Source organism: Oryctolagus cuniculus, chromosome 5 (assembly GCF_964237555.1).
Source record: "Oryctolagus cuniculus chromosome 5, mOryCun1.1, whole genome shotgun sequence".
In the NCBI taxonomy this organism is placed as follows: Eukaryota; Metazoa; Chordata; class Mammalia; order Lagomorpha; family Leporidae; genus Oryctolagus; species Oryctolagus cuniculus.
This window is the reverse complement of record NC_091436.1, coordinates 92871399-93159756: the sequence shown is the minus strand read 5'-3', so window position 1 is coordinate 93159756 and position 288358 is coordinate 92871399. Positions and strand designations below refer to the sequence as shown.

The following is a 288358-nucleotide window of genomic DNA, read 5'->3' as shown; positions in this document are numbered from 1 at the left end:
GGATAAAGCTACCCCCTGAGATGCCAGCATCCCATATGGGCGCTGGTTCACAACCCAGCTGCTCCATTTTTGATTCAGCTCCCTACTAATGGAAAAAGCAGTGGAAGATGGCCCAGTGTTTAGGCCCCTCCCATGTGGGAGACCTAGATGAAGCTCCTGGCTCCTGGCTTCAGATCTGGCCTTTGCAGCCATCTGGGGAGTGAACCAACAGGTGGAAGACTTCTCTCTCTGTCTCTCCCTTGCTCTCTCTTAACTTTGATTTTCAAATAAATAAGAATATCTTAAAAAAAGTTTGTGCCTCTCTGTCTCCAGTAAAAGTGGAAAATGATAGAGACCGAAAGGCCAATATAATCTGAGAAAAGCAGCAGAAAGTAAAATTCTTTGTGGACTTGGAGAACACTCTTACCTATTTAATTTATGAGATATGTCTTTGTTAAAAGAATGAGACTTAAGACATCATTTTAAACAAACCATAGAAAGACAATGCTTGATGGAAATTTCAGTGAACGAAGACAGAAACAGAAATTTCAGTGGAATTCTCTTTTGAAAGCAAATAAAGACTGTTACCATGAAGAGTAGTTATCTGTTATTTTTTTTTATGCAAGGGAACTCATAAATAGCTTTATTTAATTTTGAAGGTTTATTTATTTATTTGAAAGGCAGAGTTGCAGAGAGGCAGAGACAGAGAGAGATCTTCCATCTGCTGGTCCACTCCCCAAATGACCACACTGGCTGGCTGGCTGGCTGAAGCCAGTAGATTGGCACTCCATCTCAGTCTCTCACATAGGTAGCATGGGCCCAAGCACTCAGGTCACCTTCCTCTGCCTTCCCAGGTGCATTACTAGGGAGCTGGATCAGAAGTGGAGCAGCCAGGATCCGAACCAGCACTCATACGGGACAATGTCACAGACGTAAGCCTAACCTGCTGTGTCACAAAACAGGCACCTTATAAATAATTTTAAGAGATATATTTTAACTATCTGGTTTTAAGGAATAGTTCTTTGGCAAGAATAACCTACCATTTTTAAATTAGAATCAGTTTTCAAAATTGGACACTGTGGGAACTCCTTGGTTGCAGAGTTGGAGACCCAGCTCCAAACAAAGCTGTCTAACTTGGAATGTCCTTTTGAAAATAACCGAATTTTGTTCCATATCTCTCACAATTAAGACTGAAAGAATGAATAAAGTGTTATCCAATAAAATCGTATAGGAGTATAATAAGAAACTGAAAGCAAAACGTGACAATGCTGTAAAATTAGATTTATTCAATGTCTTGTGAATACTTTAACTATAAAACCAAGCCATGTTTGGGGATATCTGTCCTACATTATGAAAAAGAATAAAACTAAATACTGTACTTGTTTAAGTGATTCAGGACTGAATTCTGTACTGCATCTCAAAGAGAAATTCAGGGTCTCAGACATGTTGTTCAAAAAAATAAAAAAAAAGTTAATTTTCTAGTTCCTAATCATGAGAAAATTTCCAGTTAAGTCTTCTTATTTTAAATGTTATACATAATCCAAAACATCATACCTGCTTATGTTATGCAATGCAAATCTAATTCAGTAAAAATAAGGAATGTTTGCCTCTGGTTCTGGAAGTTGAACACCTACCTACAAAGGAAGGCCCTCAAAGGCGCTGCCCATCTCCTCTTGATGCAGCGCAGATCGGCAGGGTGGGAGCCTGTGGGAACTCTGAGCAGACAGAGCCGCTTCATCTGCGGAAGACAGCAGTACAGAAAGGGCTAGCAGAAAGTAGTGCTCAGCAGGGGGAGACGGGGTTGGCTGGATTTTTATGTTAGTGTGCACGATGGAAACCCAGCAGGAAAATCTTTGAGGTGGTGGGGTGGGTAACCGGAGAAAAATCTCCACTTCTGCTGGCTGGGAGCTTGCCGTGAGTAACTCATGATTGTGGGGATCAGCACAGGCCCCTTGCAGACCAGTCTGCCGCACTTAATTCCAGGGCAGCACCTCTCCCCGGCCAGCGGACGTAGCACTGTGCATCTACAGGGGGCAGAACCTACTGCTGGCAGACACGGAGATGCTTATGTTTTGTATGGCTAATTATACATCAGTATTTACGACGGAGAAGTCCCTGCTTGTGACCCATGCAGCAATTGGCCTGTCCTCTGAAATATGAATTTTTATTGCTTCTTTTTTCTTAGCATGAAGAGTTGGAACTGGCATTTATTACTCATAAAGTTACTCATCCCACTTTAAATCTAGCTCTCCTGCTCAGCTCCCTAGCCTCCTGTGGCAGTGGACTTCACAGGTTGGCTAAATGTGTCACAAACTAATGGTTTCTTCAACTTGCTCTAAATTTATCAGCCACTAATTCCACCAGATGACATTTTATTCTCAGTGACATTATGGAACATTCGGTTCTTTGGCTAAGAATACAAAAAAAAAAAAAAAAAAAAAAAAAAAAAGCCCTCTGTCAGGTTCTCAGAGCTAAATAATCACCACTTGCCATTTTCCCTTTGAACAACTTAGCCTGATTTGATTGACTTAGAGAAAATTTTAAAAGTCTTCTTTCTAATTTGCCATCATTGTATTCAGATTTTACTCTTTTCTCCTGGTCTTTTGGGAATCATTTCAAATGTGGCTCTATTATTAGTTGTATTCATTAGGTGGCCTATTTGGTAGGAGTAGGATTAACTTGTGGGAACAGTGCTCCTAAGAAGTAGCATGTGTCTCGTGATGGCAACGACTCAGTCAATTACCTGTGGCCATCACTTCATCCAGGGAGTAGGTGACAGGACACAGAGAACAATTTTAGAGCGATTGACTCGGTTCTGTGCCTGCCACAACCTTCCTCTCCCATCCCTCCTTCCCTCCCCCAATTCCTCCACTCACTCTGCTTATGAAATTCCTCTGTTGGGGCTCAGTTCCTTTGAACCCTATTCCAGCTAAAATTCCCTCTGAGAGAGGTGTTACTTAGCCATTTTCTCCTGGGCACAAATTATGATGGTGTATGATACTGCTTTTTCTTTAAATCAGTCATCTTCAAATCTTGTCTGGCAGAATCCTAGAGCTCCAAGGTGGTATCACAGGGACTGCATCAGGATAAGAAAAGCTCGGATGGACTGGGTCTCAATCAGCTACTCTGCTCTTATCTGCCAGAGATATCTTACTGTGTTAAGACTACGTGTGATGAGAAAGTTTTACATTGCTATTATTATTACTGCATCTCCCAAACCAATCAGGTTAGGCCCTGTAGCATGATGCCAAGAGTGAGCCTCCAGTGTTTTTCCATCATTCACCCTGGGTTAACTCTGTCCCAATCCACAGTCTTCCATGGAGTCCTTGCGCTTGATTAGGCACTCATCTCAACAGGCCTTCGCTTCCCTCCCAGGAGACAATATGGAGCCACTCCTCTGCCTCCTATACAATTCTCACCTCACTCCACTAGAAAGAAAGAAGAAATGAGATGAAGAAGAAAAAAAGAGTTATGCAAATGCTTGTACTACTTCTTTCCTTCCTAACATACAGTATTTGTAGGACATCGTTAGCCTTATATACTTTGGAATAGATTTCTCAACAAGGCAAAAGTCTCTGTTACTCCATGAAAATCAAATATTTTAAGAGACTTGGGGAGTCAGAGCTACATAAAAACATGTTGATCGAGGTGGACATTTCACACAGCAGTTAAGACATTGTTTGAAACATCCACATCCCTCATTGGAGTGCCTGGTACATCTCCCAGCTCTGCTTCAAACTCCAGCTTCCTGCTAGTGCACACTCTGGGAGGCAGCAGGTGATGGCTCAAGTACCTGGGCTCCTATCACCCACATGGAAGACTCAATTGAAAGTTCTTAGTCTTAGGTTTTGGCTCTCAGCTGGGGTTGGTGCAGACACTTGTAGAGTAAACCAGTGTATAGGAGATATCTCTTCTCTCTGTCTCTCTGACAGATAAATATAAGAAAACAAAAATGTAAATTTATATGATGCAGATTGAAAAAGAAAGACTAAAGGAACCAGGTCTTGGAATGAATGAGAATCAAGAAAAGTATGTAAATACAGGAAACCTCTAGTGGGTGAGCCTTCCTCCAGAAAGCTGTGGGCATCATGATGTGGCTTTCATCATTTCCTATTTTTGTTTCATTCTCCTCAAAATTCAAACACCAGAGCTTTTCTAATTTGCCAGGGAAGGGGGACATGTTTGATGCTCTGCCACTGTAACTTGTAGCAGAAGAGGGATAATTCCCAGAGGAAAATCCAAGAACAAAAGGGAAAAGAGTCTCAGCAAGGAAAAGGAATGGATGTCCACCATGTGAGTCACATTTTCAGAAAAACATTCAGGAAAACAAGCAATCAATAAATGAATAGAGAACAGAAGCTGATATTTAAGAAGGATGCAAAACAAAGCAATATAGATGAAGAAAATATTCAAACTCTAGAGAAATTAAATTTATGATAAAAGTAGGCAAAAAAAGTGAATAACTTTTTTAACCATTAAAATAATAGCACTCCTCTTAAATTAAATGCAAAATTGCCATATGATCCAGCAGGAAAATCTTTTTTTTTAAGATTTTATTTATTTATTTGATAGGTAGAGTTACAGAAAGTGAGAGGGAGAAACAGAGAGAAAGGTCCTCCCTCCGTTGGTTCAAATGGCCGCCACAGTCAGAGCTGTGCCAATCCAAAGCCAGGAGCTTCCTCCCAGTCTCCCTCATGGGTGCAGGGCCCAAGGAACCAGGCAATCCTCTACTGCTTTCTCAGGCCACAGCAGGGAGGCGGATTGGAAGAGGAGCAGCTGGGTCTAGAACCAGCACCCATATAGGACTCCGGCACTGCAGGCAGAGGATTAACCCACTGCGCCACGGCGCAGGCCCCCAGCAGGAAAATCTTTGAAGTGGTAGGGTAGGTAGCCAGAGAAAAAAATCTCCACTTCTAATTCAACTACACTCAAAAGATTTGAAAGGAGGAACTCAAACAGATACTTGCACCATCAACGTTCATGACAGCATTATTCACAATTACTTAAAAGTGGGAAAGCCAAAATATATGGTAACATATGAATGGATAAAGAAAATGTGGTGTATTCATACAGTAGAGCTTTAGAAAGGAATGAAATCCTGACACATGCTACAACATGGACGGATATTGAAAACATTTTGCTAAGTGAAGTAAGCCAGTCGAGGAAAGACAAGTACTATATGACTCCATTTATATGAGTTGTCTGGAATAGTTCTCAAAGAGACAGAAAGTAGAATAAAGGTTACCAAGGGCTGACGGATAGAGGAAATTGGAAGTTCATGTTTAATGGGTACAAAATGTGTGTTTGGGATGCTGAAAAGAGTTGTAAAAATGGATGATGGTTATGGTTGTACAATATTATGAACAGATTTGCAGCCATGAATTGTGCATTTAAAATGGTTTAAAAGGAGGTGGGCAGTTAAGATAATGATTGGGACCCTTGCATTCCATATGAGTGTCTGGGTTCAAGCTCTGGCTCCACTTTGAATTCCAGTTTCCTGCTCGTGCACACCTTGGGAAGCAGCAGGTGATGGCTCAAGTACTTGGGTCCTTACCACCTTGTTGGAGACCCAAACTGAGTTCTCAGCCTCTGTCTTTGGCCTAACTCAGATCCTGCTGTTGTGGGACTTTGGGGAATGAACCAGCAGATAGGTATTCGATCTCTCTCTGTCTTGGTCTCCCTTTCTGAGTCTGCCTTTTCAATAAACAAAAACAAATCACAGGGCCTGTGCTGTGGTATAGTGGGCAAAGCTGCTGGCTGCAATGCCGACATCCCATATGGGCCCCGGTTTGAGTCCCGGCTGCTCCACTTCAAATCCAGCTCACTGCTATTGCCTGGGAAAGCAGTAGAAGATGACCCAAGTCCTTGGTCCCCTGCACCCATGTGGGAGACCTAGAAGAAGCTCCTGGCTCTTGGCTTTGGATTGGCACAGCTCTGACCATTGTGGCCAATTGGGGAGTGAACCAACGGATGGAAGACTTCTCTCTCTCTCTGCCTCTCCTTTTCTCTCCGTGTAACTCTGACTTTTAAATAAATAAATAAATCTTTTTAAAAAATCACAAATTTTTAATGGTTAAAAGGTCAATTTTGTGTTATTTGCATAAACATCACAATTTTTGAAAAGATAAATAACATCAACTGCCTAGGGTTAGTTCATGTTTAATGTATTTTTACTGAGAATGGCAATGTAAGTTGATACAATATGTTCTTGAAAGCACTATATTAATTTTTATACAATTCCCGAAATATTCTTGTCTTTTGACTTTGCTATCCTATTTTGAAGAAAATAATATTAAGTAGAAAAAAGCTATTTGGATGGCGATGATTATAGCCATATCAAAAAATAATAAATAGAAAATAAATAAACCTAAATATGCAAAATGAAGAGAAATATGTCATGCTAACTCAATAAAACATTATGCAACTATTAAAAATTATAATGATTATGACAGTGTTTTTGATATATTAGCAAGTAAAAATGGCATTTTCATGCATCAATGAAAACTTTAATGATAAATTAGAGAATTTTGATTAATAGTTCCCTTTTAATTTTGTCTTTATTTTTATTATTTTTCCTAAATAATAGACTGATAAAATTTAGCCTCAAACAAAATTAAATAAACACTTGAAATGTATTATGTTACAAAAATAGAAAAGAAACAATTCTTAAAAACATAGTAGAAATTATAAGGCATATTTTAAAAGCAATCTTCTTGTCTTATCATTTCTATTATAGAACTACAAGTACTAAATGATACATATATATCAACTGTAGTAATAATAGAAATCAACTTACAATAACCTCTGTTATAAAACTACACATATTCTGTTATGATTGGAAGGAGTCTGGAGAGCTGTAGAATGTGGTTATAATATAGGCTTTTACAGAGCAATGAAAGGGAAAAATGTGAGATGAAGTGGAAAAAATGTTTAACAGACGCTATTGGCAAAAAGAAGACAAGATAATAAAACAGAATATCATAGGAAAATTCTCAGATGCAAAAGTCTTCAAACACACTTCCCACAAGAAGGATTAGAAAGAAATATCAACCAGCTAAAATGTCTCAGCATAATTACATATAGAATCAGAATAATTACAGCCCCGTGTGCATAGTGCTGTTTTGATCGAGGATGGGATGCATAAATGACATTGGTCTCTTAAGACCGTATCACCTAACAATGTCCTAATCGTTTGAGTTTGTATCAGTACACTCTATGGTGCTTGCACAGTGGCAAAATCTCCTAATATGCATTACTCAGAGCAAATTCCCATGGCCAAGCAGCACATGACAGCAGGTGTAATATCTAACGGCCTTACTTCTCATTTATAAGGGACTTAAAGCAGTGGAGAAAATATGTGAAAAGATCATTTCTACTGACGAAATAATTTGAAATCAGGAAAAGAAATCTGAGTACAAAGGTAGTGACAACTTATTAGCCAGGAATTTCTCTGTTATACCAATATTTCCCCTGTAATTGGTGTCATTCCCAGTAAATTTCTAGATGCTGCAGCATCAGGAGGGATCTTAGATATCACGTGAGAACATTTTCTTTCCTAGTTAAGGTCATCAAAGTCTAGAAGAAAGATGCACACATAGAACATAGCAAGGGAGGAGAGAGCCTGCCCCAGGACACCCTGGCTCCAGGCTGTCGCTCACTGTTCCTGGATTGCCTCTCTGTTTCCCTGTCTGTGGAGGCACCAAGGAACTAGGCTGCAGCACTGCCCCGGTCTAACTCCCCTTGTCTAATGCCTTTGCTTTCTCTCAAATCCTTTTGCTCCAGTCATGTTCAAGGACAGGAATAACTCCCTCCATTTGCCAGGAAAAGCTCTCTGTTCCATGGACATTCCAAGCCAAAATCAGTTCATGCTTATTATACATAGCAGTATGGTAGCTTAAGACCAGTCTTCCTCCCAGGAGTGTTTCATGTAGTTCAGAAGCAAAATATAACTGCATAAAATACACAAGAAAAGATAACACTATTCAGAGCTAAATCAGAGGTCAACATATCACTCTAGAGAGAGGAAAAAGTTAGTACAGACAAAATCTGGCTGAAAGACTTCAGGAAGGCAGGAAAGGGAAAAACAGAGCAGTGTTTAGCAAAGTAGGGTCTGAGGATCATCTGCAGTTGAATAATGGGACAGACGAGTTTAAAAACGGAAAACCAGGAGTCAGCATTTTTACCAAGATCCAGGTGATTTTACTCTATTGATAGGTTGGAGAGCCACCCCCAGGTAGGTGGGAGTTGGTGCTAGAAAAAGATGTGAACCACAGCAGGAAGGAGCCTAATGGCTCCTGGAACTACCCACAGAGGCAGACCTTTGAAATCACACAGTACAGGAACTGATATAAAAAGATGCCTCAGCAGAAAGCCTTGAAGCAGAATAAAATTTTACTGTCTAAGTAAGAAGAAAATAAAGATGACATTTAACCTTGTGCCACTACAAGTATGGAAACAAGGGTGCATGGGACATAGGCTAGGTTCTGTGAAATAATGAATCAAGATGGCATATTTAATGGGTTTTCTTACACTTGTGTAGGTATCTTTTTAAACTTCTTAAGCATGACTTTTTTTTTAAAGATTTATTTTATTTAATGTAAAAAACAGTTACAGAGAGAGGTAGAGACAGAAAGAGAGGTCTTCCATCCGCTGGTTCACTCCACAAATGGCCACAACAGTTGGAGCTACGCCAATCTGAAGCCAGGAGCCAGGAGCTTCCTCCAGGTCTCCCACACAGGTGCAGGGGCCCAAGACTTGAGCCATCTTCTACTGCTATCCCAGGCCATAGCAGATAGCTGGATCGGAAGAGGAGCAGCCGGGACTAGAACCAGCATCAATATGAGATGCCAGAGCTTCAGGCCAGGGTTTTAACCCGCTGCGCCACAGCGCTGGCCCCAGGCATAACTCTTAATTCAAACGGTGCAATATTCGAGAAAAAATACAAGTGATTTAGTAACTAGACTTCTGATTTTCCACTGTTTTTATCTTACATGGGAAGTTTAAACGATGATTTTCTTTTGCATCTTACAGCTCAGTTTGCCAAATTATATTATTACATTTAGATATTGGGTAGAAATGATTTCATTGTACTATTTCAACTGAAAAGGATAAATATGCAAGTTTGAATCAGTCTTGCTGACAGAAGACATATGGGCTCTCTCTGGGGTCAGCGCCGGAGCCCTTGCTCTGCCTCCACTGTGCTTTCCCACGCTTTCTCGTTACTCCCAGATTCTAGGGCTGTGCTCATGCCCTGCCTCCCCTTCTGCTACGCTCACTCTCAGGACTGTTTATGTAATTAGGATACAATCTCTGTGGCTTTCAGACTTTTCCTTGACCTAGAGCTAAGGAATCATACACCCTTTTTATTTCATAGTTTTACTACCAAATTCTGTATGAAACAGAGGGAGGAAAAACAGTCGACATTGGGTGCTGACAGCTTGAAGACACTGCCACGAGATCCCCGGATAATCACTCCTGTCCTGCCCTGCGCTGTAAACGGGCAGGTCTTGTTCTCCTGACTTCGTGGACTCACTCTTTGTCATCCTGATGACGTCCTGTAGAGTTTGTTTTTCTGCAGCTTTAAAGCTTTTGGACCTCAGGCTCCCACTGCCCTCCTTCTCAGGGACACGTCTCATCCCCAGGGGAGCCTCTTTCCAGGCAGGTGTCTGGAGGCTTCAAGGGTAGGATCACGGGTGTGAACTCAGAGGGCGTCCGTGTCCCTGATTATAATCACCAGGCAGCCTCCCACCCACCTTCAGTCTCCGTGCCCTCCAGGCTGACGTGCGAAAGTGTGAATTAGGTCAAATCTACACACTAATCACCTACACTTTTTAGACCATGGACATGTCTAACGACCTCGGAGCTCACGGGAGACACTTTCATTCTGACGGTGAAGGCAGACATTTGTGTTCATTTCGGTTCCCTTGGAGTGGGGCCTTTGTGTCGTCCTAGTCTTTTCCTCTGTCCCCCTGCTTCTGAGCCTCATCTTGTTCCTGAAACCTTGACCCTGCAACAAATGCACAGGCTTCCTCCCTTAATCACACAAATTGCTCCTAAAACTCTATTCCAGGACCGCAAGGAAGGCAAACTGCCAGTCTGCCAGCAATCCTCCTCACCTAGAATTCCTACAACTCCCTCTTCAATTACCACTTCGCTGCGCGCATTTTACACTATATGTGTACACAGTGAATGTGGTCTTATTTCATACAGCATGGGTTTGGGTGTGTGGCAGGAATGTTAATGTTTCTGTTGTCATCCACTAATTGAGAGCCCGTGTCTCTTTCCCTGGAGCGCCTGCCCAGTGCAGCACAAAAGGCGAGCAGGCAGCCGCCGCTGCTGCCCGTGCACAGGCGTTTGTGCTGCTGTATCTATCTTGCTTTCTCAGTACGGCTGCACGTGATTATTAAGCGCTGTGTGTGGGGTTGGTATTTACTCCACACGTGCCTTTCAATTCCAAAGGGAACTGCGCTTTCACTACATACCACGGAACAAAAACAGCCCAATGGCGCCCCGGCACAGAGCTAGAGAAGAAAGAAGTACGGAGGCATTTTCCCCATTGCTGGGCACGTCCTCGCCCGGAACTAGACAAACGTCAGATACGCAGAAAAGGACGATCGCCGCGGGAAGAGCAGTGTGGAGCACCGAAAATTAAAATTTAGGGATACATTTCCCAATTCGGAGTAAAAAGCTAATTTAGAAATGTGCCGTTAATGTAGATTTGAAATATAATCAATGAGAACTTGTACGTGTGTGTTTGAGGAAATAATACGATTTGGAATTTTAGGAAACCTTTTTAGAGCTGAAGAATTTTGAATTTGCACCACATATTTGCACTGCTAGTTGCTATCTTAATTAAGAATATTCTGGAAACTAAATTTCCATTCCAGTCAATTGGACTTTTTTTTCTACCAGTCCAATTTTCTTTTTCATAATTTTAAATGTTCAAATAATTCAATTTTAACCTTTACATTTAGTGAGAATTTAATAAAGTAGTATATTAAAATTGCATGATTTAACTGTAATGTATCATAATACACATAGTACAAAATGTACTATCTTAACCATTTTTAAATGTACAGTTCAGAAATGTTAAGTACATTCACATGGTATGTGTAGCTAATCTTTAGAACTTTCTCATCTTGAAGACTGAAACTCTATTGCTGTTGAAATGCCCCATTCTCCCTCCCCGCTGTCAGCCGCTGTAATCTACCATTCCAGGTTCTGTTTCTGAGTTTGCTTATATAAGTAATTCACCTGCCTCGGTGTGTGAATAGCTGTTCAAAGGGGTGTCTCTCTGGGGAGGTGAGCACTCGGGCATCTTGCTTACCAGCCACCTCATTCCGCCCTCCCTATAATTCAGTTTTCATAAACTGTACACACTGTATCGCATGATAAATCAGATCTTAGAGCTATATTATAACCAAAATCATGCAATCTCATTGAGTAAAGCTGTGATATAAACTTTTGTAAAATACTGGTTGGACGGTTGATACAGCAGGTAAAATGCTATTTTGGATTCCTGCAGCCCATATCCTATGCCTGCTTCAAGTCCTGGCTCTATGTCCTATTCCAGCTTCCTGCTAATGCAGACCCTGGAAGGCAGCCCGTAATGGCTCCAAGTTCTTGGGTCCCTGCCACCCATGTGGGAGACCTGGACTGAGTTTTCTGCTCCTGGCTTCAGCTTAGCCCAGCCTGGCTGTACTGGGCAATTGGGGAGTAAGCTGGTGGATAGGAGATCTTTGTCTGTCTCTGTCTCTATTCTGTGATTTTCAATTAAAAGGAAAACATAAATAAAAATTCCAAAAGTTTTTCCAAAAATTTTGTAAAATAAGAACTCACCAAAGTTTTAAAGAAATGTCAAGAAGTTCTCATGACAAATCCAAAGAGAGGGGGGAAAGAAAAACACACCAGTTTTCTTTTAGTAGGTGGCAAGGTAAAACAACGTGGGGTAAGCTATGTCCCTTGGTGCTAATACACTTCCCATGAAATACTTGTTCCCAAAATATGCTCCTAAAAAAAGTTTTTATGATTGAAAAACTCCCAGGAAAGCTGCATAATATCTCTCTTAAGGAAATTCCAATTGCATATTAGCATACTAAAAGTTCAAGAATTTCTGAATTGTTTTCTTCCCCCAGTATTTGACCTAGGTATTTCCCAAATGAAAACTTGAACTCCCGTGGAGGAGGAAGCATAGGCTGTCAATCAGGATGTGACTTCAGCTGTTTCTCAGCCCAGGAAAGATGGTTTCAAGTCTCAGAGCCTTGATTTGACACTTAAACCTTCCTTCTTCATTCCACATTTTCCTATTTACTTTTAGATGGAGATTGCTATAGGCTACATAAATGCTGTCACCAAGACACTCCTTACTGTAAATGTCAAATTGATTAAACTTTCATTTGAAAGACTGGTAAAGCAAATCTGACAATACACATTTCACTTAGCTTGGTGTTTGAAACTACCGCATAAATCCCAGGGGGCAGATCAATGGTCCTCCAGGCTAAAATAAAAGCTGTTTAGTTTTATATTTCCACTGTATGTGAGCCATAAGTCCATCTCACACAATAGGAGGAACAAACCACTTGGCTGCAAACTGCTTTGAACGTATTTGAGCAACAGCAGCAAAGACAGGTAAATGAGAACATTTCTATGCGCACACAACATTAATATTGTATTGAAAAGCTGAGTCTGTGTGGACTGTATTTAGAGATACAAACAATAGTTCCAGAAAAGACGACATACAGTACAAGATGAATCATTGTTACTACACAAAAGCCTCTGAGATTATGCACTGAATCTAAGTGGTAAAGGCTGGGGTAATAACTAGGAAATGACTGATTTTCCACTGGAGACATTTTGTTAATTATTTCAAGGCTCTATAGGCAATTTTAACACCTCGTAAGGCTGTCATTATGATCCATTTACAATAACGGCAATTTCTCTCTGAATATTTGACAATGCATAAATTAACTCCTTCCTTATATGTTTTCTACAATTATAACCAAATATTCGTACGCATGTCTTACCTCGTGTACTAAATTTAAGCTCCTTTAGGACAATGGTGACAATTTGGTTTGTCCTTCAGAACTTGGCCCTATATGTAGTGCAATTTAAATACATTTGGGGAATAAAATTATATAACTACCCTTATTCAGTGGTCAACATTTTCTAAAGAAAGAACTGTTTGCTCTCTATTATTGAAAATGTCCCAAAGGCTAAATTCTTTTGTCTTTTTTTAAAAACAGATGTCAGGAGATTTTCCTCTTAAAAAAAATTTACTGATTTATTTTTTATGAATTGAAAGCAGAGCAACAGAGAGAGAGAAAGTGGGGAGAGAGATCTTCCATCTGCTGGATCATGCCCAAATGCCCACAACTGCCAAGGCTGAGTCAGCCTGAAGCCAGGAGCCAGGAACTCCATCAGGGTCTCCCACACGGCTGGCAGGGATTCAAGTACTTGGGCACTTGAGCCTTCATCTGCTGCCTCCTGGTGCCCATTAGCAGGAAGCTGGGTGGGGAGTCCAGCAGGTAGGACTCCAACCAGACACTTTGGTAAGGGATGTGGATGTCCCAAGCAGTGGCTTAACCTGCTGTGCCACAACATCTGCGCCCTAAATTCTTTTTTCATTTCAAAAGGTGATATCCACTAAGCAAGGCCTCAATACATATTTGGTTCTCTTGATTCGATCTGGATCCTTGAAGAAAATAAAGTGTTAAAACATGGGGCCCTTACCACTGGAAGTGAAAGAATAAAAGACATGAGAGGTGAGATGAGAAATTTTGTAAAATGCATTTATTGATTAAATAACGGGTTTAGAATGTTTCTTGCATTTCTAACCAGCAGGGTCATAAAGTCGAAGTGATGTTCTTCCTTACTGCTCAGGTGTTTTGCTCCCCTTTCATGCCTGACCGTCCTGTTCCAGTAATTCTGAGTGTTCAGGAATTGTTACTATGGACATATGTGTATATATATGCATATATATACAAAAACTGATAATCATACATACAGGAGATAGTCAAATAATTCCAAGAAAACATTTACTATGAAAAACTATCCATGCTTTTCAAACATTTTTGAGCTGCCATAAACTTATCTTTTTATTCCATTCTTCCATGAACCTTTTGGAATACCATCGTATATGAACAATAAATATAAATAAAAATATCTAACACTTCCTGCTTATTTTTCCTCCTATCTATATTCCAGTGAAGAGTATAATAATTATGGAGCTTCTCGGATGGTCACTGATGTCGTAAAAAAAGACTACTGCTGTTCCTTTAACAATTAGTTAACAATTAGTTAAAGGAACAACAGTAGTCACTGTGCACTTGCTCCCCAGGTAGGACCTCTGTCCCTATTGAATTAAAATATGAGAATCAACTGCAAATTATCTCCCCAAACTGTATTCTATATGTTGTGTGTGGGCGTGGGTACAAATTATTGAAGTCTATGATTAGCATGAAGTTGGTCCTCTGTATATAAAGTCATACTAAAAATGATCCATAATGAAGAAGGAGATGGGAGAGGGAATGGGAAGTGGGATGGGAGCAGGGATGGGTATGGGAGAAAGAACCACTATATTCCTAAAGTTGTATCTATGTAAAAATGTATTCATTAAATAAAAATTAAAAATAATAATAATATGAGCTTAAAATTTCCTGATATATTTCTCAAGCCTGGCTGATGTAGACAGTTTACCTAACTGTATTGATGTTAATATTATGTAACTAAATTTATGTTGGGTAATTTTATTTTGCTGTGGTTCTGACGGTGACCATAAAATTCAACTGTTAATGTTCAGCAATTATTTTGTGCATTAAATGAATATAAATTATCTTTGTTTCTACATATATTAACAAGTAAAAAGAAAAAATACTGAAAATTCTTCCCATGAATAGAATGTACATAGACCCTAGAAGTGTGGGATCTTATGCTGAACATATGCAAGCCATATATATCGCCCTTTGCACAGTTTAAAAGCAAAACAAATATCAGACAACACTAAAATAAACAAAATAGTATAATTTGAAACTTAGATTTTTCAGGATCATTGTGACAACCACTGAGATTCCAGAAACTCCTAATATTATAACATATTTTAATTCTTATTTTGGAAGTGAAATTTTTTTGGTCTGGATCTGAACTGAGATTTTTGAGGGTGGACAGTAATGTAGCCCATTTATGAAAATTAACCCTATGTTACTACGCAGAACTTTATTCAAAGGAAATTAAAGTTAAAATAATGTTGAATAAATACTAAGGCAAAAATGATTTTTCTTAATACAAAACAGATTAGAAATATGAATAAAACTCATTGAAATATTAAAATTGGGAAAATGTTTAAAAGCAATGTTTATCACAACTTATACTTATTTAAATAGTTTGGTATTTAAATCTATCTTTACCTTAGGCTCCTAAATCTTATCTACCAATTCAAGGAAAGGTCAGTTCATTGGAAGTATTGATTTTTCAAGATTAGAAACACAACTTCCTCATGATGAACAAATGCTTACTGTATTGCCATGGTCAAATGAATATGATTAAGTTTTGCCATGCCAAGAACCAGAAGCTTATTAGATATAGTCATGAGATAATCCAAAAACAAAACAAAGCAAAACACCACCCTAGACTGGGTGTCTGGTCTGCTATACCTCTCCTTTCTTTTGACATAGAAACATGCTTAAAATTCTTCCAAAATATACAACAAAAATTGTTTGACTCCTATAATTCGGTTCCAGCTATTGCCATATTCCTCTCCTTTTTTTTCTTTTTCTTTCTTTCTTTTTTTTTTTTGTTGCTGTTGTTTTTCTGTTTTAGTTTTTAGAAGTGCCATACAAAATACTACAGACTTGGTGGCCTAAACAACAGAAATTCTGGAACCTAGAAGTTCAAGGTCAAGGTGTCAGCAGAATTGTTTTCTTCTGGTGCTTCCCTCCTTGGGCAGCCTTAGCACTGTGTCTTCATATGAATGCTTCTGTGTGTCTGTGTCCTAATCTCCCCTTCTTATAAGAATTTCAACAATACTGGAGTCAGGCCTACCTCACCACTCTCATTTAAACTTCATTACCTCTTTAAAGACCCTATCTGCAGAGGGCCGGTGCTGTGGCATAGGTGGTAAAGCTGCCACCTGCAGTGCCGGCATCCCATATGGGCACCGGTTTGAGTCCCAGCTGCTCCACTTCCGATCCAGCTCTGCTGTGGCCTGGGAAAGCAGTAGAAGATGGCCCAAGTCCTTGGGCCCCTGCACCCATGTGGGAGACCTGGAAAAAGCACCTGGGTCCAGGCTTTGGATCGGCGCAGCTCTGGCCATTGCAGCCAGCTGGGGAGTAAACCAGCAGATAGAAGGCCTCTCTCTCTCTGTCTCTCCTTCTCTGTGAAATTTTGCCTTTCAAACAAATAAATAAATATTTTTTAAAAAAGACCCTATCTGTAAATATAGTCACATTCTGAGGTACTGGGCATTAGGGTTTCAATTTATTAATTTGAGGGGAACACAATTCAGTTCATAACGCTCTCAGTTAAATGTTTTTCATGATCCTTCCCAAAGGCCTAAGTGTGAGCTGGGACAGAGGTGTCAGGGCTGCTATAGCTCACTACTGTGCAACGTACTAATGTCCAACGGCCTCACCAGTGCCCCATTGCCTACCGTCATCCAACAGTGAGTTGTTACTGGGTAAGGAAGTCACAAATCTCCTATCCTGACTGCAAGCTTACTACTGTAAGCTCCACATGCTACATTTTCCCACTGAAGATATAGAATTTGAGGGTTTGCCAAGTCACATGGCCCAGGAGCAGGGGGGTGTGCTGGGTTTACTTGATCTGGGCCCCGCTAAGCAGACTTCCATGTCACTTGGCAATTGGGTTAAGATAGTCTTCCCAAGTTAGTCTCTCTCTCTCTCTCTCTCTCTCTCTCTCTCTCCCTCTCAAGTAAAAAGCTTTTAAAATGAAGAAAATAACTCTGAAAGGAGTTCTAGTAATAAATTCAGCAAATTTCCATGTTTCTGAACAGTTTTTCTAACTGCAGTACTGGAGAATTCAAAACTTGCTTGTACAATTTTGCTAGCTAGTGAAATGCGTGAACTTTTGTTGTCATCTGCAAAATATAAGAAACATTAGCTACAGAGCGGGTGTTGTGGTACAGCAGATAAAGTCATTTCTTCCAATGCCAGCACCCCCTTTTGGAGTGCTGGCTCCAGTCTCGGCTGCTCCGCTTCTAATCCAAATTTCTGCTAATGCACCTGGGAAGGCAGTAAATGATGGCCAAAGGCCTGGGGCTCCTCCTGCCTACACAGGAGACTAGGATGAAGTTCAGGCTCCTGATTTCACCTTGACCCAATCCTGGCTGTTGCGGCTATTTGGGGAGTGAAACTGTGAATGGAAGTTCTCTCCCTCTCTTTCTCTTTTCCTCTCTCTCTCTCTCTCTCTCTCTGTCACTCAACTTTTAAAATGAAGTAAGGGGGCCCGCTGCATGGAGCAGTAGGTTAATCCTCCTCCTGTGGTGCCGGCATCCCATATGGGCACTGGTTCTAGTCCTGGCTGCTCCTCTTCCCATCCAGCTCTCTGCTATAGCCTGGGAAAGCAGTGGAGGATGGCCCAAGTGCTTGGGCTCCTGCACCCACGTGAGAAACCAGGAGGAAGCTTTTGGCTCCTGGCTTCAGATCAGCACAGCTCCAGCCATTGTGGCCATCTGGGGAGTGAACCAGTGGATGGAAGACCTCTCTCTCTGTCTCTACCTCTCTCTGTAACTCTTTCTTTTTTTCTTTTAATGGAATTGAAGCACATGTGTTTGATGCAAGGACTTTTTGAATTTGTATTGCTTTTTTATAATGTGGTTTTTCTTTATATATATATATATATATATTTTATTTATTTGACAGAGTTAAACAGTGAGAGAGAAAAGGTTTTATTCCTCCAGCAAGTGTGGTCTTCAAGGGAAGTTCGTCAGAGGCGCAGTGCCCAGACTCAGTATTTGCATCAGTCATTGAGGCACCCACCGACTAGCACATACTAACATTCTAGACTCCAGAAAAGTAGGTGTTCAGCATAAACAACATTGTTTGCACCAACAGCATGTACACAATAAACCCCCCCTTATCAGTGTGGCAGTGATAGGAACATGCCCCAGATCCAAGTTCCCAAACTCCAGGCAAGGAGCAAGCTTGCAAGCAGGCCTTTCTGAGGAGAGCAGTGTCTGGCCTGTTGCGTGAGCTTTTCTGCACAGGCACAAAGCAGAGGGCCTGGGCGGCTGTGGAGGCTGCCTGGCTGGCTGACTCACTCCTGTTTCTCTTCTCAGAACTGAGCACACTCCACACATCACACGGAGAGGACCCCAGGTACATGTCACTGTGTGTGCCACTTTGTCATCATATTTCTGCCTTCGGTACCTTTTCCATTGAGTAACCCAATGAATGCTGCTTTCCTTCCTTCCCTGCCCTCTTTGCACTACAGACACAGTTCTAGAATTTACTGAATAACATGACGTGGGCACTCACAGAGTTACATGTAGCAACAGCCAACCAGGAAGCAACCTGTGATGAGATCGCAGAGCTACATGGCCATGCTGGGCCAAGTCTGCTAATTCCACTCTTCCCAACCTGGTCTAACCATAACCTGATTTCTGGAATTAGTGTGGTGAGGCAGACTTGGAGTCCTAAAGGAGTAGCATGCATCCAGCTGATTGGGCCCAAGTTCTGTCTGAAAAATCTGTCTCCTTATGTTTCAATTAATTAACTAATCTGACAGCAGCGAGAGAGGGAAAGGCAGGTAGACAGAGCTCCCATCCGCTGGTTCATGCCCCAAACCCCCACAATTACCAGGGCTGGAACAGTACGCAGTAGGGAGCCAGGGACTCAATCCTGTTCTCCCACGTGCATGGCAAGGATCCGACGACTTGAGCCATCAGCAGCTGCCTCCCAAGGTCTGCATTAACAGGAAGTTGGAGTCAGGACCTGGAGCCAGGTACTCCTCCAATCAGGAAGTCTATCAATGGTTGTGCCAATACTCACCTCTCTCTCATTATTTTATGGTTATGCTCAACCAGTTTTTCACTTTAAAATATGTAGAATGTGCAACTTGTCTTTTCAGGCAATAATTTTTCAGGAAATTTGGATACAAATGCAACTATCCCTAACGTCTGTGTTAAAATTAGTTTTGTTTTTACTTTTTTAATTTTATGTCCTTGTTAGAAGGAGAACTCTATTGTTGAGCTGTCAAAGGCTTTTGACTGAAGAGGAATCAGTAAAGAACTCCTCCTACCCCTTGCTCCTCTGGGTCCTCCATGCTTCTCCTGGGGTGACCGCATTGTCTCCCACTAGAGCCTCGTGCACTGCTTTGCCAAGTGCTACCACTGGAATCTGACAGCGATGGTGGTCCCCAGAGCTCAACAGTGTACAGAGCTTACAATTACTCTGGTCCTCTTCAGTCAAAACAGTATTTCATCAATTTCACTTCTTTCCTTTCTGAAATAAGTAGTGAGGGAAGCAGCAAGAACGGGGTGGCTCATTTGGTGCCAGAGGCCTCAAAACTTTCGGTGTTCAGTAGCTCAGCTCACTCTGAAGTGTCTAATTCTCCATTTATCTTTCTAGCCTCGGCACTGTTTGTTAGAATAGCAAAGGCTCCCCTTGTCTTGCTTTCTTGCATTATCAGGATGAAATGCCTGTCTTTGATTATGCCATGGCTTTCTTGAGCCAGCATCCTTGATAGGCGGCAAATGTGAGTGGCAGGCCATAGCCTGTGGATGGGCCACCATTTACCCTCCTTTCTTTCTTTCCTATGGTGCTCACCTCCTTTCCTGCCCCACTGTTCTTTTAATAAAGGGGCTGAAGCATTCCCCATGGAATCCAGATGCTATCAACACATGTCATGTTCCCCTGATTTGTTCTCACTGTGATGCTTTTACTGCCAACAAAATCAACTCCAATGTGATCTGAGTAATGTAATATGTTTACTCCTTCATACTTCACTATTTGAAGAGTTTCTTAATTGATCTACCATTCCCCAAACCAGCCCTGAAAATACTATTACCTAAATAGAAATTGTTCCAGCTCTCCACTGCCCTCTGAATAGGACTAGGCACCTCTGCCTTCATCTGAGACTCACAGCTGTCTGCAGGTGAGCACCGATAGCCATTCCCCTTACTTCTTCATATTTTACTTATTTACTGATTTAACCTTTATACCATACCTGATTCATTCATTTATTGGCAGCTTAATTTCTTCAGTTACATTTTTGAATTGTCTATTTTGTTTCAAATAGCAGGCCTAGTACATATTTTAAAAAGAAAAGAAGGAAAAAAGACATCTTTCTTGTCCCTGAAAGATTTACATTCAAGTTGAAGATATAATTAAAGTAAGGTATATGTTTACAATTTTGATCGATTGATTGATTGATTGATTTACAAGACAGAGATACAGAAAGCTCTCATCCCCTAGTTCACTCCTCCAAATGCCTTTAATAGCTGGAGTTGGGTCAGACCAAACCCATAAACCTAGAACTCAGTCCAGGTCTTCTACATGGGTGCCAGGGCCCAAGGACTCGAGCCATCTCCAGCTACCTCCCAGGATGCTCACTAACAGAAGCTGGAATTGGGTCTATAGCTGAGTGGCAAACCCAGATATTCCAATATGGGATGTGGACATCCCAAGTAATGTCTTAACCACTGCACCAAATGCCCGCAGCTAAAGTGTTAGTAAGTTTAATACATTTAGTGTAATGATGAAGTTTATACACAATACCATGTATGATCAGCAGATAATTTAATTCTTGTGGTCTACAAATATTTATTAAGCAGTGACAATAATGCAAGCAATAGGCACACAAACGTGTAAGAGGTCTAAACGAAAAAGGAGAATCAGGTCAGTTTCTGGGAGATGCTGTTGTTCAGCAGTTCCCTGGGTCACTCAGCATATCCCGAGCACTCGAGCCCTCTGCTGGCTGCTGTCAAGCCGCCCCTGGCAGAACGCGCAGCTTGCTTTCATTTTCTGCGTTGCCTCATTTGAAATTTTCCTATTTCAAAATGCCCTTGAGCCTTTAAGGCCTAGCCCACTTTTCGTCACCAGCAATTTCCCAGGATTCCTCTATCACCATTCTAGAGTCCTAGGGCACATCACGTTTGTGTCATGGCACAACTTTTATGTCATTTTAAGCAGATCTCCGACATATTAAAAAAATAACTGAGACTGCACAGAGGTAGGTACAGTGAAGACGGGATGGCCATCTTTACCACAGCTCTTTTCCCATTCCTGCCGCTGGAAGAAGTCCTATCAGCAATTTGGTGGGTGCTCACCCAGAGCCTGCTCTTGGTGTTTACACACCTGCACACATAAGTGCGTGCAAAGGCCCATAGTACAGAAGTTCACGTTTTTGTGAATGAAATCATATTCTACATTGTTTTGGAATTGCCTATGAAGATTATACTTGGGCAGATGTTCATGTCAGCACATAAAAATGTAATTTTTTCTTTTCAATGTAATATTTAGATAGACATTTGTTTTCTGACACTTCATTGTTAACAACAAACTGCTGGGGCAGACATTTAGCACAGCAGTTAAGATGCCTCTTCGGGATGTCCTGAGAGGCAGCAGGTGATGGCACAGCTACTCAGGTCCTTGCCACCCTGTGGAGACGAGGATGGAGCTCCTGACTCCTGGCTTTGGCCCAGCCCAACCCTGACTTTTGTGCATTTGATGATTGAACTAGTGGATAGAGGATCTCTCTCTCTCTCTCTCTCTCTCTCTCTCTCTTTCTCTCTTTCTCTCTCTCTGCCTTTCAAATAAAATGAAAGTAGATAAATAATTTTTAAAACAGCCTGCCAAATATATCTTTGTGTATGTGTGTGACCATTTCAATGGGTAAACTTATCATCATGGAATTCCTGTATCAAAGAGTGTACATATGAAATGTTGGTTCCTACCAAATTGTCATCCAAACAGACTACTGAAGCATAGATTCCCACAGAGGCCTGAGACCCTCAGCTAGGCGTACATTGCACATGCTTGATCTTTCTTAGTTGCAGGAACATAATCTCTATGGAATAGGATTGTGTCTTTTACATTTTACCACGCTTGGTAACTTCTGGTATAGGGCAAGGCTTAGCACATAAAGCAGGTTTGATAAAAATTTGTGTAAACAAAATGAAACACCAGGTTTCTCCTGGTGACAAAGGAGGGGCTACTTGGTTTTTGTGGAAGATCTCTGATCCAGTCTCTGTAGAGTGACATTCTATTTCTATCCCCTGACTAAGTACATGGATTGTATTAGTGACCTAGTCATTCTTATGTTGAAGACCTTAAGATTTTATGAGCAGCTAGTAGGGAGTTGCGAGAGAAGGCTAGAATTGGGGCTGGGGAATAAATATGCGAAGGCCTGGAGCTCCAGGATCTCCTGCTGGCCTGTAGGAATGTGGCCAGAGATCCTTAGTGTGGGAAGAAGAGCAGGAGGTCACGGTAACCTGCCACTGAGCCTGGAAGCAAGAACGGGAAATAGCATCCAACAACTAATAGCTTTAAAGTACAATGTTTGTGTGCTTTTAGTTGGAAGGTCTGGGTTAAGACCCCAATTCTATGACCTTTAGCACTCTACTTACCAATTCTGCAGGTCCCTTTGCACTTTTGTAATGTGGAAAGTACAATCCTATGGAGCCATCATGAGAATTAAGAATGATCAAGTGAAAGGAGCTAGTGCAATAGTGCAATGCACAATACTAAGTAAAAGCCCTCGAGTACTGATTAGGGCACAGAAAAGGACTGCCTCAGTTGATTCTGCACAGGATTCACCTAGGAACATCATTTTTAAAAAAGATTTATTTATGTGAAAGTCAGAGTTACAAAGAGTGAGGAAGAGACAGAGAGAGAGAGAGTTGGTTCACTTCCTAGATGGCTGCAATGACCATGGCTGGGCCAGGCCAAAGCCAGGAGCCAGGAGCTTCTTCTGGGTCTCCCACATGGATGTAGGGACCCAAGCACTTGGGCCATCCTCTGTTGCTTTTTCCTGGCCAATAGTAGGGGGCTGGAACAGAAGTGGAGCAGGGAGGAATCAAAGTGGTGCCCAGATGGGAAGCCGGAGTCGTAAGCAGATGATTTACTCGTTACACCACTATGCCACAACACCAGCCCCAGGAACATCATTTTTTAAAAATGCTATGTTTAAATAATTGATTTGTCCATTTTATGCATTAGTTTCAAAGCCACGTCTTCAAAACAATAATTCTAGGTGTTCAGGTAACTAATTTTTTCTCATCTGATTTCAAAGTTATTACTCTTCTTTTTCAACAGTTAAGGACAAACTTTATTTTATTTTTGTTGTTGTTGTTTGAAGGTTTTTATTTAATGAATACAAAGTTTCATGTACAGCTTTTAGGGATATAGTGTTTCTTCCCCCTACTCCTGTCCCCCACCCACACTCCTGTCCCATCTCCCACTCCCTCTCCTGTTCCATTTTCCATTTAAGATTCATTTGTTGTTGTTGTTGTTGTTGTTTGACAGGCAGAATTAGATAGTGAGAGAGAGAGAGAGAGAGACAGAGAGAAAGGTCTTCCTTCCATTGGTTCACCCTCCAAATGGCCGCTATGGCCTGCGCGCTGTGCCGATCCGAAGCCAGGAGCCAGGTGCTTCCCCTTGGTCTCCCATGCAAGTGCAGGGCTCAAGCACTTGGGCCATCCTCCACTGTTTTCCCAGGCCACAGCAGAAAGCTGGACTGGAAGAGAAGCAACTGGGACAGAATCCGGCGCCCCGACCAGGACTAGAACCCTGGGGTGCCAGCGCCGCAGGCGGAGGATTAGCCTAGTGAGCCACGGCGCTGGCCTTAAGATTCATTTTTAATTGACTTTATATACAGAAGACCAACTCTTTACTAAGGAGAGATTTCACCTATTTGCACCCACACAGACACACTAAGTATAAAGTACAGTTTGAAGACAAGTTTTACCATTAATTCTCATAGCACAACTCATTAAGGATAGAGGTCCAGCATGGGGAGCAAGTGCACAGTGATTCCTGTTGTTGATTTAACAACTGACACTCTTACTTATGACATCAGTGATCACCCAAGGCTCTTGACATGAGCTGCCTAGGCTATGGAAGCTTTTGAGTTCACAAACTCCTTCGGTTTTTAGACGGGGCCATATGCAAAGTGGAAGTTCTCTCCCTTCAGAGAAAAGTGCATCCTTCTTTAATAGCCCCCTTCTTTCCACTGGAGTCTCACTCACAGAGATCCTTCATGAAGAACTGTTTTTTACTCTATGTCTTGGCTTTCCATGCCTGAAATGCTCTCATGGTGTTTTCAGTCAGGCCTTAACAGCTGATTCTGAGGTCAGAGTGCTAATTAGGGTGTTTGAAGGACGAACTTTAATTGAGGACCCAGATTTCCATGTGGATGCATTTTTTGTCAATTAGGGATGTCATAACAAAATTTCATGAACTGGATGATTTATAAACAATAGAAATTTATTTCCCATCCTTCTGGAGGATAGCAAATGTGAGATCAAGGTGTTGGCAGGTTGATCAGGTGAGGATCATAGTTGGTGTCTTCTAGTTGGTGTCTTCATAGTGGGTGTCTTCTAGCTGCGTCCTCACATTTTGGAAGGGGAAGAGGTCTTTCTGGGGGCTTCTTTTATAGGGAACTAATCCCTTTGTAAGGCTCCACCCTCATCATGACCTGGTCACCTCCCAATCACCCCACCTCCTTTTGCCATCACACTGAAGACTAGGGTTTAACATAGGAATTTGGAAGGGACACAGACATTCAGACCATAGCCAATATCAGGCCCACAGCAATGCAGACGGGCAGATTAACTTGGATGATTCAGATGTTTTAGATGGTGGGGATCACAGGAAATCCCATGACCGTGAACTTTTCCTGAGTCTTTAAAAAGAGGGCAGGAGGGTGTGTGGGCAGCTTTGGATTCCATACTGAACCATTCCCAAGAATCTAGTCTGGCAGGGTGGAGATGGCCAAACCACAGAGAATTTGAATGCCATCCAAACATTAAAAATCCCTCATGCTATCTTCTTTTGCTCTGTTTCACCTTTGCTCGTGTTATTTCTTCCTTCTCATTTCCACTTGGTAAAGTCCCCTTCATCATTTAAGGCCTAGACTCAAGCCCTTCTGTGTGCTTCATAGGTTTCTTCCTGTGTGGCATTTTTCATGTTATAAGTTCTTATTGATTTGTCTCTATCTCCTCATTGACTGTAAGTATGTCAAAGTATTGTTTTCATATTTCAATCTCTTCCTCATTCCCTCAGCTTTACACAATGCCTTATACAAAACAGTTTTGCAGTAATATTTTAAAAAATGATTAATGAAAGGCTGGCACTGTGATATAGTATGCTAAACTTCCACCTGCAGTGCCGACATCCAATACGGGCACCAGTTCTAGTTCCAGCTGCTTCTCTTCCGATCCAGCTCTCTGCTATGGCCTGGGAAAGCAGTAGAAGATGGCTGAAGTGCCTGGGCCCCTACATCTGCATGGGAAACCTGGAAGAAACTCCTGGTTCCTGGCTTTGATCAGCCCAGTTCTAGCCATTGCAGTCATTTGGGAAGTGAACCAGCAGATGGAAGACCTTTCTCTCTGTCTCTTCCTCTCTCTGTCTCTAACTCTACCTCTCAAATAAATAAACAAAATCTTTTTTAAAAAATGAATACATGAACAGGAGAAATGTGGGCTCAGTAACAGTGGTTGGATTTGTGTCTACAATGAAATGCTTCTCTTAAAGCTTGTTGAAGATGCCACAGTTCTTCTACAGAGAGAATAAACATGTGTCAAAGGTTTTATTCAACTCACTAATGGTGGAACCAGCAAAATGGTAAAGCTGATTTTAACAAGATTTAAGAAATTGGGGTGTATGTAGTCCTTTTAAGAAAAGAAAGAATAAGATTGCTGTTAGGATATCAAACTGGCTAATGTTCCCAGTAGCTTTACCCTTTGGAAATTTTCTTTTCTACAGCAAAAAATCATTTGCATCTCCACGAGGGGCAAGTATGTAAATAAAGGGAACTCCTCAAAATCAAAGCCCTTAATTAATAGTAAAGAGCAAAGTTAACAGTGGTATAATTTCCTAGGAAATTAAATAATTCGTGGGTGGGATTGATAAACAATGAGTAAGGATGACATTAAAATAATAGGCAAGCATCCACTTGGCTTTATTTACAGATTGTGGGTAGCTTTTCTATCCCAATCTTCAGCTCTTTTTATTCTTTGCTCTCTTTCTGGAACAATTTTCTCGCTACACATGGCTTGGCAATCATTCTCAAGCTGAGAACTTTGGTCTAGTCCTTTCTTCTCAGCTCCAGACTTGCATATTAAATGCTCTGCTTACTGCTATGTGACCCTGGGAAGACTATTTAATCTCTTGGTGCCTCCATTTCCTTCTCTATAAAATGAGATTAATAATCATACCAACTATTTAGGGTCATTATATAGAATAAATTATCTCATATGAACAAAGTACCTTGAACAACACCTGACACATAACACAATATAAAGTCCTGATATTACTGTTAATTCTCAACATCTCTATTTGAATGTCTCATCAACACCCAGATGCTCCTTACATGAAATAAACTTACCCCATTCTCTTCCCAAACCTGCTCTGCCTCAAACACTCCCTGTCACCACTGTTCATGTAACTATAACACCAAAAAGTGAAAAGCCATCATGTATACCTCCTTCCCTCACCCCTCATAACTACACTACCCAGAAGTTTTCTCTCTTTTACTCCTAAGTGCCTCTTGAATCCATCAATGTCTCTGCATCACCACAGCCAGAAGCCTAATCCAAACTGCTTTTATTTTCTTGCTGTTACCACAACACTCTCCTTTATGGTCTCCCCATGAACACTCTTGCCTCTCTCTAAATCAACCTCCGTATCGAGTGATCATTTAGGAATGAAAAGCTTAGCATGTTTGTCCCCAGCTTAGAGCCTTAGAAAGCTTTCCATGGCTCTCTCAATGAGGACTCAACTACTCAGCTGGCCCTTTTCTCAGGCCATTCCCCTCCAGTGTCTGCATCAGCAATACTCATTTACATCTCAACCGAGTGAGGTTCTGCAGTTAGGCCTTTGCTTCTGCTGTGCCTTTGCCTACAGCATCCTCCCCCTCCTCAGCCTGTTGACTCCCAGCTAAAGCAGCACCTGTTCTGGGTACTCTCTTGAGTCCTCAAAGCAGGCCAGGTTCTCCTCTGGGCACCCTTCATTTTTTCTCCAAAGTATCTCCACCCCCAATAAATATGCACTTATGTGTGTGACCATGTAGCCAGTTTCCATTTTCTCTCACTAAACTGGAAGCTCCATGAGGGTAGGGAACATGACAGTTTTTCTTACCCCTGTAGTCCTAGTGTCTTGCAGGAAGTGAAGCATTTAGGATATGTTCAATATATTTTTGATGATTGAATGAAAGAACCCAGAAGACAAACTCCAGTGGACCCCTTTATGATACTCTGCTCTGTACAATGTATTTGCTAGTGATTTAAATGAAACCACAAAGAGAGAGGGAAAAAATGAAACCATCATTGGGGGAAGTACAACAGAGCCAGGATTCAGAAATATCTTAAAAAGATTCAAAATGGACAAAATTTAGTCAAAAAACATAGAAGGCCATGCATTTCTTTTTTTTTTTTTTTTCAAATTTCCTGTAGAAATGCAGTAGTAGGAATGTTAGTGAAATGGTGCTATCTCCTCTAAAGGCACCATCTCAAGCCCCGGATACCGTCTTGGCTTCTCCAGGACCCAGCCTGGCTTACTAGGAGTCAGGTGACCAAATGACCGAAACAGAAATGACAACCCCACCCCACCTCAAATGGAATTCACTGCTCCCACTTTCCTAACCCCTGCAAGAGTATAACAGAACCTGCCTCCCCACACATGTGCTCTCTCTCTTGACCCCCCCCCCCCCGCCATCCCTTTGCGCCCTCTCATGTCCTGTCCCTCCAGCCTGTCAGGTTCTCCCCACCTGACAATAAATCTTTCCTTTAACTCCAGTGTTTGGTGTGTTTTGTGGTGGCCTTTCAAGGAAGACTACCTGCTAACTATCTGCTGCCAGAGTGGGAAGGGTGCAAGCCTGGGAGAGTTAGCAATGGACACCTGGGCTGCACTGAAAACCTGGGGGTCTTGAAAGTATGTGAGAACATGGATGTTCTCTCTTGCACCTGATGAAATTGCCACATACAAACAATGTTAGACTAGAGACATGCAGAGGGGAATGTACATAACACAGCAGCAACAACAAAGGATATTTAACCTGAGAAGGACATGAGGCAACAATTGCTTTTGTTAGGTCTACAGTTTGATTGTCAATGTTTACCAGATACTTACCACAGTGCGTTACAGGCATTACCTTGTTTGAGTCTAACAATACCTCTATACTGTAGATATTATTACCCCCCATTTTATAGACATCCTGCTGACACACACAGCTGTAAGTGGGGGATCCAGGATTCAACCTAGACTCTAGAGGCTACCTCAGAGACCAGAGCCTTGGGAAGCAGCCCCTTATTAAAGGCCTACCACCTGGACAAGGGAATACATGTTTACTGGATCAGAACCAGGATATGTGAATGACAAAAAGAAGCAGGGAATTCATGAAATTCTTTCCCAAGGACAATGAAAGTTCTTGATTAAGTAGATATGCCACAACTGAAGGTCTATCACCACCACTAAAAAATGCTGTGGAGGAGGCCATCATTGTGATACAGCAGGTTAAGTTGCCAGTATCCCATATCAGAGTGCCAGTCTGAGCCCCACCTACCCTGCTTCTCATCCAGCTTCCTGGTAATGTGCCTGGGAAGGCAGTGAAAGATGGCCAAAGTGCTTGGATCCCTGCTACCCATGTGGAGATGACCAAGATAGAGTTCTTGGTTTCAGCCTAGCCCAGATCTGGCAGCTGTGGCCATTTGGGGGAATGAACCAAAAGATGAGATATCTTTTCTTCCTGCCTCCCTCCATAGCTCCCTCTCTCGCCATCACTCTATCTTTCAAATAAATAAATAAATGTTAAAAGAAAGTTGTGAAAGGCATCCTGCATTGAGAAGGGGAGTTTGTACTAGATGACCACAAATTTCCCCTCCAATGAGTTTAATGAATTGGTGGTGGTAGGAATCATATACGACTAAACCTGGAGTGACAGAATGAATAATTGTTTCAGAAAATAGTCACTTGACAGACTCTACTTTTTAGGATAGAGGATTATTTCTTAGCCTCATTGACTTTGGGCTTGATTATGTGACTTGATTTGGCCAAGGAAATGTTACTGGCCATGGCTTAAGTGGAGTCTCTAAATGGACTTACACAATGTGACTTGGGTTTGAGCCTCTGTAACCTACCGTGAGATGCTCCTAGTATCCACAGCCTCTTGAGTCTAGGACGCAGAATCAACATATGCGGAATAGTCCTGGGCCAAAGACAAGCCAATTGCCCCAGCTTAGATCAGTAAAACGCTAAATTGATTCACAGTTCCATACATGTGAGAATGAATGCTTGCCATTGCCAGTCACTGAGCTGTGGGCTTTATGATACAGGATTATTATGGCAAAAACTGACTAAGGAATACTTAGTTCTCTATTGCCACTACTTATATTCATGATATTCTACAAGAAACAATTCTCTCTGCCAGTCTCCTGGCTTGAGAGTCCACCTTGTGTGGATATGTAGAAGCAGAGGAAGGAGGTGAGTGACTACCAATGGATATGCTAGCCCTTCAATGAACTACTGAGTTTTTAAGTAACTATTGTATTCCCCCCTCTATAGGCCTTTGACACAATTCTCAGAAGACTTCTGTATTCCCACATTGAGCCCATGTCTTTGTGGTCTCTCCATAGATTATCTCAACACTCTTGTTCTGTCCTTATTAATGTAATAAAGCTTGGGCAAACCTGAGTCTAGAGACAGTTTTCTTTCCTTTTAGGGTCTCTGGCCCTTTGCATTTCAAGTTAGGGTTTCTGTTACATTGCAAAGGGGCAGAAAAGTATGACATACTTAGTTACTCATTATAAGGGTCACTGCCAATATTCCAGTAATACAATATGGGTTAAAAAGAGAAAACACACAACAAATTTATTTAATCAAAGTTTTGCATGACACAGGAGCATTCAGAAATGAAGACCTAGAGACCCAGGGAAACCTGTCCATTTTTCTACTTAGGTTCAATGCAAGATGGACAGCTGTGCAGAAATGTGCACGGACAAAAAGCTGTGATCTAATGGGTTGAACCAAGCAAGGCCTATGTGTTCAGCTTCTCTTTGGCCTCTTTGTGTGTGGCATTCCTTCCTCTAGATAGGGGACAGGGCCCCTCTGGAATGAAGGTCTTCAAAGTAGAAGGGTTAAGTTTTATGGCTCACTTTGGGAGAGAGGGGTTTTAGTTTCTATGACCAGCCACTGGGAAAAGGAATTTTAGTTTCAATGATTCACTTCAAGGGAGAATAGAGAGAAGGAGACAAGGAGATAGACAAAGGTCATAAAGATCTTAATTTGGAGGCCCTTCCAGTCTCCTTAGGTCAAAGAATTCAGTCACATTGTGGGGTATCATTCAGAGCTCCAGTGGTTGTTTACTTTGATGATCTCCTTCAGGAGGGTTACAACGGGCAGGCAAAACCCACTCATCTTCTGTACAAGCAGAGGCCTGACCCTGTACTGGGCTCTACTGAGAGGCAGAGCTGGGAATGTAGCTATAGGGAGGTGTGGGCCGTGAGAAGGGTAGAATGGCAGAAACCAGGGTCAAAACAGGGGGGATAATCCAGAGAGGTCCTCGAAGGTAATCAGCGGTGCTTCCTTTAAGATCCCTGTTGTCTCCTCATGGGTAGATGGCCCTTTCAGATGCTTTTCCTTCAAACCTTAAATTCTAAAATTGCTTGTGTTGACTTTCTTTGGTAACCCTTTCGCTTCTGGTTTCCATATGGTGTACGAAAGCAGAAGAGGCAAAAAAGGGGGATGTCAATGATAATACAAGAAGGATTTCATTTACATTTTGAAAGAGGAAACCAGCAGCTCTCAGAGCTACAGGAATCCAGTCAATTTTTAGCCCTGCCCATCTTTAGCCTCAGTCCTCCACCCCCAAAGCCCCACAGTACTAAGGTTGTTCAACCAAAGGGACAATGGTGGACTTACAGGACTAAAGAAGGGTGTAAGTTATTAGGAAAAGAGGGAACAAGCCATCTAAGTCATACAAAAGAAACGAAAGAAAGCTAAGAGGAGAAATAACATGTGTGAGACACCATGCCAGGTAGCTTACGTAGACACCTCACTCACTTCCCACAGATGTACATTATTAGCTTCTTGGATACAAAAAATAAAGAAATTGAGTCAAAAAGGATTCAATCAAGTAACTTAAATCAAGTAACTTAATCAATATATCATAGCTCATTAGCTGGAAAATTGGGAGGAATACCTAGGTAGAACAGGGATTAGAAGCTAGATCTCTCTCTCTCGAAAGTAAGACAGAGGGTGATCATTAATCAGGCTCAATCATACACACAGATACTCAGATGTTAGATATGAGTGGCCAAAACCAGACTTTCACCTACAAACCAGGTTTGTTGTGACTTATCCCAGTGCTTAAATTTCCCCTATTTCTATCTTCTTTTCACTGGGTTAAATCCATGCCCATCAAACCTGGTTGTGCATAAATCTGAAGTTATATGGCAGGGAGCTTGGGATACTGGATCACAGGAGGATTGCGTACATTGTTTGGTAATGGTGGTTTCATTCCAAACTTTGACAGGAGTTATATCAAAACAAATGCAAAGTTGAACTGAGATGAAAAGGCATTTCACATTTGCTTTGTGTAATTCCTTCTATGATGAAGACCATTTTGTAGAAAAGCTTGAGAAGTGCAGGATCATGATGGACTGTTCCTAAAAAGTCTCTTGTAAAATGAATACATTGACTGTTAGAGTGAACAAGCATTTTTTTAACATGTTCTATTTTTAAGATTTATTTATTTATTTGAAAAGCAGAGTCACAGAGAGGCAGAGGCACACACACACACAGAAAGAGAGAGGTCTTCCATCTGGTTCACTCCCCAAATGACCCCAACAACCAGAGCTGGATTGATCCAAAGCCAGGAGCCAGGAACTTCTTCTGGGTCTCCCACGCATTTGCAGGGGCCCAAGGACTTGGGCCATCTTCTACTGCTTTCCCAGGCCATAGCAGAGAGCTGGATTGAAATAGGAGTAACCAGGACTCAAACCAGTGCCCATATGGGATGCTGGCACTGCAGGTGGCAGCTTTATCCACTACACCACAGTGCCAGTCTCATGAACAAATGTTTCCACCCATTGCCAAATACTGGTGAATATGTTGGGTTTAGATGTCATTGGCACAGAGGCAGTACTTCAAGTACAAGACCTTAAAGCATAAGTTTTATAAAATTCTGGGGGCATAGAAATCGTTCTTATTGAGCCACACTGGGAAAGTGCTTCAGTGGGATACCAGAATAATGTGTGAGAGGAAGGGCTACAAAAAGTGGCCATCTTGGGGGACAGCATTACAGGACAGTGAGTTAAGCCATGCTTGTGACACCAACATCCCAAAATTCAGTGCTGGTTGGAGTCCCTGCTGCTCCTCTTCCAATCCAACTCCCACTAATTTGCCTGAGAAAACAGTAGATGGCCCAAGTACTTGGGCCCCTGCTACCCATGTGAGAGACCTGGAAGGAGTTCCAGGTTCATGACCTGGCTCAGCAGTGGCTATAATGGCTATTTGAAAAGTGAACCAGCAGATGGAAGATCTGTCTCTCCTCTCTCTCAGTCTCTCTCTCACTCTGCTCTTCAAATAAATAAAATCTTAGAAACTAAAAAGAAGCCATCTCGCCCTCCATCAACAATTTAATTTCCAACCCAACCCCCCTCCTTGTTGGATTACATTCTCATGTTCCCTTCTCAGAGAGAATACTCATAGCGAGTGTTAAATCAAGAGCAAACCACGCGACACTCTCTCTCCTCTCCAGTCATAGCTGAATTAACCATAGGCAGACATCAGAATCAAGGCATTATATTTGGAGTTAATTTCTGTATGAAAAAAAAAAACAACACAGAAATTCTTTTATTCGGGCGAACAGAAGTCAGAGTTACAGATCTGACTGGAGATAAAGCTGAAGATAATGACGGTCATGTGCATGCCAAAGAGGCAGAAGCCATTCTTGGAAAAAACAAAAACAGATGTGCAGAGAGGAGTGATCAAGAGAACAGGCAGTCCTGAGAGAGAAAAATCGTGACTTCAGTTCCTGAGTTCTGGCCCCTCATGTAGTCTGGCTGTTCTGTGAACAACCTCTGCACGTTTCCAATAAATTCTCCTCTTTGCCTTCACTGGCAAAGACAGTGAAATTCACTGTCAAAGTTCATTGACAAAGTTCAAAAACAACTTTACTTGGGTACAGCGCAGCTACTTAGTTCATCATCCTAACTGGGACTGCTGTCAGTAATTATATTAATACAACAAGAAAACAAAGATGTATGACGATGCTTCCTATGTGGGAAACAGGGAAATTAGATATTCACTGCTTGTATCTCCCACACACTGTTAGCTTCATTCTAAGCTAGAGTAATAGTTTTGAACTGTGCTTTCTTGGGACCAAGTACTGACCTAGAAGTAAAAAAAAAAAAAAAAATTGGCAAAAGTTCTTCCCTATGGATGACTGGCGAAAGAGCCAGATTAGGGACCCAGATCCACCTAACTGCAGATTCTGCCCTGCGTTCACCAGGCTCTCTTCCTCCAGAACAGTTTTGTTCGGGGCTCCAGCTGATCCTTCCCCAGATTGCCAGCATCAGCATTCTGGGGCTGTTTGAGAGCAGTGATCAGTGAGAAGAGAAACACATGCAATCACGCTAATCTCTCAGAAAACCCCCGCCCACCCTATTGACACAAGCACAATGACTATCCTCATGCTTGTTTGAAATGCCTTTCAGCCGAAAAAGCACAATGCAAGAAAATCTCCACAAGCAAAGAAGGAAATTGAAGCAATTTTGAGACAATTTAGGAGAAGCCCCATTTTCACCTGAGTTTTTTGAGCAGCACAGGACACAAAAGATTAGGGGTCGGAATTTTTCAGATAATTGCTTGTTTTCCTGGTCTGGCAGGTTTAACTCTCGGGCATTCTTTTCCACACCTGTATTGCCTCACCGCACAGTGAATGCCCACCAATTTCTAGGGAAGAGCTGTGTGGCAAAAGAAAAAAATGATGAAGGGTTGGAATCTGGTCATCCGATAAAGGCTCAGGTGAAAAATTCTCTCCATTAAAATTTTAATCTGATCCTGGTCTTCTTTCTACCGAAATGCCAAATGCCAAATACAACAGGAAGATAATTAGTTCCAAGTGCTAGATCCTTTTTCTTATCAAGTACTTCTAGCTCCTGGGACTAATCCAGTCATAGTCGAGCAATTACCTGATGATTAGGGCTTCTGGGATTTGCCAGCCATTGTGGGAATTGTGCCAGGCTCTTTCTGAGTCAGACAAGGGCATCACTTACTGCCAACTGCACCCACCTGTTTATCCTTGGCAAGGGGTAGTCTGCCGAGATAGTAATTACATCTTAATTTAAGGCGACATGACCTAGAGAGGCTAGAAGCTCACTGACCACAATGTCCTTGCTTGAAGAAGAGGCCCAGCACCAGCCTGAGAGTCAAGGCTTTTGATCCTGCAGTACCATCCCAGCTGTTTCTCCCGAAACTACTTTGAGAACCACTGGTGGTTTGCTCAGATTTTGTGTTTCCAGTGTGTATGTGTGGGCTTAGGCTCAGGACAAGCACACTCAGATTCTGACAGGTCAGAGAACATCTCGGAACCATTCTTGGGTTTATATCTCCTTTACTCACAATGGTGGTGAGAAATGTTAAAGGAAGTCACTTGTCCCTGATGGGGCCACATGAGATTCTGCCTTTGTGTCCATGGCAGCATCAGACACACACACACACACACTCACACTCACACACACAGACATCTACACACATCTGCAAGCAGCTGCATACATGTATCCCCATTCATCCACAGGTAGCTGCATACATGTCCACATCAATACAGAGGCAACTGTGCCTGGCCCTGTCCCCCAGTATTTACATGGGTTCACAGACAAAAGTGGCCCAGAGCCAAACCATTACACAACAGACTCGTGGGCAGTTAGCCAAGCAGGTGGACCTGTCAGTTACCATGACAGCAGTTACCATAGAGAGACAGAGATACGGAAGCACAGAGATAAGAGAGCCTGGGCAAAAGGCGTGGAAACTTGATAAACACCATCTTCCCAACTTCATCTCAACATTGTATAATCCCCAACCTTTGTGAGAAGGTGAAAGGGTTAGGTTGAGGACCATTTGGTATTCTGTGTTCTAAGATCCAAAGTATAAAACGTGACTCATCTCCTGTGCCTGAGACCATGTGAAAAGCACGCGGCATTATCCTAGTTAGCTGGAAGCCACAATACGCATTTGAGGCAACTTTATTGAGCTTTGTCAAATGGAAAGGTGATTCTTTTTACTTCAATGATAAAATAATTGATAAGAGAATCTCTTCAAAGAAAAGAGGGAGTGGCCAGCGCCGCAGCTCACTTGACTAGTCCTCTGCCTGTGGCGCTGGCATCCCATATGGGCGCCGGTTCTAGTCCCAGCTGCTCCTCTTCCAGTCCAGCTCTCTGCTGTGGCCCAAGTGCTTGGGCCCTGCACCTGCATGGGAGACCAGGAGGAAGCACCTGGCTCCTGGCTTCGGATTGCCGCAGCGATGGCCGTAGCGGCCATTTGGGGGGTGAACCAACGGAAGGAAGACCTTTCTCTATCTCTCTCTCTGTCTAACTCTGTCTGTCAAAAAAAAAAAAAAAAAAAAAAAAGAAAGAAAGAAAAAAGAGAAGAGGGAGCATTAAGTATTATTGGATTTGAGAAACTTTAAAGATTAGTTATTGTTGGTGTCACACCTACTCAATATTTCCTGACTTTTTTCATGCCCACAAAATTCTATCAAAGCAGTTAGGAGGCCTTACAGTTTCCCTTTTGAATGATTCAAATCCTTGAGAATTACTGAAGTTCTCATGTTATTTTCCTTCATCCTCTCCTACCCAACTTCCAATCGAGAGAACAATTTAAACAAAATGACTAAGTGCATATATCCAATGCATGTATGCATACAAAATATTTCAGTGGTCTGCACTTAGAACACTATCTACAGATCAATAGATGAACAATCCTGTTTAGTGCTATTTAATTAGATATTTTCATTCATTCCAGTAACATAAAAATAGTAATTAAAATAGAATGGCACTAAACAGTTGTTGAACATAGAGGTTCATGAATGTGTAGCACAACACACAACCAGGGAAATGAATCCTATCATTTGCTGCATGAATACTCCTTGCTAGCCTTACCAACATTTTTTTTCTTTTCTCCTCTACCAGCCTACCTTTCTTAGTTATTTGTAACAGAAGCAAAGCAGCAGGGACTTGAACCGGCACTCCTATGCGATGCTGGCATTCACTGTGTCGCAAAGCTGGCCCCAGAAATGCTTGTCTTTTGTTCTACCTTCACACCTAGTATTAACTTTGGCTTATAAATGGGGTAAAAATCATATCAAAAGAGATGATTGTCCTTTAAACAATATTTTATTTACTGGTTATAATGATGTAGTTTTGTAACTGAGCCAGTTTCCCTGAGGGCATGCATTTTGTTTTGAATTTATCAGCAGTGACTTCCTAACATTTTAAGGTCATTGTACTTTCTGGAACTTAAAAGTTCTTTTAAATTCACCATTTACATACGATGCCTCAAATTTTAATTTTTTTGTCATAGAACTGAACTAATTGCTTCATTGGGAGAACAGGGAGAAAATTATTAGAGTGAAAATATGATTGCAAATATTTTACAGTTATGCTAAGAATTAAAGAAAGGTTCCAGTTGAGGTTGAGCAGTTTTAATAGCAGCCCTTTAAGTTTGAATACAGCACTGGGGCTGCGAATTTGCTACACCTATTTGTACTCTGGTCTTTCTTCAGCTATTAACAGTTGGCCAATAACTCAGTTTTGTCCTGAGACCTTTAGGCAAGCAGACTTGGTTATCTACAATGCCTTTTTAAAAATCATGCCTGAAAAATAAACCTTACAAATCTTTTGAAAAACAAAGGTTTTCAAACACATTGGCTGACATTTCTGACCTCTTTGTTGCCTGGTATTAAACATAGACTTCTACTAAAATCAAAGAATACAACCTAGCTCTCCAAACCCTGCCCCCTTCTGCAGCTGTGGTTTGGCCAAGGCCCTGGGGCTTCTGTAGTCCAGGAGGCTGCATTTCTGGAGCAGTACTTTTCTCCCCAGCAGCAGCTGAGTAGCACCACATTGAGCAAGGCACAGAAGCCTGAACCCAGCCTTCTTCCTTTCACTCACAGGCATTGTCTAGTGCGGTAATTGCACCCCAGGCAACCGGACATCAAAGCTTCCGTCTTCCATTGAATACTGCCCATCAAACTTCGCCTCAGTCTTCCAGGCTGGCTGGCTTTCTGTTGCTTGCACATGCTTTGCCTTCTGAGCTGGGAAGTTCCTCGGAAAACAGAGAGGGCCAGCAGCTGCAGGCTCCAGGTTCTACGGCTTCTAGAACAAATGTTAGATTTCACAAACATATTTTCCATCCCAGTGGTTTCTCTTATAATATTTTTTGAATGCACACATTGTTCTATGTCAGAGAAAGAATTTTCAAGCAGGATGGGGTGATATTGTTTCCAAGAAAGCAGATAACACCAAACTAGTCTTCAATAAGGAAATTGAACTTAGTTGTACATTAAAAAAAAAAAAAAAAAACAGAACCTCCAGCTGCCGCAGTAATTTTGGCCAGAAGCCTGGATGCAGGAAGCAGAGTATATGGATCAAGTTCAGGGGTGGGGTGAGGGGCTTCCTCTGGAAGCCGGGACTAGCAAGGCTTGTCCAGCCAAGGAGATATGCCAAGGATGGCTCTGGGAAAAGAGAGCTCAAGTTCTGGACTTTTAATTTAGAGCCTCTCAAAGAGGCTCTGACGGTTGATGCCAATAGCCGGCTTCCTAGACCCAGGTGGAAGAGAGTGACGCTCAGCCAAAGGCCTTGCGAGCTGGGAGATGCGTCCTAACGTTACAGACTGAGAGAGTGCAATTCAGGGAGCAGGGATACTTCTATCAAGTCCATCTTATAATGGGGGGGGGTGGGGGGCAAACAGGCAACACATTGGCAGTTTTAAAGCACTCTTATTCTCTTTAGTTCCCAATTTTGACAGCGTCTGCCCATGTTTCACTGGCCATTTTGTTCCCTACATGTGATGCAGTCTGGTGTGCAGACATGACAGCACACTGTAAGAACCAGACATAATCTGGGCCTTCACAGTGCTGGGTAGCACACCACCTGCAGGGAGTAAAACACACCACTTCCCCAAGACAGGAAAAGCACCTTGGTCCTGAAGCTATTCAAAGAGCAATTCAGAATAGCTCATTCAAATAGCTGTTCTACCTCAACTACTATGTCTCAGCAGGGAAATATTTACTTAAAAGGCAAAAACAAAATGATTTCAAACCTGATATTTGAAAATAGGCTCTTTCAGGACAATATTTATCTGGATCAAAAAACAAACAAAAAAATCCATGGTGGAATCATTAACTCATGAAGAAGGCTCAATCCAGTTAAAACAAGCCAGCCTTTTTTGTAAGGATACCCAAACAACAGATTTAAAAGTTGTGGAAGGGTTGGGGCATTACCAGTGCTAGCAAGCACAGACAAGCAAACACTTTCGGGTGAAAATTACTTTGCAGTTTAGTTTTGGGTTCAAAAATTAAACAAATGTTAGGGAACCCTCTCTTCCATCAGTTTCTGCTGGAGAGAGCAGGGTGATACGAGACGATCTATGAAGGTTAAAACTTACACACTGAACTTCATTTCCAGGGTGAAGGGTGACTTTATAAAAGCCACCCAGCCTCTCCCTTCCCCGGCATTAAAAGCTGACTGTCTTGACCCTGTGGTTCTGTTTCATGATGACTGCAGTAGGCAGAATAAGGGCTTCCTCCAAATGCCACATCCCAATCCCCAGAAACCTTGAATGTGTTACCTTACCTGGCAAGAGAGACTTAGCAGCCATGATGAAATTTAGGATTCTTGAGTTGAGGAGGATTATCCTAGATTATCCAGGTGAACCCAATGCAAATACTGGAGCTCTAATAAGGGGTAGAGGGAGGCGGGAGTATCAGAGAAAGAAATGTGACAACAGAAGACGAGATCGTGATGAGTTTACTAACAAGGAAGATGTACAAGAGCCACAAGCCAAGTGGTGAGGGCAGCCTCTGGAAGCTGGAGAAAGTGAGGAAACGGATTTTCCTTGAGAGCTTTGGGAAGAATGCAACCCTGCCAATAACTCGATTTTAGCCCGACAAGACCTGTTTTCAGTCTTCCGACTGCTAGGGCCGGAAGATAACAAGTTTGTGTGTTTTGAGCCATTAAGTGTGTGGTGATTTGTTACAGAAGCTATCAGAAACTAATTCCACTCCTCTCGATGAACAAAGGAAGATAATGCTACAGTTCTCAGCAGCTCTGACAGCTGATGTCTGGAGATTCCAGTCTAAAGGGGTTAAAGAACGCAGTGCTAACCACTGAGGCTTCTTCAGTCAGACCCTGGGATGGAGTAATTTCCTCCCAATCTGCAGTGACCTTAACGGCATGCTTTGCGTCTGAACCTGTGCTCTATGGGGTTGGACAGGAGTTTGCATTAATAATTTCCTCATACTCCAGCAGCAATGGCATCATGCAAAGCGCATGCCATGCTGGAGGCAATTTCTTTCTTTTTTTTATTTTTTCATTTATTTGACAGAGTTACAGACAGTGAGAGAGAGACACAGAGAGAAAGGTCTTCCTTCCGTTGGTTCACCCCCGAAATGGCCACTACGGTTGGCGCTGTGCTAATCCGAAGCAAGGAGCCAGGTGCTTCCTCCTGGTCTCCCATGCGGGTGCAGGGCCCAAGCACCTGAGCCATCCTCCACTGCCCTCCTGGGCCACAGCAGAGAGCTGGACTGGAAGAGGAGCAGCTGGGACTAGAACTGGCACCCATATGGGATGCCAGCGCCGCAGGTGGAGGATTAACCAAGTGATCCACGGCACTGGCCCCTGGAGGTAATTTCTTCTGTGTCAAATGGGACCTGAGGAATTTCTTGATGCCAAAATATGGGTTTTGAGTCAGCATTGGTGATATTGGCCATGACAAGCATTCTGAACTTGGTGGCGCAATCTTCCATACAAATCATCACTGAGTCCTTGGTGAGCTTCTCTTGTCTGGGAAATCTGGTGAAACAGCTCTCGGGTCCCCTGTGATCAAGCCATCATTATGGCAGTATAAAAACAGACCAGGTTCTTGCCTCTCCCTTACAGGATGTGGCCCAATCTAAAGACTACGGCTCTTTCATATTCTTTCAGGATAATGATGGGGAAAGCTACAATTGGCCAATATTGGGCTCTTCTTGAAGGAGTCACCAGAAGCCAGACTCTTGTGTTCTGGGTGTGTGATACTGTCGAGCAGGTGCTGAAGAGAATGTTCCTGAAAAGCTCTCTGGCTGAGTCCTACATGTGGCCCAGAGTCTGTCTGAGACACCTTTCCCCAAACAACTCTGTGAGTTAAATGCCACCTCCATCTTTACTTCACTGAAGAGGAAATCAAGGCCTGGAAAGATCACATAATTTGCCCAGAATTACTTGGTAAGTAAGAGGCAGAGCTGGGATTCAGACCCAAGGCTGCAGAGTCTCAAATGTGTCTTCGCGACTGCCCTGGGTAGAGCTGAATTCTAATCCACAGCAGAGTCTGTATTATTCACAAATGCTTCCTGACTGAGTAAATGAAGGAATAAATGAATGAAGCCTATTTGTGATACCGGCTTTTGATTAAAATATTAATCAGGGGCAGGTGTCTGGTTCAGATGCTGACTAGGATGTCCATGTCCCAGTTCAGAGCGCCTGGATTCGATTCTCAGATCCGGCTCCTGATTCCAGCTTCCTGCTATGCAGGTTCTGGGAGGCAGCAGGTGATGACTCAAGTAGTCAAGTCCCTGTCCCCCACATGGGAGATTGATTGAATTCCTTGGTCCTGGCAAAAGGCTGGCAAAGGCCCAGCCATTGAGGGCATGTGGGGGGCAAACCAGCAGATAGCAATGTGTTCTCTCTCTCTCCCCCTCTTTCTCTCAAATCAAAAATAAAATATTGATAGGTGTGTGCTCAATGTTACTTTTTCATTTATGAAGTACACACTGCTTTACGCACATTCTTTTGTGAAAACTTCTCTAAAACTTAACTTTGTATTTTAATTCTTAAACTACTTGGGAAAAAATAGTAGATTTTTCCTCCTCAAACCCATAAAAAACAGAGCATTGTTTGAGTGCTTATATATCCTAGGAATCTTAGGTATGTAATTTCCAAAGTCATGGTTTTCCTTTAAAGAGCTTCATATTTCTTACATTAAAAATTCATTTTTAGATAGCCTAGTGCTAAGTCAACTTGAAATTATAAAAATAAATATATATTTTATTTTACTTCAGGGCAAGCGTTATGGCACAGCTGGTTAGGCCTCTGTTTGGGACACCAGCATCCCAGAGTGAAGCACTGGTTCAAGCCACAACTATCTCTTCTGATCCAGCTGCTTGCTATGAGCCTGGAAAGGCAATGGAAAATGGCCTAAGTACTGAGTCCCTGCCACTGGTGTAAGAGACCCAGGTGGAGTTCCTGACTCCTGGCTTTGGCCCGGCCCAGCCTTGGCTGTTACAGCATTTGGGGAGTGAAGCAGCAGATGGAGAATATCTCCCTCTCTCTCTCTTTTCCTGTCTCTCCCTCTGTCTGTCATTCTGCCTTTTTTTCTGCCTTTCAAAGAAATAAATGTTGTTTTAAAAATATTGCACTTCCATAATGTGGCATAAATATTCATTTCATCCTCAGAATCTTTAAAGTCTCAACACTATCACCTACCTGATGATATAATAGCTAAAGGGAAGGAATCTGTTCTCATTCTATGTAAATCTGAAATTCTCTTTAAAATTAACAGAAGGAGGTCAGAAAGGAGAATCTTTCCAATTTAGAGCAATTCGTTACGTGAAATGAAAGCAAAAGTAATTTTTTCTGTAAAAATATAAGAAATCCAAGAGATGCAAAAGCTAGTTTTTCTACACTGCTCGTGCATTAAAATAAGAATAGAAAATGGAGGAAAAGTACAACAGTGATTGCAAATTACTTTTTATATTGTGGTTGAAGGCACTTTCCTGTTCAATAATTTTAATAAAGAAATCCTCTTAGCCACTCCCTGAACAGGTCAAACATAATTCAAGCATTATACACAGTGTCTTCTTGGGTTTATAACTTAATTATGTCCAGTATCCTGCCAATACTTAGATCAGTCTACCATAGTTAAAAATTAGGCTCCAAAGTGACTAGAAAGTCATTTTTCAGTTTTAGAAACAAAATTCTGGTCACAGTCACCCAATCATTATTTTAATTTTTAAATTCAGCAAGTCATTAGTAGAATTAGAGACCACTCAGAGTGATAAAGTTCAAATGAACTTTGTGGTATTTTCTCAAAATTCTCAACTAATTGCCTGTGGACCAGAGTGCCCAGCATGTAGGCTATAGGTCTCTGGGACAACAGGCTGTTCATACGAGAGAGTTCCAGCTACCTGGACAAGTGCTCACTGAACAGCTCAAATGTTACACACATCAGCGCACTACCATTCTCCAAGTATGTGTAGGTGCCTATGTGATCCATAAAATTCTACTCATTTAAACTTCTTAGTTTAATTCACTGTAAATGTTTTTTCATAGTGTATTTCGTCAGTCCATGGACACTGCTTTTGAGGTGCAGGGGTGATATGATGTAAACTTTTTTGACATTAAAAAGGTTGGAGTGGGCATTTGGTGTAGAAGTAAAGATGCTGTTTGGATTGCCCGCGTCCCAGACCTGATTGCTTGCATTCAAGCCCCAGCCCTGCTTCTGATTCCTGCTGCTATGTTCCCTGCGAAGCAGCAAGTGACAGCTCAGGTAGCTGGGGCCCTGACAGGCTGGGATTGTGGTCCAGGCTCCGGGCTTTGGCCTGACGCAGCCCTGACTGTTGGCAAGCATTTGGTAAGTGAACCAGCAGATAGAAGATCTCTCTCTGTCTTAGTCTGTCTCTTGACCTCCACCTCTCTGCTTTCCAAGTAAGTAAATAATTAAAATATTAAGAAGAGCTCCTCATGATTGAAAGCTTGAGCAGATATAGAACTTGGGAAAATAGCCGCACCACTGGTCATGCTTCTGAAACAGTGTTATACAGTGAGAGTGGTAATGCCTATACAACACTCAGAAGATGTTCAAGAGCTCTGAAAAGTTTATGGAAAATGTGTATTCTGAAAAAAACTGCATGGACTTCACATGTTTTTGGCATCCCAGAATAAAATTATCTTTTAATTTCATTTTTCCACAAACTTTGTTTGAAGTCCCTTCAGATATGCCTCTTCTTGCCCTTAGTGATAGTCCTGAGGAAATAACACCCCATTATTTCAAGCCCAAAATATACTACTGGAGAAAATTCAAAATATATCTCAAAATTTTTTAGGTCTGGGCATTTGGCTCAGTGGCTGAGCCGCTGCTGGGGATGCGCACATCTCACGTTAGAGTGCCTGCGGCTGAGTCCCATCTCTGCTTCTGGTCCAGCTTCCTGCTCATGGGCGCTCCTGGAGGGAGCAGCCGATGGCTCAAGTACTTGGGTTGAGTTCTGGGCTTCTGGCTTCCTCCTGGCCCATCTCTGGCTATTACAGGCATTTGGGCAGTTAACCAGTAGACAGAAGATCTCTCTTTGTGTGTCTATCTGTCTCTATGCTTTTGAAATAAAATGAAAATAAACAAAAAAAAAGTGTTAAATGTTTTAATGTTGTCTAGCAGAAAGCTGGTTCTCCCTCATAGAAAGAACATGCACAGGCCCACGTACCCATTGCAAAGGTCTTCCTTCTTCTTCTAGACCGTTGTGATTGGATCCTCCTGTTCAGAGCAAGCAAGGCCCTTTCTGGGATTTCACAGAATGTCCAGGAGCACTGGCAGGGAACAAGAAGGCTTTTGAAACAGGTTCAGGACCTGTGCTGTGGCTTAGCAGGTGAGGCCACCACCTGCAGTGCCGTCATCTCATATGGGCGCCGGTTCGAGTCTCGGCTGCTCCACTTCTAATCCAGCTCTCTGCTATGGCCTGAGAAAGCAGTAGAAGATGGCCCAAGTCCTTAGGCCCCTGCTCCTGCATGGGAGACCCAGAGGAATTTCCTGGCTCCTGACTTCAGATCAGCTCAGCCCTGGCAGTCACAGCCATTTGGGGAGTAAACCAGCAGATGGAAGATCTCTCTCTCCCTCTCTCTCTTTCTTTCTGCCTCCTCTCTGTAACTCTGCCTTTCAAATAAACAAATAAATCTTCAAAAAAAAAAAAAAGAAAAGAAAAAGAAAAGAAACAGGTTCAAATACAAGTGACTGTACAGTGTTACTGATAAACAAGCAAATGGTCAACCAACAGTATTGGCTATAACCCAGCCTAGTGCAGGCTGAGGCAAGAGATGTGAGACATCTCCCTGTGATACAACCGATCTCTCTCCTTGGGATTACTACTATCATTCATTCGAATGTATCAAGAATCAGCAACTTTTCGCAATGCATTGCCCTACTCTTTTGTTTAAATCTTGTAACAACACTTAGAAGATGGCAGAGGAAGAGACAGATTTAGAAAAGGTGGCCTTGAGGTCACCAGGCAGTGAGCCTCAGGTATGGAACTTGGATTTAACCTCAAAGCCTGTGCTTTAGCTGATATGGTGACAAGGTCAATCCTTAGCAGAGATCTGAGGTGGGCAAAGGAAACCCCAAAACATGCCTCTTGGATTTTAAAATTATTTTTTTAACTAAAGGCAATTAAGAAGCAGCAAGCAGAGGAAGATTTTTCTCCATCCTTACCTTCTCTACAAAAAGACTGGATATAAAATCCAGTTTACTGGAGACAACTCTTAGCAACTCAGAGATGGCACTGGAAGAATCTGCAATCATGCTCCATTGTTTGTTCCCATATATTTACCTTCTACATACTTGCCTTCTTGCCTTTGGAAATTCCAAACCGCTTTCCCTTGTCCTGCCTTGACTATGCAGCATGAGCCAGAGTTCCAAGCCACCGGTTCTCCCATGTGATATGCCCTGCACACATTGCTAAATAGGTTGGTTGGTTTGGTTGGTTGTTTTTAAAGGTTTATTTATTTATTTGAAAGTCAGAGTTACACAGAGAGAGGGAAAGACAGAGAGAGTCAGAGAGAGAGCGAGAGCGAGAGAGAGAGAGAGAGATCTTCTATCTGCTGGTTCACTCCACAGATGGCTGCAATAGCCAGATCTGGGCCAGGCCAAAGCCAGAAGCCAGGAGTTTCATCTGGGTCTCCCATGTGGATTTTAGGGGCCCAAACATTTGAGCCACCTTTCGCTGCTTTTCTCAGGCCATTAACACAGAGCTGGATTGGAAGTGGAGCAGTGAGGAAACAAACCGGTGCCCATATGGGATGCCGGTGTCCTGGGTTTACCGCATACACCACAATGGCAGCCCCAATGTATCTGTTTTTCTCTCATTATCTGTGTTTTGTTAGGGGGCCCTGTCCCAAGTACTGGCTTATGAGGACTGAGGAGAAACTGTATTTCCTCCCCGACAGGGCCAAGTTAATTTTCTTCTCTCTTCTGGTTTCCTGACATTCCTTGCTAAATCCTTAAGGATACCACAGACACTATTTCTGTATATTGAGAATCATGATCATTGGTGGCTCATAACAAAGACTTCGGAGTAATACACAGTTGAATTCAAGTCTTGGTTCTGCTACTTGCCAGCAATATTATCTTGCATAATTTAATTGGCCTATCAAAAATTTGGTTCACAAGGTTCTTAAGATGAAATACATAATTCCTGCATTCATTCAATGAATTTTCCTCAAAAATCCACCATCTGTGAGCAATTCACGCAAAGGGGCTAACAATGCAGAGTTCTGTCCTAGGGGTTGGCTCTGTGGCATAGCGAGTAAAAGCCTGGATTTCAAAATTCTGTTGTACCAAATCTATTCATTCCCCTTTCCCTAACTTTCTGAAGTTGCCTCATATCTCTGTATAGCCATGCACCACCTAACAATATCCCAGTCAATGACAGACTGCATACATAACAATGGTCCCATAAGATTGTGTCATGTAGTGATGTTCACACAAGCGAAATCACCTAACGATACATTTCTCAGAAAATATCCCTGTCATTAAGACATGTATGAGGGCGTGCACGTGTATACACACACACACAATTCAAAAGAACAAAATATATGCACGTATACACTTTCTCCTTCCTTGATCTAGTATCTTTGCATAGTACAGTACGGCATATTACTGTCGGAGAGAACACCACCGTGGTGTGTGAAACTTGTCAGGTGCACCTGAAATAGTAGTTGAATCAGAACCTGAATTCCTCTCCTCTTAATGAATGACTTTCACTCACACAGTTCCTTTCTGCTCCTTGCAGCTTTCTCTGGGAATGGTGGGGCTGTTTCAAAGATAATCAGAGGAGCTCTCAAAATTCTCCGTGTCAGAAAAAAATCAGAGAAGGCTGCTTTAACATGTTCCTACTCATGCTTTGGCAGCTCCCCAAACCCACTCTGAATCTGTTCTTATTTCCCCGCAAACGAAGCTTTTCTCAAGCTGGATTTTCATCTATCGTCGGTGGCATCTCCTCCCTCTCCTGCACATATATATTTCCCATTTGAATGAAAACAAAGACACACCCAACATTCCGCTCTGTGGGAGGGAAAGCACTCAAACATGCTGAGTGGAAAACATGCACTTCCCGTTTGTGTTGAATTAAGATCCTGACAGCTTCAGAACAGTATGCATTGTAACATAACCAGTGCACGCCTGGGAATGCCCCTGTGGACACACTGCCAATTTCCAATTCTTTTATTTGGTCTGGTGTCTTTGAAGAGAAGTTAAATCTGATATGTACAGGGAAATAGTATACATTTAATACAGGAAAGAATTTTATTGATGACAATTAATAGATGATGTTAATTTTGCTAGAAAAATGTGGGACCTAAATTGCCCACAGAGAATTAAAGCTGTGCTCTTTCCAGAGGCATGTATTGAGCATTATTTTCAAGTTCTTTTTTATATATGGGTTGTCAGTCTGAAGATTTTCAGGAAAGCTTGGGGACTTAATGAAATAAACTGATTTTTTTTTCCTATTTCATGGGAGGTGAGAATTCATTTGCTGAATAATGAGCATAGCATATCCAGTTAATTACTTTTCCAGACTCTTCTGTCTCATACCTGAATCAGGCTTTGTCAAAAGTGTAATTAAAACATTCATAGTATGTGGCAAGGGAAAAGCAGGATTGAGATATGTTTGACTCCTGAAATCCTAAGGAAGGAGACTAGGACTTTAGAACTGTTGTCTCAGAAACTGTGCTAGGACCTCACACCCTGGACTTAGTCATGCAGGACCTTCAGAACGACATAGGTATGCGAGCTGGAGAGCCCAGGGCTAAGCGGAAACAGGAAATGAGCAAGAGGACATCCTAAACGTAGTCCCCTCTCTCATAAAGCTTGATTTTTTTAAAAAGCAAAGGTGTTATGTGCTTTATTTTAAAACACTTCAGCAGAGAAGAATATGCATGTCAATATGTGTTTTAGTTCATTTTAAACCAGGACTTAGGGCAGGCAGTTATTCTAATTGGAAATACATACACCAATAGTGGCTATTGGTAGCATTCAATCAAAATGCCAAATTCCAGAGGCAATCAGCTACAGGTACTTTAGCTACACTTTCTCTTTAACCCCAGAGATTTTGGTAATTAGTGGAATGAACATCAGAAGGGGGTTTCCACTTGTGAAACTCCAGACATTACAGATGTGTGGGTGGGTTGGTTAGAAATGCATTAGAGCCCTTCTCATTTTTTTATGAGCAAGGTCTAAGAATTTGGTGAAGCTCCCTAAGCTTGACTTCTATGAAGACACGTGTCAAGGATAACAAAGAGAATGAGGTCCCAGGAGAGGAAGGCAGCTGAAAGAGATGAAGTCTACAATGGAACAATGGAAATGTAAGAACAAGTCTTGGACAAGGGGAAGATGCCTGATGGTTGGACTGGAAGTCTGTAGTTTGCCTTAAGCCATTTTTAGGTCTTCAGCAAACAGTGTGGATGACATGGAGCCAGGTTTTGCTAATTAGTAGCCCCAGGGCTATGTGGTTGATCCCACGGGAATCTCACCCTCTCTCCCCATCCTAGGGAAGCTCCTGGTTTTCTGGGCATTCAGATCCTTTTCTTTCTTCAAACTAGTACAGCCTTTAGCCCAAGAAGACCTAAAAAGACTCTTAAGGCTGTCAATGAACTTCATGCTCCTGGTGAATGATTAGCATTTATCTAGAGTATGGCTTAGAGATTATCTGCTTATAATTGTTGTTAATTAATGTGTATAACCATGTATCATGTATATTTTGCTTGGCATATAAATGCTTTCAGAAAAGTGTCTGGTAAATGTGAACCTTTACATCAGCAGATCTTTTCTTTTTTAAAGGGTAATACAACAAATTTAAGGAGTGAAAGGATGGCAATTAATAAACAAACAGGTCAGCTGCTGAGCTGTCAGTAAGGTCAAATGAGCTAAGATATGTTGTGATAAAATTAACAGTATGGGGGCTGGCGCTGTGACGTAGGGGGTAAAACTGCCACCTGCAGTGCCAGCATTCCAAATGCGCGCAGGTTCAAGTTCCCGCTGCTTCACTTCCGATCCAGCTCTCTGCGATGGCTTGGGAAAGCCGGGGAAGATGGCCCAAGTCCTTGGGCCCCTGCACCTGCGTGGGAGACCCGGAAGAAGCTCCTGGCTCCTGGCTTCGGAGCAGCACAACTCCGGCCTTTGTGGCCAACTGGAGAGTGAACCAGCAGATGGAAGACCTCTCTCTCCCTTTCTGCCTCTCCTTCTCTCTGCACTTTCAAATAAATAAATAATCTTTTAAAAAAAAATTAACAGCATGCAACAGCATTTAACTGTAAAGTTGATGCTAAAACTTTGCTTAATTTTGTCCTTACTATATTATCCATAAACTGACTTTTTCTTAATGTGCGCTAATCAAAAGTTGTTGAATGAACCATGCCCTGGAAGATGAATAAATGCTTTAAATTGAATCTCATCTCTACAATACCTTAAATATATTCGAAAGACCATTGTTTGTGGCATGAAGCATTGAGTTGAAGAAAATTACTACTTCAAGTCTAGACAGTAAAATGCAGTTATCACGCCACAATGTAAACTGCAGAAAAATATGTCTTTTTTTTTTAATCTAAGAAAATAAATCTACATTTTTGAGGAAGAAAGGACAGTCGGAAAGGGAACATTTTATATTTAGCCCAGTGGTTAAGATGTCACTGGGATACCTGTATAAAATATCAGAGTGCTAGGTTCAAGTTCTTACTATCCTGCTTCCAATCCAGCTTACTGATTGATGGAGCAGGCATAAACCTCAGACATTCTAGCTTATTGTCCAAAAGATAGATAAACAATGGAATTTATTCCTTGCCCTTGAATCCCAGTTGGGTCTCACACCCTATTGCCTTTATACCCCGCGCCCACATTCTTTCCAGATTCCCAAGGCCCAACAAGGCCACCTGAAAGACCAGTTCCAGGAATTCACCTCGGCCTGCTGCCTCTCATTCCCACCCCCATCCCTAGCCCTCCTAAAAAGCAGAAGGCCTGGTCTCTGGGATCGGGGCCTTCTGCTACATGTTCCATCATGTGCAGTTGGTCACCCACCTCTGCGAATTTATTTTTTCTGACTAAATTAGGTCTGTCTGTAAATTCATACACTGCCTCTCCTCTATTCTGCGACTCTTCCTAACACTGATAATGTGCACCAAGAGAGGCAGCAGATGATGGCTTGGTACTTGAGTCCCTGTCAGGCACATGAGATACCAGGATCGAATTCCTAGCTCCTCGCTTCAGACTGGTCCAACGCTCCCTCACTCTCTCTCTCTCTCTCTCTCATCTCCATTGCTCTGATTTTCAAATGAAAAAAAAAATCTTAAGCATGCAAAAGGAATATTAAATAAATTGCAGTTGGAAAAGGGAATATGCTACATAACTAGCACTTTTACAATCTGAATAGTTCTTACAGAATGAGTGAATCCAAATATAAGCATAATTTTTCAGTTCAGAACTAAATATTAAGTCAAAGGATCTGTTTTGAAAACTGCATTGAGCCAGGTCACAGGAGTGAAGGGGTCATAGCATTTGCCCTGGTTGCATATACATCAGCTAAGTTGATCCTTTCTTTAGTCTTCTCTGTCTAATGTTTTAGGGGCCTCTGGCTTTGAAACACATTGATTTTGGAGCCAGCAACGGCACAGAGCAGTGGTACTCAAAGTGTGAGCCATGTGCCCTTATTAGCCTACTGTCTCTGGTTTGCGATGATATAAAGACAGATATTAAAGTCAGTGTTTTTATACACTTTTATGGCAATTTGGTCTACTTACTTTGTTAAATCAAGTAATTAAAACACAGCTCACATTTATTTAATTGTAATTCATTCTTATTATATTTCACAGAAATAGTCCATTGAAGACTGGAAAAAAATAAATGATTCGTTTCCACAGATAGTTTGAGAAACATTGGCGTAGACAAAAATGGAGTCACAATTATTTGAAAAATCAAATTTTAAAATCCAAGTTCCCCAAACTCAATCTTTTTTTTATTACTATTTTTTTTAACTTTTATTTAATGAATATAAATTTCCAAAGTATGGCTTATGGATTACAATGGCTTCCCCCCCATATCGTCTCTCCCACCCTCATCCCTCCCCTTTCCCACTCCCTCTCCCCTTCCATTCACATGAGGATTCATTTTCGATTCTCTTTATATACAGAAGATCAGTTTAGCATATATTAAGTAAAGATTTCAACAGTTTGCTCCCACACAAACATAAAGTGAAAAATAATAGATGATTTTTTAAATGATGATGAAATCAGATCAGACCTATTGTCATGTTTAATCCCAGTGAAAGTCAAGTTGGGAATTGATAATTTCTTTTTTTTTTTTTTTTTTTTTTACAGAAGATCAGTTTAGTATGCATTAAGTAAAGATTTCAACAGTTTGCACCCCCATAGAAACACAAAGTAAAATATATTGTTTGAGTACTCGTTATAGCATTAAGTCTCAATGTACAGCACATTAAGGACAGAGATCCTACATGAGGAGTAAGTGCACAGTGACTCCTGTTGTTGACTTTACAAATTGACACTCTTGTTTATGGCATCAGTAATCTCCCTATGCACCAGTCATGAGTTTCCAAGGCTATGGAAGCCCCTTGAGTTCTCCGACTCTTATCTTGTTTAGACAAGGTCATATTCAAAGTGGAGGTTCTCTCCTCCCTTCAGAGAAAGGTACCTCCTTCTTTGAAGACCTGTTCTTTCCACTGGGATCTCACTCACAGAGATCTTTCATTTAGGTTTGTTTTTTTTTTTTTTTTTTTTTTTTTTGCCAGAGTGTCTTGGCTTTCCATGCCTGAAATACTCTCATGGGCTTTTCAGCCAGATCCGAATGCCTTTAGGGCTGATTCTGAGGCCAGAGTGCTGTTTAGGACATCCACCATTCTATGAGTCTGCTGAGTATCTCGCTTCCCATGTTGGATCACTCTCCCCTTTATTTATTCTATCAGTTAGTGTTAGCAGGTACTAGACTTGTTTATGTGCTTCCTTTGACTCTTAGTCCTTTCATTATGATCAATTGTGAACTGAAATTGATCACTTGGACTGGTGAGATGGCATTGGTACATGCCACCTTGATGGGATTAAATTGGAGTCCCCTGGTATGTTTCTAACTCTACCATTTGGGGCAAGTCAGCTTGAGCATGTCCCAAATTGTACATCTCTTCCCTCTCTTATCCCCACTCTTATGTTTAACAGGGATCACGTTTCAGTTAAATTTCAACACTTAAGAATAACTGTGTATTAATTACAGAATTAAACCAGTCATATTAAGTAGAACAGACAAAAAAAAAAAAAAGGTAAAGAAAGGGTGTGGTGGCATCGGAGATTCTTTGAGTTCCTTTATCACTCAACATGTAAGTTTGAGCCTTCAATGACAGGGAAGGGTCTTAAAAAAAAAAAAAAAAAGTTCTGTGAGCTGTTAACCTGCGAACCCTAAATTCCAGAGTCAGAAATCTCCGGGTGACTTGCTTCTACTCAGCTGCCTTTCAGCCCTCTGTCCTGCTTCCCATCCTATAAAATCATGCTAGCATGTGATTTCAGGAATCACACATGGATTTCATTCTTTCAAAAACAACATCCAGCTTTCCATCCTTTACAGTCATTGGAGAGTATAATGCACAAATAGCTAGATGGCAGAAATTTCAAAACTCCCTTGTCATTAGCTTTGTTAAAAACTTACACACCTTTAAAAACTTAGTCTTCCTCGCAGACACATACAAAGTTAGAGCTAGCTGGCATCTCCAAGGCTCCAATGGAAAGCAGCCTGAGGAGCCCAGGATGAGATTATTTTTTGAGTCTTTGGTTTTTTGTTTTTAAGATTTATTTATTTATTTGAAAGAGCCACAGAGAGAGCAGGATAGACAGAGAGAGAGGGATCTTCCATCTACTGGTTCACTCTCCAGGTAGCTGCAATGGCCAGAGCTGAGCCAGGCTGAAGCCAAGAGTCAGGAGCTTCATCCAGGTCTCCAACATGGTTGGCAGGGGCCCAAACACTTGGGCCATCTTTCACTGCTTTTCCTGAGTCTGTTTTGTATTTTCCTGATGTTCTGAGTGCATTGGCTGTGGACTGGTGACTAGGAATTGACTATGCATGCAGACCTGTGTCTGAAGTGATCGCAACAAGACAAAGGGTATGGTTTCAGTCAAGTCAAGCTCTGACAGAGGAGGGAGGTACCAATCCTCCACAGAACCCATCAACTAGAGCATAGAATAATAAGTGATGGTGGGATAGTTATCAAACAATTTGGAAAAAAGTTTTATATATATATACATATATATATATATACACATATCAGTTGTTGAAAAACTAATTAAGCCATAAATGAGTGGCACTGATTTTTCTAAGCAAATGCTTACTGAAGAAATTTTAAGAGAAAAGAATGATACATCTGACTTTAATGTAATAGTCACCAAACACTCTACTCTCAGTTATAATCAAAACAATTATGGATTTAAAAAGCGTAAGTGGCATGGATGACATAAAAGGAAATAAGGGACAGATGTTTTTAAGATATATTTGAGGATATGGAAGCTATAATGGCAAGACTAGATACAGTTTACTGCATTAAACTATTTTTTTTTTCATTTGAAAGGCGCAGAGATAGATAGAGAGGGAGAGAGACTGAGATAGTTCATCTGCTGTTCACACCCAAATGACCACAGCAGCTGGGACTGGGTCAGGGTGAAGTCAGGGGCCTGGGATTCTATCCAGGTCTCCCACAAGGGTGGCAGGGCCATCATCCACTGCTTTCCCAGGCATATTAGCAGGAAGCTGGTTTGAAAGTGGGGCAGCTGGGCCTGGAACTGGTGGGTATTCTGGTATTTGTTGCCAGTGTCTCAGGTGGTGGGTTAACCTGCTGTGCCACAACGCTGGTCCAGACATTTTCAAATCCGTAAGGAAAACAACGTTATAAATACAGCCAAAAGACAAACAATATACAGGAAAAAATGTTTTAACTTGTATGACATATTAAAAATGATAACAACAAAAATACATCACACTATGTACCAGGTACTGTCCAAACACTTTACGTTTAATCCCCACAAGAGTTAATAGCACCTGATAGGGTAAGGCCTCATTTTGTAAGTAAGGAAGCGGTGACAAAGCTGAGACACAGAGAGCTCAGCAAGAACAAGGACAAGGTAGAATTCAGACCCAGGATAAAGATCCTGGCTCTTGGCTTTGGCCTGGTCCAATCATGGCCGTTATGGCTGTTTGGGGAGTGAACTAGCAGGTGGTGGAGCTCTCTCTCTCGCTCTCTCTTTCTCTCTCTGTTACTCTTCCTTTGAAATAAATAAATCTTAAAAAAGCAAAAAAAAAAAAATGAAGACTGACTCATTAAAGCAACTCAATCACAAGCCATCAACAACCAAACATGAGAAAAAGAAACAAAGGCATACAGGTAGAGAAGCAGCTAGAAGGAAGAAATGAATCAAGGAGAGGAAAGAGGGAGGGAGTAGGGAAGGACGGGGAAGAGAAAGGTAAGCTGTATGGGGAGAGGGAGGAAAGACAATGCAAGAAGGAATGGAGACAGAGAGATCGGGAAAGAGTCCTTGGGTTTCTGCCACCCCGGAAGGGGACCCAGGTTGAGTCTCAGCACCTGGTTTCAGCCTGGGCCAGCTGGAATGGAGCAAGTCTTTAGGGTGTGAACCAATGAATGGAAGATCTCTTCATTTCTCTCTCTCTCTCTCTCTCTCTCTCTCTTCCTTTCAAATACATGTAAATAAATAAAATTTTTAATATAGTAAAAAGCAAGCATAATATAATCTTTTGTGGAACATAGTGTATAGAGATTTATATGAAAAGATGGTCAACAAAAGATAGGTGGTGATAAATGTTTTTATGTTTCCCACCTATCTTTTCTCTACTGTTTGAATAATAAACCTTTGGAAAAAAAAAATAGCTGAGTGGGGCCGGTGCTGTGGCGCAGCAGGTTAAAGCCCTGGCCTGAAGCACTGGCATCCCTTATGGGTGCCAGTTCTAGTTCCAGCTGCTCCACTTCTGATCCAGCTCTCTGATCTGGCCTGGGAAAGCAGTAGAGGATGGCTCAAATCCTCAGGCCCCTGCACCCACGTGGGAGACCTGGAGGAAGGTCCTGGCTCCTGGCTTCGAATCGGCACAGTTCCGGTCATTGCAGCCAGTTGGAGAGTGAACCAGCGGATGAAAGACCTCTCTTTCTCTTTTTCTCTCTGCCTCTGTCTCTCCTCTCTCTGTGTAACTCTAACTTTCAAATAAACAAATTAAAAAAAAATGTTGGCAAGGATGTGGAGAAAAGGGACCCCTTGCACACTGTTAGTGGGAATATTTATTAGTACAGTCATTGTGGAAAATAGTTTAGAAGTTCCTCAAAAAATTTGAAGTAGAACTGCATAAGCCGGCACCCCGGCTCACTAGGCTAATCCTCCGCCTTGCGGCTCCGGCACACCGGGTTCTAGTCCCGGTCGGGGCACCCGATTCTGTCCCGGTTGCCCCTCTTCCATGCCAGCCCTCTGCTGTGGCCCGGGAGTGCAGTGGAGGATGGCCCAAGTCCTTGGGCCCTGCACCCCATGGGAGACCAGGAGAAGCACCTGGCTCCTGCCATTGGATCAGCGCGGTACGCCGGCCGCAGCGCGCCAGCCGCGGCGGCTATTGGAGGGTGAATCAACGGTAAAGGAAGACCTTTCTCTCTTTCTCTCTGTCTCTCTCTCTCACTGTCCACTCTGCCTGTCAAAAAAAAAAAAAAAAAAAAAAGAAAAAAGAACTGCATAAGTGCCATGTGATGTGAAAATTCCACTACTGGACTATTGGGTATATATTGAAGGGAAATGAAATCGGTTATTCAAAGAGACATTTGTACTCCTGTATGTATTGCAGCACTATTCATAAAAGCCAAGAAATGGAACAATCTAAGTGCCCAACCACTGATGACTAGATAAAGAAAATATAGTACAAATACAAAGTGGAATATTACTCAGCCATTGTCATTTGCTACAACAGGAGTGGAACTGGATGTCATTATGTTAAGTGAAATAAGCCAAACGCAGAAAGACGGTAATGCATGATCTCAATCCTTTTATGGAGTCTAAAAGATTGGTAATCTTACAGAACTGAAAAGTGTAGTGGTGGTTACCAGAGGCTGGAGAGGGAGAGATGGGGAATGGTTGGTTAGTAGGTACTAAGTTATAGTTAGATAGGAGTTAGAAGTTCTGAGGTTCTATTGTACAATATGGCAACTATAGATAATGTTAATTTACTGTCTATTCCTTTAGTTTTTTTAAAAAAACCTGAAAGATAAGATTTTGAATGCTTCACTATAAAGAAATGTTTATGTGTCTGGAAAAGAAAATGTATATGCAATATGATCCCATATTTGTAAGTAAAATATATATTAATTCATTGAGCAAACCAATGTAAGCCCCTGCTATGGAGTCCCTAGGCATTGTAAGTACCGTTATTTATGTATGTGTACCTTATAAGAGATTTAAATTTTCTTATTTTTACTTTCCAATTTCACTACAGTGAATATGTATTAATTTTATAGCACAATATTAAATGGAAATTTTGGATTATAAAAAAAGGCTACTATCATAACAATAAGGCTGCATAAAATAAATTGGCGACACATAAGTTATTTTGGACCTGTGTTTCACCCTGACGCACCAAATATACCCTGCACCGTTTATTTTATTTCACTATTAAAATGAACAGATGCATTTCACTTCACATGGATCTCGTGGAAACATGCCAACCATTTTCTTAGCAACCAAACTCCTGTCTTCTGCACTGTGCATGATTAACTAAAACAGCCTGTTGACGGCTTAAAATAAACCTGCCTTTTTCCATTTAGCATTTTATCAAATGAATGTAATTTCGTTTGCTGATGAATTTAGTTCAGCTTCAAGGGAATTTTTCTCTTCTTTATGGGGAGGCTGAAGAATCAGTCCTGTCATGCCAAAGAATCAAAAGGAAGCCTAGGGAGAAAAGGACAGTCTGATGTTTACAGGGGTAAAGTAAGAGAATCTTTGTCAATTTCAACCCTCCCACCACCCCACCCTGATTTTTTAGAGGCTAGAATGTTGATTTAAATTGAAATTCTATTTCTGTTTTGCTTTATGATGTTTAGATTGCTTTATTAAAGACATTAATTTAAATGACTGCTTTGATGATTATGATTGTTATTTATATGTATGAGCTCTTGTCTTATTTTTGTTTATTTCTAGCACTTAAACATGTACTAAAATTTAATTAGATTCATCTCCCAAGATAGTAGACCATTTGCTGGGGTTCAGAAATAAAGGGACTGGACAATATATAATCTGGGGAGCAGGGAGGGGTGTGCATTATCAGCCATGAGGAGATGCAATGTTTTCTTAAAGGAAATGACTCAGCAACTTGTAATAAATTGCTGTTTTGCTTGATAAATTTTAAAAAATAGACTATATAAGTATAAAATATATCTTTATGTGGACATTTTTTGTCCAAACATTACAGAAATATCTGCTTAATAAAGGACTCTCTAGTGTTTCTTTAAGGACTAGTGGCTTTAAAACTGAAGCGAGCTCTGCAGGTAAACCTGTGTGTCTTTACAGAATCAATGAGAGGAAGAGGGTTTGAGGGAGCATAACACAGTCCAAGCAGGTTCCCCATTATCTTTCACTGTGCCCTCATTTGGAAAAAGACAGTGAAAAACAGCAGTAACGGAGAGTATTTAAATTTCCACTTTATTTTCCCCAGAGCAAATACCTAAATGTTAACCCTCATCAGGCAATCAAGTTGAGACTGGAGCTGCACGGAGTTGCACATTTTTTTCCCCTGGAGAATAAAGACCCAGCAAATACAAAACATATTCCTAATAAATCTACTCTTTCTGATTCTTGCACTATTGGCTTCTAAGAAATAATTCTGATGCTTTATCTTTAACATTAGATGCAACCCATTTAAAATTGATGGGTGTTTTACATTAAATGTTATAAGATAGCTGCTCCCATATTTTAAATATTTTTTTGTTATAAGTCTGAATTCTTCATTGCTTAACAAGTTCACAATGCTGGCCTGCTACATTGGAAAATGTCATTATCTCTTTCAGATTTGTATGTGAAAGAGTTAACACATTTTTAAAACTGCCCAATTTAGTTTCCAAGTTAAAGAAATTTGACTTACATTTGTCACCCTGTATTTGTGGATAACTCTATCGGTGACATTATGAGTTCATGGAAAAGTAGATTTAGAAGATAAGTGTATTTTGGTGCAAATAAAATTTTTAAATTTATGAACAGTTTTTCCTAATATGAATCTTCTACCAACTTTTTAAAAAAAGATTTATTTTATTTTCTTGAAAGGCATAGTAAGAAAGAGGGAGGAAGAAATAGAGGGAGATCTTGCACCCACTGGTTCACTCCCCAATGGAGGCAACAGCCCTGGGCTGGGCCAGGCTGAAGCCAGGAGCCTGGCGCTTCATCCAGGTCTCCCTCTTGGGTGCTTTCTCAGGAACATTAGCAGGGAGCTGGATCAGAAGTGGAGCAACCAGGACTTGAGCTAGTGCCCATATGGGACGCTGGTGTCGCAGCTTACATCTTAACCCACTACATCACAACACCAGCCCACCCAACAGCTTTCTGAAGACTTCAGGTACCTCCTCTATAGAGGGAGGTGTGATGAACAACATCCTCATCTCCCACCAGCCTTCAGGGAAGATCCCTAGAACCATACTGGGAGCTTAAGGAAGACACACTGCTTCCGAGAGCAAGCGTCTTAGAGCTAAATGAAGTCCACACAGTTGGGCTGAAGGAAACTGGAGATGAAATCTGGAAAATGTTTCAGGGTCTGGCACTTGAGCAATCACTGAGATCCTGTGGAAACCTCTTAATAAAGATCAAGGCTGGGCAGAGACGACCCTGATCTTTAATATTTGTAAAACCTTGGTGTTTGCAGAATGGTGCTTTTGTTGTCAGTATACTTAGTATAGCTTTCTCTCTGTCTATTGAATACTTCCTCATTTCATTCCAAAAGATATTCTCCTCAGAAGTTTTACTGTTCTTGGGATAACATTTTACTTATTTTTTTTAAAGATTTATTTCTTTATTTGAAAGGCAGAAATACAGAGAAAGAAACACAGAGACAGAGAGAGAGATCTTCCATCTGCTGGTTCACCCCTCAAATGGCAACAACAACCAGAGAAAGGCTGATCAGAAGCCAGGAGCCAGGAGCTTCTTCTAGGTCTCCCACGTGGGTGCAGAATCGCAAGCACATGGGCCATCTTCTGCTTCCCCAGGCCATTAGCAAAGAGCTGGATTGGATGTGCAGCAGCCAGACCTTGAACCCGCACCCACATGGGATGCCAGCACTGCAGACAGAGGCTTAATCTGCTACTCCACAGCACCAGGCCCACATTTTACTTTTAAAATTCAATAAAAACAATGTCAACAATCATTTATTGAGGGCCTTATAATTGTTAAGTTCTGTAATTAAATTAAATCTCACACTAGGTAAAAGAATCAGGTCTTCCTAGTGGAAGAGAACACTTCCTACCTACATTAAGCATACACTGAATATCTTACTTAACTGAGAAAATTGGCCAAGGATAAAGACTCCTCTCTGGAGCAAGACCAGTGTGACCTATCTTGGCAAGGATTTCCCCGACCTCTACTCTCTAAGAATGTCTATCATGAAAGCCCTGTCTACAGAAAGTAAAGACAGCCCATGTTCAAGTGTCCCTCCTAATCTGTGCCTGCAGCTGTTATAGCCTTCCCACGTGATTATGTCTTCACACTAGCAATGCTCTTCAAATTATAGTAGCCCATTACATCTTTGTGGTGAGATGAGGCCTTTGAAATTGAGAAATGTAAATTTTGTTAATTATATAGTCCAATAAAAAATATAGTGTGGTTTCAATCTAAGGACCAAGAGCAACTAAAATCTGGTTGTCTGAAGAATTTGGGATACTAACTTTTTTTTTTTTTTGGACAGGCAGAGTGGACAGTGAGAGAGAGAGACAGAGAAAGGTCTTCCTTTTTCCATTGGTTCACCCCCCAATGGCTGCTGCGGCCGGTGCACCACGCTGATCCGATGGCAGGAGCCAGGTGCTTCTCCTGGTCTCCCATGCAGGTGCAGGGCTCAAGCACTTGGACCATCCTCCACTGCACTCCTGGGCCACAGCAGAGAGCTGGCCTGGAAGAGGGGCAACCAGGACAGAATCCGGCGCCCCGACCAGGACTAAAATCTGGGGTGCTGGCACCGCAGGTGGAGGATTAGCCTATTGAGCCACGGCGCCGGCTGGGGTACTAACTTCTAAAATAAAGATGAAGGGCTACAGTGTAGAGATTTGTAGTATAATATTGGAAGTTGACAGGTCATTCAGGAGTGGTCCTTCAAGGTTAATTGTTGGATCAAATAAGAATTTCTTAAGGTATACTAATTAATTAGCTTCAAGCTATATGTAGTTATTTATATTTAATATAAATTAATTTAATTTAGTTAAAGTTCATGTACTCAGTTTCTAGCTATATTTCAAGCACTCAATAGCCACATGTGGCTAGTGGCCACCATATCAGATAGAGCAGATAAAAATTCTTGCATCATTGTGGAAAGTTCTATTGGACAGTGCCAGTCCAGAAGTTAAGGAGGTATTTTTCAAGTATGTTTAATTAGAGCTTATTAGTCTTAAGCTTGCAATTAAGTCTTCTCTGTGAACCAATTTCTGTTATAGATTACTAAAAGCAGACAATTTTATTATGCTATCCACATAGTGATCCAATCTCTAATTAGAAGTTGATGAAGTTCTTTCATTTACTACAGTATCATTTTCACCACAATTTCCAACTGCATTAACAAGTAAAATTATCTCACAGAAGATAATGAAAGACAGCAAATTTATTCAACAGTCTAGAAAAAATAAATACATATGAGGAATGTGTGTGTGTGTGTGTGCATATTAATGTTGACTACATGCCGAAGTTGAAGACAATGTATTTCCACATTGTAAAGTGAAATGCTAGGCATACCACGCTTATTGCTGCAGCCTTGCCAAGAAGAGATTAGTCAAGTCCACTGACCATCAAGAATGCCCAGTCACTTAAAGGAGGGATCAGCGAGGATTCTCTAACAGAGTTCCCAGAACAAAGAATTATCAGTGGCCCTCAGAGATTCTTTCTGGAAGTGGATTACTACTCACATTTCATTGGCCAAATGTTCATTTAACAATCTGCCATCACTAGGGTGATGAAGTATATTCCTTGCATGAGGAGCAGCAGCAAATAATTAGAAACAATAAGAGAACATGGAGCAAGGCCCTTTTATCACTCTCTGTTCTAGTCAGGTTCCAAAGAGACAGAACCAACAGGATATAAGTGATATAGGTAGACAATTATGATGATGATGATGGTAAATAGGTAGATGGATGACAGATGGCATATAAATAGATAAAATAAGATTCATTATGAGAGTTGTCTCATGTAATCATGGAGGCCGAGGATTCCCATGATATGACATCTTCAAGCTGGAGAACCAAGCAATTCAGTCTGAGCCCAAAGGTCTGAGAACTTGTAGGTGTTCCTGAAGGCCCAAGAACCAGGAGCTCCAATGACTCAGGGCAGGTAAGGTGGATGTTCCAGCTCAAGAGGAGGGAGAGAGATGGAAAAATTCAGCTTTTTTTTTTTTTTTGTCTTTTTGTTCTATTCAGGGACCTTCCATGGATTAGATGCTGCTGCCCACATGGGTAAGGATGAATCTTCCTTTCATTTCAGTCCACTGATTCAAATACCAGTCTCTTCAGGAAACACCCTCACAGGCAAACCCAGAAATATGGTTTTTCAGCTATCTGGGCATCCCTTAGCCTGGTCAAATTGACATAAAATTAACCATCCTATGTTCTCTTTTATGTGTTCTATTTTAATGTAGCCAGTTTCTAGGTAGCATTTTTATCTATCTAGAAAAAGGAATCTCATTTTTAGGACATTAGAGGGATTTAGTTCTTCAACATTGTTAATAATAGACCAACTGTGGTTTCTGGGGTCTGATATTGGCCTTGACCTAGGTTCAGCTACATTTCTAATGTAATCTGAGTCTGAGGAATGAATGAAAAGCAGAGGAAACTGGTTCCTGACTCCATCTAATCTCAGAGACCCTGCCTTGAGTAAGAAGTCTGTTGCTGAATGATTGCATGTCTGAAAGCAAGGTGGTTTTTATGAACATGGGCCAAAATCAAGAATAAGTGCCACTAAAAACATTTAGAAGATGATGATCACATTTCCTTTCCCATTACTTGGGGGTTTCAGATACAGATGTGTGGTCGTAACTTTATTCTATCTATAAATACTGCTGAGAATTATCTTCCCAGAGAAGTTTGTATCAGTCAACACAGCACCCAAAAATGATGCCCCTGAGACAGATGTTTTTGTACTCATTTTGCAAAAGACCCAACAACCACAGAGAGATTTAGCAACTTGCTGAACATCTCACAGCTCTTCAGAGGGAAACAGGAGTTTGGGCTTCAGTCTTCCTAATTCCTAGATTTACACACGGGTCTGGTGAGCATCCTCCCACACATATGATCAAATAGTAATGTTTACCAGGTGATTTTATGAAATTTGCCAGACCCTTTGTCAAAGGCATTGTCTGCATTAGTTCATCTATCCTTAAAATCACCCTGTGAAGTATGTATTGTCTTTCTATTTTTTGAGCGGGGAAATAGAACTCATGGAGTGAATATGGTTACATGGTTAATAAGTGTTGGAACCAGAGGTTTTTTTTTAAGATTTATTTATTTGAAAGTCAGAGTTACACAGAGAGAGAAGGAGAGGCAGGGAGAGAGAGAGAGAGAGAGAGAGAGAGAGAGAGAGAGAGAAAGGGGTTCACTCCCCAGATGGCTGTAATGGCCGGAGTTGTGCCAATCTGAAGCCAGGAGCCAGGAGCTTCTTCCGGGTCTCCCATGTGGGTGCAGGGGTCCAAGGACTTGGATCATCTTCCACTGCTTTCCCAGGCCATAGCAAAGAGCTGGATCTGAAGTGGAGCATCCAGAACTTGAACAGGTGCCCATACGGGATGCCGGCAAGGCAGGCGGTGGCTTTACCGGTTACGCCACAGCACTGGCCCTGGGACCAGAGTTGGAAACCAAGTCTGACACTGCAGCCACTGTTCCTAACAACTTATTACCCTCTATCATTATGGCTTCTCTGCTTTAGCACCTGCAACCAGAACTAGGGTGCTCTAAAGAAGAAATGAACAATAAACCCAAAGTCATACTAAAGAGACAAGTGGAAAGGAAATGGAATTACTTTAAAATAATCTACAGGATTGGATGATGGTGTTGGTTTATAGCAGTAGTGAGAATATTAAAATGAGAATGAGAAAAGCAAATTACTTAATCATGGAATAAAAATGGACTCCTGTCCCAGAAGTTCTCTTATCAATTTTACTCTTCAGATTTGATTTTGGTCTTAAGCATGCTTATTTTGATTTTAATCCAGTCGAAGCAAGTTTATAATTAAAGTGGCATTTACGACACTGGACGTTCTTTCACAGTGATTAGATAGGAGTGTCTAGGGCAGAGAAAGACCCTTGGGATCTTGACACAACCAATGTCTTCATTATGCAGTAGAAGCAGGCAGCTGAAATCCAGTGTTGGTGGGAGACAGTCTGAGTCACAGGCATTTTTAGATGCTGAGCCAAAACAGAAGCAGAGAGCTGTGTTCATTCCTGCAATGCTCTGTGTTCATGATGGCTTATTCAATTGACCATTAAAAGGCACAGAGAAGAAACAAAATGAATGAAAAAGCATCAGGACGCTTGGATCACATGATAGGGATCTGCAACTCAAGCACTTCTGGTGCTAAACCATGGGGTGGCTGACATGAATTGTCATTTCTGAGTACCTCAGAGCCATTTAAAGAAATGCTACCTCCAAAATGGTAAGTTTGAAAATAAGGTCCTAGTGAGACCAACTCTAACAGAAGCTGGTTTGTTATTTCTAACTATTCCGACCAGCAAAATGGACCAGGCTGCGTGTAGCTGATGTCCAAATGCCCCCTGTGATACTTGAACATCTTGCTCAAAAGAATTCTTCCCAATTCTACATCAATGAATGATGTCCAGAATTTAAAACAATAACCCAAGTCCTATACATAACTGAGAATGCAAATCACCTTGACATGGTCCCTGAAAAAAATCACGGAGGAACTGATGAAGCTTTCTCTGTAAGAAACACAAGTCTACAGCAGTTAGGCTATGCCAGAAAGGAGGCATTTACATACTGTTGATCAAGCCGGTGGAGTTGTGGTTCATGGTTTTAGGAAGACTTGCAACCGTGAGGACTTAGCAAATGCCATTGGAATTGATTTTCAGGATATCCACCATATTCTGTGGCCACGAAAAAGAATGTAAAGGACTGGGCTTGATAGAATACCAAGTTGAGAATTAAAGGTTTTTGTCTAATCCTCACTCCTCCCTCTAACTATTCCAATTGTGGAGCCTCATTGTAAAACTTGGTATCTGGGTACCAAGGGTGAGTCTAAATAAGGATTGGGTCATTAGGAATCACCTCTCCTGTAATATGCAACTGCTTTATATAAAGAACAACCCCAATCATGCATTCTCATTGGTATTTAGAAGGGAATTTAAAACTAGGGGGAAAACAGTAATTTTGTCCTGCCACAAACAAATCAATCTGTGATTTGTATATTGAGGCTTCCCCAGAGAGATTTAGGTAATTAAGAATTGTAAGCCCTTAATTAGGATGAAAAAGATACAGAGAGGGTAGATGGCGATGCTGATGAGTTCCAGAAGGGCTCTCTGCACTGGAAGAGTTGAGAAGTCAATGCAACTGTAACATCTAAAGTAGTGTGGAACATCTCATTACCAAACACTTTAATCCCGCCCCAGCTTCCCTGCAGTGGTTCCTCATGTGCCCTGAGAGCAGGGCCCTGTTTCTTCTGGTGTGGTTTGAGGGGCATTCAGTGGCTAAATGGTCCTATTTCCCCCAAGTGGTACCAAAGAGGCCATGTCAGATACAACGCCTTCCCCGACTTGTACTGGGCTTTCTCAGCTGTCTGGGCTCTAGGACCATTGCACATAAGCAAGGAAGAATTGCTTAGACTCCTCTCTGCCAGGAAACCCTTGAGTGGCCGAGCTGCCTGTCCGAAGCCGAGTGCTGTACAGGTCGTCCTGGTTGCAACAGCCTCCTCTATTCTCCATGGCTAAACTGCTCCTGTTCTTGAACAAGGAGCTTGAGTGTTATCTCCTCCAGGCAAATAGCCACATAGTTGCCTCCAGTTTACTTTTTATTTAATTGTGAATTCCTTGATTGTATGTGGGGGCTTCAAAAAAGTTCATGGAAAATACATAAGATGAAACAAGTTATTTTCCTTTAAGTCCATTTTCCACGAAATTTTTGAGACATCTTCCTACACATTGTAACTCTTTGGGGATTGACCACAGTTTTAGCAGTCTCAATATACAAATCACAGACTTCAGTTGCAATGGAGTAATGAATGGTGAGGGACATTGAGATGCTTGCTGTTTTGGAATTTAGGGAAAGCACAAGTTGAAAAAAAAAAAAACAAACAAACAGGAAAGTGGGAATCAGGCTCTAAATTTTTTATAATAAAGACTCCAAATAAAGGACAGCATTTTGGAATTTTTTTTTTTTTTTTTTTTTTTTTGACAGGCAGAGTGGACAGTGAGAGAGACAAAGAGAAAGGTCTTCCTTTTCCATTGGTTCACTCCCCAAATGGCTGCTACGGCCGGTGCTGTGCCGATCCGAAGCCAGGAGCCAGGTACCTCCTCCTGGTCTCCCACGCGGGTGCAGGGCCCAAGCACTGAGGCCATCCTCCACTGCCTTCCCAGGCCACAGCAGAGAGCTGGACTGGAAGAGGAGCAACCAGGACAGAATCTGGCCCCCCGACTGGGACCAGAACCCACGGTGCCGGCGCCACAGGCGGAGGACTAGCTAAGTGATCCATGGCACTGGCCAGCATTTTGGAAATTTTAAATACTAATTATAAACACAAATATGACAGTAAGCTTGATTGGCTATATATGTGGGAGAAAGTAACAGAATGAGAATTAAAATTTCTAGGCACTCTTTGTGGCAGGTGTGATGGCTTCAAGGTTCCTTTGCAGAATTGAGACCCTGCCTGTTCAGGCCCTGAGGGCCGTGGACCCATTGGGGCATCTGCTGTACACTCCCATGGCTGTAGTCATACCTCAATATATTCTCCAGAGGTGGTGTTCCAACTGATGAGGGGCAGACACCTGGGCTGGAGAGGGAGGTGATGACTGCATGGAAGGGGCTGGGCACGTGCGATATGCTGCACCCACAGGCAGCTTCACGCACCAAGGAAGAGCCTAATTTAGTTCCTTTCATCACCAACAAGTGAACCGTGGACTACATCTGTAAAGAGGACAATAGCGCTATCACCTGGTTCTGGCTGCACAAAGGTGAGACCCAGTGCCGCCCTCACTGTGGAACCCATTATAAGCTGGTGCCTCACCAGCTGGCCCAAAGAAACCCTCCACACTAACTCAATCAAAATGTGCTGTAAAGTTTCTTTTTTTCCAGTAAAGATCAGCCATATGGTCCCTCCTCTCAAAAATAAAATGTAAAATAAAAAAAATAGAAAATTAATATTCCTGCAAAGTGATACAGGAAACAGAAATAATAATCTGAATATTACAGGCCAACAACAACAAACTACCTAGCAATTCTTTTTGGCAGGCTGGAAAAATAAACAGTAAACAGAAACGTCTGGTTCTTATGCAATATTTTAAAAGCTGTATCCTCCTGTTGTATATTCTCACTGCCAACTTTCTAAAATGCTCTAGAAATATTACAAAGTTTTCTAATTTTAATTTCTCTACTGATTTTGGATAGGTGAGGAGTCAGATTGAGACGAATGAACTGGAAGACGTTGTGCAGTTTCTGTGTGTAGCCCGTTACCCTAACTCCATTCCCTTATCTGTCAATCCAACATACCCAATTTCCCATGAGGCACTTGAGCCTTCTACACAATGAAGACAATGCCTTGAACACAGATAAAGTGAGCTCCATGTGGAGACATCATGAGAATTTTCCCAGAATACATCATGTGCACTGAACCCAGTCCATACTCGAACCCATTTGTATATTCAATTAGGACACCACACACCCCCCAATAAAGGGAACCCCTAAACTGAGAAAACTCTTTTTCTCTCTGGACCTTTCAAGAGGGATATCTCTCCTTATGGATTTGTCTGCAGTCATACCTCAATATATTCTCACTCTCTCACTTTAAATAAATCCTGCTCCCATTTTTACACATTATTCATGTCCCTGATGTGAATTCTTTTTTTAAAATAATTTATTGATTTATTTGAAGGGTAAAGTTACAGAGAGAGGAAGAAACCTAGAGAGAAAGAGATCTCCCATCTACTGATTCACTTCTCACATGGCTGCCATGGCCATGGCTGGACCAGGCCAGTTGCCCGGATCTCCATCTGGGTCGCCTATGTGGATGCAGGGGCCCAGAGAGTTGAGCCATCCCCTGCTACTTTCCCAGAAGCATTATCAGGGAGCTACATGGGAAGTGGAGCAGCTGGGACTCGAATTGTTGCTTATATGGGATGTCAGTGTCACAGATGATGACTTACCCCACTGTGCCACAACGCCAGCACCCCTGTTTTGAATTCTTACCTCATACAAGGTGAGATACTGAAAACACATTCCCATAACATAACTCCTGTTATTACATATATTACTCCATCTTATTTCTTGTACTTATTTTCATGCCAACAGGAAGTAATTTTGACTAAATATTAACATTAGCCATTTGAGCATGGCATTTCATGAACATTTTTTCCCTCTGTTTTTTAAAGACCATCCGTTTCTTAATATTCTGTTTTCTACACTGACGTTTCTCATGCTGTTTGCAATAACTTTCTGTAGGAAAAACAGCTTAAATGCACAGTGATGCCTCCATGAAATAGAATTTTCAGAGACATTTATTTCTTGGATCTGTTGCTACAATTTTAAAATAGGAATGTTATACCCAGGAAAATATGCCATATGAGAACAGGATATATTTTACCACTATGGGTATGTTCAAATTTCCCAAAATATTTTTGTTTTCTTTCCTGTTCTTTTTCTCAGCTTGACAAGAAAATATTTATGCATTCAAAAAAATCTTCTTATTTATTGAGTTGTATTTTTCTTATTGTTTCTTGATGTCAGCTCACCTAAACAAACGATTTAAGTGTGTTTTATGGTTAGAGTCCTGCAAGATGGAACATCAAACAGGTTTATTTAGCTGCATGAACAGAGCTGCAGGAAGCAAGCAAAGGCTGCTAGCAGAAGCCAGGAGGGAATCTTTAAAAGCATGATGAGCTATGTCACACACACCAAGGACACAAAGAAATTACATTTTTCACCCTCCACAGAGATATTGATGGTGGGTAGTAGAATGTTGGGGCTCCAGCGTGCTTGTTAAGAATCAATGCCTCACGGAGGTGAGAGAGAGGAAGGATGCCTGTAGCCACCTGGTCCTCATGGCTGACACACAGAGCAGGAACACCGCCCCCAGCCTCGCAGTGTTTGTGCAGCTTGGAGACTATCCACAAAGCTAGCCTGCAGTAAGAAAAATTTTTAAAAGCTGAAGGGAGACAGCCCCTTTAGTACATGGGTATTCCAGTCATTAGGTCCAAAGACAAGCTCAGCTGCTATTGCAAAAAAATAGCAGATAGCTGCAGGGTTAGCTCTTCCCTGTGATGGCTGTTCACATTGATTCGCTTCATGGAGTGATTGCCTTTGGCATGTGCAACTCTCATGAACAACACTGGTTGGGGGGAGGGGTCCAGCCAAATTCACAAGTGATGAATGAAAACGTATTTAGTGTCAGACTGACTTGAAATGGATAGATAACAGACTTAAAAGTAGCAACAGCCGGATTCTAGTTTTTAAAATTAAGACTGCATTATTAATGGGCGAATTGGGACACTAGGAGTCTGAGAGGGACATTGAAAGCTTATTTGAAATGAATAGCCTTTATGCTGTACCCTGGGATCGTGGCCACCAGGTGGACGTCACACACTACTCTGGCCCCTTGTTGGAGGAGTTTCACTCAAACGGACTTCGGAAGTGCGCCTGACTTGCAGAGAGAGCACTCTAGGAAGGAAGAACACAGGGGCCAGTGTTGTGGTGCAGTAGGGTTGAGCTGCCGCCTGCAGTGCATCCCATGTGGATGCAGGTTCCAGCCCTGCTACTCCACTTCCAGTCCAACTCCCTGCCAATGCACCTGGATAGCAGCGGAGGAGGGCCCAAGTGCTTGAGCCCCTGCACCCATGTCGGAGACCTGGAAGAAGCTTCTGGCTCCCGGCTTCAGCCTGCTCATTGGGGAATGAACCAAAAGATGGAAGACCTCCCTCTCTGTAACTCTGCCTTTCAAATGAATAAAAATAAATCTTAAAGAAGCAGAAGGAGATCACAAAACCTTGTTATGCTTATGGTGGGAATTTTGTAAAGATTTGCTGACTAGTAAAACGCAGTCATCTCCATGAAGACATCCAGGACGCCCTCCTCACAGACCTCAGAGCTATGCTCTCCAGGAAGTGGTGCTACTCCTTCACTGAAGCTGCAACTTGTGGTTGCTAGGCTTTGCCTCCTCCTTGGCCCAGTGTAGCAAGTGGCTGAATTTCAGTTTAGGAAAGGACCTTCTGTATATATTCATGTCCAGTATATGTATTCCTGGTCTCATTTTGTTACAATACCCTTATTTAACGTTTTAGTTTGATCTCCTTTTCTTCTTTCATATGTATTTTTGCAATGAAGTGGAATATATACAGCAAGTACAGATCTTTTTGAAGAGACAAATTGTCAAACTTTGCCCAAGTCACACTGTAGTTATGAAACAAAAAAGAATTTTAAGAGAGGCAAACTGAAGTATAAATAAATGAGAATAAAATGATATGGGACTACAATTTTTTCTTTATATTTTTAAGATTTATTTATTCATTTGAAAGGCAGAGTTACAGAGAGACAAAGAGCTAGAGAGCCAATGAGAGAAGAGAGAGAGAGAAAGAGATCTTCCATCCACTGGTTCACTCCCCAAATGGCCACAACGTCTGGAGCTGGGCCAGTCCGAATCCAAAGCCAGAAGCCAGGAACTTCTTCTGGGTCTTCCACATGGGTGCAGAGGCCTAAGTACTTGGGCCATCCTCTGCCATTTTCCTAGACACATTAGCAGGGAGCTGGATCAGAAGTGGAGCAGCTGGGACTTGAATCGGCACCCATATGGGATACACATGGGCTGCCCGTGTCACAGGCTGAAGCTTTACCCACTATACCACAGTGCCAGCTCCTTCCTTCCTTCCTTCCTTCCTTCCTTCCTTCCTTCCTTCCTTCCGATTTTATTTATTTATTTGAGAGGTAGAATTACAGACAGAGAGGGTGAGACAGAGAGGTCTTTCATCAGCTGGCTTACTCCCCAAATGGCTGCAATGGCTGGAGCTGGGCAATCTGAAGTCAGCAGCTTCTTCCAGGTCTCCTATATGGGTGCAGGGGCCCAAGCACTTGGGCCATCTTCTGCTTTCCCAGGCCATAGCAGAGAGCTGAATCAGAAGAGGAGCAGCCAGGACATGAGCCAGTGCCCATATGGGATGCTGGTGCCACAGGCAGAGGGTTAGCTCACTGTGCCACAGTACTGGCCCCCTTACTTTCTTTAAAATACTTCAATAACAGGGGCAGATGTTTGATGCCATAGTTAAGATGCCACATGGGGCACTCATGTTCCATACTGGAGTGCCTGGGTTTAAGTCCTCTCCCCACCTCCCGTTTGAGCTTCTGCTAATGTAGACCGTGGGAGGCAGCAAGTGATGGCTCAAGTTCTTGGGTCTCTGGCATCCACATGGGAAGCATGAATTGAGTCCTGGGTTCCTAACTTTGACCTGGCCCAACCCTTGCTGTTGCAGGCATTTGGGGAGTGAACCAGAAGATCTCTCTATGTCTGTCTATCTCTGTCTCTCTTCATTTCAAGTACAATGAAAATAAAGAAAATTATTTTTAAAACTTCAATAATAAAAGGGATAGATGAAGCAAGAATGGAAACTTTTTTATAATTGTTTAAGTTGCTTTTTGTTTTACTACTCCCTCAGTTTCTATACTTAACATTTTTAATAGGAAATGTTTTCTACACAGATCAAATTTCTATTGTAGAAGGCCAAGCTTTCCATCACAGAACACTTCACTTACTAGTTTTGTTCTCCTGTCCATCTTCTCTTTGAACTTGCAAGTAATAAAATTCAAGAGAGAGTGAAGGTAGGAAGTCTGAAATCCAAGACTACCTAAAGTGTGCCCAACTGCAGGTAGAAGCACTCACATGTGCACTGAGGTGCTCTTGGCTTTCCTCCTTGGTTACCCAGATATTCTCTCTGCACTTCCATTTCCCTTCTCTACCAATGCAATCTGGACCTGTAGTGTACCTGGGAATGTACCAGTAAAGAAGCAGGTAGGGCTAATCTATGCTACCTTGAAACATTTAACACTTATCACATACTTACACTTTCGTAGGACAGTGACACTACTGAGTTGGGTTAATTTCTTTGTCTCTGTATGGTTCCTTCAATAGCTTGTTCACCCCTATGTTTAGACTAAATATTTGAGATAAGAGCTAGAGTTTAAATGTGAGGAAAGAATGCAGCTAGGTTAAAGGATGAGAGTAGGAAAATACAGCTGGCGCCGTGGCTCACTTGGCTAATCCTCCGCCTGCGATGCTGGCACCCCAGGTTCTAGACCCAGTTGGGGCACCAGGTTCTGTCCCAGTTGCTCCTCTTCCAGTCCAGCTCTCTGCTGTGGCCCGGGAGGGGAGTGGAGGATGGGCCCTGCACCCAAATGGGAGAACAGGAGGAAGCACCTGGCTTCTGGCTTTGGATTGGCGCAGCACCGGCCATGGTGGCCATTTTGGGGGGTGAACCAACGGAAGGAAAACCTTTCTCTCTGTCTCTCTCTCTCTCTAACTCTGCCTGTCCCAAAAAAAAAAAAAAAAAAAAAAAAAAAAAAAAAAAAAAAAAAAAAGAGAGAGAGAGAGTAGGAAAATATTGTGGGCACCAAGCTGCCTACTATGGGAAATGGTAATGCTAACAGAAATTTATCATATGGCTTCAAAGAGTATTGTCTGGCAACAGATGAAAACCGAGGAGTAAAACAACATCTGCTTTCTCTCCAGCCTACCTGATAAAATGGTTGAATGAATGCCCATTGCTTACGGCCATGAAGAGCACTGGGGACTTCATCTTTTCAAGTCCTTTCAGGAAAAGCTCAAGGCTCATCTTCTGGTACTGCTGCTTTATTTTTTAACACCTGCTGCATTGAGAAGCTCCCACATGGATCATTTCTCAAAACTGTCTGAAATGAATCGCACTCTGAATCCAGATCACAATGCAAACCTTAGGTCACTGAAAATAAAATACTCTGGTCATTTTCGGTATTATATGATAAATTTTGCTTTCAGTTCCTACATCCTGCATTCTGGGTGCATATTTTTAAAAAGAATCTGATAGTGCTGTTTTTATTATGATCTGTGAGGTGATATTTCACTTAAAAAGCAGTTCTGTGCACATTATCAGTTAATACACTTTGGGAAAATATTAGGTTGAACCATAGAAGTTGCCAAAAATGGTCAAATATTGAAAATTTTATATTCAAGTTATGTCTCTCACAAACATGCACAGAATACTGTTGTTTATTTTACTTTTTATGATTTCACTTCTTAGACTGAGCTGAGGCAATTTTTATTAGTCATAGCCTAATGGGCACATATTGATTTTCTGGATGTCATCAACACTCCTGGGCCAAGACACGCACTCTGTCATCTGCCAGGTATGAAGTTGAATGGAGTTCCCTAAATTTTTATGTGACTTCTTCAATTCCCACATTGCTTAACTTTATTCCTTCTCTTTATGTTTGAGGAAGCTCTAATGGTCACACGGAACACCAAGTCTAGTAAACCCTAAGATTACCTGACCCCATGGGTCATGTTCAAACTGTGTAACTGTAACAGAAAACCAGAAGACACTTGGTAAACATGGTCAGTTTTACTCAATAATGAATGATTTTTTTTTTTTTTGGACAGGCAGTGGACAGTGAGAGAGAGAGACAAAGGTCTTCCTTTTGCCATTGGTTCACCCTCCAATGGCCGCAGCGGCTGGCACGCTGCAGCCAGTGCACCGCGCTGATCCGATGCCAGGAGCCAGGTACTTATCCTGGTCTCCCATGGGGTGCAGGGCCCAAGGACTTGGGCCATCCTCCACTGCACTCCCTGGCCACAGCAGAGAGCTGGCCTGGAAGAGGGGCAACCGGGACAGAATCTGGCGCCCCTACCGGAACTAGAACCCAGTGTGCCAGCGCCGCAAGGCGTAGGATTAGCCTAATGAGCCGCGGTGCCGGCCCATGAATGATTTTTAGAACTATTTATTTAAGGGGTAGAGAGACAGAAGGACAGAGAGCTCCCATCTGTTGGTTCACCCCAAATGCCTGCTATGGCTGGGGCTGGGCCAGGCTGAAGCTGCCAGCCAGGAACTGAATCCAGGTCTCCCACACGGTGGCAGGAACACATTGACTTTAACCATCACTGCTGCTTTCCAGGGTTGGAAAGGTTCAGTCACAAGTTAGAGCCATAAATGAACACAAGCGCTCTAATGTGGGAAGCAGGTGTCTCAACCACTGGGCTAAATACTCACCCCAATGATGAATGACTTAAATTATAATTTTTGGTATTAAAAGAAACAAATATTTCATGGAACAAAATTCAAAGGTTACATGAATTTTTAAGACAAAATCTGACACTCAAAAGGTTACTGCCAATTCCAGAACCATGGTATGGAAGTTCCCTCTTCTCTGCCACCAGAGGAACTTTAGTGGGAGATTTGAGAACCTAAATGTGAAAAAACACATAGTAGTGAAAGCAAAACCTGAGCAACACTAAGAGCTACACTGCAAACTTGTCTATAATACGACCTATAATTCTTGTGCAATGAGGGAGGGTGTAGACGACGGTGATGATGATTTTTAAAAAACTTATTTTTAAAGATTTATTTACTTAAAGGTAGATTTGCTGTGAAACTGCCTCAACAGCCAGACCTGGGACAGGTCAGAGCCAAGAGCCAGGAGCCAGGAGCTGTACCCAAGTCTACACAAGAATGGCAGGGGCCCAAGTACTCAGGCCATCCTCTGCTGCTTTTCCTGTGCATCAGCAGGGAGCTGGGTCAGAAGTGGAGCGACCAGGCCTCAAACCAGTGCTCATATGGGATGCCAGTATCGTAGGCAGGAGATTGACCTGCTTTGCCATAGTGCCAGCCTCTTTTTGAGTTCTTACAATGAAAATATTGGTGCATGAGTATTGCAGCGATTGGTAAGTATGTACTGCAAGCCAAATTCTGTTCACTACCTGTTTTGTAAATAAAGTTTTATTGACACATGACCAGGCCAGATCATTCAGACATTGTCATGGCTGTTTTTACTCTACAATGACATAGTTGAGAAGGTGTGCAGAAACCATATGACCCAGAGAGTGTAAACTGTTTATTAATTGGCTTTGTACAGAAAAACTTTGCCAATCTCTGTATTAGTATATTGAGTTTCATAACAAGCCTATGAGGGAGATTCTATTATAATTTATTTCACAAATATGAAAACAAAGATACAAAGAGATTATTTAACTTTGGCTGGTAGGGCAAGCAAAGTGGCAAGCAGGGATTTGAATCCATCAGTTTGTTTTCAGAGTGTGTGTGTGTGTGTGCATATATAATTTATTTTATTTATTTGAAAGGCAGAAGACAGAGACACACAGACAAAGAGAGATCTCACCATTGGTTCACTCTTCAAATGCTGGCAAAACCTGTGGGTGGACCAGGCCAACACCAGGAGTGCAGAACTCCACCCGGTTTCCCACATGGTTGGCAGGGACACAAGTACTTCAGCCGTTAGTTAATGCCTCCCTGAGTGTACATTAGCAGGAAGGTGGAATTGGGAGTGAAGCCGGGACACCAACCACGGCACTCCGATATGGGATGTGGGCATCCCAAGTGGTGCCTTAATAGCTATACAAAGTGCCCATTCCTAGAGCCTATTTTTTTAAGATTTATTTATTTATTTATTTGAAAGTCAGAGTTACACAGAGAGAGAAGTAGAGGCAGAGAGAGAGAGAGAGGTCTTCCATCCGTTGGTTCACTCCCCAATTGGCCACAACAGCCGGAACTGTGCCGATCCGAAGCCAGGAGCCAAGAGCCTCCCCTGAGTGCAGGGGTCCAAAGACTTGGACCATCTTCCACTGCTTTCCCAGGCCATAGCAGGGTAGGAAGTGGAGCAGCTGGGACTCAAACCGGTGCCCATATGGCTTGCCAGCACTGCAGGCAGTGACTTTACCCGCTATGCAACAGTGCCGGCCCCAAGCCCATATATTTTAATTCATTACAGAGATCTCTCTAAATAAATGGAAACACAGTCAAGATCATTTTAAAAAGACAGACCGTTAAGTTGATAGCTGCTTAGTAAATGATGGACATATTATATAACTAGAAAGGAAGGTACAAAATTATGAAGATGCAAGTAACCTAGAATGTAGAAATATTAGCATCTTCCTTAACCAGCTGAGGCTGCTCTAACATAGACTGGTGATATAAACAACACAGTTTAATTCTCATAGTTCTGGAGACTGGAAGTCTGAGAGCAGGGTACCAGAATGCTTGCATTCTAGTGAGGGCCCTCTTCTAAATTGCAGACTGCTTACTTCTTGTTGTGATCTCATGTATCAGAAAGAGGGCAACAGAGCTGTCTACGGACCTTTTATAAAGGCACTGTTATTCAGTGTGATTTGTCCTTTGAACTCATGCAGGAACTTAAGCCCCAAAGTCAAAAATTAATGGTATTAAGAGAGTGGAAACTTAATCCAATTATGGTGTTTAGAGATGAAGCCCTGGGGAAGTGGTTAGATTATATTAGGCTGTTGTGGTGCAGCCCCCACGATTGAATTATGATGTGATGTGCCATCTTGGACCTCTGCCAGCAAGGAGGCCACCACTAGATGAAAACCTAGATCCTGCACAGCCACAACTGTGAGCTAAAATAACCTCTTTTCTTTACAAGATTAGGGTACCTCAGGCATTTCATTATAATAGTAAAAAGATTAGTACAAGCACTAATTCCATTTATAAAGGCTCTACCCTTATGACTTAATGACATCCCAAAGGCCCTACCTCCTAATAAGACCACATTGGGGTTAGGATACCAACATATGGGACAAAAAAAAGGTTCAGAGATATATTTATTTGAAAGGCAGAGTGACACAGAGACACACACAGAGAGAAAGAGAGATCTTTCATCGACTGGTTTACTCTCCAAATGCCTACCACAGTGGAGACTGAGCCAGGCTGAAGCCAGGAGCCAGAAATTCCATCTGAGTCTCCCAAGTGAGTGAGGGGGCCCAAGCACTTGAGCTGTCATCTGCTGCTTTCCAGGTGCATTAGCAGAGAACTGGACAGGAAATGGAGGAGCCAGAACTTGAACTAGCACCCTGATATGTGGGATTCCCACATTGCAGCTTACTGCACCCCACAATTCCTGCCCCCAATATATGAAATTTGGGAGGCCATGAATATAGAGTTCATTGCATGCAGCACCTAAGAACATCACACCCCCATGTACTTGAAGCCCACCCCCTTGGGGACAGTGAAATCTGGAGTTGTGAAACACCTGAGCAAAGCCCCATTGAAACCACTGGTCCAGGAAAGCTGTCTCTTCCTGTATATGTTTTATAAATTGCAGCTCCATATTTGTGTATTTTTTAAATTGTTTTTTTTTCCCCCTACTCACTGCTCCCTCAATACCCACAATGAAAGAGGCAGAGAATTCAGACATTATCTGGAAAAATGTTGATAGTGTGGGGAGAGTCAGATTTACCCCCAAAAAGCTCGTGACAGATTTCTTTTACCTTCATGTACGAGATTCCTAGAAGGCAAAGGCTATGACTATCTTTGTGAAACTCTTAAGATCTTGCAATGTGCATGTGAATTCATAATAAATCCAAAAATGATCTTGTATACAGTTTTGAGTAACTGAAATGCTATGTTGATTGGTACTCCTTTACAGTTCTACAAAATTATCCAGACTGGGTTTATTTTTTTAAAATATTTATTTATTTGAAAGTCAGAATTACACAGAGAGAGGAGAGAGAGAGAGAGTGAGAGGTCTTCCATCCTATGGTTCACTCCCCAGATGGCCGCAACAGCTGGAGCTGCACTAATCCAAAGCCAGGAGCCAGGAGCTTCTTCCAGGTCTCCCACAAGTGTGCAGGGGCTCAAGGACTTGTGCCATCTTCTACTGATTTCCCAGGCCATAGCAGAGAGCTGGATTGGAAGTGGAGCAGCCAGGACTAGAACCAGCGCCCATAAGGGATGCCGGTGCTTCAGGCCATGGCGTTAACACACTGGGCCACAACGCCGGCCCCAAGAAGGGGTTTCACTGTAGCAATTTGGAGCAGATAACCTCCCTGAACAGTGGCTAAATGCCATGGCTCACTTGGTTAATCCTCTGCCTGTGCGCCAGCATCCCATATGGGCGCCAGGTTCTAGTCCTGGTTGCTCCTCTTCCAGTCCAGCTCTCTGCTGTGGCCTGGGAGGGAAGTGGAGGATGGCCCAAGTGCTTGGGCCTTTGCACCTGTGTGGGAGACCAGGAGAAGCACCTGGCTCCTGGCTTCGGACAGGCGCAGCACCGGCTGTGGTGGCCATTTGGGGAGTGAACAAACAGAAGGAAGACCTTTCTCTCTATCTCTCTCTCACTGTCTGTAACTCTACCTGACGAATAAATAAATTAAAAAAAGAATTTGAAGCTTGAATTGGCTAGCCAGGACCACAGGCTCATCCTGGAGCTGTTGGTTACAGGTGGATAGGAATGAAAAACGACCAAGGCAAAGGGATATCAGACAAACAAAAGTAACTGAATCTATTATGAATATTAAAACTGTTTTTCCCCCACTCCACTGTTTGCAACAGGTAAACATATGCCTGTGCCTTTCCCAAGTTTAAGAATGGTTAAAAATCATTCTCTGCCGGTGCCGCGGTTCACTAGGCTAATCCTCCGCCTAGCGGTGCCGGCACACCGGGTTCTAGTCCCGGTCGGGGCACCGGATTCTGTCCCGGTTGCCCCTCTTCCAGGCCAGCTCTCTGCTGTGGCCAGGGAGTGCAGTGGAGGATGGCCCAAGTCCTTGGGCCCTGCACCCCATGGGAGACCAGGATAAGTACCTGGCTCCTGCTATTGGATCAGCACGGTGCGCTGGCTGCAGCACGCTGGCCGCGGCGGCCATTGGAGGGTGAACCAACGGCAAAGGAAGACCTTTCTCTCTCTTTCTCTCTCTCTCTCTCACTGTCCACTCTGCCTGTTTAAAAAAAAATCATTCTCCCATTTCCAGAAGCAGGAAACTGTAGACACTGTCCCTGTTAAACATAAGAGTGGGAATAAGAGAGGCAAGAGATGTATAATTTGGGACATGCTCAAGCTGACTTGCCCTAAATGGTAGAGTTAGAAACATACCAGGGGATTCCAATTCAATCCCATCAAGGTGGCATGTACCAATGCCATCTCACTAGTCCAAGTGATCAATTTCAGTTCACAACTGATCATAATGAAAGGACTAAGAGTCAAAGGGAGCACATAAACAAGTCTAGTACCTGCTAACACTAACCAATAGAATAAATAAAGGGGAGAGTGATCCAACATGGGAAGTGAGACACTCAGCAGACTCATAGAATGGCAGATGTCCTAAATAGCACTCTGGCCTCAGAATCAGCCCTAAAGGCATTCGGATCTGGCTGAAAAGTCCATGAGAGTATTTCAGGCATGGAAAGCCAAGACACTCTGGCAAAAGATCTCTGTGAGTGAGATCCCAGTGGAAAGAACTGGTCTTCAAAGAAGGGGGTACCTTTCTCTGAAGGGAAGAGAGAACCTCCACTTTGACTATGACCTTGTCTAAACAAGATAAGAATCGGAGAACTCAGAGGGCTTCCATAGCCTTGGAAACTCATGACTGGAGCATAGGGAGATTACTGATGCCATAGACAGGAGTGTCAATTGGTAAAGTCAACAACAGGAGTCACTGTGCACTTACTCTTCATGTAGGATCTCTGTCCTTAATGTGCTGTGCATTGAGATTTAATGCTATAACGAGTACTCAAACAATATATTTCACTTTGTGTTTCTATGGGGGTGCAAACTGTTGAAATCTTTACTTAATGTATACTAAACTGATCCTCTGTAAAAAAAAAAAAAAAAAAAGAAATTATCAACTCCCAACTTGACTCTCACTGGGATTAAACATGACAATAGGTCTGATCTGATTTCATCATCATTTAAAAAAAAATCATCTATTATTTTTCACTTTATGTTTCTGTGTGGGAGCAAACTGTTGAAATCCTTACTTAATGTATACTAAGCTGATCTTCTGTATATTAAGATAATCGAAAATGAATCTTGATGTGAATGGAAGGGGAGAGGGAGTGGGAAAGGGGAGGGTTGTGGGTGGGAGGGACGGTATGGGGGGGAAGCCATTGTAATCCATAAATCGTACTTTGGAAATTTATATTCATTAAATAAAAGTTAAAAAAAATAAAAAAGAAAAAAAAAAGAAAAAGGGAAGCACACAGAGGCGAGAGGCAAAGTCAGGCTGACTTCACATACACACCCAGCTGTGCTCTTAAAATTTCAAAGCCATTGGAGATTCAAGGCTCTGATATTTTGGGAAACATTACATATTTCAACATCTTATTGTTTGTTTTTAATGTCGGGGTTAGTAAAATTACTGCAAAAAGGGCCATATGGACAAAATGAATTTTTTTCTGTCTCATGTGGGTTCTTCATGGATAAGCAAAAATGTTAATTATTTAAGCAAAAATGTTTTTGATGTAGTGCTGCAGTAATGGTTTGAGTAAGGAGTTACATCACCACTGTGCTATCCACTTCTATTCTCAGAAAAACAGAAGAAAATTGCTTTGTACTCATGAAGAAAATGTGGAGATCATTGTTAGAATTGCATTTGCGAATTTGTCCCATATATTAATCTATACATTCCATTCTCTGTTATGAAGCTTGGTTATAGCATAAGAAAAAAAGCTCAGAAACCCTTTCAAATAATCTTTTATAATATTGTAAAATTTCTTAAAATAGTTTTAAGTTAAGAAAACCACTGAAATGCAATATTAACTGGAAAAGGGAATCTAAAAAAAATACTTTTGAAAATAATAGATTGGAATAATGAAATCAGGCAAGTTCTGGTGATTACTACAAAATACAACACCTGGATTCAATAAATCTTAAAGCATTTAGGTATGCAATAAAGCACAGAGAGATGAAGGAAAATGTGTAACTTTCACTGTTCATATAATTTAAAGTCACAATGATAGGAATCCCACAGAATACTCTTGGCTTTCTGGGCTGAAATGAGTACATCTGGGGCCAGTGCTGTGGTGCAGTGGGTTAAAGCCCCGGCCTGAAGCACCAACATCCCATATGGGCGCCAGTTCTAGTCTCTGCTGCTCCTCTTCCCATCCAGCTCTCTGCTGTGGCCTGGGAAAGCAGTAGAAGATGGCCCAAGTCCTTGGGCCCCTGTACCCACATAGCAGACCCAGAGGAAGTTCCTGGCTCCTGGCTTTGGATCAGCGCAGCTCCAGCTGTTGCAGCCATCTGGGGAGTGAACCAATGGATGGAAGACCTCTCTCTCTGTCTCTACCTTTCTCTGTAACTCTGTCTTTCAAAATAAATCTTAAAAATAAAGAGCAAAAAGCAACAAATCTTTAAAAAAATGAAATGAATCCATCTTCACTGCAGGCTATGGCAATGTCATACATAATAACCCATTTGAGATAACTAATTAAATGGGATTGATGACCCAATATAAGACAATGATTCTTGCCCCCCAAAAGACTCCAAGTGGGTGGCTGTAAAGGAGACACCCCCACACCTTCCATATGGCCTCTTTCCTAAAAGGCACCTGCCCATGGATGTCTCCCTGGGAGCTTCTCCTCCTACCTCTAGCCATATCACCCTTCTGCTTCACCCAAGAACAAACTTCTTACCCGTCTTGGATCCAATCGCCAAGTGGCAAAATATCTCATCAAACCAAAGGGATGATTTAAAGTATGAAATATTTACAGATGAAAAGGAAATAATCATCAGTAAAAATATTGAAGGCCAAGGTGCCTTATTTCATCCACGTGACAAACTTCTTTAAGGAGTTTTTAAAGTTTATTTATCGTTAATTTTACATGGAAACCTTTTATTTAAGGTATACAAACCACACACAGTGAAGACTTTGATCTGTCATGGAATTAGATAAGTGACTGTGGAAAAACACACTATGAAGTTACACTGAAGTAAGTGGGTGTGTTCTCTCTGCATGCTTGTGGTGCTCAGTGCTGAGAATGAGCTTGTAGGTTTGTGTTATTAACATGTGTTGTGGCCTATGACTTAGTTGCATGGTTTCAGGAAAGAAAATATTAAAATGTTCATGTTTCCTTCTGTCAAGTGTTTCCAAAAAGTTTACTGTACAGCATAAATCCATCTTTTTAAAAAATATAAGACACATATCCCCACTCACAGTCACTCCTCAACCATTCTGTTCATTTGTATATTTAATGTTGAGCTTGGTTCTGTATAATATACTTAATAGCAACCATCAATTCATTTTTTGTAAAATCTACCAAGATTAGGGACTCAGTACCTTTTCATTTCTTAGCTGCTATTTCCTCATAAACCACACTTTTAAATATTCCCACCAGTTAGGTATGGGTATATGACAAAATATTCTCATAATGCAATCTAGGGTATAATATTTTAAACTTTAGAACATCATCTTTATTTCATTGGGACTACTTCCTTCCTCTAGATGTTGATATTTTAATATTGCCAAAATTTTAATCACAGACAATAATTTTTTACCATGAAATGAAATTATTAAACAATCCATATGGAATCATTCTTGAGTATCTGTCTTTAGAGCTATATATAAAGCCTTTCTAAGGCCCTTCAAGTCAACCTGAAACATTAACTTTGGCATAAAATAGGACTTTGTTCATGGATGAAGGGAAAACTTCTTGAAATTTCTGATTTTATAAGGTTGTGGTTTTTTTAAGTTGGGTTCTGTCCAAATTCAGTTCCACAAACAAGATGCCTCTGTAAGAAAGTATAAAATGTACAACAAATCATCAATTAATTGACAAGTATTGATATGGTTTTATAGTGTATTTACCAGACATTGAAAAACAGTTTGCATGGCAAAATACTGGTTAACAGTCTCAGCATCTGATTCACTTTGGCATTTGTTTCAGGTATTTTCATGTTTCAACCAAACACTTTTGTCAATGGCTGCATTTAACTCAACTGGAATGGATTTGGTGGACCTCCACTTTGTACTTCCAGTTTCTAAAGATGTGTTTATTTATGTATTTGAAAGGCAAAGCAACAGAGAGAGAGAAAAGGAGGAGGGAGGGAAGAAGGGATGGAGGGAGGAAGGGAGAGAGAGGGAGACAGAAATATCTTTCTTTTGCTGGTTCACTCCCCAAATGGCTGTAACAGCTAGGTGTAGGCCAGGCTGAAGCCAGCAGCCAGAAACTCCATCCTGGTCTCCCACATGAATGGCAGGAAACCAAGTACTTGGGCCATCTTCTGCCCCCTTCCCAGGTGCATTAACAGGAAGCTGGTTCAGAAGCCAAGTAGTCAGTACTTGAACTGGCACTCCCATATGGGATGCTGGTGTTGCAAGCAGTGACTTAACCGGCTGCCCTACAGCACCAGCCTCTGTACTTCCAATTTCTGGGAGATGTGAGCAGTAAAGAGAGGTATCACTTGAACGTGTGATTAAATCTGAGAAATGGCCAGCAATACCCATTCTCTCTTTTACTGACCATTTTCAAACTCAACATAACAAACATTTCCCTATCAAAGGCAGCAGGCAGGGTATTTCCTGGTAAAATTTTCTAGGGCACAAGTGGTTTATGGAGAGCTTGCTCTGTAGTTTCAGCTGATGGTGTGATTTGATGTGACCACTGCCATCTCTAGCTGACCACTGTTTATCAGGAAGTTGTACCATGGCCCGCAGGATGCATGAAGCCTAGTCTATATTAGGAAGATCAGTGGCAAACATGCTATCTTAGCTTGGGCTGCCATCACAAGGTATTTTAGATTGGGAGTCTTAAACAGTAGAAATTTATTTTTCATGGTTCTAAGGGTCTAAGAAGTCCAAGATCAAGGTGATGGCTGATTTGGTTTTTGGTGGGAGTCACCCTGTCTCCGCATTCTCATAGGGCCTTTCCTCTGTCCTTGAATGGAAAGAGAAAGCTCTCTAATATCTTCTTTTTAAAGTGGTAGCTTATTCATTTTTGAATTAATTTGAAAGACAAATGGAGATCTTCCATCTGCTGGCTCACCCATCACAAGCCCACAACAGCCCAGACTGGGCCAAGCTGAAGCCAGCAGCCAGGAACTCAATTTTGGTCTCCCACGTGAGTGGCAGAGATGCAGGTACTTGACCCACTACCTGCTGTTTTCCAGGGTGCACAATAGCAGAAAGCTAGATTGAAAGTGGCAGAGTTGGGACTCAAACTAGGCACTACAGTATGGGATGTGACCATCCCAGGTGGCATCTATACTAAGTGTTTACTGTGCCAAACACTTACCTCTGGTGTTTCTTCTTATGAGTACACTAATCCTACTGATCAGAGTCCCATCCTTATGGTTATTTAAACTTAATTAATTTTTGGAGGCTCTATCTCCAAATACAATCACAGTTGGGACAGGGGGTTGGTTTAATGCTTCAACATATGAATTTAGGTGGGGGTGGGGCACAAACATTCAGTTCATAGCACATGGTGAATGATAATTAGGTATATGCCAAACATATGCAAAAAATATATAGAAACTAAGGAGTTCTGCATAACAAATCACCTAATACTGATTTACAGAACAGTTCTCTGTGTGGCCTTACACTGACCCAGTTCTCATAGCTATAGAATGTGCTGTGAAAGCAACATCCCGAGATAGGGAGTGACTTGCCGGAACAGGCAGGGCTGTGGTCCAGTCTCCCCCTTAGAAACAGGATATCCTTCAGTGCTTTAGCCCAGTGAGTCACATTACCCTGGGGTATAAACCAGGAGGGCTGCTTTCCAGGAAGTGGGGCATGCGCAAATGAGGCCCCATCTGCCTCATGTAGCAGGGGACCAGCTTGCAATGAATCCCGGGCTTTTGTTATCCCATGCTGCCTATCCGTAAGCAACAAACCCACTTCATCTGACTTGTTGTGCATGGATGTTCTGTCTCACCAGCCTCCGACAAATTGGTGACCAGTCCTCAGGGAGCCTGCGTCACGTTATTGGCTTAACACAATCATTTAACTCACAATTCTGTAGTTGAAGAATTCAAGCAGTGCTCAGAAGGGAAAGTTCATTTATGCAATTTATGGTGTTGGCTGATAAATACACCATAGCTTTGCTCATATGTCTGGTTTCTCAACTGTTTGACTGCAATGGCTGGGAGCTGGCTGAACCTCTTCTGTCCTTTCCATACCTCTACCTTCATCCCCCCCGCAGCCCCCACACCTTCCATTTCTTTCTTTATAGGCTGTTTTACTCCAGGGCCTCTTTCTCTCCACATGGCCTCTTTTTACGTGGATTCTTTGCATGGCTGCTGGTTTCCCTTCTTAGTAAAAATAGAAGCTATACAACATCTGAACATCTGGCTTAAAAAAAAAAAAACACACTTCTGGTGTGTTCAGTTTGATGAAACAAATCACACATCCAGGACAGATTCAGGGTATGAGTAAACAGACATGCCCTCTTGGTCAGAGAAGTGGCATGCACATACAGGGATGAGAATAAACATTACTGGCCATAGTTGCAGGCAATCTCACCACAGTCTGCCCTCTGGCCACAGTAGTTCACATGACTGCCACATGCAAACCATACTCGACTCCTCCAAAGACTCCCAAAGGCGGAACACATTTTAACACCAAATTCTATGCTGAGTATCTCTTGATCTGCATTGGGATCATAGAGATATGTCTGAAGTTTGGAAAGTGCACCTCCTTTTGAAATGGAGAACCATGAAGCAAAAATGCAAGCTACTGGCACTCCTGGGCCTGATGATACAATGATGATAAGGCACTAGGGATAGCAGAGCCACAAGAGACATTCTTATTTATGAAAGAGGAAAATAAAGGCACACAGAAGTCACTAACATTAGTGATTTTAAAACATAGCCCAGCTCATCTTGTCAGTGTTCCCTACCTTTAGGACAAGGACTGCTTCTTGATTAGGGTCCAGTTTTACAATCTAGAAACGATTCCCTAATCAACTGCTTCTCATAATTTCTAGTTCCACCTGCTGCGTTCTGGATTCCACCCTCTGAATCACATTTCCTTTTTCATAAGAAATGCCCCATGTTTGTCACTAGGTGGCTTTCTCAATTACTTGTTGCCCAAATAAAGTTGAGGACCCAGAGACCTTTTTACATCTTGCACCATTTGTGTCCTTTTTAGTCCAAGCTGATATAATATCTTTAAAGATTTAATGTGCTTCCTATGTTTCAAATTATAAATCCAAATACAAAATATATCAGATTATGAGAGCAAAAGGCACACATATATCCCCTCTACTTTAGGCTTTGAATCAGGATATTGCAGCACAACACCCTGAAAAATTGTCCAAGATGTTCTGCATAGCTGGGAAGGTTGATGAGGCGATGACTTGACTCTTTCGGAGGTCTTATGTTAAAATGTTTATTAATTTGAGAGGCTGACAGATAGAAAGATACAGGGAGAGCTCGTTTGCTGGTTTACTTCCCAGATGTTCACAGGGAAGCTGGGAGCCATGAACTCAAGGCTCGTCTCTCATGTAGGTAGTAGGGACACAACCACTTGAGCCATCACCTGTTATCTCCCAGGGTACACATTAGCAGAAAGCTGGAATTGGACATAGAGCTGGGACTCAAACCTAAGCATCCCAGAATGGAGTGCAAGAGTCCCAGTCCAACTGCTAGGCCAAACACCTGACCCCTCAGGGATCTGATAACTATACTTGATTTCACCTTTCTCATAAAGCCATATTTTATTTTATTTTATTTTATTTATTTATTTATTTTGACAGGCAGAGTGGACAGTGAGAGAGAGAGACAGAGAGAAAGGTCTTCCTTTGCTGTTGGTTCACCCTCCAGTGGCCGCCGCAGCCAGCGCACTGCGGCTGGTGCACCGTGCTGATCCGAAGGCAGGAGCCAGGTGCTTCTCCTGGTCTCCCATGGGGTGCAGGGCCCAAGCACTTGGGCCATCCTCCACTGCACTCCCTGGCCACAGCAGAGAGCTGGCCTGGAAGAGGGGCAACTGGGACAGAATCCGGTGCCCTGACCGGGACTAGAACCCGGTGTGCCAGCGCCCCAAGGCAGAGGATCAGCCTATTGAGCCACGGCGCCGGCCAAAGCCATATTTTATTGATAATGTATCAGATTTAATCTTTTGCCTGCAGTCCTTTCCTACCTTGAAAACATTTTTCTACCTAAAGAATCTGGGAATGAGAAAAAAAATTTATTCTTCAACTCAACAAGTCCTGGGTTGGAAATGTTTTCTGTAAATTCCACTTGAAAACAGAATAGTTCTCTCTTTACTAAGTATCATTTAATGATACCTTAGGCTATATAGATATAAGAAGCCAAATGACATACTCAAAACTCAACCTGGAAACCTGCTTAATTAGAACCACAAATTCATTAAGTACATTTTCTACCTTTATATTCCTGTGCATGATGGTTTTTTCCCTTCAACTTAGCAGTGGGTATCCTTTTTCAGCCTCCACTAATTTTCTCACTACTTTTCTGACCTACAGAAGTTGTTCTTCCATTTTCACCTGCAGCCCAGGTACTGGCAGGACCTCTTTCCATCCCCTTCCTAATCTCTCATCCTTCAGAGTTTTTTCTCTCTCCAGGTTGTCTCACACTCTCCAGGAGAGTACATGGACTTTACACAGAGGCTGGTTTTTCCCTCTGATCAAAAGCAGGGCTGTGTAACCTCGGTTGGCCTGGGATAAAAACCCCTAGACTGCTATTTCTGCTGCATTTTGTTAGCTAAAGAAAGTACCAAGGTCAGACTCAACACAACTTATCTTGATGACAGAAGCAGCATGAATGTATAGGTATGCAAAAATCATTGGTCACTACAGTGGTTTGAAGAGTGGCTCCAAAAAGATACACTCATCTCCTAATATCTGCAACCTCTGAATGTTATCTTATTTGAGAAAACGGTCTTTGCAAATGCATGTTAAGGATCTTGAGTTGAGAGTACTAGCTTGTATTATCCAAGTGGGCCTAATCCAATTACACATGTTCTTCTAAGAGACACACAAAGAAGAAATACACAAATGGGAGAAGAAAAGGCCATGTAGATGCAGTCACAAGCCAAGGAATGCTGGCAGCCACCACATATTGAAAGACATGAGGAACAGACTCTCCTAGAACCTCCGAAGGAACCTCTGAAGTTGCTCCCAGTAACACCTTATTTTTGGACTTCTGGCCTCCAACATGAGACAATAAATTTCTGTTGCTTTGAACTGCTAAGTGTGTGGTACTTGGGTATGGTAATCACAGGAAGCTTTGTTTGAAGTCAATCTAATACATTCTGCTTACATTGTTTTTAATGCTTAAGCAATGAAAGGAAGCTATTCATATAATTTTGCTTCAATATACATAGAGCAACCATTTATTAATAACTTTTTAGAAAAAATGCTTTTGAAAATAAGTTTTAAATTAATCACTTTATAGGTCAATTAATATAAGGAAAAACAAATTACATTTCATAAGTGAATATTTTTAAAAACCTATACTATTGTCCCAGTATACTTTTTTTTTATTTCATAGTCACCATACAAGTAACCATTTAATGCACTGATTTTTGTGATGATAGAAATGTTTCAGGTCTGTCAGTCCAAAGCTGTAACCACTAGACACCTGTGACTATTGAATACTTAAAATAAGTTTTATATGATTCAATGATTGAATTTTAAATTTTATATCAATTAATTTAAATTTAGCCAAATGTGACTCATGGCTACTGTATTGGAGAGTACAGGTCTAAAAAATCTTCTAACAAGTTAATTGCTACACAATTCTTCTCTTCCAACAGAGTTAGAAAGAACACAATTATGTTGCCCATAGATAGAATGAATCAGTTTTGGTAACCACCTATGGCTACATGGCAAGAAACTCAGGTCATACTCCCATTAGATTAATAGGTCAAGGAAGGTTTATTAAATGTACATTTAGAAATGTGAGCAGCCTATAAGGAAACCTCAAAGATAGTGCAGTACCCTGGGAACGCAATACGAAGGTTATTACCATCTTTGGGCCTTAAAGGATAACAAAAGGAAAGTTTACCAGAACCCAGAAGGAGACAGCTGATGTCGGGAGGGTCATCCTGAAATGAAAAGTAAATTTGCATGGAGTAGCTGGGAGAATAAGTTGACTTCTCTTCTCTCTCTCTCTGATCTCCTTCCAAGGAATTCTCATTGGTCAAATCCAGTTGGCAGCAAAATGGCAAGCACATTGATGTAGTCCATATAGGTCAGTCTCCAGGCAGAAAGTAAGGTAGAAGAGGGTGGCATAAATCTAGAAGGATAAGAAGCAGAAGAGAAGATATCCAGCAGAAAAAAAAATTAAAATGAAATCAACTTTGCATCATACATGTGTTTTGGCATCCATACCGGCTGAAATTCAAAGAATTGAGTGATATTCCTATAATTAAACTCATTCTGTTCTGTTTACTTATTTATCTTGTCTCATTTGAGCAGTAAATAATTCATCCAAAGGCCCATGAACTGAGCGGGATGGAAATCTCCATTCATTTCAGATGTTTTCCAAAAGAATGATTAGAATTAGCAAATATTTAGTGTATTTATGACATTTAAATAAATGGGTTATAATAATTATAATTTAATCCAGGAGAAAAATTTTCAGTTTTGATAGCATATAGTCAAAGAGGAGTAGATACATAAGTTCAAAGAAAAAAAAAAAAAAACAAGAAATAAAAGTTCTGACTTTTCTGGGTTTTTTTCTGTGAAAATGAAAATATGTAAATGAATGGAGACAGGCATAAAATTATTATGGTTAAGTCAGATGCAGTGTAGGGAATTCTAGAAGTCTGTCCCACTCTAAAAGCAATGAGTAAAGTGGAGAATCTGTCAAAATCAACTTTCTTGGAACTCTGAAATTTAATCAAAAGCTGACAATAATTGGGGGAACACAATCAAGCAAAAGTAACTGAATCTCAACAGATAGCCAGCACTTCCTCCCTGGGTACATACCTAAGAAAATTGAAAATGTATGTTTACATAAAAACATGTATGTGAACCTTCATACTAGCATTATCAAGAAGTAAAAGTGGATACAAGTCAAACATCCCTCAACAGATCTGTAGATAAAATTAGGCATATTACTGAGTAATTAGGCATATTACTCAGAGATAAAAAGGGATGATGTATTCATACACTCTGCAATATAAGTGAACCTTGAAAACGTATTTTAAGTCAAGGAAAGCAGCCAGAAAAGACCATGTATTGTATTATCTCGATTATATGAAGTGTCCAGCACAGACAACATCTAAAGCAGATTAGAGGCTGCCATGGGTTGAGGGACAGGAAAATGGGAGGACTGCTTAAGGGCCATGGGGTTTCTTGAAAATGTTGGAATTTTTGGAACTAGTTAAGGTGAGAGTTGCACAACATTGTGAAGTACTAAAAGCCATTGACTGATACTTTAAAATGGTTTAAATGATTAATTATATGAATTTTACTTCAATTAGAAAAGAACTATGATGTTTAGCTTCCATTGAATACATTTACAATGTGATATATTTTTATTTGAAACTATTGTGAAAGGTTAATTTGTAGGTACTACTTTATACTTAGATAGGAGTAAGAAGTGTTGAAGTTCAATTGCACAGTAGGATGAGTATAGAAAACATTAATGTATTATGTATTTTCTATTTTAAAAAATCTAGAAGATAGGATTTTGAATGCTTTTACTGTGAAGATATGTTAATTGCCTAAAAAGATAAATACATTTACCTGATTGGATATTATACAATGTATATTTGTAACAAAACATCATGTAGTACCTCTAAATACACAATTTTATATATTTGTCAACATTTCTTAACTCAAAACAAAATAAAAAAGAAAATGTTATTACTTTCAATATCCTTACAAGTATAATTTTTTCTAATTATTTAAACCAGAATGAAAAAATTTAGATGCTACTTTAAAAATGTGTGGTAGGGTAGGTTGAGTCAAAGGAGATACTGATCATTGACAGTTTTGCACCCACAAAAAAATGAAAATTTCCTATGACTCAACTTAGTAGATTTTCAAATTTTCTAAAAAGTACATGAGCAAATAAGCCTAAAAGCTACTGTTACAAAGGACATAAGAAAGGAGGTAAATTAGCACCTACTGAATCGGTGTGGATTCGGGGGGGCTATGCTTTGAGTGAGTGAGGATTTCCAGAGGGAGTGAATGGAAGCATAAGCAGAGTTAATGACAGACAGCTTAAGGAGCTCTCTGGCTTTGGGGCCAGGCAGCTTGGGTTCAAATATCCTGTCACACATTTGCTATGGGACTCAGGCAAGTTCATGAAGTTCTGCGCCTCTGCTTCTTGAACTGTTAAGGGATATGATACTGGTACTTACCTCACAGGATTATTTTGAGGATTAAATGACCTAAAGTAGGGAAAGAGTTTAACAACAATTCTATGTAAGTATGCACTGTATCAGTCAGTCATTGCCATGATGATACTACAAACACAAAATCCTTCTTGCCTACAAAAACAAATATTTCTCACTCTGCACCCATGGACTTGGGCTGCAGGCTGGGTTCAGGTCAGTTCCAAGAGTCTCATCCTTCTTGAACCAACAGCTAACCAAGACGTGTTCTTCTCATGGCAAAGGACACAGGAGATGGTAATTTCTTTCTTTCTTATTTATTTATTTATTTATTTGCAAGTCAGAGTTACACAGAGAGAAGACAGGCAGAGAGAGAGGGAGAGGGAGAGAGAGAGAGGTCCTCCATCTGATGGTTCACTCCCCAAGTGGCCGAAACAGCCGGAGCTGCGCTGATCCGAAGCCAGGAGCCAGGAGCTTCAGAGTCTCTCACGTGGGTGCAGGGGCCAAGGACTTGGGCCATCTTCTATTGCTTTCCCAGGCCATAGCAGAGAGCTGGATTGGAAGTGGAGCAGCCGGGTCTCGAACCGGCGCCCATATGGGATGCCGGCGCCTTAGGCCAGGGCGTTAACCCACTGCGCCACAGCACCGGCCCTGGTAATTTCTTTCTTTGAAGTAACATTTTATTTCTTATTTTAAGTCTTCTTTTTTATATGCCTTTCTAAATTCTTCTACCTTTATTGTAATTTCAATAGATAATGCATTTTTATCCATTTAAAAAAATTCCTTGGTCATAAAGTGAATGCATGGTGCAGTCACAAACATTGGTGTTCTCCAGGCTTTGAAACAGTCTGCCTCTTGTGCAGCAAACAACATGAATGCCATACAACATGGGCAAAGAGAAATGGAGAAATAAACATCATTTCCTTGCATTCAGAATTGACTATAATTTCCTCTCCCCATCTTTTGACATGACAATCCTGTGTACTGTGTGAGCAATTTTGTAGCATCTACTCAGAAGAATAATGTTGAAAAGACACCGCCTCCGCTGCTGAGAGCCCTATCTTGCTGCTGGTACGGGAGGCGTGCTTTGGGGGAAATTCACATCTCCTCCCAAGCCCGGCCTGTATATTTTATTATCAGAAGTCAGTAAAGTGTTCATTTTACTTTCTTCTGCTTTCTGGTGAGTAAACAATGGAAAATTGCTTGGATAAAGAGATTTAATGGGCGAGATTGATGTTTTACACCTTTGCAGATGAATTTATAAACTTAGGGTACAAGCTACCAACTCTTCCCTCCTGAATAGTCTGCTTAGCTTGCAAGATTTTGATGATACAGTAAATAAAAATTCACATTTTTTTCCATCTAGTAGTGCTACAGATAGGGTGCAGAGTTATCTTATATACCTGGCAGGTTGAAAACATCTTGAGACCAGGATCCCTACTAAACTGTACTATGGTAGAATCCTCTGGACAACAAGCAAGAGTGCACCTTTCTCAGAAATGCTTAATGTGGCTTTCAAACACTAATGAGATTATAGTTGTTTCTAGAATGACAACTCTAATTGGAGTAACTTAATGTGAATGATACAACTGGCTTTGTTGACAGCTGTCCTTGTTAACTGTGGTTGAAATGCTTTATATAATTACATCTCCTTAGAGTGATGGCACCACAGTCTCACCCTGAAATAGCACCTGTAATGTCACGGCAAGTCCTAGTTATTACTCTTCCCTCTGAGATTTGAATAGAAATCATTATGTCCCTACAGTCACATGTTTGGCTTCTCGGGTTCAAGGAATGTGTGTGTGAGCCCTGTGCTCCCTTAGAATTGCTAGTGACATGAGAAAATTCTCAGGGGAGGTTCTTATAATTCCTAAGTGAAAAAGAAATATAATAGAAAACTGTTGGAATAGTGTCATTGCAACTGAGCCAAAAATAGAGACAGTTATTTGGAAAGAAGTACAGCAAGTGTTAATAATATGTTTGGGAGATTATTATTCCCTTCTTGTGTTTTTCTGTATTTATGAACAATTTTCAATTACTTTTAGAACTTGGAATGTTCCTAAAAATCAAAAGATGTAGCACCCACTGCCCCATTCCGTTCTTGAAATCTGCTGGGACAATACCATTTATACATTAAACAGAAGCTGTAACAGGGACTCTTCCAGGCTTCCCAGAATTTCTATCTCCTGTCATCTCATCCACTTTCTTAGTGTCCTCAGTCAATGTCATAATTTCAACCACTGATTCTAAGTACGTGAACACCTCAGTGCTAGCTCTCTAGCCATTTCTTTGATCTTCTTTTCTAGTCCTACAACACTGCCTGCCTGCCAGGTAACTCCACAGTTATAGGTCAGTACTCTGTGTGTGTGTGTGTGTGTGTGTGTGTATACACATATGTTGTAAGAATATTTATGTATATATATATATGTATATATATGTTGTAAGTACACTGTATATACCCCACAACCATCTCATAGAATTGTCTTCCTGCGTATGCTTATCCTCTTGCTGTCTCTCTACCCGACACCACTGTGTCTTAGTCTTTAAGAAGGGCAAACTCACTGTTGCCGTTACTTCTCTGTATCTCTCACATGCAAACAGCTATTATCATAGTCTAACTTCAGGGGCGGGTGTTCAGCACAGCTCCACTTGGGACACTTGCATCTCATATTAGAGTGCATGGGTTTGAGTCCCAGCTCTGATCCTGGCTTCCAGCTTCCTCAGAAGGTACACCATGAGAGGCAGCAGGGGATGGCTTAAGTGGTTCGGTTTCTGTCATTCCCGTCACCCAGATGGGAGACTCATATTGATTCCTGGCTCCTGGCTTCATCCTGGCCCAACCCAGTTGTTAGGGGCATTTGGAGAGTGAACCAGCAGATGGGCAATCTCTGTCTCTCTCTGCCGTTCAAATAAATAAATAAGATAATTAATTTTTTAAAAAGAGGTTTATATCTCCATATTCTATCTTAATAATGTTGCTTGCATGTAACTGCTTCTTTCCATTCCCACTGGCAATATCCCATTTATACCCCTTACGTGGACAAGCGCATTCTGCTTGCTAAGCACTTTACATTTTAATTCTCACAGCAGCCCTATAAGATAGATACTATTATCACTCTACTGTACAGTTACTTGCCCTAGGTCCAAGCTTAGAAGCAATGCTGAGATTTGAATCTTGGCCTCCACTACCATAGACTACACTTGTAACTTCCTGCCACACAGCCTCCAGATCAATGATGGTCACAATAACTTCCCCTTAATTCTTGCTACAATCTTAAGAAAGACATAGGATTTTCCTATATTAAGGATTTAGAAATCAAGGCTCAAAGACAAGAACAGAAACAACTCATGAGTTAAGTCTGCCAATTCTCCCACCTATCGCCATCACAAGTATCTTCTGACTGTCCCATTCTGCTTATTCCTTTAAAAAGCAAAAAGAAAGGAAGAAAGGAAAAATAAATAAAAATCAATGTCCCCTGTTGCCTAAGGAATCAATTCCAGACTGTTTAGTTGGGCATTCAGTGGCTCCCCATTTGGCATCTGCTCACTTTCAGCCTTGTTCTCCCCTCTTCACTCCAGCTGGACAAGTCTCCTGCCTACCACTTGGCTGTGTTCACTCCTCAATATCCATCCCAATGCCATGGTTGCCCTCTCCCTTAAAAAGGTGCAGCTGGAGTTTCAGCCAGTTGAGAAGCATGGATTACATACATTCTAAGGACTTCGCTGCTATTAGGCAGTCTCTGGACAGACCAAAACCATTTAGTTTCTCCAAAGTGCAAAAACTAGGCCTAACAGAACTATCCTGTTGCTTTCTCTCCTGCTATGGTGCCCCATGATGAAGGTTATCAGTTCAAGTAATAAAATAAAAAGAGAATTTTTTGTGAGCAGAGTAGAGGTAAGAAACAGAATCGATGTCCTTGAGCTATTAACCCTGAGAATAATGGCTTGGATAGTCCCAGCCTAGACGCCTCTTATGCCCAGATGGCTCTTTAATATTGGCCTTCTGCCATGGGCTAGAGCAAAGACTCCAATCTCCTCCTGCTCTTCCTAGTTTCCTTCCTCTTCCTCTTTTTCTTTATCACAAACTCTTTCATGCAAAGAAGTCTTACCAGTACGCACCACGTAAATAATGGATTAAAACAGAGCAGCTCTGCTGGGGGGGGGGGGGGGCAGAGCCTGAAGCCTTCTTCATTTTCCCTCACTTATCCCATTGCCCTCCCTGCACTGAGGAATTCTGCAAGGACCAGTTCTCAAAGGCCGTGCAGGTGGAGTGTGCGTGGGCTGACTTGCATGCCTGTGCAGAGGCGAGAGGGATAGAACAATGGTTCTAGTGTTCATAAATATTCCACATGCTAAAACCCCCTCCCCAATTTTTTCTAAACTCCTTGCTGTTATATTCTATGCTCCCTAGAAGTTACATTGACTTGTAATCTAATAAACACCTGTGTAATGCTTGTGGGGCTGCTTTCACACAGCGAGGACTCAGAAAGATGGGAGCACTTGAGCAAGTTTGTGAAAAATGAAAGTTTAATTGGGCACAAAAGTTTGAAATCCAAGCATATGAGGGGGTCTTCAAAAAATGCATGGAAAACGTATACCATGAAAAAATCTACTCAAGGATTTCAGTTTCTTTGCACCACAATAAATGTACCTTTTCATTCCATTTCCACAAACTCTTGAAAGCACCCTTGTGGACCCACAAAACTGTATTGACTGTCATTTCTGGACGATGACTGGGAATTCCAAGGGTAATTTTGAACTCAGCTGCTTACTTTAAAAACAACCCCTTCACAAACTGTGACTTCAGTGTATTTGTATTTGATTTTGCTGTAAAGGACAATCTCTGAGGTGGCAGGGTAGCAGAGAGGTGCTCGCTTTAGGGGGAACGGGCAGAGTACTTCCCTTCTCAACTCGCTCATGGGCTGGGCCGAATGCCACGTGCAGAGGGAGGCTGAATGACAAGTCCTCCACGGTCCCTTCCTACTAAACACCGAATGGGTGTATGACTGTTCATTCATTTGGAGGTCAGGAAACTAAAATTAGGAAGGAGTTTTAGCAGAGTTGCCCTTCCTAACAAGGAGGATATCGGGGCTTCCCTTGAAAGACTGCTAGCTTTTAGGGACCAGGCAAGGAAAGGGCATCATTCTAAAGGGGAAAAATCAAATGCCAAAGATGTGAAGAGGCTGGGAGGAAGAGGGGAGTGAAGGGGGGGAGCTGATGCTGAGGAAGAAAAAGGAAATAAAATAGAAAAGAGGCGCATGAGGGAATAGCAGAAGTTGAACTGTGTTTGAGGCAGTGGTGAGCTTAGCAAAACCCTGACAGCTGTTCATACATTATCTGATACATTTGACAGTTGCCTAAGGACATGTGCGCTCTGGAGCAGCTCTGAAGTACAAGGAGGTGGAAGAGCTTGCGCTGTGTTATAGCTTCTTCCCCAGTGCATGGAGGCACTGGGCTCCTCTAGTCACTGGGAGCAGGCGGCAGGGGGCGACTGCCAATCAGATCTCCCGACACATCCACCCGTCCGTCCTCTGCTAGGTGTCTCTCCTCTCTGTATTCTGATGAAAAGGTCAATACAAAATAAGTAAACACCCTAAAGCCAGAACGTGGCATTTTAAAGACTATGTTTCACTACAGCAGTGAAAGGGAACTTTAAAAAACATAAAAAAAAATCCTTTCTTTGTTAGTGGATTAATGATGTGGTACCAATTCATTTACTAAGAAACTGAAGCACTGGGGACAAGCCAGCCATGGAATTGTTCCCACAGGGCCCTCAAGTGATTGTCCATTTTGTAACTCTACCAGTATAATTTTACAGTATAAATTATATTATACAGTATACATAAATTACAATGCAAAACCCTTAAAAGGATGATTTGTAGCAGTGTCCAGCTTACAGTGATGATGTGCCTGAGAACACCAGCCCTACATGAGCCCTATGGACACTATGGCAGGTGGCCAGACAGTATCAGGGTGGCCCCATCAGCAACCCAAAAGGTGGGATGGCAGTAGACAGTTTGTATGTATGGTGCTATTGGGTTACAGTTGTGTAGCCAATTACAACAATGTATAAAACTGTATTCTCACTTTATTCCTCATACACATGCAATTAAAAGAGGGTGGGAAAGAAGCAAAGATTGTATTCAGAAAACTGGAAGTAGAACAAAATATGTTTCAATCAACTTGTACTTGTGTGGTAAAAGAGATCTCAAATCCTGAAATAAGTCCCAAGATGCTTCTCCTGCCATCCAGTTGTCTGGGTGTGAGGTCCGGTTCGAGAACTCATCATGTAGATGATGAGACGCTCAGGACAACCAGGGGACAATAAATTATACTTGCTCTGAAAAACAGACAAATGATTTCTGTGGTAGCCATACCTGGTGCCATACATTTACCTCCCGTGCAGACAGCTCCCTCTCTTTGAATACTATTACTTTATAATCACTCTGAATTTATTTCAAATAAAATTTCCAAGATATTGTTGTTTTCCTTGCTTTCTTTAAAAGTGTTTATCCACATGGGATTTAGATGGGATGGGGGTGGGGACTCACTCAAGACCAGGGAAAAGGCCTGAACACAGACGTCACAGACTCTCTTGTGGTCACGGCTGCGAGAGACCCCAAGACGAGCACCCAGGCTAGAGCAGCTGGACTCTCTCGGACAACAGTGGGAGGTCACGGAGACACGTCTGGGTGAGGCCACCATGCAGCTACACGGAGGTGACACGTTCTGTGCTTCATTTCTGCCCTTTCTTCTCCCTCTCACTTCGGTCCTTTCCTCATTCTTTCCCCAAACATTTTAAGGTCCACAACAATCCATGTCCAAAGACCTTCTTCTGAGCCACTGCCAAGTCAAGTGGTGGCCACGGCGACTGGCTCTAGGAAATAAGAATGGAGCCAGCGGCATCACTTCATCCTCAGCTTGAAGTATTGCATGGAGTGTACCGGGAAAGCCACAGGGCGTCAGGTCCCTGGGGAATTTAGCTACAAGGACAATTTTCTCCTCGGCTTGGAAAAATAGGACACACAGAGGCCAAGGACTAAAAGTCTGATTTCCATAGCAACATAGGCACTGTCCCTTCTTGCTGGGGATGGAGCATGTTGAAGACCTATTCTGAGCATATATTCTCAAATAACAAGGCTTCTAAAAATACTAAATTATCCTAAATAAATGGACTATGTGATTCAAGTAAGGCCATCTCAAAACCTTGTAATAGTTCCTTCTAAAACTAAACTCCATCAGATAGCTTTTTGTTTTCCTTATGATCCCGGAGAACACCTTCACAAATAATGGAGAGATGTTTTATCCCTGGATATATTGCCACCCCAAGTCATAGCTCATCCTGAGTCTTCCTTAATCATCTTTAGATTTCTATAAGGGTCACTTGCTAAAGTTTCTTTTTAATTCTTTGGAGAAAGCAGACTGGGCTCAGCTATGGGCTTATGTCTACATTACAAATGTTAAAGGATTTATTTGCAAATAAAATATTTCCCACACATATTTGCCTGACTAAATCATAAGGCACAAAAAAGGGCCTGAATTGACAAAAATGATCATTATTAGCAAAGGGAAATCATTTCAAATATATTCATACTTACTCATACCTGCTTTTTGAACTTTGGTCCAAAAACCTTCTTGTTTTGCTTTTAGTACACTTATCTCAGAAATATGAAATGAAATAGTGGAAGTAAACAGTTCTATTTTTAAATAATGCAATTTATATCTAGTATGATCACGTGTGGTATTCTTACTTATTATGTGGAATTGCAAGTTGAAATATTTCATATTCTATATTATAAACACTAACCTATGGTTTTCTCCTACATTTTCAATAGTCACTATAATATTTTCATATTGTCATTAGCATTGATTATGCTACCATATTAGTGTTCTGCTTTATATATTTAATTAAATGTTTTCTATTTTGTATCTTGCCCTGAGGCATTTTCAACATGCAGGGGACAATTTTATAAATGGAAAAAAACAACACATAAAATGCCTGGTATGTTCCCTGTTCAATAGAACATTTAAAAATTGGAATCCTTGCCTCAAAATGTGTGTCCAGGTTAAGTAACTTTAGAAGGAAAATTAGATCCTTTAAAAATGATAAGAATGAATTAACTCCCTTATAGGGTTTGACTGATAAATTCATGAAGCCTATTCTCCTTGAAGATGGGTCCATTTTGCTTAAGAGAAAGCATTAAGGTTCATTATATGGTTATTTATAACCAATCAGAAAACAGAGATAATTTAAGTGTCCAAAAATAGGGGCTGGTTGCATAATTATGGAGCACACATTCAATGTAACCCAAAGAAGACAGGTTGGAAAACATTACTTAATAATATAGGAAAAGATTTACTATATGCTATGTGAAAAAGAAAAACAGATTGTACTGGAGTATGCATGGAATACTCCTTATTTCAAGAAAAGTTATGTGAAACAAATATTTCTCAGCAGATTCAAGGCAATATGTGACAAACCTACAGCCAGCATCATATTGAAAGGGGGGAAAAACTGAAGTGTTTCCACTAAGATAAGGAACCTGACAAGGATGCCCTTTGTCCCCATTGCTATTCAATATAGTTCTGGAATTTTTAGCCAGAGCCATTAGGCAAGAAAAAGAAATCAAAAGGATACAAATTGAAAAAGAAGAAGTCAAATTATCCCTGTTCGCAGATGACATGATGCTATATGCAGGTGAACCAAAGACTCCACTAATAGACTACTGGAACTCATAAGAGAGTTTGGTGAAGTTAGAAATCCATGAAATCAATCCATGCATCTACAACAAACTAATCTTTGACAAAGAAGCTAAAATCAATTCCTGGAGAAAGGACAGTCTCTTCAGCAGATGGTGCTGGGAAAATTGGATATATGCAGGCAGAAGTATGAAACAAGACTCCTACCTTATACTTTATACAAAAATCAACTCAAGGCACTAGAGTTGTGACAAAGCAGGTTAAGCAAATGTCTGCAGAACTGGCATCCCATATGAGTGCCAGTTCAAGTCCTGGCTGCTCTACTTCTGATCCAGATCCCTGATAATTTGTCTGGGAAATTGGCTGAGGATGGGGTTCCTGAATCCATATGAGAGACTTAGAAGACTCTCCTGGCTCCTGGCTTCAGTCTGGCCCAGCCGTGGCTGTTACAGCCCATTTTGGGAGTGAACCAGTGGACCAGTGGATGGAAGACTCTCTCTCTTTCTCTCTTCCCTCCCCCCTTCTAACTCTGCCTTTCAAATAAATAAAAGAAATCTTTAAAAACTCAAAATGGATGAAGGCTCTAAATTTACAACTGATATCATCAAATTTCTAGAGGAGAACATTGGAGAAATGCTACAAGACATTGGCAAAGGCAAAGATTTCTTGGAAAAGACCCCACAAGCACAAGCAATAAAATAAAAAATTTCAAGCTAAGAAGCTTCTGCACGGCAAGGGAAACACTCAACAAAGTAAAGAGACAATGACAGATGGGAGAAAATATTTGCAAACTATGCAACTGATAAAGGATTAATTTCCAGAATCTATAAAAGCCTAAGAAACTCAACAACAACAAAATAAACATTCCAGTTAAGAAATGTGCAAAGGACTTGAGCAGACATTTTTCAAAAGATGAAATTCAAATGGACAACAGACATGAAAAAATGCTCAGGATCACTAGCTATCAGAGAAATGGCTCACCCCAGTTAGAATGGCTTCCATACAGAAATCAACAAACAACAAATGCTTGTGAGGATGTAGGGGAAAAGGTACTCTAATCCACTGTTGATGGAAATATAAACTGGTACAGTCACTGTGGAAGACAGTATGGAGATTCCTCAGATATCTGAAAACAGATCTACCATATGACCCAGCCATTCCACTCCTGGAAATTCACCCAAATGAAATGAAATCAGCATATGAAATAGTTATCTGTACTCCCATATTCACTGCAACTCAATTCATAATCGTTAAGATATGAAATTGGGGCCAGTGCTGTGAAGTAGCTGGTAAAGCCGCCAAATGCAGTGCCAGTATCCCAGATGGGTGGCGGTTCAAGTCTCAGCTGCTCCATTTCCAATCCAGCTCCCTGCTAATACACCTAGAAAAGCAGTGGAAGATGGCCCAAATCTTTGGGCCCCTGCACCCAAATGGGAAACCCAGAATAAGCTCATGGCTGCTGGTTTCAGTCTGGCCAAGTCCTGACCATTGTAGCCATTTGGGAAATGAACCAGCAGATAGAAGATCTCTCTCTCTCTCTCTCCCTCTCTCTCTCTGTCTCTTTTTCTCTGTAATTCTGAATTTGAAATAAATAATTTTTTAAAAAGATATGGAATCAGTCCGGATGTGCATCAACCAATGACTGGATAAAGAAAATGTGGTATATATAATATACAGTATGAAATACTACTTATCTTTAAAAAAAAGAATGAAATCCTGTCTTTTGCAACAAAATGGATGCAACTGGAAACCATTATACTTAGTGAAATAAGCCAGTCCCAAAAACATAAATATCAAATGTTTTCCCTGATCTATAATAACTCATATAATACAACAAAAGTAATGTGTATCAGTGAAATTGACATTTTGAGATTTGATTATTGTTTACAGCCCTTGTCTCTATTGTTGAGGAACAGTGCTTTTTTTCTTACTATTTGTTGAATTCTTTACTTAGTGGAGGGTTAAACTTATGATTATAAAATAAATTGAAAGTATGTCATTTTAAAAATTACAAGAAAGAATAAGAAAGGAAGCAGGTAGGATAGTGGAAACATGGGTGGGAGGGAGGGCAGTGTGGGAAGTACATGAAATTTGTTCTCCTTATACAAAGAAAAATTATAAAAGAATATAAATAAATAGTGTATGTCAATATGTATGGAAAATACTGAGAAGCCATTTATACAAGGTTAATAGTGCTTCTCTTTACATGAATTAGAGATAGTTAGAAGATCATAAATCATTAATTATTAGAGTTGAATGGACTTTTCATTGTTAATTCACTGGATAAGACAGATAAGACATTCCATTTACAAACTGATCTAAATATGTGGGAGTTCTGTCGTAAATGGAACTTGTGCCTTCCTTCCTGTAGTTTCCACTAGCTGGTTCTCTGTGCCCTTGAGCAAAGCAGAACTAAATCCCTTTCCTTCTCTGTGACTGCTTCAATCCTAAACTTTCTTTGGTTCAGTGTGACATCTTAGTTTATTCCATCTTTCTTTGTGATTTTCTGACTCTTACCACACTTACCTGGAGGTCCCTGAGCTGCTAAGCATCCCTCTAAAATGAGTCATCCAGAGTGGACCCATGTTCCACATGTGCTTAAGCCTGCCAGACTCCCAAGGGCCTCTTTGCCCCTTTGATCTCTATGCAGTAAAGCCTGTGGTTCATTGTCAACTTCAAGTCAACTGAAACTTTCAGAAATTTTCTACATGAGCAACTAATTAGGGCCATCTACCTCAACTGAATATTAATTCTTTGAATCCAAAGCAGGATCTACACATTTCTAGCAAGCTGTGGTTTAGCTTCTGGCTTCTATATTATTCCTTACTAAGAATATTCGAGTCTATAAAAATCATTTTTAATCTTGATTCCACCCAGTAATATTTACCTCTTTTGAAGTTTATTTTTCCTTCCCAGATTGATAAGCTTCTTTTTCTTCTTTACTCACTTGCAAAATACCATTTTAAGGGCAAGGGCTAAAAATAAGCATGTAGTCTGTGATGTCCCAAGTATGCTTTTTCTCAGGGGATTTTACTATACAATATTTCTTTGAACACCCCCTCTTTATTTACCACAACCCTGTGGTAAGCAACATAAGCATTCCTTAGGAAAGAGAGGAAATAGCTACATAGGAAGGACCCAGCCTTGAATTTCCTAAACTTGAGTTATAGCACTCACCCACCATCAGGGACAAGTAAAAACAACATGAAGACAAAAACTAAAGAGAGGAAGTTTTCCCAAAAGAGGGAAAAAAAGTGGTGTGAAAGATTGAAGGACCTGGTATCAATTAGTGTTTACACTCCATTGACAAACTGCAAGTCTATAGAACAACAGGTAGGATTTCTGACTGGCTACTCCAGTATTAATGCCACATTATGTCTGGCCCATTTACCTGGAATGTGACTTCAAGAAAAATCCTGAATGGTGGAACCAGGCTCCAAGGAGAACTAGCCAGCTGTGAATTTCAGTGACTCTAATCATTACCACTATTCCACAGCATCCTCCCTGGAGCTCAGTTCCATACCTACAAGGTGAAAGACTTTAACCTGATTTGGTGACATTGAGTCTTCCTCAGTTCAATATTTTTGATATGTAGATAAGCTGACACAATGTGAAGGGGCCTCATTATGTTCATGCCCAGAGCCTCTCTCTTGCTCAACAATTCTTTCATTTATCTCACAATGAATTCCTGCTTTCTCCACACTCCTCAGGCACTGCTTTACCCTGCTCCACTTGCTGTCCACTTCTGCACACTCCCTGTATTCCTGGGAAACCTGCTGAGGTCTACCTGATGGCAAAGAGCAATGGTGTGGAAGCCCTGCAGGCCCGAATGCATGTGACTTGCACTACTTTCTGCCACGGGACCTAGCTGTCTCTCAACTTCTTAAATACCCCATTTATTCATATAAAATAGGGATGCTAAGTGTTACAGAACTACTATGAGCCTATGGGAACAAAAGGGTGTAACGGGTTAAATATGTTACTCAACACATAGAAAACACTTAAACAGAAGTAAAGAAACAAGCAAACAAACAAATAAATAAAACTTGACATTTTTCTACTGAGACATCTCTGTTTCTTTTCATCCTCTGGTCTCAGAGGAACAAGTGTCTGTACTCTTCTTCCAAGGCTCTCACAGCTATTGGCTTAAAACAACGAAGAGGAATTACAGGTTCCTGCAACTGCAAGTTCAAAGCGAGGTAAAACTTCAGCAGCTCAACAATGCCATGAAGACTTGGATTCTGTCCCTCTTCTCTGCCCATAGGGATAACAGCATCAGCCTCAGGGCAGGCTCCTCAGGGTCCCAAGATGGCTGCAGCAGTTCTAGGGCCATTTCTCTCTCTTCACATTCAAGCCCAGAATGAGGGCTGCTTACTGAATTTCACTCAAAAGAGCAAAGAACATTTTTTTTCAAAAGTCTGAAGAAAGTCCTTCTCAAATCTCAGGGGTCTAAATTGGATTAAGGGATGGGCATTGGCTTAGTGGTTAAGGCGTGGGTTTGGATGCTCGCATCCCACACTGAAGTACCTAGGTTCAAGTTCCAGGTCCACTCCCGATTCCAACCTACTGTTCATGGCACCATCAGAGCCATCAGGTAATAGCTCAGGTAGATAGGTCCTTGCCACCACCTAGGAGACCTGGGTTGAGTTCCCAATTCTGGCTCCTGGCTTTGACCTGTCCCAGCCCTAGCCATTATGGACATGTGGGGAGTTAACCAGTAGATGGGAGCTCGCTCGCTCTCTCTCTCTCTCTCTCTCTGCCTCTCAAATTATAAATAAATAAATAAATAAATAGGATGAGATGCCTTCCCTATACTAGTAACTATGGTCAAGCAATAAATCTATGCTATCTTGGACTTGAATCCCATATTCCATTTGTAGAAACAAGGTGGTATGAAATTTTCACAATGCATGTAGGATTTGAGATTTCCAGGCTGTACTGTCCAGTTGTATAGTTACAGGAGGCACAATGCATATAGATTTCTATTCTGAAACTATGTTCTATGCCACTCACATAAAATGCAATGAGAATAGGGCTCTTGGAGTCATTTACCTGATAGACTTGGACTTGGAAAGAGGAGTACTCAAAATTAAGGATAATTACCACAAAAGGGATTTTAGATATGGTTTAGATCATCACAGTGTCCACTCCACCATATACATTTGAACCTATCTCTTCCTTCTTCCTCTGGAGCTTCCCCCAGTTAATTTGTCCTTTTTCTTGAATCAGCAATAGTGCCTTCCTTATAAGGTCACTTGCCTAGGATCATTCTTCTTCATCTAAAATTGAAAAACAAATATAAACATAAAATTAAGTTAAAATTAAAAAAGAAGCTTCCCCAAACCTGCTATTGAACAAAGTTACCTCCTTTTCCCTAACAGTTATTGTAAGCAGTCCTGCATTCATTTTCTCAACTCGGCAATCTTGCTTATGCCTCAACTATGCTAATGCATCTGCCCTACGAAAGAGTCATTTTTCTGTAAACAAATCTAATACTATTGGCCAGTACTGATTTCTCTGAATACTAGATCCTCCTTCTTCAAACCATTCCCGCCTTTTATCCACTTACTTAGTCAGTATTTATTGTCTGCTTTCCATGTACACAAACCAAATTAGATATGGAGAATACAAATATTAAAAGAATTTGGTCCTTGGCCTCAAGGAGGGTATAAAAACTGACATGAAAATATAACCAGTATAACAAGAGGAGGGAGGCAGGTGAGAAGGAGAAAGCATCTAAATCTACTATAAGTCAGAGAAACTTCACAAAGAGGCAACGTGGGGGCTATTGTAAAGAAAAAGTAAGGCATTTCCACTTGGAATATGTCAGAGGCACATGGAACAGCAGGGTACAGACAACTACAAGTGGCTTACTGAGGGCAAAAGGAGATTTGTAGAAAGTGTAGGGAAGGAGCAAGAGATGAGGTGGTTTAAGAAGGGAGGAGGCAGATCAGTGAAGGATTTGGATACTTGACATGGTCATGGGCAGAATTCAAGAAGTATTCAAAGCCATTTGATGGCATGATCAGATCTGTGTTTTACAAAGATCTTCTGGCTGGAATTGTGCAGATGGATACAGGCTGGCAGGTGTCCAGAAACTGGAGGACAAATAAGAAGGGGCTCATGGTTCAAATGAATTATTAATTTCTAAATTACAACCATGGCAGTAGGCATAAGAAAGCAAAAACAAATGCAAAAGATACACAGGAAATAAAAATTCAGAGTATTTCATATGGAAAAGAAAGGACAAGTAGAAAACGATGAATAGGGAGGAGGGAAATTCTATAAAGTCAAATACAGCAGACAGGTTAGTGAAGAAAAGGACACGGGATGCCCTACTTTTCTCCTTACTTTTAAGGACAGTTCTCTCTCATTTTGGGTCTTTTTGCCCTCGCTCCTCCACAGATGCGCTCCTCAGTGATGAAGCTGGGGCAGACATATCCCCACATGTTCTCTTTCACAATGCCATCTCACCTCACGGCTTCTGCAATCCCAGCTAGGCCATCAGCCTCAGATCTGCACACTTAAGTCTGACCTTTTCACAAACACCAGTGCCAATTTTCAGTTACTTCCTCAGCATCTCTATTTGGGTGCCCAGCTATGCATCGTTAATATGACTGAAATCATCATTCTACATACAAATTTATGTCTTCTTGTATTTCCTAATGTGTTGGAGACAATGCTATCCTGCTTACTGGACTGTTTGCTGTCACATTTGCATCCCTATTATTTCATTTGTTCACTCACCAAATATTGGGCACCTAAACTGGCCCTGAATAGTTCTATGTACTCAGGATATGGTGGTGATCTAACCAAAGCTCTTTCCCATACAGTACTTTATTCACAAGGGACTATAAATTGTATCATATCAGGTAAGTAAAATTATTTAAAATAAAACAGGATACAAAGGACAAGAGCGACTTGCTTTCCACATTCAATCAGTTGTTAAAGTCTTTCCCTTCACTTCTGGTGTCTCTGGCATTTATCCTCCCTCCCCTGTTCCTATACTGTCCAGTTTCTGCCTTCAATGCTCCTCACATGACAAATGGCAACAGTGTCTTGGTTGAGCCAAATTCACTTGGAAAAAATGGACTGAGCCCTTACTTCATGATGGGTACTGCTAGACTTGATACAGATTCCAAAATGAACTATAATACTTTGCAATCTGGCAAGAGTGAGGAAATGAACATCCTAATCACTTAGATACAGAACAATGTTGATAAGCTCCAAAAATTACATTCAACCAGCCATGGAAATTCACAAGATGGGGAGGTTGTGCAGGAAATTCAGTTGAGTTAGTGGTATTCACAGTGCTGCCTGAAGGGTGTATTAGGCTTCTAAGTTTGGGTTTGGGGAGGCAAATACATTCCAGGTAGATGAATGAATGGGGAAATATGAGGGGGTAGAAAAAGGTTCAGATAATAGCGGCTGGTGGCCATTGGAAGCTTAGGACACTCACTGGTAGAGGAATTTATATCTAATTCATTTGATAACAGAAATTCATAATTTTTTCCTCTTTTCTTTGGTACATGCATGATCATTTTACTTATTAATATATTTAGTTAATATTGGCAATTTAGTAAGAAGGTACTATCCAAGGTAAATATATGGGAATGGAACCTTATGTGGGTAAGCAAACCCTCATAGATAGTGGTATGAATGTATTAACATCTGCAAAATTAGGTTTCAAAGTTTTGGAATATTTGGAGTTTATAATTTTTTATTATTAAAGACTTCAGTGAGCCAACTTACAAATTTCTATTTCTGTTAACTTTTGACAAGGAACACAAAGAAAAAATGTGTTCCTTTTTGCATGCTTCAAAATTCTGTCAATTGACAGTTAATGAAGCACAACAAATTTGAATTCAAAATTTTTATAGAATATCTCCAGACCTTAGTGAATGTCTGACTAAAATGCTATAAATAGCAAATATTTCCCATGTTAATGGATTGGAAAAATTAATATTAACAAAATATTCATACTACTCAAAACAATTTTCAGATAAAAATGCAATCCCAATTAAAATATCAATGAAATTTTCACAGAATTAGATAATACAATCCTAAAATTCATATTGAAACACAAAACACAGCAAATAGCCAAAGCAATCTTGAACAACAAAATCAAAGCTGGAGGCATTACAATACCATATTACAAAACATGTTACAAGACTATTGTAACTAAAACAGTAAAGTACGGGCATAAAAATAAACACAGAGACCAGTTGAACAAAATAGAGACCGCAGAAATAAATCCACATGCCTACAAGCAATTAATCTAACAAAGGTGCCAAAAGCCCTCCCTGGAGAAATGACAGTCTCTTCAACAAATGGTGTTGAAGTAACTGGATTTGCACACAGAGAAGTTTGAAATAAGACCCTTACCTTACATCCTTTACAAAAATCAACTTAAGGCTGGTGCCGCAGCTCAATAGGTTAATCCTCCGCCTGCGGTGCCGGCACCCTGGGTTCTAGTCCCAGTCGGGGCGGCGGATTCTGTCCCAGACGCTCCTCTTCCAGTCCAGCTCTCTGCTGTGGCCCGGGAGTGTAGTGGAGGATGGCCCAAGTGCTTGGGCCCTGCACCCACATGGGAGACTAGGAGGAAGCACCTGGATCCTGGCTTCAGATCGGCGCAGAGCGCTGGCTGCAGCGACCATTTTGGGGGGTGAACCAACGGAAGGAAGACCTTTCTGTCTCTCTCTCTCACTGTCTAACTCTGCCTGTCAAAAAAAAAAAAAAAAAAAAAAAAAAAAGAAGAAGAAGAAGAAGAACAAAAATCAACTTAAAATGTATCCAAGATTTAAAGATTTAAATAGAAGACCCAAAACTATGAGGGTACCAGAGGAAAATAGATGGGAAACATTCTAATATGTTGGCATAGGCAACAATTTTTGGGGGGATAGGACCCCCAAAGCACAGGCAATAAAAGCAAAAATAAACAAATGCTATTCACCTATTCACTCCCTTGACTTGCGTCCTCTGGTCTGCTTTAACAAAAACCAGGAGGAAAAGAAAGCCAGGCATCAGAAGCAATGTAAAGCAGGCCTATTAACGGCTGTTCCATACAGTGATCTGCCCTCAGAGACCCAACAGGCCAGTCCACTGCAGTGGCTTTCAATGTGGAAAGCCTGGGCTTCAGCAGAAGTCAGCTTATGAAGAGCCCTGGCAGCTCTGCCAGCCAAGAGTTGGATCACTGGAAATGGAACTGCCCTGGAGTCGAAGGACTTCAGGTCAAAGCCACAGACCTTGCTGGCTTTAAGCTGAAAAGCCCTTCACTCGGCCCAGCTTCCAATGTAACCACTGCTGCTGAGAGGAGATGGCCAAGTAGGGTCAGTAACATTGCAGGCAGAGCTGTAGATTTCCTGCTAGAGATGCCACTTGCCTTTACCTGGCCAGCTCTCCTCCCAGGCCAGCTAAGTAATGGAAGTCAACAGGGTGCCTTCCCAAGGAGGTTCACACCTCCCTTAGAATGTACCCTATGTAAAGAAATAGACAGGTCTGGGCCTCATAACTTACAAGGCCTAAAGCCCACCAGATTATTATCAAGCCCCTTCTGTCAGTTTCTGTTTGCCTCTCAATCAGAAAATTTAGTTGTGGCTTAGATAGCACCTTTCTTAGGTCCTCTAATAATGACTCTGTCCTTTGTATCTAACCCACTCCTGGGCCTCATTCCTTTGTAATCATAGCCTTTACTCTTACATCAATGGCTCTGTTTTTGACCTGTGTGTATTGATAGTCCTCCCCCACACTTAATGTTGTATGATTGCTCAGAATTTCTCTACAGACAAACCCCTCTACCTGCAAAAGTTGAGTGGTCTTTCTCCCAATCTTGGTTGGGATCAGCTTTAAACCACATCCATCAAAGAGTCCTCACAAGGGTCCAGAGTCCCCCTCATTTCCTCTCCTCTATGAAATCCTTTCATTACCTGGTTAATGCTACTCTTAGGATCACTGGTTGCTAGTCTCACCCTGACTTTTATACTACAGTGTCTAAGTGTTTACAGGAGTTGATAATGGAATGAACCAAGGCATTCAGCAACCAGGCAGTCAACCAAATGCTGCTACAGGGATATACTTGGCTCTCCACCCAAGAGACAGTGGCTTGAGACATCGCCCCATGCCAGTGAAGAGTACCTCGTTACCCCATGTCAGCAGGAAGTAGCTCTAAAGACAGATCATCATCACTCTACCCCTCCTGGACTTTTGGCATTAATGTAATCCCATACAACTCCTGCTTTATAAAAAACAAAAGGGGGGAGTGTTAGGAAAACGGCGCAGTCTTATCTATGACACGATCTATAGCTGACACCATCCCAGGCTCTAGCCTCCAATGCCATCGCTAGAAGCCAGGTGGCCACATGGCCCAACCACTGGGGGCAAGCTCCACCCCCATGCTAATGGGATTCGCTGCTCCTGTTTCCCTGCCCACCCTTTGGCAAAGTTTTAAAAGGACCTGTTCCTGAACACGTGGCTCTCGTCTTCTCTTCTCTCTCATCTCCTCTCTTCTCTCCTCACTATCTCCTCTCCTCTCGCCTCTCTCTCTCTTTTGCTCTCTCACTCCTCTCTCCCCCTCTCTCTCTGTCTCTTCCTGTCCATCTCCTGGACTCTGTCTCTGCCTTTTACACTCTCCCTCTCCCTCTTTTCCTTCTTTGCCCCTTCCCTCCAGTCTGTCTGGTTTTCCCCAGTAAACTCTTTCCCTTAAAAAAAAAGTGCTATTATATCAAACTGTCAAGCTTCTGCACAGCAAAGGGAGCAATCAACTGAGTGAACAGACAACCAACAGAATGGGAGAAAATATCTGCAAAGTACGCATCTGACAAAGGACTAATATCCAGAACACTTCCAGAGCTCAAGAAATTACAAAATAGTGAAATAATCCATTTAAGAAATTGGCAAAAGAAATGCAAATGGCCAAAAAAAAAAACACATGGAAAAAATGCTCAGGATCACTAGTCATCAGAAAAATGCAAATAAAAATCACAATAAGGTATCACCTCACTCCAGCTAGAATGGCTATTACCAAACAGACAAAAAAATAACACATGCTGGCCAGGTTGCGGAGGAAAGGAAATCTTAACACATTGTTAGTAGGAATGCAAGTTAGTACAGCTATTATGGGAAATAGTATGGAGATGTGTCCAAAAACCAAAGACAGATCTACCAAATGACCCAACTATCCCACTACTGACAATATAGCCAAAGGAAATGAAATCAGCATATGAAAGAGATAACTGCACTCCCATGTTTATTGCAACTCTATTCACATAGCAAAGATATACGATCAACCTAGATGTCCATCAGTGAATTAAAAGTCACATACACACACACACACACACACACACGGAATATTACTCAGCCATCAAGGAGAATGAAATCCTCACATTCTCAAAAAATAGATGGAATTAGAGATCATTATGCTAACTGAAATAAGTCAAACACAAAAAAACAAATACTCCATGTTTTCTCCCATATGTGGAAAACTAAATATATATTGTTACAATATATACAGTAAAACCTGTGGATTTTATAAATATATAATATATAGTAAAAAGTATAGATGCCATATTATCTGGTATATATTTATAAATATTATCTTCAATGAATTACACCACTAACATAATAACATGCACTTCTTTCCTCATTTTTATGATCTTTGCCATGAATTCCATGTTATGTGACATTGATTTATTATTGATGCTTTTAAAAATAGCATAATGTATATATATATATATATGTTTACATATGAAGCAAATGTGGGAAAATGTTAAAAATTATTTGAAAAATTAAATAAAATGAAAAATACTATAGTTTCCACCAAATATACACTAATAAAATTACTTATTTTTATAAAGAACCGGTTTCCAAAGTAGTAAGTTGTTATTCTAAACAAACAAACAAAAAGACTGACTGAATTGCTTAAATTAAATTTTGCATCAGAAAAGGAAATTCCCATTTGGAGAGTCTGCAAAAGCAAATAAACCGGCTCAAGTATCCAAATACACAATCATCTGTGTTGTGTTGATGACTTGTCACAACAACTTACATTCTGGTTTAGTTTCTGAATTATTCTGTACATGGACTCTCTCTTCAAACTATAGAATTGGTAATGAGAACAAAACTTGCCTCTATATGAGTAGATTTGAAACCCAGCAAAATTTCATAGTTGGCCAACTTACCAAGGAAGCATGAAGGAAGGTTTCCATGGTTTCAGAGAATCAATAGTGCCCTCTAAAGGAAATGCAGGGAGGTACCTCAACATCTAGGCTTAATTCAGCATTTATTTGGCAAAATGGTACTTAATTGTAATTCACAATAGGGATTTGAAATTACAAAAAAGAATGCAGGGCAAATCTAGCCATAAGTATCACAAGGAGCTCTCTACATGGGTTCATAGAGCTACTTCAGTGCTACTTCAGTGTCCCCGCCCTTGTGGAAAGTTCCTGGGGAGGGAAACGATGATAATTGCTGAGTACAGGTTTGGATAGCCTCGTTTCTGCGAGACAGAAAACCCAGAACTTGGTCCAAGTAGGTGTCTCGGGAAAATGTGCTACACTTAAGGAGAAACTGTGTAGAACAGGAAGCCATGTCAGCTTTTGCCCAAGGCAAACACTGAGAATATGTACGTTGAGAAGACAGTCAAATCAGATGAATTACAAGAGGACAGGTGGTGCCATCTTGCTCAAACAGATGAGAACTGAAAGAAAACAGTGACGCGGAATATGTTGTAATTTATTTTTATATTTTTCCCTTTATCTAGCTTGCATGATACACAGAGAACTATCCACTAATATATGTTAGGTAAAATCTCATATTGTTATGATCGATTAGGAGAAGGGTAAATCTTGGAGATTAAAATCTGCCTTAGGGACATAAACAGTCAGCACAGATGATTCAATTCCATATTAAACCAGCAGAGTTATTGTCACAACGAAATGGGAAAATATTTCATTTCTTCTGTTACCAAAACTACACGGATAGAGCACTATATACATTTTGAAGACACAGTGCTTTCAGAGTTCAGGTCCAGTTTTATCAGACAATAAAGATCACGGGTTAGGTTGCTACTCAGCTCATACATCTGTAACAGGCTCCACAGTTTCCCCCGCATGCTCCAATATATTACACCCCGAGTCTCACAATAACCTGATGAGGTCAGCAGAGCAACTGTTACAATAGTGGAGCGAGAGAAAACTCTCATGGGGCACCAGTAGGATGCTGGGAGAAAATTAATTTTCAAATAGCTATTTTCCACTGATTGGCTGGAATGTTCAAAAACTTCAAGAAACACTAGGTTAAACACGAATGGGAAGTTAAGGTCTGCTAAGAGAATGCTATGCCACCAGCCGCAGGTGGCAACTACTCCCCAGCTTTAGGACAACGCAGGTTAAACGGCATGTTTCAACAGACAGCTGAGGTTAGTAAAGCGAGGTGACAGCACAGCACTGATTTAACTAGATGTGGCACATTAGTCCAAGGAAGTCTGAGAAGTAAGGCATATAGAGTCGTTCTTACTTCTTAGCAGGTTCCTCAGAATAAGACCAAAGCTGAAAGGTGTGTCAACAGAGCGGCAGGGGTGCGGGAGCTGCTGGAGGCAGCCGGCTCCTCACAGGCCTCCTAGGCGGCAGTTTGAACTTCACAGGCTAGAGTTAAAAGGGGCTTTAAATGTTCGTTTAGGTTTTCCTTCCAAATGGCTCATAGAAAACACAGACCCCAGACACTATAGATTCCTTTACATCTCCAGGTCTGGAAGTAACACAAAAATCCCTCCTCCTATGATTTATTCATTTTAGCTAAGAGGCTACTTTAAAGTAGATGCCAAACACATACTTTTAAGGGGTTATCACCACCATAGCACGGCACAGTGGTTGCCTGGGCAGGAATCGTGGCGTCCCTTAGGTCTGCCTGCTCTGTGTCCAGGGTGCAGCCTTCTCTCAGTGTTTTCAGAATTCTCCTCTGGAACCAAGACCCTACTTCAGGAAAAATCTCTCTTGATGGGGTTTTCTGCCCACGGGAGCTTCTGGATGAATGAGCAAGAACATCTTTAGCCTGGACAACGCAGACACAGCCTAGATGCAAACTGAGTACCACAGAAGCTGTCCGCCTTGCGTGCTGTGGTCATCAGCTACAGCCTCTGGGCCTCAGAAGGAGACAGTTGTGGTTCTGCTGATGCCCAGAACTACTGAGGTTCAGTACTGTCACAGCTCAGGTCCACCTGTCCTGGTAGCTACAACTGTTATATTGCACTTCACGGTCATTAGAACTTGGACACACATGGATGGTCAGCAACTCCACAAGGCAGGCAGGGCAAGTGTTGTCCTCCCTAACTTGCCGCTTGTGGGAAATACAAAGGAAAAGGTAAGTGCCTGGCATGACGGCACTCCAGTGGCTAACAACCCTGACTTCCTCCCTGTAAGTCAGTGCTGTTTGCTTTATATTACTTAGCCACACTCCCTTTGGTCCTATGTCAGACGCCAAGGAAGCTATCTAAAGTAACAAACACTCATGGGAAGACAGCAGCAGTACTTCCCTTTCAAGCCTCCTCTCTAAGGTCTTGCAAAAAGATAATATCTTAAAACAGCTATTGCCCTGGTAAGAAATTTAGGCTAGAAAGGACAAAACTTTGTTGTGCATTTTAGGGATGATGAGAAGCAGTGAATAAATGTGCATCTTTTAAAGTGTATCCAATGGGGTGCTCAGGAGCACACCCACATGATCTTTTGGCTGTTCAAGAAAACTAGACATGATAGCGGTCAGCCCTGTGCAAGGGTGGAGTGGAGGGAGACTGGTCTTCCACACCACATCAATACAATAAACGAATGGGCCCCATATTTATGAAAACCCTCTGCCAGGTCATTGTGGTTAGTCAGTTATCGGGTCGTTTGGGGTTACAAGTGAACAATGGATCAGTTATTCTTATAAACCGATCGTACTAGATTTGAGCACCATTTTGGTGACCAGAACAGCAGGAGTCCTGGGAGATTTTGAAATACTGTGAGATAGGACAAGGAAAGAAGAGTCAGGAGGACACGATATTCATCCAGAATATTCATGGCAAGAGCAACAGCTTACAGGGCCCAATGATGAAGAGAAAGAAATCAAATCCTGAGATTTCTGGAGTCGGACAGGGTCAGTCTCTGGCTGGTAGCAAACTCCAGTACTAGCTGTCGCTTCTGCTCACTGCAAACTATTGTCATTATCCTGTGAAAAGTTCCTGGGAAGGGAGACAGTGAGGATTCCTGCCTGGAGCACGGAGCATTCCAGTTTCTGAGAGATGGGAAATTCAGAAGCTCGGAAATGTATTTGGCTTTCATGGAGCAAAGCCTAAGAGTCTACCAGTCAGAAAACCTACAAAGACTGCAAAGCTGAAAGCAGAATTCCTTCATTTGTTTAGACCTAAAGTTCTGGGCTCTGGAGGTTACATTCCTCCTACATGGGGCATTCTGCTGGCAACATGTCTGTGGAGACCCCAGATATAACTTCCAGCCGCTGCAGGAGTTGCAGGAGCCAGATTTTGGGCTCCAGTGCCCAGCACTTGTGGGGACGATGGCTTTCTAACTCTGGCTTTTGGTTCCCTGAATGGCAGCTGTGATGACTCACTCCTAAGGGCAGGCAGCCTCCTGATGGTGGTAGAGGAAGCAGTTGCCTTAGTGGTTCAATCAGCAGCCAGTGTTCTGGGAATTATTCCTTGAACCCATTTATAGCCATATCTAGACCAGGGTCTGCTTCATACACTAATCTCTGGCTATACATAGAGTATCAGGAAAAATAAAAGAGACCTATCTAAACATATCCTAAAAGAGATCATGTCTAAACATATTTTTATTTGGGTTATTAAGAAATAAAACCTAGGCAAAGAAGTTACCAAGGGGAGGAAATCTGAATTAGAGTAACAATTCTTCTCTGTAACTCTAAATACCAAAAGAACAGGAGTGGTATCAAATTTGGGAAATGATGCGCGTCTCTGAGGTTCATAATCTGTATTTGCGTAATAAAAACTCAGAAGCTGGTAATAAAGCACACTTAATTTCCTTTACTCTATTGTTTCCAAAATCCACTTCAGAATGACGATCACTATTTGGGAAATGCTAGTTTACTAAATTTGAGGGACAAGGTAGTATCAAAAATAACTTATTAAGGAAACATTTGAGACATCTAAAACAAAAGATTCAAATTTTTAAGAAGTGAAGACATGATACTAAGAAGAAATCAGTAAGCAGTAAAGCCAATACAGTAAAGTCTAAACATTAATACAATTATTAAATTTAGTACGCATTCAAGTAAAAGTCTTGAAAGGAAAGAAAAGCTAAGTAGTACTCTGACTTTAAAATCTTATAGGGGCCGGCATTGTGGCATAGTGGGTTAAGCTGACCCCTGCAACCAGAAATCCCAGTGGCTCAACTTCTCATCAAGCTCCCTGCTAATGGACTAGGAAAAAACAGTGGAGGATGGCCCAAGTACCTGGGTCCCTGTAACCACATGGGAGACCTGGAAGAAGCTCCCAGCTGCTGGCTTCAGCCTGGCCCAGCCCTGGCCATTGTAGCCATTTGGGGGTAAACCAGCAAATGGAAGATCTCTGTCTCTCTTTCTCTCTCTGACTCAAATAAATAAATCTTTTTAAAAAATAAATCTTGGGGCCAGCGCTGTGGTGTAGTGGATGAAGCCATCGCCTATAGTGCCAGCATCCCATATGGGCACTGGTTCACATTCTGGCTGCTCCACTACCAATCCAGCTCTCTGCTATGAACTGAGAAAGCAGCAGAAGATGGCCCAAGTGCTTGGGCCCCTCCACCCCCATCAGAGACCTGGAGGAAGCTCCTGGCTCCTGGCTTTGGATCAGCCCAGCTCCACCATTGTGGAGTTCACTTGGGGAGTGAACCAACAGATGGAAGATCGATCTCTCTCTCTTTCTAGCTCTCGCTCTCCCCACCCCGCCTCTGCCTCTCTGTAACTGTGACTTTCAGATAAATAAATAAATCTTTAAAAATAATAAAATAAACTAAATCTTATAGGCACTGGTGCTGTGGCGCAGTAGGTTAAGCCTCCGCCTGTGGCGACACCATCCCATATGGGCACTGGTGCAAGTCCTGGCTGCTCCACCTTCCATCCAGTTCCTTGCTGAAGGCCTGGGAAAACTGTGGAACACGGCCCAAGTGCTTGGGCTCCTGTACCCATGTGGGAGATCTGGAAGAAGCTCCTGGCTCCTGGCTTTGGATTGACCCAGCTCCAGCCATTGCACCCATTTGGGGAGTGAACCAGGAGATGGAAGACCTCTCTCTGTGTCTCTCCCTCTTTGTAACTCTGCTTCTCAAATAAATAAATAAATCTTAAAAAAAAAAAAAAGAACAGCCAACATTTTAAAAATCTTACCATATTTCAATAAAAATTAAGAATTAGGAAAGAGATTGAAGAAATTATGCTAATTTTTTATCTTACACTGATAAGGTCAATAGCTTTTAGTTTATCCATGAGCCTGATAGAGAAACATAGAAAATAAATGAATGAATAAAGAAAATAAGTATTTAATGCTAAGGTAGTATAAAAGTGGTAGATTAATCTTTCAAGTCAGTAGAGAGAAAGAAAAAGAAAACCCAATGGAGGAGAAAAATTCAGAAATTCTAATATTAAATGCCTAATGTTAAACAAAACCCACTGGTGACAGCTGTACGTGTAAAGGGCAGAAACAATCATACTGGCTTTGATAGAAACTCAACTGTGGACTCTGCTTAAGCAACCCACGAAAAACAAAACCAAACAGAAAGCATAAAATACATCATGAGAATGACAAATTAAAAAAATACAAGAAATGGAAACTAAAGAGAAAAAGGTGATCCTGATATCAACATCAAAATACAATTCAAGAGAAAAGAAATGGTGTGGAGAGTTTTACGTGGCTAAAACACACACAGCAGTAACAAAGGTGGGTGTCCTCTTCTCCCTCCCTGAAGGCCCATCTCTAGAAGTGCCTCCCCTAACCTCTCACTTGTACCCACCACAGGGATGACTTTTTGATCAGTGAAATCAGATCCTCTCTCTGGCATACTTAGAGCTACCCACTTGAAGACAGCATAAGCTCCATATGGAAACCCCCCTGGATGACAGAATAGTAAACTTAACATCTGGCCTTGGAGAGAGTCAGTCCCTCCCCCACAGGCCACTCAGTAATGAGCAGGCAAAGGGTGAGCTAGCCGTGCAGAGACTGCTTCGAGACACGCTCCCTGATCATGTTCTTCCTACCACGTTGCTGCTACGCAGACATTCTGGGGCTGCTGCCTTTTCCATGTATGACTAAAGAGACCGAGTGTGTGGCCAGTCAACTGTCTACTTTAACTGGAACTCCAGGTTAAATCCTCTGATTCAGTTTAGCATGCAACAAAGCTCATGTTTCATCCCCCTCTGATTTCTGAATATCTTTCTCAATTAGTTTATAAACTGGAGAGGAGAGCGCTGTGGGCAATTAACACCCTCAAACCTTCAAAATGGGGCCATTAACTTTAATGAAAATACATTAAAGCAATATATAAGAAGAAGTCATCAAAATCACATTTGAACAGGGAGACTCAAACACTCTCTTTCTATCCTTAACTGGGCAAAGGGACAAAGAGGAGAAGAGAGAGAAGATTTGAACAAATAACTAGAATCTGAATGAAAAACATTAAAATTTGTGTCTTACAGACAGGGAATACTAATTCCTTTTCATGTATTCACGTAAAAATCTGAACAAGTTGATCATATACTAAGATATAAATAAAATCTTAATAAATTCCAAAAAGGAACTCTTCTACCTACCAAATTCTCTGACTGGAAAACAAAATAAAAAATCAGCAATATAAAACCATAGTAAGATAAAACTTAAAATGAGTTAGAAATAATCAAATACTTCTTTTTTTAAAAAATAAACTTTTTTATTTTGTTTATTGAAAGGCAGAGAGAGAAAGATACAGAGAAAGCTCCCATTCTCTGGTTCACTACCCAAATGTCTGCAATGGCTGAAGCTGGGCCAGACCAAAGCCTGGAGCCAGAAGTTCAATCCAAAGCAAAGAATGGAAGCAACACAAATGTATATCAACCAAGGACTGGCAAATTAACTCTGGTATATCCATAAAAATGGATACCATAAAGTTAATTTTTAAAAGTGAAGCTTTTGAAAAGCTATGCAATGATATGAAAAGATCACTGAAATAGGTTCTCTGTGTCTGCAGGTTCTGCATCAACCAACTGCATATCAAAAATATTTTTAGGGACTGGTATTATGGAGTAGAGGGTAAAGCTGCCACCTGTGATGCTGGCATCCCAAAAGGGTGCCAATTTGTGTCCTGGCTGCTCCACTTCCCATCCAGCTCCTTGCTAATAGCTTGAGAATGACAGCAGAAGATGGCCCAAGTGCTTGAGCCCCTGTCACCCACATAGGAGACCGAGATGAAGCTCCAGGCTCCTGGCTTCAGCCTGGCCCAGTCCAGGCTGTTGCTGCCATCTGGGGACAGAACCAAATGGAAGGCCTTTCTCTCTCTCTCTCTCTCTCTCTCTCTCTCTCTCACACACACACACACACACACACAGAGATAAATAAATCTTTATAAATAAATAAATAAATATTTTTTAAAAATTTTTATATATCTGTACTGAACACATACAGACTTTTTCCTTGTCATTATTCTCCCAAAATATAGTGCAATAACTATTTAGAATTTATATTTTATCAGGTATTAAAAGTAAACTGATTATTTAAACTATATAGGAGGATATAGGTTATTTGCAAATACTATGCGATTTTACATAAGGGGCTCGAACATCAGCAGGTGTTGGTATCTGATGGGGGTAGTCCCGAACCAACCTCCATAGATGTTGAGGAATGATGGCACTAGGTTTTCTAGAGCTGCTGTAACAAATTACTACAATCTGGGTGGCTTTAAAGCAACAGAAACTTATTCTTACAGTTCTGGAGACTAAAAGCTTCAAATCAAGCTGTTGGCTGGGCCACTACCCTCTAAAGGCCAAAGGAAGGATCTGTTCCCTGCTCCTCTCCCAGCTTCTGTGGTTGCTAGAAACCCTTGGTATTCTTTGGCTTGGAACATCACTCCAATCTCTGTCTCCCTGTGCACATGGCATTCTCCTCTTGATTAGTGTTTGATTAAATAACTGGGTATAACAGCAGGTAGCAAAGCTGACTTAGAAACTAACCTTCATAACAAGAACATTAAGTGGAAAATACATCAAGGTACAAAACAATATATAAAATATGCTACATTTTATTTACAAAAGGGGAAGAATGAGAATTCACATAGCTTTTATTTGCATAAATTCTGGAAGGATCCTCAAGAAATCAATGAAAAGAGTCTAATTACATATGTGCATCTGTTAGCTTAGGGACAGAGAAAGGAAAAAATTTACTATAGACCTTTTTACTATTTACATTTTTAGTTGATTTTGAGGACAATGGAATGTAATATCTACTTTTTAAAAAGGAGATAACAATGTAAAATCTGTGGTATTGGTGCAGGAAAAGGAAGATCAATATAACAAGATATAAAGTCCAGAAACACACACACACATACACACATACATGTACTTCAAAAGTGGCATTCCAAATGACTTTAGAACTATAGGTTAATTTTATGATCTTTTGCTCATCTGTATTATTTCTTCAATGAACCTGGTTCTTCTATAACAATAGAAAAACAGTTTGGGAGGTATTTAATTCCTTTTGGAAAGCTTGGCAGAGGCAAATAAACATCAAAGTCATTTGAGAATCAGAATTCCTCTTTGGAAAAATTTTTAAAAACTTTAGCCTCTTCATTTAAAAAAGAGGTAGCTTTTTTTATTTTGAAGGATTTGAAGAGAGGCAGCAATGGAGAAAGATTTAGTAAATTCATTAATTGTACAATTCAGGTATTTATGAAACTCAGAATTACAAGTGAGAAATGATCTTAGGGAAGCCAAAGTAGCAACTGTTTGACATGAGCACTTGTTTGTATTACTGACTTGTTTGTACTCCTGTTTTTCAGACAATGAGTAACTTTGTGCTGACCCATAGCTACAAATTCTGTAGACGTGTGAATGAGTCCCCAAATTGTATCTCTGGTGTAGTTCTTCCTTCTGCTTGCTGCAGGTGCCTCTATAAACATCCCAAAACAAACTCAACACATTTACAATGGAGCTACTCATTACCTCCTACCTCCCTCCTCTTTTCTCCCTATCTCAAACAGTCATCTCCTCAGTTGCTGGGGCTTCTCATCTCTCTCCCTTCCATAGCCCACTGGTTAGCAAGCACTGTAAGTCCTCTCATAGTTAACTCTATGATTCACTTATAAAGTATGTTCCCACCAACAATCATCCTTATTTTTGAATGGTTCAATCCATCTTCCACATTAATTTAGAAGAGGCTGTTCCAAAATGAAAATCTCATGTCACAATGCTATATAAAAATCCTCTTATGACTTTTAGTAAATTGCATTATGTATAACAGGGAACGCCATAAACATTTGCTAAATGAATGAATAAATGGACAATTCCATAATGGGTGGTAAGCAGAGTCAGACACGGTTATTTTTATTCTTATTAGCCATAAAACAATCATTAAAGAAATGTCATCTGGTTAAAGCCATTTGCTAGTCTTTAACTCCGAAACAACTGTCCATATCAAATCAAACTACCATACAGGAAGATGTTTTTCTTTGTAAGCTTTTTGATTTTATTTTATTAAATCAACCAGGCACAATGGTTCCAATTTATATGAAACTTTGGAATTGAATACACACATAAATAATAATCAAAATAACCACAATAGGATCTCTACAGCACTAGACACAATGGAGACATATTTCCCAGCAGTGATTAGAAATTCAGAATTCTATCAGCTTCAAATCCATATACACTGACCCTCCCAAAGGCATGTTCTCCCAAAACTAAAGATGACTAATTCTCATCCACTAAATCGTTATTCAAAACACATTCTTTGTAAGTATACCTAAACATATTTCTGTAATACTAAAAGCATACAGAGATATATAGCATTCATCTTGCTATAAATTCAAATGTAATCCTGACCTGTATTTTTATGAATGAATAAAAATGTTCTTGGGCAATCTGGATTTTGCAGTTAATCAAGAGAATTGTGTCTTTAAGAGTATCCTAGCAACGCCTCAGCAGCTAAGGAAAAACCCATTGATGATGTACACCAATTTAATTATGCCACTGGACTCTGTCAAACTTTACAGTTAATCAAAAAGATAATTAAGAGACAGAAATTAAGCTATAGCTAAAAATGAGAACTGCTGCTGAAGGGTAGAAGAGGAAGAATTTCACCACTAAATGTGGACTCTACTCTGGAGCATGTTTATGAATAAGCAGAGTCACAAGAAACATACAATTATGATTCCAGTGGGAGTGTCAGCTCCAATATATTAATTACTCTGACCGACTGCTAGTCCCTGCGCCAGAATTTACATTAGGGTAATCACAGTTTCATAGACATATTAAAAACTTGCAACACCACACTTTTTCTTGTCCTTTTTATTTCAAAACAAATACTTGAAAGGCAGAGAAATACACACAGAAAGATCATCCAATTACTGGTTCACTCCTTGAAAGCCCTCAACAGCTAGAAGCCAGGGACCAGGAACTCAATCCAGGTCTCTTGCACAGGTGGCAGGAACCCAACTATTTGAGCCATCATCAGCTGCCACCCATGATGTGCACCGGTAGAAAGCTGGGATGGACAGCAGAGCCAGGACTGGAACCCAGGCACTCTGATATGGGACTCAGCAACTAACTGCTTCCCCAAATGCCAGCCTCTCCACTGCATTTTCACTGGCCTGTCCAAACATATGTTTCATGGGACCAGAGCCCCGCAGAAATGTGCTTCTCTGAGGACACATTCGGAAATGCAGCTATTCTCCTTACCACCACCACCGTCCCAACAATAATACCATTTTTTAACAAGACCTGATGCTTAGCACTATATAAACAGATTTCACAGAAACAGGTCTATTCTAAATGAAGGGGTTTCTTGTTGCTTCTTGTTTGATTTGGTAATGAACACAAATCAAGGAAGGCAAAGAAAGCCTTATGAAGACTTTATATAGCAATCAAAATTCAAATTCATAAAAACATGATCTACTTTGTAAATAGACACTTCCTCTGGATGCGGGCATTTGGCCTAACAAGTAAAATGCCCATGGGCAGGGCAAATATTGTGGCACAGCCATTTAAGCCATTGCTTGGGATGCCTGCACCGCATATCTGAGTTTCTAGGATTAAATCACACCTCTACTTCCCATCTAACTTCCTGTTAATGTGCACTTGGGAGGTAGCAGATGATGGCTCAAGAACTTGGGTCCCTGTCCCCGATGTGGGAGACCTGCATGGAGTTTCTGGCTCCTATCTGGTCCAGCCCTGACTGATGTGGGTGTTTGGGGAGTGAACCCACGAAGGAAGATATCTGTTTCTCTATCTATCCCTTTTTCTTTGTCATTATTTCAAATAAACAAATAAACAAATATTCAATACAAATGTTCAAATAAACAAATGTTCAAATAAACAACTAACCAAGCACCAAAAAGAAAACCTGTTGAAGTGAAATGGACACTATGAGAAACAGTGACTTGATCAGCCCTTGTCCTGACTGTTGATGTACAACTTAATACTTTATCCCTTTCAGTATTTTTTTGTTCTACTATTGGTTTAACTCTGTAATTAACACACAATTATTCTTAGGTGTTTAAATTTAACCAAAAAGTGATTTCTGTTAAATATAACAGTGGGAATAAGAGAGGGAGGAGATGTACAATTTGGGACATGCTCAATCGGACTTGCCCCAAATGGTAGAGTTAGAAACGTGCCAAGGGATTCCAATTCTATCCCATCAAGGTGGCATGTACCAATGCCATCTCACTAGTCCAAGCAATCAATTTCAGTTCACAGTTGATCATAATGATAGGTCTAAGAGTCAAAGAGATCACATAAACAAGACTAGTGTCTGCTAATACTATCTGATAGAATTAAGAAGGAGAGAACAATCCAACATGGGAAGTGGGATACACAGCAGACTCACAGAATGGCGCATGCCCTAAACAGCACTCTGGCCTCAGAATCAGCCCTTAAGGCATTCGGATATGGCTGAAGAGCCCATGAGAGTATTTTAGGCATGGAAAGCCAAGACACTCTGGCAAAAAACAACAAACAAAAATACACCTAAATGAAATATCTCTGCAAGTGAGATCCCAGTGGAAAGAACAGGCCATCAAAGGAGATACCTTTCTCTGAAGGGAGGAGAGAACTTCCACTTTGACTATGGCTTTGTTTAAATAAGATTGGAGTCAGCGAACTCAAAATGTCTCCATAGCCTTGGCAACTCATTATGATTACTGACACCATAAACAAGAGTGTCAATTTGCTAAGTCAACAACAGGAGTCACTATGCACTTACTCCTCATGTAGGATCTCTATCCTTAATGTGTTGTCCAATGTGAATTAATGCTATAACTAGTACTGAAACAGTATTTTGCACTTTGTGTTTCAGTGTGGATGCAAACTGTTGAAATCTTTACTTAATTTATACTAAATCGATCTTCTGTATATAAAGATAATTGAAAATGAATTGATGCGAATGGAATGGGAGAGGGAGTGGGAGATGGAGGTTTGCAGGTGGGAGGGAAGTTATGGGGGAGGAAAGCCATTGTAATCCATAAACTGTACTTTGGAAATTTACATTTACTAAATAAAAGTTAAAATAAGGGGGGGGGGGGGCTTGTGCTGTGGAGGAGCGGGTTAATGCCGTGGCCTGAAGCGCCAGCATCCCATATGGGTGCCAGTTCGAGACCGGCTGCTCCACTTCCAATCCAGCTCTTTGCTATGGCCTGGGAAAGCAGTAGAAGATGGCCCAAGTCCTTGGGCCCCTGCACCTGCGTGGGAGACCTGGAGGAATCTCCGGCTCCTGGCTTCAGATCGGCACAGCTCTGGCCATTGCGGCCAATTGGGGAGTGAACCAGCGATTGAAAGACCTCTCTCTCTCTCTCTCTGCCTCTCCTTCTCTGTGTAACTTTGACTTGCAAATAAATAAATAAATCTTCAAAAAATAAATAAAAAATAAAATATTTTTTTAAAAAGAGTCCATGCCCCTTATCAGAATGCCTGCATTTGATTCCTGGCTCCAGCTCCCTATTCCAGCTTCTTACCAATGCAGACCCTGGGAGACAGTGGTGATGACTGAAGCCACTCATATTAGAGACCTGGATTGAGTTCCTGGTTCCTGCCTCTGGCCCAGGTACCTGCACTTTGGAAGTGAACCAGCACATATGAGCTCTGTCAGCCTCTGTCTCTTGAATAATTTTTTAAGAAAATATAAAACACTTCCCCTTGATGTATATAGGAATCCTTGTTTCTATATACCTGTCTTCACAGATGCTGAGGAGTAAACACATGAGAAATTTGAGCACTTAATTCTTATTTTTCTATTTAAAATATTCCTGGGGTCGTTGTTGTGGAACAGCAGGCTAACGCTGTAACCTGTGGCACCGACTTCCCATATGGGTGCTGACTCAAGTCCTGGCTGCCCCACTTCAGATCCAGCTCCCTGATAGTGCATCTGGGAAAACAGCGGAAGATGGCCCAAGTTCTTGGTCCCCTGCACCTGCATGGGAGACCCAGAAAAAGCTCCTGACTCCTGGCTTCAGACCAGCCCCACTTGGACTGTTGCTGCCATTTGAGGAGTGAATCAGCAAATCGAAGATCTCTCTCTCTTTCTCTGTTTCTCCTAACTCCACCTCTCAAATAAATAAATATTTAAAATATTGAGATTTATAAAATATTCCCAGTATATAGGAATATTTAATAAAATTAAATCTTAAACCTCAGATAGAAGCTATCTGCCGGGATCACTAAGCATACAAACACACACACACACACACACACACACACATTCTCTCAAACTTTCAAACACCTGTAATTTAAAGAAACGTTGCTATAACAAAATACACACTCACAAAGAACATCAAATCTAAATCACATTGGTTAATGTTTCTTGAAGGAACGCTATAAGAACATTCTGTGGGCCAGCATTATGGTATAGTGGTTTAGGCCATGGCCTTTAGCATAGGCATCCCATGTTGGCACTGGTTTGAGTCCCAGTTACTCCACTTCTGACCCAGTGCCCTGTTATTGCACTGGGAAAGTAGTAGAGGATGGTCAAAGTGCGTGGGCCCCTGCCACCCACATGGGAGACCCAGAGGAGGCTCCTGGCTTTGGCCTGGCCCAGCCATTTTGAGAGGGAACCAGCAGATGGAAGATTTCTGTTCCTCCCTCTCTGTGACTCTGCCTTTCAAATAAATAAAATAACTTTTTAAAGCATTCTGCAGGTTCATCTAAATGTGTGGGGATTAAAGGCTATAATGAAAGAATGCCCTATAAAGAAATGCCATAGGGACTAACCAATCTTTATTGTGGATTATTCTAATAGGACTCCTCTTTCCTGACTGGTTCAGATTTTCTAATATACTAACCTCAGAAAAGAGACAGTTTCAGACAATTGGTTGCAACCATACAGATAGTATGCAGTATGAGAAGGCAAAGGTGAATTCACGTACTGCACCACGTACTGTGACAAAAGCCCTAAGTACTACATTTAAACATGCAAAACCCTTTAGGTTGCCATTTCTGTATATAAAGGGACACCCTCAGAATAGTGGTTCTCAAACCTGATATGCATCAGCTGCCCCCCCTGCCCCCGCCCCCACCCCCGGCAGAGGGCTTGGTCAAATAGATTCCTGGACCCCATCCCCAGGGTTTCTGATTCAGTAGGTCTCGAATGGAGCCTAAGAACCAGCATTTCTGAAGAGTTCCCAGACAGCACTGTTGCAGCTCTGAGGGAGGCATACTTTAGGAGCTACTACCTAAAGCATAAAGAACGTTTGTCTATTCAAACGATGCTGACCTATTTGAAAGGAAATGAGTGGCATCATGCACAGAAACAGCACTACTTCCTGTCTGGACTAGAAGCTGCATGGCATTTAGGGTTAGGATCAGACTTCAGAGTCGGGCTCCTCTGTTCTGCATTCTCAACTCTGGTCATCATGTGTGAAGCAGTAACACTTAACACATTATCCTACATTACTTGGTTCTGTTGAGTCTAGTTTTTTGTTGAAAATTATTTTAGAAGAATAATATGTGGGTTCAAGTTGACCACTCAAAGGAGCTCTTCTCTAAGTGCATAAGAGTGTAAATATTACAGACATCACATAGATAAGAAGCAAGCATTGAAGCTAGATTTGATTTGGGGGGGAGAAATTCTTATAGAAGAAAAAAAAAATACTTCGATAAATCTTAGTTTCCAAGTGTACTCAGAGGTTTTCAGTATCCACAATTGCCTATGTGTGTTAATTCCCATGTACTTTATATTAGGATTTAAAAACAATCAATGGTGTCCTGTATAGATGGTGTGAAAGTATGCTGAGCCAGGGTCAACGTCAATTGGAACAGGAAATCTGAAATCTGATATTCAGGTCAGTTAAAGAGAGAAGACAGACAGTGGCCTTTGGCTATGCTATTGAGGGCATCCCCCCACCCCCGCCCCCGGTGCTGCGGGCAGGCACGGGCGCTTCATCCTGAATTCTAATGCCCTGCCTTCAGACCAACGTGGCCTCTTGATTTGTATCTATTATTCCTCCATGGAAACAGGCAGTGAAGCAAAACCATGTGTGTAAAACTGCTTCTCCCACAGCCTGCTTGTTGACAAAAGCAGCGAAGTGCCTGCTCTGAAAAAACAGTAACCTCTGCATGGGTCTGTAAACATGAGAACAGCTTCGATCTAAGATGGCAGAGTACGGGGTAGGAAACGTATGCTTAGGGTTTAAAATTTCATACTGACAGGCTTCTGTTGTTTAAAAAAAAAAAAACTCAAGGTGTTGATCCCTAGTTTTTTTTTAATGTTGAGTAATGCTCTCCCCCATTGACATGGCTCATTATATTACTTTGCTCCAAAATGCGTGATCTCATTGAACCCTCACAGCAACCCTGTAAAATATGATCAGCCGCGTTTCCCATCTGAAGAGTCTTAAAGAAAACTAAATTACTTCACCAATGCCTGACCCCAACGTCTGTGTCTTTCTATCCTGCTGTGGCTGTCCATTTTGTATTTTTAGATAGAAACAGGCCATGTTCATTTATAAATGGACATGTATTTCATAACTATAGCACTTAGTATGGGAAAATACATACCCAAGTCTGCAAAGCTTTTCTACAAACTCTAAAGTGTAAGTATCCTGTACACTCATCTAACCTACTGCTGAAATAGCTCACCATTTAATAACCAATGAATTTTGTTGTGCAATTCCACAGTTACATCTTATTACAGAAATGCCTTGTTTCTGTGTATAAGGAGTGTTGAATAAGTAACATGCTTATCCCATTAAAAGCCTTTTAATGTTTGTTCCATTAACAGATATTAAATTTTAAATTGGAAAATATGATTAACATGTTTCTTGTATGTCCAAAATTTCTTCATCAGGGAAATTATGCTCCCTATTCCACAGGAATCTTGTCCGTTCCATAAACAGAGGTAAGAGCAGGAGAGTCCATCTTGCACCTGTACAAGGCTGCCAGCCCCAGTGATAGGCGCAGAGCATAAACTGGGCCAATCAGATTTCTGATTACGGAGGCTGCTGACTACAACACGACCAAATATAAAGTTTATCGGAAAGTGGGACTCCATAGGGAGAAAAGGAAGACAGAGTAAACACTGTGATCTGAATCTCCACGTCCAACCATACTTCAGCTTTTCAAGTCCAAGTGGAGTATTATCAGTGTAAGGGAATTTGGGGTTTCCGTCACACACTTAGAAGAGTACTAACGCAAAACTCTTGCTAAAATCTCTCTTAAGGGGCCAGCACTGTGGCACAGTGGGTTAAAGCCCTGCCTGCAGCGCCAGCATCCCATGTAAGTGCCAGTTCAAGTCCTGGCTGCTCTACTTCCAATTCCACTCCCTGCGCCTGGGAAAGCAGCAGAGGATGGCCCAAGCCTTTGGGCCTCTGCACCCACATGGGAGATCCGGAAGAAGCTCCTCGCTCCTGGCTGCGGATCGGCTTTGGCCATTGGGGGAGTGAACCAGCAGACGGAAGACCTCTTTCTCTCTCTGTCTCTACCTCTCTGTGTAACTCTGTCTTTCAAATAAATAAAATAAACCTTTAAAACAAATCTCTTCAGACTTCTTCTGTTGGGACTACTGAATGTAAATACTACCTGTATAACCTAACATGTAATCTACCACTTACATGTTACATTCTATTAGCCTCAACTGTAAAACTGCAATAAGGTGCCCACTTAGAAAAAGCTTTGTTAGGAAAAAATGAGCACATAAAAACACCAGCTTCCACATCTGCCATTCAACAAACAACTGCTCTCCACTTTCTCTACTGTCTTCCAGTCAATGACAACAGCCAACATTTCAGCACTCCTGCTTCCAAGCATTTCTCATGCATTAACTCGTTCAGTATACGCAACCACCATGAGGTAGGCATCCTCATTAGCCCCTCCCACAGAGGAGGAAGAGGAGGTGCGGAGAGGTTTTGTAACTTATCAAAGAACACACAGATAGTGTGGGAGAGCTGAGATATGAATGATCACATTACACACAGTCCTGGTTTTTTGGATAGTGTCCTCTCTGCTGAGAGGCTAGTTCTCAGCTCTCCTTATGTCCCTGGACTTGTCTTCAGAAAACCCTTTCAAAGTTTAGTTTTTCTACTCTTACGTGTATTAAGAAACGGGTTTATGAATCTTGCTACAAATGAACTGAATCATGTTAGGAAAGTGCTAAGTGCAGATCTAGGAAGCACAATATATTTAGTAGACATGCAGTATGATAGTTTGTAAGTTTAGAAGCATTTTCTTGTTAGCCTTATGCAAAACATAATGTCAATGTACCAAAGTATTTCAAAACCTTCATAGAAGGGGGAGCATTTTGTATAGCAATAAAGATGTACTTGGAATGCCTACATCCTATATTAGAATGCCTGGATTTGAAATTACTGCTTTGATCCTGATTCCAGCTTCCTGCTACTTTGTACCCTGCGAAGCAGCAGGTGATAGCTCAAGAACTTGGCTTCCTGCCCACACATGTGGGAGGCCTGGATTGAGTTCCTGGCTCTTGACTTCCACCTGGCCCAGCCGCAGCTGTTGCAGGCATTTGGGGGAGTGAAACAACAGACGGGAGATCTCTGGTTGTGAGTCTTTCACATTTTTTTTTAAAAAGTTCATTCAAAATTGAATTAAAACATAAGTTTACTTTGGCATAAAAAGTCTGAAATCCATGCATGCAAGGGAGTCTTCAAAAAGGCCATGAAAAATGCTTATTAATCAAAAATACATGGGACTTCAGTAGGGGTTTTTTTGCACCAAAATAAACATTTTTAAAGATGTATTTATTTATTTGAAAAGCAGAGTTACAGAGAAAAAGGGAGAGACAGAGAGAGAACTTCCATCTGCTGGCTTACTCCCTAAAGGCCTGCAATGACCCGGGCCTGGGCCAGGCCAAACCCAGGAGCCAGGAGCTTCTTCCAGGTCACCCATGTGAGTGTGCAGGGGCCCAAACATTTGGGCCACCTTCCACTGCTTTCCCAGGCACATCTGCAGGCAGCTGGATCAGAAGTGGATCAGCCAGGATTTGAACCGGTGCCCATATGGGATGCCTGCATCGCAGGTAGAGGCTTACCCTGCTATGCCACAACATCAGCCCCACCAAAACAAATATCTTTTAACCCCATTTGTCAGAAAACGTTTTGAAGTTCTCTCATATTATAGCTACATATCTATGCTCTATTTTTTTCAGATGCTTCCTAAAAGATAACTGGTATCAGATATGATAATGGCAGCTAATGTTTACTGAGTGTTTTTAACGTGTCAGGCACCCTGCCAAGCATTAAGGTGCATATTTCATTTACTCACCACCACAAGTATTAGAAAAGACCAGTGAGGCTACAAGAGTTCACACACACGGAGTGGTGGGGCAGGGATGGAACCCTATGCAGTGGCTCACCAAGCTCTTCATCCACTCTGAGAGGGCAGGACCCTGCCCAGCTGACATGCCATGCACTACATCCTGCCACCTTACATGAGTGCAGAGCACCCAGGAAGTACCCAGATGTTTAAAGAAAAAAAATGCTCTAGGGGCTAACACTGTGGCGTAGCAGGTAAGGCCACCACCTGCAGTGCAGGCATCGCATATGGGCTCCAGTTCAAGTTCCAGCTGGCCCACTTTTGCTCCAGCTCCCTGCTAATGTGCCTAGGAAAGCAGCAGCAGATGGCCCATGTCCTTGGGCTCCTGCACCCACGTGGGTGGGAGACCTGGAAGGAGTTCCTGGATCCTGGCTTTGTATAGGCCCAGCTCCAGCCGTTGAGGCCATTTGGGGAGTGAACCAGCGGACGGAAAACATCTTTCTCTCTCTCTGCTTCTTCTTCTCTGTAACTCTACCTCTCAAATAAATAAATCTTAAGAAAAAAAAGTATAATTATCTGATAAGATTAGAATTCTGTTTAACCTGATTTAAGGCAAATTCATCTACTCCAACTAAAAATACTGGATGAGGGGAAAAAAGGTGAATAATAAAATAAAAATTAACCCTGCAGATCCTGTTTTCTATCAAATATTCTCTTTTCTTTTTTTAAGATTTAGCTTATTTATTTGAAAGGCACAGACACAGAGAGAGAGAGAAGAGAGACATATCTTCCATCTGCAAGAGAGAGAGAGAGAGAGAGATCTCTTCCATCTGCTGGTTTACTTCCCAAATGGCCACAAAGCCAGGAATAGGCCAGGCCAAAGCTAGGAGCAAGGAGCTTCTTCAGGATCTCCCATGTGGGTGGCATGGGCCCAAGCACTTGAGCCATCTTTCACTGCCCTCCCAGACACATTAGCAGGAAGCAGCCAAGACTCAAATCAGCACCCATATGGGATGCCAGCACTGCAGGCGGTGGCTTAACTTTCTCTGCCATAGTGTCCAGCCCCATCTATCACATATTTTCATATATATCACATATTTTCTAAGTGAGCTAAGTTATCATTAAAATAAAGAGTCACAGTGAGTTTTTAAACTTTTATTAATGAAGAGTTCTAAGTACAAATAAATTTAACTTGACATTTAGAAAAAGATTCACTCTAAGCTTTTTTTGGTAAAGAAAAACCTGCTCTGTACATTTCAATTTAAGTAAGTTTAATGCTTAACATCATAATGCTTTTTAAGTTTACAACTTAATTGGAGGTTTAATTTTAATAATTCTTGGCCCATCTGGTTAGACACCATTAGACAGAAAAAAGCAAGAAACTGATTAAAATTACTTGAATATAAAATTTACTAAAGTTTTTTCTTAAAAAAAAACCTTTAAAATAAGACAAAAGCTAGAATACTTTTGGCAGAAAAATGAGCAGCTATGAACAAAAGTAATATTGCACAATATTTTATCAAGAACTTTATTACAAATAATATTGTGTTTTACACATATTAGAATGATTTGTAGCATAATAAATGCTTATTTATATCAGACATAAAAATCTCTTTATTAAGAAAATGTTTTAATAGTTTAGCACTTTTGAAAGATTGTTCCCAATAAATAACAGGAACACAACTTAAAGGATAACAGGGTGTACATCTTTCAATTAGAGACCTAACCAGGTGAGTCTTATCAAATAGTCATGAAATGATATTCAATAATAAACATCTGTAAGAACTCAATATACAACAATAACTCTTTTTCTCATCAGCACATATGCGTGGCCTCAGCAATCATACTATGAGCAGTTAGATAGTGAATTCTTGAAAAACACAGCTCACTTTGCAGTAAGTGCCAACCTAAATGTTTTATTCTTCCCACAGACTATTTCCGCCACTCTTCATTTCAGAAGTGTTTTCTCCTTGGTTGGTGGTGTATTACTGCTTCTTAAAGATCAATCACACTCAGCATAATCCAAGGTCATCAATTCCTTTGCAGCTGAAGTGAAGGACAAACAGCCATAAGAAGACCAACGCATTTCAAGAGAGAACTATGCACCCTACAAATCCCAGAGAAGCCCCTACACAGAGAAGCCCCATCTCTAAAAAAATGTTTATGCAAGGTTGCTTTAAAATTAGTCTTAGAAACCCAGTAGTATGTATTACTGCTGTCTCCTTGGTTTAAGGGTAAGTTCAAATCTTATAAATTACACATTAAAAATTTTACATTAATATCAATCTGGGAACATAATTTATGAGTCAAAAATTTTCCTATAAGGATAAAAATTCTTCTATTCCTTGTATTTGGTATGAAATCTTATATCTAGCCAGTGAGATACAAAGAGTGTAGAAAAACAAAGCAGAGGAATTAAACAGTACCCAAGTCTAGGGCAGACATGACAGAGGAGAACTGTCCATGTACAGAGATAGAAATGTTTTCTTAACTTCACCTAACATGCCAGCAGAGTTGTACCTAAGTGATTTCAGGAGACGGTGTTTGGAAATTGAGTCATGTTTAACTGTGGGTGCTTTCAGAGGAGTGGGAAACTTCAATGTCATCACTGTTTTATCACTGAAGAGTAATTCAGCCCTGCCATGTAAGACAGGGACCCGGGCCTCTACTCATAAAGGGCAGGACAACCAAGTAGCACTGGTTCTCCATCACCAGGGAGTTAGACTTCCAATTACAGAGCTTTTCACCCTCAATTATCATTCAACAACCAGTATGAAGACTGCAATTAGCTCAGTGAGGATATGATCAAAAATAAATAAATAAATAAGGATCAAAGTAGGGAATGAATACAACTTCCAGTGAAGTAAGATTCCCCATAGAGCTGACTTAGGGAGTAAAAGCTGTCTGTAAGCAAAAAGTCAAAAGGAAGCAAGACATATCTCTAGTTTTCATTTCACTCAAAGGAGCCTCCTTCATTCTTGGCAAACTATGTGGTATAGAGATATCATCTGCTTCTTTTTAACTGTACTGTATTTAGCTATTAAAATAATTCCTTAAATAGGATTTTTTAACATTAAGATCTAAATGTTTATAATAAATACTGTAAGAAAATATTTTGATATTTACAATTGGAAAAAATGTATACTCTAGTCAGTCATCTCAGTACTACTTCTTCAATTTCATCTTCTACAGAATCAACTGCTGTTACTGCTGGTTTATGGTTTGCATGTTTTAATCGGCGTCTACTTGGATTAAAATTTTTTGCCTCATTGAAGAAAAAGTCTTCATCTTCATGTTCTCTACCTCGGCTGCTTTTATCCCCAGGGAGAAAATTTAGAGGTTCAAAGTCTCCTGTGCTGCCAGCCAGAGAATTTGGGTCACTGCTTTTAGAAGAAAGGGTATTGCTGCCACTGGCACCAAACAGCTGTTCCATCAGATTAGCTTTTTTCTCTTTTCTTGTAATTAAATCTATATTATCTTTACTTGGAGTTTCCATACAGTTTCTTTGGAAATCCAAAAAGCCACTCTTTTGACCAAATGGGTTTGACTTCCGTGTTGTTTTGGCAAATGAAGGCACATAGCTACCAAATGCAAACTCATGTGGAGAGGCTGGACTTCTAGGATTTCCTGGATTCTGACCCTCTTTTGGTGTTAAACAACTGATATCTTGCAAATGATGTCCATTTAAAAATCTCTCTGCAGATTCAGAGAACATGTATGATTTACAGCTTCTATCTGGAGAGTATAGTTTTGATTTTAAATCGGGTAACAATGGCAAAGGAGGACATTTTAGATTCCTAGAATCTTGGAGTTCTCTGTTGATTTCATTCAGTTTAGCAAGCAGCATTTCTCTCTTTAATCTTTCTTCTTCCTCTTCTTCCAATGCATCAATATTCTGAACTTGATACATTTCCATTTGGTACCTTCCAATTTCCAACTCTGGCGTTTCTTTTCTCTCCAGTAAAGATGTCTTTGCTTTTTGCTTTTTATCAAGTTCTTCTCTTTCCCATTCTGTATGAAATCAAATTTTAAAAATGGGATTTTATAGCGGTCCATATTTTTAAATAGAAAATTCAACTACCATCTTTTACAAAATAGCCATCTTTATCTAATTTGAGTATTTTAAGCACAGTAAGGGTATACATTATCAATTTCATTTCTATACTTGTTATTCTTGGAGTAGAGAGTAATATATATAGTGTGTATTGCATTTAAGATTCACATTTATAAAAAAAAATTCATTCTTCAAAATAAGGGTAGGGAAGAAGTTCTCTGCCTTCATATATATACAGTGTAGTACTACAAACCGAATGGTGGGGGGTAGGATGGGTGGAGCAAAAACTTTTAAACTTAAAAATAAATTAAACATTTGGATGCCATATCTTGAGAAGGACATGACATCATTTAATGTGGTATTATGACAGAAGATGAATTAAAGTAAATCTAATTAAAACTTCAGCCAAGCTCCAAATGAGGAACATTTTATTTTTAAAAATGGGTCTGTATTCTTAAATGTTTCTCTCCCTTTTCCCTTCAACCACCTCCCTTCTTCCCTCTCTCTCTCTCTCTTGCACATACACATACACAAACCAAGAAATTGCTCCAGATTAAAGGAGACCAAGAGATGTGAAAAGAAAAAGCCATAAAGAACAATATTGTGCCAAGTAACACCACTGTAATATCGATGGTAGCTTAGGTAAACATGTTATATTCGAGTGAAACTTCCTGAAGCTGAAAACTACATTGAAATAGTGTAAGAGAATGTCCTTGTTTTGGGGAAATATTTAAGGGTATAGGCATGAGGTATACAACCCACAAATAGTTACTTGACTATTCTTGTCACTTTTTTGATAACTTTGAAATTATCTCCAAATTAAAAATTATTAAAAATATGTAAGAATACTCTAAATCTGGTAACTTTAATAATTACCACGTATTCCTACTGATAAGAGATCATTCCATATAGACTGTAAGAAAAATATCAGTTAAAAGGACAAAATGACAGCTTTAACTACTTTTATTCCTGTTTCACCTTGACAGTTATCCATAATGCCTAATATTCTATTCTGTTATTTATTATATGAAAGTAGCCTGTTATGGGCATTAGCCAACAATATGAACACACTTCTATTTAAACAGTAACTGTTTACACAGTATACACGCACATACACACATACTTGTACACACACATACATATGTTAATTGAAGAAATAATTGGATCCTGAATTCATATCCCACTTTCTTCAGCTCAAGAGAAAAACAGATTTCTCTGTGAGTAGCTACTAAACTGAAGAATACTTCAAAAGATTAGAGACTGAGATCACTCTTGCACCTACCTTTACAGCATTTATATCCAGATGGAAATGAATATATTCCTAAAGTTCATTTCCAGTTTCTGAAACTTTGTAAAAAGGTTCATTAAACTTCCACATTAATGGCTGAACACATTAAAGATTTACATTACACATTAAAATCAAAGAAAAGTTACAGGAATATATTCTGGATCACACATCATTGATTTTTATGTGTAAACTATCTGTGGACTAGTCACAAGACCAAAGCTACAAAGAGTTCTCTCAGTTGCCTCTTCCTCAAGCTTTAATTAATACCCAAAGAAATTTTTTCCTTTACCTGAATTATACTTGATCTGAACTTTAAGATAGTTTGCTGATATTACCTAACCCAAAATAGTGACAACTAACAGTCTTTTTCTTTCCTTAATAACTCCATACAAATGTGACTCCTTATATATACTCTTCCCCTATCATTGCACCAAACTTTTCTTGTTCTGTAAAATCAATTCACAGTTCAGCTGGAAGACATCAGGGGATGCTAACCCTTTCCCTCTCAGGGGATGCAGACTTATCAGTTGCTTAAACAAACTTTTTCTTACCATCCTCCAGATTCTCAATCTCCTGTTTTACAACATGGAGTCCTTGATCTTTAATGAATTTTTCTTCTCTTTCCACAATTGGGCTTAGAATCCCTGTTTCTTCATGCTCATCTTGCACTTGGGATGACAGGTCCTAATATGTATACATTTTTTTTAAATGCGAAGTTGCATATAAAAAAGGGGGGAGATTTAAGCATCATAGATTCATCCTTCCTTTAGACATGATTACCAACTAAGTTAAAAATAAAACAAATTTTCAAATAATAAATCAGTAAGTTATAAGACACCATCACTTAAAAGATGTTTTAAAAGCATGCTATATTATTTCTTAATTAAAATTTTAAAGAAATATTTATAAAACATATCAGAACCAATATGTTATAAGACAAGACAATACCTTACATAAAATTCTGAAAAGACAAGTTTCAGAAGTTTCTTTGCTTTATACACTTTCACAACAAAATTTGATTAATTCAGTTCATCAAAATGGCTATTAACCAACCATGGTGGCCAATTGAGATGCTGAATAACACAGGTAGTGACAATTGCACTGAATTGCATTTCAGGTTTATACTATGCCCAAAGTCTCCAATTAATAAATTTTATAATAGTTAAATCAAATAAACTGTTACAAACTTACAAATTGTTGTTTCTTATGGTTCCTTTGAATAAGTGTATGTATAATTTTTGTTTTGGAAAAGTACAACATCTATTATTAAAGACTGTCTGGTAGAGAATTGTGCCCTAGTGTCCCTTTCTACATTCTTCCTTTTACTAACAGAATCTCCTGTCTTTTAGCAGGGCATAGGGTTACTAGCTAACGACTACATTTGCTAGCCTCCTTTGCAGCTAGAAAGGAACTACAGAAGGTAGGTAAGTGAAGAATGTGTGCAACTTCTGATTACATCAAAACAAAAGCTGCTTGCTCTCTATTTCCTTAATTCTTCTTTCCCACAGTGCTGGTGAGCCAATTCCAACAACACAAAAGAGAACTATGGGCCAGCGCCTGGGCGCACTAGGTTAATCCTTCACCTGCGGCGCCAGCATCCTATATGGGCAACGGTTCTAGTCCTGGCTGCTCCTCTTCCAGTCCAGCTCTCTGCTGTGGCGTGGGAAAGCAGTAGAAGATGGCCCAGATCCTTGGGCCCCTGCACCCAGGTGGGAGACCCAGAAGAAGCGCCTGGCTCCTGGCTTCGGATTGGCACAGCTCTGGGCCATTGTGGCCATTTGGGGGGTGAACCAATGGAAGGAAGACCTTTCTCTCTGTCTCTCTCTTTCACTGTCTGTAACTCTGTCAAATAAATAAATAAAATCTTTTTTAAAAAAAAAAAAGAGAGAACTATGCTTCAAAATGGAAGGTCAACGAGACAGATGACTACAATAGAACAAGGGTATCTACCAATCCAGGCTACCTATTCCTAGACTACCTGTCATAAGAAAGAGACCTGCATTGTACTTGACCCACCATATTGAGTCTTTTTCCAGGAGCAACTCAGCCTGTGTTCTAAAGAAGCTACAACTTGCTGAGGCCCTTTACATTAGCAGACTCAGTCTCAAGAGCTTTCTCAACGTCATAATCAGTCATTATCACAACCCTGAAAAGCCATCCCCATTATATAGATGAAGAAATGGAGGCTCCAACAAGTCACCCAACTAATACCTCTGAACCAGAATTTATCTAAAGAGTAGAGCTAACTCTTCTCAATAAATTACGCTGCTGCTGCTTCTGTTGAATCTTAAAATTAAGACCATTTTTTATCCTTCTAAGCAGTTATTCTTTGCTATTCCACATTTCATCATTTCAAAGAGACAAATCAACATGATCTAGTGTCGATGGTAGTACAAATACAAGAAGAAACAAACTCAGAAGATACAACTAATTTGCCTAAATTGAAAAACAAAACTGAAATAGAAATTAACAAATAAAAAACTAGAGCATACAGAGGCACCAAATTAGTTCACCCTTTCTGCTTTATACTATCAGAGGTTGTCTCAGGGTCACTGGGAAGCTTATCAAGTAAAAAAATACAACACTATATATATGACATATGCTTGATCCCTGGAGCTTTGCTTTCTTTGGAGTTTGAACTGAAAATACTAAAGATAAAACCTTTTGGCGCAGGCATTGTGGCATAGCAGCAGCATCCCATACTGGTGCTGGCTGAGTCCCAGCTGCTCCACTTCTGTTCCAGGTCCCTGCTCATGCATCTGGGAAAGCAGCGGAGGATGGCCCAAATGCTTAGACTCCTGTACCCACACGGGAGACCTGGATAGAGCTCCTGCCCCAGCTTCAGACTGGCCCAGCCCCTATAGTTGTGGCCATTTGGGGAGTGAACCAGTGGATGGAAGATTTCTCTTTCTCTCTCTCTCTCTGTAACTCTGCCTTTCAAATAAATAAAGACACCTTTTAAAAAAAAAAAAAAGATACAACTTTTTTAGAATAAAAGGACTTTCCAGAAACTCAGCTTAGTTTTTTTAAATGAACACAGACTCTGTGATTTCAACTCTGAATTGCTTTAACATTCAGTTAACATGTAAAATTCTTCCAAAAAATTAAATCTAGTCAAATTCTTACAAATCACTGAAAAACTACCACAATTTGTTATTAAACATATAATCTTGGGGCTGGCACTGTGGCACAGTGGGGTAACACCCTGGACTGAAATGCCAGCATCCCATATGGACACCGGTTCTAGTCCCGGCTGCTCTTCTTCTGATCCAGCTCTCTGCTATGGCCTGAGAAAGCAGTGGAAGATGGCCTAAGTCCTTGGGTCCCTGCACCCATGTGGGAGACCCGGAAGAAGCTCCTGGCTCCTGGCTTTGGATTGGCATAGCTCCAGCCATTACGGACATCTGGGGAGTGAACCAGCGGATAGAGGACCTCTCTGTCTGTCTCTACCTTTCTCTGTAACTCTTTCAAATAAATAAAATAAATCTTTTTTTTTTTTTTATTTGACAGGTAGAGTTATAGACAGTGAGAGAGAGACAGAGAGAGGTCTTCCTTCCGTTGGTTCACTCCCCAAATGGCCACTACAGCTGGCGCTGTGCCGATCGGAAGGCAGGAGCCAGGTGCTTCCTCCTGGTCTCCCATGGGGTACAGGGTCCAAGCACTTGGGCCATCCTCCACTGCACTCCCGGGCCACAGCAGAGAGCTGGCCTGGAAGAGGAGCAATCGAGACTAGAACCCAGGGTGCCGACACCACAGGCAGAAGATCAGCCAAGTGAGCCATGGCACCAGCCAATAAAATAAATCTTTTAAAAAAAAATCTTTCCAGGCTGTTTTTTGAAACTCTTTAAAAAATTTTTATTTATTTATTTGAAAGGCAGAATTAGAGAAAGAGAGAGAGAGAATGAATGAATGAATGAATGAATCTTTCATCTGCTGGTTCACTCCCCAAATGGCTGCAATGGCCCAAGCTGGGCCAATCAAAGCCAGGAGCCAGGAGCTTCTTCCAGGTCTCCCACATGGGTGCAGAGGCCCCTGGACTTGGGCCATTGTCTACTGCATTTTCCAAGCACATTAGCAAGGAGCTGGATCTGAAGTAGAGCAGCTGGGACTTGAACCGGTGCCCATATAGAATGCTGGTGCTACAGGTGCTACTGCTGCATCACAGTGGCAGCCCCAACATAATCTGCTGCGGCACATCACTGGCTACCACTTTCAGGGTTTTCTAAGACTGTCTGGGTAGATAAAAGGTAATAAGCTTAGAAAGCAAATTTTTTCTTTAAGGAGTCTCCACCAGAAGGAATACTCAATCTTTCTGAAGCACCTGAAGAATGCAACATAAACTGGGGCTAGTACTGTGGCTCAGCATGTTAAGCCACAGCTTAGGATGCCTGCATCCCATACTGGAGTGACTGGGATCAAGTCCCAGCCCCTCCACTTCTGATAGATTCCTGTTCATGTCCCTGAGAGGCCGCAGATGATGACCAGGCTCATGGGGCTGGGTTCCTGCCAACCACATGGGACAACCAGATGGCATTCTTGGCTCCTGACTTCAGCCAGCCCCAATGTTGTGGGCATTTGAAATCAGTGGATAAAAGATCTCTCTAGAAAAAAAAAAAAAGGGAGCGAAAGATCCAACATGGGAAGTGGGATACACAGCAGACTCATAAAATGGCAGATGTCCTAAACAGCACTCTGGCCTCAGAATCAGCCCTTAAGGCATTCGGATATGGCTGAAGAGCCCATGAGAGTATTTTAGGCATGGAAAGCCAAGACACTCTGGCAAAAAAAAAAAAAAAAAAAAAAAAAAAAGGAAAAAAAGAAAAAAAAGAAGAGGACCTAAATGAAAGATCTCTGCAAGTGAGATCCCAGTAGAAAGAACAGGCCATCAAAGAAGGAGGTACCTTTCTCTGGAGGAGAGAACTTCCACTTTGACTATGACCTCGTTTAAATAAGATCGAAGTCAGCGAACTCAAAAGGCTTCCATAGCCTTGGCAACTCATTACTAGAGCCTAGGGAGATTTCTGACACCATAAACAAGAGTGTCAAATTGTTAAGTCAACAACAGGAGTCACTGTGTACTTGCTCCTCATGTGGGATCTCTGTCCTTAATGTGTTGTCCAATGTGAATTAATGCTATAACTAGTACTGAAACAGTATTTTACACTTTATGTTCTGTGTGGGTGCAAACTGATGAAATCTTTACTTAATATATACTAAATTGATCTTCCGTATATAAAGATAATTGAAAATTAATCTGATGCGAATGGAATGAGAGAGGGAGCGGGAGATTGGAGGGGTGAGGGTGGGAGGGAAATTATGGGGGGGAAGCCATTATAATCCATAAACTGTACTTCGGAAATTTATATTTACTAAATAAAAGTTTTAAAAAAAGATCTCTCTTTCAAATAAGTAAACTTTTTAAAAAATGAAATGGAAACAACAAGAGTCAATCCAAAGAATTTAACAAAATACACAGATGTTCTCCCTAAAATCTAGCTGTACTTTCATACAGATATAGCACTAGCTTCACTGCTGAAATTTTAAAATGCTTGATACTGTGTTTTTAGGAATAACTTCAAACCTACTGCATGTAATCATATTGCTAAACTCACCAAAGGAAGATGTTCTGGCTCCTCCCATTTTTTTTCATAACACATAATTGTTTGTGGTGTTATAGGAAATTCTTCCAGCTTAAAGTCTTCAGTGGTTTGCACTCCTTTTGTACACAGGTCTGTAAAATCACTCTGGCAGGCAGCTATAATGAAAAGTATAAAATAATTTTCCAAATTATTGAACAATGCTAAAATATATACAATTCAACTAGTATATACTCACTAGCTAAATGAGATAATGTGTAAGTTTTGCTTAGCTCAGTGAATATTATTGCTTCTAGGATTTTTTTTTTAAATCTGTGGGCCATTTTGACTGTAAATGCTAATAAGCTTTTATAAAATTTATGTTTTAACATGTTTGCAAATCACAGAAGGAAATTATAATTTTGTTAAAGAACAAAAGTAAAGTTATACATAACAATATTTGAGTGAAATGAAATGACATGGATTTTTTTCTTAAAATATTCTAGAAAAAATAGTTGAAATAAAATTAGTAAAAGTTGCAACTGTTAAAGCTAGGTGATATATAGATGATAAAGTTCATTATAGTATTCTCTATTTTAGGGTATGTTTATGAATGAATCTTCATAAAAGTTTTAAAATTTCAAAACATTAAGAAAAGCACAATTTTAATGAACTCTCTCTCTCCTTATGGGAGAAAAACAAAGAAAGTTGGAAGGATTTTTAAAATTTAACCAAAAGAAAGTAAATTATAAAAAATATTTAAATATATTTCAATTAAGTTCTTTCCCTTCCTTTCCTTGAACTTCAGAATTATCTTATTATTAACAATATCTAACCTATCATTTTTTTCAGCAGTAATAACAACCATACCACTTTTTCTTGATGTAGGTTCTTTTTCTTTCTTTGGAGAGGACTTTGGCAGACGATTAGAATATATGTTTTTTATATCCAGTTCTCTCTCTTTTTCCTAAAAACAAACCCAATAGAATTGAGGAAGCAGAATCTCAGTTTTCTCTGATTTGAGGTAACTAACATATAGAGTACAAAAATATATATAATGTTTATGAGTGAAATTAACATCTTGAGATTTGATTGTTGTTTATAGCTCTTGTCTATACTTCTGAAGAACAGTGGTCTTTTTACTTACTTCTTGTTGAATTGTTTATTTAGTGGAGTATTAAGTTTGTGATTATAAAGCATGCCATTGCGATAATTAAAAGGAAAAAGAAAGGAAGGAGGTGGGTGGGTGGGTGGAAGGAAGGGAATGAGGGAGGATAGGAAGTATCATTATGCTTTTAAAACTGTATATATGAAACTTATTCCCTTTATAGAAATAACAAATTTATTTTAAAAAACCTTACTTTTTCAGCCTGTATTTTCCTTATGAAATTGAAATATACTTGGTTAAGCTTCTCTTTTAAATACCAAACTAGAGAAAGCAATGTCTCTAGTATCTTTAGGTTAGGGAACAGCAATTATTTTTCCAGTGTCCAACATGGGGGCAAATGTTTAGCCTAGTGGTTAACACATCCGTTGAAATATCCACTTTCCACATCTGAGTGCCTGGGCTCAACTCTCGGCTCCACCTTCCTCCTAATACAGAATCTGAAGGGTCGTGGTGATGACTCAAGTAACTGAGTTCCTGTCACCCATGTAAGAGATGTGAATTGAGTAAGAGACGTGGATTGAGTTTCTGGCTCCCATGGCAGTTGCAGACATTTGGGGAGTGAACCAGCAATGGATGCTCAGGCAGTTGTGTGTGTGGGTGTATGTGTGTGTATACTTGTTTTTTCTGAGTTACTGATGAGTTAAAAATTAGACCACTCTTAAACAGAGATGTTCTTGTTCATCAGAGGACTACAGATTTTTTTTTGAGATTTGATTAACAAAGAGAAAACTGTGAGAGAATACACAGTTTTGTGCGATTATACACAAAATTTCAACCCAGCAATGAATGACTTCTAGAAAAAATTATACCTGATTAACAAAAATGAATACTTTGAATTGAGTACCTCCTCTAAGCACTGAGAAATGAAAGGTATTATTTGAAATTTTAAAAATATTCAGTCACAGGGTTAGCCTGCAGAAGAACATGAGATTATTTGGACATGCAATATAGAAAACAGTAGTTCCCGTAATTTCTTCTAAGATCTTATCATTTATTTCTGTTACATCATTCTTGTGAATGTATTCAGTGCTTTATGGTGTTACATTGATTAAATCTACAGGTCTTTTCCAAGTGCCAACTATTAAAATTTTGGAATTATATTATACCAACTTATAAATATGAATACATATTAATGTTTTAAATATTTGGTTTTCAGAGTCAGTACTGTGGTGCAGCGGCTTAAGTTGCCACCTGCAATGCCACTATCTCATAAGAGCGCCAGTTTAAGAACCAGCTGCTTCACTTTTGATCCAGTTCCCTGCTAATGTGCCTGGTAAAGCAGCAGAAGATGGGCCAGCTGCTTAGGCCTCGCCACTTACATGGAGGCCCTGGATGGAGTTCCTGACTCACGGCTTCTGTCTGCCTGACCCTGGGTGTTGGGGCTATTTGAGGAGTGAACCAGCAGATGGAAGGGGAATCCCTTTCTGTCTCCCCCCATCCCACCCCACCCCACTCCATAACTGCCTTTGAAAGAAAGAAAGAAATCTTAAAAAAAATACACATTCATAATCTTTATTTGGTTTTCATCTAACATCTAAAAGAGGGAAGAACACATTTGAAAAGAACCTGCTCACCTTTAATTTGTGATACAGTCTTTGTACCTCTTTTTGAAGAACTTTATTTTCATCATGAGCCTCAAATGCCCTTTTCCTTTCGGCAAGCAGCTGTCGCTGGAAACTGTTAGTACTTAGCTCAAGGTTTTTTGATAGTTCCTATGTGTACAAACACATTTTTTTAAAAAGAGCATTTTTAGAAAAATCCAACAGTAAAACACAGCACTTGGCAGTGTCAAAATGTTATTTTTGGTGGTACTGTACAAGACATATAAATCAGACTGGGCTTAGTGTCCATGAACATAAACTGGGAAATAAAACTACCAACAATTTAATAAGATACCTTACTATTCCTTTCCTTGTTTTTCATAATGATTGTAAATAAACTCTTTAGCATCTGTCAGATGCACACACAGTTGTTTAAGTTAGGAGCAAAAGGCAGGCAATGGTTCTGAGGGGAAACAGGCTTTTGGCAATGAGGCGAGGCTAGGGTAGGTAACTAGATATCGAGACAGCTAAAATTACACAGCACTATTCAAGGTGCAGAGAATGCCTCCTAAAACATCTCTAGCTAAAAACAATAGCCATTATCATGGTCTTCAAATACATTCTATGTGTTATATGAAAGAATTTAAACCAAGATCCTTTCCTTCAGGGTGGGCTTTGTGGCTTAGGACACTGGCATCCCATTTCAGAGTGCCTGGTGTGAGTCTTATTTCTACCTTCTGATACAGTTGGCTCTAGAGGCTGCAGGTGATGGCTGAAATACTTAGGTCCCTGCCACCTTTGTGACAGACCAAGATAGAATTGCTGGCTCCTGGCTTTGGCCTGGCCCAGTTCTGGCTGTTGTAGATATTTGGGGCTTGAGCCAGCAGACAGAAGATCTGTCTCTGTCTCTCTCTTCTGTCACCATGCTTTTCATATAAATAATAACTTTAAAATAAGATAAAATATTTTCTTTTAAAATAGCAAGTCGTCCAGATACCATTCCTAACCTCTGTATGAAAAAATGTTTTTATGAATAAAGATATATTATAAGTATAATAAATATTCAAAGTATCATAAAATTTAAAAAGCAGTTATAATCTCACTGCCTTGGGATAAGCACTGCCAATATTTTGGCATACCAAAGTGGAGACTTTATATGTTTCCAAATAAATAATATCATAAGTGCTTTTCTAAGCCTATAATATAGTTCTTTATTTTAGTTATTTGAGAGAGAGAGAAGAGTAAGAGATCACCCATCCACTGGTTCCCTCCCCAAATAGCCACAACAAGCCAGGTCTGGGCCACACAGAAGTCAGGACCCAGGAAGTCCAACTGGGTGTCCCACATTGGTGCAAGGGCCTAACCACTTGAGACATCTCCTGCTGCTTTCCCCAGTGCATTAGCAATGAGCTGGAACAGAAGCAGAGCAACCAGGACTCAAATCAGTGCTCCAGAATAGGATGCTGGCCTGATCAATATACTTTAATATCACAACTTTTTAAAGCAGAAAAATACTACAGATTATCATCATAACTCATTTAACCAAACTTGCTGTTCAACATTAAGGTGCTTCCAATTTCTCCTATGGTGAACATCCCAGTATATGTAACATTAAGCATATGTTTATTATTACCCTATGTAATTAAGAAATAAAGTTTCTTGGACTTTATCAATATAAGAACTCCTTTTCTCTCTTTCTCTCTCTTTCTCTCTCTCTCTCTCCTAATTCTGTCCCAGACAGTGTGTCAAATACTACAAATACAAAATCAAGAAAGACTTCTTTGTGCCTTTATGGATTCTGCCCAAATTCACTGATAAACATGCCAAAATGGCTAACACCTAAAGATGGCATGTCAAAGTACACACCCATAAAACCTTTCTCTAAATTGACAGCTGTTTATACATTTTGGGTACAGTTATGAATACAACTGTAAAGCTTACTAACATTATTTCCAACTAGTCCACATTTTTCCATTAAGAAACAAATTAGGGGACTGGCACCATGGCTTAGTAGGCTAAGCTTCCACCTGTGGCGCCAGTATCCCATATGGAGGCCACAGTTCCCAGTTGCTCCTCTTCCAATCTAAGCCTCTATTAAGACCTGGGAAAGCAGCAGAAGATGGCCCAAGTGCATGGGCCCCTTCACCCACATGGGAGACCCAGAAGCTACCAGCTCCTGGCTTCAGATCGGCTCGGCTCCAGCCATTGCGGCCATATGGGGAGTGAAGCAGCAGATTGAAACCCTTTCTCTCTATCTCTCCCTCTTTCTGTCTCTAACTCTGTCAAATAAATAAAATCTTTTTTAAAAATGAGTTAATGTATTTACTCTATCCTATATCTACAAGATATTTTATATCTACTAGATTACAGTCTATAGTTCTAGAATGCAGATTTATATAGTGTATATATGTGGTCTCATAACAGTATAGAATATAGATGTGTATAGTGTACATAAACAGGAGAATATAGGTAGATACAATACCAATGCAGCAATATTAACAGGACAAAAAGTAATGAAGGGGTGGTCACTTGGCCTAGTGGTTAAGCTACCAGTTGGAACACCTGCATCCCATTTTGCAATGTCTGGGTTTGCATCCTTGCTCTTCATCATATTCCACCTCCCTATGAATGTGCATCCTGAGAGGCAGGAGGTAATGGTCTCTGCTGTGCACATGGGAGACCTGAACTGAGTTTCTGACTTCAATCTTGGGACTGGTATCACTCCAGCTGTTACAAGCATTTGGGAAATGAACCAGCACATGGGAGTATCCCATCTTTCAAATAAACAGATAAATACCTTTTAAATAATAAATAATTTAAAAAGGATAGTTCTGAATGAGCAAAATTTTCTGTAACATATTAAAAAATTGGCAGAGGTTGGCATCTAGCTTACTGATCGATAATTTCTAGTAATTTCTGCATATCTTGTCTTTTCCCACTTTCTTACTTCTCCAACTCTTCTTAACTATCTAAGGCACACTCTCACACACACTGACAAAGACTCAGAAGTAACATTTACAAGGTTCTTCAGTCATCTGAATGTGTTCAATTCATCTGAAGGAACTAACTCATTTCTTCTTCTGCTTTGGGCTAGACAAGATGGAAGCGAATCTGTAATCCAATAGTTATGCGTCCTTGTGTACATCATAAATCTATGCTAAATATTTAGTATCCTTGCTCTATGAAATCTGTTTTTCTTAGAAAAGAAAAAAAAAATTGTAGGGGAGGACTTTAGTCCCACACTGGAGAATCTGGACTTCATTATTGGCTCCTGGGCCCAGCGTTGTGCCAGTGCAGACCCTGAGAAGCAGCAGTGGTAACTCAAGTAACCGAGTTCTCGCTACCCACGTGGAGGATCTGGATGGTACTCCCAACGCCCAGCTTTGGCCCCAGCCCAGGCCCAGCTGTCATGGGCACTTGAGGAAAATGCTGCCTTTTCTGATATCTGCAAGTCTTTCCTTATTCTAAACTTTTGTTGCCTTACATAGTTAGATCTTATTCCACAGTATATAATACAATTAGTATAAAAAATAAAACAGGTTTCAAAGTGCTTCCTGCTCAACAAATCTCATATACAGAATTAGCATGATATGAAAGATGTTTTTTAAAAAACTATTTGTATATTTTACAGTTTATAGATCATTTCATCATCATGAGATGCTAACAGCCATAATACCATAATTCATGTCATTAAAATTATGAAAAAAAAACACAAAATATACTGCTGTAAGAGGACTCTATTACTCAGGTTTTAAATATTTGATGAATTTTCACATATTTTACTAAAATGTTAATAGAATAATAGCAAGTACAACAGAATGGGAGACAGAAAACTGCAATTCTCATGCCAGACATCTGGTTTTATTGGCCTATACAAGTTTATGTGACCTACAAGAAGGCAAATACCTTCTCTCTGCCTCAGTTAAATCAGTGGGTTAACTGTTCCAGTTAGACTAAACTACAGAGGTTCTCATGGGCAGCGCAGGGTGGGGGTTTCACATGCTGCTTGCTTCAGGTTGCTGGGCAGGTGAGTTTTTGACTCACCAGTCACCACTACAGAACAGTTCCCTCTTTATCTGGTTGCCTGTGAAGAACTGTCAACATCTGAAAAACCAGTAAACCAAATCACTAGTTTTACACCTTAAAAGGAAAAAAAATAGAACCCTGAGCTTTATATGAAACGCAATGTACTAAACCATTTCTATAGTCCTTTTCTAACTCTAGAATGCTATAAAATGCTGATGTTTTTACTTTAATTAATATACTTTTCTCTTACTCTCTTTTTTTAAAAAATTTATATATTCATATGTTAAGTGCCTGATAAGTACCAGGCACAAAGCCAGACTCATGAACTCTATCTCTAAAACTGTTTATTACCACCTGCAAAGTTTCACAGAGCAGAAACGAAGACTCAGATAATCTAAGGGGTATGTCACATCATAAAGCTAGCAGGGTACATAAGCAGAATTTGAATCTTGTTTGTTTATATTATATGTGTATATATGTTTGTGCACATAAAATCTGAGTTCCATTAGGAATTTACTAGATTAAGGAGTATTAGTTAACAACTGAACTATAAACTAAATACATTTTTATTTGGCCTTGAATTCTTTTTTTTTTTTTTTTAAACTTTTATTTAATGCATATAAATTTCCAAAGTACGACTTATGGATTACAATGGCTTCCCCCCCATACCGTCCCTCCCACCCACAACCCTCCCCTTTCCCACTCCCTCTCCCCTTCCATTCACATCAAGATTCATTTTTGATTATCTTAATATACAGAAGATCAGCTTAGTATACATCAAGTATGGATTTCAACAGTTTGCTCCCACACAGAAACATAAAGTGAAAATCAATAGATGATTTTTTTTTAAATGATGATGAAATCAGAGCAGACCTATTGTCATGTTTAATCCCAGTGAGAGTCAAGTTGGGAATTGATAATTTCTTTTTTTTTTTTTTTTTTTTTTTACAGAGGATCAGTTTAGTATGCATTAAGTAAGGATTTCAACAGTTTGCACCCCCATAGAAACACAAAGTGAAATATATTGTTTGAGTACTCGTTATAGCATTAAATCTCAATGTACAGCACATTAAGAATAGAGATCCTACATGAGGAGTAAGTGCACAGTGACTCCTGTTGTTGACTTTACCAATTGACACTCCTGTCTATGGCATCAGTAATCTCCCTATGCTCCAGTCATGAGTTTCCAAGGCTATGGAAGCCCTCTGAGTTCTCCGACTCTTATCTTGTTTAGACAAGGTCATAGTCAAAGTGGAGGTTCTCTCCTCCCTTCAGAGAAAGGTACCTCCTTCTTTGATGACCTGTTCTTTTGGCCTTGAATTCTAAGACAATAATTTCTGACTCAACTCATTTGGCAAAGCCTGCTGTGTCTACATTAAAGATGCTTTCATAAAAATTTAAATACTTGAACCACAAGATATTTTTTTTCTCTCCCAAATAGAAAATTTTCACTACACTAAAAAAATATTATCCAGTAACATTCTTTAGAGATCTTTTAGTAACAAGTAGCCACAACTCATTTTAAAATGCTTTACTGACCCAGGGGCTTCCTCTTTCAGGAATTTTCTATCAGTAAATTAGTATACTAACAATTCATGTGAGTACCTAGTTTGTACAAAGACTTAAGCTTAATGTCATGTATCTCTTATACTATTCCAAAACAAGAAATATGGATATGGGTAGAAAGGAAGGGTTTCATCATATTGTGACACATTTATACAATCGTGTGCAGTCTTTAAAACACATGGGAGTGATTTGAGTGCATGCGAATACATATATGTGTGTGTATATGATACATATACACAGTGAAAAAGTAAATTGAGCAGTGTATATGTTACTCCCATCTGTGTTAGGAGGATGAAAAAAGGGCATTAATATACAGATAAAAGGTTGCAAAATCTTAACACTGGCCATTTCTCAGGAAGGTACCTACAAGCATAACATTGTATACTTTGCTATATTATTTGAAATTTTAAGCCATTTGTTACTGTCTCCTATTTTTCAACAAAAATTATTTGAAATATTAAGAAAAAATTGCTTTTAAATTGGAATTTCTTAAAAGTACACAAAATTCATTCTCTAATGATTCTCAAACTCTACCCTTCAATCATAAATTTCATAGTTTCACTGTAAATCTTTTCCCTCCAGAAATGAGAAAATATATATAAATAAAATCTAACCAATACTTCAATTATACAATTAAAAATAAGTAGGATGGCAATGAATTATATTTATTTTACAAGCAATTACTTTTTCAACACTAGGAATTTTTCAACTCTCTACCATTCAGTAACAGACATAATAAGGACTTAATGGGGTGCGAGAGGATGAACATGGAATGCTTAGAAGTGTGAATTTGGACTCATCAGAATTCAGCACTGAAAAGCATCTCAGAAATTATTACATTCAATTCCTCAAATGAAGCAACTGAAATCTCAGGATTAAGAGAACTGCACAAAGAGCAGAATAGGAACAAAGCTAAACTTAGGGTGTGACCTCCCTTAGCTATCATAATTAGCTTTAATTGTTAGAAATAACACAGAATTGGCCGGCGCTGCAGCTCAATAGGCTAATCCTCCGCCTAGCAGCGCCAGTACACTGAGTTCTAGTCCCGGTCGGGGTGCCGGATTCTGTCCCGGTTGCCCTTCTTCCAGGCCAGCTCTCTGCTGTGGCCAGGGAGTACAGTGGAGGATGGCCCAAGTGCTTGGGCCCTGCACCCCATGGGAGACCAGGAGAAGCACCTGGCTCCTGCCATCGGATCAGCACGGTGCGCCGGCCGCAGCACACTAGCCGCGGTGGCCATTGGAGGGTGAACCAATGGCAAAGGAAGACCTTTCTCTCTGTCTCTCTCTCTCACTGTCCACTCTGCCTGTCAAAAAATAAATAAAATAAAATAACACAGAATAGCTAGGTGAGGCAAAGACAGCGCTTCTGGATCTGTTTCTCAGGGATGAAAGGGCAGAAAAACTTGTAGAGCAGAGACCTAGTTACTGGAGTAAAGCATGGCAGGGAAAGGTGAGAGAAAACGGATGTGCGAGACCCAGACCAGAGTCCCATTCCAGCTCTGAACCAACTAGAAGAGCAAAAGGAAGAGATTGCTGCATCAATTCTTTCCTTTGAAAAGAGTTTGCGGTGAAGAACAATATTATTTTATCAAGAAGAAACACTTAAATACCTACTTGAGGGCAGGCCTGGGTCATTAAAATGTGAATATTAGTTTCTTATAGGAAAATCTATCAAAAGAGAAAGAAATCTATTCAAACTAGCTCTATGATATTCAAACTGCTCTCAAAATCTTCAGAAATTTATAAAAAAGGAGATAAATTCTTGACAGTTTCCATTATGTCTAACAAAGCAATTTACTCTGTGCCAATCTGACATTAAAGAGAATTGGATTTTTATGTACTAAAATTGTATCCTCAAGTTTGCTGAAGTCCTTTTAGTTATGTGTGCACTATGAGATTTATGATCTTTTCATAAATCTTAGAAGATAATTTCCCATTTCACGATTACAGGTTCTTACGATAGTAACAATTCATGATATTTGCTTTATGACACACTGTTAGTAACAGCTATGATTAATCTACTGTATTCTTGGTCAGAAATACAGCCCCAACTGTAAGTCTTAGGAGGGGTTAGGACAGGCTTGGTACATTTGCCTTCAGCCTGTATCTGAGACCAGTTCAACATTTGGAAAATCTGCACAACTCGATGAACCCATATTTTTCAACTGACCGATGCGTGCACTCAAACAAGAATAAAGACCAATGGGTTTTAGTGTGACTAACTACAGAAAGTTCATTGATAACAGTTTCATATTCCACATTTAAGAAACATCACAGTTAAGTTTTAATGTACTTAGGAAATTAAACTGGCAAATAAAAGAGCTATCTGCACCTCAATGTTTATTGCAGCTCAATTCCCAATAGCTAAGACATGGAATCAACCTAAAAGCCCATCAACAGAAGAATGGATAAAGAAATTATGGAATATGTACTCTATGAATACTATACAGCAGTAAAAAAAAAAAAATGAAATCCAGTCATTTGCAACAACATGGAGGAATCTGGAAAACATCATGCTGAGTGAAATAAGCCAGTCCCAAAGGGACAAATTTATGTTCTCCCTGATCTGTGACAACTAACTGAGCACCTAAAAGGAAACCTGTAGAAGTAAAATGGATACTATGAGAAACAATGACTTGATCAGCCCTTGCCATGACTGTCGAGGAACAATTTACTATTTTATTCCTTTTAGTATTATTTTTGTTCTACTCAATACCACTGGTTGAACTCTTTAATTAACACACAATTATTCTTAGGTGTTTAAATTTAACTGAAAAGTGATCCCTGTTAAATGTTAAGAGTGGGAATAAGAGAGGGAGGAGATAGACAGTTTGGCACATGCTCACTCAGACTAACCCCAAATGGAGGAGCTAGAAACATGCCAGGGGATTCAAAATCAATCCCATCAAGGTGGCATGTACCAAAGCCATCTTACTAGTCAAAGTGATCAGTTTAAGTTCATAATTGATCATAATGATAGGATTAAGTATCAAAGGGATCACATAAATAAGACTAATGTCTGCTAATAATAACTGATAGAATTAAAAAGGAGAGAACGATCCAACATGGGAAGCACGATACACAGCAAACTCATAGAATGGCAGATGCCCTAAACAGCACTCTGGCCTCAGAATCAGCCCTTAAGGCATTCGGATCTGGCTAAAAAGCACATGAGAGTTTCTCAGCCATGGAAAGCCAAGACACTGTGGCAAAAAAAAAAAAAAAAAAAAAAAAAAAAAAACAAACCTAAATGAAGATCTGTGTGAATGAGATCCCAGCAGAAAGAACTGGGCATCAAAGAAGGAGGTACCTTTCTCTGAAGGGAGGAGAGAACTTCCACTTTGACTATGGCCTTGCCTAAATGAGATCGGAGTCTGTGAACTCAAGAAGTTTCCATAGCCTTCCATAGCCTTGGCAGCTCATGACAAGAGCCTCGGTGATTACTGACATAATAAATAAGAGTGTCAATTGTTAAATCAACAATGGGAGTCACTGTGCACCTACTCCCCATGTAGGATCTCTGTCCTTGGTGTTTTGTACTATGCGAATTAACGGTAAAACTACTACTCAAACAGTACTTTATACTTTGTGTGTCTGTGTGGGTGCAAACTGTTGAAACCTTTACTTAGTACATACTAGGTTGATCTTCTGTATATAAAGATAATTGAAAATGAATCTTGATGAGAAATGGGATGGGAGGAGTGGGAGATGGGATGGTTGCAGGTGGGAGGGAAGTTATGGGGGGGGAAAGCCGCTATAATCCAAAAATTGTACTTTCAAAATTTATATTTATAAAAAAAAGTTTTAATGTATCATCAAATAATAATTATCTGAAAAGGCTATTACAGTACTCTCCATTTTTTAACCAATGCAAGCATCTGTGTGAGGCTGTATTTTCTGTACATTTATCAACTACAAAAAAATTATAAGAGACAGAATACAAAAGCAGCTATGAAGACCCAGCTGTCCCTTATAAAGCCACACATTAAATTTGCAAATATACAAAATGATGCCACTTTTACCCTTTTAGTTTAAAAATTAGGTATTTTTCATTAAGATTTTATAACATGTAATGAGTTTATCAGTTACGTGAATTAAGAAATATTTTTAAATCTTCTCAACTTTAATTTCTAATGTAGTAAACACCAACAGATCCACATAAATAAAAGCTTTAGAAGGGAAGGGTCATCAATTATTTTTATGAGGTATAAAAGCATCCTAAGAGCAAAAATTTGAAAACCACTGCCTTCTGTGACTACCAAATGAGAGGGTTTTCTTTTTTCTTTTTTTTTTTTTTTTTTTGTTATAAGAGTTAGACTTTGCACATGTTGCAGTTTATTTAAATTTCAAATATTAATGTGTTACCACTGTATTAAAATAAATAAAATAGGGCCACTACCTTAATTCTATTTACTTATTTATTTGAGTGACAGAAAAAGAGATCCCATCCATATGTATACTCCCCAAAGGCCGGCAATGGCAGGGGCTTAGCCTGGGCCAAAACTAGATGCTGGAATGTAACATAGGTCTACCACATGGCTGATGGAAACCCAATTACTTGAAAACATCACCACTGCCTCCCCAGGTTTGCATTGGCAGGAAGTTGTAGTCAGCAATCAGAGGTGTGAATCCAATCCAAATGATCTACCACTAGGCTAACTACCTACATTGCTGCTACTTTGACAGGATGCTACTCAACAAATTCATTACATAAAAGACAAAGTAAAGATACAAATTCAATTCTAAATAAGGGATAAAATATAGTCTAATTAAAATAGTAGTCTAATTTAGCTTTCTGCCATTTGTACAGACTCAGTAAGTTTTACCCCATCAAGCAGTCCTCCAGCCCTGTTACACAGCTCAGAATCAGAGCAATCCATATCACACAAGGTGGGCTGATTTCTGAAGGAAGACAGAACTGTTTCAGTGGTGTCTCTACTGATATTTTCGACTTATCAGTCTTTTTATCACATATCTATTTCTAAACTACTATTCCTAAACTGCTGAAATTCTATGTATTGTCATTTTTGTCAACCAACAAAAAGCCTGCACCCAACATACAGTTTTGTGTAGATGGACAGTTTTCCCCGGTTCAACTAGTTGTAAGTACCCTTAAAGAATGCTTCATTCCCTTAAGAAGGAAGCACAACTAACAAGAGAAAAAAAAAGTTGTAGCCTTAAATCCTTCCTGGAATGAGATAAGCTATAAACAAAGCCACCTGTCACAGTTCCAGCTAAGGACAGACTTAAAAGGCTAAGCAAAAAGAAAAACCAAAAGCCAACAGCATACAGACAGCTATCTATAGAAAGGAACAGCACAAAAGTTAAACACAGCACTACTAGGATCTTACTGCTATGTCAAGGGATATCCAGGTCTTTCTTGGGTTTTAGTTAATTTGCAAAATGGAACACCTCAATCATACTCTTAGCTTTCTTCCTTATCCAGTAAGTCTCACTCACTATAATCCTGAGTTAGAAGAATAAATATTAACTTAATGGTGAATGACATTTGAAAACTGGAATGAGACACAAAAACAAAAGCTAAATTTCATATGAAAATTAGAAATTGGCTAGTGAATATTTCAAATTCTGAAGTTAGGAGGTGAGTGTTTGTCACAGTAGTTAGGGAATCCTTTGAAACAACTACATCCCATATCCAAGAGCCTGGACTGAGTCTCAGCTCTGTTTCCTATTCTGCTTCTAATGTACATCTTGGGAGGCAGCAGGTGATGGCTCCAGTACTTGCAATTCCTGCCATGGATGGGGAGCCCAGACTGAGTTCCAGGCTCCTGGCTTCAGCCTTGCCCATCTCTCTCTGTTCCTAGCATTTAGGAAGTTAATCAGCAATGGAAAAACTGTCTGTGTCTCCATCTTTGTCTTGTCTGCCTTTCAAATAAATGAAAATATTCTTTCAAAAATTCTATATTGATTACTGAGATTATGAGTTGGACAAAAGCCAAAGGCTTTAAGCAGTATGAAAGGTAAGCTGATAAATGGATAATAATTATCCTCAGCTAGGATACAGGCACTACCCCATTCAAAAGACAGCAAGTATGGCTTGACAGCTCAAGTGACAGTATGGATAAAGACATGGCAGTTTGTAACATATAGTTTGAATCACAGAGGCAATGAAACCATTGAGATCTACCAATCAAAGCACTGAGTTTATAAACTCAAAACTCCTAACAAATGAGTAAATTTCTAAAACCAAATCATTTCTTTGTGTGCATAAAGCAGTTCATAATACCTTGTGAAAATAATTTTTACAACAATAAGCTCTAAAACATGAAAATAAAAATTCAAAAGTAATCTTCTAATGCAGCAAGAAATAGAGTCATTTAGAATCAAAGAAAAAGCGGCTGGTGCTTCAGTGTAGCAAGTAAAGCTGCCGCCTGCAGTGCTAGCATCCCATATGGGTGTCAGTTTGAGACCCAGCTGCTCCACTTCCAATCCAGATGTCTACTATGGCCTGGGAAAGCAGCAGATACAATGACTTTGAACAGCCTTTGTCTGGACTGTTGAACAGTTTGGTTTTTTTTTTTTTTCATACAATTTGTATGTGTATAAAGTTAACTGAAAATAGATCTTAGTAAAAACTAAGAATGGGAATAGGAGAGGGAGGAAGAAGAGGGGTGGGAGTGTGGGTGGGAGGGTGGGTACGGTGGGAGGAATCACTATATTCCTAAAGTTGTATTTATGAAAAGAACAAAGTTTGTATTCCTTAAATAAAATGTTTCTGGGGAAAAAAAAGTACAGGTACAAATATACACACACACACACAGAGAAAGAGAGAGAGAGAGAAACAAATCCAAAAATAAATCCACAAAAAATATGCCCAAATGATTTTTGACAAAGATGCCAAAGTGATTCAGTGGAGGAAAGAGCATTTCCAGCAAATGGTGCTGGAGTGACTGGGCATCCACAGGCAAAGGAAGGACGGGGGTGGGGAGGAGGAGAGGGAAGGACAGAGCGAGGGAGGAAGGGAAGAAACTCATCCTAAGCTTCAAACTCCATACAAATATCACCTGAAAATGAGTCATGAACATAAAGTATAAAACAGAAAACCATGAATTGTTTACTAAACATCAACTTGTAAACCTTTAAATATATATAATCTTTATTTGTTGGCTATATCTCAATACGGCCAGGAAAAAAACTTTTGGAAAGAGCACAGTCTCAGAAAGTATTTGAGGCAAAGGGCAATAAGGATAGGCCAAGAGTTGTTAGACTTGACATAAAAGCAAAATCAATAAAAGAAAAATTTGATATGCTGGACCACAACAAAGTTTAAAATTTTTCCTCTGAAAGAGCCTGAAAGGAGGACGACAGGACAAACTAGAGACTAAGAAAAAATATTTGTAAGCCACATACCTGACAAAAGACTTTAATATCAAGACTATATAAAGAACTCTCAACAACAAAAAATGCACAAATAATCCATGCAGAAAATGAAGCATAAAACATGAACAGAATGAACAGTTCTACAGATAGTGACTAAGTATATTTAAGATGCTCAATATCATTAGCCATTGCAAATATGTGAATTAAAACCACAAAGAGGGGCCGGCACTGTGGTGCAGCAGGTAAAACCGTCGCCCGCAGTGCTGGCATCCCATGTGGGTGTCAGTTTGAGTCCCGGCTGCTCTACTTCCAATCCAGCTCTCTTCTACAGGTTGAGAAAGCAGTAGATGACAGCTCAAGTTCTGGGCCCCTGCACTCGTGTGAGAGACCAGGAAGAAGCTCCTGGTTCCTGGATTTGGATCGGCACAGCTCTGTCCATTGCACGCATTTGGGGCGTGAACCAGCAGACAGAAGATCTTTCTCTCTCTGCCTCTGCCTCTCTGTAACTGTCTCTCAAATAAATAAATCTTAAAAAACATAAAATTAAAATAGGGGATATATGATCCTTTATGTAACTGTCTTCAAGTTGCATGTCCACCTACAATGAATTCAAAATAAAATTTTTGAAACCTTTTTAAAGTTTAATGTGAAAAAAAACCTGATGATACTATACAATTATGTGAAAGACTTATCATTACAGATGCTCTCAGGAGAGAATTCATATAATTTATCTTGATCTATAACTCTGAATCCACAGAGTTATGAATACATGCCATGTTATCTTCATTCTCTTCTTTCCCCCACCATTTGTCAACAGCCTTCACAATTGGCTGTAAGACAGAAATGCTGGGGCTGGCACTGTGGCACAGTGGGTTAAGCCATTTGCAATGCCGGCATCCCATATCATTGTGCAGGTTCGAGTCCCAGTTGCCCTGCTTCTAATCCTACTCTACTGAAGTGCCTTGGAAAGCAGTGGAAGATGGCCCAAGTACTTGGGCTTTTGCTACCCATGTGGATGACACTGATGGGAGTTCCAGGCTCACAGCTTCAGCCTAGCCAGTCCTGGCCTTTGTGGCTATCTGGAAAGTAAATCAGTGGATAGAAGATCCCTATCTCCCTCTTTCTCTATGTCACTCTGCCTTTCAAATAATTAAAGTAAGCTTTAAAAAAAAAAGGTAGAAATATAGTACATAAGTACGTAGATGTGTGTTTGCACTTGCAATTTCATGTTCTCCCTGTTTTACGCACATCCAGTTATATATCATACTGATTAATTAGGAGTGCAAGTCCTGGCTCTTCTGCTTCAGATCTAGCGTCTTACTAATATATACTCTGGAAGGCAGCAGATGATGGCTCCAGTACCTGGGTCTCTGCAACCCACACAAGAATTGGACTGAGACATAGGACTCCAAGCTTTGGCCTGGCCCAGCTCTGTCTGTTGGCAGGCATTTGGGAAGTAAACAAGTGGATGAGGATTCTGTCTCTGTCCCTCTGCCTTTCAAACAAAGTGAAAATAAATTTAAAAATGAAAAAAATCCACCTAATTAATATACTCTAGAACCCTAATTTATACATCAGAGTTTCCTTTGCTCAAAGAGTTTCCACAGGAGGCATTATTCTCATATTTTTTTTCCTACATCTGCTTTCCAAATTACTTGTCAATTCTAAGCAAAAAACTTGATTCAGGGCTTCTGTTTCAAACATATATAGCAGAAGACATATAATACACGTTCCCTGAATAAACTTTTTTCCTCTAACTCTATACAAGAAATATTTTTAAAAATATCTGCTGGTAACCAGTGCTGAGGCGTTTGTGGGTAAAGCTACCACCTGCAGTGCCAACATCCCACGTGGATGCCGGTTTGAGTTCCAGCTGCTCCACTTCTGATCCAGCTCTCTGCTATGGCCTGGGAAACCAGCAGAAGATAGCCCAAGTCCTTGGGCCCCTGCACCCAAGTTGGAGACAAGGAATAAGCCCCTGGCTTCAGATCGGCCCAGCTCCGGCCATTGTAGCCACTTGGGGAATGAACCAGAAGATGGAAGACACCACTTTCTTTCTACCTCTGCCTCTCTGTAACTCTGCCTTTCAAATATATATATAGACCTTTAAAAAAAAAAAACAAGATATGCTATATTCTCAGACTAGTTACTCAATATTCTCCCATCTACCCTCCCACTGGTTCTTATTTTGAGGAGTAGGGGCACATCCTGCCCCAAAAGATGTACTGTAATTAGTCTTTCACAGAGTGTACAAAGAAATAAAGTAAGAAAGCCTCATTCACATGGCCTTGGCCTCAAAACTTCAGTTTTATATACCATGGCTATTATAGCATCATTTTCAACTTTAAAGAAACAAACAGATTAAAAATAGAATATTTTCCCAAAATGACCAAGATCCATTAAGTTAAATACTCATCCATCAACCTGTGGATCTGTAACAGCCACAGTCTTTCCCATCTTGCTCTTAAATACATGATCTTAAATATCCCCTAATCTCTTAGTCAGAAAGATAACATTACTAAGTTTTCATTTCTAAGCAAATGCCAAACTTCAATAAGTGGCTTAATAAACAAAGCATTTCAAATGTCCAATGAGAAACACCCCAACAGCACCAGCAGAAGCTGTACAAATTTTACCTTAATTCTTCTCTCAGTGTCATCTAATTTTAACTCTGCTGAAACTAGTTTCTTTGACAAATCATCTCGTTCAGGTAGATGTCTAGCTTCAGAGATCTTTTTCAGTTTCTCTAAGGAAAATTTTGTCCTAACTAGTTCACCTTCTGTATCTTTCATTCTCTTCTCAGTTGCCCGTTCTTTCTCCTGAGACTTTCTTAAGCGTTCTTTGAGTGATGTAATTTCATTGTTATGACGAACTATAAGTTGTGAGATTTCATTTTCTGTATCTTCAAACTTATTCAGGGCTTTCTCTTGTCTGTACTGAAGCCTTTTTAAAGTCTTATTTTCTTTCAGCAGTTCGGTTAACTTGACCTGAAGTTCAGATATTTCATTCTGCAACTCATTGATTTTTAGCAGTCTGTTAGAAAGTATCCGTTTTGTAACAAGATCGGGATCTTTCCGAACTGGCTCTCTATTGAGGCTCTGAGAACGAAATCCTACTCGGACTCCCTTTCTGTTTGGTACACCCTTAGGGCTTCGTTTCATAGGGGCTGAAAAAGAAATAGTAATAACGTAAAGTAAAAGCTGTACATAATATAGTATTATTTATGCCAATGCAAGAGGGCTTACAATATTCTTCACTTTTGGCCTTAAAAAAGGATTTTATAATTCTTGAATATTAGGTTTTATTTAACATTCTTACTATGAGTTTACTAAGAAAGGTTAGTAATCTGTTAAGAAAAATCAAGAATATTCTGATCCATCAAAAATGATATCCCAACAGTATATATGGATTATCTTACATTGCTTTTTTTTTTTTTTTTTTTTTTTTTTTTTTTTTTTTTTGACAGGCAGAGTGGACAGTGAGAGAGAGAGAGACAGAGAGAGAAAGGTCTTCCTTTGCTGTTGGTTCACCCTCCAATGGCCGCCGCGGCCGGTGCACCGTGTTGATCCAAAAGCAGGAGCCAGGTGCTTCTCCTGGTCTCCCATGGCGTGCAGGGCCCAAGCACTTGGGCCATCCTCCACTGCACTCCCTGGCCACAGCAGAGAGCTGGCCTGGAAGAGGGGCAACCGGGACAGAATCCGGCGCCCCGACCGGGACTAGAACCCAGTGTACCGGCGCCGCAAGGCGGAGGATTAGCCTAGTGAGCCGAAGCGCCGGCCCTTACATTGCTTTAAAAGATAGTAAGATAAGCCTTTAGCCATTTTTAACTTAATAAGATAGCAAGTCAGAATTCAAATTTGGGCATCAACGGCATTATCATGGTGCACAACATATATGGCACAAAACATTGTAATACTGGAGTCATGTGTGCCGATATATTTTAGAACACTTTTTGGAAACATGAAAATGTATATTTCCTTTAAGCTAATTACAACTCTTTTTCTTTATTCCAGGAAACAAATAACAGTGTATTGTACTGTGACAAGACTTGGAACTCAGAATTACAACTTATTATTCCTTGGGCAATTCAACTAAATCTTTCCACATCTATTTTCCCAATCCATAGTACAAGGATAACGCTGCCTACATAACTGGGCTGTTAAGAAAGTTAAATGAATTATGTACGAAAAAGAAAAACTTCTGGCTGGCGCCACAGCTCATTTGGCTAATCCTCCACCTGTGGCACCAGCACCCCGGTTCTAGTCCCAGTTGCTCCTCTTTCAGTCCAGCTCTCTGCTGTGGCCTGGGAGGGCAGTGGAGGATGGCCCAAGTGCTTGGGCCCTGCACCCGCATGGGAGACCAGAAGGAAGCTTCTGGCTCCTGGCTTCGGATCGGCGCATAGCAGCCACTTGGGGAGTGAACCAACGGAAGAAAAACCTTCCTCTCTGTCTCTCTAACTCTGCCTGTCAAAAGAAAAAAAGAAAAACTTCTACAAGTTTCTGTTAGTAATAAGAACTCACAACCCATTTATCAGTGACTGAATAGAAAAAGCAGTACAGTTGTATTTCTACAGACTTTCTCAGGGGATTTCTTTTGTGTAATGTTCAAGTAATAAATATCTGATATAAATTGAGAGCAAGATAAAAAATCACATCTTTAAATGATAAGCATATGAAATCTTTAAAGTACATATATATTTCTCAAAAATTTGTTTTTACTTTTACCAAAAATTCATCAAACTTAAGTTCAATATTCGAATATTCACTCTTTAAAAGCAGCACCTGAAAGACTGCCAGTTTATAATAATGAATTTTAATTTACAAGGTGTCTGCACTTTTTTAAAGAAGGAAATGCATTCCAGAGTTTAAAAAAATTATGAGGAAAGGTATCTCACTCGCAGAGATCTTTCATTTAGGTGTTTGTTTGTTTGTTTGTTTTTGCCAGAGAGTCTTGGCTTTCCATGCCTAAAATACTCTCATAGGCTCTTCAGTCAGATCCGAATGCCTTAAGGGCTGATTCTGAGGCCAGAGTGCTGTTTAGGACATCTGCCATTCTATGAGTCTGCTGCATATCCCGCTTCCCATGTTGGATCGTTCTCTCCCTTTTTTTAACTTCCACTTTGACTATCACCTTGCCTAAATATGATCAGAGTCGGTGAACTCAAAAGGCTTCCATAGCCTTGGCAACTCATGACAAGAGCCTAGGGAGATTACTAACGCCATAAATGAGAGTGTCAATCTGTTAAGTCAACAACAGCAGTCACTGTGTACTTACTCCTCGTGTAGGATCTCTGTCCTTAACGTGTTGTTCAGTATGAATTAATGCTATAACTAGTACTCAAACAGTATTTTATACTTTATGTTCTGTGTGGGTGCAAACTGTCAAAATCTTTACTTAATTTATACTAAATTGATCTTCTGTATATAAAGATAATTGAAAATGAATCTTGATGTGAATGGAATGGGAGAGGGAGTGGGAGTTGGGAGGGTTGCTGGTGGGAGGGAAGTTATGGGGGGGAAAAGCCATTGTAATCCATAAGCTATACTTTGGAAATTTACATTTACTAAATAAAAGTTTAAAAAAAATTATGAGGAAAAACTAGAAGATCCAACCTTTCCTGCTCCATTTTGCCAGCCATGGATACTTGATTCTATTATGTAAACTAGTAAAGGACATGTAATTTTTACAATTTAACCAAATAAAGTATCATTAAAAAATGGAAGATTTTCTGGAAAACTATTTTTAATGTGTACAGACTCAGAATTCCAGCTCTATGAATGCCTGAATTCATGAAAAAAGTGGTAATTAAAAGAAATGAGGGAATACCTAATTGGCTCTTTGAAACTATACTCTCTAATATGGAAGCCACTAACTACATGTGGCTACCGCAAAATTTGAAATGAGCATAATCCAAATTGAGATATGTTATAACTGGGAGATACAAATAGAATGTTGAACACTTATAAAAAAAAATTGGTGGAAGGATACATTGGGTGTTTAGTGCTTAAGACACCAGTTAAGATAATCACATATCCAGCTCTGGCTCCTGACTTTAGCATCCTGCTAATGCAGACCTTGGGAAGCTGTGGTGATGACTCAAGTTAACTGGCTTCCTGTGTGTCACACAGGAGACCTGAATTATGTGCCAACTCCCAGTTTTGGCCTCTGTCTGGGACCACGGCAGGCATTTGGGGAATGAATCAGCAGATGCAAGCCCTTTCTTTCAAATAAATAAAATTGTTTAAAAATGCAAAAGGCTTTCATAATGCTTTTTACTAAATGCATAAATGATAATAAACAGGGTCTTCAAAAAGTTCATGGAAAAATGTATTATGAAAAACTATGCCCAGATTTCAAAAAAAATTTACATCAAAATAAATTTATCTTTTAATTCCATCTTTCCATAAACTTTCTGGGTACTCTAGTATTTGAATATGTTGGGTTAAATAAAGTATATTACTATAACCAATTTCACGTTTCTTTTTGTAACATGATTAGAAAATACAAAATTACATGTGTGGCTTGCACTTGCGATTTGAATTAGATTTCTACTGCCCAGCATTTCTTTAATTTCAAATTTGAAGTATCTATCATTTCAATTTTCTTTCTTTCCTAACATACTGAATTAACAGAATTTTGTTATGTATGCTACACTGGTATGTATATTTAGGTTTTGAAATGACAGAAAACTGTATATAAAAATGATTTAGATATCAATTGTGCCAAATTTCTGATGTTTATGTGTAAAAACAAGATTTCAGATAAATGCTCACTTGGCATATTTGAAAAGTTAAGCTTAAATAAGAATCTTGATAAATTTTTTCACTAATGTTTATTTCAATTATCTCATCGAATACAAATGGGCTTCCACAACCAACTTTTTGACATTTAAAAAATTTTGAGCATTTATTTTTAGCATTTCTTAATTTGACTACAAAATGTTCAGTAAACTGAGTTCAAAAATATTTCCCAGCTTTCAGTTATATTTTATATTTTAAATAGATTTTATATTTTTAATAGTTGCTTTTTAAACTATTGAGATGAAAATACAGGTGCCAACTGGAATGAGAAGAATTAAGATAATCTGATACTGGATAAGACATTTTCATCTCCTACTTAACACCAAAAATATGACTCATTTTAAAAAGCAGTAAAAATAAACTATGCATCTATCAAAAAAATCAAGGTAAAGTTAGATTACTAGTAAAATAAGAAAAGGAGTAAGATACACAAATAGGTATAACTGAAACTGTTACTGAATTTTATCATTATACATGCATATTCTGATAGAACACCAATTTTATTTTTTTTTAATGTTAACAATTCAAAAGGAAGAATAGGCCATCAAACATGCAAATCCACAAATTTGAGTGTTTAAGATGCTGTTTCATTCACATTTTTTTTTTTCTGTGTTTTAGTCTATACTGGTGATTGCAAATTAACTTGGTATTTAAGGAAAGGTATCAGTTCCTTCCTGTTCTTTGGTCTAAAATAGACAAATTATCACATATTTTAATTCAAAACACAGTGCAAAGCAGAACAGTACAAGCTAGTGTAAAGACAATTACTGAAATTTTCTGGTTGATGATGATAGTGTTTTGCACAACTTCTCAATTCTCTTCTCAAATAAGGTAAGCTTTACGAAGTTCTGACTCCCTAACTAAGTGGCCTCCTAAGTTGCTTCCGGAAAACAGGAAAAACTAAAGTGATCCTTATCAATAATACCCTAGGTATACAAGTATAAATGTTTGGTATGGGCTTTACAGTACTTTAGAAACATTAAGACAAGCATTTATTTAGGAAGAAGAGAAAATAAAGCCTTAACTCTGTTACCTTCTTCTATATATTGTATGACTTTGAATATAACAAATGGTAACACTGCACCATAAGCAACACATATATATTTATACAAATATCCTATTCAAAATGCAAGTCAGCCTGCTTTCATGTATGTAATAATCAGTATAACAGTTTCACACACACATATTTTCCTTACATACTCAAGATGAGTCTTGTATGTCCACTGGATTCTTTTAGAGAATACATACCTTGTTGATGCACTTGGCTATCTGAAATCTGTCTTTTAGGACTCTTCCCCCTAATGCTCGCAGGTGAAGAAGCATTGACTGGTGATGACTGGCAAGAAGACTGTGGTGTAGTTCCAAAATCAGATGAATAATAGGAGGAATGGTGTTTGCCTGCCTTTCTTTCTTGATCAGTATCTGGACTTCCTGCTCTTTCCCCCATTCTTTTGAAAAATGGTCTCTATTAACATATCACAAATTCCCAACAATGAAGAGCATTTTCACAGTCTTCTCCACGGCATGTCTGTAGTCTGCAATTCACATTAACAGAAGATAAGCTTTATTCCCTACAATTAAGGAAGGGGAAGCAAGATTATCATATAGTCATGAAAACAGAGTTCTACAGTTAATTACAATTAAAAATACTAAAAGCAAAATATATAGCTTACTTTTTTATTTTTGTCTGTTTATTTTCATTTTATTTGAAATGCAAAGAGACAGAAATCTTCCTTCTGCTAGTTCACCCCCCACCTATCTGCAACAGCTCAAAGCCAGGAAGCAACTATTTCCTGGAAAGCAGTGGAAGATGTTCCAAGTGCTTAGGCCCCTGTGTGCCTGGCCCAGCCCTGGTAATTGCACTCATTTGGGGAGTAAACCAGTAGATGGAGAATCAATCAATCAATCTCTCTCCCCCTTCCCCTCTCCCTGTGTGTGTGTGTGTGTGTGTCTCTCCCCCATGACTCTGCCTTTCAGATAAATCTAAAGAAAAAAAGAAGCACAATAAACACAAACGGTGAATTTGAAAAGGACAATAATGATCAAACTGTCAGTTTTTTTAATCTAGCTTTTTTTTCTTTGGTGAAGGATAGAGGTGGTGGTGGTGATAAAGAACCTGCTAACAAAAACCAAAAAAGCTAAGATCCACTACAAAAATATACAACTGAAGTATATTTTAAAAAATTAAAAGAAAAACATCTGATGACACACAGTTGTAAACATGACAGAAAATGGTTACAATTTTTAACACATAAATACTTATAAGGAAAATATGAAGTTAAAAGTTAATGGGATAGATACATAGTAACTTCCCAAACAGGCAATTCAAATTACACATAAAATTATTCAACCTCAAGCTATCAAATGATCAAAACAATATTTTTCAAAACAGTATTAGCCAATGCTACCAGAGCTGCTATCAGTTAAAGATCCATAGTTTCTTAGGGGAAAAAAAAAGTTGTAAGATACATGAAGAGTTCAATTATAGTTTTAACCTTTGATCCAATACATTCATTTCTGAATTCCAAGAAAATGACAACAGGGGGGAAATCACACACACATACTTAACCAGCAAAGTGCAATTTAAAAAAAAAAACAACAACAACAACAAATGAAAGCAATTTAAATGTCCAATCATTAACAAATTAAGAAAAGTATCACGGGGCAGGCATCAAATTCAGTGATGCCTACATCCCGTATTGGATTGCCTGGGTTTCAGTCCCAGTAGTTTCCAATTCAAACTTCCTACTAATGTGCACCATGAGAGGCAGCAGGCAGTGACCCAAAAAGCTGGGTCCCCACCATTCACACAGGAGATCTGATTGAGTCCCCAGCTCCCAGATTCAGCCTGGTCAAGCGCAGGGCTTTGGCACATTTAGGGAGTGAAGCAATGGATAGGAGCTTTCTTTTCTCTTTTCTCTCCTTCCTCCCTCCTACCCTTCCTCCTTTCCTTCTTCTAACTTAAAAACAAAAAAAGAACAATAAAAATCATAAAAAGCACAGTATCACAAATTGCTGGAACTGTTTACAAAAATGTCTGTGTTCGGGGCCAGTGCCATGGCTCACTTGGCTAATGCTTCACCTGCGGCGCCCGCATCCTATATGGGCGCTGGGTTCTAGTTCCAGTTGCTTCTCTTCCAGTCCAGCTCTCTGCTGTGGCCTGAGAGGGCAGTGGAGGATGGCCCAAGTGCTTGGGCGTCTGCACCCAGGTGGGAGACCAAGAGGAAGCAACTGGCTCCTGGCTTTGTGTTGGCGCAGCGCTGGCCATAGCAGCCATTTGGGGGGTGAACCAACGGAAGGAAGACCTTTCTCTCTGTCTCTCTCTCTCACTGGCTAACTCTATCTGTCAAATAAAAAAAAAAGTCTGTGTTCAAGGAAAATATTTAGGCTACTTGGTAAAGAAAAAATTCAAATTAGTACATACAGTATCTTCTCAACAATAAATATTCATTGAACAACTACTGAATTATTGAATATTCTTCCTTTCTGATCTCAGGATCTGAAAAAAATTGGAAAGCAAGGCATACATGAACACCAAAATAATGTCTGCCTGAGTCTAGCTAAGGCACACTCAGGAGACAGTGGTGACAGCTCAACTAAGTGGGCTCCTGCCACCCACATAAGAGATCTGGATTGTGTTCTCAGCCCCCATTCTCTAGCAGATTGGCGTTCCCTCTGTATCTATTTTTTTTTTAATTTTCTGCCTTTTTAGGAGTTTACATTCCAGTTATGCTCATCTGACTCTCATTCCTTTACAGGTTATCTGTTTTTCCCCTTTTCTTCCACCCTAAGAGCTTTTAAGATGTCCCCTCCTGTTATTGTGAAATTTCACAGTATGAATAGGTCATGGGTCTTTATTATTGCATTGGGCTCATTCCGCCCATCCTCCTCTTACCCAACTCCCTCTGCCTCCACACACGTACTTTTTTTTTTTTTGACTTTCATTTAGTAAATATAAATTTCCAAAGTACAGTTTATGGATTACAATGGCTTTCCCCCCCCATAACTTCGCTCCCACCCGTCACATATTTATTACAATCTGGAAAGTTGTATCCTTTTGCACTAGAGATTTTCTTCTATTACTTTTCTGATAATTGATCTCCATTTTCTCTTTTAGAAACTTTCACTGGTCAAATTACAGTCCAGCTCTTCTTTGTTGCTGTTCTATTTTCAATGATTTATTCAATCTTTATTCTACACTATAATTTATAAAAAAATTATGCCAACATATTCATTTCCCAGAACTCTTTCTCGCTCTGATTTCTAAAATAATTATTCTGTTCCTGCTTTATTGAGGCAATATATTTTCATTTATCTTGAGAATATGAGACATCTGTTTAAAGTCTCTTCTGATTGAAAAATTTGTTTCACATGATGTTAGGTTTTTTTGCTTTATACATTGCTAATTTTATTTTTTGAAGATAATATTTGGTTGACCATGAATAATTTTAAAAGAATATTATTGGAAATCCTTTACATTTGAGTAAAGCTTCCTGACAGGCAAGGCACTTTAGTATGAAAAGCACAGAATCAGTCATTAGGCTCATACAGAGGACTCCCTAAAAGCTAAAATGAAGAAGGCTTATTTCCAGATACAAAAGTCCAGCATGGCAATGTTATTTTTCCTTTAGTGTTGTCTTTATTTTCAGAAGAAATAATCTCTTTATTTTGATGGAAAAAGAAGGAAAGAATTAAGAGGCAGGGAGTGTTAACAGTCACTGGCCACAAGCTTGGGTGGGAAGGGAGGTACAACTATTCCATAGATAGTTTTTCAATTATTCTTCTTTCCCAACCATTTTCAACCACCTTTTTTCCTCCAATCTTTTTAAATCACCAGATTCTCTGAGAGTCTATTGCATACATCTGAATCTTCTTTTGCTGCAGATCCTTTGAATAGTTTGGAGTTTTCCTTTATCTTAATCTGTTTTTATCCATTGTCATTATTTCGCCTCTTTCAGAAACACCGCCATCTTTAATCTGCTGAGTTACCCCTTCAATGTTACAGGTTAACTCTCTTTTCTCTTATTTTTCTTTAGTATTATTTTAATGTTGTCTCCAATAGGAGGATACAAACATATATAATCATAGCTATGTCTTTAACAATAAATATATGTCATTTTAAATATAAGCTAATTATTTCTAACAATTATTCTCACCTTTTTAGACAACTTGGTAAAAACAATTTCCCCAAATCCATGAAGCTACTATTTATGCAATCAACAAAAATTATTGAATATCCACATGCCATCTTAAGACAATGAGGAGACCAAGAAGAGCAAGGATATACTACGGGTTCTTTTGTTTGTTTGTTTGTTTTTTGACAGGCAGAGTGGACAGTGAGAGAGACAGAGAGAAAGGTCTTCCTTTTGCCGTTGGTTCACCCTCCAATGGCCGCTGCGGCCGGCGCGCTGCAGCCGGCGCACCGCGCTGATCCGATGGCAGGAGCCAGGTGCTTCTCCTGGTCTCCCATGGGGTGCAGGGCCCAAGCACTTGGGCCATCCTCCACTGCCTTCCAGGGCCACAACAGAGAGCTAGCTTGGAAGAGGGACAACCGGGACAGAATCCGGCGCCCCGACCGGGACTAGAACCCGGTGTGCCGGCGCCGCTAGGTGGAGGATTAGCCTATTGAGCCGCAGCGCCGGCCAACTACGGGTTCTTTTAAGTTAGGATCTGCTTCTTCCATGGAAAAGATAAAATTTAAAAATAAAAAACCACAGCACATGATGTACATATGTTTTACGTTCCCGCAAAATAGTTCTATGAGAATTCTTCAAAAAGTTCATAAAAATATAATTAAAAGATTATTTTGGTGCAAAAATTTTTTGAAACTTGTGCAGTGTTTTCATAATATCCACTTTTCATGAACTTTCTTTTTTATTTTTATTTATTTATTTTCATCTTATTTGAAATACAAAGACACAGAGATATTTCTTGCATCCACTGGATCATTCCCCAAATGTCTCCAACAGCACAGGACAGGCCAGGCCAAAGCCAAAAGCCCAGAACTCAATCTGGGTCTCCTAAATTGGTGTCAGTAATACAAGTACTTGAGACATCTGCTGCTGGTAGCCAGAGTACACACTAGCAAAAAGCTGAAGCAGAAGCAGAAAAGCTGGGACTCAAATCAGGCCCTCCGATGTGAGATGCAGGCATCCCATGCGCTGTCTTAACTGCTGCACCATGTGCATACCCTGCATGAACTTTCAGAAGAACCCTCTCACTAATACATGAAAATACCCTCTTAATAGTGATAACAAACTCAAGCATAGCCCCAAGAACTCCTGAGAATATTTTCTTATTTTTGCCAAACTTATTATTTAGGTTCTATTTTGAAATAAGGTAGATTACTTCTAATGTTTAATGTACGTGCACTGTATCAAACTATGCTAAAATTGTTCACAGTATCTAATAAGACAAGTATTTCTTAGAAAATACAGCACCCCAAATAGCTAATATAGAAAAGAGAATGGAAATTTAGACACATGAGAAAATTCATTCTTTTTTGATTTATTTATTTATTTGAAAGTCAGAGTTACAGAGAGGCAGAGGCAGAGAGGGGTCTTCCATGCACGGGTTCACTCCCCAAATGGCCACAATGGCTGGAGCTGGGCCAATCCAAAGCCAGGAGCCAGGAGCTTTTTCTAGGTCTCCCATGGGAGTTCAGGGACCCAAGAGCTTGGGCCATCTCCTACTGCTTTCCCAGGCCATAGCAGAGAGCTAGATTGGAAGTGGAGAAGCCAAGACTTGAACTGGCACCCATATGGGATTCTGGCACTGCAGGTGGCGGCTTTACCCACCTTGCCACAGCATCGGTCCCAAGAGAAAATTCACTTTTAAAAAATTAGCCCTAGGGTTTGGCATTCTGGCACAGCAGATAAAGCCGCTGCCTGCAACAAATGGGATGCCAGTTCGTGTCCCAGCTGTTTCACTTCCAAAAATCCAGCTTCCTGCTAATGCCTGGAAAATGCAGAAGATGGCCCAACCTTTTGGGCCCCTGTCACCCACATGGGAGACCCATATGAAGCTCCTGGTTCTTGGCTTTAGTCTGGCCCAGTCCTGACCACTGTGATCATCCAGGGAGGGAACCAGTGGAAGGATGATTTCCCTCTCTGTCTGTCTTCCTCCTCTCTGTAACTCTGACTTTTAAATAAGATTTTTTTAAAACTTTAAAAATTAATTTTTAAAAATCTTTAAAATATTACAAATTAGTTTTTATTCCTTGTAGTAACACCATCACTTGGCTATCTGTATTGTCAGAAAAAGAGCTGCAACAAGCAAATAAAAGATAACTTGAAGAATAAAAATTAAAAATTAGAGGAAAAAAAGAAGAGGAAAAAATAAAGATGAGATAAAACAACTATTACATCAATAATTACTAATTTTTCCTCTAGTATAAGGAAATATACTTAAGTATATAGTTTAAGAAAATTTTGTAACAATTTGGCACTGGAAGGGACCCAGAGAATCACTCTTTTCTTTGCAAAGATTAAGGAAACAGGCCTGGAAAAACAGAATGATTTACTCAAAGTCACAAATAACTTATCTAAGATCACAAAACTTGGTAAAACTTCAAATAGACTCTATGTTTTCTCTTAGTTGAGTGACCTATCAAATATATCAATAATAAACAGATGTTCTTTAAGTCATCACCTGCCCCTACATTTCTGGTCCTTCTGAAAGCAAAACCTTTCACCTGGTTTTTTTTTTTTTCCCATACCCTCTCATGTCGATGTCAGAGATGGTGCTCCTGCAACTGTGCCCCCTCAACAAGATCATTCCCTTCAATAAAGAGGCTCTCATGAAGCTGATGCTCAACTCCATGTCCTACTGCTCCTATAACCCAATTTCTCTATACTGATTTTCCAATTAAAAGAAACTGAATAACCATCTAACCTAATAACCTTCAATGTTACCTCCACTTTTTTTTCCATGCACTTTCTTGTGAACTCACACTGTTCACCTGTTCATTCAGACAACTCCACTGAAACAGCTTTTTTCAAGATTATGACTGACACATATCTTCCTAAATCCAGCAGTCAATTTCCTATCCTATTCCTATTTGACCTCAAAGCAGTGCTCAACATGACCTAAACATTCTTACTTAGTTGCCATAGCCATCTACTTTTCTGGTATTCTTACTATACCTTCCTGGCTGTCCAGTCTCAGTCCCCTTTGGTAAACCTACTTGCTCTTCCGGGGCCCTGGATGTTAGAATACAGAAGGCATCCCAAGCTGGCCCCTTTTTAAGCTGCACTTTCTCCTTAGGTGATCTGATATGTAAGTATCTTATGCTGCCCTCCAGATCCATATATCTACCTCCCTATTTGCGAGTCCATTTGGATACCTAATAATCATTTCAAATTTTTATGTCCAAAACCAAAATTATCTGTTCCTTGTCCATCCAGATTGTTTACAGTCTTTCCAATCTCATTAAATGTGCCTCCATCTACTAAATTTTCCATGTCACAAACCCAAAGATAATCCTGGATTTCTTCTTCCTTCACATCCCACATCCAAATCATCTACAAAACCTGACTGGCTTAATTTCTCAAATATAGTCCAGATCTGACCATTTCCTACCATTCCCATGACTACTGTCCTAGTCCAAGCCATCATCTCTTTTCACCTGGACTTCTTATCACAGGCTCCTAGTGGTCACTCTGCCTTCATTCTTGCTTCCTTCACACAGCCATCAAAAAAGACAACTTGAAACAGAGATCAGACAGCACTGCTCCCTTTGCTTAACACACTTTAAGTGGTCATCAAATTCCTTAAAGCCTGCAAAAGTGTACAAGAGCTAACCCTTCTTTATACTTCCTCATCCAATTCTCCATACCACTCTTCTCATCTGCTTCCTTAGGCAAACTAGGCTTCCCTGTGTCTCCATGAGCTGTTGCCAATTCACAGCCTTTGCCTTTGCTGCTCCCGTTACCTAGAACTTCACATAGGCGGCTCCATCTCTTCTTCCTGCTCTCAATATACACATCATCTTCTCAAAGATGGCTGCCTCGACAGTGCTTTAAGTGAGCCCAATCACTATCCGCTCTTACCCTATCTTCACAGATCTTACTGGGAATAATCTTACATTTATCATCTTATCCCTTTCTAAGTGTAAGACCCATGAGAACAGAAATCTTGTCTACCTACTTCAACATGGTAACCACACATCATTCATTAATTACTCATGGAATGTGTGATTATTCCTAGAAAATTTGCCTCTTTGCTTTAAAGAAAATGTTAAACCTTCCCTCTTTTCAAAATATGACAAGCTTAAATCTCTAAAATTCCAAGAGGGAAAAATTAACAAATCAAAAAGTTTCATTTAGAGCCACTGCCATCATAAAATTGGAGTATTTTTTCTGGGCTAATAATAAATACATGAGATGACCTACTAGAACTTCAGACAAAATAAATTTTACCTGATGTTACACCAATGATTTCCATTTGACTAATAAAAAAAACTAATGTAAGTCTAATCATAATACTAATAAATTATTCTTTCTCTTAAAATAGTTACCTAAATTAACATTTAGGTAATTGTAATTTATATTCCATGTATATAATTCAACTGATTTAAATTAATTTGCTGTGACCAATAATGAACACATTAACAATTGTATATATTTCTTCTCATCTGTGTGTTGGGGGAGGAGGGGTGGTTATTCTGTTAGAACTCTCTCAATGGTAATCAAAAAAATAAAAGGGGTAGGCAACTCGAACAGCAGATAAGACAGACACTTGGGACTCCCACATCCCATACCAGAGTGCCTGAGTTCAAGTCCAGATTCTGCTCCCAATTCTGCCTCCTGCAAATGTAAATCCTAGGAAGCAGTAGCAGTGACTCAAGGAATAAACTCCTCGGCATCTATGTGGGAGGCTGGAATTGAGTTTCCAGTGACTGGCTTTGGCCTGGCATAGCTCCAGCTATTCCCAGTATTTAGGGAGTGAATCAGCAGATGGGAGATCGCTATCAGTCTCTTTCTCTTTCTCTGTCTCCCTTTTATAAATAACAGAATTTTTTAAGAGAACAAGATAAAAGAAAATTATAAGTCTTGGCCAATTTCAACTGCTAAGAAAGACTTATTTTCTTAAAATGGCCAAGAATGCTACTATGGCAATGCTAGAAAACTATCAAGTATAATAACTGTCATTTTTCATCCAAAAATAAATCCCTAAAATAAAGTGTCAAACAACACGGGTTACACATAATAGATCAGAAACAAAGATTACCACAAGACCTTTCTATGCTAGAATATGTCCTTTATATCCAGGTACAGATGAGTCAGAAAGTAAATATAAGCTGTAGAGGCCACTGTATATAAAATCATAATGATCATCTAAGATGTGACTCTAAAGAAGGCTCTTGGTTCTAAGGGAAAATTGCATAAAATCAGACCTGTCAACCTCCTGACACATCCTTGTGCCCAGCTTTTTTGTATACAACATTGCTGCCTGGCTACCGGTACTCCCAGTAAGAGAGGTCATACAGTAGATAAGGCAAGCGAAATGAAAATAAACTGAGACAGATATAAATAAGGAGCTCTCTTCAGAAAAGAAAATGCCTAAAGATATGATAAAAAAAATAAACAACTACACTGCTACATTAAAACTTCAACTGTGAGGCCAACACTGTGGCACAGTGGGTAAAGCCACCACCTTCACTGCCAGCATCCCATTAAGGGTGCCAGTTCAAGTCCTGGCTGTTCCACTTCTGATCCAGCTCTCTGCTATGGCCTGGGAAAGCAGTAGAAGATGGCCTAAGTTCTTGGGCCCCTGCACCCGTATGGGAGACCCAGAAGAAGCTCCTGGTTCCTGGCTTTGGGTCAGCCCAGTTCCAGCCACTGCAGTCATTTGGCAAATGAACCAGTGGATGGAAGACCTCTCCCTCTGCCTCTGCCTCTCTGTAACACTGCCTTTCAAATAAATAAATCTTTAGGCCGGCGCCGCGGCTCACTAGGCTAATCCTCTGCCTTGCGGCACCGGCACACCGGGTTCTAGTCCTGGTCGGGGCGCCAGATTCTGTCCCGGTTGCCCTTCTTCCAGGCCAGCTCTCTGCTGTGGCCAGGGAGTGCAGCGGAGGATGGCCCAGGTACTTGGGCCCTGCACCCCATGGGAGACCAGGATAGGTACCTGGCTCCTGCCTTCGGATTGGCCATTGGAGGGTGAACCAATGGCAAAGGAAGACCTTTCTCTCTGTCTCTCTCTCTCACTGTCCACTCTGCCTGTCAAAAAATAAAAATAATAAAAAAAAAATAAATCTTTAAAAAAAATTACAACTGCTTCTTTCCTACAAAGGAGAAATGCTTAAGAAACAAAAACCAAGTTTTCCCACTCCTATTTACATGTTCCTGTATATTTCTAAAAATTTTTATCTCATGTATTTATTTGCCTAATACCTACTCTTACTTAGAAGTCAAACTGTGGGAGCTGCCTTGTAGTACAGCAGGTTAAGCTTCCCCTTGGGAACCCTATATCCCATATCAGAGTGTCTTTTGGAGTCCCAGCTACTCTACTTCCAAGCCTGCTTCCTGCTAATGTGCCTAGGAAGGCAGCAGATGATGGCCCAGGTACTTGAGACCCTGCTACCGATGAGGGAGACCCAGATGGAGTTTTGGGATCTCGGCTTCAGCCTAGCCTAGCCCTAACTGTTGCAGCCATTTGGGGAGACAACAAGCATATGAAAGCACTCTCTTTCTCTCTCCCTCTCCCTCTCTTCTCGTCACTGTGCTTTTCAAATAAATAATTTTAAAAAAAACCCTGTGGTTAAAAATAAAACTTTAAAAACATTTAAAACTACGTTTGGATTTTAAGTTTAATTTTCAGTATGCTCAGTCAGATTATAATAAATGCTAGATTTAAAAATTATGGCATAATCAGTTTTTTCTTTGACATTTTGAAACAATAGATTAAATGAAAGCATTTTAATCACAGTGTATCAGCCCAAGGTTCAGTCAGTCAGGGGAAGACATCACATTCACTCATTCATTCAATTACTGAACACCTACTAATGTCAATTTCTGAGCTATAGATGTTGCTGGAGATATAAAAATAAGTTAAGGCACAAGTGATCTCCTACATTAAGAAACCAGAAGCCGGGGCTGGTGCTACAGCACAGCAGGTTAAAGCACCATCCTGCAGCACTGGCATCCCATATGGGCGCCGGTTCAAGTCCTGGCTGCTCCTCTTCCAATCCAGCTCTCTGCTGTGGCCTGGGAAAGCAGTAGAAGATGGCTCAAGTGCTTGGGCCCTGTACCCCCATGGGAGACCCGGAGGAGGCTCCTGGCTCCTGGCTTCAGATCAGCGCAGCTCTGGCCGTTGCAGGCATTTGGGGAGTGAACCAGCTGATGGAAGACCTCTCTCTCTGTCTCTACCTCTCTCTGTCACTCTTTCAAATAAATAAAAATAAATCTGAAAAAAATAAAAAAAGAATGCAGTTGAACAAGCTACAATAGCATGTGGAAAAAAATGAAAATGAAAGGCATAAGGTAAACATGTAAGCCTGATATATAATCAAAATGCAATCCGTTTATGGCTGGGTTGTCCACACAGTGGCTACTAAACACCTGAAAAAAAAAAAAAAGCTGGCTGGAAACAAAGATCATCAGTAGAATTAAAAGGATCAGATCTGACATTTGCGGAGATCCAACCCCAACCCAAGAACTGGAGGGCAATAAAGCTAGAGAAAGAACAAGAGTTGGTCTTGAAGCCTCCGACAGATGATAACGGCATGAACTAAGGTAGTTTAGTTACAGAGCACAGAACTCATTCCAGAAATCTTCATCAAGTAGGATAAACTAGACTTGATGACAAGTTAAATGTATAGTGTTAGAAGACAGAAAAATCTATTGAACTTGAAATTTGGGAGCTTGCACAATTGGGTGGCATAGTACCATTCAAGTAGGGCAGGTTTGTCAGGGAAAGGTGATGTGTTTAATGTCAGACATACTGAGTTTGGCATATATATGAGAAATCTATGTGAAATTACCAAAAAAATAAATAGCTACATAATCTTCAAGAACAGAGATTAAAAATTGGGACTGTGTTAATAAAATACAGATAGTGGAAGCCAAAGGAGAAGATGAACTCAGCCAACAAAGAACATGGAGTGAAAGGACAGACCACTAAATTCTAAGGAGTAGCAATAATTAAACGGTGGGCAGAGGAAGAGGATCCCACAAAGGAGCTGGAGGGGCTAGCAAGATAAGAACCAGGAGAAAAGGTGGTATCTTTATTGTAATGGCTTCTACTGTGTCTTAATACAATTAAACATTTTTCACAGAGTAATGCAACTTTGACAAAAGTCTGTTTTCCTAAGTCATCAATTATTTTTGATTTGAAATGACACTTTGTCAATTTGGTGAATCAAACCAAACTACTACTTCCTAATACATGTTTGGATAAACATACTAGTCAACATATTAAAAGTCACAAAGTGAAAGATTTAAAATAGTAATATAAAATTCAACTACAGAACTACAGCCAAAAAATAGGAATAAAACAACAACCATGGAAAGGAAAGAGAGAGAACAGAGATAATAAACTGGCACCTTAATGGTGGACCTTTTTCCATAATGCATATAGTCCCTCCAATGACCCACTGAAAAAGTCTCTTAAATGATGACTTTTGATCCCTACAAGATATTCAAGTCTACTTTCCTAGGGAAAGAAGGTAAAACCTCCTTCAGACTTTGGGAGACTGGGGATTCATGATAGAAAAGATTAAGATCATCACCAATGCACCCTTCAACGAATGAAATCTACACACAAGTGCACTTTAACAAAAACCATTCAATTGTTTTCATTTACCTAAAGGCTCAAATATCTTGTTAAAATTCTCACAGCCAATCTACACCTATTCCCATTCTTTTAAATGATGCTATTGTTAACGCTGGGTGTTAGTAATATGTCCAAAGCAACAAAGGTAGCAGGAGAGGGGCTTAAATCCAGGTGAACCGGGACAGTGCTCTTCCCCACGGTTACACACTACGCCCTGGTGGGCCAAAAGGAAAACCTCCAGGATCCGAGTACCTGCTGCAATTCACTCCCGGCAAGACAGCACATTTTTTGCTACCTTGACTTCCCCTCATCCCATCCCTGAGGCCCTGAAGCCTGCATGTCCGTCTGGACGAAAGTGCCTTTCCACTCTAATCACAACCGCAGTCTGATCATAAACCTTTTGTCTCAGAGCTACCCACACCTTCTGCCCACCTTGGCCCCGAGTCTTCACAGACCTCCAGGATTAATTTTGGTTCTAAATTATTCTTAACCCTTTTCGATCCGGGCGCACTGTGCTCCCTTCCTTCTCTTCCTGGTTCCCAACAGACAACCCTTTGCCAACTCCCCTCAACTTCCCAGTCCCCCACCTGCCAGTCAACCTGCCCTCCTCCCATCCCCTTTCCCGGCTGCCGAGCTCCGCACTTAATTTCCAGGACTTTTCTTTCTCCCCTCGCCCCGCCCCCAAATCCTCCCCATCCTTAATCCTTCTCACACTCTCAGCTTCAACTCCCCGCACGCCGCAAACCACGAAGGCCCCACCACCAGCTCCCCTCAACGCTTCCGCCCCAATCTTCTCTCGCGACCCCGCAGTCTCCACGCCCACCCCGAAAACCACCCCCAACCCGCCCCGGCGCCCCCAGATCGCCAAAGCGGCGTCCCGCCTCCTTGCCTTCCCTCCCCGGACCGAACTCCCCGCCGGGGCCTCGGCGTCCGGCCGCCACACAGCGGGTGCCTGGCTCCTGCGGAGGCTTGCGGGGCGGGTGCCGAGGTTGCCGGGGTGCGGGAAGTTTGAACACAGGGCTGGGACAGGGGCGGGGACAGCGGCTCCCGGGTGGCCGAGGCGCGGCGACCTCGACTCCAGGGTAACGGAGGCGGAGGCCCAGACTGCACTGCGAGGCTACCGCGGCCTATGATGCCCCTCCTCGAGTTCCCATTGGCTTCTGTATCCCGATGGCCCTTGCTGTTGGCTGGAGTGGAACTGGAAGGCGGGACAACGAATGCGGGCGACGGCGGCCGTTGGTCGACCGCTCTGGTTGTGGTGGCCCCTGCGAGCAGGGCAGTCTTTCCCGGCGAAGCCGCGCGGAGCGCAGAGCGAGCGCTGCGTGGTGCCGTGGGCTGTGCGGGGCCGTGGGCTGTGCGGGGCGGCGCGCCACGGCCGAGAGGCCCGGACCCTGTAGAATGGGGAAAGGATGCGGGGAGACCGAGTCCGTGAAGTTGGGAACTCCGTAATTAAAAACACTGAAAATTGTCTCGACTCCTTTTTGGAGATGTCGGTTGTAAATCATAAAGAAATCGTAAACCAGTGGCTCGTCCTCCTCGGCGAAACTGATTTTCAGGAGGATGTGTTTTTTGGTGCACTAATGCTCCTGCCTCGAGGTCCTGGCCTTCGTGAATCACGAACGCGCCGTGAGTTTGGCTTGAAAGTGATTTTTAGGTGTTTCTTTGTTATTGATAGTAAGCGTTCTAAAGTGCATATCCCAATCCTGCTAAGGGCGGCATGCCGTGGGACGTTCTTCCCCTTTAAACACTGACGGTGCATTAAACAGTATTAATTGGAAGAGGCAGAGGTTCTAAAAAAATCCTCTCTAAGCCTTCTGGTTTTCAAGATGGTTTAGCATCGTCCTCTCCTGTTCTCTCCCTTGTTAATTTCTTGCTTGTTTTTCAAGCATTCCGCAGAGAAGCTAATTGTGGAAGGCGAATGCGTGCTGATCCATCTTCCGACCATGAAATAAATACGGTCGTTCCTGTTTCTCGCTCGACCTCGTTTCTCCACTTCTATTTCAGCGCCTTCATTGTATCCTGTCAATACATTTTACTCGCGTTACAGGCTCACCCGCCTAAACAATTTTATAAGTAAATATAATTTTCTGCGTGCGCAGACCTGTAGGAAATGACAGTTACCTGTTTGTGAAAATGCTATGTGGGATTTGTTCATCTGTTTCTCCGAATACTCGGTTAAAATAGCTCACTGGCTATTATTGACTCTATTAGACTCAATATGAAGTTTAATAAACGTATCTGTGGGTTGCCTTTTGGAAGATGTTGGTGGGAAGAGGCAAGAAACAGGCTGTATTTAGATGGACAAGCAAAGGCCTCCACCGGATTCAAATAGGGATTGCTGGCACGCGGACAGCTAAGAATGACGCTAATGCTGATTCGGTGCTCAGAATGTGCCAGGCAGGGTTATCAAATTCAATCGTCATTCACGATTCTAGACAGGTGGTGTTAGTCATTGTTTATACTTAAGAAAACGAATTCAGAGATGTGGAAGAATCTACCATAAGATACTAAATGGAAACACTAGGACACAAGCCTAGAGCTGCTAAATTATAAATTTCACAATTGCAAATTTAATACCTTTAGCGTGGTTCACCTACAAAAGCTACTATTAAGCAGGAAAATATTTAAAAGATCCACAGTGTGAAAAAAAAAAATAGTGCGCAACATGTTTAAGATTGCTTAAAGATACAATTTTATTCACATATATTCAAAAATAATAGTGCATTATTTGACCTTAAAAAAAAGACCTAAAGAACTTATAAACTTATAGAAGTAAAAAGCTAGTTTATTGAATTGACTTTTAAAAAGATTACTTTTAAAAAGATTGGCCTAAAGTATGAGAACAGTTTCAGAAGTTTTCATATTTTGATGTAAATTACTTTTTATTAATTTGAGTAGAATTCTCTAAGATTTATACCATTTGCCACTTCATTTCACTATGTATTACATAGGATTCTGCTTTTCAGAAAAAAATGAGCAAGATAGTAAGTAAAACCACATTGTTATATTCCTGCCACTTGAAATGACATTTAATAGGAATCAGACTTCTTACTGCTTTTAGAACTTAGGTTTATGAAATAAAGTCTACTGGTGCTCATTAAGCACTTTGGCGTTTTATTTTTAATATCCCTGGGCTTCCATTAATATTACAATAGCTTCAGATTTACTGTCTTGCTGACTGAATGTTCATGTTCGGCAGCACTTTGATTGCCCTGCCTAATGCTGTGTGGCAATGATACAGATAACACTAATGAAAATCTTCCAGAAAACATTGACTAACAGGATTATTCCTATTTTCCTTATGGGGAAACTGGTGGAGAACCTGAATGATGTTAGATTTTTAATAAAATTAATAGAGTAATAATTGGATTTTACAACTGTAGACAATCCAGAAATTACAATGACTGAGCTGAAAAGGGGGGGCATGCTATAAATAGTATCTTGGAAAGCACGCAGATAGAATTTCCTTAGCCAGAGTTCAGTTGTCCATTTAGTGCCATTCTAAGAAAAAAAAAAAAGGAAAGCACTGTCACAATTTATATATTTTACCTAAATATATAATAACAAAAGTTAAAAAAAAACTTAATCTAACTTCTTGACAACTATAATGCTTAAAAATTTTATTAATAGATACTTGGTAAACAATAAGTTGATTACACATAATAATCATCTTTTAAACAGTAGCTAACATGTCAGCTGTCAAAAAATTGAATGCCTTAGGAAAATTTAGTTCGGGTTTAAAGAGCAGTTTAATTGGAGACCTAGAAAATGGGCTGCCTTTTTTTAAAAAAAATTAGCCTAATCTGATTGTTATCTGCCTTAGAAAAGTAACGTGCTTTGATTATTGCTGTGTTTAAAGGATGCAGGTTTTGAATGTTTGATGAAATTTGCATGTTATTTTGTTGGGAAACAAATACAACCATTCAGATGTTTAGTAGTAATTTATCATCCTTATTAAAATCTGAATGTCAGAGATTTTAATTTGAGAGACTTCTGTGTTTGTTTTTCATGAAAAGAACTCAAAGTACTTTAACCTACTTTTAAATATGTTCTCAGATTTTATTCTACAACTACATCTTTAAGTAAATCTGCCTGCAGATCAAATTCTATCTCCAAGGTAGTATGACTAGCATTAAGGGGAACCATACCAGTTCCATTAGTAATCACATCATTCGCTTTGAAAGGGAGACTGTCTAAATGATATTCTTAGTAAGCAACCGTATGTTTGTGACTGAAAGTAACCAGTAGGATATTCTGTTAAAAAATCTTGTCTATATTTTTAATTAACAATAAATATGCTAGCTAAAGAAATAATTTGTTGTCACATTGGTGTTATACTAAAATAGCTATTTCTGTGGTAGACAGGAAAATTGCTTAGCAGAATTGCAGAGGAACATTTCTAACTTAGAAATGCTTGTTCATTCATTAAATGTATATTGAGTACTTATTAGGTACCCCTGGGGGAATTCAGGGATTAAAAAATGAAGCCTGGTCCTCCAGCTCACCATTGTCTGATGAACAAGAAAGATAAATTAAACTCTGACTGCAGATACAGCTACTGTGTGTAATACAGTGATTATAAAGGTATACTAAGGTACTAAAGGACTTAGGGAAGGGACACTTAACTCAGCCTCCTGCCTCATGTATGCTTCCCCCCAAAATAATTCTTCAATTAGTCTATATTAATTACATGAGAGCTTATCAGAACATAAATGGCAAGATATATAAGGTAGAAGTAAATAAATTAGTATATACCCAGGCACTCAAGGGGTAGAGCAAAGCATTTAGTAAGACATGATGGGGGAAGACCAAATGGGGTATGAAGAGAGGAGATACTGGAACAAGTTACCATATATATGGCTGAAGAGAAGGCCAAGGCTATATGTTTAAATGCCTTTGTGTGAAATTTATATTTAATCCCAAAAGCTATAGGTAGCAACTAATTATTGGATCTTCATTTTAGAAACCATTATCTCAGTGCCATCGGCAAGATGAGACTAGAAGCAGAAAGGTCAGTTAAGGCCTTTAAAATGTAGGAGAGGGACTGACAATATAGATAAGAAATGAGTAAGGTCAGGGTCAACTAATATTAATTGAGCACCTTCCATTCTTGGCCTTCCTGGCCTTGCGTTTAAAGTCTTACATATGCATTTTAATTCTTACTATAACTATGATACAGTCTTTGTGACAAGTGAAACCTAGGATGAAAGAAGCTAAATGCTTTGTGCATTTACAATTGGGAAACCCTTGTCTGCCTGCTTTTTTTTTTTTTTTTTTTTTTTTTCTTTCCTAAAACAGATAGAATACCAATCTGTTAGCCACTATGGGCCAAAGCTGGGAACTAGGAATTCAATCCAGGTCTCCCCTGTAGGTTTTTTTTTTTGGTTTTTTTTTTTTTTTTAAGATTTATTTATTTATTTGAAAGAGTTACAGAGAGAGGAGAGGCAGAGAGAGAGAAAGAGATCTTCCATCCGATGGTTCACTCCCCAGATGGCCACAACGGCCGGAGCTTTGCTGATTCGAAGCCAGGAGCTTCTTCCCAGTCTCCCATGTGGGTGCAGGGGCCCAAGGACTTGAGCCATCTTCTACTGCTTTCCTGGGCCATAGCAGAGAGCTGGACAGGAAGTGAAGCAGTCGGGTCTCAAACTGGCGCCCATATGGGATGCCAGCGCTTCAGGCCAGGGCGTTAACTCACTGTGCCACAGCACTGACCCCCACCCCCACCCCCCGTAGGTTTAAGGACCTAATTCTAGAGCCATCACTGCTGGCTCCCAAGGGTCTGCATTGCTGGGAAGCTGGAGTCACCAATGTGAACTGCAGGTGGATCCCTGGCACACCAATAGGAAATGGAGTCATCTTAACTGCTAGGCTAAACATCCATTTCAGCCAGCTGGCTTTTCAGACAGAGGTTGGAACTTCCTAATGAATCCGGAAATTAGGAAATCAATTTATGGTTCATGACCACATTTTTTAAAATGTATACAGAAGAACAGAAAATATCAGTATATTGTGTATAGTAAGGTTCAATATCATTTTATGAAACTTTTGTTTCAGCTACTTTTATATACATGTAATAAGTGTTTTTAACTTATGGGTCAAAGTAAAACACAACTGAAAATGACCACTGTGTTATACAGCAGTTGAAGTGAGAAGAGAAATAGAGTAGATATGCACTACCTGTGTTACAAGACAAGATGCCTGGTGTACATGAGAGGGAGATAGAAGAGGAAGCCTTGGTTTACCTTAAATTTCTAAGACATCTGGCACCCTTCACCAAACAATGACTACAGAAGTGCAAGTGTGATGTTAATTACAGTAATATATAGTTAGTGGACCATGTTTGAGGTATGCATAGGACTTGCAGATAAAAATGCTGATGGCAGTTTTTAATCAAGTTAAATATACATTTCTAATATAACCTAGTAATTTTACTCCAAGGTATTTATATAGGAGAAATAAAAACATATAAATATATATCAAAATAATCAACAATGTATTTTAAAAGTTTTATTAATTTATTAGAAACGCAGAGTGAGTGAGAAAGAGAGAGATTGATTATCCATCCGCTGGTCCACTCACAATGGCTCCAACAGCCAGTTCTAGGCCAGGCAGAAGCCAGGAGCCAGGAATTCTATTCTGGTCTCCTACAAGGGTGGCAGAGGTCCAAATACTTGGACCAAATACTTGGATCTTCTGGGCTTTTTGAGGTACCTTGTGGGAAGCTGGAATGAAAGCGGAGTAACCAGGACTCCAGCTGCCACTCCAGTATGAGAAGCTAGCATCCCAACTGGCAGTATAACCTACTGCATCACTGCAACGTGGTAGTGTTTATAGTCATTTTACTCATAGCAGGCAGAAGAGAAAACGACCCAAATACTCATCAAAATGAGAATAAATCTTAAAAACAGAGTAAATCCTTACAACAATAATTGTCATGTTTAGAATGAATTACTAATCAACATGGATGAATTTCTAATATATGGCATTGAGCAAAAGGAGTCAGATACAGAAGAATACATTTTGTATAGTTCCATTAATAAGTGGTTCCAAAATTGACACAATTGATCAATACTAGTAAGAATCAGAACTGTTCTCTACTATGGGGAAGAGGTAGGAGTTGATTCAAAAGTAATGAAAGAGATTTTTGGAGTCATGTAAATATGCTGTGTCTTGACTGAAGTAATGGTTAGTTTCCTTCAAGGTATACATTTCAGTTGTGTGCTTTTCTCTGAATGTGAACTTTACCTCATTTTTAAAAAATGGTTTCATAACAAAAAGACAATGCATTTGCTTATGTGATAGAGAAACCTAAAAGTACAGCTTACTCCAAATTTGGTTAAGTCCAAGTGCTCCATGTGATTAAAATGTCTTCTCTTTGTCTCTTAGATGAACTTTCCTATGCATTGGTTTATTTAAGGCAGGCTTTCCCTTCCATATGTGGCCACTGAAGCACAAAATATACATTCTATGCACATAACAACCACATTGAGAAAGGAACATCTTTTCCAATGAGTCCAGTAGATATCTCAATATTAAGGGATTGCACATAACCTGAACATAAACTCATTACTGCAGTCAAGTGATTGCTTGGACAGAGGAGAGAGAAATGATATGATTAAATTACTGGAATTTTCATGTTCTCCCAGAACAGCTGAGAGCAGTCACTCTGCAAGGGGAAGCTGAGATGCTGTTACTAGAAGAAGTTGTCTTGGACAAAACTAATAGATGTTCCCAAAAACAATGATAATTTTATTTAAAGAATTTCATAGATCAGTGTGGTGGCCTTTTTAAAAAAAATCACTTATGGGGAACACATAATTTTAAGTTCCTTGGTCTGTAAATGCAGATAAGATCAACCAAATTAGCACCTACATCCCCAAAAGATTTCCCCATCAGTAATTTCTAGGACTTCCCAGAGGGTGTCTCATACTTACAAACATGCACACCTTCACTGGCAGCCCCGCTAGGCTAGATAATGGAATCAGCCCTCTGTCAGGCAACAGCCTATCCCACTGTCTTCTGGAACTGAGCAGCTTCCTCGGGGCGGGGCGGGGTGGGGGGGTTGCCACTGACTCACTGAGTGCCATCACTTAAATCAGTACCCGAGTTGACTGGAATTGCGCCAGTTCTTTTATTGTTTCCCAGACCCTAGCCTGACTTTCTATAGCCAGGTATAAGGTTCTGAAGCTAGGACTCAGCAAACTACAGCTCCCTACCTCCCTTGCTAGTTGGCTCATTGTTCAGTTCTGCCAAATGGGAGCGCTTCGGGAGGGCTGGAGGGTAAGAGTTGGAGAGAAAGAAATTCCTTCCTGGTATTCTTTGTTGCCATCCTGCATCAGCTGGCTCTAGTCCAACAGGTCTTTTGCTTACAGAATACAAATGAGAAGACTGAATGAATGTCTTCATTATTATGCTTGTAGCCTACACTATTATTATTTTACGTCCTCCCTCACCAAAAATGTATATGTGTATGTATGAAAAACAGCAAAAGAAAACACCCTGCAAACTATTACCACCTTCTAAGGAACAACACAGCGGGTGACCAGAAAGTTCTTTCACAAAGGTTGCCTCATGCGATCTTAAACAGCCCTGAAAAATAGAAAGTTCAGATGAGAAGCTGACCCCAACGTAAATCAGATTTGTCTAAAAGATAGAATGTGAACCACATTTAATTTCAAGTTTTATGATAGTCACATTGTTTTTAAAATGTGAAATTAGTTTCTACAGTATACTTTATCTAACATGTTTCCAAAGCATTATCATTTCAACTTGCCATGAATATTATAAAGTCACCCATGAGGTATCTTACATTCTTTTTTTGCCCTAAGATTTCAACACCTGGTAAATATTTTAAAGTTACAGTACATTTAAATACAGACCAACCACATTTCAAATTTTAATAGCCACATGGGTTGTGGCTTCCCAACTGGACAGAGCAGAATTAGATTACATGCCCAGAGGCTTATGATAGGAAGAAGTGCTCCCAGGTAACCTGCTTCCAAAAGGAAAATAAGTAGTGCTGCTCTGGAAACCTAGAGACCTCAATTCCAGACATGACTCTGCTCTTACCGGTTGCAGAATAATGAGTAGGATTTTTTTTTTTTTTTTTTTTTTTTTGCCAAGCAGAGTTAAACAGTGAGAGAGAGTTATAGACAGTGAGAGAGAGACAGAGAGAAAGGTCTTCCTTCCGTTGGTTCACTCCCCAAATGGCCGCCACGGCTGGCGCTGCACCGATCGGAAGCCAGGAGCCGGGTACTTCCTCCTGGTCTCCCATGCGGGTGCAGGGCCCAAGCACTTGAGCCATCCTCCACTGCCTTCCCCAGCCACAGCAGAGAGTTGGACTGGAAGAGGAGCAACCAGGGCTAGAACCCAGAGCCCCAACCGGGACTAGAACCTGGGTGCCGGCGCCACAGGCGGAGGATTAACCAAGTGAGCCAGGGTGCCGGCCGACATCATTCTTTAAAGCTTGGTTTCTGGGTTTGTTAAACAAAGACCATGGAATAAATCTGCTGTCTTCACTTTTTTTCTTCCCCTGCAGCAGAACTCTTTTCTCAAATGAAATCTTTGAAATCCTAATCTTTAAAACACGGGAACTGCTTGCTTCCCTGCTAGTGCAGGCATGGCAGTGAGGAGGAAAATGATGCAACATGCTAAGCCTACACCCACAGTGGTGTCTTCCCACAGGGTTCTGAGGAGCCCTTTGGGCATATTTGAAAACCCTTGGAAGACATCATCGTCAAGATCCTCACCCTTTTAAGCAGGTCTGTATAATGACTCAACCAGTGGGCTTCCTGCTACCCGTATGGGAGACCCAGATTGAGTTCTTGGCTCCTGGCTTCAGTCTAGCCCAATCCCAGCTGTTGCAGGCATTTGGGTAGTGAGCCAGGGGATAGGCTATCTATATCTACCTATTTTTATCTATCTCTATCTCTCTGCCTTCAAATAAATAAATAAACAGACCTGATTCTGGGGATAAAATTTGGCTCAGGCATGGCTGCCTCTTTTAATGAGTATTTGGTTTACAAATGAATAAAGAAACAAAGCACTATCTTAAGTACAGTTACTGCCCAGACATAGGTATATTGGTGTTGGATTCACATTTTTAGCTTAATAGAATCATGAATGTTGTGGGGTTTTTAAAGATTTATTTATTTATTTATTATTTCAAAGGCAGAATGGTGGACAGAGGCAGGGAGAGAGAGATTTTTCTATCCTCTGGTTCACTCCCCAAATGGCCACAACAGAGCAGAAGCCTGGGGCCTGGACTTCCATCCGGGTCTCCCCCGTGGGTGGCAGGGGCCCAAGTTCTTGGGCCATCATCCACTCCTTTCCCAGGAGCATTAGGAACATTCACAGGGAGCTGGATCAGAAGCAGAGCAGCCAGGACTCCAACCTCCATTCTGATATGGGATACAGGTGTGGCAGGCGGCTACACCACAAAACCAGTCCCAGAATCATGAGTTTGTATAAATGTAAGGAGGCCCATAAGATCAATCATTCAAGTCGCTTTCTGATGTTATTTTTTCCTTAGTAAAGGAGTGAACTCTTCTCTCCAGATAGTACCTGATGGAAAATAAGATCATCAGTTCAGGACTGCCACGCACATGTGAAGATGTGAGATGGTAGAACCCTAACAACATTCCACAAAACCCCCATTCATAAATGGCCCCCAAAACTCTTCTCTCAAACGGCTAGAGCAAATCAATGTACAATTTTAACAACCAAAGATTAAATCGAGGTCTAATCCCTTCATCAGGTGAGGACACAGGCTCAGTGAAGTGCTCGAAATCGCACCCCCGGCCTGGTGTGCTGGCTGGAACGGAGCCCAGTCACTGAGGCGCAGGAGCTGCCACTGGCTGGCTGATTGCCACATTCTCAGAGATGCCGCTAGCCAGGGGACATCACGCTGCGAGCCCAAGTCAGCCGCGGTGAAAATTTCCACACCACAGCAACCAGTAAACGCTGTGCATCAGCGCTGTCCCCTCACACCTCCACCAGCAAGCCTCCCAGTCCCGTGTTCCTGACGCTGGGTCTTTGCATTCCACACAGCAACCTGAGGGTGGCTGCGTTTTGACAGGACATAAAATTCTGGTAATAAAAAAGTGGAAATTGTAATCGAATTAGAACTGAACACCGGAAGTAGCCATTTTCCTTAGTACGCATTTACTGTTTGCTATCATCCTCTGCATACTGGTATTCTTTTGATTCTTTCAAGCTGTAATTTAGAGTATTCAGCTACTTTGAGGATTGATTTTTTAATGTTATGTTAGCGAGATACGTCCAAACCCTAGGACATTGTTTTTAAATGATTAAAATTAGCAGTGTTTTAGAATTATTTTAAATGAAAGCCTGAGCATAAAACAAGGAGAAATTGGGGAAAACTATCGAAACTGCCGCATGCGGAGCGAAAGATCTGACATACTTTGCCTCTCAGTCTCCGTCCGGTTCTATTTCTGGCTAAGAAGGTTATTGAAAGGTCGGTGCAAACTACGGGTATGGTCCCCAGCTTCTCAGGTGGCCGCGTGTCTCCTGGTGTTTAATCCTCGCTGCTGAACCTGCGACTCATCTGAACAGTGCCCTCGTCCCGCCGCGTCCCCTTCCTCCGCGGCGTCCTTTGTGGCGCGGCTGCGGCTCGGCTGCCGGGCCCGTTCCGGGCTTGCTTGTGATGTCAGATGCCCTCACTTCAGCTGTCCTTTTGTATCCATGGTGATGGATGAAAAATAAGCTGCTTTGCAGTGATTTGAACTTTAATCCATTCAAATGATGCGTGCTTTATTTCTCAGGTGATTTTTTCCCTCAGTCCGTTAAGATGACTGCAATCTTGAATTAATAGAGTAATGAACGTATTCACTTTCCTCCTTTCCCTTCTCCCTCCCCTCCCTTTTTGTTTTCACACACACACACACACACACACACATTCTTACGCCTGAAAAAATTCAAACTCTTTGATCTCAGCACCTGGAAATTTTGTTTTGATAATTGAATCAATATGAAAATAATTTAAGAAATATGAATCCAAAGGAAAATATAAAAGGAATTATTTGAAATTCCCATTTTGCTACATAAACATAAGTAACAGTACTAGGCCTTGTAAAGCATATAAAACAAGGGAAAACATGACAAAAACTGTGAAATATTTACAGAGTAATAGACGCCCAAAATGTTGGTTCCAGAACACCAGTGGTACTTGAAGTTGTTTTAATGGTCTGTGAACATAGTAGCAAATAACATTGGCTTCACATCTTTCTGCACTCAGGAAGAGAAAACCTTACCCTGGTGGTAGTCATTAGCACCATGCTAACTCTTACTAATCACTGTTTCTAAAAAAAGAAAAACAAGAGGCAGGCTTTTTGCACACACTCTGAAAGGCATACTAATTTCCACCTAAAATGTTTTCATCCTCTGAATTTTCATAGTTTCCTTCCATTTTGGACACTGAGCTTCCCGTGAAGTAAAATTTCCTGAGATTAAAACATTTATGTAATCAATAATACAAGAGAAACAAGTGAAAATGAAGTCATGGGCCAGCGCTGCGGCTCACTTGGTTAATCCTCCGCCTGCGGTGCTGGCATCCCATATGGGCGCCGGGTTCTAGTCCCAGTTGCTCCTCTTCCAGTCCAGCTCTCTGCTGTGGCCCAAGAAGGCAGTGGAGGATGGCCCAAGTGCTTGGACCCCTGCACCCGCATGGGAGACCAGGAAGAAGCACCTGGCTCCTGGCTTTGGATAGGCATAGCGCCAGTGGTAGCGCCATTTGGGGGGTGAACCAACGGAAGGAAGACTTTTCTCTCTGTCTCTCTCTCACTGTCTAACTCTATCTGTCAAATAAATTAAAAAAAAAAATTAAAAAAAATGAAGTCATGACACCTGTACCAGATGGTAGAGTAGGAAGAATATGGTAGCAACATCCTATGCCTTGATTCAACTCTTAACACTCAAATTATTGGGAATAAAAGTCAGGTAAACACCAACTCTATGCCACTATGACATTACCCATGATTTTTATTGAAACCATATACTCGGATGAATTAAAAACCTTTTTCTCCCTCAGATAATACAAACAGCACTACAATAGTGGGCTAAAACTTAATAAGCTTGAAAAGTATCTCCCGTCTTCTTCCTACTTTTAGTTAGAGGACTGCTGGGTGGGAGTTTTCCTGCCGCCTGAGAATTGTGGATTCTGCCCCAAACTGGTCTTTCTCTGAGGAGCTATAATTAGGTCTCAGAACCTTCCGCCGGGAGCAAGCTAGCTGGATGGAGGGTGCCAGGAGACCTGAGGGGAATCTTCCTCCTCCTCACAGTGACAGAGGGGACCTGAGCAAAACTGAGCACTGCCCAAGGGAGCCACAGTTGACCTGCATGGAGAACATCTTGACCTTGGGGGCACTGGCAGCAGAGCTGGAGATGCTGAACCAGAGCACGGCCAATGGCACCTCCTCCCCCGACCCTGGCCGTTCATTTAAGATGATGCCTTCCCTCTCCCTCCACCAGAGCCAGCTGCCCCACTTCCCTGCCGTCACCGAAAAGTCAGTCATCCTCATGGCTCCAGTTTCTACCACATAGAGAAAAGATACTGAATGAGAAATCAGACTGAAATTTTAAAAACTGGACTAAAAAACTAAAGTACACAGAGTATTGTGAGATCTTTCCAAAATGCTATAATAATGGGGATCTGCAATTTATCAAAGGATAGTGGAAAGGAGTGATTGGCTAAAAAAAATACAGCTTTTGTTAATACCCCCTTCTGAGCTGAGACTGCTCAATTAACATACAAATTTAAATCATATACATAATTCTGAATCATTGTTTTTCACTTAATACTTATACAACTTCCTCATCACCTTAAAGAATCTTCATAAATAGCATAATCATTTCACACTTCCGTTTTATAGATGTGCCTTTTTTTAAAAAAGTTTTCTTTTCTGAAATGCATAGTGATGGGGAGAGGGGGAGAAACAAAAAGAGAGCTTTCCTGTGCTGCTTCACTCTCCAAATTGCCACAGTAGCTGGGGCTAGACCAGGCTGAAGTCAGGAGCCAGGAACTCCATCCAGGTCTCCCTTGTGGGTGACAAGGGCCCAAGGTCTTGGGCCATCTTCTGCTGATTTCCCAAACACATCAACAGAGAGTTGGATTGGAAACAGTATCCAGGACATGCCAATTTTTTAAAAACTTGCACTGCTTTAGGATATTGGCATTATTTGTGAATTATAAAATGTGAATTATAATATTTGTTCCTTTAAGTATCATTACTATCATTATTAAATGCCACTGATCTTTAGACAAAGACCTTCTGACTACTTAGCATTTCATTAGAAAACTAAGTATTGATAAGCCAGCTAGGAGTTTTGATGATCCGTTTACTAAGCTAGCAGTATTACACATTTTATACTTCCAGTGCTTGCCAATCTACGTGGAGCTGACGGCTGTGGCCTGACAGGAAATAACATGTCCCTGCACAAGGACAGGAGTTCTCTCATTCACTTTCTGCTGTATGCCTAGCACCTACAACCATGCCCAGCACAGGGTAAGCACTGAGTACTTACTTTGTAATGTAAACAAATGAATGTGGTTTTAAGTAGCAGTGGGACTTCATTACTTCTCAAGTTTCATCACACTTTTGCAGAGTGGTTTGTGGGAAAGTAGATAGTGGGGCAAGTATGGGTCTGTTTGGAGAAACAACCAAAAGAGTCAGGGTCCAGATGACAGACTTGAAGGACAAGAGGGAACTTTAGGTCCCTGACATCTGAACAAATACTGGTGTGATCTTGTGGCTTTGTTCTTATTCATATCTAAATTAATTCTTTCAATTAATAAGATACCGGGTTCTTAACAAGATGGCTGAAACCAGACAGTGAAATCATTCCCGGTGTTGCCAACGTCTAAGCCTTGGCTTTCCAAAGTTTCAGTGAAGCATCAGAAAGCCGCTAACTACATGAAACACATTTTTTTAAAGATTAAAAACCTAACATTAAGGGTGAAGAGCATGGAATGAAGATGCTAGTTATCCAAAAATCTGAGGAAGTTTTGGAAAATAGAGGCTACCAGGCTCATACTAAGGAGGAAAAAAGAGATGAGAAGGGACAACCCAAGACTTCATAGGCAAGAGGAGCCTTTTCCAGAAGAGACTCAGAAAGTCCAAGCCCAGAGGCAACATGTGCAAAAGACAGCTTGGGATGGGGCTACCAGCAGTGTAATTAATTACACAAGTGCTGAGAGCCTGAGGTCCTCCCCACATCTCTGTCCTCTGGGTTTATGTTTCCAAACTCAACATGTAAACATTATTGAGAAGAGATACGTATGGCTATGAATGGACACGATGCCAATATTATAAATTTCAATAAATAAAAAATGTAACAAATCATGAAGGAGTAGGGTGGAGAATCTCTTAAGTATCCTAATTTCTTCATCTTTTATAAAAATGCATTGATAAATATAGTTTAAAATTCCTGAATATAAGTACAAGTGAAATATGTTGTTTTAGGTTAAAGGGAAACCATAAACAAACAAGAATCCTATATGACTTTCAATAGGCTATCCATGAAAATGATCATCTCTGTGGAGTGAGACTTAGGATAGGAAATGGAAGGAGAGAGCGTCTTACACAGACACATTTGTATAATTTGAAAGGCTTTCCATGTTTTAAATTGATCTTCTGTATATAAAGAGAATTGAAAATGAATCTTGATGTGAATGGAAGGGGAAAGGGAGCGGGAGAGGGGAGGGTTGCGGGTGGGAGGGAAGTTATGGGGGGGGAGCTATTATAATCCATAAGCTGTACTTTGGAAATTTATATTCTTTAAATAAAAATTTAAAAAAAAACAATGAATTCTGTCCCTGAAGTGGCACAGGTCAACAGAAAAACTGATGAGAAGAAATTACACACATACATACACATATCTAAATGAATGCATGTATGTTTCTGTATAATATAGGACATGCACATATAATTAGGAAATTAGCTTATTTTAAAAGCACATAACTAATTCACATAGCTTTCTATGAGAAAGTGAGAATCTGAAGGAATTCATTTACTTTAATCAAACATGGAGCTTAGGTGTGCAAGTTTCATACTACTACATTCTTCTCCTTTTCTTCAGATTACTTACCTGATTCAGCTTAACTGAAACAGTTCAATGAAATATCTTAGAATCCTCTACAAAACCATTTGGCTCAAAGACTAAAATAATAACACACAACTAAAATCCTTAATACATCAGAATCTACAGAATATAATAATGTAATTTTAAGGACCATGATGGATGCTGTGATAAACTGACTATCATAATGGATTTAAAGGCATTTACCAATTATTTAGACTAATAAAAATGATCTATTCTCAGTAAAAAAAAAGATGTTTTAATATTTTGTAAGAACAACTAATGTATAATTGCCTAGTAAGAGAAAAATGTAAGGAAATACACGAAAATGTTAATAGTGGTTATTTTTGATCTGTAGGAATTATGGAAAAAAAATTTTTTCTAGTCTTACATTTTCCATGTTTCCTGGTATGTCTGTAGTAGAAAAATGTATTAAGTAAATGTCATAACTATGAGTTTGCTATAAAGTAGTATGCATGCAAAGAAAGAATTTAAAATGGGCTGATATTGTGGTCTGCAAGTTAAACCACAGCTTGAGACACCAGCATTCCATGTTGGAATCCCTGTTCAAGTCCCAGATCCTCCACATCTAATCTAGCTTCCTACCAATGCATCCTGGGAAGCAGCAGATAATAGTTCAAGTACATGGGCCCCTGCCACCACCCACCTACATGGGAGCCGCAGACTGAGTTCTTGGCTCTTGACTTCAGCCTGACCCAACTCTGTTACAGACATTTGGGGAATGAGCCAGTGAATGGAAGATTCTCTCTCTCTTTCTTTCTCTGCTTTTCAAATAAAAATAAATAAATAAATAAATAAATAAGCATTTCTAAAAAGAATTTAAATCAATATTTAACTGAAGGAAGGAGAATTAAAGAGGCTGAAAGGGAAGGCTGGGATTTTTAGCTACTGATTAAAGGAAGAGGCAGAAGTTGGGCTGAAAAGAATGAATTCTGACTGTTTATGGGAGCAGAAGGAGTTTTTTGGTTGTTTTTGTTTTTAAAAAAGATTTATTTATTTGAAAGGCAGAGTTACAGAGAGGCAGAGGGAGACAGACAGGTCTTCCATCTGCTGGTTCACTTTCCAAATAGCCACAACTGCAAAGCCAGGCCAATCCGAAGCCAGGAGTCAGGAGCATCTTCCAGGTCTCCCACGCAGGTGCAGGAGCCCAAGGACTTGGGGCATCCTCTACTGCTTTCCCAGGCCATAGCAGAGAGATGGATTGGAAGGGGAGCCCCTGGGACTTGAACCAGCGCCCATCTGGGGATGCCGGCACTTCAAGCCAGGGTGTTAACCCGCTGCACCACAGTGCTGGCCCCAGGAGCAGAAGGTTTTTCCAGGCCTTGGGGTTTATGGACCTGTTCCTGGGTTCCCTCCTCCACTGTTATCCTCTGGTTATCTAATTGTCCTGTACGATAAGACCTTTAGCTCCATTATTTCCTCTCTTACTTGTCACAACCACATGAAAATGTGACCACTGAACAGCAGCATGGGTGCTGGCACAACTATTAGTATCTCTAACAAATTTGTCTTCCTTTTACATAGCATCCGCGTTGGTGCTTTTCTTTTCATTTCCCACTGGTGTCCCCAGATCATATTGTTTCATGAGAAATCCAGGAAAGATATTTTACAAAAGTCAGTGGTCAAGGGTGCAGTGTTAATTGTACTTCAGGATAGTATGGGAGCAGGTGTCTGGACTAGCCATTCAGATATCAGTTAGAATGCCCATATCCCATCAGAGCACCTGAGTTTGAAACCTGCGTTTAGCTCCTGCCTCCAGCTTCCGACTAATGGACACCTTGACAGAAAGCCATGATGGTTCAATCCTGGACTGCCTTCCTGCCACTGGCTTCAGTCCCAGCACAGCTGCAGCACTTGCAGGCGTTTGAAGACTGAATCAGTCGATGGGAGCTTTTTCTCTCTGCCTTTCTCTCCCTTGCTCTCTCTTTCCATTTGCTTCTCAAATAAATCAATAGCAGGAAGCACGCCAACCTGTTCTGGGGAAGGAGCCCCTTCAGAAATACCTACCATTGGAAGGACTCCAGGCGAAGGTCACTTGAGAATTTTTGCACAGTGTTTCCAAGATTTGAAGGAAACACTGAAAGATTTTTTTTGGAGGACTTGTGTTGTTAACGTTTTGAAGGGATATTTCTGAGCCATCTGGCAGGCTTTTTCCATTGCAGGCATAAATACATTTTAAACTATGTACAGTGGAATTACAACCCCTCACCCCCAAATTCTTTAAGATTTAATGGAAGAGTAGATGGGATTGATGTACAGAGGGAGTCGTGGCCACCTTTGCAATGGGTTACCTAAAAATCAGTCGGGATCTTTTTGGTCAAGGTCTTACTTCTCAAAGTTGGTATAGAACAACCCCCAAAAACTGGTTGGAGGAGTCACTTAGAAAACCCTCAAAACTGGGTCCATTCACCCTATACGCAGAAAGCCACTCTCTGACACTGGGGTAGAGATTCTTTATTGCAGAGCACAGAGCAAGGAGCTGGGCAGCTCTAAATCCATTTCTGGGACCCCTGAGGGATTAGCAGGGAATGTTCTTACAGATGGAAGTTGGGGCAGAGGGGTGCATGTTCAGCTTATGACCAAGTTCCTGCTTAGTCAATGGTACGCACACCTTCCTTCGGTTGGCGATGCCACATTCTTCAGGGAATTTTTATGATGATCAAGTGGGTTTCAGTTAGCCTGGGGGCGACATGCTGGTGGTAGTTAATGTCTGTCCCAGAGCTGGAATTCCTTTGCTCTGGGACCTAGAATTCCCTGAAATGAAACCCCTTGAGACAATACTGGTCATCAAGGTGTTATCCGTTGGAGAAGCAAATGACCCCATGAGTCTGGTGTTTAAAACCTTGTAGGGCTGGCTATACCATTCCCTCAACTCAGTGAGTTAAGTTTAGTAAGCAGTTGCCTTAAAACACAGGGCAAGGACATTTTAAGCTAAGCAAGAGCGGCTAGATGGTATCTAGCATCTGCTTTCAAAGCAACCAACCAGTGTCAGGATTGCTGCAAACCACTTAGAATCTCAGACCCCAATCCAGGCCTACCAAATGAGAATCTTCATCCCCAGCTGATTCATGTTCACAGGAAGTTTGAAAAGCACTGGTTTAGGAGAATCCAAAGTTGCTTTTGGAAAGTTCTCAGTGGTTAAAACAGGGACTTTCTATCTTTTGAATTTCTTAATAAACTTTTGAACATGCTGCTGGTTATTTGCTTTGAAGTTAGAGGCTTCTTCTAATGATGGTGTAGTTACTCTAAGCATACAGTTACTCTAAGCATATGATCCATTGCCCTAGGGTTTAGAATCAACCCCTTCATTGCCTTCGTGGTTCACATCCTTTTAATTATGATTGCATTACACCAGAGAGGACTCAGTTTTAGGATGGAGGCTGCTTTCAGTGATGGCTGGAATATTCTTATGAGAAACACTTACATAATCCACATAGCCAAATGCAGGAAGAAAAGACAAAGTTCATGGCTGCAGTGAATCAAGAAACAAAGTTCTAGTTTTACTGTCTCATCTGCCTGGACCACTGATCAAAAATGCAAAATGTTAAGGAAGAGGGTGTTTGCACATTTTGTTACACATAGAAATACTTCACAAGAATGGATTCCAGTGAACTTCTTCAAAATCACAACAAAATTTCAGCTTTAGACAAGATAAAAACATTGTTCAGAAAGCCAGAGTGCACAAGCGTTACTCATCTCAATGAAATTATTCCATGCTGTGGTCCCATTGAAGAGAAAAGACTCAAAAATTTAATGTATTTGGTTTGGGTGTGTTTCTTTGATTTTTTTAACCACTTGCAGGAACATGCAAACATGATGCAACAAAACAAGGTGACTCTTGCAGCCCTATGGGACGGAAACCATCAGAACACAATCCTGGGGTGGCTTAATTTTGCAGCATTAGCTGTTTTCCTGCTTTCTATGAAATATATTCAATGCTGGACAGTTTTCTGAGAAAATTATATGGGCTGATCCCAGTTTTTAGGACTCTGCATCCTAAACAAATACCACAGTATCATATGGTTTGTTGCTACTCATTTTTTTAATGATCACTTTTTAAGATAACATAGTCAGTTGAGCCGTGTTAAGAAACTCCAGCTCATGGGCTGGCACTGTGGCCTAGTGAGTAAAGCCTCCTTCAGTACCGGCACCCCATAAGGGTGCTGCTCTACTTCCGATCCAGCTCTCTGCTATGGCCTGGGAAACCAGTAGAGGATGCTCCAAGTCCTTGGGCCCCTGCACCCGCGTGCGAGACCTGGAAGAAGCTCCTGGCTCCTGGCTCCTGGCTCCAGATCGGATGGGTGGGGTTCTGGCTGTTCCAGCCATTTGGAAAAGTGAACCAGCGGATGGAAGACTCTCTCTGTCTCTCTCTTTCTGCCTCTGCTTCTCTGTGACTCTCACTTTCAAATGAATAGTAAATCTTTTAAAAAAAGAAAAGAAAAGAAAAAACTCCAGCTCACAAGTGTAATTCTCAAGCGTCTTCAGAGAAGCTAATGGTCTTTCACCTTAGTTTTCCTATTCTGACCACAATAAATATATTAATGCTATATTATGGTGGTTTTCTAAGGCATTAGAAATATTAAATAAGGAGAGGGATGGGGAAAGAGAATATCATTATGTTCTCAGAACTGTGTCTATGAAGTATATTGAACCTGTTAAAACTTAAAAACTAAAAACTAAACAAAAATTAAGAATCTCTAGAAGCTTTTTTTACATAAGAAATTCCAGAAGTAGGAGGAGACATAATTTCTAAATCATAAAGTTTGTACTAAAGAATATAATGTATGCAAAAATATTAATAATCCTTTTTAATCTTCTCTTGACAAATTGTACTGACAATCATTTGAGAGTTCTTGTTTCTGGAATATTCTTTGAAATTCAATAGGGGATTTATTGAGGCATCTGCAGCAGGAATAAAAACTGCTGATTTGACATTTGTAATTCAAATGTACTTTTCTCTAAATCCTAAAGTTCAGTCAATCGGAATAAAAGTGAAGCATGTAAAATTCAATAGCTTTCCTATTACATACTGATGTGGTTAAGAGAACAGACTTTGAAGTCAGAGGCCAGACGCTGCAAATTAGTACAAGTTATTCAAAGACCCTAAGTTTTAGTTCTTCTGTTTGTGAAATAAAAAACATACTGTACACTTCTCAGGTTGTTTTGGAAACTAAATTAGGTAATTATTTAGTGCACACCAAGCCAATGAATCTACATACAATATTATTAATATATAAGTGGTGATATCTAGCTAAATAATGTGAGGAACAGATACTATTATACAGACAAATATTACTATTTGTATCTAGCAATACCCTACAATAAAAGAAAACATATTTCTTTGACTCACATTCTATGATCTACACAAAATAAAAGCTAAAACATGCCACATCCTTTAAAGGAAAACTGAACAATTTAAAGGTCAAATCATGCCAAAGTGATTTATATGTTCTGTACTTTTTAAAAAGATTGATTTTATTTATTTGAAAGAGTTACAGAGAATGGTAGAGACAGAGGTCTTCCATCCACTGGTTCACTTCCCAAATGGCCACAATGGCTGGAGCTGGGCTCAATCCAAAGCTAGGAGCTTCTTCTGGGTCTCCCACATGGGTGCAGGGACCCAAGGGCTTGGGCCATCTTATGCTCTTTCCCAGGTGCATAAGCAAGGAGCTGGATCAGAAGTGGAGCAGCTGGGACTCGAATTGGTGCCCATATGGGATTGCGGCACTGCAGGCGGAGGCTTTAATCGGTTTTGCCACAGCGCCGGCCCCCCAAAAACCATTTATTTAAGCTTTACAAAACCATCTAAATGAGTAAAGAGGCAAAGAATGTTTTTTGTTTTGTTTTGTTTTTGACAGGCAGAGTGGACAGTGAGAGACAGAGAGAAAGGTCTTCCTTTTCCGTTGGTTCACCCACCAATGGCCGCCGCGGCCGGTGCACCGCGCCAATCCGAAGCCAGGAGCCAGGTGCTTCCTCCTGGTCTCCCGTGTGGGTGCAGTGCCTGAGGACTTGGGCCATCCTCCACTGCCTTCCCGGGCCACAGCAGAGAGCTGGACTGGAAGAGGAGCAACTGGGACAGAATCCGGCGCCTCGACCAGGACTAGAACCCGGGGTGCTGGCGCTGCAGGCAGAGGATTAGCCTATGAGCCACGGCGCCGGCCTCAATTTTATTCTGTATGCCTGCCTACAACAAAGTTACAAAGAAACATAGTGGGGGGTCCTGAGAGAGTTTGAGCCTGAGAACACGAGCAGAGATAGAAGGCTTAGATATAGAGAACTCCTTCCACTTTTCCAAATAGTGGTAGAGATCTCAGTAATGTTTGGGGTTAAACATGCTGTTAGGCAGCCACTTGGATGGGTTGTCGAAGTAAAAGACAACAAAGAGGAGGATCAGACAGAACACGGGACAAAGCTCCCATGGCAAAATAGAGTCGGACTGGTGGATATTGGGTGTCCCTAAGATCACGGTCATCAAATGGGAGAATATGGGAACAAAGAGAGACAGAGAGAAAGGTCTTCCTTTGCCGCAGCTGGCGCGCTGCGCTGATCCAAAGGCAGGAGCCAGGTGCTTCTCCTGGTCTCCCATGGGGTTCAGGGCCCAAGCACTTGGGCCATCCTCCACTGCACTCCTGGGCCACAGCAGAGAGCTGGCCTGGAAGAGAGGCAACCGGGACAGAATCCGGCGCCCCGACCAGGACTAGAACCCGGTGTGCCAACACTGCAGGCGGAGGATTAGCCTATTGAGCCGCGGCACCAGCTCAAATGTTTTGAAAATGAAAATAATTAAGAAGAAAGATATACTATTCCAAATATTAATGTTATCATGCTATCAAATTGTCTAAAAATAAGATTCGCTTATTAATAAAAATGTATGCTACAGAAAACCTAGCAAAGAAAAAAGTATTATTTAACAAGCAATTGTATGTGAATGGAAGGGGAGAGGGAGTGGGAAAGGGGAGGGTTGTGGGTGGGAGGGACGGTATGGGGGGGAAGCCATTGTAATCCATAAGTTGTACTTTGGAAATTTATATTCATTAAATAAAAATTAAAAAAAAAAAGGCAATTGTGGGACATGCCATGGGTGTAGGTAGGAATCTCTGTTCATAACCTGTACCTCACACTCATTCATCAAACACATACCAAGTAAATTTAGAAGTATAAAAATTCAAAATATAAAGAAAGCATGAAATAAAAGCAAATATTTATCAAATTTCTGCAAGAAATAGTCTAAAGTTAAAGTAATGGAAGAAATCACATACACAAAATAGTTTAACAAACTTGATCTTAAAAAACACGATTTCTGGGGACCGGCGCTGTAGCGCAGTGGGTTAACGCCCTGGCCTGAGGCGCTGGCATCCCATGTGGGCGCCGGTTCAAGACCTGGCTGCTCCACTTCCTGTCCAGCTCTCTGCTATGGCCCAGGAGAGCAGTAGAAGATGGACCAAGTCCTTGGGCCCCTGCACCCACGTAGGAGACCAGGAAGAAGTTCTTGGCTCCTGGCTTTGGATGGGCGCAGCTCCAGCCATTGCAGCCATCTGGGGAGTGAACCATCAGATGGAAGACCTCTCTCTCTCTCCCTCTCTCTCTCTGCCTCTCCTCTCTCTGTGTAACTCTGACTTTCAAATAAATATATAAACCTTTAAAAAAAGGAAAAAACATGATTTCTGGGGCAGCGTTGTGGCATAACAGGTTAAGCTACCGCCTACAACATTGGCATCCCCTGTGTGTATGGGTTCACAACCCAGCTGCTCCTTGTGAGTCAGCTCCCTGCTAACATGCCTGGGAAAGCAGTGGAAGATAGCCCCTGCCAGTCACAGGTTCCTGACTTTGGCCTGGCCCAGCCCTGGCCATTGCAGCCATTTGGGGGTGTGAACCAGCAGATGGAAGATCTCCCTGAGTCTCTCCTTTTCTCTCTGTAACTCTTTCAAATAAATAGGTAAAATAAAATAAAAATAAATGCAAGATTAGTAAAAAAAAAAAAACCTACAATTTCTACTCTAACAAAATTATAATCACATTTGAAAAACAAATAGGAAAATAAACACAATAAATATGACAAAATACTAGTCTATAGAGATGAAAGATATTAATTATTATAGTATAAAGTCACCACTAAACACATATAGAAAAGCTGTGACTAGATAATTATCCTAAAAGAAATTAATACATAGCAACAAAAGTAGAAAAGTCTAATGTCACTAAAAACCTTTAAATATCAGGGGTAAGCATTGGACACAGCAATTAAACCACTTCTTGGGATACACACATCCCATTTCAGAGTGCCTGGGGTCAAGTCCAGCTTTACTCTCTTTTCCGCTCCCTGACAGGTAGTATACCCTGGCAAGCAGAAGATGATGGTCTCAGTGTTTGAGTGCCTGCCATCCATGTGGGAAATCTGGAGAGAGTTTCTGACTCCTGGCTTCAGGCCCAGCCTTGGTTTTTGCAGGAATTTGAGTGGTGAACCAGTGGATGAAAGGTCTGTGTGTCTGTCTGTCAGTCTGCATGAATGTGTGTTTCTCACGCTGGCTTTCTGCTTTTCAAATAAAGTAATTAAAATTGTAAAAATAAAAAACCTGGTAAGAAAATAAAATTAAAAATTATCAGAATGACAGTGTTAGATACAAGTAGTTTCCTCTTTCATTTCCCCAATTAAGGATGTAATAAAACAGATGTCCTCTCTGAGAATAAATTGACTTAAACTTTTTGTTAGTAATATATCAAAAAGTCTTTTTTTAAGATTTATTTATTTATTTCAAAGTCAGAATTACTCAGAGAGAGAAGGAGAGGCAGAGAGAGAGGTCTTCCATCCGCTGGTTCACCCTCCAAATGGCTGCAATGGCCAGAGCTGTGCCAATCCGAAGCCAGGAGTCAGGAGCTTCTTCTGGATCTCCCATGTGGGTGCAGGGGCCCAAGGACTTGGGCCATCTTCTACTGCATTCCCAGGCCATAGTAGAGAGCTGGATTGGAAGTGGAGCAGCCGGGACTCGAACTGGTGCCCATCTGGGATGCCGACACTGCAGGCAGCAGTGTTACCTGTTAAACCACAGCGCCGCCCCTCAAAAAGTCTTAAAATCACTATTTCCCTTAACCCAGTAGTTCCACCTTTAGAATTTTTAAAGAAATTCCTAAAAGCAGAAGTTGTATTATACTATACACAGTTCTCACAAAATTATTTATACAGGAAAATTGAAGATACTGTGAGTGGTATTGTGGTTCAGCATGATACATGATAAAGCTTTGGAAAACATTAAGAATGTAAAATTTATAATGAGGAAGGAAAATAAATATAACATGTTTTTAAAATAAATAAACTTGTATATATAAGTATAACAATATACAAAAACGTTAACTCTTTGGATAATGGAACTTAGGGGACTTTAATATTTCTTTTTAAAAATACATGTTCTCATTTGTTTATAATGAGCATGTTTGACTTTTATGATAAAGAAAAAATACTTCTGAAAACTCAAAAAGACATATTTATTTTTATAATTCATGTTTTTCTGCCCATGTAAGAGACATACAAAACAATTATCAATTTAAATTTCCTATTTGACCACATGTACCATTATAAGATGACTAGGGTTCAAGTAGAACAGTTTAATAATATGCATTATAACAAATTATGATAAAACATGAAAATTTTGAATTTCAATCAGCAGATTTAAATAGTACCAACAACTTATATGTTTATAATATTTATGGTTTATTTCAAAACAATGTATTGATGAGATTATTCAAAAAAGAAGAAATGCAGAATTATAAATGTGGGTCATGATTTTTAAATTTTTATTGAAACTGACACTATCTGTACATTTTGCCTTTCTAATTCAGTATTATTTGAGTGGCTTATGACAAAAAAGCTAATTTGCAGCTATGAAGGTTTTGAATGTTCTAAATTATTAAAATACAAAAGACTTAAGCTCTAATTAAACAAAAACATCCTCCATAGGTTTTTTTAAAAATATTTATAACATGAAAATCAAATGTGGAAAACTATCAATAGAGAAATTAGAAAACACTGGGAATGTTCCCAGATTATACTAAGCATTACTGTGCGATAACCTTCCAAGGGTAATTATATTTAGGATATTTACATTTGGACTAAATGAACACTAGGAGAAAGTGCATTGTAATTAGCAGTGGATAAGCTTGTTAGGATAGATACAACCTTGCTTCAGCCAATAAACATTATCTATCCAGAAAATATATTTTCCTAAGTAAATTTTAATTTTATGAGACAATTATTCTCTTATATGTCTCATTAGTCATGTAAAACTTTTTCCAGAGTGCTTCCAGTAGAAAAGTCACCCTAATTGCAGGGAGTTTGGAATTAATTAGGCCAGAATAGACAGATGATTATGTATATTATAGTTTTTTATTTTGAACCTTACTGATTTAAGAGCTTATGAACATTCATATTTGACTGGGTTAACATTGATTGAGCAATACATGCAAGGGAAGAGGGGACATAATGGTGGGAAATTAGTGACAAGTGAGAGAGTCCTGTGGACAACTTGGCTCCAGAAATTGATGGCCTGTAGAGACAATGCAGGGAAGGCACAGGTCATCTATACCTACAAAGGCCAACCACTGTACAAAGATGATTGCTTAGGGTGTTGCATATATAGGAGTAGCACCAGATCTTGATGTCAAGCCCAGCTTTCCATAGTTGTACAAATACATCATAGAAAAACCTTTTTGAAAGAGAAAGGCAGTGTATTTGAGGATATTTCTTTTTATTGGAGTGAGAGAGAAAAAGAGAGAGAGAGAGAGATCCAAATAGAGAGAGCTCCCATCCACTGATTCACTCTGCATGCCTGCAATGACCTAGACATTGTGAGGCCAAAGCCAGGAGCCAGGATGTAAGTCTCTGTCTTCCATTTGGGTGGCAGGAACCCAACCACTTGAGCTGTCTCTGCTGTCTCCCAGGGTCTGCATTAGCAGGAAGCTAGAATCAGAAGCTGGGGTCAGATGTCAAAGCTAGGCACTCCAAAATGGGATGTGGAAATTTTTTAACTAATGTCTTAATCACTAGGCTAAATATCTGCCTATGTACGGGTACTTTTTTAAATTTTTTTGTTTATTTGAAAGGCAGAGCAACAGAGAGAGAGGAAGAAAGAGAAAGAAAGATTTTCTGTCTGTTGGTTTAGTACCCAAATAGCCACATCAGCCAGGGAAGTCCACCCTGAAGCCGGGAGCCAGGAACTCCATTCAGGACCCCAGATAGATGGCGGGGGCCCAAGTACTTCCCAGGAGCAATAGCAGGAAGCTGCTTCAGAATCTGAGCAGCTCGAGTTCAACTCTGATATGCGATGCCAGCACCAGAAGTGGTAGCTTAAAGCACTGAGCCACCAGCCCCTGTATTTGAAGGTATTTAAACCATAGAAACCATTAATTAAATATAAGCATATATTTATTTAGATCAAACAAAAACTCCACCTACTCTGTGAAATAGGAAAGACAGACTGAAAGAGTATCCCTGGGGCCCACGCTATGGTGTAGTAGGCTAGGACTCTGCCTGCAGCACTAGCATCCCATATGGGCGCAGGTTTTTGTCCTGGCTGACTATCTTCTGATCCAGCTCTCTGCCTGTGGCCTGGGAAAGCCATGGAGGATGGGTCAAGTGCTTGGACCCCTGCACTTCTGTGGGAGACCCGGAGGAAGCTCCTGGCTCCTGGCACTGGAGCTGGTGGCCACTTGGGGAGTGAACCAACAGAGGGAGGACCTTTCTCTGTCTCTCCCTCTCTCTCTCTGTAGCTCTGCCACTCAAATAAATAAATAAAAAAATCTTAAAAAAAAAAAAAAAGAGTGCCCCTAATGGAGCTTCAGACCAATGGTGAAACTGCTGCTTGGCAAAGATTCAGGTGACAAACTGAGGCGGACCTTCTTTCCCTTTGGCTCTTTTAATTTAACATCTTAGCATGAAAATGATAGGGCATCGAATAATATAGTCAATATTCATGTATGTATTGTTGGGTGAGAACAATTATCAACACTGTGATTAGAATTACTACTGTAAGTTACATCTGATTCTTTTATCCTATTACCTGAAATATCAAGCACAAATATGACAAATAAATAAATGATTTAATGAACAAATTTCAAATTAAAAGAAAATGAAAAGATTTATCTCACAAAATTTCAACAGGAAGAAAGAACTAAGGCTGCTGGGAGAATATTGCTAACTGGTAGGCCCGTTTGATACACGAACTGATGAAATTGTGAAACAGAGCAAATCATGATCTAACCATACATCCACAAAAAAAGATACACAGATTCACTTCCTATGCCCAGAGTGGAAGGAGAAAGGGGGCAAGGCAGCATGTTTCGGCTTTCCAAAGAATAGCAGAGGAACTATTTTTTTTTTTGGATCTGTAAAAGAAAAGCAAATCAGGAATCAAAGTTGGTTAGCAGAATAACCATGTATTGCAGACACAAAGAAGGAGGCAAACAGGATAAAAGAATCACACACAGACACACACACACACACACACACGTCACACACCTGTTCATTCACTCATACTTTTCAAGCCTAGGAATTCAGTAAGAAAGGAAAGCAGGTCTTTTCATCCTGCTTATATTCTAGATCATATTAGGAAGAGATTGACCTTGTATAGAAACTGGTTTCAAGTTTATACCAAGAGGAAAATAAGTGTCGTAAAGGTCTTAACTGAAATCATTATGTCAGAGGAGGAGCAGACTTGCCAGACAGCTTTCAGTTTAGTGACGAACTAGCTGCTTTCTCAGTAGGAGTCAGAGCTGCCCTTGCTTTGAGGCGCTTCACTCAAGAAGCATCGTGAAGAAAACGTGTAGGATGAGAGCCACAAAACATTCATTAGTGGAGGATAACTTGGTTGTCCCTGGATCAAACACATTCTCTTTATCACACTTGCAATTTCTGGACATTAGGAGTTTTGATGTTCCCCTGAGCTTTTATTAATTAATGTGTGATTAGATAAGTTTTTTTTTCCAAACAATGGCTTTGTTCTCCACAATGAAAATTCAGTCTCTTCTAGGCAAATCAAGAAGTAGAATATGACTGGTTCCTGCTCACATTATTTAATCTTTAATTTTTATTTTTATTTTATTTTATTTTTTTATTTTTTGACAGGCAGAGTGGACAGTGAGAGAGAGAGACAGAGAGAAAGGTCTTCCTTTGCCATTGGTTCACCCTTCAATGGCCGCCGCGGCCGGTGCACTGCAGCCGGCGCATCGCGCTGATCCGATGGCAGGAGCCAGGTGCTTCTCCTGGTCTCCCAGGGGGTGCAGGGCCCAAGGACCTGGGCCATCCTCCACTACACTCCCAGGCCATAGCAGAGAGCTGGCCTGGAAGAGGAGCAACCAGGACAGAATCCGGTGCCCCGACCAGGACTAGAACCCTGTGTGCCGGCGCCGCAAGGCAGAGGATTAGCCTATTGAGCCACGGCGCCAGCGTTATATGTGTTTTTAAGGAAAATAAATCGCATTTTAAAATGAATAATGTGTTATAAGCTTTCCAAGAGCAGGATAGTATTTTCTGATTCACTGGCATTTTTCCAGCACATGGAAAAGTGATGACACATGTTAGGCACTTATGAAACATTTGTTGAATGAGTGAATAGATGGAAAAACAGGTTCAAGAAGTCAAAACCATCAGCTAGACGATTATTTTACCTAGGCTGTAAGCTAGATGAAGGCAGAGGCTGCTGTTCACTGTCCTCATTAAACACATAAAACTTGGGGCACATCAATATTTAAGTAACTTTTTAAAATAATTATAAAGGTGATTTATTTGTACTATAAACTTAATTTTGATCAGAGGCAACATGATGTAGTAGAAAGAACACTAGACCAAGTGGGTTTACCATCTCAGCTCTGCAATCACTGGCCTAGTATCTTTAGATTAGTTTCCTTTAGCTCTGGGTAGCATTAAAATTAAAGGTATTTTCAATCTCCAATCTATTCTAATACTGTGGGATTCATTTTCCCACACTCCTTCAAAAAATAATATTAATAATAAGTTTGCAAGGATTCAGATTTAAGAGCTTAGTAATTCAATGATTTTTAAGTGTCTGACATTCATCTTCTAAAAATTCTCATTATATCACATAGGTCACGAGGGAGCCAACACACAAAGTTGAGTTACAATTTCTCTAAACAACCATTTTCATCCTCCAGTCCGAGGAAGTAAAATATCAGACACTGGCAGGTCATAAATTAGATCTGGTAGCAAAATTTTTCATGGAATGCTTCTAGAAGCAAACAGTTAAAATGTAGAGGATAGTTTAACGTCACTTCAGCACAGGGTAAGTCAACAGCTACCACTGCTTAAAACATACTCTGCATAAACAATTCATCATATTTACTTACTGGTTGTTTCCTCAGCTACCTGGATACAGTTATGAAATCCCTCCTAGCCAACAGAGTCTATTTTTTTTTCAAAGATTTCCATTGATATGCTTATTGCTTTTGTGCATCTTCCACCATCATCACAATAATCAATATGAATTGTCTCTGAATGACAATAATATTAATGATTCATTTTACACTTTTTGATTGTCAAGTCCTAAAATTTTATCATAGTTATAAAGTGATAACAATATGAAATCTTAAAGGAGTTAGGTCAATTTTAGTAATTGAAGCTTTTTACTATTATCTTCATAATTTTTAGAGTTTGGTTACTGGGGTAAGCAAATTGATTGGAATTCAAATTTGTCATTAAAAATAATTTTTGGCCGGCGCCATGGCTCACTAGGCTAATCCTCCGCCTTGCGGCGCCGGCACACGGGGTTCTAGTCCCAGTTGGGGCGCTGGATTCTGTCCTGGTTGCCCCTCTTCCAGGCCAGCTCTCTGCTATGGCCAGGGAGTGCAGTGGAGGATGGCCCAAGTGCTTGGGCCCTGCACCCCATGGGAAACCAGGATAAGTACCTGGCTCCTGCCATCGGATCAGTGCGGTGCGCCGGCTACAGCGCACCGGCCACGGCAGCCATTGGAGGGTGAACCAATGGCAAAGGAAGACCTTTCTCTCTGTCTCTCTCTCTCACTGTCCACTCTGCCTGTCAAAAAAAAATAATAATAATTTTTGAAGCTTGAAATACATAGGACTGGAAAGTAGCAATATGAGCAATGGGAAAAAATATGTTTCCAGAATAGGTTATGATGTTTACCTCTCCATGGCTTTGAATATTCCTTTCTGGGAACAAATTTCTTCCCAGTTGATTTGTAAAACCTTATGTTTCCTTTAAAACCAAGCTCAGCTCCCATTACCTGTTCAAAAATTTCTCTCCTTGCACCAAACCCTTGAATAGTCACTTCCCACTCTGATTCTTGGGTCGGCCAAGTGACTTTGGCTTAGTCAATGAGAAAAAAGTAAATGTGACACAAGTAGAAACTTGAAAGTGATTACATTCTGAGACTGTCCATTTTTGGAGTTCATCCACCATCTGGAGTCTAGGGCAACTTGCTATAGGCTGGAGACATCTGGCCCAATTGCTCTAATGCTCTTGCCAACCACTGGATATGTAAGTAAGGTCATTCGTAAACAACCAGATCCCAGTTTGAAACTAAACCCTATTTAAGTGTCCCTAAAAACATAGACAAGAAATCATTGGGACCAGCCTCCCAAGGAAACCTTCTAAGGTTTCCTTGCCCTTCCCCTAGGATGGCTAAGGGGGTTCACTAAACTGAAGGAGTGGTACAGCTGGCCCTGTGAGAGTCTAATCACCAGACTCAAGGAGTCATTTACTTCTCCAGTAGATAAAATCCTGCTGCCTACTATTGGCCAGAGGGGATTGTTTAGGCAAATTCCAGGTCCAGACAGGGAGATTCCAGGTGTGGGACAGAATGCAACTACCACCTGCATGTAACCCCTCAAACTTACTGGAGCCCACTTGGCCACAATGGAAGTCACTGACGCGCATGGCATCACTACCAATCAAAGGAAGGTCATGAGTACCATTGACCAAATGGGAACTTGTACATGAACTAAACATGCACCTCTCAGCCCCAACTTCAATCTATAAGAACCTTCACTCCTAACTCCTCAGGGAGCCTGGGAATTAATTATTAGCTGCTCAGTTCTTTGCTCTATACTTCATAAGTAAGCACCTCTTTGTTCCAACACCCCAATGTCAGTGATTGGCTTTCTGTGCATCAGGTGAGGGGATCCAAGTTGGGGGTTCCATAGCAACACCAACCAGTCCGTGATATTGTTCTGCAGCCAACTGATTTGCCAGCTGAATGTAGCCACACGTGTTAATCTAAGTAAGAGCAAGAATAGAGCATATAATGTGTCCAGCCAAATTTGTCAGTCTATAGAATTGTGAGCTAATAAATGTTCATGTTTTTAAGGGACTATATTTGCTTATTATAAGCAAAAATTAACTGATATGAAAATGTGTATAAGCTGGGTGTTGTCACAAGACATATGTAAGATGTATGACAGTGGTTTTAGGACTCAGCAACCAATGCTGGCAAACTGTGGCCTTCAGCTGTTAGAAAAGACCAGAATAAGAACAAAAATGCCGTTAGCAATGGCTAGAAAATGTTCAGCAAACTCTTAGTGGAGATTGAAATAGCAGTGAAGTGAGTAAATAAGTACATAAACTGCTATAGCAGGCTGGAAACATGGTGACTCATTTTATAAAATAGTGAAACAATTGATAAAACTGTCACCCATGATACCTTGGAAAATAGAAAGTAAGTTTAATAAAATTGTGGATCTAACCAAAGAGATTTCTGGGCAGTGACAATTGTTCCTGCTAGCTGTATATCAGAAAGTACCATAAGAGAAACATGAGCTATAGAAAGGATGCATTCCATTTGTAACTAGAATTTATGACACAATAACCTTTAAAAATAAAAAGTCACATAAAAATTGTACATATTTATGGGGCACCACATAATGTTTTGATACATTTATACATTATAAAATGTCTAATCAGGGTCAATATATCTATCTCTTTAATCATTTTGTATTTTAGCTTAGTGAAAACATTTCAAATACTATCTTCCATTCTTTTATTATTTTTTGAGAGAACAATACAATACATGAACATGGTCTACAGTTACTCTACTGTGAAATAGAACACCAGTACTTCTTACTCCTATTTTACAGTAACTCAGAACCTCAACCCTTCCCTGCTTCCCTCTCCAGCCTGTAGAAGCCACCACTATACTTCTAAATAAAAGACAATTATTTTTATGGCTTGCAGAAGAAATCTTAAGTATATAAAACTGTGCTGTATTTCATTCAATTTTTAGATATTTCAGAATTCAATATTTAAGTTTGAATATTCTGTGTTTACTTCTGCCATGACATTTTGTAAAAAAGTAATTCTAACATCCGAGACTACAGACCAAGTAACCAAAGCTAAGAAATTTGCCCAATTATATATACAACCAATGGTAAAGCCAGGATTTTGTCCTGAGCTGCCTGACTTCAAAGTTAGTGTTCTTTCAGGAACACCTTTCCTTCTTCACTGTCTTCTAACTTCTTCCGACAAGACCAGCCTTCTAATGTACAATGAGTTATTCAACAAAATAATATGTATATGTTCATTTATAAGTATTCTCAAAAATCATAAGAGTTTCACTGGACTGAATACTTTTAAAATTCAAGGTGGGTGATAGAATGATACATTATGTATGAAGGGCTAGAGTATGCTTTCTACTTTTGTAATTATAATAGAGTAGAAATATGGTGACCCAAAGTTTGTGCTGTTAAAGGTGGACTGTGTCTTTGATATCTGACCCATAATGGTCTCCTGCTGCATCTCCTGCTGCTTCTGGCTTAGCTCCTCCTTTTTTTCTAGATAACCTTTTCTCTCTCTCTCTTTTTTTTTTTTTTTTTTTTTTTTTTTTTTTTTTTTTGTATCCTAAAAATTGCCATTTAGATTACAAAACAGAATTTCCCCTGGCAGGAGAATAAGGAAGAAATAGATTTCAACAGTAGAAAAATAGAGTTACAAGGAGAGAGGGGGAGAGACAGAGAGAGAGGTTTTCCATCCACTGGTTCACTCCCCAGATGGCCACAAGCCCAGAGCTGAGTCAATCTGAAGCCAGGAATCAGGAGCCAGGAGCTTGTTCCAGGTCTCCCACATAGGTGCAGGGGCCCAATCACTTGGACCATCTTCTACTTCTTTCCCAGGCCAGAGCAGAGAGCTGGATTGGAAGAGGAGCACCTGGGACACTAACAGGCAACGATATGGGATGCTGGCACTGCAGGCGGAGGCTTAGCCTACTACACCACAGAGCTGACCCCTTGAGAATGTCTATCCCTCCCTCATGTCTGGAGAATACCTTTGCTTGATATAGTATTCTTGGTTGGCAGTTTTGTCCCTTCAGTACTGTGAAAGTCTCACCCAGTCCATCCTGGCCTATAAAGTTTCTGTTAAGAAGTCTGCAGTAAGCTAATGGCACCCCTTTATTGGGTTCTTTTCTCTTGTAACTTTGGGAATCTGTAACCCTGGAGATCATGACTATAATATATCATGGGGTAGAATTTGTTGTGTTGAATCAAATGTGCTTTGACCTTCCTTCCTAGATAGTTGATCTTTCTCTTGGTTTGAGAAATTTTCTGTCATTATCCTTTGAATATACATCCTACCCCTTTGGCATTTGAAAGTCCCTCTTGAACCCCAATAACTCTGATATTTCCTCTTTTCATTTTATCTCATATTTCCCATAAGCTTTCCTGTTCCTTTTTCTTTATTCTCCTCCAAGTGGATTTTCAAATAGCCTGTGTTGGAGCTTACTTATTCTTTTTTCTGTTTGATCTATTTTACTATTGATACCTTCTACTGTGTTTTTAATTTTGATTAGTGAGCTTTTAGTTGAAAATTTTCTGCTTGTTTTTTTTGTTTGTTTTTGTTTTTTTGTTTTTTAACTTTTATTTAATGAATATAAATTTCTAAAGTACAGAATATGGATTACAATGGCTTCCCCCCCATAACGTCCCTCCCACCCGCAACCCACCCCTTTCCCACTCCCTCTCCCCTTCCATTCACATCAAGATTCATTTTCGATTCTCTTTATATACAGAAGATTGATTTAGTATATATTAAGTAAAGATTTCAACAGTTTGCTCCCACACAGAAACATCAAGTGAAAAATACTCTTTGAGTACTAGTTATAGCATTAAATCTCAATGTACAGCACACTAAGGACAGAGATCCTACATGAGGAATAAGTGCACAGTGACTCCTGTTGTTGACTTAACAAATTGACACTCTTGTTTATGGCCTCAGTAATCACAATAGGCTCTTGTCATGAGCTGCCAAGGCTATGGAAGCCCCCTGAGTTCACTGACTCTGATCATATTTAGACAAGGCCATGGTCAAAGTGGAAGTTCTCTCCTCCCTTCAGAGAAAGGTCCCTCCTTCTTTGATGACCCGTTCTTTCCACTGGGATCTCACTGGCGGAGATCTTTCATTTAGGGTTTTTTTTTTTCCCCCAGAGTGTCTTGGCTTTCCATGCCTGAAATACTCTCATGGGCTTTTCAGCAGGATCCGCATGCCTTAAGGGCTGATTCTGAGGCCAGAGTGTTGTTTAGGACATCTGCCATTCTATGGGTCTGTTGTGTATCTCACTTCCCATGTTGGATCGTTCTCTCCCTTTTTTATTCTATCAGCTAGTATTTGCAGACACTAGTCATGTTTATGTGGTCCCTTTGGTTCTTAGTCCTATCATTATGATCAATTGTGAACAGAAATTGATCACTGGGACTAGTGAGATGGCATTGGTACATGCCACCTCGATGGGATTGAATTGGAATCCCCTGGTATGTTTCTAACTCTACCGTTTGAGGTAAGTCAGCTTGAGCATGTCCCAAATTGCACATCTCTTCCCTCTCTTATTCCCACTCTTACATTTAACAGTGATCACTTTTCAGTTAAGTTTCAGCACTTAAGAAGAATTGTGTATTGATTACAGTATTCAACCAAAAGTATTAAGTAGAACAAACAAAAACAATACAAAGAGGGATAACATATTAACTTGCTCATCAACAGTCAGGGTGAGGGCGGATCAAGTCACCGTTTCTCGTAGTGTTCATTTCACTTTAACAGGTTTCCTTTTTGGTGCTCAGTTAGTTGTCACCTATCAGGGAGAACAAGTGATATTTGTCCCTTTGGCATTGGCTTATTTCACTCAGCATAATGTTCTGCTTGGTTTTGTTTAATTCCATTCCTCTATAAAAGCTCTCTGTTAGAATGTTGAATTATTTCTCTTTGTTTTCATGAATTTCACTGAATTTCCTTAAAACAGCTATTTTGACATCTTTGAGCATTTGGAAACTTCAGGTTCTAGGTAGTTAGCTTCTGGGTCTTATTTTCCTCTTTATGTGAGGTCATAGTTCCCTGAAAGTTCTTAACTCTGTGTGTGTGTGTGTGTGTGTGTGTGTGTGTACACAACATCAACTGTACATTTAAAGATTGGTTTTAGTAATCTGGCTTTATCTGTGACTGTTCTAGAAATTCTAAGCAGCCTGTTTTTCTTTAGCCTATGGATGCTTCTACAATTTCAGCCCTAGGTAGCATCCTATACTGAGCTTTGCCCCACATCCACTGTTAACATGATTTCAAATGATTCAGTCCTACAATACTCCCCAAACTCAAATTTGTCCCAAATCTGCAGTGGTTGTATTGTTTGGCGTGAACTGCAAATGTGCCTAAAAAGGTGTAGTTCATCCCTAGAAGCCTCTTCCTGGAACTGTGGTTGGCCAAGGCTCCTTGTCCAGTGTCTACCAATGTCATGATGCTAGACCGCATCCGGAGCCCACAGCCCACCAGGAGCGGTGAAGCCTGGGAGTAGTGATGCCAAGCCTGCCATGGCCTATCTGCTACTGAGCTGAGTTACTGCTGCTCCTAGCAGGCACCACTGATGACACTGGCTGTGATATTAGGCTATTCAACCAGGACTATGAACTCTTCTGGGCACTAAGCAGGTCCAGAGGCTCTGTCTGCAGGCAATGGCCTGGAGACAGGAATTGTTAGAATCTGCTCAGTGCTAGGTTTACCAGCCTGACAGAGTCCCAAAGCAGTCTTGTGGTACCTTGGCTGTCTGCCTAATGTTGTACTCTAGCAGGTCCTAGATGGGTCACATCTGGGTTTCAGAGTCACTAGGTTCTGTGAAATCATGGAGATGCACCCTATGAGAGGCTGGTGTGATACACACCAAAACAAGTCTGTCTCACTCCTGAGGCTCTGCCCATGGGCACTGGCCTTGACTTCCGTGGCTTTGTGAAGGAAACTTAGTGTGTTGTGTGGCTGTTCAAATGGTGTCTCTACAGGGAGCTGATCACTGGGGCAGCTTGCTCTGCTGCCATCTCGGCTCCACCTCCTTGCTTACTTGGCATTTGAAAATCGACTTTTATTATTTCTGTCCTGATGTTTTATTAGAAAATTAATGTTCAGCAAATAGAACTGATGTCTTGTGATTTAACAACCATCTTAAATGTTGTGGAAGAAAGAATCAGAGCACAGCCTCCCAGCTTATCATATTATTTGGTATTGTTATAATGCACAGTCCCTCCATAGAGCTGCTATTCATTATGTGAGGCAGAAAGATAATTGCTTGTATGGGATTGTTCTGAGCATTGCACTAACTTATCACACTTGTCCCCGTACATTAAATGCCCGTAGGGCTCCATGATCCTTGTCATAAGCAAAAATGCCTATACATATTTACAAATACACTCTGGGTATGGCATTGTCCCCAACTGAGTGAGACTCATTGGTACAGCAGAAATGTGAGAAATTTAATATTCTTTCTCTTCATCTCTAAATTTCTTTCTTTTTAAAATTTATTTTTATTGAGGCTGGCGTTGTGGCATAGTGGGTAAAACCACCGCCTGCATTGCCAGCATCCCATATGGGCGCCAGTTTGGGTCCCAGCTGCTCTACTTCCGATCCAGCTCTCTGCTACGGCCTGGGAAAGCAGTAGACGAAGGCCCAAGTCCTTGGGCCCCTGCACCCACTTGGGAGACCCAGAAGCTCCTGGCTCCTGGCTTTGAATTGGCACAGCTCCGGCTGTTGCAGCCAACTGGGGAGTGAATCATCGGATGGAAGACCTCTCTCTGTCTGCCTCCCCTTCTCTCTCTGTGTAACTCTGCCTTTCAAGTAAATAAGAAAAACTTTTAAATTTTATTTTATCCATTTTAGAGTCAGAGAGAGAGAGAGAAAGAGAAAAAGAGAGAGAGCACCCATTTGCTGGTTCAGTCCCCAAATACTCACAACAGCACTGGGCCAAGACCACCTAACCGGAACCAGGAATTCAACCCAGGTCTCCTGCATGGGTGGCAGGAACCCAATTACTTGGGTGATTGCTTGCTATTAGTCAAGGTGCATATTAGCAGAAAGGTAGAATTGGGAGTGCAGCCAGGACTAGAAACTAGGCATCTGAAAAGGAATGCACACATTTTAATCAACATCATAACTGCGAGGTTAAATGCCCAACTCCCCTCTAAATTTCCCCCAACTAGTTATTGGAGTCTCTAGGTGGGTATCTCTCTGGTACCCATAAAATAGTCCTCATATGGCTGCAGCTAATTTCCTTCTGTCCAGCTCATCATAACATGTGCTTTTCCCTGCAAGGGCTTATTTTAGATACAGATGAATACAATGTGCTTTGCAGAACTGGCAGGTTCCCATCACACTCCTGTAGTTAGCATTGTAGGAGAGTGGTATACCAAGGCGAGTTTTCAGGTAAGGAGGATGGAAGGAAAGGAAGGATGGAACCGATGGCTTTCATCCCAGAACCTGTGTTCAATACTCTTCTCCCTAAGAGTGAGTTACTTCCTGACAGCATCTCGGAGCCCCCAGATTCTGCTTTTCATGCATACGGGGACTTCTGAGGAGCAATACCTTGCTTATTGTTGATCCTCAAATATTTGAGGTTGGAACTAAATTGAATTCATGCATTAAACCCCTTGAATGGAACAGCAGCCCTTAAAGGACCTGTCGTTATACTCAGAGGTATCCCATCCAAACACAGCCTTATTTAAACTTGTGCCTGAGACCACCGTTATAATTTTAGCTCTTAAAAACTTGCTTAATATCTCAACTGTATTCTCATCTCATGCTTCCATTATATTTTTCTGTTGTCCCAAAGTTGTTATGTACATAACAAAAATATTACTCATGTCTTTCTCTTAGTCTTCGGCAATTTTGTGCTGCTGCAACAAAACACTTGAAACTAAGCAATTTATTAAGAAGACAAATCTGTTTCTCACCATTCTGGAGGCTGGGAAGGTCAAGGACCAGCAATTCCACGTGTCTGATGAGGGTTGTGTCCTCTGACGGAAAGGAGTGCTGTGTCCTCACTTGGCAGAAGGCAGAAGGGCAAGTGAACTGAACACTGTGTGAAGTCTCTTTTATAGAGGACTTAATGCCATTCAAAAGGGAGAAGCCCTTATGACCTAGCCTCCTCTTGAAGATCTAAACTCTTAATACGACTACACTGGCCATTAAATGTTAATATTTGAATTTTGGAGGGGACACATTCTAATTGTAGCACCCCTCAAAGCTGCCAGAAAGTCTTTCCAACTTCCTTAATTTTTGTTAATGTGTAGGTTTGGGCAGGGGATGAGATTGGAAGAAATCAATAGTATAATCTTTCTTAATGTGTCACAGGTGAGAAAATGTGAAACAATCTTTTTGACTTTTCTCATTTCTTACTATATACTAGTTCTAACATGATAATGCATTTTTAGGGATTTAATGTGTTACTCATTTTATTGCTTCCTTTATATATATATATTTAATTTGTCAAATTTTGTTCTTTTCATAATGTCATGATACTTTTCTCAGACCTTCTTAAAACTAACTGGGACTGGCATTATGATGCAGGGGGTTAAGCCTCCACCTGTGACACCAGCATCCCATATGGGTACTGGTTTGGCTGCTAGCCACTCCTTTTCTGACCCAGCTTCCCACTAATGCTCCTGGGGAAATAGCAGAATGTGGCCCAGGTACCTGGGCCCCTGACGCCAATGTAGGAGATACAGATGGAGTTCCAGGCTCCTGGGTTTGGCTTGGCCCAGCCCTGGCTGTTGTGGCCATTTGGGGAGTGAATTAGCAGATGGAAGATCTCTCTGTCTCTATATATAACTCTGCCTTTCAAATGGATAAATAAATCTTTTTTTAAAAAGCTAATTTAGTCAGCTACCTTGTGGCTCAATGTCTCCTTGATTGATTCTGCTCTCTACCTCACTTACTAAATGAACTTCCCATTGAATCACCATACATACCTTCTGTAACTACTTGTCCAAGTAATCCTCAAGGTCTCTCAATTTGTAAATACTTATTGAATAACTAGTATTACCAGATTTTTCTCTTCCTTTCCTTCTTACTTTTTAAAAAAAAATTCTACTTACTTGATATGAATTTTCTCTGAATCTCTTCAGTTTTTGTTCTTCTTTCCTTGACTTGATTCTTGTTTCACAATAGCTCATAGTCAGAGCTACAAAATTTGGATTTTTATTATTTGTCAATTGTTCTTATAATGAATTATAAATCCTTAGAATTTGAAACAATATTTCACTGCATTTACATATTTTCTATTTTAAATTATTAATTTTTATTTGTATTTTATTTGAAAGACAGGAAAAGAGAGAGAGATTTTCCATTCATTAGTCCAAAAACCAGGGCAGGGCCAGGTTGAAGCCAGGAGCCAAGAACTCCAGGTCTCCTGTGTGCATGGTGAGTACCCAAGTACTTGAGCCATCACCTGCTACCTCCCATGGTGTACATTAGCAAGCTGGAATCAGAAATGGATTAAGGTGCCACCCACCACCACCATCACTGTGCTGTAGTGGCATAAGGCGCTTGCCTGTGATGCTAGCATCCTATATGGGCCCCAGCTTGAGTCCTGGCTGCTCCATTTCTGATCCAGACTGCTGCTAATGTGCCTGAGAAAGCAGATGATGGCCCAAGTGCGTGGGCCTCTGCACCCACATGGGAGACCTGGATGAAGTTCCTGGCTCCTGGCTTTGAACTGACCCAAACCCAGGTGTTGTGGCCATTTGGGGAGTGAACCAAACTTTTTCACCATAACCATAACTTTCAAATAAATAAATATTTTACCTAATGTTTCATGTTTTTTAAACAAAATGAGATCTCACTACTTAAATTTTTGAGTTAACTTATTTCTTAACTCCTTAGCACTTTTTTTTTTTTTTTTTTTTTTTTTTGGACAGGCAGAGTGGACAATGAGAGAGAGAGAGAAAGGTCTTCCTTTGCCGTTGGTTCACCCTCCAATGGCCGCTGCGGCTGGCGCGCTGTGGCCGGCGCACTGTGCTGATCCGATGGCAGGAGCCAGGTACTTATCCTGGTCTCCCATGGGGTGCAGGGCCCAAGCACCTGGGCCATCCTCCACTGCACTCCCTGGCCACAGCAGAGAGCTGGCCTGGAAGAGGGGCAACCGGGACAGAATCCGGTGCCCCGACCGGGACTAGAACCCGATGTGCCAGCGCCACAAGGCGGAGGATTAGCCTAGTGAGCCGCGGCGCCGGCCCTTCTTAGCACTCTTAATTTGACACTTATTTGTGTAGTTAGCCTATGTTACAAAAAATTATAATGAAAGAAAGCTAATCTATAGTAAAAGCTTAAGCTGTTTTTGTGGAATCTGATAAGCTAATTGCAAAGTTCATACAAAAAAGAAAAAACTAAGAATATAAATATAGCCAAGGGGAAAAGAAAATGGCCAATACACTGCTGAAGAAAAGTGGAGTTGAGAGTGCAGAAAATTGTCCACCATGTTTCCAGGGTTACTTTAAGTTTCACAAGGGTGTTACTGGGACAGGGATAGGTAAATACAACAATGAAACAAAACCAGAGGCCGGCGCCGTGGCTCACTAGGCTAATCCTCCGCCTTGCGGCACCGGCACACTGGGTTCTAGTCCCGGTCGGGGCACTGGATTCTGTCCTGGTTGCCCCTCTTCCAGGCCAGCTCTCTGCTGTGGCCAGGGAGTGCAGTGGAGGATGGCCCAAGTGCTTGGGCCCCGCACCCCATGGGAGACCAGGAGAAGCACCTGGCTCCTGCCTTCGGATCGGCCATTGGAGGGTGAACCAACGGCAAAGGAAGACCTTTCTCTCTCTGTCTCTCTCTCTCACTGTCCACTCTGCCTGTCAAAAAAAAAAAAAAAAAAAAAGAAAAGAAAAAGAAAAAAAGAAACAAAACCAGGAACCTCAGAGACAGACTCACGTACATGAAAGAAGTCAGAGCTTGCCATTTTAGAGTGGTGTGGAAGGAATTGGCAATTTAGTAAACAACATCTGGATAACCAGTTTTCTATATGGAGCCATATCATAACCAAAAAACAAATTCCTGTCAGACTGAATACCCACAGTTTTTTAAACTTCCTAAAGAAAACATGCAAACATGCATTGCCTTTGCAACTGTACATTGGTACATTGTAAAAGGATTGAAGGCAAAATAGAGGCAGAACCCATAAAGTAAAAGATGTATAAATGCAATTACATCAAACTAAGAATTTGGTTATTCAAAGATACCATAAAAAAACACAAACCACAAACCAGAATTTCTGACAATATTAGTTAAAAGACTAGTAGTTCATGTATTTAAAAATCTCCATGTGGGGTGGGCATCATGGTGCAGTTAAGCTTCCTCTTGATATACCCCATAGTCCATATCAGAGTGCTGGTTTGAATCTTGGCTACTCTGCTTCCAATCCAGCTCCCTGCTGGTGTGCCTTAGAGGGAGTGGCTAATGGCTCAAGTGCTTAAATTTATGCCACCCACATGGGAAACCCAGATGGAGTTCCTGGCTCCTGGCTCCTGGCTTTAGCCTGGCCTAACCTTGGCTGTTGCAGCCATTTGGGGAGTGAGCCAGTGATGGGAAGATCTCTATTTCTCTCTCCTCCCCATCTCTCTGCCTTTCAAATTAATAAATCTGTTTTTTAATATCCAGAAAAAAAAAGACACATAAGCAATAGAAAAATGGGTAAAGAACATGGATATGCACTCCACAAAAGAGGGAAAAAAACTAATGACTGGTAACATATGCATCTAAAAAGATGTCCAACCTCACTAATAATCAGCAGAAAGACAACATACCATCTTATATCTAAATCATTGACCAAAATTTTAAACATGACAGGTCAATGTGTTTGTGAGGATGAGGGACAACAGGAGCTCTCATGTAATGCTGAGAGGACAAATTTGTCCAAACCCTGTTGAGAGTCATTTGGTATGAACTAGTAACCCACCTGATACCCAGCAATTCCGCTCATAGGTACAATTGACTTCAGAAACCCTCACGTATGTGTAGCAAGAAACAGCAAAATATTCATCGTACCGTTGTTTGTAGCAGTAAAAACTAAAACCAGCACAAAGGACCATTGACAGGAGACTGGATAAATAAGGTATGGGCTGTCCATACAGTGGGAAGTGTAACACACAGAAATGAAAGCAAATGGACGCTAGCTCCCGGTGTCCACATGAATGAATCTCTCAGACATAGAAAGACAGGAGTAGAATACATAGAGTGCAGTTCCATTTATACAAAATTCAAAACTACAAATGCATTATTTAGGAAAATGTACATTAAAATTATAATGAAAAATAAAGGAATGACAACCCATAATTGAAGATAATGGTTGCCTAGGAAGCAAAGATCGAGGAAGCAGAGAGGGATGGTGATGCTAGGTGGGATGCACAGAAAGGGTCTTCTAAAATATCTCAGGGCTCCTTTAATTTCCTTTGGTTTTTAATTTATAAACTTTTTAAAAATTTTATTTTATTGTGGTGAGAATTTTACTGTAGTAAGAATTTTTATCCTCAAGCTGAGTGGTGGGTTTAAGCAGATTAGTTTTTCTATTCTTATTTATATATATATGTCATTTTTATATTCTTAGCACATACAAAATAACTCAAAATGAAATTGTTGTTAATACATGCAATAGGTGTTGAGCTAAATAACTGGGCTTCTGGTTTGTATTCTGTGTATTATTCTATGTTTGTTTACCTGAATTGCTCTGATGCTACCTACAATCACTGCTGGAAACAATGTTTACATGGTTCCAATGACTTTGCATAGAGCATTCACTCTTTACAACTCTGTTGTCCTTTATAGAAAATTTACAACCAAACTGTACACAATGAACTATCAGGGAGAGCATGCAGAAAATCAGGGAAGTTTTGCTGACATTGAAGGCTGAGATTATGAATGAAGTGGGAGATTTCTACTTTATTTTGCGCTGAATGGTAATAGTCTACATGTCTACAGTTTCAAAAAATGTTTAAAGAATAATCCTTCTCCCTCACCTTTTTTTTTAAAAGCTCTCCCTACTAAGTATCTTTATGAACATATGGCAGTTCCAAGAAAAAGCCAAGTAAATATCTGAAACATTAATGTGCCATGCTGCCATCATCCTAAGACTAAAGAAAACTGTAAATCCAGCAATCTCCTAACACAACAACTGTTGCCTGCCAATTCTTCTATCAAATAAAAATCATCACTTAGGGGAAGGATGGCTACATGGTGACTAAGCAGACAGATGGCAGGTGTGAGTCAAAACACTCTGGGGTGCTAGCTCAGATCATTCTGCATTACACCCTGCTGGAGAGCAGAATCAGAAAACAAATCACCCATTAGACTAGGAGGAAAATGCCCCAAATCCCACTAACAGCCAGAAATGTAAAAGTAGACAAGATAGCAAAGTTTAAAATGCTGTATTGTAACTTCTAAATCCAGTTCTTTAGGTCTGCCCTTTGATCATCCTCCACCTCCATCTGACTTAAGTCTCTCTCACCTTTTCTGGCTGGCTAGCAGTTTCCTGTAGTGCACAAGGAGGTCATTGTTTTTCCACTTGATCGCCCCTGCCTGAACTGGACCACCTGTTACAAAGGTTACCTGGTTTCATTCCTGCAGGGCAATGTTCCAAGGCCAGAGAAAAGATTTCAACCACATCCTTGCCTGGCAAACAGCCCGTGGTAGTTTCTGCTTTGGGTTCAGTTCCTGGGAGTGACCAAATCTAACTTCCATGCCTTAGACACATTCTGTTGGGGGAGGGGGAACAAAGACTCAAGCCCTCCCTCATTTGCATAACTGCTTTACATACTGCTGTCATAAAGAAGGCAATTTGCTTTAATGAATTTGAATGTAATTATAGAAAAGGGCCCTAGGTGGAGCCTTAGTACAAATGGAAGAACAAATTGAAAATAAAAATAAATCAAAATTTTCCAAAAATTCCCTAAGAAATCAGAGCATTTTATATAAGAAAATGAGTGTTCTTCTCTCAGCACAAGAAACAGCTACATTTACATGGTTTTTTTGTTTAGAATAATCCTCAAAAGAGCGTGTTCAGCCATAATGGCTGAGAGCACATTAATGCCGGTATTCTCTGGGCAAGATGGATGTCCCCAAGCTGCCAGCACACTTGCCTGAACATCTCCCCTTCTGCTTACAGGGACACCACCACTAATTTATTTATTTAAGTGCGGTAAGAATATCTCACATCTAAAGAGAAATAATCAGAATTATTTGTAAGATGGTTTTTATTAGATTATAAGCACAGTGACTATAAGAACTCAAAGTTTTTTTTCCTGAGGTTGTGTTTTATTTTGTTTGTCACCACAAAGTCTGGAAAGACTTGGGATTTTCCCCCCAGTTTTATTTAGTGTAACTGACAAAACTTGTATATATTCAAGGTGCGCAGTGAAATTATTTGATACACATTCTATTTTTTTTTTAGATTTATTTATTTATTTGAAAGGCAGAGTTACAGAAGCAGAGAGATAGCGGTCTTGCATCCTCTGGTTCACTACCTAAATGGCCAGTACAGCCGGAACTGGTCCAGCTTATGACATCATTAGATAATATAATGTTATGGAACCACCAATATATATGCAGTCCATCATTGAATGAAATGTCACTATTGGCATATGGCTATAAAATTTAAATCCTGTTGTTAACATTCCTAATCATATGTCAGTATGATCAACCAGCAATTAATCCAGTCTTTATCATGTTTATAATCCACACATATGTTTTAAATTATACTGAGAGACCCGAGCCTGGATCAAGGTGCAGCTATTTTAGACTAGGCCTCCATCTTGTAACTCAGGCCTGACCAAGCCCTGAACCCTAAGCCAAAAGCTCCTAAAAAAAGAAAATAAAACTCACCTTATGATAAACTCTCCTAGCAACAGCCAATTAACAAATAGCAGGGAAATACGCAAAATTCTAGGTGTCTTTTCAGACAGTTAAGGATATTGATAACATCCCCAAACCCTGCAGTTTGGCACGTACACCCTAGCAGCTCAGACCCTAAACTTCAGCCAATCATAAAATGACAAGTATAAATTTAAAATATAAGCCTATCAGATGCTGTACAGCCGAACTTGTTTGTTTAACTGTATAAAAACCCTAACGACCTTACTGTAGGGGCCACCGATCCAGCCCAGCTATGCCTGGTGCGGACGTCGGTCCAAACTTGAGTTTGAAATAAACTCTTGCACTTGCATCAGCCTCAGCTCCTGGTGGTCTTAATTGGTGGGAATTGGACGCTTCAGGTACAACAATACTACATACATATTTACAATGAAATAAAACCTAGCATACTGAAATCTTTAAAATTTATATAATTAATTAAATACTATAAGTATTTTCAGAAATTTACTTTTTTTTTCAATATCATGTTGATGAGCTTTATCCATGACACAAGTAGATCCATTCCTTCTCTTCTTTTTTAATAAACTTTCACTTTGGAATAACTTTATACTTCTTGGAAAGTTATAGAACACAGAGAGTTCCAATAAACCATTCCCCAAACTTCCCCCAATGTTAACACAACAATAATACTTTGTTCAAACTAAGAGATTATCAAAGCTATTTTGCAATTCACTAAACTTGGGGCTTTATTTGAATATCATCAGTTTTGCCAATAATGTTTAGAATCTAGTCCAGGATACCACATTGCACTTACTGTTCATTCATTTTTTTCTGCTGTATGACTATACTAAAACTTATTTCTCCATTCTTTTTGTTAATATTGTTTTCAGATTTTCATTGATATACCAGATGATATCTTTATATGTACATGCATGAGCACATATAATACCCTTGTGTGCACATATGTAACACATGGTCTACAAAGTAGTTACACCAAGATATAGCCTCACAAATATATGTCAGTTTCTGCTGATCTGTTTTTAGCTTACACTCATTATTAAGATTACTGGTATGAAATAGCATTCATTTTCATTTATATTTGCACTTCCTTATTGCTTGTGAGATTGTGCATTTTTCATGTGTTTCTTGTTTTGTTAGGTGCTATTCATGTTCATTGCTATTTGATTTTATTGTATTGTTTTGTAGACATCTTACATGTGTATATATACATACTCTATGGTAAGTCATTGTTGGCAATATGCATTGTTAATGTCTTCTCTAGTTAGTGGAATGTCTTCTTTTTTAAATAGTGCCTTTTTTTCTAAATATTTATTTTATTTATTTGAAAGAGTTACAGAGAGAGGTAGAGACAGAGAGAGAGGTTTTCCATCCGCTGGCTCACTCCCCAGATGGCCGCAATGGCCAGAGCTGTGCTGATCCAAAGCCAGGAGCCAGGAGCTTCCTCCTGGTCTCCTATGCGAGTGCAGGAGCCCAAGGACTTGGGCCATCTTCCACTGCTATCCCAGACAATAGCAGAGAGCTGGATCGGAAGAGGAGCACCCAGGACTAGAACCAGCGCCCATATGCAATGCTGGTGCTTCAAGCCACGGCCTTAATCCGCTGTGCCACAGTGCCATCCCCAAGTAGTGCCTTTTAAGAGAATGTTCCAATGTGGGAAGCAGTCCACACTGCAGACTCATAGAATGATAAACACTTTAAATAGCACTCTGACCTCAGAATCAGCCCTTAAGGCATTCTGGTCTGGCCTATGAGAGCCTTTCAGGCATGGAAAACCAAGATACTGTGGCAAAAAAATGTCCTACATGAAGGATCTCTGTGAGTGAGACCCCAGTGGAAAGAAGTGGCCATCAAAGGATGTACTTTCCTCTGAAGGGAAGAGAGAATTTCTACTTTACTTATAGCCCCGTCTAAATACTGATGGAGTTTGTGGATTCAAAAGGCTTCCATAGCATTAGCAGCTCATTCAAGAGCCTCAGGTGATCACTGACATCATACATGAGAGTGTTACTTGCACTTACTTCCCAAGCAGGACCTCTGTCCTCAATGAGTTATGAGAATTAACTGTAAAACTTGTTCTCAAATAGTTTTGTGTGTGTGTGTGTGTGTGTGTGTGAAAATTGCTGAAATCTTTAATGAATATAGAGTTGATCTTCTGCGTATAAAGTTAATTGAAAATAAATCTGAATGGGGACTGGGACTGGGAATGGGGGAGGGAGGAGGAGATGGAGTGGGAGTGAGAGTGGGAGGGCAGGTATGGTGGGAAGAATCACTATATTCCTAAAGTTGTACTTTTGAATTTTGTGCTCATTAAATAAAAGGTTTCTTTGGGGGAAAAATACAGTGCCTTTTGATGCATAGACATCTTAAATGTTAATGTGCTCTAACCAATTCAGAGATTTCCATTTCTGTTTCTTAATAGCAAAGTATTTCCCAACTCTGAAATCACAAAATATTCTTATATACTTTATCCTAAAAGTTTAAGGGTTTTACATACATTTTGATCTATCTTCTACTTGTTGCAGATTTTTTTTGGTGTCATGTGAGATAGGACTCTAATTTCATTTTTTCTCCTTTATAAATACCCACTGACCAGTAATATTTACTAAATGGTTTGTTTTTCTCTACTGATCTGTGATACCACTGATAATAAATATCAAATTTCCATTTGGGTATGGATTTATTTCTATACTTTTTGTTTTCCATATTCTTTATATTATATTATTCTAATACCACACTATCTTAATTATTTCACTTTTATAAGTCTAAACATCCAGAAGAGGTTCCATTTTGTAATTTTTCTTCAAGAGTATATTGGTTATTCTTTGCTCCTCCATTTCAGTGAAAGGATTCTAATAAATACCTTATTTTAGAACCAGATCTACAAAATGAAACAAAATAAACTTGGAAGAATTTGGAATTGTGTTGAAGGAAAATTGATATGTTTGTGTTCTGAGTCTCTGTATCCATATACGTGATATAGTAGATCTCTTTAAAACTATATCAGTAAAGATGTATAATATTTTTCCATTAAATTCTGCACAACTATTAACAAATTAATGTTTTGATGTTCTGTGTTTTTGCTTTATTTTAAATATTTTTAAAGTTACATTGAATGCAAATAATTGTTGAAGTATAGAAATACAATGCATTTTTGTACACTGAAACTTGGTGAAACTATTATGGTAATAATTTGTCTTTTTTCATGGATTTTCTATATAGGATATTATTATTTATGAATAACACTGTTTTAAATCTTCATTTATATCCTTGTACACTTTATTCACTTATTTTCTCTTATTCCCTAATTGTTAAATGTTAGAGCCTATATATGTCCATTGAAAGTATCTATTATTGTTTTGTAATACCTATTCCAAATCTTAGTGTTCCTTCTCAGAAGATGATAAAGTTCAGGGCAGGGTATGTGTGTGGGGTGGGGAGAGGGAAGAACAGCATTGTGAAATGACGAGTTAAGCTACTGATACTTGCAAATGCCAGCTTCCCATATCTTAGTGACAGTTCCAGTCCTGGCCTGCTCCACTGGTTCACTCCCCAGATGGCTGCGACAGCCAGGTCTGGGCCTGGCTGAAGCGAGCAGCCAGGAATTCCATCAGGATTTCCATGTGGGTGTTAAGAACCCAAGTAGTTGGGCCATCATGTGCTGCCTCCTGGCACATTAGCAGAAAGCTGGGTCATAAACAGAGTAGCTGGGGCTTGAAGTAGCCACTCTGGTATGGGTTGCATCCCAAGCAGCACCTTAGCTTGCTACCCCAAAACACCTACTACAGATTTTCTTTGTTGTATTGTTTTAGGTTTTTAAGATTTCAAAAAATATTTATTTGAAAGAGAGATAGAGAGCTCCCATTTTCTGACTCACTTTCCCAATGCCGAGGTTTGAACAGGGAACCCAGTCTAAGTTTCCCATGTGAGTGGCGTGAATTCAGTTAAGCTGTCACTGCTGCCTACCAAGGTCCACATTAGCAATAACCTGGAGTCAGAAGCTGGCACGGAAAATTGAGCTCGGGTACTCCGTTGTGGGGTATGGGTGGGCATCCTAACTGCTAGAGCAAATGCCTGTCCCCGTTTTTAATTTTTCATATTATTTCACCTTTTGTGTCAGAAAATCCCCACATAGGTGAATTTTTGTTTAATATTTCCTCCCTAATAGTAATTACCATCCATTGTTTTAAACTTTTGTGGAGCAATTAATAAAGTCAAGGTTAGTCACTGATAGTCTATTCTCTAAATAATGTAAGAATTGTAGAGTATCTTAACTCTAAAGTCCTCCTGGCATAGAAGTTACTTTATTCCAGCATTGTGGTTGCCTATTTTTATATATTAAGATATTTATTTATTTGAAAGGCAGAGTTATAGAGAGGCAGAGGCAGAGAGAGAGGTCTTCCATCTGCTGGTTCACTCCCAAGATGGCCATAACAGCTGGATCTGGACCAATCTGAAGCCAGGAGCCAGGAGCCAGGAGCCAGGAGCTTCTTCCAGGTCTCCCAAGCAGGAGCAGGGGCACTGCTTTCCCAGGCCATAGCAGAGAGCTGGATCAGAAGTGGAGCAGCCAGGACACGAACAGGCGCCCATATAAGATGCCGACATCACAGGTGGCGGCTTTAGCCTCTGCGTCACAGTGTCAGCCCTGCCTATTTTTTAGTACCCATTGAGTTAATCATTATAAATAGTATTGTTGTATGTAGCATTTCACTGAGGCTTGAACACATTTTATTGTTTCTTTGAACACAAATCCTTATTGAATCTCATTGAGGTCCAGTGAATTCGATTTCCTTCTTCCTGCTTTACCTTTTTGAAGGGCTTCAGTGAAAATTTGTTAGTGGTAAAGGCCTTACATATTATTCATTTGAAAACATCTGCATTTTACCTTCATTTTTTAAGGCAGGGAGACAAACAGATCTTCATATACTAGTTCATTCCCCAAATGCCCAAAACAGCTTGGATTGGGCTAGGCCAAAGCCAGAAGCCAAGAACACAATCCAGATCTCCCCTGTGGGAGACAGTGACCCAAGTTCTTGAGCCAGCATCTGATGCCTTTCCAGAATGTGCATTTATCACGAAGACTGATCAGAAGCAGAGGCATTTGACTCAAACCAGTCACTCCAGTGCAGGATGTGGGCATCCCAGAATGGCGTCTTCACCTCTGTGCAATTGCCTGCCACTCACAATTCCTATGCATGAAGGTTGGCTGGTGGACTTGAACAAATGTTGGCTAGCAGCTCTTTTGTCTTAGCACCCTGAAGACAGTTTACTGACTTTTTTTTTTTTTTTGATAGAGTGGACAGTGAGAGAGAGACAGAGAAGGTCTTCCTTCCGTTGGTTCACCCCCGAAATGGCCACATGGCCAGAGCTACGCTGATCTGAAGCCAGGAGCCAGGTGCTTCTCCTGGTCTCCCATGCGGGTACAGGGCCCAAGGACCTGGGCCATCCTCCACTGCACTCCCGGACCACAGCAGAGAGCTGGCCTGGAAGAGGGGCAACCGGGACAGAATCCGGCGCCCCGACCGGGACTAGAACCCGGGGTGCCAGCGCCACAGGTGGAGGATTAGCCTAGTGAGCCGCGGTGCCGGACAGTTTATTGACTTCTGCCTTTTGTTGTTGTAAGGCAGCTCTGGGTATAATCAAGAGTCTGTTTTCCCTGCCTGTTTTTAAGAAGTTTTATTTTTCTGTGTTACGGAGTACTATGTGTCTGAGTCTGATCTTGTATTTTTTAAAATCATTTATTCAAGTATAATTCACATACATGCAGGTAAACATACTCATTTAAAGCAATCATGACGATGGTAAGTTTTGAAAGTTTTATAAACCCATGAAACTCTCACCACAATTAAAATACATAACATTTTTATAACACAAAATGTATCTTTGTTGTTCTTTCTAAGCCATTCTCCATTCCAAATCTAGTTGCTCTCCTTTCTGTAACTTCATATTAGAATTTTGTTTTCTAGAATTTCCTATAAATGAATTCACAGATTAAGTACCCTCTTCTATTTGCCTTATTTTCCTAAGCAAATCCATGTTGTTGCTTGTATAACAGTATGTTTCTAGAAATAAGTATTAATTTTAGCTTTTACATGTATGAATTTAATACCTATTTTAGAGTTCATTTTTGTGTTAAGAACAAGCCAAAAGTAGCAGTTCTCTTTTCTGCCCAGCTTGCTGTTTGTTGTTTAGCATCATTTGCCAAAACAAACAAACAAACAAACAAAAAAAAAACCAAAAACACAAAAAACCTACCCTTGGGGCCAGCACTGTGGCACAATGGTTAAGCCACCACCTGCTGTACCAACATCCTGTGTGAGCACTGGTTCTGGTCCTGGCTGCTCTACTTCCAATCCAGCTGCCTGCTAATGACCTGGGAAAGCAATAGAAGATGCCCAAGTGCTTGGGCCCCTGCCATCCATGTGGGAGACTCGGATGGATTTCGTGGCTTTTAGCTTTGTGTGGCCCAGCCCTGGCAGGTGCAGTCATTTAGGCAGTGAACCAGCAAATGGAAGCATTCTCTCTCTCTCTCTCTCTCTCTCTCTCTCTCTGTAATTCTGACTTTAAAATAAATCTTTTTAAAAAATTTGAGTGGCCAGAGTTGTGACACAGAGGGTTAAGCTACCACCTGTGACTCCAGCATTCCATAAGTGCGCTGGTTCAAGTTCCCTGCTGCTCTGCTTCGGATTCAGGTCCCTGTTAACACACTGGGAAAAGCAGAGGAGATGGTCCAGGTACTTGGGCACATGCATCCAGGTGGAATTCCAGGCTCCTGGCTTGGGCCTGTCCCAGCCCCAGCTGTTGTGGCCATTTGGAGCATGAACCAGCGGTTAGAAAACATCTCTCTCTCTCTCTGTCTCTCCCTCTCTCTAACTCTGCTTTTCAAATAAATATTTAATAATTTGAAAAAAAACTATCATTTCTCATTGAATCATCTTGGAACTAATTAACGATATATGTGTAAGAATGTTCATGAATGTTTATGAATTTTGTTTTATCCCATTGATCTATATGTTTCTAGATCATTTGAACTAAATGCTTAGTCAATCCCACACTGCCATATTTACTGTAGTTTTATAGTAGCTCAATGTTGTAGCTGTCATTGTTGTTTCACAAAATTGTTCTGGCCCTTCTATGTTTTTTGCATTTTCATACAAATTCCTTAATCATTGTATCACTTTCTATAAAATCAAAATCCCTCTAAGGTTTTGATTACCATTACTTAAACCTATACACCTAAGAGGGAAGAACTGACATCTTTTGATAATTATTGAGTTTTCCTATTCATAATATGGTAATTCCTCTATTTATTTTAGTCTTCTTGAATTTCTCTCATCAATTCTTATGTTTTTAGTATATAAGCCTTGCATATATTTTATTAGCTTATTCCTAAGTATTTTATGTTTTCTGATGCCACTATGAATGGTATTTTGTTTAATTTTAATATCTAATTTTCATAACTAGTATAGAAATACAATGGATTTCCCTACAGTGATCTTGTGTTGTAATCTTGCTAAACTCACATTAGTTCTGTAGTTTTTGTGTAGCTCTCATGTCCTTTTATGTATAGGTGTTCACGTTGTCTACAAATAAGGAAACATTAGTGGAATCAATAGTTTTTGGTGGAAGCCCTGTGGGAAGCAAGAAGCTGCCTTAACTGCTTCACAATGCTGAGGAAGCCAGAGAGGGACAGTGGGAAAATGCCACAAAATAACTCCCTTCACCTGTCTTCCAAGTCTTGTAAGGGTGTATCTATGACCCTAATTTGCATACAGAACCTTGTATAAAAGTGAGCTGAGAAGAGCAGTTTTTGGCTTTCCAATCTCTTCTAGAGGATTACAGGTGGAGTGGAGGTCAATGAACAATCCTGGTGTGGTCAGTGCTTGACCTTTTTTTTTTTTTTTTTTTTTTTTACAGGCAGAGTGGACAGTGAGAGAGAGAGAGACAGAGAGAGAAAGGTCTTCCTTTGCCGTTGGTTCACCCTCCAATGGCCGCCGCTGCAGCCGGCGCACCGCGCTGATCCAAAGCCAGGAGCCAGGATCCAGGTGCTTCTCCTGGTCTCCCATGGGGTGCAGGGCCCAAGCACCTGGGCCATCCTCCACTGCACTCCCTGGCCATAGCAGAGAGCTGGCCTGGAAGAGGGGCAACCGGGACAGAATCCGGCGCCCCGACCGGGACTAGAACCCGGTGTGCCGGCGCCGCAAGGTGGAGGATTAGCCTATTGAGCCACGGCGCCGGCAGTGCTTGACCTTTATAGAGGGAAGGTTTGAGGAAAAAACAGTGTAGATCAGAAGATTGTTTGGCAGGCACAATCAGAAGAAAAATCGTTGATTGTTCTTACAGAAAGCTGATTCACCCTTCTGAAATGAAGGGAAGCATTCACCCACAACATACACATGCTGCCACATTGAGGTTTGCTCTCCCTAGCAAAGGGCTGGAGACTTAAGGTGATCCATGTCTACACTCCACAGTTACTGCTCTTTGTTTGATCTTTCCTTTGCAATGGCTCTGTAACTCAAAAAAGCGATTTGCTTGGAAATATATCTGTTCTGAGTCAGCTGTCCTAGCTTAACTAGTCTATAAGAGCTAAAATTTCCCATCCCAATACACACCTTAGTTGATACAAAACTACCTACTGACTGACTGTGATTTACGAGACTAAGTATCATGTTAGTCATTCCCACATTTTTAATGGACTTTTCCTAAAAATATTTAGAGGATCTCTTTTATTTTGGGGTAGACTTTTGTCATTTCCAATCAAGGAAACTTGATTCTGCTTCAACCTTGGAAAATTTATCCTTCAATTAAATCTGAAAATGTGGTAAACATCTAATTTTTCAAGCTTACAGCCTAGTTCCTACTTCTTACGTTTTGCATACCACTAGATGGCTCATTTTTTAAATGAAAAACTGATTTTTAAATTAAAAAAATTATATAATTGCATACTAATGACAGACTACTAGAAAGTCATAAATACTGTCAAAATAATCTTCTTCATTTAAATGACCTCTCTAACACTTGTGAAAATTATTTGTAATTAAATAAGCCCAGTTGAGATTAAAATTGGAGATAGTAGTTGTTGATGCCTTAACTGTTTTTCTGGACTTATTTTTCTTAAATGTGATTTGTATTTATTTCCCAATACAATTCCAGCCATCCTTGCAGTTCAGTTTCCTGAGGACTCTAAGAAAATCCTTTACCAATGCTCCAGGCCCGTGGCCGTGTCATTCTTCTGTGAATTCCCCCATCCTTCCCAGAAATTCCAATCTTCCTCACTGTTTAAGTTCTAGGCTAAGGATTTGAGAGGTATTTTTAAATGTTATAATTCACATTCACTTCTCCTTGCCTAGTATTACTGAGAAAGATATAATTTGACACCCTATTTGTTTTCTTTTCCTTTTCATCAAGGTGTAATTCTAAAGGCATTAGTATCAGTATTCTTCAAATCATTATCATTGTCATTCACATATAGATGGGCCTACAAAATGAAGGGAGAATTTATAAATCATAAATTTATACATCAACAAGTTCTAGCATATATTCATCTCTCTTTGCATTACGATTAAGAAACTGTTTTTTTGAAATTGTAAAAATAGGTGAGCTAAGTTTTAAAGAAAGGTAAATTTGTAACCCCTTCTAAGTTAATAACAAGTCTGAAAATAAAGTAGCTGTGAGAAGAGGAGACCCTAAGGAATCATTTTAATTTTCAAGTCAGCAGCCTGGTCACTCGCTCTCTGCTCTCCTCCCCTAAAACATTTTGGAAACACAGGGTAGCCTGGAAGCCACAAAGGTAAGTTCCCTTGGTGATTAGAGGGAGGGAATGGTCCACATCCTTTCTGCACACTGTGGATGTGACAGAGTCTATACAGAAAGCCATGTTTTTCTGAAAGAGTGGACTGCAAAACATGTGGGGTGGGGCTGATGGTATCCGTGAACATAAGTTCTTCAGTGCTTCTTGAATTTTAATGTACTTCAGAAACATGCAGGAGCAGTTTTAGAAAATGTACCTTTAATCTCATGCAGTTCTGGGCAGGTGTATGGGAAACCACATTTTTATTTAGCCCTCCAGGTGATCCTGACACAGGTGGCTGAATGATTAAATGAATGACCAAACTTTGAAAATTATTGTATAAAAATTCACCTAATAGTGTTTTTAAATATAGAACTTACAAAATAATGACTTTTATCTACATGTGTGTAAGCTTTTACCTGCTTTCTTTCTTACAACCATATGAGATTAAATAGAACAGGAGTTCTATTTTACAGAGAATAAATATGAGAGATTAAAGTCCCTCTGTCAATGTCAGAGCTGAAGCAATAAGACAAGACTTTGCGGGGCACCGGATTCTGTCCCGGTTGCCCCTCTTCCAGGCCAGCTCTCTGCTGTGGCCAGGGAGTGCAGTGGAGGATGGCCCAGGTCCTTGGGCCCTGCACCCCATGGGAGACCAGGAGAAGCACCTGGCTCCTGCCATCAGATCAGTGCGGTGCGCCAGCCGCAGCGCGCTGGCCGCGGCGGCCATTGGAGGGTGAACCAACAGCAAAAGGAAGACCTTTCTCTCTGTCTCTCTCTCTCTCACTGTCCACTCTGCCTGTCAAAAAAAAAAAAAAAAAAGACAGACAAGACTTTGGCTATGAGATCAACACTTACAGGTTTTCACTCTGCAATCTACCTCTTTCTGCCCACGTGTTGAATGTCCTCCCTCTCCACTGGGCATCAAGCCAAGGTATAGAGAGTGTGCGTACCAGTGAGGTGAGAGATTAGCCCTGTATGATTCTAACGTTGTATTTATTTTTTTTAATCTGAAGAGTGAAATTAAGGGAGACTTAAGTTCATTACTTACCATGTGTTATCATAGTACAGCCACGAAGTCCCTTGCAGTCCATATCATATTTTTAAACCTTTCCAAAGGTTCCTTCCTCTGAACAATCTTCCTTACGATGCACCCTTGAGACAGTTGCTCCCTCCCATGTGCTGTCACTGAATTTTCTACTTGTCCTCCTCATTTTCCTTTTTCCTACATATTCAACTATATTATGGTTATAGTAATCCCTTCCCAATGTTGAGCTTATCTGAAGGAAAATTATTAGGTATGGAAATTTCTCCCCAGTGTGTATCTTTTCTGAAATCGTGAGAATTTTTTTGTCATAAAGGGAGTTATTTGAAGATATTTAGAAAAAAAAAGAAAGCAGAAATAGGTGGTAAAGGATGCCCGAGCAGCTGCAGAAAACCTAAAAATGTGAACTAACTGTAGACACTGGATTTACACTCCCAAAGCTGCTATTCCAGCAGATGCTGAGGGCAAGTCTGCAGGCCGGAGGAGCTCACCTCTGTGGTCCAGGAAGCCAAATCATGTACCACGAAGGCCAGTCAACAGTGAAAACACACAAAGAGCATGGAACATGGGGAAATGATACATTTTGACTACAACTGTTCATTTCAGTGTAAAACCACTTAATCCTGTTTCAACTTTGGAAGACAAAGATCCTTGAATATAAGAAGCAGGAGGACCTGAGAGTTTATACACCATTTCAACAAAGAGCAATCAATAGTGTTGATGGGGCATGACAAAGGAAAAAGGGGTTGGGGCTGGGGCAGTAAGTTGTGGATAAATGACAAAGAAATATAAGGAAAAAACTAATGGAAGACAAGGGATATTTTAGTGCATTTGTATAGATTCATCTCAGCATCGACTCCCTGGGACCAGAGATAAGGATGTTCTCTTCCTGGTACAGACGAGGCACCATTCTCTTAGGAAATTTAGTTCTGTTTTTATGTAGAAAGGATTAAAGCAGATAGCCTTTTCTATTTCTGCTATCTCTTGATTGCCTTCAGCTCAAAATAATCCATGTGCCATAGTAGCACTTTTAAAGGTGAACTGTCTGATCCCCTCAACCGCCGATTAATCTCTTGAAATGTATAGGATCACCAGTGATAATTCTTCAATAAAGAGAAAAACAAATGCTTTGCTCCCACACAAACATTATGAACAACTATTGATAGTAATAGTATTCATCCATTCTATCATCTACAGAAAAAGAAAGTATTATGATGTTGAATCTATGTACTTCATGTTTGGGATGGAACCAGGATGAGGATGTTTTACCAGCTAAAGTAATTGGCTGCCAATTCTTGTTTCTAAACACTGTGCCCAGGGTTGATGAGTTGCTCACAGAGTTCAGAAATGTTTTGAAAATTTTTAAAAAATGAATTGGTTCTAAAGAAAAACACTACACAAAACAAAGTAGAGAATAATTTGTTAAATGCTTGCAAATTATAAGATTGCACTAACTTCACTAATGTACTCTTCATAAAAATCTCATTCCATTCATGAGTTACATTTTAATCACTTGGAAAGAATTCCCAAGTATACTTGATGATGTGTGATAAATCAGAGTTAATTGTTCTACACTACTAATTACAGTCAAATAATTTAAGAGAAAAAATAATGTTTCAAAAATTTAAGTAAAATTTGATTTATTATGTTTAATAGGTTCAATGGATTCATTTGAACATGTTTGCTAAATTGAGGGACTTGGGTCCTCAGAGAAAGAATGCCTAGAAACATAAAATGGCCAGACTGGGGTCAATACTATTCAGTGCTTTCACTATAGAAAGTATAATCACATGTACTGAAGAGAGAAAATGCAACCACAACTGTGGAATAAAAGTTTTTCACAGCATAGAAGCAGCATCTGTTCAGTGTATAATATTTTGATATAAAAATTATAATCTTATGCAGAGATGTCTTCTGCAAATACTGCTAATTATATCTTCTTATTTTTGCTCCTGCATCCCTGAAAATATTCCAATGTATTGACTCACTATTTCCTAGTAATAATTTGAGTACCAATTTTTGTTTTATGTTGTCCCTACAGCTTGATTTTAATGGATATCAAATGAGCCAATATTAGGGCTAGAATTATAAAAAAGTGTTTTGTGCATTGAATTGTAAAGATAGCTTTAAATTTTAGTCCCACATGTGATGCTGATTTCCATGACAGTTCAAATTTCTTTTCAGTATTCTGAACAACTCAAACACATTGTGAGAAGATAAGTATAGTGAGGAGTATTCTTCAATAGTCAGAATGTCTTTTCGTTTATCAATGCATCAGTAGTTATCAGTAATTTTTGTCTCTCAAAATGCAAATAGCTCAAATAGCTCAAAGCACTCTTTCCATATTTTTTTATTTGTCTACCTTATCTTCTTTCTACTTAAATTATTTTGAACTTTTCCACACACACACACACACACACACAAACTTTGTAAAAACTGGAGAGTTAATTTATTTGCGGAAATGTATGTATGTGCCATGTTATCAAAGAGCTGCTGCTCACAATTCAGCTCGGAATCTCCAAAAACCACAGATCCATCAAAACTAAGCATCTTGTTAATACAATACCACCTAATTTTTTTTTTTTTGACAGGCAGAGTGGACAGTGAGAGAGAGAGACAGAGAGAAAGGTCTTCCTTTGCCATTGGTTCACCCTCCAATGGACGCTGCGGCCGTTGCACCGCGCTGATCCGAAGGCAGGAGCCAGGTGCTTCTCCTGGTCTCCCATGGGGTGCAGGGCCCAAGCACTTGGGCCATCCTCCACTGCACTCCCTGGCCACAGCAGAGAGCTGGCCTGGAAGATGGGCAACCGGGACAGAATCTGGCACCCCGACCGGGACTAGAACCCAGTGTGCCGGCGCCGCAAGGTGGAGGATTAGCCTATTGAGCCACGGCGCCGGCAATACCACCTAATTCTTATATTGATATTATTGTACATCTTAGTCTGTTTTCTGTTTCTGACAACAGAGTACATACATATGCTGGATACATTATAAAGATAAAGGATATATTTTGACTTACTGTTCTGGCCGAAAGTCAAGGGGCTACATCTGATAATGGCTGTCTTGAGGGCAGAGTGGAGGCAGCAGGTGTCACATGGTGAGTGACAGGGAGTGAGGAAGCATGTGTGTGTGTCCTCTGGTCTCTATCTCTCCTTATGAAGTCACCACTATTCGATGATGGGGCTCCCCACTGGTGACCTTTTAACTCTTAAACACCTCTCAATACCACAGTTGGATTAAGTTTCTGCTCCTTAAGTTAAATCCTCAACTCCAGTGAGTCTCACAGGGAACAAATCATATTCAAACCACTGCATTATATACAAACAATATTGGAAAGATTTAAAAATACACATTTAAGGAGAATCAAGTTCATCATGCCATTGGTCTTTCCCATCTAAGTATTTGTATGCAGAGCCTGAGAAAGTGCTGTCTTTCAGAGATGACAATAACCATGATTCAACTTCATTCTTTTAGCTATTTCTCTAATAAGGATAATAAAAATATAAAAGCTAAAAAGCTAACATAATCTTGGAGTATATTTATCCATTAATATGAACACCTAAAAAGGTCATTTATACTAGAAGGCCATACTCAGTTATTGTGTTTTATTCTGGTGTTGTATTTGAAGAGGAATGTTAACAAAATAGTATGATCCTGCCAGTTAAATATTATTTAAATTTATTTATTTATTTATTTAAGAGAGGAAAAAGAGAAAGGGTGGGAGGTCACTCCCATTCACTGGTTCACTCCCCCTAAACAGCTGGAGCTGGGTGAGGCCGAAGTTGCAAGCCAGAAAGTCATTCTGGGTCTGCCATGAGTGTGGCAGAGATCCAAGTACCTCACCCATCACCACTGCCTCCCACAGCCCGCACTGGCAAGATGCTGTGTCTCAGATAGGTACTGAACCAGGCACTCAGATGTGGGATGTGGGCATCCTAAACCAAGGCTTACCTGATGGGCCATGACACTCTCTCTCTCTCTTTCAAATATATTTTTTAAAATCATTTTTAAAAAATAGCAAATATAAAATGGAATTATTACAACAATTTAATAAAGGTTATGTGATTACAGTGTCTCTCTTTCTCCCTTTCTTGCTCTCAAAATAAAATATCTTATTGTACTGTACTCACTCTTCTTCTTGAGGTAATGTGAGGTAAACACCATGACTACACAATGAGAAAAAGTGAGGTTAATGATGTAGGCATTGTGACATAGTGTTAGGCTAGTACATAAGGATTGCTTGAACACAGTACCATGATACCACAACATCAGTCTAATAGCTGAAACAGCCAACAAGTGACTAACAAGTGGGTAGCATATACAGCATGGATACACTGAATAAAATGAATTACATAGGGGATGGCGCTGTAGCGCAGCGGGTTATCGCCCTGGCATGAAGCACCGGCATCCCATATGGGTACCAGTTCTAGTCCTAGCTGCTCCACTTCCAATCCAGCTCTCTGCTATGGCCTGGGAAAGCAGTAGAAGATGGCCCAAGTCCTTGGGCCCCTGCACCCACGTGGGAGACCCGGAAGAAGCTCCTGGCTCCTGGCTTCGGCTCAGTACAGCGCTGGCCATTGCGGCCAGTTGGGGAATGAACCATCAGATGGAAGACCTCTCTCTCTCTCTCTCTCTCTCTCTCTCTCTCTGCCTCTCCTCTCTCTGTATAACTCTGCCTTTCAAATAAATAAATCTTTAAAAGAAATGAATTACTTGATCAGCCCTCACCCTGACTGTTGATGAGCAACTTAATATGTTATCCCTCTTAGTATTTTTTTTGTTTGTTCTACTTAATACTTTTGTTGAATACTGTAATCAATACACAATTCTTCTTATGTGCTGAAACTTAACTGAAAAGTGATCGCTGTTAAATGTAAGTGTGGGAATAAGAGAGGGAAGAGATGTGCAATTCGGGACATGCTCAAGCTGACTTACCTCAAACGGTAGAGTTAGAAACATACCAGGGGATTCGAATTCAATCCCATCGAGGTGGCATGTACCAATGCCATCTCACTAGTCCCAGTGATCAATTTCTATTCACAATTGATCGTAATGATAGGACTAAGAACCAAAGGGATCACATAAACAAGAATAGTGTCTGCAAATACTAGCTGATAGAATAAAAAAGGGAGAGAACGATCCAACATGGGAAGTGAGATACACAGCAGACCCATAGAATGGCAGATGTCCTAAACAGCACTCTGGCCTCAGAATCAGCCCTTAAGGCATGCGGATCTGGCTGAAAAGCCCATGAGAGTATTTCAGGCATGGAAAGCCAAGACACTCTGGGGGGAAAAAAAACCACCTAAATGAAAGATCTCCACCAGTGAGATCCCAGTGGAAAGAATGGGTCATCAAAGAAGGAGGGATCTTTCTCTGAAGGGAGGAGAGAACTTCCACTTTGACCATGGCCTTGTCTAAATATGATCAGAGTCGGTGAACTCAGGGGGCTTCCATAGCCTTGGCAGCTCATGACAAGAGCCTAGGGTGATTACTGAGGCCATAAACAAGAGTGTCAATTTGTTAAGTCAACAACAGGAGTCACTGTGCACTTACTCCTCATGTAGGATCTTTGTCCTTAGTGTGCTGTACATTGAGATTTAATGCTATAACTAGTATTCAAACAGTATTTTTCACTTTAAGTTTCTTTGTGGGAGCAAACTGTTGAAATCTTTACTTAATGTATGCTAAACTGATCTTCTGTATATAAAGAGAATCGAAAATGAATCTTGATGTGAATGGAAGGGGAGAGGGAGCGGGAGATGGGAGGGTTGCAGGTGGGAGGGAAGTTATGGGGGGGAAGCCATTGTAATCCATAAGCCGTACTTTAGAAATTTATATTCATTAAATAAAAGTTAAAGAAATGAATTACATACTGGATGGGATGGAGATGGACAGTGCAAAGATTCAAAATGCTATGCAGAATGGTGTGCAATTTAAAAGTTTTTTTTTCTGAATTTCTCAATAATTTTCAGCACATGGTTGATCCTGAGTATCTAAAACCATGGAGAAACATATTTTCAATAAGGGGAGAATACTACTGTATTTTCGTTTTAGACATGAAGACACCGAGATTCTAAGAGTGAATCCCCTGAGCTTGCATAACTAGTAAGCGGCAGAGCTGGAAATGAAATTCAAACAGTTCAGCCAACCCTCTCAGTTATATGGATCACAAACTCAAATAACTTTAACGGATACATGCATAAAAGCTGTTTGGTGTAGGACAATAAAGAGTGGCTTGGAGACTGCTAAAAATGGGAAAGTATAAATCCTGTCAGTGTATACCAGGTACCCCTTAGCTCCAGCTCTATGGGTAAATGAGAATTCAGTACTGCTGGGCATTTGACTTTCAAAGAGAAATTGAAAACCCCATATTATCATTAAGTCTTCTTTAAAAATGTTTGTGATTAATAAAACATTTTAAACAACTGTATACATCCCTTGAAGGCGGTATGGCAGACTATAGATAATAATGACTTTTCATTTAAAAGAGTGACAATGCTAGAAAAATACAACTGTCTTAAGATGCGTCGTTTTGTTTGTACAAGAAACAGAATCTCACAGAGGCCAAAAATGAAAATAAAACAGAAGTGGTGTGTAATAGGGAAGTACAGATGGGGATAGATAATACAGACCACCTTCTCACCTACAGGATTCTACTCACCCTTGGGTATTTGGGAGTCCACATGGACAGCTTCAGCAGTCAAGGTTAAAGCAACAGCAGGTAAAGCCTAGAGCCTGTTCTGGTTGGGAAGTCCAGAAGAGATTCCTGCAGGAGTATGCAGACAGTAAGGGCAACCCCTCAATGAAGCAACGAAGAAGCAATAAGCCCAGTGAGCAGAAGGTTTCATGAAGGAAGCTAATCGCTTTCCATTCTAGTAGACCAGGAGAAGGAGAAAGGAAAAAAAAAAAAAGATTGCATACCAGAAAGTGCAGTTCAACCTTCAAAGAGTTTTGTGGTCAGTTCTCCTGGGAACTGTATGTTTTGAGAAACCTCAAGTAGAAATTTTGAAGTAGTGCCAGTTTATGGTGTCCCAGGTGACCAGCAGAAGCAAGCACAACGCCTTCCACAGAGTCTCAATTCAGTGTAGACAAAGCCATTTACAATCATCCATCTCAAATGCAAATGAAATAAAAGCATGACAGCAAACAGAAGCAAGAGATGACAGAATCAGACTTTAAAACTTCAGATATGAAATGATCAAACACAGACTGTAAAATAATGCTTAATGTGTTTGAAGAACTAATAGGGGGTTATTCTCTGGTGCACCAGGAGGCAAGCCTGTTGGGTTTCCCCCACCTGACAATAAACCTTTTCTCTTACTCCAGTATTTGGTATGTTTTGTGGCGACTTTCATTGGTGCCAAAACCCAGGGCCAGGCTCTCCCGTTGACCTTGAATCAGGCATGTGTGCTGCTTTGGGATCCTGGATTTCTGCCAACTACAAAACTCACCCCTGACCTCCTTCTTCGACACCACGTGCTCTGTGATCTTCATCCACATACCAGCCCTCCAAAATTGCTGAGGCCAGATGGGGCTGAAATCGGACATGACCCCCTAAAATTTATATAAAAATGTGGCCCCTTAAAATTCCCCAGAAGTGGTATCTGGGGTGCCACATATGCTACCGGAATTTGGGGTGCCATAAGATTTCACCTTATGCTTATTAATAAATCCCCAATATTAATAAGCCCGAGAGGGTTCTTGCCTAATATTTAGAGAAGAATTCTAAATACTGGCATCAATAAACAAGGCAGCATGGTACGTTTTAGGCTTTTATTTTAGTGAGAAAGATGCATAGGAGAGTGAGAGCTTTATTAAGGGAGAGAGGTATATCTGGGTTCATACCAAGCACCAGGAATCAGCCACGTGGAAGAGCCATGCACCCTGGAGGTGCAGGGCTACAGCAAGCCCCCTCCTGGCAAGAGGCCAGGGCCCAAGAAAAGGGCAGGACACACTGTGCCCCAGGCTTTTAACCCACTTCCAAAGGGGAATGGTTAATTAACCTGATTGGCTGGTGGGCACCCAGGTGTGGCCAGGTAGGGGCATGAGATCACACAGGGGTGTGGCGAAGGCGTGGTCTTCCAGACCACAAACCTAATTAATTTTAGCCTGTATGCCTGCCTACTTCATTCCCCCCTCAGAAACTCCATCCCCTGAATCCTAAGGCGGGTGGAGGGTCCTCTCATCGTGACTCTCTACGGGCTGTGGTTCTACATGACTTAGCCCTGGAGTTCTGGTGCCAGGCACAAACAACTCCTATGGCCTTGTGCCTCTACGGACTCTACGGCAACAGCTGGTGTGGCTTACGATTCAACCCACTGCTTCCCCTTCTATGGGCTATGCACTGGGCTCCAGTGTGTGCATGGGTGACGACCCCACCCTCTGTTCCCATATTCTCCTATTTGATGACCATGATCTTAGGGACACCCAATATCCACCAGTCCGACTCTATGGGTCACCATGGGAGCTTTGTCCCGTGTTCTGTCTGATCCTCCTCTTTGTTGTCTCTTATTTCGACAACCCATCCAAGTGGCTGCCTAACAGCATGTTTGACCCCAAACATTACTGAGATCTCTACCACTATTTGGAAAAGTGGAAGGAGTTCTCTATATCTAAGCCTTCTATCTCTGCTCGTGTTCTCAGGCTCAAACTCTCTCAGCCCCACCCCCCTTTTTCTTTGTAACTTTGTTGTAGGCAGGCATACAGAATAAAATTGAGGCCGGCGCCGTGGCTTATAGGCTAATCCTCCGCCTGCAGTGCCAGCACCCCGGGTTCTAGTCCTGGTCGAGGCGCCGGATTCTGTCCCAGTTGCTCCTCTTCCAGTCCAGCTCTCTGCTGTGGCCAGGGAGTACAGTGGAGGATGGCCCAGGTGCTTGGGCCCTGCACCCACATGGGAGACCAGGAGAAGCACCTAGCTCCTGGCTTCAGATCAGCACGGTGCACTGGCCGGAGTGTGCCTGCCGCGGCAGCCATTGGTGGGTGAACCAACGGCAAAGGAAGACCTTTCTCTCTGTCTCTCTCTCTCACTGTCCGCTCTGCACGTCAAAAGAATAAAAATAAAAAGTAAAAATACTCAGAATAAAATTGATCAGGTTTGCGAGTTGGAAGACCACTCCTTCGCCACGCCCCGTGTGATCTCATGCCCCTACCTGGCCACACCTGGGTGCCCACCGGCCAATCAGGTTAATTAACCACTCCCCTTTGGAAGTAGATTAAAAGCCTGGGACATGGTGTGCCTGCCTTTTTCCTTTCTTTGGCTTTTTGCCCGTGTGGGGTTTGCTGCGGCCCTGGGCCTCCAGGGTGCATGGCCTTCCGGCCACTGCCTCATGCTTCCTGGCCTAGATGCTCCTCCTCGTGGCTGGCTCCTGGTACTCAGTATGAATCCAGATTTACCTCTCTCTCTTAGATAGGGGCCTCACTCTCCTATGCATTTCTCTCACTGAATACAAGCTTAAACATGTATCGTGCTGACTCGTTCATTTATGCTGGCATTCAGAATTCTTCCTGAATATTAGGCAAGAACCCACATGGGCTTATTGATATTGGGAATTTATTAATAAGCACATGTTGATATTATATGGCACCCCAAATTCCAATTTCAACTTCACCTGCCTCGTCACCAACCCAGGTGGTAACCAGAGCTGGCATTCTCTAGCTTAAAAACATTTTTGCTAAGGTTCTCACCATGAAGGCTCATTGTTGTGATCAGGCCTATTAGATAAGACTCAAGGTTAAGAGACATAGAACAACTATTTTTCCTCATGTAGGGGAACAGACCAGCAGTAGATATTTGACCAGGCAGAGGCCCAGTCTAGCACACTGCTGGTAAAGGGAACTGATCACTCCCTGGGTGTGCTATTCTCACAAATATATACTGGAGGTTACAGCTGTGGTTCTAATCCCACCCTCACTTTCTGCCCTTCCCTGTGGGCTTCAGTGCAGGTCTGGGCAAAACTGCCTCTTTCTCTTCCTAACCCTTCCTCCTCGTTCTGCCACGCCCTCTCTTTTAACCTGGCCACTTTGGCATTTTTTCTGTCCTGCACCAAGGGGGCCATAAAGCCCTGGGAAAAATTTCAGGAATTCTACACCCACATCTCTCTCTCAAACTATGTGAAATAAATATCAAGACTACTGCCCCGTCAAACCAGCAGGCTCACCGGGTTAATTACTATTTCCAGACATATCTCCTTTTCCATAATTGCCTCTTAATCTATCACCTATCAGATTCTGCTTAGGAATCTCTGGAGGGGTGCCCATCTGCTCTGATGGATGCCCTCTACCATTAAACCTAACACAATGATAAGCAATAACTTATCAGACTTATTTTACAATTTGTTTTAATAGGTTTCCAATGATATAGCAATAGGTAATCAGTACTTGATGGAACAGCAATGGGTAATCAGTACTGGTTACAGCCCCTAAGGTAGATTTTGCAGTCTCTGGTTTAATGTCACTGATTTATAGTTAGTTTTATAAAAGGAGTAGAGTCCCATATGAATGCAATTTTGACCTTAATTCAGAGAGAAGTATGGTATAATACAGCATCTTCACTCATCCAGGTGTCATTGCTAAATGTAAATTGGTAAAGGCAGATGAGATAAATGTGTCTAAATGTAAACACTGGTACTCTTAACCCCTTATATTCTATAGAAGAACTATTTGGATTTCCTAACATGTTTTTGTAAATTGTCCATATGAAAACAGTTCATAAGTAAAAGTAACTAAGGTGAAATCTGATGTATTATCTTACTTAGAAAATTTATCTTAATTTGGAGATTTCTAAAGGGTTATTTCAAAACGAAAATCAAGGAAATCAACAGGTGGAAAGCAAAAGCCATTATTTGATATAGAACTAGAATCTGTTAAAGCAATGAGGTTTCTACAATATTTCAAAATCATCTTAAAAATCTGCTCAAAACTTGTAGCATCTCTCTCTCTCTCTTTTTTTTTTTTTTTACAGGCAGAGTGGACAGTGAGAGAGAGACCGAAAGAAAGGTCTTCCTTTGCCGTTGGTTCACCCTCCAATGGCCGCCACAGCCGGCGTGCTGCGACCGGCGCACCACGCTGATCCGATGGCAGGAGCCAGGTACTTCTCCTGGTCTCCCATGGGGTGAAGGGCCCAAGCACTTGGGCCATCCTCCACTGCACTCCCGGGCCACAGCAGAGAGCTGGCCTGGAAGAGGGGCAACCAGAACAGAATCTGGCGCCCCGAGCGGGACTAGAACCCGGTGTGCCAGCGCCGCAAGGCGGAGGAATAGCCTAGTGAGCCACGGCGCCGGCTAGCATCTCCTTTTAATAGTTTTGTTTAATTGGTGACTCTCAGTTTTCTAGACAGCTCCAGTAAGTTATTTTCTCTTCCCTAGTTCTCACTCTGTTAAAATTGTTCCAAGTTATGGCATATGATTCCATGTACTAACTCTTAAATTTAAGGTTTTATTTCCAATTTTTGGAACTACCAAAGAGACACAGATTTTGTGTTCTGTTAAAGTAATCTATTATGTTCTCTTAGTGTCTCTGTTAAGTTCTGATTATTTAAAACAGCTGAGTTTTTATTAAGAATTATGGTTTGTTTAAATATATGCTTATTCTAAAACATTTGAGTAATCACCTTGTAACAGTGATCAAATCTGGTCTATATTATTTCATGATGTTAAGGGATTCTATTTCTACCAGATATTTTAAACCTCCTTGGAATCCTTGACAGGCACTCAAAAAAAAAAAAATCAAAATTCCAAATTCTTTGGACTTTGATATTTTCAGTTGGGCCCCTGGAAATATCAAAGGATATATGTCTCTCATCTTGTAGAGACACTAACTAATCAGGCTCTTTGTATTATATTACAGGTACTGTCAAAATGTGAAGTGGTGCTAAATTTTGCTATGATAATATAAAATGCTACTGATACAAATGTCCCAACAGTTAAAAAGTATAATGATCTTTTGTTACCAGACATGATGGTTATCTTAACAAGAAAGACCCAGAGGCCTAAAAGGGATAAATGCGTTGTAAAAATCCTACCATAGACTTCTAGTTTAGTCCATCGAAGAGTAAAGATGGGACTCGAGCACCCCGTTGACTTACATTCTCTTAAAGGTTTCCTCTGGTCTGCTTTAACAGAAACCAAGAGAAAGAGAAGACTGGGCAACAGAAGCAATGTGAAGATAGGGGGCAGGCCAATTAATGGCTGCTCTACACAGTGATCTGCCATCATGGAGACCCAACAGGCCAGTCCACTGCTTTGGTGTATATGAAAAGCCAGGGCTTCGGCAGAAGTCAGCTCATGAAGAGCCCTGGCAGCTCTGCCAGTCAAGAGTTGGATCACTGGAAATGGACCTGCCCTGGAGTGGAAGGATGCCCACATCAGAGCAGCAGACCTGGTTGGCTCTAAGCTGAGAAACTCTTCACTCTTTCCAGATTCCAAAATAACCACCATTGCTGGGTGGACAGCCAAGTAGGGTCAGCAACATTGCAGGCAGAACTGTAAATTTCCAGTTAGAGATGCCACCTGCCTTTACCCAACCAGCTCTCCTCCCAGGCCAGCTGGATAATGGAAGTCAACAGGGTGCCTTCACTAAGGAGGTTCTCACCTCCCTTAAAATATATCCCATGTGAAGAGATATAAAGATGTGAGGTAGAATTGTATGTCACATTTTCCCAGATAGATATCCAACTGTTTTGGACACAATTAATGTCGTTACTAAGGTTCACTGAGTCCCAGCTTCCCCAGGGTAATCACCTGAAGCCTCTCAGGGAGCTCCTGAGGACTCCGTGGCTGCTGCACTTCTACCTCCTCTGCCGCACTGCCTGCTGCCCTGACCTTCCCCGTAGAGAACATCAGCTCTCACCTTGGCCCCACCATGTCTGTTGTTGTGGGAGCACCTGTGGCTCTGGCCTCCAGTCCAGCTCAGATGAGCACATAGGGTTGCTGGCTCCTCTTGCCAATGCCCATGCAGGGGTGGTCAGCTTTATCTCTGTGTGTCTTCATTATGTTAGGGGCAGATCCTTGAAACAAAGACAGATTGAGAGAAAAAGCAAATAAGTCTATTAATGTGTACAGTGCATATCACGCAGAGAATCTTCCATGGAAAGTAATTAGAGTGGTGGCTTAAAACTCCAGTTTCCACAGCATCTCCAACTAAACCATAACTTTGTTCTGACAAGACCAAGGAAAGCAGTTCTGGATTATATCTTTATATTTGTCCTCCAGTTCAATGATTTTATTTTTAGCTTTACTAAATTCAATATTTTATTCCAAAACTTCAAAAATATCAATGATAATATGCATTATTTCTGTTCATATATTCAAGCTTCTCTTTTAGTTCTATTTTTTTAAGGGAAAAGATTTATTGTCAGGTGGAGGAAACCTAACAGGTTGCCTCCCCATGCACGAGAAAACAGCAGCCTGTACTGGGAGAACAGGACTTCTACAGCTTTGCAGAGGTAAGGAAGTGGGAGCAGCAAATCCTGTTAGGGTCGGGGTGGAGCTGATGCTTGTGATTGGGCCATTTGGTCACCTGACTTCTACTAAGCCAGGCTGTGCTTAGGTAGATAGTACCATTTTACCAACATTCCCCCCTTTTGTTTTTCATAAAGCAAGAGCTGTATGGGATTATATTGGCAGTCAAAGCCAAAATCAACTATTGGGATTGCATCAAATTGAGAAGTTTCTGTACTGCAAAAGAAACAGTCAGGAGAGTGAAGAGACAACCGACAGAATGGGAAAAAATATTTGCAAACTATGCAACAGATAAAGGGTTAATAACCAGAATCTACAAAGAGATCAAGAAACTCCACAAAAACAAAACAAACAACCCACTTAAGAGATGGGCCAAGGACCTCAATAGACATTTTTCAAAGGAGGAAATCCAAATGGCCAACAGACACATGAAAAAATGTTCAAGATCACTAGCAATCAGGGAAATGCAAATCAAAACCACAATGAGGTTTCACCTCACCCCGGTTAGAATGGCTCACATTCAGAAATCTACCAACAACAGATGTTGGAGAGGATGTGGGGAAAAAGGGACACTAACCCACTGTTGGTGGGAATGCAAATTGGTTAAGCCACTATGAAAGTCAGTTTGGAGATTCCTCAGAAACCTGAAGATAACCCTACCATTCAACCCAGCCATCCCACTCCTTGGAATTTACCCAAAGGAAATGAAATTGGCAAACAAACAAGCTGTCTGCACATTAATGTTTATTGCAGCTCAATTCACAATAGCTAAGACCTGGAACCAACCCAAATGCCCATCAACAGTAGACTGGGTAAAGAAATTATGGGACATGTACTCTATAGAATACTATACAGCAGTCAAAAACAACGAAACCCGGTCATTTGCAACAAGATGGAGGAATTTGGAAAACATCATGCTGAGTGAATTGAGCCAGTCCCAAAGGGACAAATATCATATGTTCTCCCTGATCGGTGACTACTAACTGAGCACCAAGGGGGAAACTTGTTGAAATGAAATGGACACTATGAGAAACAGTGACTTGATCAGCTCTTGTCCTGACTGTTGATGTACAATGTAATACTTCAAATACCACTTGTTCTCCTTGATAGGTGACAACTAACTGAGCACCAAAAAGGAAACCTGTTAAAGTGAAATGAACACTACGAGAAACGGTGACTTGATCAGCCCTCACCCTGACTGTTGATGAGCAGCTTAATATGTTATCCCTCTTAGTATTTTTTTGTTTGTTCTACTTAATACTTTTGTTGAATACTGTAATCAATACACAATTCTTCTTATGTGCTGAAACTTAACTGAAAAGTGATCACTGTTAAATATAAGAGTGGGAATAAGACAGGGAAGAGATGTGCAATTCGGGACATGCTCAAGCTGACTTACCTCAAACGGTAGAGTTAGAAACATACCAGGGGATTCGAATTCAATCCCATCAAGGTGGCATGTACCAATGCCATCTCACTAGTCCCAGTGATCAATTTCTGTTCACAATTGATCATAATGATAGGACTAAGAACCAAAGGGATCACATAAACAAGAATAGTGTCTGCAAATACTAGCTGATAGAATAAAAAAAGGAGAGAATGATCCAACATGGGAAGTGAGATACACAGCAGACCCATAGAATGGCAGATGTCCTAAACAGCACTCTGGCTTCATAATCAGCCCTTAAGGCATGCAGATCCGGCTGAAATGCCCATGAGAGTATTTCAGGCATGGAAAGCCAAGACACTCTGGGGGAAAAAAAAACCTAAATGAAAGATCTCTGCGAGTGAGATCCCAGTGGAAAGAATGGGTCATCAAAGAAGGAGGGACCTTTCTCTGAAGGGAGGAGAGAACTTCCACTTTGACCATGGCCTTGTCTAAATATGATCAGAGTCAGTGAACTCAGGGGGCTTCCATAGCCTTGGCAGCTCATGACAAGAGCCTAGGGTGATTACTGAGGCCATAAACAAGAGTGTCAATTTGTTAAGTCAACAACAGGAGTCACTGTGCACTTATTCCTCATGTAGGATCTCTGTCCTTAGTGTGCTGTACATTGAGATTTAATGCTATAACTAGTACTCAAAGAGTATTTTTCACTTGATGTTTCTGTGTGGGAGCAAACTGTTGAAATCTTTACTTAACGTATGCTAAACTGATCTTCTGTATATAGAGAATCGAAAATGAATCTTGATGTGAATGGAGCAGGAGAGGGAGTGGATAAGGGGAGGGTTGCGGGTGGGAGGGAAGTTATGGGGGGGGAAAAGCCATTGTAATCCATACTCTGTACTTTGGAAATTTATATTCATTAAATGAAAGTTAAAAAAAAAGTTGGTGAAGATATAGAGAATTGAAACTCTCAGGCACTACAAGTGGAAAATGGAGTAGCGACTTTGGAAATCAGTCTGAAAATTCCTGAAAATGCTGAACACAGAGCTGCCATCTGACTTGCAGTCCACTCTGAGGTATATACTTGAGAGAAATGAAAATAGATGTCTGGAAAAATTTGTGAATGAATGTTCCTAGCAGCATTATTCATAGTGACTGGGAGTGGAAACAACCCACATGTTGTATATTTCTACATAACATTCAACTGATGAATAGATAAATAAAATGTGATGTATTTCATAATGGAAGGTTATTCAGCAATAAAAATGAATGAAGTACTGATACATGCTATAGCATGAAAAAAATCTTCAAAATATTATCCTAAGTGGGAAAAGTCTGTTACAATGAACCACATTACTATATGATTGCATTTATAGGAAATGCCAAGTAAGAAATTTTTAGACATAAAGTCGTTGGGGCTGAGGGACTTGGGGGAAAATGAGAAATGACTGCTAATGACAGGGATTTTCTAGGAGTGAGGAAAATATTCTAAAATTGCTTGTGGTAATGGTTGCACAATTCTGTGTATAAACTAAATATCACTGAATTGTACACTTTAAATGAGTGAACCGCAATATTATGAATTCTATCTCAATCAAGTTGTGATAAAACCTTAAAAAGAAAAAGATGTTCAATCTCATTGAGTGTCAGATGGATGCAAATTACAATCACCAGGGTACATCATTTTGCTGCAGATAGGAAGGAAACATTCAAACTTTGGAAAATGCCAAGTATTCGCATGATCACAGGACAATGAGAACTTTCATTCACTGCCTAAGAAAGTGTAAATTAAAAGCACCACTTTGTAAGACACTTTGGCAATAACTCATGACCCAGAAAATCGCCTCTTCTGCATTAAACACCAGGAGACATGCTTAATAATGTTTGTGGCAGCTCTTTTCACAACAGCGAAAGACCAGGGACAGCCCAAATGTCCATCAGCTGTGGAATGGATTCAGTTGGCTGGGAGAGGGCAGGCACTTTATTAATGGTCCCATCAAAACTGTCCACAGTGGGGAAGAGGACAGTCTGCAAATCGAAATTGGATGCTATTAGGAAAGGAGACTTGCCAAAACCAAATATCACCACAGCAAAACAAACAGCCTGTACATGCCAGTTTATGTTTGTTGGTTTGGTTTTACTCGGTTGGTTCAGAACCCACAGGCAATAAGGTTGTGATTACTTAACTCCCTCATACTCCTAGAAAACAATGCACCCTGTTGTTAACCCAACCATAAGCTCAGATTCGTGGAAAGAATGTGAGGGCAGAGAAAATGGGGGTTTGGAAATGGAATTCTTTCAGGGTGAAGATGGGACTCTGTGGGGCCAAGGACACTGTGCCCCTTGCTCTGCAAAGGAAAAAGTCAAAGTGGGCAGAAGACCACTCCTGGCCCAGAGAAACAGGGACAGGGGTGGGGGAAGCCACAGGACCCTTCGTTCTCAAGCTGCTTCAAAACCTGCGTTAGCCGCATTAGCTGTGCCTCCCCTCCCCACCTGATCACTCAGGGGCTCAGGGGTTAAACCACACTTGATCCCTTTCTTTCGGTCCTGTCCTCTTGGGCACAGTAAGTAGAAACCATTTTCTTCACTGCCAGGTAAAGGGCTTCTTTTTATCTGCAGTGGGTTCCAAGCTTCTCTTGCCTCTAAATCATTCATTTTTTAAGTATGTCTTTTTCCCAGCTGCCCTCTCCATTAACAGTTCCTCACTTGGGGCACCTTCCTCCCAGGTGACACTGATGGTGTTGATTTGCTCTCACCATAGCCTCCTCCTACGGCCAAGATACAGTCACCTCAGGAACCCCTTCTCAAGCCCCCTCGCCTGCCCTTCCTAACCCCTCCCCCCCGTCCTTGGTCAACAAATTTCCTTGTCGAGTTGAAGGATCGCACGTCCTGGATGTGCCAAGCAGGACAGTCAAGCATCACTGTTTCCCTAACGTGATAAAGCCCAGGAGTCAGGATTTTTATATGGGCTCATCTTCCTTATGAAAACGCAGCAGGAAACTCACAGGCTACAGAGAGAAAGGGTTTTAAGTGGGTCAGCAAGGATATTTTTAAAAACACGTAGTGAAGTAATGCTTTAGTAATTTGAGTGGATTTTACCCCTTAAAACAGGGTTCAACCATTTCACTGCGAAATGTGATCCGTTTTGTGTATAATGTGCTGTAACACAGATGAAGAGTGAAAAAGCCCTTTCCATTTGGCATGAGTTTCTTTGGTTGCCATCATGTCAATATTTAACAGAGTTAATATTTCATGGGACACACAATTCTCTTGGGATGATGCCTGAAAATCTATTTTACCTTAAGGACCTCATTTTTTATTTTATGTATTATTTTATGTATTGCTTGCTCTCAAGAAGTATTTGAGATGGCTTACACAGGGGCAGACATTTGACAAAGTGCTTAAGACACCTGTATCCAAATCAGAGTGCCGGAGTTCAAGTCCCAGCTTTACCCCGCATTCCAGCTTCCAGCTAATGTGCACCCTGGGAGGCTGCGGGTGATGCCCCTGCTATCCACATGCGAGACTTGGATGGAGTTTCTGCTTCTGATTCAGCTTGGCCCAGCTCTAGCTGGTGTAGGCATTTGAAGAATAAACCGGGGGCCGGCGCTGTGGCGCATTGAGTTAACACCCTGGCCTGCAGTGCCGGCATCCCATATGGGTGCCAGTTTGTGACCCGGCTGCTCCACTTCTGATCCAGCTCTCTGCTATGGCCTGAGAAAGCAGTAGAAGATGGACCGAGTCCTTGGGCCCCTGCACCTGCATGGGAGACCTGGAGGAAGCTCCTGGCTCCTGGCTTCAGATCGGCACAGCTCCAGCTGTCGTGGCCAATTGGGGACTGAACCATCAGACGGAAGATACCTCTCTCTCTCTCTCTGCCTCTCCTCTCTCTGTGTAGCTCTTTCAAATAAGTAAACAAATCTTTAAAAAAAATGAATAAACCAGTAGATAGACTCTCTCTCTCTAGTTTTCAAATAAAATAATTTTAAAAATACATAAATTGTAAAATAAAAAACATGCAAAGTGGGGGAACAAAGATGCTAACTTAGTAGTAAATACAACTCCAATGGCTGAAAACTAACTTCAGCTCTGAGCTTCTTACCTCTAAGTATAAAAAGAGAAACAGAAACTGAACCAATATTTCCAACAAATATTTGTGATTTGCTTTGAAACCAAGTTCCAAAGGAGTTTATCAAAAAGGAAACAATCATTCATCCACTTGAAAAGCATTTTTTTTAAATACTTACAATGAGCCAAATTGTGCGTGAGATACTGGGAATACAGTGTCAGACATTTTCAAAATAGTCTCTGTACTCATAGAAGTTGGAGTCTGTTGGGAGAAGCAGAATAAACAACTAATCACACAAATATATTACAATTGAAAAACTGTACTAGGAACTCAGAGAATAAGAAGAACCCAGGAGTGCCTCCCTAAGTGCGTGACATCCTAAAAACAAGGAAACACAAAAATGTAGGTTTTTTTCAACATTTATTTACTTAAAAGGCGGAGTTACAGAGAGGGAGAGGCAGAAGCAGAGAGAGAGAAGCCTTCTATCCACTGGTTCACTCCCCAAATGATTGCAACCCCTGGAGCTGGGACCATCTGCAGCCAGGAACCAGGAGCTGCTTCAGGGTCTCCCACATGTATACAGGGGCCAAAGCACTTGGTCCATCTTCTACTGCTTTCCCAGGCCATCAGCAGGGAGCTGGATTGGAAGTGGAGCAGCAGGGCCTCGAACTGGCACCCATATGGGATGCCAGTGCTGCAGGCCGTGGCTTTAACTTGCTTTGCCATAGCACTGGCCCCTAAAATGTAGTTTCTATTCATAGATAAGATTCAGGGGAGAACAGGACTCTGGAGGTGCCTCTACAGAATGTGTGATGTTGTGGTGCAGAAACCCCTGTTGTGTTTGTCAGGGGTCTTGCTCAGTAATGTTATAGAGGACAAACTGGAATAGAATCTAGACTTGTAAGCGATATGCCCAGATATTATCCCTGGACCTGCAGTGTCAACAAAAGGCCATTATAGCAGGAGGACAGGAAGTCTGCTTGGCCTAAAGAAGCAGCAGGATCTGCTCCAGAAGTCCTCAAGGCAGATACCCACGTACTGAGGCCCCTGTGTTCTTGTCTCTATTCAAGGTTAAGGACAAGGGTCTTAGTTGGGTAACTTCGAGCCTTAGACCTCCTATTTAGGTACAAGAGAGACATGTAAGACAGGCAATTTTATGATGGAAACATAATTCAGACTCCTATTTAAGGTTTCAACAGTTTAGACATGGAAAACCCAGAAGAAAGGTATCTAAAATGTCTTTGTTTTCTTGAGTCTGCCAAGAGAGTGGTCAGAGGGTGAGATTGCAAGAGGAGAGATGGAGAAAGGGGAAGAATTGGAAGAAGGCTGGGCAGTGTCGGGGAGGACAGAGAGGGAGGGAGCAAGCCTCTGCTTTAAAAGGAATATGATGTTGAAAAAAACTGACAGGCAGAAAACAAGTATAAGTGCTGTTGCTATGGAAACACTGTGCCATCTGTGTTCTTGCCTACCGAACATCAAGGGTTTCTATAACCTGGTAACAAGATAAATATTAAAATGTCCTAACAGTGAAGCCAGTTATTTTTATTACTTTTAAAAGGGTCACTCTAAGTCAAAATGAAACACTGCCTAGCTGTCCTTTGTATCTACCTCAAGAGAAGCTTTCTAGGACGCAAGTACAGTTTCCTCTGCGGGCAAGAAGAGATACCTGAAGTACAGATGTACTACTGTATAGCCTCCGCATACACTGGAGGCTAGTTCTAGGACCACCCCTGCCATGGATGTCAAAATCTCAGGATGTTCAGGTCTTTTATGTAAAACAGGGTAGTGCGTTGCTACACATATAATCTACACACATCCTCCCATTTAAATCATCTCTGGATTGCTTATAATACCTAAATACATTGAAAATGCTTTTGAAATAGTTGTTCTACTGTGTTGTGTAGTGAATTGTCACTTTTAAAAAATATTTTTATTTATTTGAAAGGCTGAGTTACAGAGAGAGCAAAAGACAGACAGACAGAGAGAGAGAGAAGCCTTCCACCTGCTGGTTCACTCCCCATTGGCTGCAACAGTTGGGGCTGGGCCAAGGTGAAGCCAGGAGCCAAGAGTTTCTTCTGGGTTTCCCATGTTGGTACAGGTGCCCAAGCATTTAGGCCATCCTCTGCTGCTTTCCCAGGTGCATTAGCAGGAAGCTGGATGGGAAGTAGAGCAGCTGGGACTCTAACCAGAGCCCATATGGGATGCTGGCATTGCAGGCAGTGGCTTAAGCCACAGTGCTGGCCCCAAATAGTGACATTTTTCAGTCTGTACATGTTCAGTACAGACACAATTTAAAATTTTTTATTATTCATTTTAATTTATTTGAAAGGTATAGGAAGAGAAAGAGAGAGATCTTCCATCTGCTGGTTCACTCCCCAAATGGTTGTAACAACCAGGGCTGGACCAGGCCAAAGTCAGAAGCCAGGACCTCAATATAGTTTTCCCGCATGGGTGGCAGAGACCCAAGTACCTGCGTCATCACTTGCTTCTTTCAAGGGTATGCACAGCAGGAAGCTAAATTCTCCAGAAGAGCTGAGACTTGAACCCGGGCACTCTGATGTGGGATGCAGGTGTCTTAACTGCTGTGCAGAATGTCTGCCCCAGATGCAAGTTTTGATCGTCTGCCCACAGATGCAAAGGCCAGTTCTACTGCAATAGTCCTAACTTTCAGTCCTTGAGAGGTTGTTGTTTGTGTTTAATTTATAACCAGGCGATGTCACAGCAGTTGCTACAGTTACATGCTTTTGATGGAAATTGATATATTAAACCAAAGGTAGGCTAAACTGCAAGAAGCATGCTCTCCAAAGAAGAAAAGACTCTCCATTGATGAAACATAAATCCAACTTTCTTGAAATGTAGGAGCATGCAAAGAAAACACTCTCCCTAGCATGGAGAAGAGAGTATTCGAAATCCCCGTTTCTCGCTAGAAACAGCACTTTCTTTTGTAAGATCACAGGATCGTGGTATCCCAAGCAGCAGAAAAACCAACCTGAACCATCTCACCTGCCCAGGGCCTACACTATATCTGTGAAAGGTCAAGACATAGATCAACAAATTCCAAACAAGACACATTTTAATTGGGCATTAGAGTTGGTTTTCTCGAAAATTTCAATCCCTAGACTGCTTCTCAGTCTCTCTAGAACTCCTGGCATGGCTCCATGAAAGCTTGTCACTCCTAAGTCTGTATTTCCAGCCCTCAGTTCTTCTCTGTGGAGATCCTGCTTGTACCATAAAATCCATACACCCAAAGATTAATTCAACTTTTCCACAATCTATTACATATTTGGCTTTTCCTATTTCAGTTTATATACAAACCAGAAAGTTCAGCTTTTCCCCTCCAAACATTTCAGTCTTGTACGTTGAGTGGGTTATCTCACCTAGCATGTGTTAGTCTGGGTTTTTCTCAGCTTCCAAATAGGTACCTTTCCTCTCAAGTTTGTTATGAAAGCTAAATGAGAATGTGTGTGAGAAGTGCTCAGAACAGGGCCTGGAACCAGTTAATGCTGAAGAAATGATGGTGATTTCGTGATCATGCCTTGCTGGAGCGCTTCACAGCCTCCTAATCCATCTTCCTGAGGGGAGTGCCTCCTCATTTCCCCCATGGTTACCCTCTGTTCCCTTCACGACCTCAGCTGTGCACTGTATATAATCGTTTGTCTATAGCAGTTTTCCTGTCCTTGCCTTATCGTTGTGTGTTTGAGTGTGTGGAGAGCAAATACCTGTCTTGTTAGTTCACAAGCTTCCATACAGAGAGAGCATACACCTGAGTAGCCACACCCACCGAGCACAAGGATTCTCATCCCTTATCATGTGCACCTGACTGAGATGGCCAGACTGTAGATGGGGTCTATTTTCTCTTTCCTTGGATCTGAGCTGGCTTTGAGATTTGCTTTGAACAATAAACTGTGGAAGAAATAGCATAGGTTTTACAGCTTCCATTAAAAAGGTGTTAAAGCTGTGTTTTCACACTCTTGGAATGTTTGCTCGAAGACTGCTGCCTTGGGGCTGGCGTTGTGACACAGAAGGCTAAGCCACCACCTGCACGCCAGCTTTAGTCCTGGCTGCTATACTTTTGATCCAGCTCTGCTAATGTACTTGGGAAAGCACTGGATGACCCAAGTGCTTGGGCCCCTGCCACCCATACGAGAGGCCCAGATGAAGTTCCTGACTCCTGGCTTCAGCTTGGCCAAACCCTGGACATTGTGGTCATTTGGGGGAGTGAACTAGTGAATGGAAGATCTCTCTCTCTCTCTCACCTCTCTCTCTCACTCTAACTCTGCCTATCAAATAAATAAATAAATCTTAAAAAAAAAAAAAAAGACCACTGACTTAAGCCACCATATTGTAAGACCAAGCAGGCTATGCAGCATGGCCACATGTTGCAAGATCAATGAGCTATGGCTGACACCCCCAGCTTCCAGCCAGTCTGCCATGCAGTTTAGCCATATAAGTGATGCCGAGAGAGAATACCAGAAGAATCACCCCGGCCACCCACACAAATGTGAGAAAAAATAAATTGTTCAGCTATTAATCATGCAAATGAAAGCATTCATAATCTGATCCTAATCTCCCATTACAGCTTAATTTCCGGTTCTCTGCCCTTGAGGTCATATCAGGAACTATTTAGACAAATACTAATAAGAGTATGACATCCTTCATAGAGTATTATTCATAATGATCTTGAATTTTCAATGTTGTGGTACATCTGTAATATTTTCAGTAAATTTTTTTTTAAGATTTATTTTACTTATTTGAAAGACAGAGTTACAGAGAGAGAGAGAGAGACAGAGGTTTTCCATCCGCTGGTTCACTCCCCAGATGGCCACAACGGCCGGAGCTGCACCAATCCGAAGCCAGGAGCCAAGAGCTTCCTCTGGGTCCCCTTTGTGGGTGCAGGGGCCCAAGGCCTTGGGCCATCCTCCACTGCTATCTCAGGCCATAGCAGAGAGCTGGATTAGAAGAGGAGCAGCCAGGACTAGAACCAGTGCCCATATGGGATGCCGGCGCTTCAGGCCAGCGCGTTAACCTGCTGTGCCACAGCACCAGCCCCTGCAGTAAACTTTAAAATGTGAGGAATTAATCCAGTGAATACCTGGATTCGATTTTTTTTTTTTTTTTGACAGGCAGAGTGGACAGTGAGAGAGAGAGACAGAGAGAAAGGTCTTCCTTTGCCGTTGGTTCACCCTCTAATTGTCAATTATTGCATTTTAATTCCCAATGAAAAGAATCTAGGACTTCTAATGTGCAATAAACAGTAATACAATGAAATTTTATGGTGCTAGTAGATGAGTCTTCGGAAAGTGGCTATGCAAGTTGGGACGCTGATGAGGAGGTGCAGAGGGGACCTTCCACAGGTGGGGGACGGTGTGTGGAGTTGCCCAGCTGAGGCAGGCTCGCGGACCACCTGGCATCCTGTTGATCTGAAGTGGGGACTGCGGAGCATTCTCTCCACTGAAGGTCAAGTCTGCCCTGTTTAGATCTCTGGTCTCCTGCAGCCTTGGGAAAACCTTTACATAAGAGTTTTAGATTTGGCTGGTAGGACACATATTTTATTTTTCCTAATTCTTCTTAGTCATATACACACCTTCTGTGAATTCTCAGGTCACAGGAAGGCTTGTTTTCCTCACTTCAGAGTTAGGTACACCTCCTAGAAGAATGCAGACCCTTCAATTGTCCTGATTATGCAGGTATTGCATTTTCCTACCTGAGTGCAGTTGGTGGTTATAACTGGAACTGGCACTGAAACCTCACGGAAAACAGTCTGGTCCTTGGTGCCTTGCAAGGCTGGCTAGCAGGCCCTTTGGAAGTCATTTGCTTTTTGGCTAAAATGTCACAGGTTACCATGTCAAAGAAATTTGATCTTGGGACTTTTAAAACTCAGAAACCGTATTCTTCCTTTGTTTTACTCAACAAAAATTTTTTTCCGTTTAAGCTCAGGGAAATTTGCTGTCTCAAATGAGTTTATATAAATTAACAACTTTTGTCATTTATTTATATGCTAAAATCTGGATCAAAAAATTCTGTGAATAATATATATTGTTTAAGTAATACTGATACTTAACAATGCATCCTTCTTTTTAAGAAAACAATTTCAGTTTTGGACATTCACTATTTTTAGAATTCAACATTGGGCTCCAGTTTTGAAACAGACATGGACTTTTTTCCCCCTGTTTTTTAAAGGAAAATACATGCTGCTTCTTTATTAGAACACAAGCAAACATTCTTCCCAGTACATTTTTAGATTCTTCAGACTTTTAGAAGGAATTCACTATCAGAACCCCATGTGTCTTTTCCCCTACCACTGGTTTTAGAAGAATGTAAATAACCTGTTTCACAACCCATCCGCTTACACGCAGCCCTGCTTGCTCCCAGACTCACTGTGATCTCAATTGATGCAGTTTGGTTCAGCTGCTCTGACAATTTCCTGCAGTTGGGAGCTTCCTATTCCCAACTGATTCCTGCAGCTTCAAAACTACAGCAGTGGAATTCTAGCACGAATGAACAAGAAAACCAGGGCTCTGATGCACAGGCCCAGGGATGGAAAGCAGAGCACTGGAATAGAAGCCGCAAAATGCACAGCTGGGCAAACCACACATGCTGAGCTCCCAACTCACAAGGCAGAAGGCAGAATTCTCTAGTTGAAATAAGAGTGGCTCTTATTTCTTTTCTCTTGTCTTCAATTCAATTATCATCTCCCTCTCTTTATTTTTAAGTGTATTTTTTTTTTTTTTTTTTTTGTCTGAAAGGCAGACAGAGCGGAAGACAGAGAAACCACCGATAGAGACTGATCTCCCATTCTCTGGTTCATACTCCCAGATGCCTGCAAAAGTCAGGGCTGGGCCATGCTGAAGCCAGGAACCCAGATTTCAATCAGGGTATCTCAAATGGGAGGCAGGAACCCAAGCAGTTGAGCAGTTATCTGCTGTCTCCCTGGGTGCATATTCACAGCAAGCACCTGCTGCTGCTTAAAAGGAAGCTGGAATCGGGAATAAACTTAGGACTCTAACCCAGTCACTCCTTTAGGAGAGGCAGGTATCTCAGATGGGAGCTTAAACTCTAGACTAAACAGCAGCTCCTCCCTTTCTTCTTTAAACCCACAGCCCTGTTTAATATTTACCCCTCAGATCTATGACTTTGTTGGATATTTCAGCCTTTATTCAGTTCTTCCCATTCACACTGCCACATCCCAGCCCTATGAGGACAGCTGGACCCTGTACAGTTGCATTGCACCCCTGGGTGCTTCTTCAATCACCAAGAGAAGTAGCAGGAGAGGCCTCCCTGGCTTCCTAGGAGTTCAGTTACTAACAACACCTGCCCAATATGTACAAGAAACATCCATTCAGTACTTCTGGTTCTTCTAGTCTCTCAGTTACTAACTGATTGTTCAAGTATGAGAGTCTTAATCTCCATGGTCTAGATACAGTGTTAGTTTCCTGTAGACAGAAAACAAGTTTAACCCATTGTGTTGGCAGAAGGGCTTGGCACGTGGCAGTTGTTCCTGTTCTGACTTAACAGGATCCAAAGCTTCCTCCTCCCCAAAGATCACCATTTGAACTGAGAGCAGTAACATGGGGGGTTGTGATGACAGTTTTATGAAGAGTCCTAGAATGCCTGAGCAGTTATTATTCAGGGGGAAAGCTGTGACATGGAAAATCTTGTGTGTGTGTTCCAAAATTCAAACCAGGAGGCTGGCTTCCTATGCCGGCTGTAGCTCAAAACCACCTGGAGTGCTTGTTGAAATTGCAGATTTCCCACCCCCAGCTCTTTCCCAATTCTGATTCATTAGATACAGGTCACAGTTGGAAACTATGTATCTAAGTTGCCCAGGCACTTGTCTCATGTCTGGCAAAGTCTGGGTACACTGCCCCCGGAGAGTGCTGAAATGCAGAACCCTGTGCTATGAAAGTGGCGAGGCCAATTCTTCCAAACCCTGCAGAACTGCTAGGGAGGCTGAGGGCATAACAACCTCTGGCTTTCATACTCTGCTTGGTGTCAGGGCAAGAACCAAGAGGGGTGGGGATTCAAGCTGGTCACTGACCCTAACCACTTTGACTGTTGGTGCTAAAGGTGCCTTCTCATTGATAAGCAACACAGCTGTCCTTTGTGTGATAAGCTCCTTTTGCATTCATGACATTGGACATTGTTGGGATAGGTACTTAAGGCTGGTATGCTGATAGTCAAAGTGATTAGGTAATATTGACTGTAAAATGCAAGTTTTATGAGAGGAAACTATATCTAGAGGGAGGAAGTGGGGGTACTATTGGAAGTCTCTGTTTACCTACTAAGGGCATGGCTTAGGCACACCCAGACAAGTCTGACTAGGGGAGGAGGAACGGCCAAACCCAATAATGGCTTTTATTCAAGAATGTCCCCTGCCTTTACAGACCCAGGGTCCTCGCCTGCTCCAGCCCTGCCCTCTTTCCCCATTGACAGGGTGCTCTCCCACTTAAAGGGTGTCTTTCTTTCATTTCTTGGCTTCTAATGTGTCTGTCCAGCCTTATACATTTCCAGCTCCAAAGCATAGTTTAGTCAACAGAACCATCTGAGTTGGCGTAACCCTTTTTCTGATGCAATTATTGATGGATCATTCAGACTCAGTTGATACCACAGCCACATTGATCTTTGCAGTCAGATGGCTATATTCTCATCAGCTGTCAGGATTCCAAGGCACTGAATCAGTCATGTCTTGGCCTAGCCACCTTTATCATAATGTCAGTCATATTTTCCACGAATGCCACAAATATGCTTGTGGACACAGAGTTAAAAGTGACTTGCTAAAAGTTCATCCATTATTTGATTAAAGATGGCAGGCAATTCAAGTCTTATTTCTTATGTATGCCAGCAAATACAATTATTGTAGTTCTGCACACGGAAGGCATATTTCCAATGTTAAGTTGAAGAATTTTTAAAATATCATTATTCAACTCATTACCATTTTAGAGATATGTGGCCTGAGATAATGCCTGCTTTTCTACACAGTAACTTTACATTTGCCTCTTCAAAGATTACAAGACATTTTGCGGATATTCTTATCTGGAGTAAAGGGAGGCACAATATTATCATCTTTTTCGATTAATGTGGAAAATTCCAAACAGGCAAATTGGTAGAATTAAATACACATTGGATAGAGGCTTCAAGTACAAGGTTGCTGTTAATCAGCTATTTGACCTTGAATAGTCACCTAAGTCATTGAGCTCAATTTTCCCAGTCATACGTGTTTGTCATTCACTGCACATTTCTTGAATTTTGTGCAGTGTTTACAGTTGGAAGAATCTCACAAATGAAGTGCTACAGAAGTTCATGGTTACAGCTTGGAGAGACAGAGATATGCCCTTGAAGCCGATGGGACAGCTGTACCAGCGCTGGCCTTGTGTGCTGTGAGGTCTGTTCTTCTTATTTTCATAAATTCTCACAGTAGCTCACAAGTCTTGAACATGAGGAATATGACCCTTTGTTATAGAAACAGATGCTTCTCATTATTCTTATTAACTTTATTAACATAAATCATCCTAGGGTTCAGTGAGGATCAAGTCAAAAGGCTTGGACTTCATTTCAAACAAGGCAGAAAGATATTTTTGACATTCAGGTTTAGAAACAAGTTATGGGGCCGGCGCTGTGGCATAGCGGGTAAAGCTGCCGCCTGCAGTGCTGGCATCCCATATGGGCACCGGTTTGAGTCCCAGCTGCTCCGCTTCCTATCCAGCTCTCTGCTATGTCCTGGGAAAGTAGTGAAAGATGGCCCAAGTGCGTGGGACCCTGCCCATGTGGGAGACCCAGAAGAAGCTCCTGGCTCCTGGCTTTGGATTGGCACAGCTCCGGCCGTTGCAGCCAACTAGGGAGTGAAGAAATGGATGGAAGACCTCTCTCTGTCTTTCTGCCTCTCTGCCTCTCCTTCTCTGTGTGCAACTCTGACTTTCAAATAAATGAATACATCTTTTAAAAAATGTATTGAGCTAAAACTCACAAAACATAAATTTTAAAAAAATAATCAAGTTATAGCTGATGTCTGATTCTGACTCCTCCTCTCATGCTTTGGCAGGTTGAATATTTTTCTCACTAATGTGATCAGGACTGTGACTTAGACCTCACGTCCTGCTGCACAGTCCCTATCCAGATCCAACCTCCTGCACAAAGTTTCACATCAGAGTTCAGGATCTGAGAGATAGAAGATTTGGCTATGCATGGCACATAGCAGGCATCCGAGTTGAAGCTGATTAATTTAATTAAGCCTGTATTCCAGTTGTATTAAGCTGTATTCCAGTTACAACTAACTGGAAGTTATCTGAGTGGGAGTGGAGAGCAAAATTTCAAACCTAAGTTTCCCCACATGTGAAAAGTAGGACAGTTAGATTAAGCCACCTTGACTATCCCTTTTGGCTCTAAAAACCCTATGACTTCATTATTTTATATCCTATCTTAACCTTTCACTTAGATCCACAGCCTGTATGGGGCCTAGAACCCCATGTCCTACTCATAAAAGGGTATGAGGTCACCCCTCTGAATGTCATTGTCACCATAAATAAAGGGGACTATAGCTAGGATTGTTTTGTGGCTTAAGTGAAAAAAGGATGTGAGCTGCTTAGAAACATTCCTGACAGGTAGAAGGGACCCAGCAAATGAGAGTTGTGATTCTCTTCTTTGTTAAATAACAGCTCTCCTTTTCCCCTTTCAGTTGTTGCAGCTTTGCTAATTGGTCTTAAGTCAGCTACAGTGTCTCACAGAATTTTCTAATTTGAAAATATTTAGTCCTGGATTCTCATGTTTCACAAATCCAGGTTCCACTAACAACCCAGTTCTTACTAGCTGTGTAACCCTGAAAAGGTCACTTAACAGAACATCAGTCTCCTCATCTGTAAAATACAGATCATCATGCCTCTCTTGCTGGCTTTCTGTAAGGATTAATTGCCTGGAAAAGAACCTGGCATAGGGGCAGATGCTTGGAGCAATGGGTAAGGCACGGCTTTCAAGGCCTGCGTACCATATCAAAGTGTCTGGCTTCAAGTGCTGGCTTAATTTTTGCTTCTAGCTTCCTGATACTGTGCACCCTGGAAGGAAGCATGTTATGCCTCAAGTACTCGGGTTCCTGCCACTTACATGGGAAACCCAGATTGAGTTTATGGCTTCTGGCTTTGGTGTAGCCCAGCCCCGGTTGTTGTGGGCATTTGGGGAGTGAACCGGCAGATGGATGATCTCTCTCTCTCTCTCTCTCTCTCCATCTCTTTCTCTCTCTGCTTTTCACATAAATAACAATTAAAAAACAAAATAAGCTGGTATAGGCACAGCTCACCAACATAACAGCAATAATGTTACACAGAGAGGACCCTCGGTTTTACAACTTCACCATCCATGGGAGAAAACAAGCAAGTATGGTCTATTAAATTCTGTTCTCCCCAGTAGTGACCTATCATAATTTCACCAGGATTGCCTGTGCTTCTACATCCCTCATGCTTCCTTTATGGAGGAATTTTCAGATTATTATCTGGAATATGATAATAAGTAGGTAAGCAAATTTAATCAGATTCTAAATGTAGAAAAATTGCTACACGGTACTCCCCTGCTATGATACTGCTGCAAAACAAACATGAAGCTTCTATGCAATGCAGATCAGTGAGTAATACAGAAACCATTTGGGTTTGACTTGGAAATGAAGCTTGGGATGTTTTGGCAACAAATTTGCTCTCTAATTAAGTTCTGTCCAGGATAGAATCACTTCCCATTTCCTGAGCCCACATCAACTGAAAGCAGGAAGAGGCAGCTCAAAAACCTATTGGCTTGAGAAGCCCACTCTGCCCAGCATTTAGTATTTGCTATAAATATCCTTCAACAATCCACAAAATGCGTAGAACCAGAACTGTCTACTCATTTCATGGGAAATATGTGAAGAATGTTAGTTCTATGAATTCTGCAGGTGCCGGCCAAGGGCCAAGCCTATTCCTATGCATCTGAGTCTTTCCCGGCGGCATACAGATCTCAGAGCAGCCCTGGGGAACATTGGACCACTGACCCTGGTGCCATTGCATTCTGAGTGGTGTGGGGCTCAGGTTCCCCTCTGTGGAAGGCTGGTCTTGGTGGGACTTCCATTACCTGAGGGTGAGTGTGGAGATAACTCTCTGCAGGACTGGCTAACCCCAGAGGTGAGCAACACTCTATTTGGAGCACAGCTAATGAAAGACACAACCAAGCTGTCCTTTTTAGAATCAGGAATGAAAAGAATCTGCAGCTCAAAAGGACAATTTGATGGGCATCTCTTGTCAGTATTATTCTAGGATCAAAACTCACATCAAAATCCAACTCTTTAAAGGTCGAGGAAGGCCTTTATGCCTGAAATGCCTGAAATAGTCTGGCCAGGACTGAGTGAAGAAAGAGCTGCATTCACAGACTCATGTGAAGACTTTGTCCTGTGGTTGATGCTGTATTCTGTTCCATTGTTTCTCTGGCCGTTTCAGGGAAATAATGTAGAGAAGGAGTTAAACTCTTCTGCAGAGTGAGTGTTTGTCCTCTGGAGATAAGGCTTTTGTGTAAACTCTAGGAACAGTGTTTGTGTGAACCTTGGAACCCTCAGCTGTCAGAGACTTCTACTTTGTTTACTTCTGAAAGCAACCAGATGGGACCTGATCCTTTAAGTGACACTGCTACCCCTTCACTGATGGAAGGTGAGTTTGAGGCCTTCAGCGACAGGAAGCAGGGCCAATGTAATCTGAGCTCCGAGCCACAGTCCCAGAGCTGGGAGGCAGGGAACTAAGAGGAGGCACATCTGCTGACCCCAGGGTTGAGAGGATGCTCTGCTCAGCAATGTGGCTGCAGGGTAGTCAAACTGTGTTGCCTTTCTCCACAAACATTCTCTCTTCCCTCTCTCTGCCCACTTCTCACCATGCTTGTTTCACTCCTCAGGGGAGCTGCAGGTGAGACTGAGGCAGAAGAGTCTGTAGGCCCTGCTGAGTTTTGTTTCCCAAAAGCCAAACCCACAATAGGGTTGGATTTGCAGAAGAGGCTGAGACCTGGGACTTGTGAAGGGAGAGCAGGCCTCCTTCTGGATTAAAAAGATTTCCCTAGGTGTCTACCCAGGAGAGGAAAGCACACCTGAGCCCCTGCTGGAAGGACACTCATCCTCAGAGGGACGGCTGGGTCTGGCCTTGAGAGCCCAGTGTGGGTGACAGCCATGCAGGAGGCCCAGAATCACCAGCTTGCTCCGTTGTGGGGCTGACACAGTATTATGGACTGAGTGTTTACGTACTTCCCAAGTTCATCTGTGGATGCCCTGGCCTCAGGTGAATGGTATTAGGACAGGGGGCCTTTGCAAGGCAATTAGATTCAGATGTCATGAGGGTGACAGCTCCATGATGAAATTAGTGACCTTCTAGGAAAAAACAAACAAACAAAAAAAACAGACAGGAGAGCTCCCTCTCCACCCGCAGGCATGCACAGAGAGAAGACATGGGTGTACATGGGGAGAAGGCAGCCTGCTACAATGCAGGAGATGGGCCCTCACCTGAATGAGATCTCACAGCACCTTGAGCTTGGATTTACCAACTTGCAGAAAGGTGAGAAATAAGTGTTGTTTAAGCCAACTGATCTGTGATACTATGTGATGGCAGCCCAAGCACACTAAGATACATGGGGAATATGTCAAAGGTCACTATTTGGATAACTTTTTTATCTATAATTTTAAAAATTGTATTTAAGGTATACAAATCTCATATATTTCACATAGGCAGATTTGGGAACATAGTGATACCTCCCACCCTACCCTCCCTCATGCGCATGCGCCAGCCCTTCTTCCTTCTCCCTCTTCCCTCTCCTACCCCCACTCTTATTTTTACAAACATCTATTTTCAGTTTATTTAATTCTTTTAAGGTTAACCCTACACTAAGTAAAGAGTTCAACAAATAGTCTGAAGAAAAAAACATTGTTCCTCAACAGAAGAATCTCAAAATGTCCATCTCACTCGAATACATTACATTATTACATCTATTAGTTACCCCAGATCAGGGAAGACATATTATTTCTGTCTTTTGGGGGCTGGCTTATTTCACGAAGTATAATTGTTTCCAGTTGCATCCATCTTGTTGCAAAAAACAGGATTTCAATTTTTTCATAGCTGAGTAATACTCTGTAGTGTGTATTTAGTTTCTTTATCCAGTCAACAGTTGATGGACATCTAGGTTGATTCCATGTCTTAGTTATTGTGAACTGAGTTGCAATAAACAAGGGGTACAGATAACTTTCATATGCTGATTTCTTTTGGTTTGGGCAAATTGCCAGGAGTGGAATGGCTGGGTCATATGGTAGGTCTCTATCCAGATTTCTGAGGGATTACCATGCTGTCTTTATTTGGAGAACTTTCTATCACTTTCAGCTCTCCGTCCTCCCCAGACTCTGATGCAGCCCTAGGAGGGGGAGGAGGGTCACAACACAGAGTAAGTCGAAGTCCATGGCTACTCTAGTAAGAGCTTGAAGACTATATTGATGAAAAGATTATGGGAGAAAAACTATATTTCTTGCATTAGTGGATAAAGTTGCTTTTTTTTAAAAAAAAGAACATGAAATCTTCTGTTTTCAAACCATCCAGAACTTAAGCTTTGATAGATGTACAATTTTCACATTTAAGAAGTAGTAATAGGGGCCTGCACTGTGGAATAGCAGGTAAAGCTGCCACCTGCAGTGTCAACATCCCATATGGGCACCGGTTTAAGTCCTGGCTGCTCCACTTCTGATCCAACTCCATGCTAATGGCTTGGGAAAGCAGTGGAAGTGCTTGGGCCCCTGTACCTGCATGGGAGACTCCTTTTTCCTGTCTCCAGTTTGGCCCAGCTCCCGCCATTGTGGATTTTTGGAGAGTGAACCAGCAGATGGAAGACCTCTTTCTCTGTCTCTCCCTCTCTGCCTTTAAAAGACATAAGTAAATCTTTAAAAAAAGAAAAAAAAAAGAAAAAAAGAAAAGAAAATATAGGGGCTGGCACTGTGGCATAGTGGGAAAAGCCACTGCCTGCAGTGCCAGCATCCTATATGGGTGCTGGTTCAAGTTCCAGCTGCTCCACTTCCCATCTAACTCTCTGCTGTGGCCTGGGAAAGCAGTAGAGGATGGCCCAGGTCCTTGGGTCCCTGCACCCATGTGGGAGAGCCAGAAGAGACTCCTGGCTCCTGACTTTGAATCAGCGCAGCTCTGTCCATTGCAGCCATCTGGGGAGTGAACCAGTGGATGGAGGATCTCTCTCTGCCTCTGCTTCTTTGTAACTCTAACTTTTGAATACAATAAATAAATCTTTTTTTTTTTATTTTGACAGGTAGAGTTATAGACAGTGAGGGAGAGAGACAGAGAGAAATGTGTTCCTTCCATTGGTTCACTCCAAATGGCTACTACATCCGGCTTTGTACCAATCCGAAGCCAGGAGCCATGTGCTTCTTCCAGGTCTCTTATGTGGGTGCAGGGGCCTATGCACCTGGGCCATCCTCCACTGCCCTCCCTGGCCACAGCAGAGAGCTGGACTGGAAAAGGAGCAACCGGGACTAGAACCCGGCGCCCATATGGGATGCTGGCGCCGCAAGCAGAGGATTAACCAAGTGAGCCACGGTGCTGGCCCCAAAATAAATAAATCTTTAAAAAATATATATACATATATTTTTATATGACCCCTTCCCTCCAAACATGCACATTTTGTGTAATACATATATATATTCTACTTCATATTGTTACTTGTTATTTATTCTGTTTCAAATTTAAATGTTTATTTTGAACCATTAAATTGGTTTATTGACCTAAAAATGGGTCATGTCATCAAGTTTAAAAAAATACCACTGAAAAAATTATTATCCAACTTCTCCACATCACATTAGAAAAAGTCAAAGCTCAGAAAGACAAATCAACTTGTCCAAGATCACACAGAAAACATCTACAGGGAAATTAATTACAGAACAAGGTCTAGAATTCAGTCACTAACTCTTCAACCCTCATGACATCATTTAACTGTTGGATTCACTGATAAACCACTAGGTGCCATTTTAGAATAGCATCTATAGGCTTTGAAATCCAGGGGAGAATTTCAAATAGACAGCTGACCCAATTTATGCTTTCAACTATTTGGTGGCTACAGCACAGAGGATGTAGTGAGGGTACAGGGAGGGGAGAGGCCATCTCTCCTCTTACCAATGTCATACCTTCTCTCCTCCTTTACACCGTGTTCCAACCCTTGTAACACTGCCATCTGATGCAAGGATCTCATGCCTTGACTTTCTGTCTTCCCAGGACATCCTTCACTTCCTGATACAGTTCCATTTGGGTAATCCCCTTAACATCAGGATTAGAGGTCTGTGATTCCCTCGACCGTGGCAACTTTATTCACCCTTTATCACTTGAAGCAAGGCCAAGCCCTAGACCACACCTGAAACTGTGCTCAGGTCTTATCCCTTGGAATTGCTCATGCTCAGCTCACTTCTCCCCCAACTCTGCCAAGTGTTATTTACTGCTACCAGGTGCCAGAAAATGGATCAGGAGGGGCTGACGCTGAGGCGTAGTAGGTAAAGCCACTACCTGCTGCACTAGCATCCCATACAGGCACCAGTTCGTGTCCTGGCTGCTCCACTTCCTATCCAGCTCCCTGTTAATGCACCTGGAAAAGAAGTAGAGGATGGCCCAAGTGCTTGAGCCCCTGTACCCACATGAGAGACCCAGAAGAAGCCCCTGGCTCCTGATTTCGGCATGGCTCAGCCCTGGCTGTTGGGGCCATCTGGGGAGTGAACCGGAGATGGAAGATCTCTCTCTCTCTCTTTCTCTCCCTCGGCCTCTCTGTAACTCTTCCTTTCAAATAAATAAATCTTTTTTAAAAAAGGAAAATATATCAGGAATATATAAGTTGTATAATATACTGTCCTTGTGCTCAGAAAGGTCCAAGTTATGGGTAGACAGGCAAGAATTACAATCCAGAGTGTTATGTGCGATGCTGTGGCTGATGGCACTAACAGTACCAATAGTTAGCATCTATTTGGTGCTATGACCAGACACTCTTCTTAATGCTTTATGAGTATAAACTCAGTTCTCTTAATAAGTCAAGATGACTTGGCTGGAAGGGATAGGCACCAGGATTTGGTGCCAAACAATCTGGCTCCAGAAACTGTAACCACTAATAACCACTGCCCTTATCATCAGTCTTAGGGAGAGATCCATGTTGCTGTGAGCCCATGAAAGGGCCTCTCCTGGGAGGATGTGCTGGAAGAGGTGACCCCTGACATGAGTCTTGAAAGGTAGTACGGATTTAGGCAGTTGGAGATGGTGGGTAGAAGGGAGGTGACTCAGGTAAAAAGAGTGAAGAGTGGGAGATGAAAAGTGGTAGAGAGCATTATGGGCAGCAAGTGGTTTAGCCTAGCCGCAGTGGAGAAGGCATAGGCAGGACGGTGAGATGAGGTGGGGAAGATACGCTATGGCACATAAAGTTTGGCCTCAAAAAGTTTTGCTGTTGGATTATCATTAAAATGGCATTCTTGATAGTTTTCTTCATCTCCATCTCTAACAAATGAGAGGTTTTCCTTCTTGTTTTTTTTTTTTTTTCAATCCATGTAACATTTTTTCGTTTCATTTATTCAGTATTTACGCTGAGCCTTACACAACTACCTTTGTTTATCATATCCTCCGTCGGATTTTGAGCACGACAGAGCTTTGCACATAGTGATACTCATTTACTTACTTACCTAACTAGTTCCAGGAAGAATTCAGGGGCAATGACAAGTATGCACCTGGCAAGTTGTAAACAAAAGCCTCTGACTCAAACTGAGACAAATCCCGAGTCAGGACTGTTGGTGGAGGTGAGGTATGTGTTCTGTGGGTCAAGGGAGTCAGTGGCCAAAGGAGAGGAAAGGGGTCATTTTTGGAAGGACTTAAAAGAGTGACCTCTGACAAGCCAGGATATACAGCATCCAGGTGCTGGAGGAGAACTGAAAGCCATGTACTGTTTGGGTGGGACTCTGGGGGCACAAACAGAAAGAATCATGGGGGTGTCCCATGGGGGCCTGGTGGTGCTTAACTGGAGAGAGGGTTCTACTCCAGTTAAGCACTTCTAGGTCCCCTCTCAGGGCCCAAAACGAAGATTGCTTGCACCAGGAACTAACACAGGCACTAGGCAGAGGCAGACAGAAGAGCCATTGTTAACATCTGCAGTGAACAATGCCCTTGACATCAGCACTCACACGCTCTTGGACTGGCGGGAAGCCATCCCACTGCCTGGCCAGCCATAAGCCCACGATTGCTTTAGGTTTGGGAAACCCGCACTGAACAAGCAGCTCAAATGGAGCTTGGGTTTCAGCTAATCAACAAACTGGGCTGCACCATGCTGGAAGTTAACACTGCGACAATACCTCCCAGCTGACGTGGTCTGAAAAATGTCAGTTAAAGTCCAGCTGGGCCATCATCACAACAGTGACCTCTGTGGAGCCACTTCTGAGCAGGGCAACTCTATAGCTGGGTGCATCTTACTGTTTCATAGATGTACAGGCTTTGGAGTGAGACCCAGACACAGATGTGTCTTTGCACCTTACTGGATAAATCACTTACTAGATAAATCTCTGTAAGCCCTCAAATTCACATCTATCAAGGGGGACTATTCCTCCAAGAGCTGCTACAAGGATTAAGTGTGACCACACCTGAAAGGTACCTAACGTAATGCCTAATGTACATAAAACACTAACAAATTAATGTCTTTTTTTTTAAATTTAAGAGCCTCTGGCTCTTCCTGTATATGAGTTGTGGCACATGATAAACTATATCTGCCTAAATGTCATATGATTTCTGGATTTCTGTTTTTCCCAATATTTTAATGCTTGTTTTTTAAAGATCTGTTTTTCAATTAGCCCTTTTATCAAGAGTTATATTTTGTAATGATGCAGGCAGAAGCCACCTTCATCTGTCATGTTTGGGAGAAAGCGGGGCCCTGAACAGCTGTGAGTGACGTTTCCTCAGCTGAAGGCACCGCAGGGTTCACATCAAATGGCAGGGCTAGGACAGTCACACAGAGGCAGGAGCCGCTGGCCTTAGGATCCTGCAGAAGGCACTTCTCACGCATGCGCAAGTGAGAAGGATGTGGAAAAGGGCCTTTGAAGGAAAAGAGAGGCAGAAAAACGAAGAGATGGGTGGTGAGGGTCGGGAGCAGGAGTCGTAAGAATCCACGCTGCTGACATTCTTGGCTGATTCAGGCGGTTCATTCACATTTCTCTCACTCCATCCTCCTAATGACTGTGTCAGAGAGAGATGGTTTATTATCTCGATGAATCAGGAAGGGGTACGTCTCAGCAAGGTTGACTGACTTGTCCACGATCACACAGGAAGAGTGTGCATCCAGATCCTGATTCTTGAGCTCATTCTCCTACCAGGAGGAGCAACTACGTCTAAAGGAACCTGTCCTCAGTCTGCGCCACGGCAGTGTTCATACACCAAACCTCATGTCCCTCGCAGTTACACTCAGGGGTTAGAGGAGGCGATCTGCACAGCCCCTTCCGCCTCCCAGATACTGTGCCTGTCACTGTGGGAAGCTCTGCTCAGATTCAAGGAAGGAAAAGCAGGGAGTAGCTACTTATTAGCTGCCAGATATTATCATATATGAGTTTATTCCTGTATGAATTCCCACCCAACTGATCCTGAAAAATATCACTTGATTCAACAGCAATTAACATTTTGCCATGTCTGATTCTTCTCTACCTATCTCCCCTCCTCCCTCCTTCCATCCTTTCCTTCCTTCCTTCCTTCCCCTTTTTAAAAAGTTATTTATTTGGAGGCCACTGTTGTTGGCAGAGCAGGTTAAGCATTGCTTGCAATGCTGGCATCCCATATTGGAGTGCCAGTTTCAGCCCCAGCTGCTGTTCCACTTCAGATCCAGTTTCTGGGAAGGCAGCAGATGATGACAGAAGTATCTGGGCCCCTGACGCCCACCTGGGAGACCCAGATTGAGTTGCTGGCTCCTGGCTTCAGCCCTGGCCCAGCCCCAGCCATTGCCACCATTTGGGAAGTGAACCAGCAGCTGTTAGAGATCTCTCTCTGTACTCTGTATCTCTACCCCCACCCCTCTGCTTTTCAAAAAATAAATAAATCTTCAAAAAATATTTATTTGAAAGAGAGAGAAAGAAACAGAAGCAGACACAGATCTATCTGCTGGTGCACTCCCCAAATGACAAGGGCCAGGACCAGAGTAGGCTGAAGCCGGAGCCAGGAACTCAATCCAAGTATCCCGTGAGGCTAACAGGGATCCAAATACTTGAGCTATCACCTCTCCTCCCACGGTGTGCCTTAGCAGGAAGTTGGATTGGAAGCTGAACCGGAACTGGAACCCAGGCACTCTGATATGAGATGCAGATTACCAAGCGGCATCTTCACCACTACGCCAAACACCTGCCCCATCTGAATTTTTGAAATAATGAAATTTTGAAACCTCACCCTAAATTTGTCATCCTGTATCCTCTAGGAATAAAGACGTTCTCTTACATAGTCGTAATACATTTTCATGCCTGAGAAAATTAACAACAGCTCTCTCTTGTATTCAAGTTTAATATCCTATCCTGATTAAAATTTCCTCATTTCCTAAAGGTCATTTACAGCTTTTGTTTTTGTTAATCAAGATCAGTCAAGTTTCACTCACTCTATTTGGTTGAAGAAGTTAGGCAAGAATTGTTCCTCAAGCATTGATTCATTTGTGTTGTTTTATGATATTGACTTTTAGAAGAGTCCAGTCCAAAGTCTGTTAGATTAACTAACTCCTATTCCGGATTTGTCTGCTGCCTTGTAGTATTAGTTAACTCCAAACTCCCCTTCATCCAGTTTATCCTGTAAATTGGAAGCTGAGTCTAAAAGTTGGATTGGAATTAGAATCAATATTTGGCCGGCATACTCCATAGGTGATTCGCTCTTTACAGTGCATCCATCAGTCTAGAGGCACATAATGCCAGGTTGTCCAACAACAGTGATGCTAAGGATGATCACATGACTAAATTGAGGACTCATAGCTGCTTCCATTGCAAAAGTATGGATTTTCTGGAAAGCAGTGATCAATCTGTAAATAGTATGTTTCACAACAATCTTATATTTAATGGTGTTAGCATCCAATGATATTTGCTTCATTGTGTAAATTATATGATTGTTATAAATGGTGATTCAATTTTCATTTCTTCATTTATTTGTATGCATAATTCTGTAAAGAAGAGCTTTTTCCTATCTATTGAGGATGTATTATAATTTTTGGTAAGATTTTATTTATTTGAAAGGCAGAGAGAGAGAGAGAGTGAGCTTTCATCTACTGTTTCACTCTTCAAATGGCCAGATCTGGGTCAGGCCAGGAGCACAGAACTCAATCTAGGTTTCCCATGTGGGTGGCAAGGGCCCAAAGGTTTGGGCTATCTTCCACTGCTTTCCCAGGCTCATTAGCAGGGAGCTAGATCCTTAGCAGAGCAACCAGAACTTGACCTGGCACTCTGATATGGGATGTAGATGTCACAGTGTGGAGCCCCCATGGCGGAGTCCTGGCAGCTTTGTAAGAGACCACATAAACTCAGGCACACTAGCGTGCTCCCTGTCTCTCGCCTTATGATGCCCTGTGCCATCTCAGCACTCTGCCGGAAAGAAGGCCATCACCAAGGCCAATCTAATCCAATCTCGGTGCTGCTCATGATCCTCATCTCTAAACACCCTAATTGGGTTAGGTTTCCACCTTTTTGGTGCCATTATCATAAGACTTTGGGGATTAAATTCTCAGTTCAGAGGGACAGATACTCAAAGCACAGCAAATGCTTCTCTGCTTTCTGGCACAAGAAAATGGCCAGACTCATTTTGTACTTTCCCTGCCCCACACGCAGAATAAAGCATTTTCCAAGGAAGCCTGGGACGTTCACTGGAGACAGTATTGAACCAACACAATCCATCTACTTGGGAAGCTCATTGCCACTGCAGCATTATTGCATCTGAGATCTTTCAGTGGCCAAGGCTAGGACATTTACATAGTTAAATCATGAATGTATATAATATTGCCAATTCAAATTTAATATTACAGGATTTTTGTTAATTAAAAAAAATTGCATTGTATCTATTTTACATAGTAAATGTCAAGTAATAATAACATTACTGTATTTACTTTTTGCCAAAGTCTATAATATAGGTAACATGAATTTAAGATAGAAATCCAAGATAATTACTTGATGCATTTTAGACTTCTCTTTTGTTTGGTATTTTTCTCCCTTTAGAATATATGTCATTAAAGATGAACAGTAATAAGCAGACCCAAAAAGACAAATATCATGTTTTCTCTGATTTGTGGTAGTTAGTACAAAGAGTAAAAAAATTAATGTATATGAGTGAAATGGACATCTTGTGTTGTGATTATTGGTTATAACCCTTGTCCATATTCCTTTGGAACAGTGGTCTCTCTACTTTTTGTTTAGAACTCTTTATTTAAAGGAACGTTAAGCCTGTGATTATAAAGTAAATTGAAAGTATGTTATTATAAATAATTAAAAGAAAAAAGAAAGGAAGGAAGAGGGAAAGAGGGAAGGAGAAAAAATATTATTACAGCGCACTGGCTGTAGTGGCCATTTGGGGGACGAACCAACGGAAGGAAGACCTTTCTCTCTGTCTCTCTCTCACTGTCTAACTCTGCCTGTCAAAAAAAATATTATTATATTCTAAGAGTTACATGGACAAAATACATGAAATCTGTTCTCTTTATATTGATAAATAGAAAAACTAAGAGAGAGAGAGAGAGAGAGGAACAGTAAGAGCACTAGGTGCCAGGGGTGGCGTTTGGTACAGTTAAGACACTGCTCGTGGTTCTCACATCCCATACTGGAGAGCCTGTGTTTGAGGGGTGCCTCTGCTTCTGAACCCGCTTCCTGCAAATACATGCCCAGGGAGGCAGCAGGTGATGGCTCAAGTATCTGGGTCCTTGCTACCCACGTGGGGACTCAGTTTGAGTTCCCGGTTCCTGATTCAGCCTGGCCCAGTCCTGGCTCTTGTAGGCATTCGAGGAGTGAACCAGTGCTTAGAAGATTTGAAGATTTCTCTCTCTCTCTCTCTCTCTCTCTCTCTATATATATATATATATATATATGTATATGTATATGTCCATGTCTTTGTCTCTCTGCCTTTTAAATAAATGAAAATAAATACAAATTTTTTAAAAAAGGAATACCATGTTCCAAACCACTTAAAAGACATATTCTATGTATTTCACTTATGTTATATAGCTACAATAATTTGTTTCAGTTTGATTTCAAATTTAGTTTGCTTTTTTCTTTGTAATTAAATTTTATTTTTGAATAGCTAAAACATGTTTGAGGCATTATGTGGCTTAAACTCAAAACTACCTAAAAAAAAGGTAGTAAGAAAAATCAATTATATTTATCCAATATCCACCCACTCTGTCTTCCGCCTCACTGCCTGATACTGATAACCAATTATTTTACCCACTTTAGTTTGATATTTTATTATATCTGTGTATATAATTGCCCACACACACCTTATGTAAAAAGTTAGCGAACTATATTCGCTGCCTTGTGTTTTCTTCCCTAGCAATATTGTTAGACCCTCGGAGTGAGGATGCTAACACATTGAGAGGCACACCCCAGAGGCTCAGACTCCAGACCAGCTGATGCAAAAGCAAGAGGATTTATTCAGCGTCTGCGCAGACGGGCCTCCTGAACTCGGGAGTCTGGAGAGCGCCCCCAGTACAAGCCACATGGTTTATATACCCGCAGCGACCAATCAAAAGCACTATAGAGTCCATGCACACAGCAGTCCAATCCGCGAGTTGTTCATGTGAAGGGCATGTGTCTTCTATCCAATCAGCTACGGGATCACATGGGAGGCATGCACCTCGTCGCCATTTTGTTGTTTACTTCTTTAGTAGTTCCTTTCCCTGCCAGCGCCATCTTGTTCACCCTGAGGGGGGACAACGTCTCGCTCCCTTTGTTCCCCTTGTGGGAGAGCGGTGTCCCGCTTCCCACACCGTTATTTGAGTATTAGGAGGCATACAAACTGGGTTAGGTCTTAGCACAGCCAGGCACAAGTGTCGCAGCTAGCTAAGCATAGAGTCCCTTATTTTATAGCTGCACCTAATTTTTAGCTTTGGGGGAAAAAGTTTAGGGCTGTAATTTTAAACTTGAATTTTTATTTGGGGCAAAGGTGACTTCTTGTTTTTAATGGTATTGGCTTAGGTCACTCCATCTTGGTTTGATTTTTAAGGTTCTTCATATTAACAATATATCCTGGAGAACCTATGTGAATGTATGCTTATCTTCCTTCTTTTTTGCCACTGCCTAATTTGTCAGCAATCTTAAGTGGTATTGTTGCTATCAAGTCTCAAAAGAAGCAGTTGAGGGGTAGTCCTATGGTCTAGCACTTTGGATATCCATGTCCCACCCATATCAAAGTACCTGAGTTTGACTTCTGGATCCTGATCCTGCTTCCTACTACTGCAGACCCATCCCTGGGCGGGAATCCTGCTAACCCTATGGGGGACCTGAATTGAGTTCCTGGCTCTTTGCTTAGACCCCAGCCCAATTTACTGGCCAATTGTGGGCATCTGGGGAGTGAACCAACAGATGGAAGTGCATCCCCACCTCTTTTCTCTCTCTTTCATGTTCTTTCTGCCTCTCAAATAAAGAAACACAAATTTTCAAAGTAAGCATCTTAGCTTGTATTATCTTATTCATGGCTCTTCCTGCCTTGTCCTAATAGGCATTTGAGGTTTTGACCTTTGCTAAGGCTTTCCAGATGGGCAGAAGCCAGGAATGCAAGGTGGGGTTGACTCAGGATACTATGTATCAATTCTGCTTGCCCTTCCCAGCCCCAGGCCTGCTGAGGTTTCTCCTGCTGAGATGGAAAGCTGGGGAGGGAGCAATGAGAAAAGAAGTGTGACTCTAATGCATCTTGGTTTTAACTTCTGCGTCTGTCCCCTCTCTAGTAAGCACAAGTGGAAATCATTTCCCTCTGTGCTAATTTAGAGGCGATTCAAGAAAGTGAAAAAGGAACACAAAATTCAGAAGTCCTACCATTTGGTTTTAATAGAAAATAGTACTTTATTGGACAATGAATCTGGGGCTTCCATTTTCTAAAATAAACGTTTCTGCATTCAGAGTAGCTTTAAGTATTTGTGACTTCTCTTCACGCAGACTTTTTCCCATGCTCATCTCCAAAACTGATAGCACACACATTTTCTGTTTTGTTTTCTGCTATGTTTTGTTCACCTCTCGTTATAGTGGTGGTTTTTTTGGGGTGGGGGAAGATGATATTCTTTTTTTGTGACAATTTACTTTTCAATCTCTGACCTAATCTTTAAAAAATGTGAATGCACAAATTTGGTAAAATTTAGAGGGTTTTTTTTCCCCCTCTAAATTGATTTCCTTTAGAAGAGCAATATGGCAAAAAGAAAACAATTCAATGAGGCGTGTTTATCAGACAACTGACGTGTATTTGGTTCATGACCATTGCCTGGCTTGTGAGTTACTCCTACTTTAGCACATGCAGAGTAAATTAACCAAGCTCTTAATAGATCACCTATTAGTCTCTGGAGGATAATTGTTTCATAGGAACTGGAAGTCCTGTGTGAGGGGCGGTGTTGTGGAGCAAGGACAAAAATCAACCCCTTGCATTCCTTCTCAACCAGTTCAACCCCAGCCCTTCCATTCTTCCGCAATAACTAGCCTGCAGAGAGCACAGCCCCCCAAGTGTGAAAAGCCTGTGGCCTTTGAAAAGTCCTCACAAAGCAGCTCAGCCCCACCTAACGCCCTCCCCCTCATAACTGTCAGCGGCCCTTTGCTACACAAACCTTGACTGTAAGGGAGTTCTTGCTCTCTGCCACGTTTTTGCCTTGTGTGCACGCCAGTAGGGAGCCAGCTCTTGAGTGTATTCTCTGAATTAACTCATTCTGGTTGTGAGTTCGTATCTTGCCTCCTCTTTCTCATGCTCTCCTTTCCTTCCATGACATTCTTTTTGAGTCTTGAAGTCAGAAGCCACCAAGAAGCAACAAACCCAAGGAATAACGTCAGTAGGCTGAGCATGGCAGAGTGGAAACAGAGGTGACTTGGGCTTTGAGAATGCTATTGGATTGCTTCAAAACACCTGGAGTCACCTCCCTGAGCACATCCTACACGAAATAACTAAATGTCACTATTGCTGACAGAAATTTGTTCAGTTTGGTCAAATTTGCAGCTGCATGTCTATTAACATGAAAGTGCAAGTGGAGTTTAAAAACAGGAAGCCTATAATTCTTTGAATGATAGGTTGCTGTTCAGTATTGCAAAATTCCATCTGCCCCAGCACCTCCCACCTTCCAACCTTGACTCCATATACACAGTTGTTACTCTTAATAGAGGAACAAAGGCAAAAAATGCAGCAAATTACATAACTATAGGCACTGACAAAATTTTAATGACCTAAATTAATATTATTTATCCTGATTTACGATCTAAAACCAGAACAATACTATACACGTTGCAAGTAAACTTCAGATCATACTAAAAATACTGCTTTCAAAGACCCATATTTCATTGTCTCCACGGGGTTTTCACACAATCACTCACTTACTGACCCTTGTTTGTACTTCTGTCTAGGTCTTCAGTTTGTGCTAAAACTGTTTCACCCCATTCTCAAAACATACTCTCTGAGGAAACTTCATATTTATAGCATCTAGTACAGTGCTTACTGCATAGTGCGAACTTGATAAATGCTAGTGGTATGGAATTAAAAGTGTACAACATCTCTCCTGCTGAACAGCTATGAAAATCATAGACCTCTTAGGAATTAGAAGGATATATTAACACTTTTTCTGATTCTGAGAGTTGAATTTTTAAGTTATTAAAAATGTAAAGAAACGCAAATTGCTGAAGATAGGAAGTTGGATAAGTTGCTGAAGGAGAGCGGATGTTTAACAAATAAGGAGTACTTCAAAAAGCTTGGGGGAAGTGGGCATTGTGGTGCAGTGGTTTAAGCTCTCACTTGGAATGCCTGCACCCCATATTAGAAGGCCAGTTTGAGTCCTGGCTGCTTCCTGCCAATCACCTGGGTGGCAGCAGATGATGACCTGGGTTCTGGCCACCTGTGTGGGAGACCCGGATAAAGCTCCTGGCTCCTGACTTCAGCCTGGTCCCCCAGCCCCGGCTATCATGGGCATTTGGGGAGTGACTGGCAGATTTGGAAGAGCTCTCCCTCTCTGTCCCTATCTCTCCAGCACTCTGTCTTTCAAATAAAATAAATCTTTTTTAAAACGTTTGTAGGGAAAATGAAATTAAAATGCCAAGTTTATGTTGAACAAAAATTTTTGAAATTCATGGCTCGTTTTTCATAATAAGCATTTCCGTCAAAGTTTTTTAAAAGTTTCATTTATTTCTTTATTTTAAAGAGAGAGAGAGAAAGAGAGAGAAAATCTTCCATATGCTGGTTCACTTCCTAAATGCTTACCTTAGCCAAGGCTGAACCATGGCAAAGCCAGGAACCAGGAACTCTATCTGGGTGTCCTGTATTGATAGCCAGATCCCAAGTACTTATTCCATCATCTGCTACCTTCCCAGATACATTAACAGGAATCTAGATTTAAAGTGGAGGCAGGACTCCATTCCCAGACGTTCTGATGTGGGATTTGGGTGCTTAATCAGTTGTGTGTAACACTCACACCCTATGAACTTCTTGAAAAGCCCTATTTTCCATAATTTCAGTTTTTAAAAATTATTTATTTATTTATTTATTTGAAAGCGTTAACGAGAGACAGAGACAGAGGTAGAGAGATCTTTCATCAGCTGGTTCACACCCCAGATGGCTGCAACGGCCAGTGCTGGGCCAGGCCAAAGCCAGGAGCCAGGAGATTAATTTGGATCTTCCACATGGATGGCAGGGGCCCGAGCACTTGGGCCATGTTTCACTGTGTTTCCCAGGTGTCGCTCCCCAACTCGCGGAGGAATGACACCAGACCCTGCACTGTTCTCTTTCCCCGGCCCTTCCTGGGTTAGCTGTCGCTCCCTCCCCCCCCACCCCCCCACCCCGCCTCCGCGGAGGGGCAGCACCCCTGCCGCTTCCCTCGCTTTGGCGGAGGAGCAGCACACCACCGGCCGGCTCTCCCAGGGGTTCCTCTGATGTTCCTCAGATGTTCCTCCTGCATGTTGTCTCTCTCCTCCTTTATAGTCCTCTTCCACCAATCCCAACTCTGCTGGCGTTCTTGCCCCACGCGCTGAGCATGCTGCTCTCCTCCAATCAGGAGCAGGATCAGCTCCTGCAGCTTGTTAGTCGAATTGGTGAGGCAGCTGTGTGGAAGTTGTTTATTCCCTCTTAGCGCCATATGGTGGGAGATCAGATGCATAGAATTAGTCTTAGCAGTTCCAATAATTTAGTCTAGTCTCGGTTGCTCCCCACACCAGGCCATTGGTGGAGAGCTGGATCAGCAGCAGAGCAGCCAGGACAGGAACCAGTGCCTACAAGAGATGCTGGTATCACAGGGGCAATGGTTTAACTCACTATGCAACAGTGCCAGCCTCACTGCAATTTCATTTTTTTTTTTGCACCAAAATAGACTTACCTTTTAATTCCATTTTTCCATAAACCTTTAAAAGTACCGTTGTAAGTTGAGCTGAGTTAAATGGGCTTTTAAAAGTCCATGTGTTCTGGACAAATGTAAACTGTGGTTAAAGAAGTTATTTTATTACACTGTTTTGGGGCAAAAAAATTTAATAAACTTTAAAAATATGTATGATTTACAACCAGGGTGGAATTAACACAGGCAGGAATAAATTCCATTAGGGAGTGCTTCATTTTTGTCATAAATTTAGCGATATTTGGGTCAGCTCAGGGCCTCTGATCATGATAAGTTGTGTTAACAGGAATATTAGCTACATAACATCAGTGTTAAATGAAATTCTACTTAATCCAAAAATGCTTTCTCCTGGAAAACGCTATTTGAACCCAAACACTTTCATTGTGGTGTAGACCAGAGTGATATTTGTAATTTGAGCAGCCTCTGAATGAACTGAGTAGAAATGAGTGTACAGAATGAGAAAAAGAAGTTAGCTAACATTTAGGTACTCTGTGTTTCTCTCCTCTCTTTGATTTTACTTTCAGGAAAGTCAAAGAATTTACTTATTTTTTTCCACACCCATGTATAGTGTTTATTCATTAACCAGTAGTTACGGGGCATTTGCTATCTACCATGCACTGATGTATAGAATACTGCAGAGAGGAAAACCAACTGGTCCCTGGCCTCCAGAAACTGACATTTGGGTGGGAAAAGACAAACCATAAACCATGTACTAAATAAACAAGAGAAAAAGCAAAGAGAGAAACAACTGGCAGTATTTAAGTATATTGAATCTCAAAGGTTACTGTTATGTGCCATGGAAATGAGAGGATATTACCAAGTTATTTCTGTTGGGATACAGAAATTAACAGCATTAACAAACTGATGGGGATTACAACAGCAACAATGGAAACAAATCATACGATGTGGCAAAGGCAATGGGTTAGGAGCTCTGAAATCAGCCCGCCTTAATTTCTCTGTGCCTCAGTTTCTTCCTTGCAAATTGGAATAATGATACCATGAGCCAAAGAATTTAAAGTAAAGACCTCATTCCTTGCAAAATCTTGATGGCTTAAGGTACTAAAAAGCTCTGAAAGCAAATGTTCATAATTTCTATTCAGTAGCCTTTCAGAAGCACAGTAAAAGCAATAAGAAAAATAATTGCTACAAAAATAGTAACACTGTAGGTTTGTTTAACCCGACTTTTCCATTTTTCTCTAATTGCTTCTATATATAAATATTTTCTTATATTTCCTCTTCTGCAATTATTTTAAATGGCCTTTATGCTTAACATAATGAGGAATTATAATGAATTCAGAAAACTCATTAGCAATGTATTTATGAAGAATCAAAATAGCTTCTAAATTCAACAATAACCTAAATGTAAATTTTATATTTACTATAACATGGTAATCACTTACAAAGGAGTAAACTAATAAGAAAATGTAGATTATCAGAAATTCCTGTAACTTGTGTTGCTTAAAATTGTTCAAGCAATAATCATCTTTGAATCTTTGTTATAGTGATGTCATCTCCTGAACTGGAATGCAATCTTGGAGGGTAGAATTTTATACACACACACACACATCCACTCATATATACGTATATATATAGAACACATATTCCAAAAATGTTGACTAGGAGAGACCTTGTACAAAGGGCCCGGGGATGGTGCTGTGGCACTGTAGGCTAAGCCTATGTCCGCGGCGACTGCAACCCATATGGGCACTGGTTTATGTCCCAGCTGCTCCTCTTCCAGTTTAGCTCTCTGCTATGGCCTGGGAAAGCAGTGGAAGATGGCCCAAGTGCTTGGGCCCCTGCATGTGTGTGGGAGACCTGGAAGAAGCTCCTGGCTCCTGGCTCCTGGCTTTGGATCGGCCCAGCTCTGGCCTTTGTGGCCATTTGGGGAGTGAACCAGCAGATGGAACACCTTTCTCTCTGTCTCTCACTCTCTCCATAACTTTATCTCTTAAATAAATAAATCTTTATAAACAAACAAACAAAAACAAAGGGCCAGCATTGTGGCTTTAAGTCATTGCCTGTAAACGGCAGCATCCTATATGGGCAGGCCCCAGTTCAAGTCTTGGATGTACCACTTCCGATCCAGCTCCCTGCTAATATGCCTGGGAAAGCAGTGGAAGATGACCCAAGTATTTGTGCTCCTGCTACCCACATTTGAAACCTGGATGAAACTTCTGGCTTTGGCCTGGCCCAGCCCCAGCTGTTGCAGCTATTTGGAGAATGATGTGAGATCTCTCTCTCTCTGTAACTCTGCCTTTCAAATTAAATAAATGCATCTTTTTGAAAAAGATTACAAAGCAAAGAAACTAACAAAATAATAGCTAGTCTTTTCCTTTAAGCACTTAGCACACTTGTAATAACACATTCAATTTTCGTCTTCCCCAGTTAGGTCATAATTTCCATGAAGGTAGGAACTGTGTTTGATTGGTTGCTGACTTGCTGGCATCTAGCATAGCATCTGGCACTCATTGAATGAGTGCTGCTGCAAGAAATGAACTGCACACAAGGGTTTAGTTCTCTCAGTGGCTACTCCATCAGCAGATCTCAAAGCCTCCTTGTTACAGTTCCAAGATAATGGCTTCTGCCCTCCACCTCCTTTCCATCTCACACCTTTTGCCCAGTTTGCTGGGTTTTATCAGTTCACATTCAACCAGTAGCATTCTCTGTCCCCTGTAATGGGAAAAAACATTTCCATGTCCCCAGTGCTTTATTCCCACTGGAAAACCCAGTTAATTAAGATTTTCTTTGATCAAGAGTCAGCCTGATAAAGCAACATAAAGCTGTGGATGAATTCTCTTCTTATGAAATTCACATTGAATTATTTGACTTCGTTGCAGCTTCATTTCCCTAATATTCTTTTTATAAGTATGGTCTCTTAAGTTCCTTAACAACAAAAAGATTTTGTTAAGAACTTTAACTGAACATGGCACTGTACAAAGAGGCTTATACAAACCAGATCTTTGTTACTTAGAAGGCTAACATCACAGACATGAAACACATGTTTATCGAATTTATTATGCATCATGCAAGTGTAGGCTGTTCTTTGATTTATATTGCATGACTAATAATTGTCTTTACTTTCTGAGTCCTAACTGTGTGCCAGGAACTGTGAGAAGAAAATCTTGACGTACTCATTCATCATTTCCAGTAGGCTGCCAGCCACAAGGAAGGTGAGTCCTCTAAGTTAAGTGGACTGCCCTGCCGAAGGTCAGACGGCCGGGACATTAATCCAGGCCTGGCTCTGAGGCCCAGGCCTTCACCTCTCCGACCTACCCCTGCTCTTCGGCTCATAACCTCTCTCACGATCCCCTCACCAACTGCCAAACATGCCAACCACCTGGAGCAGGCAGGGATTGTGACATGCATGATGTGGTGGCTGTGACACGTCTTAAAAAGTTAAAGCCTTGGAGAGCTGTTTGGGATTAGAGCGCTGTGAACAGAGCAACGCTGGCAGAACGGAATTCTCCATCAGGTTCAATTCCACTCTGAAAACATAATCTGAACAGCTGACTGATGAAAGGTACTCCATTTAATCTATAGATAAACCTTACTGAAGAATATTTGCAGTCCCTGACTCCCCTTATAGCTTCTACCATTGTTCTCTTCCCCTCCATTACTGCTCAGCTGCCAAACAGGGGAGTGAAAGCCTAGGTCGATGCCTTGGCGAGGACCACTTCCCAGGCCACAGTCTTCCAGTCGCTCCAACCTCTCTGCTGGAAATGCCCTCCCAAATGTCAGCAGTGATAATCAATTATCACTCTAATCTCAACTAGTGCTTCTTGTGGGTTTATGGGGCAGCAAACACTGACCTGAATGCTTTACGCTGGCGGAAGAAACCTAGGGAACCGTGTCTGCACGGACCTGCAGGTGATTTTTGGCTTAGGGGTCTCAGTATTTAAAAATCAAGTCAACACTGAAGATCGTTTCAGACAAACATCTGAATGAGACACGCCATCTGGTTTGCTACAGTTCTCACCCCTTACACAATGTATGAGGGCCCTTTAAAAAGTTAATGGAGAGGATGGGCATCATGGAGAGGATGGCACAGCAGGGTAAACCACTGCTTAGGATGCTGGCTTCCCATGTTAGAGTGCAGGTTCAAGTTGTGGCTGCCCCACTTCTGATCCAGCTCCCTGCTAATGTGCCTGGGAAAGCAGAGGAGGATGGCCCAAGTCCTTGGGCCCCTGCCACCCACAGAGCAGACTAGCATGGAGTTCTGGGCTCCAGGCTTCCATCTGGCCCAGCCCCGGCTGTTACAATCACCTGGTGAGTGAACTTGGGGAGTAGATCTTTTTTTTTTTTTTTTTTTAAATTTATTTATTTATTTATTTATTTTATTTATTTATTTTTTTTGACAGGCAGAGTGGACAGTGAGAGAGAGAGACAGAGAGAAAGGTCTTCCTTTGCCGTTGGTTCACCCTCCAATGGCCGCCGCTGCAGCCGGCGCACCGCGCTGATCCGATGGCAGGAGCCAGGATCCAGGTGCTTTTCCTGGTCTCCCATGGGGTGCAGGGCCCAAGCACTTGGGCCATCCTCCACTGCACTCCCTGGCCATAGCAGAGAGCTGGCCTGGAAGAGGGGCAACCGGGACAGAATCCGGCGCCCCGACCGGGACTAGAACCCGGTGTGCCGGCGCCGCAAGGTGGAGGATTAGCCTATTGAGCCACGGCGCCGGCCCAAGGGGAGTAGATCTTTTAAAATAAACAAGAAACTCCAGAATTTCATGGAAATATGGAATTGAAAGATATGTTTATTATAGTACAAAGTCCTTTTGAAATCCATGCATAGTTTTTTCATCAGATGCATTTTCCATGGGTGTTTTGAAGACTGTCCTATATTTAGAGTACAAACTTTGTACCAAAATAGAGTCATCCTTTAATTCCACTTTTCCAAGGAGATTTTGAAGTCCCCTCACTTATGTGTATCTGGACCTTCCTCATCTCCTTCCCTGTGGCACCTGCCTAACCCCCAAAGGACCATGAGTAACTATGCATACTTTCCGCGGGTTAGGATTTTACAGCTGCTAGAAGAGATGCATTTGAAGTAGCTCAAGATAAAAGGGGGGGATATGAAACAGCAACCAAGGGCAGGAACTGTCGCAGACTGGGCTTCATGAAAACCAAAGGGGCAGGTAAGAAAGCTGCCAGCCTCCCTGTCAGGGTCTCTGCTCCTCTCTTCACAGCGGCCACCCTAGCCTCCTCTTCTCATTTCAGTTCCCTCTGCCCCAGCTGGCTCTGAGCATCCCATCCCCTGCCCCTAATATCCATTTTTACACTCTACTGCTGTCCTGGTCTTTCACTTTTCCTACAGTAAACTGCTGAAAGAGGAATGTCATGGGCTAGCATGTACTTTTAGTCCTATTCATACACATCACACATCCAGGCTTTCTTGCATCTCCACTTCCAATTTCAGATCCTTAGGGCAGAGATGCCGCTCGGGCTTGCTTGGCTTGGGTGCTCAGCCTTACCCAGTCAGCTTTTATATGAACATGGCTTTGGAGGCACCACGCCTAGCACTTGGAAGATCAGAGCTGGGAAACAGAGCCCAGACAACTCAGCGAGCCTCCCTCATTGCATTGATTCAGCCAGGGTCTACCAGTTCCCCTTCTCCTGTTCTGAGGCAACAGGAGCTCTTGCCAGTCTCCTCCTACACCCTGGATGTTATGTTTTCTGCAGCCTCCCTAAATGTTGGTAGAAATTCTTCTCATTTCAAAGTTCCCTCTATCAAAAGCCACCTCTTCCCTCTTCTTCCTTTGTATCTACACAGCACTGGGCTGGCACAGTGTGTCTTGTTCTGTGGCTAGTTTTGTACATTGTCTCTTTTCATGTGCAGACAATAGGTGCTCTGCTGACTGAAGAAATGACTTGCTCAACTTTTTATCTACTCTGCTGCCTTTCACAGAATAGGCTCTCAGCTCCAATTTTCTGAATTTATGTCCTCACAGCTAAGTAACAGCAAAGCAAAGCAAATGCTGGCTGTGTATAAAGACTTGGCATTTACACAGGAAAAGTAGTAGCAACGTTTAGGCCAATTATTTTATATTTTACAAATATACATTTTGACATTTATGGCAGCAACATTAAAATTACATTTACAGAGTGATATTTTGGGACCAAAATATACGTACTTTTAATTCCATTTTTTACCTACTTTTTGAAGTACCCTCCTATTGAAAACTTTTGAACACTAAAAGGGAATAAATTGCCATCAGGATTGTATCTTCTGTTTTGTCTACTACATTGATAAAGGGCTACTACAGAAACGGCTTAATCGAGAGGAAAAGTCGTAAATTGGAAATTTTGAAAACTGCTTTCAAAAAATTTCCCCAAATGATTAGCAGTTGAGCAAGAAACCAAAGAGCCAGAGACCTCACCGTCTGATTTTCTTCCCTTCCAGAACTGTTAATTAACATAGCTCCTCCTGGAAGGAAGAATGTAAATACAGCCCTGCAGGCACACTGGTTCATGTGCCCGGAACTGGGAGGCTTGGGCTCCCATCAATCCCGAAAAGCTAGCTAAGGAACTATTCCTGAACTATTAGCAACTGCATAAAAGCCTTCTTACTCAACAGCATCCTCCCGGGAGGCCGCTGGAACGTGTAGCAGTTCTGAGAAGGGCTGAGATTTGGCTCAACTGTAAATATTAGGTGCAGAGAGGCGAAGCCATTGTGCCTGGTGGGGGTGGGGCGGGTGGGGTTCCGA

General features: G+C 41.0%; 1 protein-coding gene across 9 annotated transcripts; it reads right to left on the bottom strand.

Moving 5' to 3' along the window:
• Positions 1–87928: 87928 nt before the first annotated feature.
• Positions 87929–237343, bottom strand: LCA5 (lebercilin LCA5). 9 transcript variants are annotated; one of them, XM_051854530.2, is made up of 11 exons: positions 237217–237330; positions 188537–188934; positions 185631–185703; positions 164587–164909; positions 159175–159704; positions 143640–143777; positions 141768–141864; positions 140934–141076; positions 135873–136005; positions 133106–133990; positions 131120–132025 (listed from the first exon to the last, which is right to left on the bottom strand). In XM_051854530.2, exons 4-10 carry the CDS (start codon positions 164783–164785, stop codon positions 133134–133136), a joined length of 2097 nt encoding a protein of 698 aa, XP_051710490.1. In that variant the 5' UTR covers positions 164786–164909; positions 185631–185703; positions 188537–188934; positions 237217–237330; the 3' UTR covers positions 131120–132025; positions 133106–133133. The 9 variants fall into 9 exon arrangements, with proteins under 9 accessions (XP_051710497.1, XP_051710490.1, XP_051710493.1 ...); XM_051854533.2 differs by lacking the exon at positions 188537–188934 and having other exon boundaries at positions 237217–237336; XM_051854531.2 differs by lacking the exons at positions 185631–185703; positions 188537–188934 and having other exon boundaries at positions 237217–237343.
• Positions 237344–288358: the final 51015 nt, after the last annotated feature.

What these genes read in the sequence shown, in the direction of transcription:
- LCA5 (XM_051854531.2), bottom strand. Translation starts at nt 164,785, where the DNA reads ATGGGGGAAAGAGCAGGAAGTCCAGATACTGATCAAGAAAGAAAGGCA. An exon ending in TAGCCAAGTGCATCAACAAG is followed by an intron (nt 159,705 to 164,586) that starts GTATGTATTCTC and finishes TTTCTTTTTCAG; the next exon opens with CCCCTATGAAACGAAGCCCT. An exon ending in ACCTACATCAAGAAAAAGTG is followed by an intron (nt 141,077 to 141,767) that starts GTATGGTTGTTA and finishes TTTTCATTATAG; the next exon opens with CTGCCTGCCAGAGTGATTTT.